The 288358-nt window shown below is 44.7% G+C and overlaps 1 long non-coding RNA gene and 1 pseudogene across 1 annotated transcript; one reads left to right on the top strand and one right to left on the bottom strand.

Moving 5' to 3' along the window:
- Positions 1-87399: 87399 nt before the first annotated feature.
- Positions 87400-88705, top strand: LOC132497829 (F-actin-capping protein subunit alpha-1-like; annotated as a pseudogene).
- Positions 88706-108268: 19563 nt separating this feature from the next.
- LOC132497526 (uncharacterized) lies at positions 108269-265663 on the bottom strand. Its single transcript, XR_009533608.1, has 4 exons — positions 265509-265663; positions 263875-264065; positions 163065-163166; positions 108269-109889 (listed from the first exon to the last, which is right to left on the bottom strand). It is a non-coding gene; the product is annotated as an uncharacterized LOC132497526 (long non-coding RNA).
- Positions 265664-288358: the final 22695 nt, after the last annotated feature.

Below are 288358 nucleotides of genomic sequence, written 5' to 3'. Positions count from 1 at the left end.
CGGAGTATAGAAACCAGAGCAAAAATCTTCAAATTCCTCTCTGAAATTACAAAGGTGGAGAGCAACAATCATAATTATTAGTATGCAAATATTATTACTTTTCCATTTCAGCCTGTTAAATCTTCCTTATATCAGATATAATACTTGATGCTTTTATACGTTTTTCATTGAACCCTCATAGCTTTGTGAGGCAAAGATTTCCCTCGTATTGCAGATGAGACTAGGGAGAGAAGGTACGGTTTTCACTCTAGGTGCTGTGATATCTTTTCATTAAAATTTTACAGCCCTGTAACATATGTCAAGTTTTATACCCACCTTACAGATGAGACAGCGAAGGCAGCAGTCCTGCAAAAAGCTTCGTGTTGGCAAGTTGGTGAATGCAAGGGGGAAGGGCTCCTAAATACTGTGTTTGCAGACCAAGGCTACAACCCCAGCCCCTTGGGAAGTCAGCTCTAGGCTGAGGTACCCTGGATCATCCACTCTCCCCCTGGGTATTCTTCTGGAAGTTTCTCTGAATCAATAGTCTCGATGTTTTTCAGTGTGAGCCCTCAGGCCTATGCGGGGTTATGTGGAAGGAAGGAGAGCAAGAGGAGAGGGAGGATTCAATTCACCGTAACCCAGACACACAATGCTTATTAGGTAGATACAGCTGGGAGGCAAATGATGCTAAATGAGGGATTTTATTTTTCGTTCTCACTTCTGTCGACTGGACTGCTCTGCTTTCCCTGTGGTGCTGCAATGATAATATAAAGAAATTGCATGATTTCTTCCCATCGTCACTGAATGCTATTTACTGAGTATCTCAGTGGATGTGCCAGTTGCCTTGGACAGTCATGATATTTGCTGGTGGACAAATTCACGACACGCGTTTGAGGCCGGGGCCTCTGGGTGCCTGGGTGCAAAGCCACACGCTCTAAAATAACAAGTATTTAGGGATTCCTTTCCTGATGCACCAAGCTGAGCCGTCTGTCCCTTGCCAACCCCAAAGGTGGACGGAACAGAGCATTTCCCCCTTCCCCCTCCCCAGGCAGCGCTCCCCTCCCCCGTTCAGGTCCAAAGCCAAACGCTGGACTACTTGTTTCTCCAAAACCACAGTGTGAGCTTTTTCAGCAATGGCAGGAAAAGGTTTCCCCTTCCCCACCTCCCCCAACCCATCCCCTGCTCCAGTTAATACCAAAGGTTGCAATTACCCTGGAAACCTGGGCTCTGGTATGTTAGGAGAATCCTGTTTCGGGAAAACACGTTCCCCAGCCCCAGTGTCCTGGCGGGGTTTTCCATTCTCCAGAAGCCGCTGGGGTAAGGCTGTGAGCTGAGCAACCCCTCTGGTGGTGGTTTGTTTCTCCCCTTCCATGGCCGGCTTGCCCAGGGAGGAGAAGGATCCCAGCGTGATGGGTCCGGGCTGCCAGCTGGTTAGGTAGTGCGAGGAACTTGATGTTTCCTCTCGGTGCTTGAAGCCCTGAACATGGACTTGAAGGGGCCCTGCTTCAGGGGCTGTCCCCTGATACGAGTCCCCTCCCATCATAAGTGTGCTGCCTGGGAGACGTGTCTTGACGAAAGAAGACATTTCCTTTTTTTTGCTTCTTATCCATAGTATAAATTCCTTAAGGGAAAGATCAAATACTTTATTCATTTTTAAGATGAATAATCAAGAACTAAGCATAAGAGATATGAATTGAAAGAGACAACGAACTAGAAAAAAACACTCATTTGTCAAACATGAGACTGAACTTGAGTAAACACCTACAGGAGATTACTTATATCAGTCACAACTCAGCACTGGGCAAACATAAAGTTTTTTGTTTTCTTTGATTTTCCAAATAACTGATAGCAGCTTTGCTTCTCAAGCCCCATCATTATGGGTAGACCAGGAAAAATGGAAAGTTTACTTTTTAAATGTATAGTAGTCTCTTCGTATGAACTTCAGACCCATCCAGGAACTTTGCAGTCTCTTCTGGATAAATCAGTCACTTTTCTGGTGGTTATTTACTCAGTTCAAAAATAAACTCCTTACTATGGAGTTTATGGCCCCCAAGGACACTCACTTCCTGGTGTTCACACCCTGGTGTAGCCCCCTTCCACACTGCACCAGGGTTCTTCTCTGTGGCCAGGGGAATATGGCAGAAGTCCTGGTGTGTGACTTCTGAGGCAAAGCCACTTAAAACATGGCCCCTTCCACCTTGCTGTTTTGGATCACTCTCTCTGGAGGGCAGCCAGATGCCACATCATAAAGATACCCAAGCAGCCCAAGAAACTGTGGCTTCCTGTCAACAACCAGCACCAACTTTCCAGACAAGTGAATGAGCCATCTTGCAAGTGGGTCCTCCAACCAGTCAAGCCCCCAGATAACAGTCACTCTGGCCAACATCTTGTCTGCAGTCACATGAGAGACCCTAAGCCCGAAACATCCAGCTAAAACCATGCTCCAATTCCTGACTCACAGAAACTGTGAGAGATAGTAAAATGTTATAGTTTTTAAAGCCTTGAAGTAATAAAAATTTATTGTTTTTTAAGCCTCTAAATTTTGGAGTTACTTGTTATAATAATAGGCAACTAATACATCATCTGGGCTTTTCCTAATTCTCTTCTTCTTTCCCTGGTGTCTGGTGTTTAAGACCAGGAGCTAGTGTGACCTTGCTGGTGAAGGAGAGGCTCTGGGGTCTGTGTGGTACCCTTGGCATCCTCCAGGTCTCTTTGATGATCCAGGTAGGGAGGTGGTACCAGTTGGATCTGGTCTCTGGGGACAAAGACTCTGTAAGTGATGTTTGTGGTCTGTCCTCCTGGCTCAGGCAGGGTCAGTGGTGCTCCGTGATTTGTTCAACCTGTTTAGTTCCTGCCAGCACTGCAGACCCCTCCCTCGGGTCAGCTTGTCCTTCCTTGTCAATCTGTGGCCCGGAAATCCTGCCCTGTAGCACTAGGGACTACTGGCCATCTTGCTGTGGTGACAACAACCTTCCCGGCAGATTGTCAGGCAGCTCCTTTGGCTACCTTTCTTGTTCTGGATCTTTCCATGACCCATGAGCACAGAGGGAGGCTCAGGAGTGCTACCTCAGGCTTCCCCCCAACAGCAGCCACCATCTTTGTCACTTTTGTTCAGCACACTCATGTTGCCACAGCCTCATTCCATGGGACAGTCCCTTGTGGAGTTCCAAAGACTCAGGCTCCCCCACAGGCTCTGGCTGGCTGGCGGGTCAAGACACGTATCCCTGATCATTTGCTCTGGGACCTCTGCCGTCCTCTTGCTGCACTCCACAAGGGGGTCGGACAGGGCTTCCACTTCTGTCTGGAACTCCTTTTCTGCCGCATCCGCCTCCTTCCCTGGGGCAATAAACCTCCCAGCCTGGCAGTCATAGGCAGGAATAGCTTCTCCGTCCTGTGGAAGAAAGCTGGTGCGTCTGCCAGACTGTGCTCTGGATTTGGGAGCTGCAGCACAGGGCGGAACTAGGCTACTGAAGATGAAAATGCGTGGATTTAACGTGCTCAAATTATTATCCTCGATATCCATTACTTTTGATTGGATTGTAAAATAGCTTTCCCCCACTCAATAAACTCCACACACACACAACACACATACGCACACGTGTGCACCTACATGCACACATGGAACCAGGTCAAACTGGAGCCATATCAACACATTTTCCTTAACGTGTTTGTCCACACTTATTTTAGTTTCTGTGCATTTGAGAGCATCTAGATTGTGCAAGAATTCTCCAGTCATTTCCATTAAGAGGCTTACAGATACAGTCAGTATTATATTGTGGGAACTGTAAGAAGTCTATGCTGAGTGATGGGAAGGAGGAAGTGGCCATTTTTATCTGGGTGGATCGAGAAAGACTTCATTAGGATATGATACTTGAATTGAATGTGGAAAGATAAGGCAGGATTTGCCTGGAAGCAACAGTCTAAAGGACAGTGAAGGAGAGAGCAGTGCTGTGGAAGGCAAATTTTGAAAAGAGTATAAAGAAAGGGGGAATTTCATTTCTTAAAAAATAGTTCTGTGGGGCTTCCCTGGTGGCTCAGTGGTTGAGAGTCTGCCTGCCGATGCGGGGGACACGGGTTCGTGCCCCGGTCCGGGAGGATCCCACATGCCGCGGAGCGGCTGGGCCCATGAGCCATGGCCGCTGAGCCTGCGCGTCCAGAGCCTGTGCTCCGCAACGGGAGAGGCCACAAACAGTGAGAGGCCCGCGTACCGCAAAAAAAAAAAAAAAAAAAAAAAAAAAAAGTTCTGTGGTGGGGGGAGGGCATGGATAGTTAACAGAGCCAAATATTTCAGGAAGAGAAAGTAAAATGTGCCCTGAAAAAAATTCCATGGCTTTATGATATACAGCTTATCACTGATACCTTTGTCTGAGCAAGGCGGAGTCCATGGAGTGTTGGGGATGGCTCAGGACAGCGCGATGCCGTGGCCAAAGCTGAGGACATGAAGTATAGACTGATTTTCTCACCACAGAAGTGACGGGTGGTTACGTTGGCCTCAGCGTTGTGTCTGCTGAGCAGGACTCATGGAAAGGCAGGGAATGAAGGACACTGAAGGACGTGAGAGGCAGCTGGAGCCGTAGATCTTAGTTAGATCCTAGATCAGGCAGCAACGGGAGTGAAGCTATGAAGAGAACATTATGGCCTCAGTGAAAACCTATATTTTGAGGCCCATATGTGGAAGCCTGTCCATGGTCAGATGCACTTAAATCAAACGTGGGGGACACTTAAAGTTCACTCACACCTGTTGAGGCTTATTAGAAGCAATCTGAGCAAAACGGAAAAGTCCATTTCCCAAATGGGGTGTGGTTCTCTGATTTTTCTCTGCCTTTTTCAGTAGTGAAAACACAATCTCCTTAATCCAAGGCATGAATAACTTCATATTTCTATTACTGAAGCCTTTGGAAGATGTCACTGGGAGGGTGACATAGGAACGTCCTAACTCATAAACTAGTGTCACCTGGATGCTCAGGATGAGCTGAAACTTAGGGCCTAGTTTCCTCTGGTTTCACCCATACCTGTGGGAGGATGTGGTCCCATCAGTAGCACCTGGGATTTTGCGGGTGCACTACAACTGCCTGTGTGATGCCCCCAAGGCCTCCAGCCTCCCCGGCTACCCCTGCGTGACCCTCACAGCCTCTCCTACAGACCTGTGAACAGTTCTTCCAGACTCCTTGCCCAGGGGAATGTCTCCTGGAATCCTCACAGCTGTAAACCCCTGTGATGCCAAGGGGACATAGTATCCCTTTCTGCCCTCCAACAGCCTGGGCTCTGAAGCAGAGTCCCTCAGGGAGACATCCCCCTGCCCCCAGCCCCTCTTTCTTCAGACGTTCACATGAGTCTGATGTCAGACCCCATCTGCTCCGGTACTTCCTGTCTCTTCCCACAGATACCCATGTACAAAACCTCCTCCTCATGGCTTTCCCTTCCTTCAAGATAATCTAACACTCAAATAGACTCCACAGTCTCCTGGCCCATGGGGACATCCCACAGGATGACTAGGATCACATTCCAGGCTTCTCTGGAAACCACTGCTAAATTCATAGAGAAAGTACTTTGGATATGCCTATGGGGCCTTTTAAGTTGGCCATTCCTTGCTCCAGCAGCAAATCCCCTTTATGGGAAATTCTAGCAGGGGCAGATTATTTTCCAGTACACCTTTTCATGTCTCAGGATTTTAATTTGATTATCCTCAAATGTCTGGTTTTCTTGGCAAAATCAATCAGAAGGAGGAGCTGGGGGCAGGGAAGGGCAAAGGCAGATGAATAAAGAGTAGGGGGGCGCTTCCCTGGTGGCGCAGTGGTTGAGAGTCCGCCTGCCAATTCAGGGGACACGGGTTCGTGCCCCGCTCCGGGAAAATCCCATATGCCGCGGAGCGGCTGGGCCCGTGAGCCATGGCCGCTGAGCCTGCGCATCCGGAGCCTGTGCTCTGCAACGGGAGAGGCCACAACAGTGAGAGGTCCGCGTACCGCAAAAAAACAAACAAACAAACAAAAGAGTAGTGGGGAGGGGAGAAGATTTTGTGACCTGGTTGTATTTGTCTGCTGAAGCTGCCATAACAAAATATCACAGACCTGGGGACTTAAGCAACAGAAATTTATTTCCTCTCTGGAGGCCAGAAGTCTGGGATCAAGGTTGTTTTCTCCTGAGGCCTGTCTCCTTGGCTTGTAGATGCCCATCTTCTCCCTGTATCCTCACATGGTCTTCCCTCTGTGCATGTCTGTATCCTAATCTTTTCCTATAAGGACACCAGTCATATAGGATTAAGGCCCACCCAAGTGACCTGATTTTACCTTTACTTCTTTAAAGGCTGTGTTTCCAAATATAGTTACATTCTGAGGTACTGGGCATAGGACTCGAACATATGAATTTGAAGGGGACACAGTTTAATCCATAACACTGGCATTGGGGGAGTCAACAGAAGGTGAGGGCAGTGAAGCAGGGCCTTTAGGTGAGACCCCGAGGTCTATTGGGCTGGGGGGGTCCTCGCCGGCAGAGCTTGGTGAAGTGTCTGCCATCCTCCACCGTTGCGAGCGCCAGGTCATCATGGGCAGAACGAAAGGTGTATAACTCCACGTTCCAAGGTGGGGTTTGGAAAACCCTCTATGGAATCCCGAGCTTTTATTAGTTAAAGGCTTCCCAAAGATCCCTCCACTTTGATCAAACAGATGACTCTCTCTATGACCACAGTGAGCCCTGAGGGTGGACATCCACAACCTCAAGACTCAAGATCAGAAAGACAAAGTGTTTGGACAGAAAAAAAGATACAGAACAAACACACCTTTCGTTGAAACTGTGTGACATGAAGATTTTGAAAGGTTTGGAGTGAGTGAGGAAGTGTAAATGAAAATTTGAAAATTGTACCCGGGCCATAGTCTCATTTAAGGACTGAAAATACCAACTATAACCTGTCAATTTGTTGTGCTTCTTTACTGTTTTATTTTACTAAAAAAATTGTATAAGGTTTTAATAGATTCACTTGAGATCTCGGTGCCCAAACTCTAAATTCTATTCTCCTCATGAAAACTTTAGTTCCAAAATGGCACATGCTCATGTGTAACTATGGCTAGGAAAGGACTCTGTGGCACATTTTGAGATCTAAGCCCAAGATACTGTTTTAGGAGAGAGGGAGTCACAGGACTGAGATATATGGTCTCTTTCCTGGTTTATGGCTCAGCCTTTAAGATACACATATTTCATTTTAATTTCAGGATCAATGTAGAAATGTCTTTCAAGCACATTTAGTACTTTGAAGGGATATACTACATTATTACTATTAGTAGTAGTGAAACATTCATAATAAATGCACTTATTATGGCCCTGGTGTACCAATCCAGTATTCATTCATCACTCATTCATTCAATAAATTTTTATTAAGTACCTTTTATATGCTGAGTCCTGCGTCCTCAGCTATGAACACAAGAGACAGGCCCCTCCCCTCGGGGGATTTATAGAGTGTTAAGTGTCAGGGTGACATAATAGGAGCTGAGGGGAGACGACGGGAGAGCAGTGTGGGAAGTGATGGAGAGGTGAGCAGAGCCTGAATCGTGCAGGGAAAGTCCCCAGAGAAACATGGGACTGAGAGGTCTCAATCCTCATTCTGAAAAGGTCATCTGGACTTCTGTGCGCACAGGTCAGTGCTGAGCAGAGGACCAAGCGAGGAGGCTGCCTCGGCCCGGGTGAGAGGTGATGACATCAGGAATAGAGTGGTGGAGGTGGTGGGTTTGAGGAGGGGAATAGCTGAGAGAGGAAACTGGGTGTGAGACGAGAACTTCACCCAAGGCAGGAAGGACTGCTTGACATCAGTTCAGGCTATGAGGGGACCTCCTCACAGCCAGGGCTGTTATGTTCTGAAAAGGGCTCTAGAGGGAAAATGGGTACAACTTCCCACGAGGGCACCAGGAAGAGGGCTAAAAGCCAGCCATATGCGGACTGAGGCCCGCCCTGCGTGGAGACAGGAGCCGGAACAGAAAACCTGAAGTTGTCCCCGGCATTGGTTCCAGTCTGTGGTGTTTCATGTGCACCTAGCTGAACTTCCTCCTCTTCCTATGAGTTGTCCCATATGGCAGCCACTAGCCACTGGGGGCCATTTATATTTAAATTTATGAAATTAAATTTTAAATTTGGTTCTTCAGTCACATGAGCTACGTTTCACATCCTTGATTGCCACATGTGGCTAATGGCTCCCTCACTGGTGAGCATAGCTATAGAACATTTCTGCATCATAGAAAATTCTATTGGACCCTCTTGCAATGGGACGATCTCACTCTCCTGGATCAAATTCCTCTGGGAATGTTTCTAGGCATTATCTGCTAATACCAGTTCCATCTTGCTAGATGTCTGTTGCTGACTTTTTCGTATTGGGTGCTATTATGGTCTGAATGTTTGCGTCCCTCCCAGATTCATATGTTGAAATCCTAACCCCTAAGGTGATGGTATTAAGAGGTAGGGGCTTTAGGAACTGATTATGTCATGAGGGTGGAACCCTCTTGAATGGGATTAGTGCCCTTATAAAAGAGATCCCAGAGAGCAGCCTTGCCCCTTCCACCTTGTAAGGAGACAGCAAAAAGTTGGCCATCTGTGAACCAGAGAGTAGGCTCTCCCCAAGCACCACATCTGCCAGCACCTTGATCTTGGACTTCCCACCTTCCAGAATTGTGAGGAATAAATTTCTGTTGTTTCTAAGCTATCCAACCTATGGTATTTTGTTATAGCAGCCTGAATGGACCCAGGGTGTCCTGCCTGCTCTCTCAGACCCACCTGCGACCTTCCCTGGTGCTTAGCTTGCCCTCACCTGGGGTCATCCTCATGGGATGTGGACCCTGGTCCTCTACCCCCTGTCTCACAGCCACACACCAACCCTCTTCACTCCCAGGCCTAGTCCCAGCCCTTGGACCACCTGAGGCTCATCCATGGGCCCCTTTTGCTAAGTTCAGCAGGCTATATATTCCAGAAGAGGCTGTGATCCAGGAAGCAGAGAGCCTGGACTGAGAGTAGGAATCACATGCTCCATGCTCGGTCTCCAGAGAGACTGGCTGGGTTTCTTAAGGGTGAGCCTTGATACGTTCTTTGGAGGCATCGGCTCATCAGAGGAAACGGACGAGGAACAAGTGTCATTCCCTGGGCAGTAAAGGAGTTAGAGGACCTCAGAAGAGCAACAATAAATCACAGAAAAGGTGCAAGAATTTCGTGCTTTCCCTGTACTTCAGAGAGCGGGTTTCATATATATTTCAACACCCAGTGTGCTCAAGAATGGAGCAGACATGCACGTGCCTGCAGAACCACAACACAGCTGGTAGGTCTAATTTTAGGTCCCTAAGCGTTGGCAGTGTCCCTCTATGCAGTGAGCGCTGTCTGATCTCCCAGCGTCTGTGCCAAGAGCTGGACTCCGTTGAGCTCTGTGACAGTCCTGTGTGCAAGTGGAAAGGTGGGCGGCACCCTTCTGGGCCTGGGCTCCCCAGGAAGGGATGAGAGGCTGTGCCTGCTCAGGTGTGACCCGTTAGGACCTGGGGATGGGGAGGCCCTTCTCACAGGTTCACTCCTGGGCCTCAACTTGTTTGGGGAACCTCTGAATAAAAGCAGTTTGAAAGGGAGTCTTGGAAAGAAAAAATATACAGGGTCATCTGGTGGGCTGAGTCGGGGGCATACAGGAATAAAATATTTGCCTGGAATAATAGTTCCATGGACTATTATTCTCCATCTTGCCAGGAATGATCACAGAAATGGGGGCTGGCTGACAGAAGCTTCTAGAACCATGCTGCTTGGGTTTGAATCTGGTTCTGTCATTTAGTAGTTACATGACTTAGGGTGAGGTACTTTAACCTCTTTGTGTTTCAGTTTCCTCACCTGTAAAATGATGCTAATAATAGCATCTGCCTCCTAATATGACCCTCAAAGAGTGCTGTGAAGGGTAAATGAGGGGATGCATGTCAAGTTAGAATGGTGCCTGGCATATAGCAAACATTTAGTCGTTGTTAGCTGTTATAATTAGCTGAATTTTTGGTTTGGGGCAGTTAGCATTGATAGTATAACAGGACAGCAAAAGGTAAAATGTGTCTCCCTGGTCTCAAAGCCCAGTTCTGCCACTAACCAGCTCTGTGAACTTGAGCAAGTTAGTTAAGCTCTTTGTGTCTCAGAATTTTCATGGGTAAAATGAAGTCAATAATATGGGTATATTAATAGCATCTTCTCCAGATGATCGTTGTGAGGATTAAAGGAGCTGTTATATGGGAAACACTCAGAAGAACACCTGGGGGCTTCCCTGGTGGCGCAGTGGTTGAGAGTCCGCCTGCCGATGCAGGGGACACGGGTTCGTGCCCTGGTCCGGGAAGATCCCACACGCCGCGGAGCGGCTGGGCCCGTGAGTCACGGCCGCTGAGCCTGCGCGTCCGGAGCCTGTGTTCTGCAACGGGAGAGGCCACAACAGTGAGAGGCCCGCGTACCGCAAAAAAAAAAAAAAAAAAAAAAAAAAGAATACCTGGCGTTACAGAGTAAGAACATGAGCAGAGCTAGCTGCTATTATTATCATGATTACTGTTATTGTTATTGCTATCACTATTATTATTATTGTAGGGCGTCTCAACTTTCAAAGGCAAGGAATGCAGTAAAGTTCACTGAAGGCTGAAATGGGACTAGGCCTCATTTACTCTTGCTTTGAAGGATCAGAGTGAGACCTTATAGGCACCATTTCAGTTAATCAGCAAATATGTGTAGAACATGTACAGTGTGTCCAGAACTGGTCATTGTTGTAAACATCGAATAGCATTTGTGCGGGGCGAGTTCCTGGGTGATGAGGGCTTAGACGTTGCTGCCAACACAGAGGTCACTCTGGTCCTGTCTCGTTTGTTCAGGCAAAACATTCCCAAGGCTGCCAGTATCATGGCGTCTCTAAAACATTGCCAGTCTCAAAACCAAGAGGAACCGAAGAAGGAAGACCTTGTCTCAGGCCCTTATACATCCTTCGTGTGATTCCAAGTGTAGTCAGGGCCCAGACCAAGGAGAAAGAATCAAGTCTAGACCTTGGGGTGTTTCCCAGGCCCCTTTCCACCCCCCCTGTGCCTTTTCCCGTCCCACGCTTCACCCTTGCTGGCCTGCTGCATTGCAGAAAGGACAGAGGAAGGCAGGAGACAGACGGGGCTAACGGTGCTGGTGGCCGTTACCTTCCTGGGTCGCCGGTAACTAAGGGTCACTGGATGCCCTCGTCTCCATCCACCCTCAGGAAGCATCAGTGGCCAGTAAAGCAGTGATGAGACCAGGGAGGTTATGAAGGGCTCTTCCTCCTTCAGAAGGTACCTCACTTTTCCACCCTCGAGGCTGGCTAAGGCTGAGAAGGCGGTTTGTAAGTCAGGACACCCACGCTGTGAAGAAGTGAAAGCTAAAGTCAAGGACGTGTGTGGACTCTCTGCAGGGTCCTCGTCTGCTTCTGGCTGCCCCGTCCCACAGACACACCTTCCTTCTTCTCCTTTCTCTGGGGACAGCGCTCCCCGTGGGGAGGACCTCCAACCTGGCTCCATCACCTGGACAGTTGCCCAAGGGAGAGGGGGACAGAAAGGGAGGCTCGCCAGGTACACAGTGGGAACGAATAGGGATGCTGGCGCTTCAAATGGAGATAGGACCCTGGAGAAGGCTATCCCGACCTGTTCTTTTGTTGCCCTGGTGCGAGAGTTCAGCCTCCCTCCCCAGCGAAGCCAGCCCCACTTTCTAGGACTGGCAACGTCTTCACGGTTCCCAGAGCTGCGAGTCAGACTGAACAGCCAGAAGGTGGTCGCCAGGCTTACAGACCGGTTAGATTCCCAAGGCCATCCTCTGCAGGAGTTAGGGAAAAACAGGGCATGGCTTTAGGATGTCCCTTTCTGACTCAGAGTGGGAAAGGAAGGCCATTTCTCAGGCTCAGAAATGGCCCAGAAATAGCATGCCTCTCACTCTTTTCCTCCTTTGGTTGCTTTCAATTTAAGTCAATTAGACAGAAAACGAGATCGCAAAACCTATAGCTGAACATGCCTGGGGTTCTTATTTATCTATTTATTTATTTATTTGTCTTTTTTTTTTTTTCCCTTCTCCCCCCAGCACCTTGTTCTTGAAACTTGTCTGGTTCAACATTTCACCGGCTTGGTTAAGTATCTTGTAAGGAAATCATTTATAATAAAGCTGGTATGCTTGGGTTTATCATTTCTAAGTGTGGGTCAGGGTTTAGTTCGCTATGTTAAACTCTCCATGCTGCATGTGATTTGTCAAGCTTTGTCAGGAACAAAAAGTTCCGGGATGTGCAAAGCAGGACTGCTTGGTTTCCATGGAGATACTGCTAGTTAGGCTATGGAAATCCTGAAAAGGCCAGAGGATGAGTGACAATACAAGGATTTAGCGGCTGATCTGAAGAGCCAGACTGAATTAATGAGATTTTTCACAGAGCGTTATTAACAAGGCTAGCACAGGATGGCTCTTAGGCCCTCGTTTTCTCAGCTGCAGTCTTGGAAAACAGACATGGAAAGATTTAATTGCTGTTTTTTAAACCCTTTAAGATTATTTTAACCTATAACATTTTAAGGTGGTAATAAAAAAGGGGGTTCTTCTTTTCTCCCCCCTCATCACTCGGTTACTATTATTACTATGTTTTTGGTGGCAGTTGCCCTTTATCTTCATGGAGATGGGAAATTCAATAGTACTTATTATATTGAGCAGTTAATTCCCACATACTGTGAACACATTACTGTTCAAAGTAGGTTATCTGGAGTTCCATTTAGAGCCGAGGGAGAGATACCATGTCACTAGCTTTATACCTCCTAGGGCTATATTAATTATTTATTATAGACTGCTGATGTAAACTGTTAACTCTGGCAGGTCATAGTTTGTACACGTATCTATCCAGTGCCCTAGCTTTTTGGAGTTTAGGTGTGGATGTCTGAAAATGAGCAATGTGTATGGTTTTCCAGTTAATTCCACATGCTGCTGATGGGGCAGTTAACACCAAAAGGAAAGCAGCTTAGAAAGGAAGCTTCTCAGCCACCATCAGGTAGCAATTTCCTCCAAAGTTTGGGAGCTGTGCTGTCAAAAGACCTCTTTTTTTCTCTGCAAAGATGATGCCAGAACTCCTAATTCCAGCTGCTTTTTTTTCCTTTTTTCCTCCCTCGGCCATCAGGAGCCAGGCTCCGATGGTAGAAATTTGGGGTGTGATTAGCCTGGCTGCCTTCTCATTTCCAACATGGTCCCTGCACAAACCATCCATAAAATGTCAGTATCTTCCCCTCCTGAAATCAGCCAGCGTGGGGCGGGGACGGCAGCAGGCCAGGCGTTGCTCTTCCTTGCTGGTTTGCAGAAGGGCACATGCCCAGATGTTTCTGGGAGATGTAAATCCACAATGTTACTGCTGAGTAATCCACAACAAAAGCACATGCGGCCGCATTCCCTGGATTCCTGTACAGTAGACTAATCCACTTAATCTCACTGTTAGCTTCCCTGGGCGGGAATTTCACAGTCTCTTTTGATTTAGTGGTTTGTAAAATCTCTGATTAAGCGCCTGTACCCTCCCGTTATTATCTGCCTATACCCTACATGATTTGGGGAGGAAGACACCAGGAAAGTTGAAATAGGGGTCAACATGCCCTCATCCTTCCCTGTCTGTTTTTCTTTATTATTGTTGTTTTCTAAATTTAAGGTGTTTTTTTTCCTTGACTCTACTACCACGTGACAGCATTTCATTTTTAAGTTTTCACATGTGCCCCTTTACCTTGCCAATCTATGCAGGGTCCACCCGGCTAAGCTGATGTTAAATTGATCCCTGTCGAGGATCTGTATGTTACCAGTTCCACCTGGTGTCTAAGAATCCACTGCTCTGTGCGTCTTTAGAAGGGCAGTGGTAGGAGCAAGGGTGACGGGGTCAGACGGACTTGGCCTTGACACCTGGTTCTGTCAGTTGCTAGCTGTGCAGTTGTACGCAAGTCACTTAACCCCCCTGGTCTTGATTTCCTCATCTGAAAGTGAAGATTAAATGCCATAACATGTATAAAGTACCTAGGTGCCGACACATAGAACTCAATAAATTACGCCAGTAGTAGCTGTCATTCATACTAGGGTACATAGTTTTGCACAGCAATGGTTTGTTTTGGGACATTGTGTTAAGCCCTTAGATGTGTGTTTCTCTGGTACCTCCGCTCAGGTTAAACTTCTCGAAGTTAAGAGCCCAAGTTTTCTATTCATTTCATAATTGCTAATTGCATTTAGTTTGAACTATTGTCCGCCTGCTTCTCTGCCTCTTAAAAATGCTGATCAAAATATTTGGGGAAATTTGCTTGGATAGTATAAATTATAGAAATAATAGATATTCAGTTGAAAATCTTCCAGTTATATTAAGGTTCTTGCTTAAATTTTAAATTGAGCAGCAAACTAGTTGAATTTGTGTCCATCCATAAGGAGAAATTCAAATTGAAAAAAAAAAATCAGGGGTTTTTGATGTTGTCTTTGTTGTTTTAGTTTTATTTTTTCCCCATGGAATTCTCTTCAAGACCCTTCAGACTAATGAAAATATTTCTTCTGCCCCTGGGGGAGAGCTGCCTCCTCCTTTCTCCATCCCTTTCAGGGAAAGGGAATTTGGAGATTTTTTTCCATAGACACTTCTGAGTATGAACAGCCCTATTGTCACGATAGCCACACTCAAACTCACTCCACTTCTACAGACAAAGCCCCAAACTCTCATCAGGGCTGGTTGGTACAGAAGCTAAAATCTTCCATCTAATATCTGGAAATGGGAAGCATAGCAGTTCTTTATTTTTTTAAATCAAATTACAGGGGACTTCAAGCTCCCCACCATCAATTAGAGGGAAGTCCAGGACTAGCTAATACCGGCCTGCTGGGCTCTGGTTCCATTGCTCAGTCACTGCCTGATCTTGGCAAGTTACTAACCATTCTGTGCCTCAGTCTCCTCATAAGTAAAATGGGGCTATTAGTACCTCTCTTGTTTATGGAAGGTTGTTGTGGAAGATTCAAAGAAACCATATGTATAAGTTCTTAGAGCAATACCTGTTTCATATCAAGTGTTCAGAAGGTGTCAGTTTGATCATAACTTTGATGATTATTGTTATGAATTGAGAGACTTATGTGATGCCAGCAAAACAGGACAGCGGTATGATCCTTAGTCTATAACAATGACCATCCCTTATCAGTTCCCTCCTTGTGCTCCTTGATGCGTTATCCAGTGCCGGTCCTCTACCACCTGTTGGGCACCTGCGTGTGCTCTGGGCAGACTACAGAGTAGTCACCTAAGCCAAACCCAGTACTGGTGGACCCTCGCCTGGAGCTGTGCTCCAAGAATCCAGTTCTCTGAGATCCACAGGCCGGCCCACCAGAGGACTAGCTGCCTTCCCATAGCAGAATAGGGACAGTGTCTTTTCTACCTGTCCAACTACTCAGTTTCAGAGTCTCTTTCTCTGTCTCTCTATCAATGGGCCCATGGCCTCCTGGTCAATCCAATTCTGTAGCTTTAGGACCACAGTCTTTAAACAAAAGTCTGTTAATTCTCCCCTGGAGCAAAAGATGTTCCACTGGTAGAATGGAAAACTTCCTCACCTCACTGCTCTCTTAAAGGTTTGTTGTGGTATATGAAGGTGGGATTGGGGCAAAGGATAAGTACCTTTTCCTCCTGTGTGATTGTATTGAGACTATAGCAGAAATCAAGACACAGCTCATTTCTCATTCAGACTTCACACTGGCTTGAAGGCAAGTTTTGGACAGTGTGGGTTTGGCACTTTCACTCCTTTAGAGTCTGAGCCAGCAGTGAGATGACCTGAAGGAGGGGTACCTTCTGTCTGAGTTGAGGCATTGAGGACTTTGGACAGATACCTTAGGTGGACACTTAAGGAGCTGGTGGGTTAGAACTGAATATCCAGACCAAAGCTGGTCTGTTAAATCCAGAGCAGCTGAAACAAGATAGGAAGTCAGTGGATTCATGGGTGTTGGGGAACCAGTGTATGAGGGGCTTCCAAGAGGAAGGAAGGATGGCATATTTGGAGGTATTTCCAGTTGTTGGCAGTGGCTTTTTTTTTTTTTTTTAATTTGCCATACATGTCACTTGTTTCCATCCTATTCTAGGATTATTGTCCTCTAGCGGCCAGTATGGTTCCTTCTTTTTAATCCATTTTCCCTGGCCTGCTTGTCCCAGTGTCTCAGGTCAATTAGAGTAGCTAGACTGCTCACTGTGGGCCCCTCCAAGAATATCACAAGACCCCACTTCTTCATTCAGTACCCCTGCCCCAGCATTAGATTTAGAAGAGAAGAAAAACTAGCATCTATTGATCATTTCCTATACTACAGGCCACATCTAAGTGTGTCTTCTAATTTAGAATTGGGCTATAATCCCAGCTCTTCCATTACAAGCTGTATGACCTTAGGCAAATCATTTAACCTCTGAAGGATTCCCCTCACTTGTAAAAAGAGGCTCTAAAAACTGATTCTTTTGAAGCTATCAAGCTCTGGCCCTTATCTTTATTCTCTCCTCACAACCTAATTTTCTGACTCTATAATTTCAGTTCTTCCATTTTTTGGTTCCCTGTTAGACAAGGAGATAATTGGAAAGCCAATCTTCAGGTGAACTAATCAGTGCTAATAAATGTTAATGATTTAAGGAGTTTTACCTCTCAGAGGGATTTAAATTTTAAAAGGTAAATTTCATTTCTTAGTTCAAAAAATAGAGTATCTAGTGTCTGTCAGATTCTGTTATTCCTGTGGATTGAATGTTTCAACCTAGAATTTCCCAAAGTATGCACCATAAAAAAAATTCCATAGTCAGATAAAATTTTAAAACACAACGTACCGATTTCTGCTTTTGCTCAAGGTGGAGTAAAGGGGCCTGGGTTTACCCTCTTCCTGAAGTAACAACAACAAAACATGCACAATATACAGAATAACAACTTTCAAGACTGCTCATCAAGCAATAAAGGACAGTGATCCCTAAGAGACAGAAAACTAATTTATGCCCTAGTTTACTGTCTCAAGAGACCTTCCAGGCTGTAGTGCAGGGAGGGCAACCAGGCAGAGTTGAGGAGATGGACCTGATGCTTTGAGAAATCATGATGGCCTGAGTTCATAGAACAGCATACTAGAGAGGAGAGAGCTGCACAGAGAGAAAACTCTGGAGATCTGTAAAGGTGCCCCATGAGTATACAGCAGAGTATAGATCAACACATGCATGTGAGGAAACTACCCAAGTGTGGGGGGAAGACATCCAAAAGAATAAGAGAACAATAGCTGGCACTCACACAAAGCTTGGAATAGTGACCCCATGAACCAGACTGGAAAAACTCATAATTCATGAGACATATGGGTAGAATACTCAGGAATATTGTGCATCTGCAGTAAGGAATAATTAATCTTAGATAGAACATGGTTATGGACCTGCCTAGTGAATTGTAAAAATCACATATGAAAGGATCAAATTATTTCTAAATAACTGCATCCCAGAGAAAAGCTAAAGATTATTTACATAAAGACAAAAATATTCAGTCCCCAACAAGGTAAAATTCACAATGTCTAGCATCCAAACAAAGATTACCAGGCATTCAAAGAACAGTAAACATGACCCATAGTGAAGAGAATAATCAATTGAAACCAATCCAGAATGGATGCAAATGTTAGAATTAGCAGACAAGAACATTAAAACAGTTGTTAGAACTGTATTCTATATGATCAAATGGTGAAGTAGAGACATGGAAGAGAATTCTAAAAGACCCAATTCAAACTTCTGGAGATGAAAATTACAATGTCTGAGATGAAATAATACATTAGATGGGATTAGCAGCAGATTAGACATGGCTGAAGAAAAGATTAGTGAACCTAAAGACATAGCAGCAAAAAATATCCAAAATGAAGCTCAAAAAAAAAAAATCCAAATAAATGATAAAAGCATCAGTGAGCAGTGAAACAATTTCACATAGCCTATAACATATGTGTAATTATAAAGCTATTTAAAGAATATTCTTTCTGAGAATTTTTCAAAATGATTTTTCAAAACAGGATAAAACAACTCCCTCCCCAGAACAAAACCTCGCTATACTAGAATATCTGAATATCACTATATTAGAATAATAGAAACTGCTGAAAATCAAAGACAAAGAGAAAATCTTAAAAGCAGCCAGAAGGAAAGACACATTACATTTATGAGAACAATAATAACACTGACAATGAGAATCGAGAAGCCAGAAAAATGACATCATTAAACCGTCAAACAAGTCAATAACTCCCCCCAGAATTTTATACCCAAGGACAATAGCCTTCAAAATGAAGGCATAATAAAAATGTTTCCAGATAAACAAAAACTCAGAAAATTCATAGTTGGCAGCACTATGCAAATAAAATGCTGAATAAAGATTTTCAGATAGAAGGAAGCTAATTCTAGAAGGAACTACAATAAAGCAGATAAGGGATGAAGGGCACTGGGAAGGATAAATGTGTGGGTAAATCTACATCAACGTTTCATTACAAAAATAATAATGTCTTGTGGTGTTTAAAATATATGTGCAATTAGAAAACATGAAAACAATAGCACAAAAGGCTAGAGGGGAGTAAGTGTAGTGAGTATTTTAAATCCAGGAAGTTGTAAAAATACTAAGTTGAGATTGACTCTAATATATTAAGCTTGCATATTGTAATCTGTAGGGCAACCACCAAAGTAATAATATAAAAAGTTGTAACTAAAATCTGATAAACAGAAAATGGACTAAATACTCAATAAACACTAAAAAAGAGCTAGAAAGCAGAGGAAAAGGGAACAAAGAACAGATGGGACAAACAGTAAACAGTTTCAGGTAGCTATAAACCTACATTTATCAATAATTCTGTTAACTGTAAATAGACAAAATATTCCACTTAAAACAAAACATTGTCAGACTGTATTTAAGAATAAAAACAACTATGTGCTTCTTACAAAGACAGACTTAGATGTAAGAAAACAGAAAATTTGAAAGTATATACCATTCAACCACCAACTGAGTGAAAGCTGATAAAGCTCTACTATTAGCAGAAAAAGGAGACTTGTTAAGGCAAGAAATACTACTAGAGATAAAGATGAAATTTTTGTTGATGAAGCAAACAGATTCAGTTGATGAAAACAGTCAATTCAACGTGAAGATGTAACAATTCTAAATTTGCATGCACTTATCACATAACTTTAAAATATATAAATCAAAAGTTGACAAAACCAAAAGGAGAATTAAGCAAATTTTAAAATATAGAGGAAGACTTTACTACTTCTCTTCCAGTAATTGATAAAACAATTAGATCTATAAAATATTTGAATAATACTTTTAACAAACTTGATCTAATTGACATGTATTGAAAATTGCACCTTCACACTGCAGAATATAGAGGCTTTTTAATTGCTCAAGAAATATTTTACCAAAACTAAATAAACACTGGGCCATGAAGCAAGTTTCAACAAATGTCAAAGGATGGAAATCAGACAAAGTATATTCTCATAGCACAGTAGAAGTAAGCTAGGAAACAGTAACAAAATCATATCTAGGGTATTTTTGAATATTTGAAAACCAAGCAGTGAACTTCTACGTAATGAGTCAAAAAAGAAATCATATTGGAAATTAGAAAGTATTTTTAATAAAACAAAGATGGAAAATACTATACATCAAATCTATAGTATATGGCTACAATAGTGCCAAGATGGAAATGCATAGCTTTAAATAAATATACGGGAAAAGAAGAGAATCTGAGATTAAGTATTTAAGCCTCCATTTCAAGAAGCTAGAAAAAATTAAAAGAAAATTGAAGAAATGTAACAATAAAGTTAAAAGCAGAAATCAATGAAATAGAAAACAGACAAAAAGTAGAGAAAACCAATAAAACCAAAGTTGTTTTTCTCCAAAGATTGATAAAGTTGACAAGCCCTAACAAACCTGATCAAGAAAAAAAAAAAAAACACAATACAAATTCTCAATATGAAGAAAAATGGGAAGTTGCTAAAGTTTAACAGATTTTTAAAATAAATTGTGAAGAAATTTATGCCAATAAATTTGAAAGTATAGAAGTAGAAAAATTCCTTGAAAAATAAAATTTACAGAATGGACACTGGAAAAAATAGAAAAACAATCCTATTTCTATTAGAGGAATAAAGTTCAAAATGAAATGACTTCCCTCAAAGATAATCCCAGGTCCAGGTGACTTCAACATAAATTCATACTTTTAAGAAAGAAATAACACTGATTCTTCCAGAATATAGATATAGAGGACATACTTTCTATCGTATTTCATGAGACTATCATAATCTTGATATTAAAACTTGACAAGGATACTAGAAAAAAAATTACGAGGCAATCCCTCTCATAAACATAGGCACAAGAATCTTAAACAAAATAGGAACAAATTGAGCACTTCAATGTATAGAAAGATAATACATCATGACTAAATTGGCTTTATTCAAAATTACAAGGTTAGCTTAATGTTCCAAAATTAATTAGTGAAATTCACCACATTAATAGAGTAAGACAAAAGATCATATTATCATTTCCATAGATGCATTAAAATCATTTGATAAAATTCAACACTCATTTATAATTAAAAAAAACTCTCAGTAAATTTGGAACTTAAAAAAATGTCTTTATACTGATACAGGATATACACAAAATACCCATGGTGAATATCATACTTAATGGTAGAGTAATTGAAATCTTACCCTCTGATTTTAGGAATAAGACAAGAATTTCTACTCAACATTTTACTGGAGGGCCTGCTACAATAAGGACTGAAAAAGCATTAGAGTCATCAGGATTGGAAAAGAATCTTCAAAATTTTATTAGTGTATACAGGAAACATACATATATAAAAGTAAAAAAGAATATACTGATAAACTATGATATTTAATGAGAGTTTACCAAGGCCATTGGATATTAGGTCAGGATACAAAAATCACTTATATTCTTGATTTAGTAAAATAATTAGAAAACAAAATTATGAAATGATATCCTTTACCTAGAAATAGTTTTCCAAGACCACTACCCAGAAAACTACAAAACTTTACCAATGGAAATTAAAGAAGATCTTTTTTTTTTTTTTTTTTTTTTTTCGGTATGCGGGCCTCTCACTGTTGTGGCCTCTCCCGTTGCGGAGCACAGGCTCCGGACGCGCAGGCTCCGGACGCGCAGGCTCAGCGGCCATGGCTCACGGGCCCAGCCGCTCCGCGGCATATGGGATCCTCCCAGACCGGGGCACGAACCCGTATCCCCTGCATCGGCAGGCGGACTCTCAACCACTGCACCACCAGGGAGGCCCAAGAAGATCTTTAAAAAATGGAGGGATATACCATGATCATTGATGAGAAGACTTAGTGCTGGCAAAGGTGCCATTTTCTATATATAGTCAATGTAATCCCAATCAAAATCCCAGTAGGTTTTTTCTTTTTCTAATGTATGTAGGTATTTACAATCTAGTTATAAGAGTTATATAGACATGCAAATGGCAAAAAATGACTAAGATGATCTTGAAGAAATATAGTTAAAATAAAGTACCAGGTATTAGGAAGTATTATAAAACCACAGTAATTAAAACAGTGTGATATCATTGGTGGCCATTGGAACAGAATAAAGAGTCCAGAGGTAGACTTATACATTTAAGTCATCTGATTTACAATAAAGCTGACACTGCAATGCAGAGCAGAAAGGTTATTCTTTTTTTGATAAATGACACTGGATCAATATGGGTAAAAAAGGAATGAATTTTAACCCATATATTTCACAATATACAAATCACTTTTATATGGACTGTAGACTTACATGTTAAAGGTAAAATAATAAATATTCTAAGAGATAAAATAATATTTTCATTATTTTGGGCTAGGCAAAGAGTTCATAAACAGGACAGGAAGTGCACAAAGGAAGGAGTTGTTAAATTAGTCTTCATAAAGTCTGAAATTTTCTGTTCATCAAGACACTTTTAAGATAATGAAAAAAGCAAGCTATGGTCTGGAAGAAGATATTTACAATACATAAATCAGACAAAGGACTTATATCCAGAATATACAAAGAACTCAAAATTTGACTTTTTTGAAAAAAGAAAGAGTAACCTAATAGTAAATGGGTGAAAGACTTGAGCAAGTACTTTACAAAAGTGATATCCAAATAGTTGATTCATATATATGAAAAATTGCTCAAAATCATTAGTTATCTGAGAAATAAAAATAAAAACCACAGTGGGATACCACTACATACCAACCAGAAAGGCTACAACTTTAAAAATGAAATAAAATGAACAGAAATAAGTATTTGGGAGAATATGGAGAAATGGGTACTTCATATATAACTAATGGGAGTTTAAATTGATCCAAACTCTTTGGAAAACTAGCATTATTGACTAAAGATGAACATACATCAACCCTGTAATTCAGCAATTTCATTTATAGGTACATACCCAACAGAAATCTGTGCACCAAATTGTATGTACAAAAATGCTCACGGCAGCACTATTTGTTATAATCCCAAACTTAAGACAAACTAAATGCCTATCAAAAGTAGAATGGACATATTTATATGGCAGACTACTACAACAAAATATTCATATTATACAGCAATGGCAAACTCTTCCATGCAATATCATGGATGAATCTTACAGACATAATATTGAGCAAAAGAAATGAGACACAAAAAAGTACTTATATATGATACCATATGTATAAAGTCCAAAATAAGAAAAACTGATCTATTATGATTCAAGTCAGAATGGTCACCTTAGGAGGGAGGTGATTAATGACCCGGAGTTATTACAAGGTTTTGAGATGCTACTAATGCTGTATATTTTTATCTAGGTAGTGAGTCCATGGATGTGTTTACTTTGTAAAAATTCATTCAATTAAAAAACAGTTCAAAAGCTAATTCAGGTATTTTGCTTATGGAACTAATTTTCATGCTTGGTGGAATGGCTAAAAAGGTTGATATGACCCAACTATTTATTACATGTTCTTCTGCATGTAAGATGAAGCTCATCTGAGACAGTGGCTGAGAACTTTAAACCCTATTGCTGTTTGCAGCTCTGTTTAAACTGTCCTGTTCCATCGCCCTTGGCTGCACACTGGGCAAATTTTTGCATTCATTTTGACCCCTAGCATCCTTTTGCCTAGCTTCTTTGCTTGAGGCTGTCAACCCACACTAATAAAGTACAGCATGAAGACCAGGTTAAAAGTGCTACTTCTTTCTTGTACAAATCTGCAGGGAGAAGGAGCTACCTCCTTCATCACAGATCTTCCTGGTTGAAGGTGAAACAGAAGTCACCAGGAGAATTTCCAGCTTTCATGGGAACCTGTTCCAAGTTACAATATTAAAACTAATCTTTGTTGTGTGTGCCTATGCTCTAGGTTCTATTCTAAGTGCTTGAAATATAGTAACTTATTTGATGACATAAAAACTGCATGAGGTAGAGTTATGAAATGAATATTTGTGTCTCTCCAAAATTCATATTTTGAAACCATAACCCCTAATGGAATAGTATGAGGAGGTGATGCTTTGGAAGTAATTAAGTCCTAAGGGTGGAGCCCTCATGATGGTATTAGTACCCTTGAGAGAGCTTGCTTCTTCTCTCTCTCTGCTCTCCGCCATGTGAAGACAAAGCTAGAAGTCTGAGGCCCTCCCCAGAACCTGACTATGTTGGCTCCCTGATCTCAGACTTCTAGCGTCCAGAACTGTGAGACATAACTGTCTGTTGTTTAAGCCACTTACTCTATGGTATTTTAACAGCCCAAACTGATAAGACAGGTAGGAAATATTATCTGTCCTATGTTACTGGTGAGGAAACAGAAGCAGAGAGCAGTTGGGTAATCTGTCAGGGAACACACAGCTCGCAAGCTGGGAAGCCAGGTACTAAGGTTCTTTCTAGAGCCCTGGCTCTTTACACACACACACACACAATACAAGACACAATCAACTACCTGCTACACAGTCTTTGTGTCTTCAGTTTCAGAAGGAGACCCGTAGCATGAAGATTTCTCAACAGAGCTTCAGCTCTCTGTGAGGGGCTGGCTGTTCAACAGAAGGCCGCCCCTGGGATTCAGGCCCAGGGACGATGAGGGACCATTAGGATTGTCCCTTCTTTATCTCGTGGTGACCGTGGCTGGTGAGCAGAGTGGAAGATTTTGTTTGTTTGTGTAAAAGATTAAAAGCATCACAGAGAAATGTAAACCTAGGTAAATCAAGATTCTGAGCAACAATGACAAACACTTTTTTAGTAAAATAAGCACAGTTGTTATTATCGCCTGGTATTCCTCCTTCTCCCACCCTGTGCCTTCCTCCAGAGCCGCCATTTTCTGAGCTCTCAGCAGGAAACTTAATAAAGATTGATACCAGCGACAAATTCTGTCAACTTCCATGCTGCAAAACTTAGCCACTGTGCAAAATGGACCAAGGAAAATAAATAACCCGAGGAATGATGGAGTGTGTAAATATTGATGTGGACGCCGGGCACAGGGAGGTTGGATGAAGCAAAAAAAGAGCTAGTGAAGGCAAGTTTCCATACCCTGACTGAATGCAGAAAGGTCTCCTCACGTTGATTTTAATTCTCTGGCATTATTTTCAGAGTGGGAGTGTGTGTTGTAGGCTAAATTATAAGTTCTTGGATTCCAAAAAAATCATTCTAGAAAAAGCATTTTTAAATAGTTTTTAAAAATTACTATTACGAAAATAGTATGGTATACAGAAAATTTTAAAAATACATACATAGGAAAAATAGAATAATAAAGACTAGCCATAATTTCATCACCCAAAATACTAGCTGTGAGCATCTTCCAGACTGTTTTCCATCTTGTGTATACATTTCCTAATTTCTAAGATGCAAGTTTTTCGAAGTTTGGTATTTCTAAAATCAGATTGAATCTATGGGTACATATACCATGGCAGCATTTCCTTTTGTCCTGAAAGGCTGTTACGAAGTTACAGTTGTTTCCTACAAATGATGACATCTTAAATCCAAAGATATATGTGGATATCATATATTTGTAGAAAATATTATATCATGCATACTATTTTTTCTTTTTTTTATTGAAATATATTTGACATAACATTATATTAGTTTCAGGTGTACAATGTAATGATTCAGCACTGGTATGCATTGCAAAATGATCCCCGCAATAAGTCCAGTTCACATCCATCACCACACATAATTACAAAATATTTTTTCTTTGTGATGAGAAATTTCAAGACCCACTCTCCTAGCTACTTCCAAATACGCAATATAGTATTATTAACTGTAGTCACCCTGCTGTATTACATATCCATGACATTCGTTTTATAACTGGAAATTTATATTTTTTGACCTTTTCACCGATGTCATGCACTCTACCCCCCTCTTTTTTCTTTCTTACTGTATTAAAGTGTACATAACATAAAACCGATCATTTTAATCATTTTAAAAATTACAATTAAATGGCATTAAGAATATTCACAATATGTAACTATCACCACTACCTTTCTTCTGAACTTTTTCATTATCCCCAACAGAAACTCTCTACTCATTAATCAATAACTCCCCATTCCCCCTCCTCCTAGCCCTGGATAACCACTATTCTACCTTCTGTCTCTATGAATTTGCTTACTCATCATGTGAGTGGAATCATACAGTATTTGTCCTTTTGTGTCTGACATTTCATCTAGCATAATATTTTCAAGGTTCATCCATGTTGTAGCATGTATCAGAATTCCATTTATTTTTACAGCTGAATAATATACCACATTGAGTTTGTCTGGTGATGGACACTTGGGTTGTTTCCACCTTTGGTCTATTGTGAATAACGCTGCTATGAACATTGGTATATAGTATCAATTTGAATCCTGTTTTCAGTTCTTTGAATTGAATACCTAGGTGTGGAATTGCTGGACCACATGATAATTCTGTTCAAGTTTTTAAGGAACTGCCAAACTATTTTCTGCAGTGGCTGCATCATTGTATATTCCCACTAGTGATGCATAAGGGTTTTAGTTTTTCCACATTCTCACCAATATTGTTATTTTCTGTCATATATATATATAATTTATAATAGCCATCCTAATGGGTATAAAGTAACTGTACATACTATTTTGAAATCTGCTTTTTCCTATTAATAATATATCCAGAACATGTTTCCATGTCAGTTAATATTCTTCTACAATCCATATCAGTTGCCATTTTAATGGCTGTAGTTTTTCAGTTCTATGTAATCACATTTACACTTTTTTAAACAATCCGCCATTGTTGAATATTTAGGTTGTTCTCAGTTTTTTCTTAATATAAATGATGACGAAATGAATACTTCATGGCTAATTTTTTGTACACATTCTTAATTATTTCATTGGTATAAATTCCTAGATATGCTATTGTTGAATCAAAGATATGAATGTGTAAGGCTTTTGAGCCACAATTCTAAATTGCCTCCACTTAGTTTTAAAAGGAAAAAACCAACAGCGTTTTCAGTGAAGAACCACCCACACCACCACTGCCAACCCCAAAGATTTAACTGGAAAATATTTACACTTATGAGGAAAAGAGGAAGTGGATATGAGGATCTGGTCAATGAAATAGAAGTTGTATCAGTCAGCTCTTTTGCCAGATGGCTTGACAATTCTGGAAGGATGAAATTCTTTACAATATTCATCTTGGGTCTGGGAATAAACTTTTTTCAAAGAAGTATGATTACTTTCTTTCTGATCCGATTTTCAGATTTCTCATCTACCATTCTTGCCTGGGGTGTAGTAGGAAAAAAAAATAGAGTAAAAGTAGACACTCCACCAAAGGGTTCCTCTAGCAGTTACTTAAACTTGAAATTCTGAGCATCTGTATGAAATTTCTATAGAAGAGGAATAAAAAGAAGTTTTTGATTGGTATGTCTAAATTAGTACACATAACATGCTAAATCTACACCATAGAAATTCTCTGGAGGATTTTCTTACCTCTGAAAAGTTGGATGATTTTACCAAAAGCATTACATTTCATCCCTCATTGCTTGTTAGGGTAGATGCTGCAACAATGACCAGAGGGCAGGTAGGTGAGCAGTCATCCTATAATTAGAATTACCTGCTCCAGCTAAGTCACCTCTCCTAGTCTGTATGAGCTGCTATAACAGTACCATCGACTTCTACAGTTCTAGAGGCTGGGATGTCTAAGATTAAGGCACTGGTAGATTTGGTGTCTGGTGAGAACCTGCTTCTGTGTTCATGGATGGCTGTCTTATCACTGTAACCTCACATGGTGGAAAGGACAGGGGAGGTCTCTGGGGTCTCTTTTACGAAGACACTAATCCCATTTATGAAGGTTCCACCCTCCTGACCTAATCACCTCCCAAAGGCCCCACCTCCAAAGACCATCATGCCGGGAATTAGGTTTCAGCATATGAATTCTGGGGAAACACATTCAGTATAGCATCACCACATTAAAAACCATAGCCTAGGGCTTCCCTGGTGGCGCAGTGGTTGAGAGTCCGCCTGCCGATGCAGGGGACACGGGTTCGTGCCCCGGTCTGGGAGGATCCTGCGTGCTGCGGAGCAGCTGGGCCCGTGAGCCATGGCCGCTGGGCCTGCGCGTCCGGAGCCTGTGCTCCGCAATGGGAGAGGCCACAACAGTGAGAGGCCCGCATACCGCAAAAAAAAAAAACCTTGGCCTAACATCGTGGTCCTTACAGCAGTGATTCTCAGACCTTAGTGTGCATCAGAATCACCAAGGGATGTTAAAACACAGATGGCTAGGCTCCACCTCCAGAATTTCCAATTCAGTAGGTCTGGATGGGGCCTGAGAATCTGCATTTCTAATCACTTCCAAGGTGCTGCTGGTTAAGAAACTAACTGTGAAAAACATTGCCTTCAGTGATGTTGCCTCTCACTCATCTCCCTCCTGATAGCTTTGGATGATCATTTAGGTGAGTGATTAAGAGCAAGGAAGCTAAATGCTAAACAAAACAACTATATAGATTGTGATAATCATGACAAAGAGCTACAGCTGTTTTATTCATGGGGCATTTTTTCTCTAAGAGAATTATTAGAGTCTTTGTACTTAGAATTGGCATCAACCGACAACAGACTTCTCGCACGGAAACAGAGGTGTCAATCTGGATCATATAGTAACTCTGATAATTAAATTTTTCACTGTGCTTACTTCAGTGGCTCTAGTGACGAATGTATTTACGATGTGCATAAATTACACAGATAGAAGGCTTAAAACCTTTCCCAAGATGTATCTTTTAGGTTCCCAAGTAAAATATTTAGTCCTTGAGGCCAGGATCTTATTTCCTGTCACTCCAGGGCACTTGGCTTCTAGTCAGTATTCAATACATGTTGTTGATCAACTCAAGGTCAACCAGTCTACAAGGACCACCAGAGTATGAGACAAGAACATATTTAGGAAGTATGGGAGTTGTGGTAGACTGTGCCATGCCCTCGTGTGGTCCCTTCCACATTGACTCTGGACTTGGCTATGTGAGTTGCTTTGGCCAATGGAACAGCAACTAATATTGATGAAGCAGAGACTTGATCAGCACTGGTACCCTGGGGCTCGTTCTCATGACATGCTTCTTCTTCCACTCCATCCGCCGGGCTGTAAAGAAGCTTGGGCAGAATCACTGAATGATAAGTGACCCTGTAGAGAAAGACCTCAGAGGACAGAGGACATTTAGGATATCCCAGCCCCCCTCCCAGGTGAACGCAGCCTCGTGAGCAACCTCAGCTACTGCACTTGGTGCTGAGGAACCATTCACCGATCCCGATCGACCGCAGACTTATAAGGCGTGATGGGAGGTGGTTGGTACCAAGTAATAGGTAGTTGAAGCAGGAGGACTGCAGAAGCAATGTATTTTAAAATCTAAAAAATAATTCAATAATCATGTATGTGATTTCCCTTGGATCAGTTCGGCTTTTTGATACTTGTACAGTTGTCCTTTGTTAAAATCTGAGAAAAAATCTGGACATCATGACAATTTCATTCATTTGTTGATCCACTCAACTGTCTTTTGCTGACCTTCTATTACAAACTAGACTCCCTGTGAACAGAGGAGACAGGGAGGGAGGGAGAGACAAGGAAGCCAGTAATCCCAGTGCAGGGTGGTAAGAGCCATGCAGGATGGTACAGGGGCGCGTCAGGGAAGATGGAGAGGAAGAATGAAGCTGAGGCAACTTCCCAAGACAGGTGCTCCCAGAAGGAGAGCTGGTGCTGTCTTGTAACTTCTATGGGACTCTGACTTGGGGTGATTGAATTCCAGGTATCTTTATGAAACTCCGGATAAAACATTAAAACAACAACAACTGGAGAGGCGGTTAAGATGGAGAGACGAGCTTTCGTTATTCACGTAAAGGTTTCAAATATAGCTCTTCTCGAGATACGAGCAATCCTTCCTGGCTTCGTTAAAGCACAACCTGGATGCGTGGCCAAGAAACAGTTTCCTTCCATCACTGAGACAGACTGTCGCACGTGATAGCACAATGCACCCCACCCCCATGTGCCGAAAGCCAGAGCTCAGACTCACACAGCCCGGCCCCTGCCCATGACACTAATAACTTGGGAATTACTAGGAGAAGAGCCTGGTGTGTGCAGCAGCCACCCAAAGGAACTGTCCCAGAAGAGAGGTGCTAACTAGGTGAAGACATACGACTCTGAGCACCACTTCCTAATTCGAATGGAAGGAGAGCCTGGCATGGAGCCAGGAAACAAAAAAGGCACGAAAGGAAGAATTAATCTGGAGCTGGCAAAGTGAGTGTTTTCTGGCTTATTTAAACACATAGATACAGAATTCAAACAGGGAGGAGGGATCTGACTACCAGATGCAGCTGCTGGCAGGACGTCAACAATGGAATCAGTGATGCCCAAGCGGGAAAAGAGACATTTTGACAGCAGGGAGGCCGTTGAAGTAGCGATGCTCGGTGGACTGGGTGGGTTCACCTTACGCTTAAGATTTTATTTCCATTTAAATCTCTGGGAGGCAGAGGTGGAGGTTACTGGCTTGACCCCATGTTAAAGAAAAACCACAGTCCAGCCCTTTACAGACGACTAGGGAAACAAGTCAAGTAGACAGCAAATAGGCAGATGTACAGACCGTCACTGAACACACATGTATCGAGCGCCTGTGACGAGGCAGAGGCACTATGCTGGGGCCCAGAGATACACCAAGGAGCATGACTGACAGATTCCCTGTTCTTGGGGGACATCCATTCTAATTGCCATTTAACATGCCAGGTGCACGGAGCGCAGGGGAGGTCACAAAGTAGCTGTGTTACAGCGGGAAGCTCACAGAAAACCTGGTCTCTCAGCAGCTTGCTTGCTCCAGGACCTTAGGCAAACCTCTGAAACTCTCCCTTTCCCATCCATTGGTGGTCCTTCTGGGATCATGCTGAAGAGTCACTGAGGCAGTGTTAGGTGGTAACAAGGCCCTGGAGAGGGGAGGAAGGGCTTGGAGCTTTTTATGCGGTCGGCCAACTGGGGCGTAGACCCCTGTGTGTGGTAGCTCTTGGGGGATATGGTTGCCCATGGATAAAAATGTGGGAACTAGAAAGACAGGCAAAGCCAGCGGGTAAACTTAGAGGCAGAGAGAACACGTGTGCGTCCGTCGCCAGCATCGTTTTGCTCCTCCGACAATGTGATTTCATGATTCATGCTTCTCTGGGTGTGATGTCATGTGGTCTGTGATGTTTATTGCACCGCATTCCAGGGATGGCGGAGGGAGCCGTGTCCAATGTTGAAAAGCTGGGGAAAGCCTCCTCGGTGGAATTTTAACTCTTTCCGTAAACAGTGACCTACTTTGAGGAAGGCTCTGTCTGGCCAGGCATCACAGCCCCTGTATCTCTTCTTTCTCTTCACCCGCTTCTCCTGCGCTCAGGCAAACTGTCTCGCCTTTATCTCACATATGGACTTTGAAAATAAGCGTGGGTGATTTGTGTGCTCAGCTAACTGGAGAGACCGTGTGTCCGCAAAGCCAAGCACCCCAGCCAAGTCATGAGCCCCTGCAGGACGGAGCCGCCTCCTCCTCTCTTGCCGTGAAACGTTATCTCAGCAGGACGGATGGAGTCCAGGCAAGGCCAACAGACCGGCCAGGGAGCCCCTTCTTTCTCTCCGAGCTCCAGCTCCAGCTGTATGTTTTCCCCCTTGAGCAGTAGGTCAAGTTCTCTCTCTTCTTTGTGTAAACCTAGCAAACTTTTTTTTTTTTAACTTTCTGCTATTTCTTTTTCTTTTTTGTTTTTTTTTTGTTGAAGATGTCGGGGGTAGGAGTTTAATTAATTAATTTATTTTTGCTGTGTTGGGTCTTCGTTTCTGTGAGAGGGCTTTCTCTAGTTGTGGCAAGAGGGGGCCACTCTTCATCGCGGTACGCGGGCCTCTCACTATCGTGGCCTCTCTCGTTGCGGAGCGCAGGCTCCAGACGCGCAGGCTCAGTAGTTGTGGCTCACGGGCCTAGTTGCTCCGCGGCGTGTGGGATCTTCCCAGACCAGGGCTCGAACCCGTGTCCCCTGCATTAGCAGGCAGATTCTCAACCACTGCGCCACCAGGGAAACCCAACCTAGCAAACGTCTGACTGAGGGAACTGCCCACTGGTTGTTCATGGCTTTTCCCTCCTTCCCTTCACCTACTATCAAGGAGGCTGAACTTATAGGTGGGCAGCACCTCGCAGAGGAATAGAAACCACCCTTCTCATTGCTCAGGTGCCAACAAAAGAGCTAACCTTCCCCCCGGGAGCCCACAAGTGAGGGGTGAATCCCAGCTAGCGAGCCCCTTGGTGGGTGGTACTTGGGGACGGGAAAGGAAGGGTGAGTCGAAGAGTCATAGGAGGGCGGATGGAGGGAGGGGGACAAGCAAGGCGTAAAATGTCCTGCCTGAGAAGCACTAACCTAGGTCAGGGGTCAGCACACTTTTTCTGTACAGGGCCAGATAGTAAATAACTTGTTCTCTTCGTGGGCCATCCGGTCTCTGTCACAACCATCCTGCGGTTGTAGGGCGAAACTGGCCACAGACAGTTGGTAAACTAATGGGCGTGTCTGTGGCCCCAAGAAAAGATGGTTCACAACAAGGGCGGCAGCTGAGATTGGCCCGTGGGCTACAGTCTCCTGACCCTTGGTCTGGAAGAAGACCCTTCCCATGTTTCTGTTTAGCCAGCTACATCCGGGAAGGGAGGCCAGTCTGCCTCTGTTATGTGGTTCTGCTTTCTCCACCCTGTTTCTTACCAACCCCAGGTGCTGAGCTTGGACAGGGAGACCTCCTAAATGAGAGCCAGAGGGCTGGTGACTTCAGGGCTCAGGATTCTGTTGATACATTCCCCACCCTGTGCAGGCACAGGACAGGTAGTGATTGTAGGCATGAAACTCAGCCAGGAGTGGTGTTAGGACCTTCCTTAAGCAGTTTGGTTTAGAAATGATAGAATTCTCCCATTTCCCACCTCTTTTCCTGTTTCCAGGTCTCTTATCATCTGAATGTTGACATTCTGACTTCATCTTCTGTATTTCTGGGCTTTCCTGTGGTATCTTCTATCCATTTATATATTCCTCTTTATATTTCAGGGAGAGTCTAATATTCTAACTCGTGGGTTCATTCCTTGTTCCACCATCTCCCCTTCCATTGTACTCCTTAACCCAGCCTGAGAGCGGGTTCAGTGTCAAGGGCTGGACTGCTTGGGTTCAAGTCCCAGCTCTGCAGGTAATTGTAGGCCAGTTACTTAACCAGTCTGTGCCTCCACTTCCTCATCTGTAAAGTGGGCTTGGTAACAGTACCCAGCTCACGTTGTTGTAAGAAGTAATTAAGTAACGTGTGTAGAACACTTAGCACAACAGGATAACAACCCGTAGAGTTTTTATATCTAGTGCTAAAACTTCCTTACTTTTCTTCACAATTTTTTCATAATACTTCATATTGATAGTCCCTTCCTTTATTTCTCCGCTTATACTTTTCATGATCGTTTAAATCCTAGCCCTCGTAATACTTCTGTGTCAGGTGGTATTTGTTGTGCAAATACCGGTTTTCAGCATCAGAACTCCTCAGGGGTCTAGCTGTGGACCAATGAGCTCACAGAGCCCCCAGGAATGGCAGCTACTGTGCCGTCTCCAGTGCTGTGCTCTGGGGAAGGGTCAGAGGCCTGCCCGGGTGAGTTTAAGGCAGGAGGTCATGAGCTCCTGGGGGGAGCCCCGGTCACCCCAGGACCACCGTCCATCATTCCACCGGAAACCTCTCTGGTTCGGTTGAACGTTAAACCCTTCCAGTGACTCTGCATTGGGAGGGGGCCGTCTCCAAGGTGGTTTCCCACCAGCCTAGGGGCCTGGGGGCGTTGGGGAGAGAGAGCCTGAGGGCAGCTGCGCAGACTTAATGCCACTGCCCTGCCCTCCAGGGTCTCTTCTGCCCAGATATTTGCGCTGTCCGCACACCCCCGAGATCTCAGACAACAGACACCAGCGCTGAGCCCTTGGCAGCCAATTTCTGTGGAGGAGGAACAGTCAAGGGTTGCCCTCAGGCTCCTGGGAGATGGGGGTTGGGGCAGGGAGACCAGAGCAGAATTTCCAGAGCTTTCCTCCAACCTCTTCTCCAGCCACCTACCTCCTCCCACGTTCACACTGAGGGAAGGCAAGCTTCCGCCACCCCAGGGATGACCCGAGGCTTTGTGCAGCCATTCTCATTCTCACTGCCTAGAATCCATCTCTTCCTCTTGCTTCTATGGTTTCTCAAGGGCGGATTTTGGTGGCAGGAGCCTGCGCACTATGCTAGTTCCGTATCTTAGGAAGAACCTGAAAATAGAATCATAAAGTCCAAGGAAACTGAGATGCTGTCTGGCTTTCTGTTCTGGGTGTGGATCTCCCATGATGGCCCCATTAAGGTGTCATCTGGGCTCTGCTTCAAGGGCTCCACAACCGCAAACAATGAAGGCATGGGCCTGTTCATTTTTAGTAACTTTTACCTGAAATATAACATACATACAGAAAAGTGCTCAAGTCCTAAGTGCATAGCTCGATAAACTTCCACAAAAAGAATACATCTGAATAATCCAAATTTAAAAACTTTACAAGCAGGCTTGTTAATTTTAATATCACTGTTAGGAAAGTCTCCTTTATTTTAGCCAAGAGCTCCCTTCCTGTAATTTCAACCAATAGTTTCAGCTCTGCAGAGTTATACAAAAGAAGTGCAATGTTTTCTTACCATTAAGCATTTAAAGTTAAATATTTGTCTTTCCATAAAACTTCTTCACCCGTCCCCACCCCCACCAAGTTATACAGTCTTACTTCTTTCAACTAATTTTGCTGTAACAAGATGGTACTGCAGTGATGATGTAAGGAGATATACAGTGTTGCGGGACTCACTCATTTAGGCAAAGAGATGTTTGGAGAACAGATGTTTGGGGACTGGAAGTGACTATCTAGTCTAGACAGTGTCAATATAAGGAGGAAAACAGAAGCAGGACTGTGTCTGCCAGCACAAGGAATAGAGTGGCTTTCTGCCTGGTCACACTGGGAAGTTTGGTGGCTCTGGGGCTCCCAAGTGGGTGGGCGTGGGGTGGAGAGCAAGCGAGATGAACCAGCTGCTGTGCAGGCCAGTATTTCTGGAGGCCTGACACAAGGCAGCTGCAGCCCAAGAAACCAGGGAGGTGTCATCGGCACCGACGGCGGGGAGACGACAGCTCAACTGAGGTGGAGCCGAGAGAGAGTTCTGGCTGCTTCCAAGACTCGGCAGCCACTCAACTGGGAGCTAAATATAGAAGCAAGCTCACTCCAAATTCTCACCGTACAGCCCAGCAGAGGGAATAAAGCATTCGGGGTTGAGGGGGGGTGACACAGGAGATTTGCAGACTGAAGTAAGCGAGGAATTAATTCTCAGTGTCAAGATACAGTCTAAACGCTTCTCTGGAAAACAGGAAGCCTGACTCTGAGCCCTCCTTCAACAACTGGGGCCCCTCAGCCTGACCCTGGAGCCACGAGAAGGGACTGGGCCTTGTGCGTGTGTAAAGGAAAACTGTGATGCTGGGAGCGCTGGACACGTGTGCTTTTCCAGTTTGTGCCATTGTCCACAGGCCCATCCTTGCAGCCTCTCTTTGTGTGGGCTTGGAAAGGAGAGCATGAAGTTCTCACAGCCACAAGGGCCTCAGGAAGGTCGGGGCCAAACCTTCTTTTTCTGTTGTTCCTCCTCCTCCTCCTTTATTTTTAAAAAAATACTGAGTCAATTTAGTAAAAAGAATGGGAAAGGTGGAAAATGAGCCCTCTAACTTGTGTGGTCCCAATTACCCATTGTATCTATACTTACATGTATGTATGCAGGGGACACGGGTTCGAGCCCTGGTCTGGGAAGATGCCAGATGCCGCAGAGCAGCTAAGCCCGTGTGCCACAATTACTGAGCCTGTGCTTTAGAGCCCGTGAGCCACAACTACTGAAGTCTGTGCGCCTAGAGCCCACAACAAGAGAAGGCACCGCAATGAGAAGCCCACGCACCATAAAGAAGAGTAGCCCCTGCTCGCTGTAGCTAGAGAAAGCCTGCGTGCAGCAAAAAAGACCCAGCACAGCCAAAAATAAATAAATTTATTTAAAAAAAAGAGAAAACTCTTAAATCTCCACCAAAAAAAAACTACTAGAACTAATCAATGAATTCAGTAAAGTTTCAGGATACAGGATTAATATGAGTTAGCTATTTTAGTAGCTCCACAGTCTAATTTTCCAGGAGCAAGTATTTATTGGTAGTTTAATTATTTTTGCCTGGTCCCAGCATTGTTTAGCTCAAAACCAGGAAATTATGCTTTATCCAGAATTGTTTAGCACAGTAATGGAAGAATATGTTAGTTTTGGTTCTGTTGGGTTTGCAGATTTTGCTTATATTACAATTTAAACATGCAGAGAAAATACAGTTTCAATATTTTGCCTATAACTGATCTGCTCTTCTGGGTGAGCCAACTAATTGGGGAAGTAACAACAAAGTCAGTGATGTAGTCATTTAATACTCAGTTGTTTAATACTCCTTAGCTAATACTCAGAGTCTTGGTAAAAATGCCCGTTTTCTCCCCAATTTTTCACACTTCCACTCTTCTCCCCAGCTTCTCTCTAAGATTGTGCCTGGGTATATAAAGGAAGGGATGTGACTTGTGTGTCTTCTCAGTGGAGGGAAAAGGGGCCCTTCGGGGTCTTCTGGCTCCTGGGGTCTCTAGAAAAATGGCCTTTAGCCACCTGCTTGCAATCTACCACGTTGGCTCTTATGACTGAGGCTGATGCACAGTATGACACTTACTCTGGTCCCCTCACTTGGTTCAGGCCTGGTGGGTCTCTCTGGGTGACTTGATCTCCTTTCAGCATTACCCATTTGCAACACTTACAACTCAGATTGCTCTTTCTGTTCCCCAGGGTAGGTGGTCTGTACCCTGTGTGTTAGTCCGTTCTGGCTGCTATTACAAAATACCACAGACTGGGTGGCCTATAAACAGCAGAAGTTTATTTCTCACAGTTCTGGAGGCCAGAAGTCTAAGATCAGCATGCCAGGATGGTTGGGTTCTGGTGAAGGTCCTCTTCTGGGTTGAAGACTGCCTACTTCTTGCTGGGTCTTCACAAGGTGGAAGAGGTGAGGGGTCTCTGCAGGGTCTCTTTTATAAGGAACTAATCCCACTTACGGTGGTTCCACCATCATGACCTAAGCACCTCCCAAAGACCCGTCACATTGGGCATTGGGATTTCAACATATGAATTTTAGGGAGACACAAACATTCAGACCAAAGTACCCTGCCATAGGGCCCCCCGATTAGGCCCACTGACTTCAGTCTAAGCTTCTCTACTGTGGAAATAAACGAAGACCAACCTAATGAGAAAAGCAAAGCCTATTTATTTTGAGCTTGCTGTAGCAAAGGGAGTCAGCCACCATCACTTGCATTTTGGCAGACCCAAAGGCAGGCAGAGGAGGGAGAAAACTTTGGAGTGGGAAAAAGGGAAGGCAGGGAAGGTGTGCCCTGGTTGGAGGCTGTTGGCCTGGGGAAGCTGTAGACAGGCTAACTAGAGGCAGGGTATCCTATGTGATCGATTGGGGTGTGGGTGCATTTGATTTTTTCTGATTGGTCCTAAGATGGAAGTGGGGACAAAGATTAGGAAAGATGTCAGTTATTAATCAAGTCCTGGCCATTTGGGGCTGATTATTACAGAAGTTACTGTTTAGCTTCCTGGATTCTCACTAGGGATAGCAATCTGGCTTCCTACAAAACTGACTTAGAGTGGGCTGCCTGCCTAGGCTGATTACTGTAGATAAGGAGTTGGCTTTCTGGGCAGATTGTTACAGATTGTAAGTCAGGGCTCTATTTTTAAACATGGCCTAGCTATTTCCTGTTTGTATATTCCATCTCTCACTACCATCCATATAGGGTCTGACCGAATCTCCTAGAAGTGCGGATTAGACCCTGTCTCCAGCTCCACCCTATCCTCCTAACCTTGCTGAGCTCCTCTGTGTTGTCTCAGTGCCTCCTGATGTTTGCATCAACTCCTTTTGGATATTCCTAAATCAATCCCTTCCCCAACTCCCTTCATCCTCTCATCATCTCCTGGGACAGGAGGGGCAGGGCTGATCTGCCTTTGCCTGTGGCATCTCCTCCTCTCCTGGAGCAGCAAGCAAGTTGTATCTCCGGGGGAGTAACTTTTCTACCTGCAGGAGAACACCAAGATTCTGGGTGCTTCTGGTTGGTGCTTAGCAGGTCAAAGAAGGAGATAAAGGAATTCCAATGGGTCTCAGAATAAAAGTCTTTTTGCAAGGCTATTGTCTTACTTCAAAAAAGTTTTTTTTTTTGAATATCAAAAGCTGAATATCAACTCTTTCTTTCTCTTTGCATACTCTATGTAACACCCACAGACCTCTGGACAGATGACCCTGAAACCAATTAGGAGGAAGGACCTATACTTGCAAACCCAAAGAGAAAATTACATGAATACTTTTTCAAAATATGGCTCTCATTATAGAAGATACTCTTCATTGTGTTTGAATAGAATTCTTTTGTCCTGCTTTTCTTCAACTGGCTTTCTTTAGGGGAACAGAGGTTAATAGGGAGAAATGAAGCCATTTCTTGTGCCCCGTTTAGCAATGATCTCTCCCTCTTCATTTTAAGTGCTGGAGTATAAAGTCTCTTTTATCCTCTCAGTACAGGGCTCCATCTTCTCAAAAGGGTCTCCCCTGGCTTTTCTATTTCTTCACCATAATTTGAGCTCCCACCCCCTCTTGCTTGAATATTAATGGAAAGTAGATCCGCAGCCCATCACTTGTAAGGATCTCGTTCATAGGGCTCCTCACCTACCTCCTCCTTTACTGCAAACTCTCCTTAAAGTTCGTGCACGCGTGTGTGCGTGTAATAATAGCCCCTCTATCTCTTCCTTGTCTTGATCGCTCTTACAGACTGTGTGTAATAATAATTTTATATCTGACTCTGGCTGTTACTTCATTCCCTCTAGTTCTAACCCATTATTTTACATTTTCAGAGGCTCATTATGACTCATTGGACAGCCGAAGAAACATAATGAGTCCAAGATGATTGCACATGGTGGTGCTCCGCAAATAGATATTAAACAGCTCATGAAATCTATAAATGTCCTTACTATCCTGGGTGCATTATAAAGCTATGAATCAATAATTCAGCCAAGTTTTTTTTATCCTCTCTTTAAAATCTGGCTTTCTGGATGTTTTTCCTCCTGGAAATGGAAGCTATGTACATATTGGGTCAAGAAAGCTAGAGGAAGGGAAGAAGAGAAAGAAAGATGATGAAGATGAATACAAAGAAAAAAAAGAAGAAAACATAAATTATTTTAATCGTTTAAGCCCTCAAAGCTTCTTGACCGCTGTCCACGTAAAGAATAAATACGACACAGGCACTCAAAGAGTATTTGTTGAATGAGCAAATAAGTTTTATGACTATTTTCCATTGAGTTTACACATTGGTTTTGATAATTACCTTTGCTGAATATTTATCCTGGGCCTGGAATAGTACATGCATCCATTCATTCATTGTTCGATATGAGGAAGGAACTGGTATTATCCCCATCAGCTGGGTAATAAAACCAGAAGCCACTGATGGAAGAGCGATATTCAAGCTGAATGTTTGATAAAAGCTAATAGTCAGAGGGAATTCATTAGAGCATTGGAAAAAAAATGAAGAGTGAATTGAATTTGGATCCCCCTTGAGGATTTCCTCTATTGACAGATGATTCCATCATCTACCAGCTCGCCAAACCCCAAACCCTGGGCATCATTCTAGACTCACCACCGTACACAGTTCCTCACCAAATTCTCTCTGTTCCTCAACAGTTCTCACATATGCCCCTTGCTGCCTCACCAAGGACAAATTCCAAATTGTCATTAATTCTTGGCTTAGTCATTGAATGAACCTGCCAACCAGTCTTCCTGCTTCCAGTCCTGCTTTCTTCCACACTGCTCACCAGAGGAATCTTCTGAGATACGAACCTGATCGTGTTATCTTCTGCTTAAAAATCTTTCAGCGATTTCCCGTTGTCTCCAGGATAGATTCCAAACTCACTAACTGAACATACAGAGTCCTTCATGATCTCGCCCATCCCTCCCCCTCCAGCCTCATCATTTACCATCTCCTCGCCTTACCAGTTCTTCCCCCTACGGTCATCTCGAACATTATACCTTCCACAGGACACTCTCATGTCTCTGAACACCCACACTTGCTCTCTGAGATGATCTCTCCCTTCTCATCACTGCCTTAGTTGGAAGTTCCTTACCTGCAAGGTATCTTTCAAGCCTCAGCTTTGTTTACCTCGGGGACACTTTACTGCTCTCCTGTCCTGCCTCTTCCTTCTTGTCATCTCTCTATTCCCCCGACTACCTCTGATGTACACACACCTCAAAAGTGGGCTTCATGTCTGTATCAGCCAGTGTCCCAGCAGGAGACAGATGGCACCCTCTGATCGGTCTAGACTAAAGGAGAGTTTATTTACAAGGGACTAATTATGAACTTGTGAGTGGAGTTCAGTGGAACCACAGGAACTGGTGTAGAAATCTGGGGCTAGCAGCAGCAGAGCTGTCACCAGGGAGAAGATGAGGTAGAGAGTAGGTCAGTGGAGGATGAGCAGTGACTTTCTATTCAGCTATCCTCCCAGGGAGGGAAATAAACACCCCTGAACTCCCTTCCTCTCCGTCTGATCTCCCGGAGTGCTCCCCCATTGATGGAAGCCAATGAGAGCCTTGTTGCTGTGGTCCATGTAGGCCAGCCTCTCAGGGAAGAGAAAAAAGGTGGTATAGAGGAAGAAAGACTTTTCTTCTACCCTCTTAAGTTCTGGGACTGGGTCTGAGAATTAAACCGACAAAAGACAGATGGAGAGGAGAAAAGCAACACATTTTATTTAATGTTAATATGGTTACATGACACAGAAGCTTTCATAGAAAAGAAGATCCAAAGAAGTAGACAGGCCTGAGAGCTTACATACCATTTCCACAAAGAACAATAAATTGTAGAGATGTGACAAGACAAAGGAGAAAGGGGTTTGGGCTTGGAGCAGTAAATTATGGGAAAGTGACCAGGAAACATATGGGGGAAACTAATGGAAGATAAAGGCTATTTTAGTAAGTTTCTTTTACAGATTCATCTCAGGGTCAACTCCCCATCTTGACTGTAGGAATATTCACCTCTTTCTGGTACAGGGAGGGTACCCTTCTCATGGAAAATTTGTGTCCTGCTTTCAAGCACAAACGGGGAGGTAGGAGAGCCCTTCCTGCATCTGCTGTTTCCCAAGTGCTTTCAGTTCAAAACAAAATGCCAAAGTGACATATTTTGCGGTGTCATGCCCTGGTCTTCCTCGGTGGATCAGAAGGTACACAGTGCCTTGCTTCTGTGCCCCACAGCTTCCCATGCACACCTCTGGGAGCCCACGCCTCTGGCTGAGTTCCAGTTAACTGCTTAACTCTCTAGGGAATCTGTCTGCTACTTGTTAGGGGGGTGGGACTTTCCTCTTTTTATCCCAATGCCTACTGTAACGACCAGCCTGTAATATGTACTCAGTAAGTATTCTCCGAAATGAAGTAACATTTTGAGTGTATACCGGGCCAGAATTGTTAGAAACCTTAGAGATAATTTTAATAAGAAGCAAATTCAGAGCCAGATCCCAGTCCTCCTGATTCCCAGCCTTCCTCTCCTACTTAATTTTAACCGCAGTCTCAGGTTATTCCTTGGAAGGAGAATTCACACGAGTTTCCCATAAACCCAAGAGTCTTCTATTTTGGCAACAAGAGAGAGACAGCGAGAAGGGTTGGATCCGCCTGCCTTGAGCCCTTTGCCAAAAGCAATCTCTGAGCTCTCCGGATAAGCAACACTTTCAAACCTAGCAAAGTGCCAGGGCTCGGGAATCACACAGTTACACAAACTACCTCTGGTGGTTGGTGGTGAGGTAGCTTCGCCTTAACATCCTATTAGCACATGATCTTTAGTTTCCAAAGCCTTTCTTGGTTCCAAACCTGCAGGTGGTGATGGGGGGTGGGAAGAGGTTGAGTAAGATGTTTCCGAGTTGGGAGGCAAAGCTGTCGGTTCCTCCTCGCTGGATGATTCAGCGACGGGCTGCTGCTGTGTTTTTCCCAGGAAAAGGCAGCATTCCCGTGGAAGTGATTGCATGCCAGGAGCAGGAGACCCGATTGGCATCATCTGTTTATTTATCTGCCCTCCGGGAACTGTGTGCTCTTTGGGGGCAGAGGTCACATCTTTGTCTAGTCAAGCATCTAATGCGTAGTTGGCGCCCCCGGCCCCCCCCAAAAGAATGAGGAAAGTTTATTGGATCTGAGGACGTGGATTTAGTGTTAAGGGGCTAGGATCCTAAGACCTGGCATTCTTCGTAGCACTCACCTGTCCCCGCACCTGTCTAACAGAAGTGGTCCTATCACTGTCACCTGGCTGATGTGATGATCCAGGAAGATCATGTGCTTGGAACTCCATGTGACATGAGCTGTAAAGGTCAGATATAGCTAAATTGTCCAAAAGCCTTCAGCTAGAGGTATGACTTTGGACAAGTTAAACCACCTATATGAACTTCGGTATTAAAATAAGAAGACTGGAAGCTATGACTTATAAGGTCCTTTTTGTCTTTGACATTCTTTTAAACTTCCCTGCTGTCAAACACCTCAACTGTCTTCTTTGGCAAGGCAGAAGCCATGCCACGAAGCTCCCACTGTAAAGGATAAAGGGAGCAATTGGCAGAGTTATGATCATAGCCAGTTTTGCTACTGCCAAAAGAAGAACAGCACTGAATTTTTTAGTTTCTCAGAGGACATGCAATGTTCGAGAGTCATCTTCCTTCTTGTGTTTTCCAAAAAGAAAAAGAAAAGTGGAAGAGCCATCACATTCTGTGCATAACTTTTCTACTTATAGATAGAATTTTTCATGCATTTTTTTTTCTTTTCTGGAGGTGTAAGGGAGAATTCCCATAGCTGGAGGCATGTGTAAGTCAGGGGACTGTGGGAGAATGCAAGTGTGATTGTGGGGCTACACTTAATTCATTAAAATGTGTGGTTTATGAAAATTGTTTTGCCAAAAATGAGCTTTGTGGGAAGAAGAAGGCAGCAGGGATATGGATGGAGGTCGGTGGGAGGGAGAAATAAGAAGTGCCAAGAGAGAAAGGAGTCTTATTTGTTGCTAAATGTTGAATCCTACATAAGAATGTGTCGTGAGCCAATTCCAGGAAATTATAATGCAGTTTGGGGGAGTGTAAATCTATTAGGCACAGATCTTATGTGTTGACATTATTATTGTCCTATTTTTATACTAATTGTGAACATCCTCCAATGACTTAAGAAAGTTTGAGGAACGTTCTTCTGAGTTAGCCTCCCTTCTTATGTTTTACCTTTTATCAAATCAAATGGCAGTAATATAAGGACATTGTGCTTTTTTTCCTTTCTATCTATACTGTGAATTATTTCAGAAGCCAACTATATTCGTCAGGGTAACACTAGCAGCTGTAACAAATAAGCCCAAACGTTAGTGACTTAACACAACAGGAGTCTATTTCTCATTTGCAGAACGGTCCAAATGCAGGTGTGTCTGGTGACACACAAGTTTCTCAATGAGATAACTCAAGAATTAAGGAGCCTGACATCTTGTGGCTTTGCTGTCTCATAGGAACTTAGTCTACAGCCATGGAAAGAAACAATGAGGGTGGAGAAGCTACACCGTCTTCTTTTTTTTTTTTTTTTTTTTTTGCGGTACGCGGGCCTCTCACTGTTGTGGCCTCTCCCGTTGCGGAGCACAGGCTCCGGACGCGCAGGCTGAGTGGCCACGGCTCTCGGGCCCAGCCGCTCCGTGGCATGTGGGATCCTCCCGGACCGGGGCACGAACCCGTGTCCCCTGCACCGGCAGGCAGACTCTCAACCACTGCGCCACCAGGGAAGCCCTGCACCTTCTTCTTAATTGCTGTGGCTCAGAGTGACAAATACTAATTCTACGTATATTCTCTTGGCCCAGCCCAGATGCAAGAGGGTGCTGGAAATAGTCTCTGATGGGACAGTTTTTGCCCAGCAGCAGCATTTCACTAGGGAAGGAGGAGCATGAATTTTGACAAACAGCCATTGCTGTTCTGCCCACTTATCTTCATCACTCTCAGACTCTAAGAAAAATGGCAGCACTTCCTTGTCCATTGAGTGTAACTTTTTCTCTAAAGTCCTTCAAAGCAGAGCCCTAATTCATCTCCTCTGTGAAATGCATGATTCTGAGGGAAGATCCCACACAAGCACTATCAGCCTCAGTACACATCTGCCTCCAGGCTTTCCCCTGATCCGCCTCCATCTCTGTTTGGAATCCACTTCCTTTCAGGGACCAGCGCCCAGCCCCACTGGTTTCTTCTTACAGTCTTTATGCCATTGCTTGTTTTTACCCCAGGGGTGTCCTCTCTGAGAGATATTTCTTTGAAAAGCTTTGTCTCTATCAAAGGCATTCCAAGAATTGACAAACCAATGGGGAGATAACTTTTCTTTAAGAAACTCTTGACAGTCAGAGACCTCAGACATACCAAGGGCATCCCTTAATGTGCCTGTACTTCCTGGTCACCAAAGGGTTTCCCTTCCTCACTCATAAGTCAGAGGAAAACTATTCATAATAGCCTCAAACTGTAAACAACCTAAATGTCCATCAAATGGACAGTAGAATGAATAAATATATTGCGATGTATTTGTAAAACGGAATACTATATAGCAATGAAAAGAAATGAACTCCTGTTATACACATATACATGAAAAACTTTCAAATATAATGTCAAGTAGCCAGACCTGAAAGAATATATAATGTATAATTCTATTCATATGTGGCCCAAATGCAAATAAAATGAACCTATAGTGTTATAAGTCAAGAGTGGTGGGCTTCCCTGGTGGCGCAGTGGTTGAGAGTCCACCTGCTGATGCAGGGGACATGGGTTCATGCCCCGGTCCGGGAAGATCCCACATGCCGCAGAGCAGCTGGGCTTGTGAGCCATGGCCACTGAGCCTGCGCATCTGGAGCCTGTGCTCTGCAACGGGAGAGGCCACAACAGTGAGAGGCCCGTGTACCGCAAAGAAAAAAAAATAATAATAATAACACTTAACTAGCACTTGTTATGTACCAGGCATTGTTATAAGTGCTGTGTGTATGTTGACTCATTTAATTGTCACAGCAATCCTATGAGGTAGGTCCTGTTAATAGTACGAATTTATAAAGGAGGAAGCACAGGGAAGTGTATAACTTGTCCCAAATGGCCGAGCAAGGACACCGACCGGGGCAGCCAGGCACAGGGCCCATGTTTGCTCTTTTCCGCAACACCAAACCGGTTTCTTGCCCCTAAAGTGGAGCAATAAAATATGGATTCCTTGCTTAAAGAAACTCTTCTCTTCTCCCCTTTCTCCCAAATCTGAATGGCATATCTAATTTTTACAGTTAGAAAGAGAGAAATTAAGGACATCCCTCTGTGTTTCCCCCCTGGATCTTGTTTTCACCTCTTCAGTGAAAAGTTTTAGAGAATAGGACTGCTTTGGTAAGCTCCGCTGTCATCCACAAGCACACACTGAGCGCCTGTGGCATGCCAAGCACTGTGCTGGGTGATGGGGAGACAGAGGGGTGAGCCAGACTCTTCCCCCCTTACCCCTCCCGTTCCTCCCCATGGAAGCTCAGAGGAGCAAAGACCAGAGAATAAGGCCTCAGAGTATGGACGGGCCACCGCCCATGCAGCCCTCCCTGCTCAGTCCACTTCCAGAGAGGTCTGTGTGAATCCCTGACTGAACCCAGCGCCGACGTATGCCAGGAGAGCCTTCCTTCTCCCGCCTGGATCGGCTTTGCTGGTTTGCTCTCGAAACAGCAGGCGCACTGTTTCTACCCGTAGACACACTTGCCAGCAGGAGCTCACGGCCTTCCAGAAATTGCTTTGCTTTTATATAGCAGCTTTGCATTTTAACTCCCTTCCCTTTTTTCCCCCCCATCAAAAATTAATTAAAACAAGCGCAGAATTCACTCACCCTGGCAAGAAAGGAAAGAGAAAGGAGAAGAAAAGAAAAAAACACATTTCATTGTTTGCCACACTTGGGGTGGCCGCATCCTCAAGAGTTTGGCTGAGGCTGGAATTCAAGACAACCCCTCCTCCAATCCAAACACTCCTGCTGAGGGTGGCCATGCCTCGCCGGGCCTCCCTCGGGTCTGCAGGTCGTGGGGAAAGGCCAGGCCCCGAAGGGCATCCTGAGCACAACTTGAATCACTGACTGCATACACAAGGCGCATCCTGCTGCTGCCCACGGCCCCCTTCTCCCTCATGCCACCTGTCTCCTTCCAAGGTAGCTTCTCCTTCTCTTGATAAACCTAAGAAGCATCCTCTCTAGGATTAGAACTTGAGTGAATACCCAGGTCCCAGTCCACCGGGAAGAGGCCATTAGGCCTTGGCAGGTGAAAGGAAGCACCAGGTCTGGAATTTGGAGAGTTTGCCCCACGCCTCTCTTCCTGTTTCTCCCTCCCCTCTCCCAACCCCGCCAAGCCCAGATATGAGTGGTGTGTGCCAAGATAGAATCAGCCACAGGACTTCGCAGCATTTGCCTGTAGTTCTTCTGGTCCAGTCTTGTGTTTTCACATGTTTCCAGGCTTGGGCCAAGACCGACAGTGGTCGCAACAAGCCCAAACTCTCCTTCGTGATGTGCGGGAACTTTCCAGGGGGATGTGTCATGTCGAAACCAATGTTGATGTTTCTCCTCAACCAGATGCTCTTGGAGATTACACAAAGGGGAGGAACGACAAGCTTGAGGAACTGGCGTTCTCCCAGTTTGTACCATTTTCTTCCCTGTTTGCGTGCCGTCCGTGGCTGCCTGATCTGCGGAGAAGCAGGAGTTACTCCCAAGGCTCAAAGGGCCAGGAGGGAGGAGAGAGTTGACAGCCCCAGCAGGGGAGCACATGGGGTTTTGGTACAGCTTTCCTGAGCTACAGGATTGATTTTCTGCTGGAGTCCCCAGGTATCAATGAACCTACAGTCCTCCTTCCAGGAATTATCAGACTCTGGGGAGACAATAAGAAAGGAACTGAAACTATTTTTGAAAAGTTTTCCGAAGTCTGTGAACGCCGTATAAGGCCCCCATTGGCTTTCATTTTTGCTGGGCTAAAGGGACGAGGGAAACACGAGGTGATTATATGGTTGGAAGCTTTGGCCAAGGCCTGTGTTACTCTGAATTAAGACTTAGGAAGCAGAATTTCCCCCAGAGCCCTGGGGCTGACTTTGAGTTGAGATTTCACAGAAGACTCTGTAGAGCGGGAAAACAGTTGCCTATTATGCTTGTGCAGCAGAACGATACACTCTTTCACTCTAAGGATCTTTATGGGATGATGTAGGAAGCCTGAACTTTAAAGAGATGTGAAACCATCTGAGCTGAGGGGAAACTGGGTTGATTCTGGGCCTTAGAACAAACATTGCCTCCCGTGCCTTGTCTTGTGTCTTACTTAGGTTAGATTCCCCAGAAGCGCACACTGAGTGATTCATTTCAGGAATGTCCCCAGGAAAATCTGGTAGTAGATTTGGGAAGTCAGCCCCAGAAAGGAAGGATGCTGAGTAAGTGTGCAACATGGCGCAAAGCCCCAGGGAGGGAAGTGGTGAGGTGTGACTGACACTCTCTCCAGCGTCTCCCTGTGGCCTCCACTGTGCTCCTGATTAGGGCCCAGGGAAGTATTCATATCCTCCTCCCATCCATCATCCACTGGTTAAGGGCTGTCATCCCTGGAAGGATGCAAATTCCCATTCTTTCTTTTTTTAAGCTGCTAAAGTAGTTCCAGAACCCTGAGGGTAGCCCTCTGACAAAGAGACATAGGTGCTGCTTGACACACCTGGAGCTGGTGTGCCGGAAAATGAGAAAAGTTTCCCAGGGAATATGGGCAAGCACTGGCCACATCAGCTATATCTCGTCTGGACCCAATAGCCTTAGGCTGGCAGGTCCTCACAGAGTAGGTGCAGTCATCTGTAAGAGAAGCTCTGCTGGAGCAATCCATGGGGGAGCGAGGACGGAAGGACCTCGGTGGTCACTGGTGATTCATGAGTGCCCCAGACCCGGCCACTGATCCCAGGGTTACTGTCAACCTGTGGTCCCCTGGGGGTGTGCCATTCGTCTCAGCTTGTTCTGGTTCCCATGCCCCTGCTTGACTGCATGGAGGTGGGGGTCATGGTGGTGATGGTGCATTAGCTGGAGGACAGCCGTGTACATCTCTGTTTTCTCCTCTGTTACCCACGTCAGCAAAGAATGCATCAGGCAGAGGCTAAAGAACCAGCATATCTTTCTAAAAACTTCCTGGCCGTCCCTCAGCCTGGAGCTCCTACAGCGAAGTAGGAACCACCCAGAGGTGTGACTTGAGCTCGCCATCACTAGCAACGGAGCCCAGCACTGCACAGAGACTTCCGAAGGCATGGCCCTCATCTCTTACCCGCAAGAAGGAGCTTCTCAAAGCCTGAAGCTCAGCCGCTGGCCTCTCAAGTGTGGCCTGCCTTGCGGTGGCCTGCTGGCCTGCAGAAGAACAGAAATCAGATACAAAGGCAGCTCTGGGATCAGTTGTACCTCGTCCTGAAGCCTTGGGAGACCGGAATGGAGTCAGGGAACTGGGACAATGACCCGAAGCGGAAAAACCCAGACTCCTGGTTTTGTGCAGGTGCAAATCCTGCTGGTTAAGCCACACCACCGCGGGCATCCGGATCCGTGTCGAGCCTCTGCCTCAGACTAAAAATAATCGCTCGTTTATAAACAAACGTAAATGTATTTTTAACCTGCCTCAGAAAACCACCTTCCTGTTGGGTTTCAGGGCACTCTCGCCACATCAACTGGCAGATCACAAAAGCAACTGCAACTGCTTGGAACTTTCCACCACAGACGGGCCATGGTGACCCCAGGTGACATCTGACTGCATTGCCAAAGTGACTTTGGGTTGAGAGATTAGGATCTCTAACTGCTTTGTGGTTTCAGAAGGCAAGGGGGGCCAGAACCTAGGAGAGTGGTGAGAGCCTAAAAATTCAGGGTGAATCGCCCAGGAAGATCCACTCGTCTTGAGGGTCATTCGTGTGACTTCCTGAGGAAAGCTTTCTCAGCCAGAGCACGGTACCGTTGAAATGTTGGGCTGTGGAAACACAAGAAGCCTGTCCCTCAGCCAGGCAGCCCACTGGTGGCTGCTTCCAGATGGGGTGGCATTTCACCCCCCAGGGCAGGTGGAGAGCAAAGAGAAACTGGCCAGCTGACACCGATCTGGAAGAATGTGACATTATAAGAACTGTATTTTCTTTAAAAGGTGTGTACACGGCAGATGAGCCCTAAGTCACAGCTTATATCTAATAAAATAACACTGTGGGGCTTCCCTGGTGGCACAGTGGTTGAGAGTCCGCCTGCCAATGCAGGGGACACGAGTTCGTGCCCCGGTCCAGGAAGATCCCACGTGCCGCGGAGCGGCTAGGCCCGTGAGCCATGGCCGCTGAGCCTGTGCGTCCGGAGCCTGTGCTCCGCAACGGGAGAGGCCACAACAGTGAGAGGCCCGCTTACCGCCAAAGAAAGAAAGAAAGAGAGAAAGAGAGAGAGAGAGAGAGAGAGAGAGAGAGAGAGAGAGAGGGAGGGGGGAAGGGAGGGGGGGAGGAAGGAAGGAAGGAAGAAAGAAAGAAGGAAAGAAAGAAAGAAAGAAAGAAAGAAAAATTTATATATATATATATATATATATATGTATATATATATATATATATAATAACACTGTGTCCCTGCCAGGGTAGTCTTTTTCTAGCTCACTCATCAGACATCAGATACCTCTTTCCGTTCCTTGGCACTCACCATCATTCCATGAAAGGAGGAGATGGAGTCAAATAGGAATTGCATTGAGGGGACATTGTATGCTTTTCTGTGTGGTCCACACCCCCGGGAAGCAAAGATAGGAATCATTAGGAAAATTTGTGGATAAAGAAGCAGCGATGTGTGCCCAAGGTCAGTGGCTGGGTAAGTGGCAGAGGCATTTGCTGGGCACCAAAGTTAAGGTCGTTTGACTCTTAGGTGCTGCTTTGGTGATGACCTAATGCTTCCTGTTCTTCTGATGAAACGGTGGAAGCTAGTCCAGTGGAACAAGCATGAAGCCCCCTCAGGAGAGCAGAGCCTGAACTCCCAACCCCAGGTCCATTCACAGCCTCCCAGCTCTGCCATTGGAACGGTTTGGGAGGCTCCTTCACTTTGGCCTTCAGCCCCGGACAGTGTAATTTCTCTGGGTGGAAAGAGGAATTGCTCTCACGGTGCCGACATCACCCCCTTTCTTCTCACTCCGAGGAGAGAGCAGAGAGGGGCGAAATGAGCCTGCCCAGGGACGGAGTTTTGAGACGTGAGGTAATGTTGGTTCCCCATCCATGGCAGGAACCAGAGAGAGCCTGGCAGGGGCCCTGAGGGGAGAAGAGGGCCAGCTTGGAGATTTTCTTTATGTTTGGCCTGGAGGAGTTCCAACCTTAAACTCAAATGAAAACTCTAGAAACGTTATATGACCAAAGTGTGCATGTGTGTGTGTTTGGGGGGTAAAGATGGGGGTAGAGGGGTTCGAGGGGAATGAAAGTAGCCACAGTGCAGCTGAACTCCACACCTAAACCTCACCTGCAGCATTCAGACCCTTATGACCCCCACCAAGGGGGACGGAGCCTTCCTACCCCAATTCTCGGATTTTGTGTTTCATACACCGGTCCAGGGATGTGACTGGTACACCTGGGTCCCAGTTGTCCACTTGACACTCACATGGTTGCTAACCTCCCTTAAATCTCCTCACCTCTCTGACCCTCAGCTTCTTCAGTCATCAACTAGAGGTCTGAAGCAGGCAGCAGGCATCTTTCCATTCAAAGAGTGCAGATCAGGCACAGTCAATGGCACGTGGTTTTTAAGCATCGGCCTCCTGTGCTTCCAAGATGGATTTGAAAAATGGGAAATGTTAAGTGGCTCAATGCATTTCATTTTCTGTCTTTTTCAAAAGACCTTTCCTATTTCAGACACTGCCTGTGTGGTGAGTATGTGTGTGTGAAAGCATATGTTTGCAAAACGGATGAAACATTTGCGTATAATAGCATTTTCACAGCAGTGAGTATAAACCGGGAGAAACTTATCTTCTGCATGTGATTAGGAGTGGCTTTTCGTGGGTGTCTGTGAAATGACAGATTGTGCAATTTTTAGAAAAAAAAGTTTATAGGAAAAAACCCTACACAGGCAATAATATTTTGACCTTGAGGGAAAAAAATATGCTCGTTTGTTTATAGAAAATAAACTCCCCTCCAAAGTTTACGTTCAAAAGAACCTTGGTTGGCTGCTCATAAATAAATTGAGAACAGAATTGTTGATTACTGAGGTTAATGTTCTTTTACTAAAGTGAAAATATTGTACGTAATTAGATTAAGAAGAGATTTCAGAAGAAAGGGTGACGATTTGAGTAATCACAGAGTCAGTGCAGGCACATTTTGATTTTATTAGCCAGCTATTAGCGCCGTCTTTGGCATTTATGTGTGACGCGCAGGGTAAGGATGTAGCTGTTGAGAGTCATTTGTGTCTGCTGTCTGGACTAATTGAGCGACAATAATAAAACGCTGTTTTTAGATAAACAATGGGTGGCGGAGCTCCATGGGTCCCTGCAGGGAGCGTGTTTATGCCGTTCAAAGGGCAGAGGGCTGAGCTTGTAGGCCACAGTCATTTCACAGAGCAAAGTCAAGTCGTTTAAATCAACTAAATTGAAGGCAGTTTTGAAATGGAAATCAGTGATCCCAGTTTGGAGCTGCTTCGTTGTCAGTGGGAAGATCCTCTTCTAAGTCTTGTGCAAAGGGAGGAGGCCCCTGAGTGACATTAGCTATAGGAGGGAATCAAATGTCACGTGTCACATGGGTTGTGTAGCGTGTGGACACCGAGTGGGCTGACATGGAAATATCATCATCAACCCAGCTGCCCGCTTCCACGCCCTCCCTCCTTTGCAGAAACTAGATGGACCCATGACAGACGGACAGTCTGATGGTCCCACGAAGGATTTAAATGGGTGACTGTCACTGTCCCACCTAGTGGGAAGGCATTTCTCCTCAGGACCGTGAGCTTCACCTACCTTGTCTCTGCCCCTCAAATGTGCTCCTTCCTTCCTTCTCCCTCCACGCCCTTTAGACTGAAGAATGGCTAGGTGTGAACCTTTACTCTCTGTAGAGATTAAGATCTCTGGTTACAGACTAAGAGCAGAAAGGCACTCACAGGCTGGTCTTCTTAAAAGGTCACCTCCCCTTAACAGGCTCACACAACCTCCAGGCTTTTGTAGACTCCGAGGGGTGGCTGGGAGAGTTTTAACACCTCACTCTTTTCAGCCGTCAGCCTTCCCCAAGCCAGCTCAAATAACCACATGTTCCAGGGAGAAGCAGTGTGTTTGCCCGGTCAACACAGCTTCAAGATAGGTTTGCTACAACCCACAAGCTAAACCATATCCATCCCTGTCCACCATTGCAAAATTTTCTTGCCACCACCGAGTTTTAAGAAGTTGGGTAGAGTCCGCTCACATTTTCATTCAACAACCCTTACTTGAGCACCTTCTGGACACCAGGTCCTGTGCTGGTTGCCGAGGAGACATCCTTTCATAAGACCAACCCGTGGAAGCTGAGGTCTCGTGTGCAGATAGACATGGAGACAAGCACAATACAATAGAATATTGCCCAGGTGAGGCATGTGCAGGAGGCCATGAGTGGCTTCCTCTGTGTCTTAGCTCATGCCGCTGTGACAAAACACCAAAGACTGAGTGGCTTAAACAACAAACATTTATTTCTCAGAGTTCTAAAGGATGCAAATCCAAGAGAGAGGGCCGGGAAGATTCAGTTCTCAGTGACATCCAGCTCCTAGATTCTTCCCACTCACGTGACAGAGAAAGGAAACTCTGGTGTCTCTTCCTCTTTCTATAAAGGCACTAATCCCATCATGGGAGCTCCATCTTCATGACTTCATCTAAACCTAACCACCTTGCAAAGGTCCACCTCCAAATACCATCACGTTGGGGGTTAGGGCTCCAGCATATGAACATGGGGGGACACAAACATTCAGCCCATCACTCCCTGCCAGTGTACCTAGCTCCAGACCAGTCAGTTCTCTTTTAGGGCTTCTCCTTGGGCCACAGCCCTGACTTTCTAGTCATCTGTGTTTCCCACCCTCCACACCACCATTTCTGCCCATTTCTCTGATCCAAACCACTGGGACAGATTAAAACGACTCTTCAGCTGACCCTTCTGAGTGCTGCCCCACGGGTACATCGCCCAGCTCAGACTGCCTGAAAGTCTTTGCCACCTTCTCTTCTAAGTGTCTCTTCCTGATTTTTCCCCCATCTTGGATACATTATAGTACTTTTTTCAAAAAATATCAGTGATGGCTAATTTTATGTGTCAGCTTGTCTAGGATATGTTGCCCAGTTGTTTGGTTAAACTCCAGTCTAGATGTTGCTGTGAAAGCTTTTTTTTTTTTTTTTTAGATGTGATTAACATTTAAATCAGTGGTCTTTGAGAAAAGCAGATCACCCTTCATGATGTGGGTGGACTCAAAGGACAAAACATTGAGCCAAAGAGGATGATTCTCAAGCCTTAAAATCTAATGGAACTTACTGTTAGGTTTGAAGCTTTCTTGGGACACATGACCCTTTTTCCTTCTGATTTCTCCCTTTTGGAATGGGAAGGGCTGTCCTTTGACCGTCCCACCATCATGTTTTGGAAGCAAGTAACTTGTGGTCTGGTTTCATAGATTCTCATACAGAGAGGAATTTTGCCCCAGAGTGAATCATGCTCTGACTTTCACCCATACCTTATTTAGATGAGATTTAGGACTTAGAGTTGATGCTGGAATAAGTTAAGAATTTCGGGGCTGTTGAGATAAGATGAATGTACTTTGCATGTGAGAAGGACGTAAATTTGGGGGGACCAGAGGGTGGGCCATTATGGGTTAAAATGTGTCCCCCAGAATCCATCTGTTAAAGCCCTAATCTCACAACGTGGCTGTATTTGGAAATAGGGTCATTGCAGATACAACTAGTTAAGATGAGGTCATACTGAAGTGGAGTGGCCCCCTAATCCAGTATGACTTCTGTCCTTATTAAAAGAGGTGACTTGGACACAGACACACACACACCAGAGAACATCATGTGAAGATTGGAGCTACGCTGTCACAATCCAAGGAATTACTTGAAGCTAACAGAGAGGCATGGGACCGATTCTTCCCCAGGGCCTTCAGAGGGAGCTTGGCCATCCCGGCACCTGTGTCAGAATTCTAACTTCCAGAACTGTGGGACAGTAAATCCCTGTTGTTAAGTCATTTGTTTGTAGTACTTCGATACAGCAACCCCACCAAACTAATCGTGTCCCTTCCTTGTCACCTCTGCACTGCACACCCCACTGTATCCTCACCTGGAAGCCCACCATGTCACAGAGGGGGGACAAGGAGGTCCTGCCTCTCAGCCCCCTGCTGCTTGGCCTCCCTGGCCTCTCCATCCTGCCACAAGCACACATATCCACACGCACAGGATGTAGCCATGCTGGGACTGCTCTGGCCTCACGCCTCACAGCCCTCTTAATAATTAAGCCAAACATCGTTAAGTGGAGTAAGCACATTAGAATCTGAAATGTAGGAATCCCATTCCTACTGAAACACCCATTAGTGTAAAAATGAAAGGAGAGAACACAGCCTCAAAAGTTATGTCTTGGGCCTCCCTGGTGGCGCAGTGGTTGAGAGTCCGCCTGCCGATGCAGGGGATACGGGTTCGTGCCCCGGTCTGGGAGGATCCCATATGCCGCGGAGCGGCTGGGCCCGTGAGCCATGGCCGCTGGGCCTGCGCGTCCGGAGCCTGTGCTCCGCAACGGGGGAGGCCACAACAGTGAGAGGCCCGCGTACCGAAAAAAAAAAAAAAAAAAAAAAGTTATGTCTTTACTGAAAATGCTGGGAACGTGAGGTCTCGGTTACTCAAAAAGACCCATGTGCTTAACTAGCTCTGATCAGAAAAACCTAATTTATCTCTTTCTTCAATTGAATGCCTCTGATGGATTAGAAATATGGAATAGAATAAGAAACAGCAGTTTAGGAGTTGAGGACCTGGGTTCAAATTCTGACTGGGTTTCTAACCAGCTCTGTGATCTTAGATAAATGACTCATTCAGTGCTTTGAGCATTCTCTTTCTCATCCATAAGTGAAAGCAAAAGTACCTAACTCAAGAGATAGACTTTCCTTTGAGTCACTTATTTTCTCTGGCCTCTGACTCCTGGAAGGGAGGGAGCATTTTAGCGTAAAAAACTCAAGGAAGTGAGAAACCATTGTTGTCAGCATGAGGAAGGTCTGCCATGTAGATGCTCCACCAGGAAGAACGTGAAAAACTTAAGACGGCAGGGAGCCCCCGCAGGTCCCCATGTTGGGGCCGGGGATGCCTATCAGCTCCCCAGGGAGCATCCATGTTTTGTAGGGCCCAGAGCTTAGTCAGTTTGGTGGGGGGAGGCTTTTTGAGGGAGTAGAAATCCTATATACACATACAAAGATAGAAACATGGCCTTGAAAGAGGCTTGATGAATCCAACCATGTCCATCTGGGACACCGGCAGTAGAGCCCGGACCTTGGGCAGTGCAGAGAGAGAAGGGAAAAAGGAGGGAGAGTAAAATAACATAAAGGATTCTAGAACACCCATCTAAAGCTGATTCAGTATGGCTGGAGCATCAATATTCATCCATTCAGGTGTTTGTAACTGACTACTAGCAAGATCCAATTCTTTTTTTTTCATTGTTGTTCTGTTTTCTTTCTCCTGTTAACTAGCTGGCCCCACGTGCCTGCTCAGATCTGAAAATATTTTGTCTATCTCTCTATTTATTTTCTTAAAGTGATGCTAAGGATGAGCTTCGTGTCGTAACACTCCCACAGGCAGTCAGGGCCCAGCTTTGGACCACGTGTGGATTGTCCCCGCTGGTCACACTGAGCCTGTTCGCATGAAGCCTGGAGACAGCTGCTACCGCAGAGGAAGGAGACGTCACCGAGAACTTGACCTGCAAGGAAACCCGGGTGTAGGAAGGACGGGGCGGGTCAGACGTTCAATCAGCACATATTTACTGGAACATGCGAAGTCCACAGTCACTTATCTGAAGCCCTGGAGGCCAGATAGGTTTCAGAATTCAGAATGTTTCAGATTTTAGCAAGGCACCATGGTGCATAAACCAAATGTTTGATAACACCCTGGGAATCAAACACATCAATATTTCCACAGTCCTGTACCAGCAAAATACATGAATATTCACACTAAGTGGGATAAATGGAGCCTTATATCACTTCACACCAAAGCAGTTATAAAAATCTTTCTGTTTTCCGAGACTCCTGGATTTTAGATTTATGGATACAGGACTGTGGACTTGGGCTGGGTGCCAGGCGGTGTTTGAAGTGCATTGAGGACCGCAGACCAGGTGCCTGCGGGAGCTGGGGCTTCCAAATGGGGACGGGTCCCTCTCTGGGCCACATCAGATACAGATATAAGCCCCATGGGGAGAAGGCAGGATTTTTTTTTAATTAATTAATTAATTAATTTTATTTTTGGCTGTGTTGGGTCTTCGTTTCTGCGTGAGGGCTTTCTCTAGTTGTGGCAAGTGGGGGCCACTCTTCATCGCGGTGCGTGGGCCTCTCACTATTGCGGCCTCTCTTGTTGCGGAGCACAGGCTCCAGACGCGCAGGCTCAGCAGCTGTGGCTCACGGGCCTAGTTGCTCTGCGGCATGTGGGATCTTCCCAGACCAGGGCTCGAACCCATGTCCCCTGCATTAGCAGGCAGATTCTCAACCACTGCGCCACCAGGGGAGCCCCGGAGAAGGCAGGATTTTAAAGGGAAGAAAACAAAACAAAACAATGGAAACAGTGTGCTTAAAAGTGAGATGTCTGATAGAAAATCACAGGGGGAATTGAGGACACCCCCTCCACCCCAGGCCGCAGTTCTTGTCAACAATAGAAGGCCCAGTGACGACTCTGGTGTCCTGAAGGCCAAGGGCCTCAGCTGTGGTTGGAGTTATGAGAGCCCAGCAGACCACAGCTGATGCGCCCAACAGAAGCAGAGCCCGATGGGAGGAGACCCACTTCTAGTGGCATGTGTGCAATGTGTGTGTCAGGGTGGGAGTGACAATGGGGCATTGTGGGACAGGGAGCCGGAATATTTTCAGATCTGAAAGGGCCTGCAGGTTCAGTCAGTTAGCAGAAAGTGTGTGTGTGTGTGTGTGTGTGTATTTGCACATATAAACTCTCAGGAGAAAGCTCTTCTTCCACCCACTTAGGCTGAATGGTCAGGGCCTGCAAATTAACTAACAGTAGACAGATTAATAGGAGAAAAGACAAGGTTTATTTACACGTGCCTGTGGGAATTCTCAGTAATGAGTACTTACTGAATACTCAGAGGTAAAGGTTTCTATATCAACTTAACAAAATGGGTGGGGGGCTTCAGTGGGAAAGTATACCAGGTTCTGTTGGGTTTTTCTTGATGCTGATGGGAATGGGTAGTCTGTCTCCTTCCTGGAATTTGCAGGGAATCCCCTTGGAGGGGGTTGGTGGCAGCTGCATTTTTCAGAAGGCTCTGCTTTAGTCAGATAAGAGAAGTTCAGGTAACATTGCAAATATTTTCACTCTAAAATAATTTTTATGCCAAAACCATGATGCTATATATATATTTGTATATATTATATATATATATATACACACACACATGCATAGACTCATACAAAATATATAAATATAAAAATATATATATATATATATATATATATATATATATAGAGAGAGAGAGAGAGAGAGAGAGAGAGAGAAAGAAAGAAGAGAAAAGAAAAGAGAAAAAGAAAGAAATGTTTCTAATAATCAGTCTTGAGCACATTGATTCTCAAGGATGGGTCATAGCATTTCTGCACCTTCCGGGTCCATATTGAATCAGCTTCAGTGGGTGTTCTATATCACTATTTATTGTTATGCTTTAAATCTCCTTCTGTTTTTTCTCTCATTCTCCACTGTTTGCTCTCCTGGAGCTGCAGGCTCAGGGCAGGGAGAGAGCTGGGGAGGCAGAAGCGCAGCTTGCGTGTTGGGGTGCTTTGCTGAGGGCCTTCTGTTTTCTGACGGGGCAGCTCCAGGCTCTTGGCCAGAGGAAACTGGGCTCCAGTATTTGCTGGGATCCTACAGGCTGGGAAACATGGGCATAGACTCCCTGGTGAAGATCCTCCACAAAATCTAAGAACTCTCTACCTCTTCCTACATTGCACAGCTCCCTCTCATGCCCCCATAGAGCTCCCAGAGGTCATTCTGGATTCTTCCAGGAAATAGCTTAGGGAAGTTTCTGTCTCCTTTCTCTCATCCTTGGGAATGTGGGGGAGTAAAACTCATCACCCCAAAATGTCTCTTTGTCATGCAGATTATTTCAAGCTGAAAATAATCAAGACCCAAAAGACTCAGAAAGAAACTTTGACCTTGCCCTTAACTACCTAAAAGAATTTAGACAGAGGGCACATACCCAGAATAGAGCTATCACCATAGATACCCTCAAAGAATACAGGCTAGGTCTGGTGGGAGGAACTCCAGGAAGGGGCTAAAGATCAGAGTCCGCTCCATGTCCCATTGTCTCTGCAGGGTCCAGCACACAGTTATTTACCAAACATTTGCTCATCCACCTCCATGTCAATTGCCTTCACTCCCCTTTGATGTCCCAAACCACTACATCCAACATCCCTTTTTGTCTTGAGCTGAAGATGGTGTTTAAGGTGAGGGCTTTGGCCACTTTGGTGAGTAACTCAGTTCTCCTGGGTCTCTCCCACGTGTACCTGTTATCAAATTCTTGTTTGATTTTCTCCTGTTAATCTGTCTCATGTCAATTTAATTCTTAAACCAGAAGGATAACCTAGAAGGATGGAGGAAAATTTCTTCTCCCCTGACAGGGACAACAGGTGTGGACCATCCCCCGTGCTCTGTGTCTCATCCCACACCCTTCATCTCGTTTCTCGTTGGCCCAGCATTTCGCCCACCACCCACATTGGCCTGCCCCACCCATTCGGGGCTCCCTGCATTTAGCAGGAATTTCACCAGCAAAGGGAAAGACTCTGTCTGCAGGCTGATTTGTTACTGAAGAAAAGGTGAAGCCATTTCTGAAGGAGGGTTCCATTTGAGAAGGGAAAAGCAGCCCTGGTCCAACTTGTAGCACGTCCCCTGTGAGTGTTCTGGTTCTCTGGGTAAGACTGCTTCTGCTCCTGTTTATCCAGCACAGGGGAAGTGCTTTGAATAGATGTCTTGGCTGACATGGATCCCTTTGCTCTGTGAATAGGGCGATTACTAAACAATGAAGCTATTACATAAGGAGAAAGGAGCTGGCTGGAGCCAACCAATCTTGTCCTCTAGGTTTACAGAGCTATAATTATCCAAAGTTTTAAAACACAATGGTATCTGCTGAAAGGGAACATCTGGGAAGGAACCAAGCTGTCCCGATTAAATGAACTATGCACATCCCATGGATGGCATGACTCCACATTAATGGGGTGGCGATTTTTTTCAGTGTCACTCAAGTTAACAAATGTGCTGAAAGGTTTAAGCAGAACAAATGCACAGGGGGGTGAAAATCAGATCAAGAAGAGAGATCTGTTTTATAAGATCAACGACAAATGGGCCTGAGAAAGCATTCTGGGCTGCCGTTGTGAACACTAATCAAGAGAAATAAATGCTTTATGAGGTTTGTCCCATATGAAAATAAAAGCTTTGTCCAGTGGCCGTTTCATTTCAAACTAAACTCTTTGAACCTCCAGGGGCCCCTGTGTGAAAGAGCGGGTGGGGTGCGCCGCATTAGAGGGGAGGTGTGCGTGGTCTGGCGTTCTGAGGCCGTGCCTAGCAGGGCACAGAGTACTGTTTAGTGGCAATCTGTTGTTACCAGAGATGGCAGCCTTCATCCTAAAAATAGATTTGGCCCAGATAGTAGCATTGGACTCCACTTTGAGAATGAAGGTTACAGTATGTTCTCTTCAGTAATGATTTGTCCCCAAACTCAGTACCATGCACACGCTTTAGGGATCTGGAGCAGTTTTTCAAGATCTACAACTTAAATAAAGGTCTCTACCCCACCCAGTCTTTATATTGGGGGCAGTTCTTTCAGGTAAAAAAAAACCTGAAAGAACAGTTATGAGAACAACAACAAAAACAGACCGGAAGGAATCTCATTTAGCATCTCCTACCTAAGGGAATGTTTCTTGACCCGAGTGAGAGTTCAGCTGGGGTTGGGGATGGCAGCTGACACACGGGAGCTTGGCTCAATTCTGAAGGCAGAGCCTGGAAGTGATTTGGGTCATCACGGGCTGATGATACAGCAGGACTGACAACAGGCGCATCGGAAGGCGGGAGATTTCCCGGGTTTTCCCTAGCTGCCCTTTCTGGTCTTTCGCAAAGCCCGCTGCTTACATGGGTCTCCTCTCCACCTCAGTGCCACATGGGTCCCCTCTTTGGATTGTCCCACCTATAAACACACTAAAACTTGCTGACAGGGCACTTGCTAGCTTTCACTTACCCCATGGGGCACAAAAGCTTAAATCTATTTATCAACTTTCCCATAGGTATTTGTATCTTAATTGCTGCAAAAGCAATATCACGGAAACATGAAAAAATTAATAATTAAAACAGTTACCAGTTAACCCACTACCCTAATACTATCTGAGCCAGCCCTGGGCCCATTTGTCCTCTGAGCTATCACCTGCCTTTTCTACGTTTTTTTTGATACTTGGTTATTTCTAAGTTCTACTATTAATGTAGATCAACATATACAGTACTTTTACCTTCTGTGAAAGATCTCTTTAGAAATCTTGGGCCCTGATGTACAGTGTTATGGACTGAATTACATCCCCCCAAATTCATATATTGAAGCCCTAACCCCCAATGACTGTATCGGAGATTGGGCCTTTAAGGAGGTAATTAAGGTTAAATGAAGTCATAAAGATGGGGTCTTAATCCGACAATACTGGGGTCCTTGTAAGAAGAGGAGGGGATGCCCGAGATCTTTCTCTCTCTTCATGCACAAAAGAAAGGCCATTTGAGGACACAGCAAGAAGCTGGCCATCTGCAAACCAAGGAGACAGGCCTCAGCGGAAACCAACCCTGTCAGCACCTTGATCTTGGACTTCTAACCTCCAAAACTGTGAGACAATTCTGTTCAGTTACCCATTCTGGGGCATTTTGTTAAGGCAGGCCCAGCTGACTTCTACACACTGTGTTTGAGTTGAAAGGTAAAGAGAAAAGCAGCCTTTGGCATCTAGGAGCTGGCCTGGAACTTATAGTTCTCCTGTTGGAGCACAAATAATTTCACAGAACATGAACGTTAGACCAGGTCACTCCATAATCATGTCTGAGCTCAGAAAAATCATGAACATTGTCCAAACCACAAAAATAACCCAACATCTTCCTATCCCGGATAATATGAGTGATTTCTGCTTCTTTACCAGTTTTAGCTTTAGCCTCACCCTATTCTTTCCTCTTTCTAGAGGAGATTTATTCATAGAATTACCTTTACTTCCTGACAGCAAACAATCCAGAGAAAACCTCCACTTCCTTAAATCCACCCCCAAAACATCTAACATTAGCCAAAATCCTAGCATAAGTCCTGTCTGAGACTCTCACCGAGCTTCCCCGTGGTTCCCCACAAGCATTAAACCCAACTTGGTCAAATGCAGGTGTGCTGTGTGTTCCTTGTGGTCACTGGCTGGAGGGCATTGACCAAAGTGTGAGCCTTTTTATGGTTTTTAATAAGGACTTAACATTGCTTATCATTATGACCTGAATATTTGTGTCCCCCCAAAATTCATATTTTGAACCCCTCATCCCCAATATGATGTTAATTGGAGGTGGGGCCTTTGAGAAGTAATTAGGTTTAGATGAGGTCATGAGGGTGGGACCCTTATGGTGGGATTCGTGCCCCTATAAGGAGAGGAAGATAGAGCTCACTCCCTCCATGTGCATGTATCCAGGAAAGGCCATGTGAGGACACAGCAAGAAGGCGGCCATCTATAAGCCAGGAAGAGAGCTTTCACCAGGAACCAAATCTGTCAGCACCTTTATTTTGGATTTTCCAGCCTCCAGAACTGTGAGAAATAAATGTCTGTTGTTCAAGCCATGCAGTCTATGGCATTTTTTTACAGCAACCCAAGCAGACTGATACTTACCAGAGAAGTTGATACATTTTTCTTGTTTTCAAAAACGTTAGCACAACCTGGCCAGCAATTTGAATGTGAGGATCTTTTAAAATCCATTTGATAGTGTAAAGTGTGTCTTGTTTAAATCTGCATGCTTTATTAGTTTTTAGACTGACCATTTTCCCAGGCATTTTTTTCTACTACCATTTTCCTTTGTCAGCTGGTTGATAGTCAGTTATGGAAAAATAATTTCTGTCACCTAGTAAAGGAATTTCAGGAGTCTGGAAGGGAAGAGAGGTATTCGTGGGGTTGTGATAGTATAAGGATGTCTTTCACTCCTACTTTGGAAGTCAGCCCATGGCCCGGACTTTGGGGCCCTCATAACAGAAACAGTATTGCTAACTCCCCCAGACTGTATCCATTGGGATAATTTTGGCTTAAAGTATAAGTAAACCTTGACCTAGGCAATAAGGTTATTTCTTTCACTTAATAAGAAGTCCGGAGGTAGGGCAGACAGCAGAGCCAGTTGATTCAGCCGCTCAAAACCGTCCTTTGGGATCCAGGTTTCAGTCTCTTGGGTCTGTTACCCCTAGTTTATGTAACTGGTCATGTGGTCGTAGCTGGTATTTAAAACTACCTTCTTCCACTACCCATTCTGTATTTCCTTGGCCTTCAGTAAGTACCTCAGCTTGTCGTGGTTCTTTACCTGGTAGAGTGACCCAAACCATCATTCCCGAATCTGGGCCATGAGTAATCCTTCTTGGGTTGGGTGGTTGTAGTTTTTCACTGACCCTAATCCAAGGGCCTGGTAATACTAAAAGACTCCTTTCTTTGCCTCTTGATTCAGAGGCGTGAAGAGTCCAGAGGGGCCAGGCAACAGTCTTCACTTTCAGTTCAACAGAATCCTTGTGTATCTCCTGGTAGAAGCATTCCTCCCTTTGGAACTAAGACCTCTAGGCCAACATGGTGTACAGTTGAGGAAACAAGATGCAAAAATTTTGCTAGTTGGGCACTAGGGGTAATGGTGAGTGGTGCCACTTCCAATTCCACTCCTTGATTCCTGTACCCATGAGCCCTGGCTGTGGGAGAAACAGTATCAAATATTAGACACTGATTCAGAGCATACACGGCCTTCTGGAGAACCTTGTCCCAGCCCTGCAAGGTATTGCCACATATATGGTGCTGTAACTGAGTTTTCAAAGGCCATGACACCACTCTATCAAGCCAGCTGCTTCAGGGTAGTGGAGAACATGGTCAGACCAATGAATTCCATGAGCATGAGCCCTCTGTGCACTTCATTTACTGTGCAGTGATTTTCCTGATTAGAACCACTGCCGTGTGGAATACCACAACAGTGGATAAGGCATTCTGTAAGTCCACATATGGTAGTTTTGGCAGAAATATTGCACGTAGGGAAGGCAAGTCTGTATCCTGAATTTCTACTGTGTTAAGAACAAAACGCTGCCCCTTTCATGATGAAAGTGATCCAATGAAATCAATGTACCTGCCACCAGGTAGCTGGCTGATCACAGGTAGTGGTGCCATATGGAAGATTCCGTGTTGATCTCTGCCTTAGGTAGATTGGATGCTCAGCAATGGCGGTAGCCAGGTAACCCTTAGTGAGTGCAGGTCTTTGCTGGTGAGCCCAGGCATGACCTCTATCCCTACCACCATGACCACTTTCTTCATGAGCCCACTGTGGTGATGACAGTGGTAACTGGAGAAAAAGGCCAACTGGAGTCTATAAAACAGGATATCCTATTGTTAAAATCCTCCTCTGCTGAGGTCACCCTTAGGTGAGCATTTACATGGGACACAAATACCTTTGCGTTTTTTTGCCTATTCAGAGACATGTATCCACACAGCTCTTCCTGGACTCTCATCACTAGTTTTCCCATCATATTCCTTCCAAGTCCCTGACCATCCAGTTAAACTATTGGCCACAGCCCATGAATCAGTATATAATCATATACTCACACATCTGGACTTTTCTCCTTCTAAGAAAAGTAAACAACCAGGAGCACTGCTCAAATTTCTGCCCACTAAGAGGATTTCCCTTCACGCTGTCCTTCAGGGATGTTCCAGAAAGAAGGGCTATAGTTCTGCAGCTGTCCACTTTGGGGTGGTGCCTGTATACCGTGCAGAACCATCTATAAACCAGACCCTAGCCTCTTCTTGTAGGATAGAGAAGGCAGTAGAGCAGAAGTGGCAACCACAGGTATTTTGAGCACTTCTTCATGTAACTTACTTGTGCCTTTATTATTGAAAATAGAATCATTAGCATTATTAAATCTAATCAGATTAGAGAGTCAATTCCCAGAACCAATTCAGAAAACTCATCCTTAAAGTTGTGTTCCACTCTCAGTAGTGGTGATGGTTGTATACAACATTGTTAAAACACTTAATGCCACTGAGATGTACACTTGAAGATAGGTAAAATGGTAAATTTTATGTTATGTGTATTTTACCACAATAAAAAAACATACTTACAAAAAAGAAAAGAAAAAACCCAGGATTGAATTAAGGCAGGAAAGTGGCAGGAAGGACTTGAATTCAGAGTTTAAATCAACGGATCAAGCACTGATCAACTTGATGACCAGATGAGCACAGGGTTTTAGGGTTTAAGAAATAAAGTGTAAGTCTGTTTTCTTTTTTTTTTTATATATAGCAGGTTCTTATTAGCTATTTATTTTATACATATTAGTGTGTGTATGTCAATCCCAATCTCCCAGTTCATCCCACCACCCCTGCTGCCCCTCCCCGCTTACCCACCTTGGTGTCCATACGTTTGTTCTCTACATCTGTGTCTCTGTTTCTGCCTTGCAAACCGCTTCTTCTGTACCATTTTTCTAGAGTCCACATACATGCATTAATATACGATATTTGTTTTTCTCTTTCTGGCTTACTTCACTCTGTAGGACAGTCTCTAGGTCCACCCACATCTCTGCAAATGACCCAATTTCGTTCCTTTTTATCACTGAGTAATATTCCATTGTATATATGTACCACATCTTCTTTATCCATTCATCTGTCGATGACCATTTAGGTTGCTTCCATGACCTGGCTATTCCATGACCTGGCAAAGTGCTACAGTGAACATTGGGGTGCATGTGGGGTCTTTTTGAATTATGGTTTTCTCTGGGTCTATGCCCTGTAGTGGGGTTGCTGGGTCATATGGTAGTTCTATTTTTAGTTTTTTAAGGAACCTCCATACTGTTCTCCATAGTGGCTGTATCAATTTACATTCCCACCAACAGTGCAGGAGGGTTCCCTTTTCTCCACACCCTCTCCAGCATTTGTTGTTTGTAGAATTTCTGATGATGCCCATTCTAACCAATGTGAGGTGATACCTTACTGTAGTTTTGATTTGCATTTCTCTAATAATTAGTTGAGCAGCTTTTCATGGGCTTCTTGGCCATCTGTATGTGTTCTTTGGAGAAATGTTTATTTAGGTCTTCTGCCCATTTTTTGATTGGGTTATTTGGGTTTTTAATATTGAGCTGCATGAGCTGTTTATATATTTTGGAGATTAATCCTTTGCCAGTTGATTCATTTGCAAATATTTTCTCCCATTCTAAGCGTTGTCTTTTTGTCTTGTTTATAGTTTCCTTTGCTGTGCAAAAGCTTTGAAGTTTCATTAGGTCCCATTTGTTTATTTTTGTTTTTATCTCCATTACTCTAAGAGGTGGGTCAAAAAAATCTTGCTGTGATATATGTCAAAGAGTGTTCTTCCTATGTTTTCCTCTAAGAGTTTTATAGTGTCCGGCCTTAAATTTAGGTCTTTAGTGCTTTCTGAGTTTATTTTTGTGTATGGTGTTAGGGAGTGTTTTAATTTCATTCTTTTATATGTGACTGTCCAGTTTTCCCAGCACCACTTATTGAAGAGACTGTCTTTTCTCCATTGTATATCCTTGCCTCCTTTGTCATAGATTAGTTGACCATAGGTGCGTGGGTTTATCTCTGGGCTATCTATCCTGTTCCATTAATCTATATTTCTGTTTTTGTGTCAGTACCATATTGTCTTGATTACTGTAGCTTTGTAGTATAGTCTGAAGTCAGGAAGTCTGATTCCTGCAACTCCGTTTTTTTCCCTCAAGACTGCTTTGGCTATTCAGGGTCTTTTGTGTCTCCATACAAATTTTCAGATTTTTTGTTCTAGTTCTGTAAAAAATGCTATTGGTAATTTGATGGTGATTGCATTGAATCTTTAGATTGCTTTGGGTAGTATAGTCATTTTCACAATATTGATTCTTCCAATCTAAGGACATGGTATGTCTCCCCATCTGTTTGGTTCATCTTTGATTTCTTTCATCGGTGTCTTATAGTTTTCTGAGTACAGGTCTTTTACCTCCTTAGGTAGGTTTATTCCTAGGTATTTTATTCTTTTTGTTGCAATGGTGAATGGGATTGTTTCCTTAATTTCTCTTTCTGATCTTTCGTGTGTATAGGAATGCAAGAGATTTCTGTGCATTAATTTTGTATCTTACAACTTTACCAAATTCACTGATTAACTCTAGTAATTTTCTGGTGGCATCTTTAGGATTCTCTATGTATAGTATCATGTCATTTGCAAACAGTGACAGTTTTACTCTTTTTTTCCAACTTGTATTCCTTTTATTTCTTTTTCTTCTCTGATTGCCGTGGCTAGGACTTCCAAAACTGTTGAATTATAGTGGTGAGAGTGGACATCCTTGTCTTGTTCTTGATCTTAGAGGAAATGCTTTCAGTTTTTCACCATTGAGAATGATGTTTGCTGTGGGTTGGTTGTATGTGGCCTTTATTATGTTGAGGTAGGTTCCGTCGATGCCCACTTTCTGGAGAGTTTATATCATAAATGGGTGTTGAATTTTGTCAAGAGCTTTTTCTGCATCTATTGAGATGATCATATGGTTTTTATTCTTCAATTTGTTAATATTGGTGTGTCACATTGATTGATTTGCATATATTGAAGGATCCTTGCATCCCTGAGATAAATCCCACATGATCCTGGTGTATGATCCTTTTAATGTGTTGTTGGATTCTGTTTGCTAGTATTTTGTTGAGGATTTTTGCATCTGTGTTCATCAGTGATATTGGTTTGTAATTTTCTTTTTTTGTAGTATCTTTTATGTGGTTTTGGTATCAGGGTGATGGTGGCCTCATAGAATGAGTTTGGGTGTATTCCTTTCTCTGCAAATTTTTGGAAGCGTTTGAGAAGGATGGGTGTTACCTCCTCTCTAAATGTTTGATAGAATTCACCTGTGAAGCCATCTGGTCCCAGACTTGTTTGTTGGAAGATTTTTAATCACACTTTCAATTTCATTACTTGTGATTGGTCTGTTCATGTTTTCTATTTCTTCCTGGTTCAGTCTTGTAAGGTTATACCTTTCTAAGAATTTGTCCATTTCTTCCAGGTTGTCCATTTTATTGGCATAGAGTTGCTTGTAGTAGACTCTTATGATGCTTTGTATTTCTGTGGTGTCCATTGTAACTTCTCCATTTTCATTTCTAATTTTATTGATTTGAGTCCTCTCCCTCTTTTTCTTGATGAGTCTGGCTAAAGGTTTATCAATTTTATTTATCTTCTCAAAGAAGATAAATAAAACTTTTAGTTTTATTGATATTTGCTATTGTTTTCTTTGTTTCTATTTCATTTATTTGTGCTCTGATCTTTATGATTTCTTTCCTCCTACCAACTTTGGTTTTTGTTTGTTCTTCTTTCTCTAGTCCTTTTAGGTGTAAGGTTACATTGTTTATTTGAGATTTTTCTTGCTTCTTGAGGTAGGATTGTATTGCTATAAAATTCCCTCTTAGAACTGCTTTTGCTGATCCAGTAGGCTTTGGATCATCATGTTTTCATTGTCATTTGTCTCTTGGTATTTTTTGATTTCCTCTTTGATTTCTTCAGTGATCTCTTGGTTATTTAGTAATGTATTGTTTAGGCTCCATGTATTTGTGTTTTTTATGTTTTTTTCCCTGTAATTGATTTCTAATCTCATAGCATTGGGGTCAGAAAAGATGCTTGATATGATTTCAATTTTCTTAAATTTGGTCTGTGACCCAAGATGTGATCTATCCTGGAGCATGTTCCATGTGCAGTTGAGAAGAAAGTGTAAACTGCTGTTTCTGGATGGAATGTCCTATAAATATCAATTAAATCTATCTGGTCTATTGTGTCATTTAAAGCTTTTGTTTCCGTATTAATTTTCTGTCTGGATGATCTGTCCATTGGTGTAAGTGAGGTGTTAAAGTCCCCCACTATTATTTTGTTACTGTCGATTTCCTCTTTTATAGCTGTTAGCAGGTGCCTTATGTATTGAGGTGCTCCTATGTTGGGTGCATTTATAATTGTTATATTTTCTTCTTGGATTGATCCCTTGATCATTATGTAGTGTCCTTCCTTGTCTCTTGTAACATCCTTTATTTTAAAGTCTGTTTTATCTGATATGAGTATTGCTACTCCAGCTTTCTTTTGATTTCCATTTGTGTGGAATATCTTTTTCCATCCCCTCACTTTCAGTCTGTATGTGTCCCTAGGTCTGAAGTGGGTCTCTTGTAGACAGCACATGTCTGGGTCTTGTTTTTGTATCCATTCAGTGAGCCTGTGTCTTTTGGTTGGAGCATTTAATCCATTCACATTTAAGGTAATTATCAACATGTATATTCCTATTACCATTTTCTTAATTGTTTTGGGTTTGTTTTTGTATGTCCTTTTCTTCTCTTGTGTTTCCCACTTAGAGAAATTTCTTTAGCATTTGCTGTAGAGCTAGTTTGGTGGTGTTGAATTCTCTTAGCCTTTGCTTGTCTGTAAAGCTTTTGATTTCTCTGTCGAATCGGAATGAGATCCTTGCTGCGTAGAGTAATCTTTGTTGTAGGCTCTTCCCTTTCATCACTTTAAATATATTGTGCCACTCCTTTCTGGCGTGTAGAGTTTCTGCTGAGAAATCAGCTATTTAACCTTATGGGAGTTCCCTTGTATGTTATTTGTCATTTTCCCCTTGTTGCTTTAAATAATTTTTCTTTTTCTTTAATGTTTGTCAATTTGATTACTATGTGTCTCGGTGTGTTCCTCCTTGGGTTCATCCTGTCTGGGACTCTCTGCACTTCCTGGACTTCGGTGGCTATTTCCTTTACCATGTTAGGGAAGTTTTCGACTGTAATCTTTTCAAATATTTTCTCTCATCCTTTCTCTCTCTCTTCTCCTTCTGGGACCCCTATAATGTGAATGTTGGTGCATTTAATGTCCCAGAGGCCTCTTAGGCTGTCTTCATTTCTTTTCACTCTTTTTTCTTTATTCTGTTCTGTGGCAGTGAATTCCACCATTTTGTCTTCCAGGTCACTTATCCGTTCTTCTGCCTTGGTTATTCTGCTATTGATTCCTTCTAGTGTATTTTTCATTTCAGTTATTGTATTGTTCATCTCTGTTTGTTCATTCTTTAATGCTTCTAGTTGTTTGTTCTTTAATTCTTCTAGGTCTTTGTTAAACATTTCTTGCATCTTCTCGATCTTTGCCTCCATTCTTTTTCTGAGGTCCTGGATCATCTTCACTATCATTATTCTGAATTCTTTTTCTGGAAGGTTGCCTATCTCCACTTCATTTAATTGCTTTTCTGGGGTTTTATCTTGTTCCTTCATCTGGTACATAGCCCTCTGCTTTTCATTTTGTCTATCTTTCTGTATATGTGGTTTTCCTTCCACGGGCTGCAGGGTTGTAGTTCTTCTTGCTTCTGCTGTCTGCCCTCTGGTGGATGAGGCTATCTAAGAGGCTTGTGCAAGTTTCCTGATGGGAGGGACTGGTGGTGGGTAGAGCTGGGTATTGCTCTGGTGGGCAGGGCTCAGTAAATCTTTAATCTGCTTGTCTGCTGATGGGTGGGGCTGAGTTCCCTCCCTGTTGGTCGTTTGGCCTGAGGCGACCCAGCACTGGAGGCTACAGGCTCTTTGGTGGGTCTAATGGTGGACTCTGGGAGGGCTCACGCCAAGGAGTACCTCCCAGAACTTCTGCTGCCAGTGTCCTTGTCCCTGTGGAGAGCCACAGCCACCCCCCGCCTCTGCAGGAGACCCTCCAACACTAGCCGGTAGGTCTGATTCAGTCTCCTATGGGGTCACTGCTCCTACCCCTGGGTCCCGATGCACACACTACTTTGTATGTGCCCTCCAATAGTGGGGTCTCTGTTTCCCCCAGTCTTGTCGAAGTCCTGCAGTCAAATCCCAGTAGCCTCCAAAGTCTGATTCTCTGGAAATTCCTTCTCCCGTTGCCAGACCCCCAGGTTGGGAAGTCTGACGTGGGTCTCAGAACCTTCACTCCAGTGGGTGGACTTCTGTGGTATAAGTGTTCTCCAGTCTGTGAGTCACCCACCCAGCAGTTATGGGATTTGATTTTATTGTGATTGCACCACTTCTACCGTCTCATTGCGGCTTCTCCTTTGTTTTTGGATGTGGGGTATCTTTTCTGGTGACTTCCAGTGTCTTCCTGTGGGTGACTGTTCAGCAGTTAGTTGTGATTCCAGTGCTCTCGCAAGAGGGAGTGAGTGCACGTTCTTCTCTTCTGCCATCTTGAACCAACCTCTCAGTCTAAGGTTTTCTGCTTTTAACTTTACTTTAATCCTCTTCCTCTTCTCCCTTCTTTTTCAATAGTTTGATTTCTTCTAGGACTTAGTCAAAATTCTTTTCAGCTTTTGGACCTATGGTTGTATGCTAATTTGCACTTTAACATTTGTAATATAAAATTTTCTCCTTCATAAAATTAAAATAAGGATTAAATATTAACCTACTTCTCCAGGTATAATTGTAGGGAATAACATACCGTTCTCAGAGATTTTGCTAATGTACCTTTAATATAAGTTCTAAACCGAGCCAAAGAATTAGCTTCACCACCTGCCTGTAGCGTTGTGGTTTAGGCTTCCATCACTTCTCTGCTACTATCTCATCTAACATCTTTTGCATACTTTTCCAGAGATCATAGAAGTCATCCTACGTGGTGATTACAAATCCCACAGCCATCGGTACTTGCTATTCTGCTTTTTGCTGTCTCTTTGGGGCTCCACCTAAGTGGCTGGAGGGAGTAAGGGGACCACTGGCAATTTAAATGCTCTGACCTTTTCTTCTGACACCAGGGAATCTGCAGAGTGAGTCTGTAGAGAGTGTCCCGTTTTCCCAGCTTCACGTTAGGTGTACTTTCTACCTTAAGTACAATTGTTCCCAAATGCTCAGGGATTGCAATATGATTTTCCCATCTTGAAAATCTATTAAAAAGAAAGAGATTCTTCACTCCTCTCCACCCCTCCTCCAGGCACTGCAGATGGCAGTTAGCACCCCACACAGCCCCTCCCTGTAACATCATCAATTTTTTGCCTGCATTGCATCTACTTCACAGCTCAAGACATGCCAAATGACACACATTCTAAATACTTGTTGCTAGCAACAAATCTATCTTCCTAAGTGACCAAGCAGGGCTGTATTTGGAATGTCAGAGCACTTCACTCTGCCCTGCCCACTTCTTTTAGCTGAGACATCTCCAAGCCTTAAAGTAAGCTCGTCTATGTTTCTGGGTTCTGCTTCTCAAGAGAGATACTCTGGATCAACTCGGCAAAACACAAAGTGACACGAAGACAGGGAAATGATCAGGTCTTTCCCATGAACTCCCTTCTCCCCTGTAAAAATGAATATTATTAGTAATCCTCACCTTACAGGACAACTGGGAATACTTGCTGAGATCATCAAAATATTAAAAATGGTCAGGGTGTGGCAACTGTAGATCTGGCATGTGGCCTGTGCTCCAAACTTAAATACCACCAGATAGTTCTACTCCTTTTTTCATACTCTCTCTTAATTTTTAAAAATGAAAAAAAAATTTTTTTATTGGGGTATAGTTGATTTACAGTGTTGTGTTAGTTTCAGGTGTACAGCAAAGTGAATCTGTTATACATATACATATATCCACTGTTTTTTAGATCCTTTTCCCATATACGTCATTACAGAGTATTGAGTAGAGTTCCCTGTGCTATACAGCAGGTCCTTATTAGTTATCTGTTTTATATATAGTAGTGTGTATGTGTCAGTCCCAATATTGCAATTTATCCCTGTCCCCCTTACCCCTCACTTAATTTTTTTATGGAAGTAAAATTCACATATCAACTTAACCATTTCAGAGTGATCAATTCAGTGTTCTTTTGTACTTTCACAGGTTGTACAATCACATTTCTATCAAGTTCCAAAATACTTTTATCACCGCAAAAGGAAACCTTCAACGCATTAAGCAGTCACTCCCCATTCCCTTCTCCCCCTGGGCCCTTGTAAGCAACAATTTACTTTCTGTCTCCATGGATTTACCTCTTCTGAATATTTCATATAAATGAAATCATACAGTATATGGTCTCTTGTGTCTGGCTTCTTTCCCTTAGCATAATGTTTTCAAGGTTCATCCATGTTGTAGAATATATCAGTACTTCATTCATTTTTATGGTTGAATAATATTCTGTTGTGTGGATATACCACAACTTGTCCATTCAACCATTGATGGAAATTTGGATTGTTTCTACCTTTTGGCTTTTGTGAATATTGCTGCTATGAACATGCATGTACATGTATTAGGTTTGAGTACCTGTTTCCAATTCTTTTGAATATATACATAGGTGTGGAATTGCTACTTGCTCTCTCTTTTATTTCTATTTCTTCTCTTAATGAGCTCATGTCTGTGGGAACTGTAATGATGTCCTGTTTTAAAATTCCTCACATTGTTTATTTTGGAAGTCGTAACAGTAATTTTAAAATTTTATTAGTATTTTAATGAATCAATCCATAGTTTTGTAGATTTATCTATTTATACATTTGAATTTGTTTTAATTATTGCATTCTCTTTGGATTCATTTACTCCTCTTTTTGTAACTTCTGGAGAGGGCTGCTAAGCAGACACTGTTGGGGCTCTGCCCATATGCCCCCTTGCCATTCTCATGCACACCAGCCTGAGTTCCAAGGGCCAACATCTAATTCTTTGTCAGAGGGCTGCCACTGAGCTGCCTGAACCCTCTTTGTGGAGTAGTGGACTAGAAGTGCCTGGGAACTAACATCCGTGGGAGAAACCTTTAACCAAAGGCTGAAGGCTGTCAGGGCGTAAATATACCAATCTTCTTGTCCTTTGGCCAGGATAATTCTAATGCATATTTTACATAGTTTTATAGAGTATTCCTTGGTTATCAAGCTCCAGTCACCTGTTGTGATGGCTGCCTTAATAATATACCCTTTATTGGCTGCCTTCCCTTCTCTGTCTTACTTTCTATTTGTGTTTGTACCTTCCCAGCCCTCCCTGTTACGGCTGAATTGTGTTCCCCTCAAAATTCATATGTTGGAATCTTAACCCCCAGTACCTCAGAATGTGACTGTATTTGGAGATAGGACCTTTAAATGAGTGATTCATTTAAAGTGAGGTCATTGGGATGGGCCTTAATTCAATCTGACTGCTGTCCTTATAAGAAGAGGAGGTCAGGGCACAGACAACCACAGAGGAATGGCCATGTGAGGACACAGGATGAAGGTGGCTATCTACAAGCCAAGGAGAGAGGCCTCAGAAGAAATCAGTGCCACCAGCAGCTTGATCTCAGACTTCCATTTTACAGGACTGTGAAGAAATCAATTTCTCTTGTTTAACGCATCTAGTCTGGGGTACTTTGTTATGGCAGCCCTGGCAGACTAATTTCTTCCCAGTAAACTGTGTGCCCTTGAATCGTAGGCTTGCCATCTGCTTCTGAGGAGTGGAGTCCAAACTAAGACTCAAAGTTCATTGATTTTTTTCAGATTTTTCTTCTTTCCTAATATGCTCTTGAAGCTATAAATTACATTTTAAGCATGGCTATAGGTTTGATATGTAGTATTTGGTAGTATAATGATAAGTTCTGATATGGAGTACTATTATTTAACTTGAAGTATTATCTATTTTCCACTCTAATTTCTTCTTTGATTCTATGGATTGTTATAACTTGGAAGCATCTCACATTGGCCTTATATACACTCCAGCCATGACATGTGTCACTTCTGCTCACAACCCAATGTCCAAAACTAGCCATAGGGCTCTACCCAGCCACAAGGGAGTGGAAAGCGCAGCCTACCATGTGCCTGGAAGGGATGGGGAAAACCATTAACCACATAAACCAGGCTACACAGAACATCCTTCTATGTGTTTCCTTTTGTGAATGTGCTAGAATTTCTTCAGAATAGAGGATAAACCTGGGAGTGGAATCATAGGTCGTCTTATGAATATACCTTCCATTTTACTAGGAATTGCCAAGCCGCTCTCTCCAACACGGTTGTGGCAGTTTTCATTTCCACCAGCAGTGCCCATACATATGGCGCTGTCCCTTTACAACACAGTATGTTATCAGACTTAAAATTTCTTTACAAAGTGGTAGGTGTGAAACAGTATCTTTTCATGGTTTTCATGTGTTTCCCTGACTAATGGTCAAGGTTGGTCAAGTCACTTGTCCCATGTCAGTTTCTATTTGATAAAACCTAGTGTCTCATTCCCCAATAGATGACATAGCGATCCTCTAAAAGGAATCCATGCGTTTGAGCAAGTCCTCACACATCTATTTAAGGAACGAGGTTGAATTTAAGAATGAACTTTATCAGGGGTCAGAAAACTTTTTTTTTTTCTTTGCTCGTCATATGGTTTCCTGCAACTACTCGGCTCTGTTTGTGTAGAGAAAAAGCAGCCTTCATCAATATGGTATAATCTTGCTCCAATAAAACTACTTATGGACACTAAAATGTGAATTTGATATCATTTTCATGGGTTACAAAATATGATTCTTTTGATTTTTTTCCCCAACAATTTAAAAATGTAAAAATCATTCTTGACTCAGGCATATAAAAACAGACAACGGGCCACATTTGGCTTGAGGGGCCCCTGGCTTGTTGACCCCTGAACTATACCTTAGCTTGACCTGAAAGACTAAGCATAGAACAAAAGGCATCTGCCCCCGTTAATGCAACTGTCTTTGCAATCGACACTGAGGGTTAAGGTCTTGGCTGGGTCTGTCAAGCTTCTTTCCTCCACTTTTGTACCTTATAAGGATTTTTTTAGATGAGTTTCATGAGCACATCTGGGTCCAATGGTCCCAAAAGATTCATTCTGCATTCTGGCTGCACAGCTGCTTCACACAGCAAAAGCCAAAGGCACAAGCCTTGCAGTCTCTGGATAACCAGACCTAACTCATCTCTCACCAGTGGTTCAAAAACCCCCATATTAGCCACCATCCGAATACACTTGTGAAGTGCTTTACAAAATGATTTTGACCAGAACAGCGAATACTGTGTACCATCTTGTGTGGAAGAAGAGAAGACTCAATAATGACAACGACTCTTTCATCAAGAAAAAAGGGAAAGACTTAAGAAGGCTATGAGATTCTTCTTGGGTGGGTTGTCATGTGTTGAACAGGACAAAGTGGTTCTAGGAGACAAAGCAGAGAATTGGGAACATTTGAGAAGATTGTGGACAAGTCCCCAGAGTTGCTTGTGAACACGTGTGTGTTATGTAAATATCACACAGGATCTGACTTATCCAAAGGATCTGACTTTGAAAAGCTGATATAATGGTGCCTCAACATCACTACTGAGAAGAAGCATTGAGCTTCTCTGAAATGCTCTGGAGTTTATGCAGTGTGTAATTGGACATTGGCTCTACTATCCCATTTTGGTCTAGTAGAAAACCACAGGTAGATCAAGTGACTCTAGTTTCTTCCAGGCCTGGAATACCCTCTGCTCTCTGGTACTTTCAGGTATGGGGACTCAGATGAATACTGTGTGGTGCCCTAGCCTTATCTCTTGATATCACTTCTATTCTACCCTGAAACAATTTTGTTTGAGCGCAATATATTTGCTGATATTGTCAACTCATGTTATTGCAGAATATAGATTAGGTACTGCAGTCTCCCAAAGGCTGAGCAGAACCTTCCTTCTGTGAACATTCTCAGTAGTTTGTTTTCAAGGTGAGGAAGTGGGAAGTACAAGGGGGACGAGCATCAAGGCAATTTTTTTCTTTGTTCCTTTACTTGTGTTAGTGGGAACATTTCTATCTAGGAAGACAGTTCCCTTTTGTTTTACGAGATCCAGAGAAGCTATGAAACTTCCGTTACCAATTCTTTATCCATAATTTATGTTAGTAACCCGGGACCTGGTGATAGAAGTTATGGATGAAAAGAAAAGCTGGTGGCATTCTGAAAGGTGGGAGCAGATGCTCTCGAGAAAGATGTGTCAGAGCTATGCTTCTCTGTCTAAAACTTCTAATTGCCTTTTTGAGAATTGTCCTTCCTTTTGCGCCTTAGTTACCTTCACATTTACTGGCCACTGATCATGAAAGAAAGAGTGAAAGAAGAGGAGGATGCCTATATGGTTTCTGTGATGTTGAGGTGAATCTAGAAATCAAAATCTTCCTTTCTTCCCATCTGTATTTGATCCCAAGTCACATTTTTTATGGTAAATAATTTCAGGTTTGAGTAACCCACTCTAGCATATAATGCCCCAGCTGTTAAAGAAGCAGGAGAAGTAATTCCTGTAGTAATTGCCATAGTGGTATTTCTAAACTTCCTGCACACTGATACCTGTTGAGAGATAGAGCTGAACAAGCACTGGAAGCCTAGAAGTGAATGAGAAAAATCCATTCGTCTGTGGAATATTTATTGAATAACTACTATTTTAAAGGCATTGGCTCATCACTCTGAGGGATGAATAAAAAATTAAAGGAAAGAGAAAAATACAAAAAATATGGTAACAGATTGGATGAGAACTGAAGAAGGGTAGTCAAGGACTCTGTGTCTCAGGTGATTCCAAAGGCAGATAGAACCTACCTAGCAATGTCAAAGATATTTGTTTTCTCTCCGATTTAGCGCCCCCTGTGGCTCTGCATTGCCCCTTAGACACTCAAATTTCACTCATATTTCAGAGAGGAGACCAAAACTGATTCTTCCCTAGGTCCAAAAATGGGAACGTGTATCCTATTCTTATCCCTTGCAGAGGGAAGTGACTTGCTTTTCCCTTTGTTAAGGTTGAATATTTTCTATGGGCTATAATGAACACTTCCTGAAGAGTAGAAATCTAATGAGAGAGAGAGAGAGAGAGAGAGAGAGAGTGTGTGTGTGTGTGTGTTGGGGGATTGTAAGAGGTTTGTTTCTAGGATTAAATGGCTAGATTTCTTTTTTAAATGTACTAATTTTCACATTTGCTAAATTCTGAGTGAATCTAAACTATTTTGCCTCAGAGTTGATTTTCCTCATTACTATCAATTTTCTGCTCTGCAAGATTTTAAAGATAAGGTAGGTTTTGAAACTAGCACACACTTAACTACCAACAAGGATAACCTTTTAGGGCTTCCCTGGTGGTGCAATGGTTGGGGATCCACCTGCTGATGCAGGGGACACGGGTTCGTGCCCTGGTCCGGGAGGATCCCACGTGCCATGCAGTGGCTGGGCCCGTGAGCCATGGCTGCTGGGCCTGTGCATCCGGAGCCTGTGCTCCACAATGGGAGAGCCCACAACAGTGAGAGGCCCTCATACCGCAAAAAAAAAAAAAAAAAAAGAATAACCTTTTATTTGGAAAATGGAACAATGAGGAAGCTATTTGCATCAGAAATGACTCTATCATTAAAATATTCCACATCTAATCCATTTGCAGTGGAAGATCTTTACACTGTTTTATTTTTGTGGGAGCATCTCCTACCATGTGTTTTGGCCATCTGCATATAGTTATGGAGTCACTATCTCTTAGGATATTCTTTCCTCTTTCCTGAGCTGGTGAAACCTAAGGGAATCACAAGAATCAGCTCGACTCTATTTATTTGGATGTGTTTCACAGGGAATCCTTTGTATCAACTGAGTCGCTCCCATCCAAATATCCATGGGAAGTTCACATAACCTCATTTCCCTCTGTTAATGTTACTGAGTTAAGCACAAGACAGAAATATTCTTAGAAGATATATGGCTTCCTCTTCATCAGAGCTGGCCTAGAGTGGAGAAACAGAGCCCCTGGGGACAAAGCAAGACACTCATGAACTCTGGCCACTGTAAGACAAACAATGGGGACCTTATTCTTAATTTAGTTTCTAAGCAAAGGTTTTCCTGGTGACCTCGTTCCTCTGGAGCAATCACAACGCTCCCCTGATGGATTAGCAAGTTGCCCTGGTACCGTGAGTTCCCACTTTGCCCTTGCCGCCTATTTTCTTTCAGGAGATCTGGATTTTTCTTCTAATTACACATTTTCTCCATAATTCTGCACAACAGTAAAAATAAATATAACTTCTATCCTCTTAAAACCTGGTAATCATTCAGCTAGAAGAAGGGCTACTGTTTGGCATAGATAAAAATAGTCTCCAATAGTGTCCTGCCTAGAAATAGTCCCAAGCTTGAATTTACAGTGAGGACAACCCAAGGTCTCTCATGTTTAGGAAACCATCAAGCTGTGATGATGCTTAGCCGGAAGTAGCTGTTGTATTACACTGGGACTTACGAGCCCTGAGGGGTCCACACAGTTTATCTGGGGTGAAAGCTCCCACCAAAAGTGCACAGTACCGGGCTTCCCTGGTGGCGCAGTGGATGAAAGTCCACCTGCCGATGCAGGGGACACGGATTCGTGCCCCAGTCTGGGAAGATCCCACATGCCGCGGAGCGGCTGGGCCCGTGAGCCATGGCCGCTGAGCCTGCGCGTCCGGAGCCTGTGCTCTGCAACGGGAGAGGCCACAACAGTGAGAGGCCCGTGTACCGAAAAAAAAAAAAAGTGCACAGTACCAACTTCCCCTGTCAATGAAGCCTTCACTGCATCACCTCCACTGCCCCATCTTGTGAAGTGAGGAAAGTTCTCTGATAGGAGAAATGGAAAAGAGGGAAGAGGGAGGAGTGTGTGGGATAGAAAGGGAGGGGAAGGTGGTTTCCATAGAGACCTAGCCTTCCTCATGCTCTCATCAGCCAGTGGTCTAGAAGAGCAGTCTCTGAAGCCACTGGCTTAATTCCACAGCTGCCTATGGAAGCCCCAGGGGCACTGAGACATCAGCTGTTTTTCAACAAAAGGTCCCCTAAATCACCCATGAAGAACAGTATGCATGCTTTGCATATATCATATACCATCTTTCAATGGAGCCAGTATAGCCAGGTGTTTTTTTTCCATTTTTAAAACACATCTTTGTTTCTTGAGCAGCAGATGAAGTAGTTGGCCTGCATCTGGGGCCATGTTGTGTGATAACTATGGTTGCTGTGACTGTTGTTTTCTGCAAACATGTGGTTGAGTGTGTGTAAGTTGAATGTGAGTGTGATATGTCTCCACTACAATGCGAAAGGGATGAGGATAGTCCAAATTTGATATGATCCTAAGGTTAGTGGATAGGCAGAATTACACTTCCTTCCTTCCCCAGGAAATGCTTGGTATTCATTCTATGTTAAATTGTTTGATTCCAAAGATCTACTGGTTGGCTCATGGCTCCTCTTTATTTTTCTTATCCAAATGCCCTCCTGCTCTACTTATTTGCCCAGGAGAGGTCAACATTTGAGGACTTAGTAAATCAGGTCAGACTTGGATTTCCGTCACAGCTCTGACTGCTTATGTGAGCACTTTATATCACAGAGAAGGAAGTCTGGAGGACAGGACAGAGAGAGCTCAGAGAGGTTTCCACCGATATTTACTGAAGCGTCATGTGAAAATATTCTCCCCAGATCCCACTTCTATCTTTAACCACACACATCCACAGAGATGAGCACTGTTGTCATTGATTGTGGCCACAATACCGGGTGGAGGCAGCAAGGCCAATTTACATGTACACCGCCCCCCCCATTGAAGAGGCATGACACAGGCTAGAGGGGAAAAGAAAACACAGGCAGGTACAGTAGAACGGCATTTTGCATATTGTGATTTGTCCATACATGTTGATTGAACTGAATTAGGTAAAAGTGAACGCAGCCAATATTTGCCTTGCGCTAACATGCTTCGAAGTGGAGTCTTGTTTCACTTTCCCTGTCATCTTGCAACATCTCCAAATATTAATCGAAATTTTGTGTAACTCCAATGTATATTTGTATTGATATAAGATGGTGTTGTATTGAAAAGATCGGCACAATTTTTGATCAATTACAAGGCTCGTTTAGTTATTAAACCTTACTTTTGAATGGAAGATTAAATACGGATTGGTGACACAATCAAAATCGGAGGTTGAGAGAGTTTTGCCCAGTCCAGATCCTGTTTGCAATCAAGATTTGGGATACTGTTTCAGGGAATTCCCAACCAAGAAAGAATGAAATAAAAGCCAGATGAGTGAAACAAATAAAGAGCTATGGGAAAGCAAAGGAAGAGATGGTCATGTTTGTGAGAAAGTTCTGAGGAAATTTTCACAGAGAAGATAATATGGGAGCAAAGGGCATGGATCTTACTGGTTTTGCCTTACACGGTACCTAGAGCCAGCTTAACAATTAGTAGATTCTCAATGAGTAGTTACTGAACTTATAATGGAAGGAAAGTCAAGGAGATAAGAAGCAAAGTTTTAATCTTGGAGCATATCCATATTTAGAGGGCAGGGAGAGGAAAAGGAAGGACACAAGAAGGTTGCAAAGAGGGAAAAGGGGGGATAGAAAATCATGCGAAGTATGAAGACATCTCAAAGAGAACTTGTTGGACAATATTTTCTAATGCTGTAGAACAGTACTATTTAAAGCATGATCCTCAGACTAGCGGCATAAATGTCACCTTGGAACTTGCTAGAAATGAAGATCTTTGTGCCAGCTCCAGATCTACTGAATCACAATCTTTTAGGGTGAGGGCCCAGAAGTCTGTTTACTAAGCTCTCAGAGTGATCTTTATGCACAGCTGGAGTTTGAGAAACAACATTGTAGCATATTTCTGGAAGATGAGTTGCTGCTGGCATAACTTAAGTTCTCTGATTCTGAGAAGATTTCAAGAATTTGATTCTGGTATCCTCCCAGAACTATGTTGCAGGGAAATTATTATACTGAATTGCTAATGTTTAAATTATATTTAAATGGTTCAAGATAAACAGTCTGTGCCATGGTTATTTCTTTTCTTCTTCTTTTATTGAAGTATAGTTGATTTACAATGTTGTGTTATTGTAGTTTCAGGTGTACAGCAAAGTGATTCAGTTATATATATATATATACATGTGTGTATATATATATATATATATATATATATATACATATATATATATATATACTCTTTTTCAGATTCTTTTGCATTATAGGTTATTACAGAATACTGAGTATAGTTCCCTGTGCTATAAAGTAGGTCCTTGTTGGTTACCTATTTTACATGATTTATTTCTTCAAATCTCTTTTATAATGCCTCACTTCCATCCCCACCCACACCCCAGCCCTGTGTAGCTGCAGACGCAGGGCGCAGTCCAGGGTGGGGAGAGCAGGTCTCAAGTGCGACTGCGTTTAAAGTGCTTTCTGAAGGGGCTTCCCTGGTGGCGCAGTGGTTAAGAATCCGCCTGCCAGCGCAGGGGACACGGGTTCGAGCCCTGGTCTGGGAAGATCCTACATGCTGTGGAGCAGCTGGGCATGTGCACCACAACTACTGAGCCTGTGCTCTAGAGCCCACGAGCCACAACTGCTGAGCCCATGCACCACATCTACTGAGGCCCGCGTGCTCTAGCCCGTGCTCTGCAACAAGAGAAGCCACCACAATGCGAAGCCCACGCACAGCAACGAAGAGTAGCCCCTGCTCACCGCAACTAGAGAAAGCCCGCGCACAGCAAGGAACACCCAACGCAGCCAAAAAATTAATTAATTAATTAATTAATTTTTAAAAAAAGAACATCAATTAATATAAAGATGCAGCCGTTATAGATTTTTCATGTGAACCTCATTGCTTTTGATAAGGATCAGGAAAAACTCTTCATAAAGGGAGACTAGTGTAAACACCTCCACTTTGGTCTGGGTCCTCAGACCATGGCCGACCTCACTGTGGTCATTTCCTGTATTGAACACCAGTTCGTGCTCTGTGGTGGTTCACGCCAGGGTGGTTGTTCCAGATCAAGGCTGTGCTCCCAGCAGCAAGGAGTTCTCACTCTCTTTGCTAATGTGTTTGTTCACAACTCAGACTAGGACCTGCATCAGCCGTCTTTGTGTCGCGCTAGCTAGCTGTCTCAGTGTGCTTCTGCGCAGATCTATATACCGTATAGAATGCAGTTTACAAAGGTTACTTTCCTTTACTGTTGGGTTTTGCAAAACCATCTGCTGCTGCAGAGATTAGAACCTGGGGTGGCTTCTCTGTGCTGCCGTGAAAGGAGGTTTTAGGAATCATCCTGGCTTTGGGAAGGTAGAGGAATCTCTCTAGGCTATGAGTTAACATAAGGCTTTCCCTTAACTCTATAGTTTCTTGTCTGGTGTTGCACCATCAATGGAATATTATTCAGTCCTAGAAAGGAAGGAAACTCTGACACATGCTACAACATGGATGAACCTTGAAGGCATTATGCTAAGTTAAATAATATGATTCCACTTATATGAGGAACTTAGAATAGTCAAATTCATAGAAGCAGAAAGTAGAACAGAATTTACAGGGACTAAGGGGAGGGCGTTACGAGGAGTTACTGTTTAATGAGTACATTTCCTTTTGGGGTGATGAAAAAGTTCTGGAGATGGATGGTAATAATGATTGCATAACACTGTGAATGTACTTAACGCCACTGAACTATACACTTAAAAATAGTTAATATGATAAAATTTTGTCTTATGTATATTTAGCTACAATGAATGATAATTTTTTTTTATTATTTTAAAGCTCATTGGAGGCTCTGAGCTCATGTGTGGGGCTTACATGCTATGGAGTCAGCCATTACTTTGGGGACCCCTCATTGTCAATTTCCTAAGTTTTTCCTCTTGGATGAGTTGGATTCTCCAGGGAAAGACTTTCCAAACTCTTACCTGAAGGATAGAGATAAGCAGAGTCAGGGAAGAGGGCACAGGTCTTGGCAGTCAGTATGGAAACATTTATTTAACCTTCCTCCAATCCGATTTAGTCCTCCTTTCATTAAGGTACCCCTGCCCCAAACTGTGTCTGGTGTAACCCCTGTCTAGAGACCTTCTCTGTTACTCCTCTGGAGAATAGACCCTTAGGTTTCTGCTGTGTAAAGGAGGGCTACAGAGACATTTCAAGTCTTAAACAGATTTGGGACCAATCCTCCTGTTTTCACTCTGCACCTTAAGCCCTCCTTCTAGAGCTAACTGGTGTCATCAATTTCTGAAACTTTTGGGATTCTTTAGTGTCACCTGATCCCCCTGCGGCTTAAGATTCATCTTTCTTAGGTCGGATAAGGCACTTACCATTTGTTCATCTGCTTTCCAGCTTCTAAAACGTTACTATTTCCTTCTCTGTCATTACCTTTGTTCTCAGGGGCTTATACAAGAAAGAAATCCTTTACCGTTGTTTAGTGGAGCTTAGGACAGAGCAATAGTTAACATGTATGTTCAATCCACTGTCTTTGCCGGTAAAACTTTTCTGTAGTGTTTACAATGCCACTTAAAAAACTGTTGTGGGGCTTCCCTGGTGGCGCAGTGTTGAGAGTCTGAGGCCTTCTGAGGGCGTGGAAGAGGTTGTCCATCATACCTCCATAACTCAGACACTTTAAAGTTCTTCTTTATATTAACTTGAAATTTATTTCCCAATGGATTTTATCCATTTGTTCTATTTCTACAGTGGGTCCATCCAGAGCAAGTCACTCTTTCCTCCACTAGAATGTAAGCTCCACAAGAATTAAGAATCGGTCATGTTCACTACTGTGTTCCCATGTTGGAAAAATACCTCCTGGCACACGGCAGGAACTCACAAAATATTTATCAAATGAATGAATGAATGAACAACAGCCTTTCAAATATTTGAGGTCAACTGCTGGAAATTTCCACTCTCTGTTGAAAACCTTCCTAGTCCCTTCAATTGTTCCATTAATATTCTAGTCACTGTCTTCTAAATAATTTAAGTTTTTCTAGTGTTAAGGGTTGTTCCCGGAACTAAAAACAGTACTCCAGAGTTCACTGACCACCACCACTTTCCTTGTTTCAGATGATTTCCTTCTTTTAATTGAGCCTAAGGAATCACAACAGTTTTGGGGTTTTTTTGTTTTTTTTTTTTTTGCGGTACGTGGGCCTCTCACTGTTGTGGCCTCTCCCGTTGCGGAGCACAGGCTCCGGATGCGCAGGCTCAGTGGCCATGGCTCACGGGCCCAGCCGCTCTGCGGCATGTGGGATCTTCCCGGACCGGGGCGCAAACCCGCGTCCCCTGCATTGGCAGGCAGACTCTCAACCACTGCGCCACCAGGGAAGCCCTATTTCTTTTTTTTTTTTAACCAACTTTTTATTTTGAATAAATTTCAAGCCTATAGAAAAGTTGCAAAAATATCTATATACTCTTTTATCTAAATCCCCCAGTTGTTAACATTTACCTCATTTGCTTTCACTCTCTGGTGTGGTTTGTTTGTTTGTTTGTTGCTGGAACATTTGAGTACTAGTTTAGCTGTCAGGACACTTCAACCCTACATACGTGTGTATATATATGAGAAGGAGGGCATTCTCCCACATAACCACAGTCTAATCATACAAAATATTATTGATACAATCCTACTTTCCAATATGTAGTCCGTGTTCAGTTTTCCTCAGTTGTCCCCATATGTCCCTCATAGCTTTTGAAAAAATCATAATCCAATCAAGGATCAGATGTCACACTTAATTGTTGTATCTCCTCAGCCTCTTTAATCTAGAGCCATTCACTGAACTTTTTTGTCTTTTATGGCATTGGCATTTCTGAGGAATCTAGGCCATTTTTTCGTCTGTGGTATCTCAATTTGGATTTGTCTGATTCTTTCCTCATGATTAGATTCAAGTTTAACATTTCTGACAGAAATGCTACACAGGTGATGTGGTTTTCTCACTACATCACATCAGGAGGCGCTTGACGTCAGTTTATCCCATTATTCCCATTTGGTTAAGGTGGTGCCTGCCACCTTCCCCTTGGTATTAATAAGTCACCTGTGGTGTCATATTTGAGACTGTGAACGTCCTATTCTCTGGACAGTTTCTCACCCAGTGATTTTAGCATCCACTGATGATTCTCTTATTATTCCACAATGGGCATGGCACAGTCAACAAGATGAACAGAGAAGATAACTGGTCCAGGGAAAAATTGCCATAGAGTGTAATGGGGGCTTTATAGCAGGTAGTTAGTCCCACTTAGTAGAAGAGACCATAACCTTTGATATAAATGCACATTTCTCTGACAGTTGTTAGCTGAATGACACTGGGTAAAATTCCTTAAACCTAATACTCTGTAAAATGGGAATTATAATTTCCATATCACGAGGTTCATTTGTGGATTGAATACAAAGGGACTGGATGATGATAATGATGATGAGGAGGACAAGGATGACAGATGCAGTATCACAGGATGAAGAGGATTAAATTATCAACTAACTTCGTGGCAGTTAGAGAAAGAAAGAATGAAATGGACACAAGGGACAGGATGTAGGGAAAAGGCCTTGCTTCACAACTAATCGGATATGAGAAACGAAAGACACAAGGGAAGCACAATGATTAAATACTGGTTGAATGCTTCCTATGTGCCAGCCTTTCTCCAACTGGTACATTTAATCAAAGAGTGATGATGACTCTCAGATTTATGGAAATTATGGCCTTACCTCCTGGGTTTGGACAAATTACGAAGGCCAGAAGTCAGGAGAAGGAGATGAAGAGTTTGATCTTCTTCGTATGCCACCTGAATTGGTGGTGATACATCTAGTCTGAAATGTAATGCAGAGCTGGTCATAATCAACATTGGACTGTTTGCATAACAATCTCCTGAGAAACTTATTAAAATTGTACATTTCTAAGCTAAGCTAACCCTTCAGAGATTCTGATTCTATATGTCTGGGGTGAGGTTTTGGCCCACTGTCAAGGTAGAGAAAGTGTTACATGAGCCAAAGAAGTCAGCTCGGGGGTTGAAAGTCGATTTGAGTGTTATCAGATTATAGACAGTAATCCTATACTTGGCTGTGATAGCATTGGCCTGAATCCTGGTTTATAACAAGAAGAATAAGGCAGCAAGGTCTTTTACAGATAAGTTGAGGCATTATGTGCACGTTCCTGAACTGACACAGGAATAGCCAGAAAGTTCTGACGCCAACTCCGAGAGCTGCTCTTCAGATCCATGCTGTCCCTAGGTGGCTGCTAGCCACACATGATTCAACCAGAATTAGAGAAGCAAGAGTTGATGGACTTTTAAGACACATTTCTGAGTACTCAGGGTCATTAAACAACAATGACAACTTTTATTATGGAAAATACAAATGGAATTGAATTTACATTTAATTTTAAAGGAATTATCTAGCCTATTTCAGGTGTTCAGTAACCACGTGTAACTAGTAGCTGTGAGGTAGGACAGCATAGATGTGGAACATTTCCACCCCTGCAGAAAGTTCTATGGGACAGCACTGCTGAGGAAGTGTTGATAACTTGCCAAAAGCCCATTCATAGTACAAAGCAGTTGTCATTGGCCTCACTCTAGGGGCTAGGAAAGACAATGTTTAGTGAATAAAGGACGGTTTTAGCTGGTCTTCATGCCCACTGAAGGAAAAAAGACCGTAACAAGCAAGGAGGTATTTGATGAAATGAAGAAATGGCATCCATGTATGTTCATTCCCCTTCTTTGGTGTGGGAAGGGCGAGATGGGAACTGAGCTTCTAAACTCCGTGGCCCCAGGAGCAAAAGCTCCCTATGACATCCTCAAGGGAGTGTTCTAGGTTCCACCGTCGGATTCTACTCTCCTCCTGGCCTTCCCCTTCTCCAGGCAGCCCAATTGCCACGATGGTTGGCAGTGCCCAGGTGTGATGCCAGGTAGCTGCACTTCCCCTCTGTGTGCGCTCTGCTGGTCTCCTCTCAGTGTAGTTTGCATTTATCTGCTCTTCTCGCCCTTGCGTGCAGTAGTTAGGTGCTGTTTTGTCCCCTGGAGGAAGCCCATATTGTTCTGTTCCTACCAGAGGAAAAACAAATTAAGAGCAACAAGGAAAAATATGGAGTGTAAGCGTGTGTTTCCAGGTCATCAACATGCAAGCAAACGTGCATGAAAATGAGTGTTAATTTCCTGCGTGATTCAGTGTTTGCAAGACTATCAAGTCATTTCCCATAGGCAGCCCAACAGCCATCACATGGCAATGAATTTCTATTACAGCCATGTATGATGGTTGAACCAGAAAACTAATGAGCAAAGAAATGAACAAAATAATAACAATGGTGATAACAGTAATGATGGTGTAATACTTAACTGGCAAGGCATTTACAACTGGGGTCAGTAGGGTAATATAGTTATTTGGGGGCAGTGAGAACAGGTCTGATTTTCTCATTTTAACATTTGTGGTTTCTGCTGCCTTTACATTTAAAAAAAAATAAAAATCCTCAATGAAAATAGACCCAGCCTAATGATCAAAATGGAAACAAGTTGTATGGATAGTAGTTTGTGCTTTTATTTATGTTCTTCTTACTAAGTTTTAGAGGTCTTCTAAAATTTCCATGGACTGTCCTGCAGAAATTAAAACAGAAGAAGACTTTAGTTTTGGAATTTTTGTGTTCAGTATTGAATTATATTCTTCATTACCAATTTTCTCATTCATACATATGTATCTTTGCTTTAGTTATCTATAAAACTCAGGGTGGACTTGTACTTTAACATGGACTAAACCATTTGAAAACAAGACTATTTTAAAGATAAATAGGTATTTCAAAAATTCAGTTTATCCTCCTTTAGAAATCACTATTATTTTCTTCTCACTTTTTCTCTTAGTTATCATCAGATATATTTTAGTATCAGATTGAAAGGAGAATTGGTCTGGTTTTTACAAGGTAAAAGTACATGATGAATTTAAAACATCTAGAGAGCAGCCCAAGATGGCCAACTTCGAGGATTGGGTGTTGGATGAGGAGAAGGTACGAATAGCTGCTAAATTCATCACTCATGCACCCCCAGGGGAAATGTTTTTTTTTTTTTTTTTTTTTTACGGTACGCAGGCTTCTCACTGCTGTGGCCTCTCCCATTCCAGAGCACAGGCTCCGGATGCACAGGCTCAGCGGCCATGGCTCACGGGCCCAGCCGCCCCGTGGCATGTGGGACCCTCCCGGACTGAGGCACGAACCCGTGTCCCCTGCATCGGCAGGCGGACTCCCAACCACCACCAGGGAAGCCCCCCCAGGGGAATTTAATGAAGTGTTCAACGATGTCCGGCTACTACTTAATAATGTCGGTCTCCTCAGGGAAGGGGCCGCACATGTATTTACCCAGTATAACATGGATCAATTCATGCCTGTGAAGATAGAAGGATATGAAGATCAGTTCTTAATTACAGAACATGGTGACCTGGGTAATAGCAGATTTTTAGATCCAAGAAACAAAATTTCCTTTAAGTTTGATCACTTACGGAAAGAAGCAAGTGACCCTCAGCCAGAGGAAGTAGATGGAGGTCTGAAGTCTTGGAGAGAATCCTGTGACAGTGCTTGAAGGGCCTATGTGAAAGATCATTATTCCAACGGCTTCTGTACTGTTTATGCTAAAACTATAGATGGGCAACAGACCGTCATTGAAGAAATGGCATCCATGTATACCATATGTATTGAAAGCCACCAGTTTCAGCCTAAAAACTTCTGGAGTGGTTGTTGGAGATCAGAATGGAAGTTCACCATCACACCCTCTACAGCCCAAGTGGTTGGAGTACTTAAGATACAGGTTCACTGTTATGAAGATGGCAATGGTCAGTTGGTTAGTCATAAAGATGTACAGGATTCAGTGACTGTTTTGAATGAAGTCCAAACTGCCAAGGAGTTTATTAAAATCATAGAGCATGCAGAAGATGAGTATCAGACAGCAATTAGAGAAAACTATCAAACAATGTCAGACACCACGTTCAAGGCCTTGTGCCAGCAACTTCCAGTTACCTGCACCAAAATCAACTGGAACAAGATACTCAGCTACAAGATTGGCAAAGAAATGCAGAATGCTTAAAGGCTGAATGTAGGATTCTTCAGTACATGGAAAGAAAGGAGTCAATGTGTGGTCATATGATAAATAAATGATTTATAAACAAGAGTGATATTTTTCTAGGGCTTTCAAAGTTAACAGGTTTTCTAGCCTCATGGAATACTGTTGAACTTATAGCATTGTCTTGATTCTTTTGTGTTTTCTGCCTTGTAATTTTCTGTTTTCACTATATCTCCTTGTAAATCTTTTTTTTTTTTTAATTCTGCCACATTTAATGATGGAGAGAGATATCTACCCTGGAGTCATTTTACTATTTAGAAAATTTTCCTAGCCATGAAGCCCTGTTACTGACATAGACAGGTAATATGTTCAGTACTTTTCCACCCCATCCTTCAAAGCACTTCTGGCACTTCACTGGTTTTTACTGAACAACCAACAGCTAAAGAGGCTACAAACTATAGCTGAATGGAAGACACATTCATCCTTCTCCCTCCGATCGCTTTGATCATCATTTATAACATCTCATAACTATAGTTTCAAACGTTTGGATTGGGGCTTTTCAGGTCTTTTTGGAGGCAAAGGAAGTTTTCTGGAAATTCCATTATAGCCAGCTTCTCTGAGGAAGTTATTTTTAAATCCAAAGACTTGGACCCCATTCCCTACAAATGAATGTGTTTGCTTTTTTCCCTTCCCTCATTGTCTCCTTCCCATTTAGTACCATTATAGTTACAGACATGTGCATTTTTAGAAGAGTTTTACCCATTTATTGTTATTTTTGTAATATTCAAAAACTGCTGACATACTAGGGATATAGTAGAGTATAAAACTTGAAAACATGCAGATGTTGAAGGAATCATAGTTACCCTGTGCTTTAATACTTTGTGGCAGGATGTACTGTAAGCGAATGAATCAAACAACTATGTTTGTTAACATAGTTAACAGTCATAGTCAGACAGTATCTTTCTATTACAACCTGTTATTTAAGGGAAGACTAGTGATTTGTTCTAAATAGGATGTAAAACTTTTTCCAAATTAGTCTCCCCAGTCCTGCCTGCCAACTCAAATGTGACTGTGATAGAGCAACCCTTCCCAGGTTTATTGACAGGTACAGGTGTGATCTCAGAATGCACAGGTAACATAGATATGATATGACAATTGGTAATGGCGGATTCATTTACATTGTTTACACTTCAATGACCAGGCCTTAAGAGAAGGTCAGTTTTTTAAAAACCAAGTAGTGTCTTCCTCCAAATACATGTCAAAAGAAGAGTGTGTGTTTCAGCTTTGTTTTTGCTTGGTAATACAGTCAAGCAAGAGTTTATTTCCAAGTGACCCATTGAGCTATGTAAGCATTTTTGTTTATTTCAAATAAAAGATATTTGTATTATTGGTCATTCATACTATCCATCCATACCACACGATCCTCTGTATCAGGTAGTCCAAAAGAAATATACCTGTTTTGTTCTTTAAAAAAATAATAATAAAAAACAAAACTAAAAGAGAATTCTAAATAACGTAAATTGAGCTTAATGTTTAGTTAGCAATTTTTCTTGAAAAGTTGTGTCAGTTCATGCTCATTTTCTTTAATGGAGTATTGTTAGTTATCTCATTTTAGGTAAATATTCTCTAGCAGGTTTTCAGCCAGAACAAATATTTACAGTTAAGCCCCCAACTCCAGAAAATGGCTTTGCATGTGTGCTGGGGAGGAGGGTTAAATGCAAAGGCTGACTTTGTCTTCTCTTTAGACAAGCCACCGCAATAAATCATTCAAAGACACTCAAACGGATGTGTATTGGAGGAATGCTCACCTCCGTGAAGCTAAGGTAGAGGGTTAAGAGGCTATGCAGGCTCTGACGCCACATCACTAATGGGCACACTTTTCACAGACAGAAGGGCCATGCTTTAGTCATCGTGGTAAATCTGTAGTGACAGACGTTGGTTCTATATTTGTGAATGACCTGATTTGGCAGGCATGCAGCTCGTTCTACTGACAATAATGGTAACATGGTGTGAGGGAGAGAGGAAAGAAAGGAGGAGGAACGGGGGACGAGGTGAGGTAGAGGGAGGAGAAAGACCTAGGCAGACGGCGAGGGAGAAGGGGAAAGGAGTCTTAAACAGCTGAGGATCGTGAGCACCTAAGGGTGGCTCTAAGGAAACCTGCCTCTCGTAGATGGTTATTTTAATTTGGGAGCAAGTCTTACATTCACTCCTAATCGATTTGGAGAGGATCACCTTCCCTTCCTCCGTGCTCCCTCCCTCTTCTTTCACTCCTCTCCCCTCCAGTCTCTGGGGGAGATAGACACTTGTCAGACGGATGCTTCTGTCTCAAGGAATCCCTTGTAATTTGCAGAACTTGCCTGGCCTTCCCCCCTTTGCTGCCGTCCTGCTTACCCTTTCAGCTAGGAAAGAAGCTGGCCCCAAGTGATGAGAAGAATGAAGGGCTGCCAGGAATGACTGACGTCTGCCCTGACCAGCCAATCCAAAGTGTGGCCCTCCCCCATCATTCTCCAACACAACACTTACTATCATCTGAAACTGTCTTATTGATTTCTTCGCAGTTGTTTAATTAACCAACTAGGATGCAAGCTCCATGCAAACAGGGACACAGTCTGTCTTATTCACCACTTCTTCTTTAGTGAAGAATACGTATGTTCTTTATCTTATTTGTATTCTCATTGTAAAATAAATGCTTGAGGAGTATTCAGTGAATCTATACAGATAGTTTTCTATGTTGAGTTCTTTCAGTTTGCAAACAGTAGAGACATACTGGGGTTACCTCAGTGAGTGGGTGTATATAAGGTACACACAAGCAAGCGAGGGCTCAGGAAGCTCCGCTGGGAAATGGAACATGGATCTCACTGTTGAGGACCCATTTGGAGCTTTATAACCTGACAGTCCCTCTGAGGACACAGCATCTATGTGCTCACTGCTGCTCAGACCAGGCAGGCCTCCCTCTCTGCTCCAGGGCTCTGCCATGTCAGTGAAACAGGTCCACTGGCTCACCAGTTCCACTGTTCTGGACTTCCCAGCATCATCAACGCTCTGTGAGTTCTGAAGTCAAACTCCTCCAGAAATGGTTTGAATGATTTGCCTAATTATTACACAGTAAAAGGAACCCCTCTGGGGAAAAACTGCCTTGAAACCAGCACTCAGAGGTTCCTTACCAGGGAAGCACATCAGAAGCAACTGTACAGCTTTTTCAAAATACACTTCCAGGGGACCCACTGATATGTAATAAATTAAAATCTCCATCTGATATTGAATTGGACATCTGATATTTTGAAAAGTCTCTCCAGGTAATCCTGTTGTGACCCTCTGGACCACAGCCAGTGCCATTGATGATTGCCTTTGGGCCAGGTGCTCATCTTTAGTCCAGTCAACTATGCCCAGGGAGGTGGAATTCCTGGTACAAAGGGCAGGGAGTGAGCATGGCACACACTCCGAACTCCGCAGTATCCTTTCAAATACCCCATCTACCTTTCCATTTATCTGCCCATCTTTCCTCCTGTCTACCTATATGTTTATCTTCCTAGGTATGATTTTTTAGATATTGGATCTTGATTCTAATATCCTTCTCCTTTTTCTTCAGAAACACTTATAAGGATTGATTAGGTAGACAAATGAGAGCAGTTCTAAAAACTGGAAACAGAACAGTTGTGGTTTTAGAGAACAGAGCACATAACTCTAGATTCCATTTCAGAATTAGAACTTAGCTTCTTAAAATAATAATCCTTTATTCCATAGTCTTTCTCATTCACAGTCCTTCCAAGGTAGGGATACCTAGAAAGGAATTTATTCTTCTGGGTCACATGAGGGCAGCCCACTGAATTACTTAGGAAATAGAACTGCTGCTTATTTCCTTTATGACAACAAACAGAGGTGAAGAAGGAGGAGGAGAGGGAAAACAACATCAAGCCTGGACCAGCTTCCATGGCTGACATCAGGGGGCCCTTGGGAAAGAATGGGCTAGCAAAAAGTGAGGAAGACTCGGCAATAATTTGGTCAATATAATGTGTACTGAGCTCCAATTTGTATGGTGTATAAAAGTAATAGAAGGGCTTCCCTGGTGGTGCAGTGGTTGAGAGTCCGCCTGCTGATGCAGGGGACACGGGTTCGTGCCCCGGTCTGGGAAGATCCCACATGCTGCAGAGTAGCTGGGCCCGTGAGCCATGGCCGTGAGCCTGCGCGTCCGGAGCCTGTGCTCCGCAACAGGAGAGGCCACAACAGTGAGAGGCCCGCGTACCGCAAAAAAAAAAAAAAAAAAAAAGAAATAGAAGATACAGCCCTGCCTTCACTGAGCTGACAACCCAATAAGAGAGACACATGGAAAGGAGCTACAATATTAAATAGGGTAATGTATATAAAGAACCTAAGACTACTGTATGATCTCAAAAGATGCTAGTTCCCTTTCATCTGAAACAAAGAAGCTGGTTAGACAATAGCTGTGTGTATCAGACTTACCTAACTTCCCTTCCAATTTCCTCCTCCCTTGCCTGCCTCTCCTTGATTTTCCAAGCTCCCTTGCATTTAAGGTGACCATATGACACAGGAGAAATCTGCTGGCATTGCCTCTACCCTTTTGTACTGGGTTGAATGGTATCCCGAAATAATTCATGTCTACCATAACTACAACCTGATTTGGAAAACGGGTCTTTGCAGATGTAATCAGGTGAAGAGGAGGTCTTACTGATTTAGGATAGGTTCTAAATCTAATATGACTGATGTCCTTATACGAAGATGGAAATTTGGAGAAATTTGGACCCACAGTTGCAGACACACAGGGAAGAAGGCCATTTGAAGATGGGGGCAGAGCTTGGAGTGATGTGTCTACAAGCCAAGGAAAACCAAGGATTGCTGGCAACCCCAGAAGCTGGAAGAAGCAAGGAAGGATTCTTCCCTAGAGCCTTCAGGGGGAGGACGGCCCTGCCCACACCTTAATTTTGGACTTCCAGCCTCCAGAACTGTGAGAGAATAAATGTCTATTGTTTTAAGCCACCCAGTTTGTGGTACTTTGTTACATTGGCTCTCGAAAACTTCTTCTTCCTAGAAAGAGGATATGATTCCTTGAGGAACAGCAGACATCTTACGAACATAAGGACAGAAGCCATATGCTAAATAAGGCTGGTAGACCAGAAAGACAGTAAACCTGCCTCCTTGGGGCAAGTTCCCCGACTTGAGATAAATCAATCCTAGATGATTCAGTTGTCACTCAGGATTTCCATTAAGGGAGGTACATTTCTGACTAAGGCACCATGGTCAAGAGGAACCGACATAAGAGTAACTTGAGTTGACGTCTCAGCCATGTTGTTCTGTAGATGGGTGGCCCTGGGCAAGTTGTAAAAACTTCTTGAACTTCATTCTATTCCTCTGTAAAATAGAAACAATAATAGGTACCTGGGTTTTAAATGAGATACTTTATGAGAAAGCCGGGGGTCATCAACAGGGCAGGGGAAGCTAATACAAATTACCTAGACTGTGAAATCTCCCAAGGTGCCTGGATCCTGTCTGTTGCCTATCAATACAAACGCTACATGGAGACCATTTCCGCCCCCCACCCATGCTTGCTGGTGGGGACTCCCCCCTATTTTTTTAGTAGGAAGCAGCTCTTGACAGCCCTGGTAAAATATAAAGAAAGTACCTTGTAAAATATAAAGAACCATATACCAACATTGAGGATTATTTAAGTACAAATTAAATAGCTCCATCACATAACTTATATAAGAAGTGTTACTGGGATGAAGGGCTCCAGATGCCCTCATCCAACAGTAGAGAGCAGAGGTGATTTTCTTCAAGTTCTATCTGGGGTAGCGCTACCCCGCAAACTTCCTCAACCATGCCTTTCTTGCCCAAAGTATGTCCTTCCCATCCAGAACCTTCCTTTTAGTTATGAGCAAATACAAGACAGGAGCTAACAGCCTGTGTTGTCGACACTTCCTAGTCAGAAAGCAGCAGATAGATAAGAATGAAAACTTGTTCCAAAGGCCCACGGGCCCTGATGTCATTGAACGGCAAATTCAAGGGAGACCACAGAAGCCCACCGCTGCTCCCTGGACATCCGAGGTGGTAGCTGGGCTTTCTCAGAAGGACACATGAAAGAGACTCTATCTCACCCCACTTCCCACTCGGCAGAAGGGCCTCTCCGTGAACAACCTCAATTTTCTAAAGGGCTGGAGCTTCCCAAGGTTCAGAGCATCGAGACGCAGGTCCAGGTGGGCCCTGTGTCCCAGCTCCATCAGTGCCTCGTTCCTCGCAGAATTCAATCAGATCACCTGTTTGCAGATTCGAGCCTCCACAGTGGCCGGCCCTGGTCTGTCTTTTCCACTTCCTGCCACCCTCTCACACCCTCTCACCACTCTGGAGCTAAGTGAATACGGTTTTCCAAATATAGTTTTGCAGCCAGTGTGTTAGGCCTTCTAATGAGCCACGGTAATTGCTTCTGCTATTTTCCAAAATGGAAATCAACCTCGGAAGAGCAGCTGGGTTGTTGTAATGTTCTCCTCCCTCCGATTACATCCTCCCTCCCTACAAGTCAGTCAGGCTCCAGCCTTGACTGCTTCATCTGTGAGCGGGGCCTGTGGGACACGCAGGAGGAATGTGCTGATGGCAGCAAGGCAGGGAGGCGGAATAAGCGAGCTATTGTGTCTTTATTACATTTGAGGGAGTATATGGAAGGAGGAGATGGGAGGGAAAGATCTGCTTTTACTTTTGATTTCTAAGATATTCTATTACGTGTTGTGCTTTTCGATGTATCTGAAAAGATAACCAGGTTTTTAGATGACAAAGATGTTTTCGCCCTTCTTTTTTTCTAGAATTGCTCCGAAACAGCCCAGAGAACAAGAAACAGAAACACAAGCCCCGTATTCGTTAAGAGCAGGAGACATCTGTAATCTGGAACCACAATATATGGAGATGAGAAACAGATGGAGGAACGGTAAGGTGCTTCGTAGATAGATGTACGGAAAGTTAAACCTGAACGTCCAAGGGGGTCACCATTGCAAATCAAGCTGATTCACTCTGCAGAACACGAGACTTCCCGGGCCCATGAACGGCAGTGGCCAGGAGTGAGCATGGCCCTCCAGACAGTCCCTGTGGGAGAAAGGTAGTAATACCAGCTACCATTTGTGATGTGCTTATTGGTGCCTGGCTCTTACAAACATTCTCTCCTGCAGTCCTCACAACAGCAAAACATATTATTATTGTCCCCATCTTGTAGATGCAAACACTAAAGCTCAGAAGGATAAAATCATTTGTCCCAGACCACAGAGAAAAAGATACTAAACCAATGGAGGCTTAATTCCAAAGCCTTACCATCAGAACCCCACCTCTCCATGTGAAACTGAGGCAGGGGTCCCAGCTGTAGCTATGTTGACTGTGTGGCCAGGCTGTCGTGTGGCTGGTGGGGTTGAGAGCAGACACTGGGCAGGGCCGCTGCTGTCTGACGTCCGGCCCTACTGCGTGGCTCGGCCATTTTGCTGAAGCTTCCCTGTTGTTTTGAAAATTCCTATAGAAACGGAAGTGTCCCCACCTCCCCTTCAATAGCATCTGGTCTGGAGGGACCCTCCTCCTGGAATGGGGGTTAGACCTAGAAAGTGAGTTCTTCGAGGCCCACAGTAGCCAAGGGTCCACCAAACACACTGTCCTGGGTCCTGAGGGGGAGGGCGGGCTAATCCCTCCCTGCGCCCTCCTGTTGGCTGCAGCCTCTCCTCCTGCGCCACCCAGAACAGGTGCCCGTCCCACTGCAGCTTCCCGCCCCTCCCCTCTACCATCGGGTCCACTGGTCGCCAATCGCACACACGTCTGGGTGAATCTCGGTCATGAGGAAACCAAGCATCCCATGTCGCAACCTTGAAAATAAAGTCTGCAGACACGTGATGAGAGTCTACTCTGTACGTGGTCACTGTGTAGGCACTTCAGAGGTGAGAAAGGCACAGGGCGTGGCGTCTGCCCTCAAGAATCCATAACCAGCTGGAGCGTCTAGCATCAGCCCCAGAAAAGGGCACTGAAGAGACCAGGCTGCGTTTGGTCCAGAGCAGGTGGAGAGGTTCTCCGTGTTCGGGAAGTTGTTCTCATCGTCTGCTGTCTCTGGCTCTCCCATGAGTTGTGAACTCTTCGGAGGGAGGTGGTTTTTCTTCCCCCCAGGCCATAGCAGTGTGTGGGTGAGCATTTGTTCAGTGAGCATGTTCTGAATGAATGGAGGAAGGAAGGAAGGGAGGGAGGGAGGGAGGGATCCATATGTTCAGAGGAAGGAGTACTGCACAGACCTGGAGTATCAGGGAGGGAGTCAGTGAGGACGTGCGTCTGCAGCCAGGCAGAAGGTTTGTCATCCGGTGGCTCCACGTTACCAGTGGAAACTTCCATAGGACAAGACAGTCCCAGAAAGAGACTGACTTGAGAGTGAGCCCAGAAAGCACGCTTGTGGCAGTGAACGCTGGGGAGACTGATGGAGACAAATGGATGTCATGGGGACACCAAAACAGAGCCTTTCCAGGAAGCAAGTAAAAAGTCAGCTATAAGTAAAAGAAGTATCTAGAAACAGATATATGTTCTGACCCAGATGTTGCCACTGACTCTAAATTCCTATCTTGCAAAGACAAGGCAACTTTTATAATGCATTTATTTTTACTCCTGCCAGACAGCCTGCTCATACCCTAGGCGGCTGCAACAGTCTGTACCTACAATCAAAGGCTATTCAGAAAAGTGTGAAAATCTTTTTTTTTAACATCTTTATTAGAGTATAATTGCTTTACAATGGTGTGTTAGTTTCTGCTTTATAACAAAGTGAATCAGTTATACATATATATATATATGTTCCCATATCTCTTGCATCTCCCTCCCTCCCACCCTCCCTATCCCACCCCTCTAGGTGGTCACAAAGCACCGAGCTGATCTCCCTGTGCTATGCGGCTGCTTCCCACTAGCTATCTGTTTTACGTTTGGTAGTGTATATAAGTCAGTGTTACTCTCTCACTTCATCCCAGCTTACCCTTCTCCCTCCCCATATCCTCAAGTCCATTCTCTAGTAGAAATTCTTGCTGGCGTTGAATGCCTCAGAGTCATGGGTTCCTATTTGCCACTTATGATGACATCCAGCAATCAGGACCAGTACAAACTAACTTCTGCCCGTGCTACTAACATATACATTGAATCGATGGTTATCCCTTCATTCAAAAAACATTTACGAGCATGTACCCTACGGTTCGTCAAAGTCTTAGGTGGCAAACTGAGCACTGGAGATTGAACGGGGGTGGGGTGGGGTAAATAGGGTTTCTGCTCCATGGACTCTGGGTCTGGTATCTATACACATGTTCACTTCCTTTCCTAGCTGATGCTGTTTCCAAGCCCTGGGTCAGGAAACTACAACCTGGAGGTCAAATTCAGCTCACCACTTGTTTTTGTACAGCCCTCTCAAGGTAAGAATTTCTTTTTCCTTTTTTAAGTGGTTGGAAAAAGCCAAAAGAAAAATAATATTTTGTGACACATGAAAATGACATGAAATTTAAATTTCAGTGTCCATAACCAAAGTTTTCTTGGAACACAGCCACGCTGGCTGGTTTATGCTGTCTACGGCTGCGTTTGTGCTATGGCAGAGTCATTGCCACAGAGCGTATGGCCACAAAAGCTGAAAGGTTTTACTATTTGATTTTTTTATAGAAAAAGTTTTCTGACCCCTGTTCTAAGCTAACTTTCTCAAAATGCACTCCATAAAACATTACTTCTGAGGATATTAATGTGTTAGATTTTTTTAAAAAGGATTTCCATTGTCAATATATTAAAAGTTTCCCTACTCGACATTTTCTCTAATCTGGAGTGTGCCAAAGTACACCCTCTAAGACACAGGATGTGGAGGTCTCCAAACCTGTTCATACATTTGTTTACTTCCAGAGAATCTCATAATACAGGCGGTTGTGCACGGCACTCTTTGGGAAATGCTTATCTAAACAGAGTTCTTACTCATAGGCTTTCTTTGTGTTATTTCTGAAACCAGTTGCCAAAAACCAGAGCAGTGTCACTGCTGGAGAAGTAAGACGTTCCTACCCAGATCTGAAGCCCCTTCCCCTTACGCATAGCCTGACTGTTCTGAAGCCTCCCAGTTTGATTCCAGCTAAAGAATCAAGTAGTTAATCTCTACCTATCACACTTAGAGTTTCCACATGCTTCCCGAAATGAAAACTTGTGGGGAAGATCCCAATCCCCTGGCTGTCGGTTATCTTGCCGACAAGCTGCTCTTGATTTATTCTGTAACCACACACTGATTCATCCACATACGTGTGCGTAAAGGGTCCCAGGAAGAGCCCAGGATGGGTCAGCTGGGCCTCCAGCACTCTGGGACACATCTAGAGAGCTGAAGGTTATCTGCACAGGGGCTGAGAAGCCTCCTGGGAGAGCATTAAGGGAGAAATAAGCCAGGCATAATGACTTTGACTCAGTAAAACAAAGTCTTCATCCTTCTAGGGGAGGGCAGTTCTGAGGATCGTGTGATCTCTGTCACATAGATGCATCCCCTGCTTCGATACCCGCCTGCTTGAGTCCTCTGAAGAGGTGGCAGTGGGGAAAGGGTGTAAATAAAAACTGAAAGAGGTATTTCTTGAAATTCTTAAAATCTTGAGGCCTGAGTGCTTCCCGCCATGCCGCGAGGCGTTGGTCTGTTAAGTGCTCACGGCACTGGGGATGCTGCTGCCCAGGAGAGAGGGCCAAGCAGTAGCACAGCCTCCTGGGGGCGCTGGGGGCACTGGAGAAGCCGCAGAGCCCCACCTGCTCCTCAGAACAGTGATAGATGGTGTGGAACCACCAGCAAGCAAGAGACAACCTTGCCTGGTGGAGCAGTGGATGTGATGGCCACCGGCAGGTGTTCCGGTGTCCAGGGCAGAGGAAGCCTCTGCTGTTCCAGTGGAGCAGCAGCAGAAGGGCAGCTGCATCTCCTAGAGCACAAGTGAGACTATCTACTCTCCCTCCCAGGAGGGTGGGTACCAGGAATCCTTGGGGCTAGTGGGCATGGGGCTGCCATTCTGTGTCAGGCTCATGACCAGTGAGCTTGCGACCTTTGATCTCACTTCTAGTCTCAGAAGGTGCATGGGGGAAATTTGGATTCCTTCTGTCCACTAACAGAAACACACATAATCTCACACACTTGCATGTATTCCTATCAAGACATGTGCTATGAATGTAAAGGCTCACAGGTACCCAAGCTGTGCTTGTATATGAAACCAGGCATTGTTAAAATGAGGTGGGAATGGGTGAGAGTTAGGTGGAGGGTTTAAGTGGATGAGTCTTGGGGTTGGGGGTCTCTCCATCCCTGCTTCATCCAGAGAGCTCTGCTTTTATCTGTTATACGCACTGTGCTTCTACGTAAAGATTTCTTTTAAGAAAGGTTTCGTGGCGAAACAAAGAGCTGTGAGAAACCCACTTGATATAATCCAACACTATTATTTTATAAATGAGGAAATGGGGGCACAGAGAGGTTAAATGACTCACCTGAGTTCATGAAGACAAAAGTATTGGATTAAGGGCTCGAGTCCATTGTTTTTGTTTTGTTTTGTTTTCCTATTACACCTTGCAGAGAAAGAAGGAATATACACTAAAACAATGAAGTCTGGATATTTTACAGAACTTCATGTGTTTCATAGTTTTAGTGGTCAGAGGTTTGAGAACCGGCTTATTAGATCTTTTAATTTTTCTAGCTATGATTTTATAGCAAGAAAAATATTAGCTATGGGGGCAAAAATGTAGATTAAATTAATACAGTTATGTATCAAATGACCACAGTTAATACAATTTTCAAATTCAACTCTAAAGTTGAATTAAAGTCTACTTAGACATGTTGTACTAATCAGAAGGATACAACAAAATGAGATCATTGTGTTTTAGAAAGGGCCTTGAAAAACAATGGCCCCGTTTTCTAAGCACAGGAGACAAAAAAGATGACAAGAAAGTTGGCGAAGAAGTTCATGAGTAAATGTAAAGAGAGTAGAATTACTCACTCTGGAGAAGAAAAGACAAAAGGAGCTAACCATTTCCTGGGGCATGAAGTATCTCTTAACTGAAGTGCACTCCTTTTCTCACCCACAAGGAGGACAGAGTAAGAGAGGACCTTTAGAAAGACCGTGGGAGCTTCAAGGTGGTACAGAGTCTGAAGAGTAGCTTTGAGATTCTCCAGGCCATGCAGAGCTATAAGGATCAGAGGTAGTGCATGTTTAGTGGTCATTCCAGGGAAGAAATGATAGCTGGATGGCTCCTGGTCTCTGTTATTATTTCAGAAAATACCAAGTGTCACCATATGGTGGAGGCTAAAGGTAATGCATCCAGGAGGCGTCGGGGTAGGAAGCAGGGGCTGAGCCACCACTTCCCATCTGTACGCTGAGACGGTCACTTGGAGCGCCCACCCACTCTGCACGCTGCCTCCGTAACCAGCTCTGAGTGCCCTTTGTACCCTGCCCTGCCCCTCCTGCTGTCAATTAGAGATTCCCAGCTGCCTGCTGGTGCCGTGGCCGAAGTCTACAGATGAGCGTTGGAAATAAGGCAAAACACTTTCTTAGCAACTTAGGTTGCATCTAATGTCCTCATTTCTTAATATGCTGTCATAAACGTCTGAAACACGATCGAGTGCTAGACACAGGTGACTATCACACATCCCTCCCTGTGTCACCATTTTCCTTTTCTTACCAGAGAAGGCATTTGAAGCTGGTAGAATGGGACATACACACAGCTGGGAACTGGATGCAGGCACATCTTCCCAGAGGGGGTTGTCATAAAACATACGCTCACATGAGAAGTGACAGAGATGGTACTTACAGGAGTTGCTAGCCTAACCCTTAGTACCTCGGCAGTGCCCACTTCCAGAGAACAGGACACCATGGACGGTCCGACTGTGCGTCTTTCAAGTTCCCTCGGTTTCAGACTCCAGATGTCATGTTGCTATATTGTATCTATATCTAACCTTGCAGCCCCAGGGCCCAGTGATGGTAGATATTTGTAATGGGAAAAAAAAAAAAGATTCAGAAATACAGTGATTGTTCACTTCAATTTTAATGGACCCAGAAGATGTATTGGAATCCTATGGAATGAAAGGATTATTTGTGACTGACGAAAGCTTTTTGTTCAATTAACCCCAAGTCATGAGCATAATTAGAAAGTGAAATTCAAGCTTTCAGAAAGGTGTATTTGCAAGTTATTAATTATGACAGCAACCAAACAAGCCAACTCAACAATAAACCTCCAACTGACTAGCTTGCCTGATGCCCTGAGATTCTTGGATGATTTGGTGTCAGGTGCCCCTTTCACTTTCAGGAAGAAGGAAGTGAGCAGCTGAGACTCTGTCTTCCAAGGACAGACCCTGACGAATTCTCTTGTTGTTCCTTTCTCAGTCTGGGCAAAGCTGTAAGCTGGAAAACTCAGCTTCAGATGGTGAGGCACTCTCTTGCAAATTCCAAGGATTTAGCGGGAGTGGGTATTAATAATTTGCAATGTCTGGTGGTGACTCAGGTCTCCGCAGACTGGCTGTTTAATTTGCAGCCAAGCCCCATTTCTCTGACTGTGGCCCTGGTCCCACATGGCCCTTCCAGGATTCCGTATTTCACAAGAGTCTTTGAGGTTGTAGACATGCCTCTGTCTTCACGCCTCTGGAAGTATGAGACACCCAGGAGGCAGTGCAGGCCCCTTTGAGTGTAAGTTGTTGAATCAGCCTACTTTGATTTTCTGTCACGAGTCTGCTGTTGAGAGTAGCTGTGCCCCAGTTATTACTCAGGCTAAGAAGATGACAGCTTTTACCGATTTACTTGGGGGAAGTCTTTGGAAAGCATCTAGATGTTCTCCAACTTTGGCCTATGGATAGGGCATGAGAGTCATTTTGTATACTGCTCAATTTGGAGGGTCTGGTTAATTACGGCCATTTCCTATGGATTTTTAAAAACTGATATTTCAAGGACTGACCTGAGCAATTATTTCACTGGTCACTAATGTGAAATGGAAGAGAGAGAAAAGACCAACAAGATGGCGTGGAAATCATGCCGCTTGAATGAAACAATTATAATAGTTGCAAGAATTTTTTTTTTAAGTAAGCTACTAAAATAAGGAAGAATGGTGGTGACTAAAACGTATGTAAAGGCTGATTGAAACTTTACTCCCTTCAAATGGGATTTCATCTCTAGTACCCTGCAAATGTCCTTAGAACCTTACTCTCCCATGCTGTCCCAGTAACTGTCGCCCACTCCCACTCCGTATCTCTTCTCTCTTCTTCCAAACTCCTCGAATATCCCAAGTCCACATTACTGCCCAGCCCAGGCCCCCCACTCCACCTGACTCCTCTTCTCACCTCCTTACTGAATTCTGTTCCACTAGTAACACTGTCATGTCCGACATGCATCACTCCAGCCAATCTTGGTTACTTTCAGTTCTGCCCTACAACCCGATTCTGCAAGCAAAGAACTAGAAAACAGCACAGAAGCCTTTTGTACAGGTGGAAAGGGGAAGAGGCTCTGAATAATCCTTGATTTTTTAAATTACACATACAAAGGCCTAATATAAGGCCATAGCAAGAGAAATGATCAATAAGTAATTCACTAATATTAACTATAATTAGCTGGAGGAAACAGAGTGAGGTTAAAAAGTGAAAGAAAGGGCTTCCCTGGTAGCGCAGTGGTTGAGAGTCCGCCTGCCGATGCAGGGGAAACGGGTTCGTGCGCCGGTCTGGGAGGATCCCACATGCCGTGGAGCGGCTGGGCCTGTGAGCCATGGCCGCTGGGCCTGTGCGTCTGGAGCCTGTGCTCCACAACGGGAGAGGCCACAACAGTGAGAGGCCCACATACTGCAAAAAAAAAAAAAAAAGTGAAAGAAAAAGAAAGAAAGAAAAGGAAAGAAAGAAAGGAAGGAAGGAAGAAGGAAAGAAAAGGAAAAAGGGAAAACAGCAGTTCCTTTGCAAAATTTTGTTTAAAGTCCCAAATTTAAAGTTCTAACTCTGATCACAGCAATGTAGACGTGGCCTTATTCTTAATAAAAGTTATATATATATATATATATATATATATATATATATATATATATATATATATATATATATATATATATATATATACATGGTGAGAAACTGTGACAAAACTATGCCCAGAATACAGCATGGAAAGAAATATATATTCAAATGGTAATGGTGGTTGCTTGGGGAGGTAGATATGTAAGAAATGTAATTTTGTAAAAAAGATTAACTGATAATACACATAGAATCAAGCTGTAACATCTCCCCAGCTACAGCAGTCTTCAACATCATCATTACTGAAACTCTTTCCACTGACATAGATACTCTTCATTGTCTCCCTTCTTCCTTCCTTTCCTCCCTCCTTTTTATCTTCTTGTCACTGTCTTAACCCATTCAGGCTGCTGTAAAAAACTACCATAGACTGAAGGGCTTATAAACAACAGACATTTATTTCTCACAGTTCTGGAGATTGGGAAGTCCAAGATCATGGTGCCAGCAGATTTGCTGTCTGATGAGAGCCCACTTCCCAGTTCATAGACAGCTGTCTTTTCTCTGTGTCCTCACATGATGCAAGAGGCGAGGTTGCTCTCTGGGGTCTCTTTTATAAGGGCACTAATCCCATTTATGTGGGCTCCACCCTCATGACCTAATCATCTCCCAAAAATTCTACCTCCTAATACCAACACATTGCGGGGTTAGGATTTCAACATATGAATTTTAGGGGGACACAAATATTCAGTCTATAGCAGTCACCTTCAAGGTCATTCAAGGATAAAGATATTGATGAGGGTAGGGTTTCCATGCAATGTGACTTGTCTGATTCTCTTTGAAAATAGTCATAAATGGGGCTTCTATAAATGTGAGGGAGGAAAGCAGTACTCAGTATTGACTGAACACATACCAAGTCTCATGCTGTACCCTTGACAAGCACTAACCCTCTCACTTTTTTGTCTTGTTTTCTTTCACAACAATCATGTGAGGTGTGTCTGTAATTACAGTGGAGTTCTATGATGCATGCATTTGATTTATTCAACCTAGAGAAATTAAACTGTGTGTACTTCCCAGAGAAGAAGGTGGTGGTGGAGTGGGAAGAGAGAGAGATTGCATTTAATATAATTGGTGCAAGTGATTTTGCTCCCACTTTCACTCCGTGAACTCAGGCACCAGAGTGCACAGAAGATGTGTGTTTCCTCAAACTCTCTGTTACCAGGGTGCCTCCAGTGGTCTTTAGCATCTCGGAGCACCAACACTGATTTCAGTGCCTAAATTTGCAATACAGTTTTTTTCTTCCAAAATGGCTTATAAACTGAGGCCAGGATTTTATCTGTTCCACTGTTGGAGGAAAATCTAGCTGTGTGAGACCCAGTGAGAGATGATTTGGGAGATGACTTTGGAAGAGAAACCATATAGATGCATTTTGGAGCATTGTCAAGAATACATTTTGATATATGTGATATTTTACTTCAGTTGTTCAGTCTTATCTCACATGTGAGACTCCACTTTATCTCCATTTTACAGATGGGAAAATTGAGGCTCAGGGAAGTTAAGTAACTTGCCTCCTGCCGTATATATGGGGCCGAGATGAGATCTAAGCCAAGGCAGTCTGGCTCCTAAGCACATGCTCTTCCAACTCTGCTTAAATCCAGCTGCACTCTCTCCTTGCATCCCAGTTTCAAACGGTCACCTGCTTCTTGGCCATCTCCTGGGTGTCCGTGTCATCTCTCTTTTCCCTTACTTTGGTTCAGGACTATTTTGACAAAAGTAATAGTCTAAGTCGTTTTAGAATATTTTTGCCACACAGGTCATGGGCAGTTACTGGCATCTTCATTTTCCCGATAAGGAACTAAGGTAAAGAGTGGGAGACAAGTTTGGGATCTGAATGTTCCCAACTCAGCATCTGTTCGTGCTGGTTTTCGTGCAGTGCCCAGGAGTGCCCACAGCCAGCTGTCTCAGTATTTGCTGAGAATTTAGGGTGATAACTGATGGAAGGACCTAGTGAGACCTCGGAGAACAAACAAGGACTTTACTGTCTTTATCTAGAAACGTGTGGCGTAGCCGTAGACTGTGTTGGGGTCCAGAGTTACTGATGGCATCAGGACCCTTTTGGGCTGTGTGTCTGCCTTGTTCTGATCCATCCTACTGCTCCCACTAATTATGCTGGCTGTGTGGGTGGCCCAAAGCTTCTCTCGCAGGAGGACTTTGCAAGAGAGGAGCAAGGCCTCCTGCCATCACGTCCGATGTCACCCTGTAGGATATTAAAACCGACTCAAGAGTGTGTTGAAAAATGTTTTCCTTTCCAGTATGCTAATAAGAACAAGATCATATCAGTGGATGTGCATCGTGGCAGGATTTTTCCGCGGCGGAGTCTTTTAATGAGCTGTTCCGTAATGAGGGCCCATTTGCAAACAGTATCTGGGTGCTAGTCAAAGTTTAAAGACCTCTATTTTCCCCCAACACGCACCCTCTTCCAAGCCATGGCTTTAATTCTTTTAAACAGTAACATTAATTGGCTGTTAAGTAAAACAGGAGAGAACACAACAGATTTATGATATCTTGAGAAGCTACAGCAGTTCTCAAGCATTCAGAGAAACAGGCTTGGCCTTTATGAGGTAATTATGATTTAGTGTTTTCTCTTGCCCTGTTGAGTCTGTGGGCTGCCTCTAAAATGGATCTGGGATGAATGTCAAAATCAGGATTTACAGTCAAACCTTTTCAACATAGGAAGTGCAGGAGAAGTTTACTGTTTTATTTTTTTTTCTCCTAAGCCATACTGCCTCGTGCATTTCTGTGCTGTTAGGTTTTGTAGGATCTCCACTCCCCAGCCCTACCCACCCCCCGCCTTTGAAATGGTGTCTATAAATTACTTCTCCCGATAATGCTGCTGTATCATCAAAAAGTGATTGTTTTTGCAAGCAATCATGAGAGAGCATGTCAATTTAAATTATCTCTTTTTTTCTTCTCACCCCTTTTCTCCCTCACCTTCTACAGGAGAACTGCTTTCATCTTAGTTTTTCCACCCTTTCAGACATGAGCAGAAACCGATGAAGCTTGATGAACAAGAGATCTTTCTTCTTCTTCCTATGTCTTTTTTTTTTCCTAGCCTCTCTTTGAAATGAGAACTGTGTTTAGCTGTTGCCTTCAGGGACAGCAGACCCTGGGGATCTTCGGGCTCCAAGGGTCTCATCCTTGTCTCCCCTTGAACATAAGGAAATCTGAGGCAGTTTCTTTCCCTCTGGGAGCCTCCCTTCTCTTAATTTATAAAACAAGGCAGGGGGTGATTTCTAAGGTGTCTTCCAACTCTTAAGTGTTAACATTACCCATATATGTCCCAATAGTAGTATATTAGGCCGCTTCGGTGTGTGTCGTTGAAGAGTACATGTCACCCCAAATATGCCACTTTGGCATAAGAATTACTTTGAGCTAAAGGCATTTGAAATCCCTTCTCTGCCAAAACACAGAGCCTCTGCAGATAACTGAATTGTTATATTCCCTCCCTGGGAGCCACTCTTACCTCCTCTTCTCAGAGACCTTCTGGTCAGCACCACACCCAGACAGGCATTGTCATAAAACTATCATATCTCCCATCATCTATTCTCCTAAAGGCCTGCTTATTTCTCCTAAAAGTCATTTGTTTTCTCATAAGTGCCCTTTTCCCTTCTCCTTCCCCTATAAAAATGGCACATAAGCCCCGAATTCTAACCACCTCCTTTGAATCACATGTTTTCTGTGAACTCTCATGTATGTATGTGAATCAAAATCTGTCTTTTGTCAAGTTAATTTGCAGGCCCCTAATCACAGAACCTAAAGGATAGAAAAAAGGATTTTTTTTTCTCCCTTACATTTGTGTGTGTGTGTGTAGAAGTTGCAGAGATGGGGATGGAGAGGATGATGCTAGGAGGAGTATTTTTCTTCAAACAAAAATTTGTATGAGGAAGCTTTGTGAGAGAAGGCGCATTCAGCATGCTTCTTATCTCTACCAGGAACCGCTCTACAGCACCCTTGTCAGTACAGCCCTCCCTCCCCTAGGTAAGGGTGTAAGCATGGCATGCACTAGTGGCTTTTTGGGATTTTGTTTTGTTCTGTTTTTTTCTGGGAGGGGGGAATGTAAGGAGGGGAGAGAAGGAACAGATGCCAATTCAAGGTCAGCAACTTTTCAATATGGGCTCAGACCACAGTTATTTAACTGTAAAGCTTTTTTTCCTCCATTTTATTTTGTTTTCTATCTTATTGGATAATCCTTGGAGGTTGCTCCTGGCAAGTTGGGAGTAGGAAGTTGCACCTCTGGTCTATTTATTGCCTGATGTCTTCATAGAAGAGACCATTCAGGGACTTAGACCAGAGTCTAGAAATAGCCTCTGAACATTTGATTAGATTACATACTATATGAAATATAGTATGCATTGTATATAGCACCATCGACTGTGTGATGCACCCAAGATGTCATCGTATAGTATATACAGCTTTATAATATGACATAGTTTATTGCAGCTACAATTTATTGAATATTAACTATGTGCCAGACATGCTATTAAGCCTTTTTCTTATGTTTTCTCATTTACTTTAGATGATGTAGTTTATATAAACGGTAATTCCAGATAACATTTGGTGTTGGTAATATCTTCCAAGCATTTCTCCTGTCTTCAAGATAAAGAAGTTAAGACACCCGGAAAAGGATCCAACAGTAAGGATGTCCTTGCAAATAGATGAGCATAATAAAATACGACTTATTAGAGGAATTATTAACCCTTCCTCCTCCCCACCACCAGCCCCCATCCACTCTAACCACACACACACACATCCACACATCCTTAAAGGTCTAGTACAGAATAATTCAAGGGTCCCACTGTATTCTACAATCTTCCCAGCTCGGGTAATTGGCTTTGGAACCTCCCTCTCCATGACTCTCTCTCATACGCCAACATCTCTAACACATAGATAATTTATGAAAACAGAGTAGACACTTTTTAATAATTAAGTGATAGATAATAGGAGCTTTTAAAGTAAGCTGTAAGAGCTTGGAAAAGGAGGGCAGACTAAGATGGTTAGCCATCCACGTATTTATCTGGAATGACTCAAAGAGGTTCTTTACCTTGTACACCATTGTCCGCGCCTGGAGGCCCCCCAGGTTTGCTCTGTTTGTTAGCCGAGGTCTTTTCCAGCAGGCGTTTGAAGCTGCAGTCATTCCAAGGGAGAACCAGACACCTGCCCCAATTTCCATCACCCGGCATCACCCACTCTATTCTCTCCAACTTACAGTGCAAACAATAACACAGGTCAAATTAGCCACGACACTAATTATATAGTGCAAATGTGTAAAGGATATAGAATGATAAATGGCAAATGCAGAACTTGTGTCATATCATGTAATCTCTCATGTAATCTCTCTGGCTGCCGAGCCCAGGAACAAAAAGAGAATTGTGCCCTGTTTGTTTAACATGCTCCATATCACAAATTGGAAATCCTTCCTAATTAAGATATTGTTAAATGTCCTTTGTTAGCAGATTTTAACAATGCTAATTAGGAGGTTAGACTGATCACTGTTCATCTAGCAAACGATTAGGGTGATTTGCATTGTAGCTTTTGAGAAACTTCTGAGCAAAACAGAGGAGTTTCCTTTCTGCAGGGAGGAGAACTGTGGAGAGAGAGAAGGAGGGGACGGGATGGGGAGAAAGGGCAATGCTACTCCTAACATTTTTAGGCTACGGGCCAAGGCGAAGCGTGAGGAAATGTAGCTGTGGGCCTAACAGCTGTTAGAAAGCGGTGTTGGCCTTGACCTTGTGGAATAACAGTATTTGCAGATGTAAAGTCGATCCCCGTGATGGTTCTCGCCTTGATAATTCAGGAGACTGTGGTCAGAGAAAGCAGAGTCTTGAGGTCTCTTAATCGTCGGTTGAGTAAGGGTGTGGATGGAGTTCAGGACACGCTGTCTCAAAATACAACACCTGGCATGTTAAATATTTTAAGCTAAAGGAGTTTGAGAAAACGGCAGTTGCAGGAAGGTCACACTGACCTTTCCTGTGATTTTCTTTCCTGAAACAGGTCATAAAGCCCTCCTGTGAGAGGTGCCCTCCTGTGAGAGGTGCCCTCCCTAGACCAGGAGGAGATGAACATCCTTATCTCCAAAGAAAAAGGGACGCCCAGAAGAATCGGGGTGCACAGGCCTGGCTAAGCGTCCCCCAGTTTCCTACTCTGACCTCATACCTGTTGTCCTAGGTATTCTTCCACGTCTGTGCTCTTCATCCAACCTGGCATCGAAACGCCCAGATCTCACTTTCTTCAGGTCTTCATTTCCTTATGAAGCTCCTGTGTCGTATAAACCTTATACTCAATAGGTGTGTATACATATCTCCGGTTCATCTGTCTTTGTTGATTGAAGGTTCACACCCAATCAGGCACCCTAAGAGGCTCCAGAAAAACTTTCTCCTCCTCTTCGGTGTCTTCCTAAGGAAACAAAAACAATGCTGTGCCAGCCATATTTCAGACTTTTCTCAAATTACAATTGATTATTTTAGCACCAGATGAGTCTGTGCTCCTTCTTCTATACCCCCACCTCCTGCCACGTTTGTGCCCCCAACATACACCCATGAGATAAAGAAGTCAGCACATTTTTTTTCTTTTCTTTGGAAGGGTAGCAGAATATGCCACCCCAAAATATGACTGCGGGAGTTCAGGACACGCCACCCCTAAATATGTCACTTTGGCACACTGACTATTTCGAGCTGTCGGCACTTGAAAAACCGCAAATTCTGGGAGAGGCTTTCTCTCAACTCCCCTTATTTGCCTAAAGACAGACCCTCCAAAAGGAACTCCATCACTTAAGTCCCCTCCCCTCCCTTCCCTGGGAGTTTGATCAGCCAGGAAAAATTGACTCTTATCCCAGGAGGGAAGAGTAGAAGTTGACACCACACCCAGACAAACTTGGTCACAAATGGTCATTCCTCCCACTTACTCTTCTAAGAGCCCATTCATCTCTCCTAAACACCATTTACTCTCCCCTAGGAGCCCTGCCTCTGCCCTCCCCTTTCCCTATTAAGATGATATTTAAGCCTGAATTCTAAGCCACCCCTTTGAGTTACTCATTTTCCCCTGGTAGCTCCCATGTATATATGAGGTACCCGAGTTAATAAACTTCTGTTTGTTTTTCTCTTGTTAATCTGTCTTTTATTACAGAGGCCCCAGCTAAGAGCTCAGAAGGGCGGAGGGAAAATTATTTTTTCTTTCCTTCCCCCCTTGCCCAATCCCCAGCCTGATACTGGAGGCAACTGGATTAAAAAGAAAAAAGGAAGGAAGGAAGGAGGGAGGGAAGGAAGGAAGGAAAGAAGGGAGGGAGGGAGGGAAGGAGGGAGGAAGGAAAGAAGGGAGGGAGGCCTCTGTGTTTAGCTACTTTGAAATTGCAAGTATGAGAGCAAAGTATATTTGGAGAGGAAGCAAGAACTGGCTGTTTAAAAACTACCAGAGCACTTGGGTTTCTCTGAGAATCTTGTTCTCTCTTGGCAAAGGTGCTTGTGGAGGGCTGGCATCCCAGCAAGAGGAAGTATTGACTAGAAATTGAACACAGATTCTGAGTTCTGTTTTTGGCTTCATCAACGATTTCTCCGTACAAACTCAGGGTGAGTCACTGAACTAAAAGTCACACCTCCTTGGAGACGGTACCAGGTATCTCAGTGTAGTGAGATACCCAACTCCAGGGAAAAAACGTCTCACAGATATCCAGCAGCTACTCAGTGCCAGGCACTGTGCTAGGTACTTTACATAAATTTAATCACAGCTAGCACTTAGCTTCAATCACAAACAGCCCTGAGGCCCATTTAAGTCGCTCTCGAGCCTCTTTCATCCTTGGGGGACCCCATCTGCTGGGGGGATAAAAAGCCCTTTTATGTTCTACAGCCTCACAGACCACCCACCCCAGCAGTTTGTGCTTTGTCACAAAAACCCTCCATCTAATTAGCAGCACACAATTTTGATGAAATACTGGTGAAATAAATTATTCATACATGTCAGAATCAAGTATAGATCGGATCATCTTGTAAACTGTTCCGATGTCTGTAATTTGCTATGAAGTGCTTTAGCATAGATAATGGGATATCATGTATCTGTTAGCTTAATTCACAACCTAAGTGTAGGAGGTGCTCTAACAGAAATTTACTTATTAGGGGTGAGCAGTCAGAGTTCTCATTGGGAAGTCCAGCTACTACAAATGCACTTCTGTTATCTTATCTTGATCAATATTGGACAGTTTTTGAAAGAGCGTGGCCAAGGTCAGAAATGGGTCTCCACTGGTGAATTTGTGGCTTGCTAATTAGCATACAGGCTGTTATAAATGGGCTCTCACTGGTGAAGTTGGATCTGAGAGTCACATAACAGTGACATGTAGAGATGAACTCAGTCGTTTCTTTGCGCTGTGTGCAGGCATAAATACGAATTCGTGTGTGCCTTTGTTCTTCTGGCCTGCCACGTCTTTCCCCCCCCCCCCCCAGCACATCTATGCCAGAGCAGGGACTCAACACACGTCCCCTGAATGGTGAAAACTGCTCTGTCACGGTTGGGGAAACTTCATCTAGGGTGGAAGATCCATCCACCTTTTTCGAGACCCAACGGAAAAACTTGGCAGGTGCGTATTTTACTCTTCAGATTTCCAGATAAGGCTTCAGTTGAGTTGATACAGGTCGTGGTGTGAACCCTTCAAAAATGTCAGTGAACTGTTACCTTCCACCTAGAACCCTGGGTTATCTTAAAGCCGGTCAACTTTTCCAGCCATCTTTTTATCCAGGGGCAGCAAGCAAGGAGACCATAAACTCATCCAAATTTAGGCCCTCAATGCACAGGAGGAGTGGAGAGAATATTCAGGCTATGAAATTCTGATGGCTCATTATCATGACAAAGGTGATAACAACTTGGACAGGAAGCTGAACAAAAAGCATCCACTGTTCTATTTGCAATTCTAGGATTGTATTTGTAATCTCTCTTTGCAGGAGAAAGAGACTGCCAGTAAAAGGCTGAAACACAATAGGAAGAGAGGCCGCACAATGCAGAGAGAGACCAAAGGGCTCTGTGCCTGTGCTCCAACGCACGCTCTGTGTGTGCACCTTCCCTATGTCTGTACACACTGGACAAGAGGAAATTATTGTCATGGGTAAGAGTTTAACATTATTGACCTGTAAGATGGCTTTTAAAAAATATATGCAACATGGCTGGAATGCCAATTGCAAGTGGAGAAGCATTTAGGGAAGAGGAATAGGCTGGATGAATAGACACGGAGCAGAGAGAGCCTCTTTAATTTGTTCGCTTCGGAGTGTCTGGGAGTCAGCTAATGCTGTAACCTGCTAAGGAAGTCACCGTGAACGTGATTAATGACATGGTGGGGGGAGGCTCAAGAGTTATTGTGCTGTGTAGGGTTTTGGTGTCAGGGAGGAGGTAACTGTTCCAAGAGTCACTGACAATTTTGGTTGACAAGTGATACAGATGGAACAGGTCACTGCTGTTCTTTGGAGCCCTCCCTCGCCCCGTAGCCGCTCAACTCTGCAAATTCTGATTCATTACCATTTGCTCCCCTTTTGTTACCTACCTAGCCAGTGACTGTAGCTGGGAAGTGTGTGGTGGCCGGGACCATTCAAAAAAGGCTCATTGTCGCTGGAGCTCAAGGAGCAAAGCCATTGCTTTTGTTCGGCTGGAAAAGAGTGAAACCCACATTGCCTTCTATCGTCCCACTGCAAACTAGGCTTTTAATTGGCACGTTGGCGTTAGGATTTTAAAAGGTGTGCGATGACAGCTTAGAAGTGGGGCATCACGGGGGCAGAAGTGACTTCACCTCCAGGTTAATCCTGCCTTGAAATTTGTGTGTGTGTGTGCGCGCCGTGACTGTTCTCGACTCCCAGGAAATGCGTGTGGTTGCTATCAGTGGAAGGCAGACGGGGCTGCTCTTAGATCTCAGGACCGCCGTTCAGAGGCTACACTAACCTTATGCTAAGATGCATCGATCTCTTTTATTCCCTCCACCCCTCTGACCTCCTGATAGACATTAACAAAGTTGGCACCTAACCACACTTCTCATTCTGCTCCCTTTGGTTTCCATCTTGTTAGGGACCTGTGAATAAAAATGTCAGTCTGTCAATCCCATTTATGCTTACAAAGTGAACACCTAAGTATGAGACAATTAACACTGAGCAATTCAGTGCAACAAACATGTATCGAGCCTTTAAACTATAATTGATCAAAAGTGCTGAGTCATTAACAAAATCACTTTTGTGGCTTTTGAGACAAAGTCAAGGTGATTCTTGCAGTTAGCCATGTGGGTGTGTGTTTGGTGTGTGTTTACGGCAGCCAGAGGAGGCTGGGAAGTTTGGTGTTGACAACGTCTAGCTGTGAGAACTGCATGTCAACTCAGGTGAGTGCTAGCCTGCTGTCCTGGACTTGCTTTAAGTCTGGCTGTAGAGTTTCTACAATCTGAATTGACGCAGTGCTGTAATACTGATGACTGTGGAGAATCTCTCTCTACTAAAAAAGTATTGCATGTGTGGAGTCCAGAACTGGGGTGTCTGGTTATTCTATCTCTGTACTTTACTTCACCCAGCCTTCCAGTCCTCAAACATTAAGCAACATCATCAACTCTGTTCATGTACATGTAAGGGAGGAAAAAAATATTTTTCTCCTTCCGTCCTAGATTCTCCAGCTGGGGATTTGTAAATTAGACTACCAAAGAAGGATTAGTAAGAGAAAAACATACAGGTGTACTCCATATAAGTTTTAGATGACACAGGAGCCTTCAGAAAGAGATGAAGAACTGAAAAAAATGATTAAACCAGAGGGTTTTATACCAGGTTTGATGAAGAGTGGATAGTTGTGGGAAAACATACTAGGAGAAAAGAGTATGAGATACACGTAATAAACTGGGGAAACTTAGCAGGGCCTTTTCATTTGGATTCCCCTGGGGGTCCCTCCATCTTTGGAGATAGGGATGCTCTTTTCCTCCAGGTATAGACAGGCCACCTGCCATGGGAGGGTCTTATGACCTGCATCAGGGAAGAAGGGGGAGGTCAGAGAATCCTTCCAGCATCTGCCATCTCTATGCCCTTCAGCTTAAAATGCTCAATAGGGCAAGTTGCCATACTCTGGGGTAGTGTGCTCTGAACGCCATCAACATACATATATTCTTTAAGAAATTATCTGCTTCTTAAATCTCTATACACGTAGGTAACGCAGTCTCCATTTTATAGTAGGCTGGTGCATCAATGAAAAGAAATATACTTAATTTTTTTTTAAAGTCCATAAAGAGAATCTTCTTCAAAGCCAAAGCAGTAGGATTAAGCTCTTTTTTAAAAATTATTCTTATTATCCCAGGATTAAAAACATTTTTCTTCCAAATTTAATTTTGGAAATAATAGAGGATTCAGAGGTATTCAGTAACATATGGAACCAATATAAGCTGATAAACGTATGCTATTAAAATAATAGCCCTTGTATTAATTGGTGTATTTTCCTGAAAAGCAGTTTATCAATAGGCACCAAAGGCCTTTTAAACAGTGCACACCTATTGACCTAGTAATTCCCTTCCTAGGAATTTATCAGAGGGAAATGTTTGGACAAATGGACAAAGATGTATGACTGAAAACAATCAGTGTATACTTGTTTATAACTAGGGGCACATTAGGAAACTCTTTTAATGTCCATCAATAGAGGATTGGTTGGATAAACAATGGTATATTCATGCAATACAATATGTTATAATAATTAAGAATGCTGTTATAGAGAAATATATACATATTATCTTGGAATAATTCACACAGTATGTGATCAAGTGCAAATATCAAGTTAACAAAATATTATCTACACTATGGCTCTATTGTTGTAGGAAAACATTGGAAATTTGCACATAAAAGGTTAGCAGCAATACTCCTGAACAACCAGTGAGTCAAAGAAGAAATTTTTAAAATCTTGAAACAGGGCCTCCCTGGTGGCGCAAGTGGTTGAGAGTCCGCCTGCCGATGCAGGGGATACGGGTTCGTGCCCCGGTCTGGGAGGATCCCATATGCCGCGGAGCGGCTGGGCCCGTGAGCCATGGCCGCTGAGCCTGCGCGTCCGGAGCCTTTGCTCCGCAACGGGGGAGGCCACAACAGTGAGAGGCCCGCATACCGCAAAAAAAAAAAAAAAAAAAAAAAATCTTGAAACAAATAAAAGTGAAAACATAACATGCCAAAATGTATGGAATACAGCAAAAGCAGTTCTAAGAAGGAAGTTTATAGTGATTAACACTTACATTAAGAAAAAAGAGAGATCTCAAACAAACAACCAAACTTCAGACCTCAAGAGACTAGAAAAAGAAGAACAAACTAAGCCCAAACTTATCAGAAGGAAGGGCATAATAAAGATCAGAGAAGAAATAAATGAAATAAGGAATAGAAAACAATAGAAAAGATCAAGAAATCTAAGAGTTTATTTTTTGAAAAGATAAAATTGACAAATCTTTAGCTAGACTTAAGAAAAAAGAGTGAGGACTCAAGTAAATAAAATTATAAATCGAAGAGGAAACATTACAGCTGACACCACAGAAATAGAAAGAATTATAAGAAACTACTAAGAACAGTTTTGTGCCAACAAATTGAACAATCTTAAGGAAACAGATAAATTCCTAGAAACATACACCCTACCAAGATTGAATCATGAAGAAATAGAAAATCTACTGATTCAATCTTCTATTGAAGAATCAAAAAAATTTCCAGTAAAGAAAAGAAAAGCCCAGGACCAGATACCTTCACCAGTGAATTCTACCAAATATTTCAAGAACAATTAATACCAATACTTTTCACTCTTCCAAAAAATTAGAGAGAAAGGGACACTCCCAAACTCATTTACAAGGTCAGCATTACTCTGATACCAAAGCCAGATAAGAATACTACAAAAAAAGAAAATTACAGGTCAATATCTCTGATGAATATACATGCAAAAATTCTCAACAAAGTACTAGCAAACCAACTTCAACAGCATATTAAAAGGATCATACACTATGAGCAAATGGAATTTATCCCTGGGATGCAAGGATGATTCAACATATACAAATCAATATATGTGACTCACCACATTAATAGAATGAAAGCTAAAATAAAACTCATATGATCATCTCAATAGATGCAGAAAAAGAATTTGACAAAATTCAACATATTTTCATGATAAAAGCTCTCCATAAATTAAGGATTGAAGGAACATACCTCAACATAATAAAGGCCATATATGACAGGCCCCAGCTAACATCATACTCAATGGTCAAATGTTGAAAGCTTTCCTAAGGTCAGAGACAAGAAAAAGGTACCCACTCTCACCACTACTATTCAACATGGCACTGCAAGTCCAAGCCAAGCAATGAGGCAAGAAAAGAAATAAAAGATATTCAGGTCAGGGCTTCCCTGGTGGCGCAGTGGTTGAGAGTCCACCTGCTGATGCAAGGGACGCGGGTTCGTGCCCCGGTCCGAGAGGATCCCACATGCCGCGGAGCGGCTGGGCCCATGAGCCATGGCCGCTGAGTCTGCGCGTCTGGAGCCTGTGCTCCGCAATGGGAGAGGCCACAACAGTGAGAGGCCCGCGTACCAAAAAAAAAAAAAGAAAGATATTCAGGTCAGAAAGGAAGAAGTACAGTTATCTCTGTTTGCAGATGACATAATCTTATACATAGAAACTTCTAAAGACTCCACCAAAAAAACCTGTTAGAACTAATATTTTCCTTCAGTAAAGTTGCCAGATACAAAATCAGCATACAAAATCAGTTGCTTTTTATATACTAACAATAAACGATTTGAAAAAGAAATAAAACAATCTCATTTACAATAGCATTGAAAACAATAAAATACTTAGGAATAAATTTAACCAAGGAAGTAAAAGACCTATACACTGAAAACTAAGACATTGACAGAAGAAATTGAAAAAGACACAAATAGATGGAAAGATATCTCATGTTCATAGATCAGAAGAGTTAATATTGTTAAAGAGTCCATACTTCCCAAAGCCATTTATAGATTCAGTGCAATCCCTGTCAAAATTCCAATGGTACTTTTCACAAAAATAGAACAAACAATCCTAAAATTTATATGGAACCACAAAAGACCCTGAATAGCCAAAGCAATCTTGAGAAAGAACAAAGCTGGAGGCATCACCCTTGCTGATTTCAAACTATATTACAAAGCTATAGAAATCAAACAGTGTCGTAGGGCTTCCCTGGTGGCACAGTGGTTGAGAGTCCGCCTGCCGATGCAGGGGACACGGGTTCGTGCCCCGGTCCGGGAGGGTCCCACATGCCATGGAGTGGCTGGGCCCATGAGCCATGGCCGCTGAGCCTGCGTGTCCGGAGGCTGTGCTCCGCAACGGGAGAGGCCACAACAGTGAGAGGCCCGCGTACCGCAAACAAACAGAACAAAAAACAGTGTAGTACAGGCATAAAAACAGGTATGTAGACCAATGCAACAGAATCGAGAGTGCACATATGGCCAAGTAATATTTGACAAGGGAGCCAAGAATACTAAGGGGAAAGAATAGTCTCTTCAATAAATGGTGCTGGGAAAACTGAATATTCACAAAAAGAATGAATTTGAATCTCTAAATTACACCATTCACAAAATTAACTCAAAATGGATTAAGGACTTACATGTGAGACCTGAAACCATAAAAGTCCTAGAAGAAAACATAAAGAGAGAGCGCTCCTTGACATGGGTCCTGGTAATGATTCTTGGGCTATGACACCAAACGCACAAGCAACAAAAGCAAAAATCACCAAGTGGGACTTCATCAAATTAAAAAGCAAAAGAAACAATCAACAGAATAAAAACTGAAACCTACCCCCACTCTATCCGAGAAGGGGGCTGGTACATATTACAACTGGAGTTCACTGGAGTGATGGCTAATTTTATGTGTCAACATGGCTAGACTGTGGAGCCCAGTTGTTTGGTGAAATGCCAGTCTATGTGCAGCTGTAAAGGTGTTTTAAAGATATGATTAACATTTAAATCAGTAGACTTTGAATAAAGCAAAGTATCCTTTTCCTAAATGGGACTCATCCAATCAGTTGAAGGCCTTAAGAGAAAAAAACTCAGGTCCCCCGAAAAGGACAGGCTTCTGCCTCCAGACCGCCTTGGGGATCAAGACTGCACCTTCTACTCTTGCCGAAATGTCCAGTCTGCCAGCCTCTGCCCTATAGATTGTGCACTTGCCAGCCTCACACCCTGCTGGTTCTGTTTCTCTAATATACCAGGGCAATGCAAAGGTCATTTGCATAAGAAATTCGGATGCCCTCGGGACAGCATCTTGGTGACTGAGATCTGGCAGGAGTTGCACTGGCTGGTAGAAGAGCAGTACACCCTGCTCCACCCACACGTGCTCCATCCATTTGAGGAGAGACCAGCGGCTAATGGCAGCTGGCTTTCAACAAAAAAGACGGTGGTGCCAGTAAGGCCTGTGGTTTCTTCCCTGAGCACGTGGACCAAGGGACATCCTCGATATGCCTTCTCTGCATGGGTGCCACACCACAACCCTTGGGGGGAAGGACACGGAAGGTTTTAACGTTGGCTTTAGCGACACCTTTGTGAAAGAAGCAACCCAGAAACACAGTCGGCCTCGTAAGCATTCACCAACCAATAGAACCGGAAGCCTTGTGAGCAGGAAATGATGCTGTTTTTCTTCCCCAGCATCCAGCACTGTGCCCAGCACCTGCTGGGCCCTGAGTTAACTACTGTCGAATAAATGGATGAAAGAATGAATGAATGGGAGCTCTTCAGATTTAAGGGAAGTCAGCACAAGTTCAGAAATGAAAATCCAGCTTCAGAGGCTGTCAGGTAATGCTGTGCCAGGATACAGGTCCAGTGGCTTTAATTAGCACTTGCCGTTTTCTTCCCAGCCGTGTACAGCGGACTGCTCCGGTCATATTGTCTTCACCTCATCACTGTATCACAGATGGCCCCTGGAATCAACCCATCCAGGTTACTCTCTATATAAACCACAAGTAAAGCAACTAAGGGAAAAAAGGATCTGTGCAATAGCAGACGGTTCTAGGATTCAGTCTCATTTTGTTAAGAAGCCACGCAGAGGAATCCATAAAAGTTGAGGAGAAAATTGAAGCAGATGCAATGAATACTGTTTTTGTGTGTGTTCTTAAGTAAGGGAATTTAAGAGATGGCAATTGGCAAAGGGGAAATACACATTTTCAGTGGATTCTCCAATAAGCAAAAGCAAATAAGAGACAAACACCAGTGTGTGTTTGTTCCTCTCCTTTCCTGCCTGGTGTCTTCCCAGTCCACTGTTTGCAAAAAGCCCCTGGGCTTTAAAAACAACATCCAAATCTGACATTGCCACATTTTGGGGGGGAAAGGCAATTTCCTTTATGCATCTCCTAGCTGCGACCCCATGTTTCTCTTAGCCTTTGACCTTCCTTTCATTTCTCTTTTTACACACTATTTCTTCTATTTCTTTTCCTCCCAGTCAAGTGTTATAAGATCCTGTGGCTAATTATGCCCAGATTTTCTAAAATAAAAATGAGGACATAGTCTGGAGAGTCCAGACTGCATTTGGCTTCTTTAGCATTTGGCTTCTTCGGCAAGTAGAGGGCCCGATGGAGTTAGAGTGCAAGAGATTTACTGGGGTAACAACATGGAAGGTAAAGTGGGGGGGGCAGGAGCAAGTAGGGAGAGCCTTCAGACTACAGGTCTGATGCTTGTAAAAGAAGAGAGGGTTCTCCAGAGAAACAGAACAAATAGGAGAGCTATATATTATATATATCTCCTTTATATATATATATATTTATATATATATATATATATATATATATATATATATATATATATATATATATATATATCCGGCAAGCTGGAAACTCTAGGAGGAGTGGATGCTGCAGCCTTGAGGCAGAATTCCTTCTTTGCCAGGAAACCTCCGTTTTTTCTCTGAAGGCACTCAACTGATTGGATGAGACCCAAACCACGTTGTGGAAGTTCATCTCCTTTACTTAAAATCATCTCATTAGAGATCGTTAGCCACACGTACCAAGTACCTTCACATGACCACCCAGATTCGTGTAATTATATAACTGTGGACTATTTATATGTCAACCAGCCAGCCTGACCTACAAAACAAACCACCATCGGGGAGAAGGAAGGGAGGTTGGGTAGGAAGAGTCTCCACGTAAAGGCAGCTCTGAGGAAGCCTCAGCTAGCCCGGTGGGGAGCTCTGGGGCAGGGTTCACATTAGGCAAAAGCCTTAGATCCTCACCCCTGGCTGGAAGGTGCCCAGGAAGAGGCTCAGCGCTGACATGGGCAGGTGCAAAGTTTCTGCAGCTGGAGGTGTCACCTGACTGTATCCTTGACCGGGGAAGAGAGAGGGATCTGGACCATAGCGTCCTCGTACATCCCCATCTTCCCTCCTCTTCTCAGACCTTATTCTGACACCTGATTCTCCCTTTCTCGTTGTCCATGAAACAGCATCGACCATCACGGTCTTGTCTCCTGCTCCCCCTCAATTCTTTTTTTTTTTTTTTTTTTTTTTTTTTTTTTTTGCTGTACGCGGGCCTCTCACTGCTGTGGCCTCTCCCGTTGCGGAGCACAGGCTCCGGACACACAGGGTCCGCGGCATGGCTCGCGGGCCCAGCCGCTCCGCGGCATGTGGGATCTTCCGGGATCGGGGCACGAACCCGTGTCCCCTGCATCGGCAGGCGGACTCTCAACCACTGCGCCACCAGGGAAGCCCTCCCCCTCAATTCTATTCCCCCGTTTCTTCTAGTTCTTTCCTTCCTTTTCCACACTCTTCATTTTTCACCAATTCTCCCCCAGCTTCCCTTTGTCATTTATAAAGTCTGCTGTGCCACCTCCCTTTCCTGACCTTTCAAAGAGTAGCGGGTTTGTGGGAGTCCCGAGCCCGCTGGTGTGTGATGGGGGAAGCTTCTCAGCACCCCTCCCTCGCCGTGGGGAAGAGGGGCAGGCTGGCACCAACCCAAATGCATGCTTAAATAATGGGCACACCAGTGCCAGGAAATTAAAACCCAGCATGGAATTGCTGAATTCGCAATTTTATTGTCACTGATTGCCTGGTGGCTCTGCATATTGAGAAGATCTTCACAGTTTCTTCCATTTTCCATGCCTTGGTTAATATGCAGTAATTCTAGTGGTAAACTTTGTATTCTCCTTTCAACGTATTTGGCCTTTCCTCCCCACCGAACCAGGCAAAACAGAGAAAAAGTAATATACAGTTGTCATGAACGTGCTCTGTATTTCATCTCATCTCATCGTTCATCTTTAATAGAATAAAGATATTTCATAACTGAAAGGTCAAACAAATTGTCTGCCCATTTTGCAGATGAGGAAAGTAACTTGTTAGAGGTCACCCAGGGACGTTGTGGGAAAGGCAGAGCCAAAGAGAGTTCCTGGCCTCAGCTCAGTGTGTGTTCACAACTCCCTCTGAGTTAAACGGAGAGGTAGGCAGGAGAGATGCCATTCTTCCCCATTCACAGATAAGGAAACTGAGTCTCAGCCCTTCCCAGGGAGGAAAGGGCATAACTAGGTCTCCAGACCCATTTATTTCTATTTTTGACACACGATGCTGGCTTCTACTAAGTAGCAGGGTAATTTGTTTCCCTTGTTAGAATTAGAGGTGGAGCCTGACAATGCACACGCGGAAATACAGTACCTGTGGAATCTTTCTATGATGGAATAATGATAGATACGGAATAACATCTATTGTGTGTCCAGTGCTTCACTGATTTCAGAATCACCTCTTATTTGTTTTTCCAGTGAGTCAATACAATCGCTCCAGGAAGTAGTGAGGCCGTGTTTCAATAGCCCGATTTTTATGGTTGGGGAAACAAAGGCTGAGAAAGTAAATGATTTGCCCAAATCACATATTAAGTGAGGAAACCAGGACTTGACACCCGGATCTTCTGACATCCTGTGCTCTTTATACCCCTCACCTGTCAGCTCGCTTGTGGGTGCTGAGGTTTCTGATGGAACAGTCACACGTGCAAGCCTGAAGTGACATTAGAGCCGGCTTCATACTTAGCCACTTCCTTGCATCCTCAATGTCATTGTCATTCCTACTTCAATCAGCACGACAGCTCCCTGACTAGTCTCCTTGCCTCCACCCTTGCTGCCCTCCAACCCACGTTCCACACTGTCATCTGCTGCCGCAGGGGAGACCTTTCTAAAGCAATTGTCCCTGCATCCTCAAATGTGCATGTATTTATAAATGACAGGCACGTACTATTGCTACCGTATTAAGCGCATGTGTAAACAGCATACAGAACAAGAAAAATTTAAAGGGCGCAATTTTAAACAATGTGATTAACGGATCTAATATTTTCTTCTTCTTATTCTGCTTTGGAGAAATTACTCAAAAGTGCAAGTCTGATCTTTCCCTTGCTAAAAATGGACATGGACCCAAGATGAAAATCCCAGCTGAGTGTGGTTTATGAGGCTCTTCCTGATGTGATGCTGCCTGTCTCGCAGTCCTCATTTCTTGCTATTCCTCACCTTGAATTCCACACTCCAAGCAAATAAACAACTCCCAGTTTTCTTGCCCCTGCTCATCTACCTGTGAGCTTCACCCTCTGCTGTTGTTTCTGCCCAGAATGCGATTATCCTCCCTGTACCTTCTTGCTTTTCTTCTTCTTTGTTGCCAGTTAACACCTACGGGTACCTCGAGTCTCAAATTCAGCTTAACTTCCAGTGGAAGGCTGTTTGTCATCCTCCGAGAGAGGTCAGGTGCTTCTGGGTACCCTGTAGCAGCACTTAGCACACGGAAAAGTCATCTTCATTTTCAATTGTCCTCATTCCCCAGTAGATCATCAGCTCCTTGAGGGTAAAGAGTAGGGTTTGTTGATCTTTACTCTCCGGTGCTATCCAAGGGCCGTGTGCCAACAACTACTTGTTAAAGGATTCCATGAATATCTGCTCTCAGCCCAAGGGTTTCTGTTTAGTGGAAACAGAGCACGCAACCACTTTACCAATCACCCGGTTCTCGAGGGGTGTAATATTTTTGACACCTTTATTCTTTTAAACCACCCAGCAGGGAAACTTTGCCTTGCCTGGGAATAAAAGTGAGGACACTCCACGCCCCATGGCTTTGCCGTTTACTCTCAGGCAATGGAAAAAATCACGTGTTCCTTTGAAATCTCAGCCATGTCTCCGTTAATTTAGTAACAAATGGTGTGCAGCCCAGTACACCGAGCAACTTCAGTGTTCACGGTAAGATTGCAGGAGAGGAGAAGATTGCAGGGTCCTCTTAGCGTCCCTGTCTGAGTCTGAACATGAAACTGACAGGTTAACAGCAGAAATGCGAGCAAATTTATTTACTATACTTTTTTTTTTTTTTTTTTTTTCTTTTTTTTTTGCGGTATGTGGGCCTCTCACTGTTGTGGCCTCTCCCGTTGCGGTCACAGGCTCCGGATGCGCAGGCCCAGCGGCCATGGCTCACGGGCCCAGCCGCTCCGCGGCATATGGGATCCTCCCGGACCGGGGCACGAACCCGTATCCCCTGCATCGGCAGGCGGACTCTTAACCACTGCGCCACCAGGGAGGCCCTTTACTATACGTTTTACATGACACAGAGCCTTCAGGAGGAAATGAAGCCCTGAAGAAACAGCCCTGAGTATTGTTCTAGTTTTGATGAAGAGTAGACAGTCGTGGAGGAGTAAGATAGGTTAAAGAGGATGAGGTAAGGGTAGTGAACTGGGGGAGACCTGGCCAGGCCTGGGTGTTCGGACTTTTCTCGGAGTCCCTTTGTCTTCAGAGATGAGGATGCTCCTCTCTGCCAGGTACGGGCAGGGCTCCCTCACCTGAGAGCTTTATGACCTGTTTCGTGGGAGAAGGGTGGGGAAAGGTCAGAGTGACCTTCCCACTACTGGTTTCTCACACTGCTTCAGCTGGAAATATTCACTATGCCAAGGTGCCATATTTGGGGTTAGTGCATCCTTAACCCCATTGAGATACTACACCTCCTTCTCCAGCAACTGTACTGCCTTTCTTTGGGGAGAGGGTATGGCTCTCACCTTCTCTGGTCAACCTTCCCACCATCCACTGGCTACAGTTTCTACCCTTTGGGGTAGAAAGGAAAGGAAACAGAGATAGTAAAGTTCTTAATTGAATGACACTGTCGTACGATGGCATTGTGATTTCTGGACCGTACAGACGTTTCAAGTTGACTTTTTCTTGTGGGCACTCTTATGTGATCTCTCTTCTCGACTCTTAAATGCTTGCAGGATGCCGTCTACAACAGCCCCAGACCAACAGTACCAAACTGGGCTGCATCTCGGGTCCGTAGGATTCAGGGAGCTTTGCCTGCCGTTGTGGGGAGTGCCATGACTCAGCCCTCCTTCTGGTGACCACAAGTCACTGAAGCTCTTCCCAGGGATGAATCTGGTATAAATCGTCCATGAGTTCCTAGTTGCAGAGGATATGTGTCCAGCTCTCTAGTGGTTTATTGAAGCTCCTCTCTCAAGTATGAAGGAAGAATCAGACGTCTAGTTAGAAGCTCCAGTTAGAGAGAGGTGGTCCTAAGAGGGAGGCACTAATGTAAGGTTGCAGCTTTGACTCTCTAGCTGCTCCATAGATAAGAGATACGTTGAGTCCTGGACTTGCCCATGTGCTGGGGACAAAGAGGCGAAACCCAAGAATTGGGGTCCCCAGGGGCTCCCCATACCGGGCTTGGCACAGGTATCTTTAGCACCTCTTCCTACCCTGTGATTGTGTGCAATCCCATGAAAAGGAAAAGATTATAACAGGACAGCCTAAGTCCTAAGTCTGATCGCCCTTTCTTTCTTTTTTTTTTTTTTTTTTTTTTTTTTTTGCGGTACGCGGGCCTCTCACTGTTGTGGCCTCTCCCGTTGCGGAGCACAGGCTCCGGACGTGCAGGCTCAGCGGCCATGACTCACGGGCCCAGCCGCTCTGCGGCATGTGGGATCTTCCCGGACCGGGGCACGAACCCGTGTCCCCTGCATCGGCAGGCAGACTCTCAACCACTGCGCCACCAGGGAAGCCCTGATCGCCCTTTCTTGATTGCTGAAAACATTGGGTTAGAAACTTAAGAAAGGTAAATGGAGGCCTTGTCTACCAGGTCTTCTCTGGAATGGGTCTTTCCAAATTGCAGAGAATTCTTCTAAATTTCCAACTCAAGGACTGACGTGAACAAGCTGTGAGCCTGGGTGATCCACATCCCATTCATCAACGCTACATCTCTTGCTTATTTAAAAGGTGAAATTGTCCATAGTGATCAGATTGACTTTTAAAAATTCAGTTAATGAATTTTCAAAATACACCGTCATCTTAAATTGACTGATTTGTCCCTCTAATGCTGGCATTTATTACCCCATTCTTAAGAATGTGTTGCAAGATAGCAATTTTTTGTGGAACCCTTTTAAGGCAATGATAGCAACATGAGACTTCCTGCAGCCTTTTAGAGTAGAGGAAAAATTTTTAGGGGCATTGCTTAATCGGAAGTTTTAAAAAACCCATATGAAGTCATAAAATGCATGCACGTCTCTGAAAGTATGTTCATGAGACTATTATTAAAAGACCTGACTAAAAAATACTTACAGTCTAGAAGTGGGAAAATGAAGGCATTTTCTCCTTGAAAGCAGGAGAGGGTTCTTTGTTTCTTAATTTAATGGAATTCTAATATGAAAAACATCCAGTGATCCATTTAAATAACAATGCCAGGTCTGACTCAAAAATTCACAATCAGCACTTATAGCTGAAAACTTAGCACAGCTAGGCTGCCTTCAGCCCACACTATTGAGTCAACAAGTCACAAAGAGAAGGCCCAAGGTACAAGGCACAGCAAAAACGCATCACTGTGCTTTCTAGACACAAGTGTAAAAGTCATGGCTTCGATAGTAATTTGAATTTTTATTCCTTAAGGAAATGTCATGGAGCTCGAAATGCAATTCTTTTGTTTTCTTTGAGGGGAAGAGGTGTGTGGATGTGTGTGTGTGTGTTTAAAACTAAACGGCATTTGAGGGCTTAAGTGTTTGAGTCCACGAAAGTGAACAGACCATATGGTCTATTGTAGAATTAGTAATTACAGACTTATTAAAAATACATGTTAATTTTATTCACTGACACTCCATGATAATGGCTTCCTCAGGATCTAATCCATTCTCCCCATTATACTCAGCTATTTCTTGTGCAGAAACCTCTTGTCCTGAACAAATGGCATAAGTAAGATTCAAGCTGACCCAGTCCCACCCCAAAAGATGAAATCACTACTTTTCAGTGATGTAGACAATTTAACGTTATTTTCTCTGTTGCCCTTTACATTCTCGCTTCAAGCCAGAGGCAGATAAAGCAGAAAAGAGGTTTCTACTCCCCTCAAGCTGTCAATCTGAAGGGAAAAAATATGGAAAAATGATAATTTTATAGGAGGTAAGACAGAAATTTCCTTGAGTTACCTCCTTAAAGAGTATAGTACTCACTTAGGTTAGCAACCCCAGAGTAAATCACTGATGCCTGAAAATGGGTTGTAAATTTTATCACCATCTAGTTTGGGGAAACTAGCCCTGACATTTCTCCCAGCTGTTAATGACTAAGTTATTTATCAATACTTCTCAAACTTTGATATGCTTATGAATCACCAGGGAATCTTGTAAAATACAGATTCTGATGCAGTAGGTGTGGATGGGGCCTGAGAGTCTGCATTTCTAATAAACTCCCTGGCGATGCTGATGCTACTGTCCTGGGGACCATCCTTTGAGGAGCAAGGCCTTGGCTGACTGACAAGATGCTCTGGTGCTGGTCCACACATACTCAAGCTTGGTAACGGACCAAGTGTCTGTATTAGTAGATTATTCGTTGAATATAGATTATCACCCAGGCCTTAATTCAGAATATTAAACTTTATTTTCTTAGACTTTCTTTCTTTAACCACTGAAGTTTCTTTAGAGTTGGTCAATCCTACCAGAAGATCCTGATCATCCATGGGGTGCCATTCTAGAATATAATTATAGACTACATTTCTCTCTCTTATAACCTAGGCCTGCTAGTCATTCATTTGAGGTCAGTAAATTACCAAAGCTTCGTTGCTTATGAGTCTATATAATTCAGATCAAAGTCATGTGTTTTTTAATGGAAATATATTTATTATTTTTGAGGATTACAGATGTTATATGTTTCCTGTAAAAAAAATCAAACAGGGCTTCCCTGGTGGTGCAGTGGTTGAGAATCTGCCTGCCAATGCAGGGGACACGGGTTCGAGCCCTGGTCTGGGAAGATCCCACATGCAGCGGAGCAACTAAGCCCGTGCGCCGCAACTACTGAGCCTGCGCGTCTGAAGCCTGTGCTCCGCAACAAGAGAGGCCGAGACAGTGAGAGGCCCGCGTACCACGATGAAGAGTGGCCCCCACTCGCCGCAACCAGAGAAAGCCCTCGCACAGAAACGAAGACCCAACCAGCCAAAAATAAATAAATAAATCTTTTTTTTTTAAAAATCAAACAATTAAGAAATAATCTAATGTGTATTCCAAAGGCAATTTAAATTGGTATCCCAGCAAAATATAACACACCATGGACATCTCAATAGTTGAAGCATCAAATAGGAATTCCTGGAATGCCAAGGGTAGTCATATGCCATTAGGCTAATAATAGCAGTAGGTACCAGGTATTGAGTGTCTGCTTTGATGAACACCCCATTGTGTGCTCTGGCTGTATCACATACTTCACATTTGCAATGGTCAGCGTTCCTAGATTCACACAAAAGATACCAGCTTATTAACCGTGAGAAGAAAAGGAAAGTAAGGAAACAGTGTCAGAAGTTCACGGAATAGAAGGCTAGAGAACTGAGCTCGGAAAACCCTGAGAATGGGCAGAAATCAAGGAAGGCTGAGCAGTGGGGACACAGTGTGGATCTTGCCACAGGATCCCTCTGGCTAGGACCTTGCCGTTGTCAAACTCTGGACCCATGATGCAGCCACCGGGAGCGACTTTGCCACTGTCCCCAGAATATTGAAAGGTTCAGTTTGCCCATGGGGCCAGAATCTTGCCTCCCCATCAGGACTCACACAATGAAGGATTACCCCAGGGTCGTCACAAAACAAAACAGTCCACTGCTTTTCATTATCTTGTTTAGTCCTCGCAACAAATTGGTGACGGGGTTCAGGACACGCTACCCCCAGATATGGCACCTTGGCATACTGCATACTTGAAGCTGAAGGATTTGGGAAATAAGAGAAGCTGGAGGAGAGGATCAAAGGTACAACAGAACCTGTCCACCATCTCTTCCTTTGCTTCTTCCCCCGACACCTCTTAGCACAATATGGCATTGCTAATTTCATGCTGAGAATTTAGGTAACGGGGCTCTCTCTCTCGGACTCATCTCCAGTGGAGATCTTCTTCCTTCCTTCCCCACCTGTGGATGTTCACCATCAGTTTCCCCAGTAAAGTATATACTCACAGGCGAAAGTTCCCAAAACCTAAAAACTGTCCCTCTGCCATGCTAGGCTGCAGAACGGTAATGCAAACCTTTGGGCAGGGGCCATGGCTCTAGAGAACGAGGCTTATTGTTCTAATGGAACTTCTGGCCCAGGCTTTACCTGGAGCTAAAGCTTTGTCTTAAGAAGGTCACAAAACCAAGATAGAGGATGCTGGTGATAATCTGAAATCCATGGCTCTGGGCCAGCCAGGGCACTCCATCAAGATGCCTTAGTGAGGTTAGAAAAAAGAGAAATACTTAGTGTATTTCCTGAAGTCTGGAAATTAAATTTTCCCCCCATTTTTTTCAGAGTGGTCTAGATTTCACTTCCTCCCCCAGTCCTATTCCCATTTTGGTAGGAAAAACAATGCTTAGATCAGCAGAAAAGATTAATACATCAGCAATTCTGTTATTGTATGTATTGACTCTCAAGGGGCCAGAAGAGAACTCAAAGGTGAGTGTAAGTAGAAAATACACGTAGGCAATATTCCATCAGCTGTATTTATGAGCCATTTAGAGCATCCCAGGAGGGTTGCAGTTTAAAATCTATCAAAGCTTTGGGTTTTTTCTGTTCTTCCCAAGGAGATGCCAACAACTGTTCATTCTGCAAGTTTCTCTGAGATCTCAATGCTTCCCATGAAAGGTACCTAGAAGGAAAATAGTGATTGTCCTGCCAATAAATGAGAAATGCTGGGGGCTGAGGGAGAGAAAAAGCCTTCTGTGTTTCAGTTTTTCATTTTGCACCCATCATTTGAATGCACAAAATGTGCATGATCTGGCCTGTGATATAGCCAGTTACCTCTTGTTTTCATAGAGTGAGTCTTATCGTGATTCCTGGGTATGCTACATTTTAAGAACCAAAATATTGAATCCAATTTCTTTGTTCTTTTTCTTTTTTCTCATTTCCTCATTGTTTAGAATAGTCTCTAATCTCAAATATGTCTCAAGAAATAAATTTGCTGCATGATGCACGAACCAAGTCAGCCTGCTTAAAGATGAATCCAGGCATTCTCATGGACTCACTGATGTACTCTTCCAAAAGAAACATTCACATAATGTCCCCTCTGTGCCAGATTCTGTTCCAAGGTCCAGCGCTAGAGACATATCCTCTAAAAAACCTCACAGTCCTGAGGAGATGCCACACAGGTAAACATGATCACAGAACAGTGTGGGAAGTGCTATCATGATAAAAAGAGCTACCATTTTTTGAGTATTTACTATTCTGGTACTACTTATGTTGAAGCATATTATCTTTAATCCTCCCATTACCCTCCAATAAGTTTTATTTTCCCTTTTGTTTAAGGAAATAGACTGAAAAAGGCTCCGAGACTTGCGTAAGGTTACATTGCTATAAATATTAGCACTGGGATCCAAACTTGGGGTATGAGACTCTAAAACTCCCATTCTTTGCATGTTGCCCCTAAGTGCACTAAGAGAGCAAAGACAACTCACTCACCCAGACCTAGTGAGGGTTCCAGGAAGGCTTCCCAGAAGAGGTGAGCAGGAGGGGAGATTCTCCCTCCCCAGAGGAGGGAGAGGTTTTCCGTTATGACACCTCCTTCTACTCACCTCCTTAGACAAAGCCTCATCAAAATGTGCCCAGACTTCTGAGCTGTGGGGAACGGAAGGTGACAATCCCACATTTTTTTGGTTGCTGTAGGAAAAGTAATAACCGGACCAGGAAGGGAACACAAGCAATAATCAAGGGGCAGCTGTAGTCAGTAGAAAAGGTGAAGTGTTTCCTGGCCACAGTAGGTCTGAAAGAAGAGTGGCATCTACCAAGCAGCATCTAGAAACACATAACTTCAGCTTTGTTACTTTGAACCACTACGTCTCCTTCCCAAGGCTTCCGCTAACTTACTTCTCCCCTGGATAAAGAAGGCTGCTAAGGAATTGGAGTTAAATAGAGTAAAATCTTACTGTTTTGAGAAAAGGGAGATTGTGAGGCTCATTTGAATTAATCTTTAAAAAAACATTCTTACTCTAGGATTTGTTTAAAGAAATACTGATAATTATGTTACAGTATTTCTTTCTTTTTTTTTCTTTTTTGCTATAACTTCAGAAATGAATGGGGTACTAATAAGGAAAATTAGCTAAATGAATCTAGGATTACATTTATACAAACACTGTTTAATAAGTGTAGATCTCATAAACTTACAGATTTCGAAATTACAACCCTTCATTCAAACTTCTTACCCAATAAGATTGTGTCTTAACTAATATAAATTCCAAAATGCTGGGCCCAATTAAGGAAATTTTACTGTATAGCAAATCATGAGGCGGGTTGTTGTAATTCTGTACTTATATTAAGAAAGAGGTCTGAGGAGTAGTATTAAAAAAATGTTCGAAGCCACTCAAAACAGAGGGAGAGATTTAGCAGGTATATCTTGTATTGTGTCAGAAGCCCTGTCATTGCCCTGCAACTATTTAGCTTTTTATATACTGGCCACTGAGTGCCTACCATGTGACCAGGTCCCCATAAATATGAGCACGACCCAGTCACTAAGGTGCACATGTGCCTGAGGGTATGACATGGCTCTCACACAAATAAATAATGTGTGCATGTGATAAATCCAACATGCACTCACAATTCCCATCCACCCCTGGAGAGCACGTTGAGTAGGTGGATCAACTTTCTACTGGACGAAAGGTAACAGAGTGGCTTGGAAGTGCCACAGCATCTCTCCAGCATCCAATTTAGAGGAGAAACACCAAGGATGGGAAAATCAGGCTTTTGTAACCAGATGACCTTGCCCTTGGTTTGCTGGGTCTGTGGATCCAAAGCCAATTTTTTGAATTTTCAACTTTGCAAAAATGAAATGTGCCTAATTTAACTGAATTTGCTGGCCCACCTAGTTTGCTTGTTTTTTCTAAAGGTGACGGGAGGGACCATGGGTATAATGAGGGGGGCGGGCAGGACCTAGTTCTCTGTTCCCTCTTCCCCGAGCTATTGAAGGGTGTCCCGGAGAGTAATCTGGAAGTCAGCTGCAATTCACACGGTGATGCTGACTTTACTCCCATGTAAGCTGTCCCTCTCAGCCCTCCTGCAGATGGCTCACCCTCTCCCTGCCAACAACATGGCCGGGCGTGGTGCCCCATACACCCAGGTGCAGGCCTCTTTTCCCCTCTGATCTGGAACCGGGCTCGCACCTGAGGGCCTGCTGGCTTCCTTCCTGAACGGAGAGGCCCTGCCTTTGCTGCTTCTCCCAGCCCCTCCTTCCATCTGAAGTCTCCTTTTGTGAGGTCCATCTTCCAATTAAGCCTAAATCATGACAGATGGTGCTGTGGGATGATTAACCCACACACTGGGCGTGCCCTACAGCACCTGAGGGGTACCTTCACGAGGAAGGCTCCAGCTTCGGCGGAAACGGCGCATTGGGAACACAGATAAATTGGAATAAAAGGAATACATGAGGGGGGGTATAGGGAGGGGAGAGAAGGGGAGAAAGGAAGTGGGGAGAGAAAGAGAGAGAGAGAGAGAGAGCCAATACTCCAGATGCTGGAATTTGGTTTTTTTGTGGTACGCGGGCCTCTCACTGCTGTGGCCTCTCCCATTGCGGAGCACAGGCTCCGGACGTGCAGGCTCAGCGGCCATGGCTCACAGGCCCAGCCGCTCCATGGCATGTGGGATCTTCCCAGACCGGGGCACGAACCCGTGTCCCCTGCATCGGCAGACGGACTCTCAACCACTGCGCCACCAGGGAAGCCCTGGAATTTGTTTTTTAAAGTATCTTATTTTAATTGTTATGTGAATTTTTTTAAACCAGTCTCAACCCACAACTTAATGGTAAGGAAAGCTGGAAGATGGAGAAAGGACTTTCACATCCCTGCTCCACTGACCACTGCCCGCCCTACCCCCAATTTATTTGCTGGCGATCTGGACCCACAGAAGGAGGCAAGAGCCTTCATAGAGGGGAAGGGAAGAGAAAGAGTACATTGACGTGCTCCCTCCAAATTTGGGGGGGGGGATTTTTCTTACAGTGGACAGGGCTATGCCACCATCTCAGCCTGAATGGCTTTGAGAAGTTTTCCACACGTCCCATTTGGATGCCAAAAGTCACCAATGATTTTCTCTCTCTGATCTATAAGAGGTGCCCCAAGCAGCAGACAGATGGGCCCATTTCCCCAGATTCCACAACTCTCACCTCCTACTCCCTTCCCCACTACCTTGTCACAGTGTGAGCGTGCGCGCGCACACACACACACACACACACACACACACACGCACTCTTTTCCCTTGTGTTTGCAACAAGATTCATTTATTTTTCCAATGTATAACTTAATTCACCTATTCCTAAAGCAAACGCTTATGAAACACCTATCAGTGTCAAATCCTAGGCTGGGTCCTGCCCCCAAGTTGCTAAAACTCTACGAGTGGTACGACGGAGTTGTCCCTAGCCAAGTCCAGGTTACTCAACCTCTCTAACCTCAGTCTGCTCACCTGTAAAATGGGCATCTGTTATCACAGATCTGACAGATCTGACCAGTATGTGTTGCTCTTACTAGTCAATGCGATGGTATGTGAGAAATGCAACATCTTTACGAATGTTAGGTACAATTATTTAATCATCAAGATAATTTCCAGAGGAAACACTTCACGGTTTGAGTTTTCTGGTCAGTCCCCCTTGATGTTCGAAGTGGCCTCCTATTTGTGAAAATAACTGTTTCTCCTCTTTAGTCCCATCCCCTTCCTCGCTCCTCCCCATTTGCAACAGACCTAGGTTTAGTCCATGTGATTGAGTTCCCTCCCTCCTCTCCCTCCTCCTTCATCTCCTTCATCTCTATCTTTGGATTATTAGTACAGTATGATTACTATGATTAATCAAAGCCCGAACATCACAGATTGATTGTGCAGAGACCTAGAAGAGCTAAAGAAAGCGGGGGAGATGGAGAAATGGAGAGACAGCAGACAGTCCGAGGAACACGTTATCAGACTGGCAGCGTAGTTATTAGAAGCGAATGCCTCTGAGATAAGACTCCCTGAACTTGCTTTGGGACAATCCAGTAACGATAAGAACCCTGAATTACTTCTTCCCTGGCTTTCAGCCAGACCAGCTCTGGGAAGTGTGGTCACACTCTAACTGACTTGGCATCTGGAAATCAAGCTAAACCTCTTCAACCAAGAGTTTCCCTCTGCCCACTAAACTATTTGCAAAAGAAAGAGTGAGAAGAATAAATATTTGAAGATCATAAAATAAATACTGCCATCCTTTCCTGGTTTCCAGCCATTCCAACATTCCAAGACCCTCCTGGTTCCCCCTGCCCCGTCTTACTGATACCTCCCCTTCTCCATCCATAAGGTAGTGATGTGCAAAGTGTTCCTTAGACCAGGGTTCCCTATACGAGGGGTCGGAGGTCAGCCCTCTTGCACACAACAAGCCACTGGCATGTGAGGGTGCACCCTCCAGGAAGGGGTACCTTTTACTAACTCACATAAAGGCATACTGCGCTGAGATTAGCCCAGTCTTCCTCCTGATTTTGTGGAGAAAGCCTTACAGAAGCCACTTTCTCCTTGCTTATTTCTGGGCATGTTTTTTTTTTTTTTTTTCTTTTTGCGGTATGTGGGCCTCTCACTGTTGTGGCCTCTCCCGTTGCGGAGCACAGGCTCCGGATGCGCAGGCCCAGCGGCCATGGCTCACGGGCCCAGCCGCTCCGCTGCATATGGGATCCTCCCAGACCGGGGCACGAACCCGTATCCCCTGCATCGGCAGGCGGACTCTTAACCACTGCGCCACCAGGGAGGCCCTCTGGGCATGTTTTAAACCATCTGGATATTCGTCCATTTTTCTCCCTTCCAGGCAGTGTATGTGTATGGATACTCCCCTTCCACGCAGAGAAAGCGTAACCATTTGGGTTTACACTGAACTGAACTTGAACCCGACATCTGCCACTTTCCATCCAAATGAACCTGCATAGATGACATACCTTCCCTGAACTCCACTGTCCCCATCCACAAAATGGACACAGCAATAGCTGTTCTTGAAGGATTGTTTAAGGATTAGATACTGTATAATACGTACAGCTGGCACAGAATGAGTATAGTCATTGACAATCAACAAATCACCAGGAAGAGAAAAATGACTTTCTTGAAGTTTCTAGGAAAAAAAGTTTTTTTGTGCCTGGCCCCTATCTTAAATAAACCGTACCAACTTGAGTAGATTTTCAAATACTGTTCTTTCATCTCACGTGAAAATAATCTGGTTATACAAAAATGCATATTTAGCAAACAAAAATATGTTGCATCTACTTTTTATTCTCTCTTAATAATGCAAGCAGTTCTGCTACATTGAAAGAAGGATTCAATTTGCAGTTTCTTGATTTGTTGGTTGCTTTTCAAAGGAAATATATAGCTCATAATTAAGTATACCTCTAGATTTGGGGTGTGTGCCTATCTCTTACAGAAGTGAATATTACTAACCATGACAAAGGTAAAGCATCTGCAAATGACAAATGACTCAGGTGCAGAAACAAAAACAACTGATTAAGCCGTATGTCACTAGGAGAACCTAAGGCTTAGGGATGAGAAAAACATGCCAACAGCTCACATTTTCAAAATGGGCCTCAGGATTCAGTCCCCTAGACAGTGGATTGAAGTGGAAAACTCAGTTAAATTGGTGAAATGTTAGAGCTGAGAAGGACATAGTGATCATGTGGCCTGACCCCCTGGTTGGACAGATGGGGAAACTGAGGCCCAGGGAATCACACAGCTTACTTACATTGCGATGCTAGCGCCACGACCCAGGTTTCTGGCCACTACAGAAATCTCTATTTTATCTACAGGTATTTTCCTAAGAAATCCACATGATTCTGATGGTTCAAGAGAGGAATTTCAGCTCTAAGTCTTCCTGGCCTGCACTTGTTCAGATTATACCCTATAACCCTAACAGGAGTGGTGCTGATGCAATATATCAGGAGAAGACATTACTGGGAGATGCGCTTTCCCTCTGGGTTCCTGGCTCACGTGTCTCCATGCCAGTATGGTGCCTGGCTCACAGTAGGAATTCAATAAGCCCTTACTGAATGAACAAAGTTTGAGTGTGCACTTTCAAATCTTATTAGTTTAAGAAAGACAACGATGGGGAATTCCCTGGTGGTCCACTGGTTAGGACATGGCGCTTTCACTGCTGGGGCCCGGGTTCAATCCCTGGTCAGGGAACTAAGATCCCACAAGCCACGTGGCACAGCCAAAAAAAAAAAAGATAATGATGATCATCGTGACCTTTTGCCAATTAGCAACGAAAGAGAACAAAGAAGGAGGGACAATATACATACGTAGAAAGATCAGGGACTCAGGAAAAGGCCAGTTCCAATCCTGGCCTTGTTCCACCTACCTGCCCAAGACAATGACCTTTTCTGAACTTAGTTTTCCTCAGCTGTAAAATGGGATTAAAATGTCTATTTCACAAGGTTTTATGAAGGTTGTACATGATAATATTTATTAACTGCTTGGTACTGTATCTGGCACAGACTAGGAGCTCCATAAATAATCAATGAGACAAGGAGAGAAGAAGATATTGTGGCAATAGGTGTCCTGTTGGGTTTAAAAGAATGGTGTTCATAGAGGTGCCTTGTCTCACAGGATCACATTCTGACAAAGAGGGGATGCAACTCCACATCAAAGCGAACCCTGCACATCTGTCCGCAGGCTTAATATGAAGCGCCCCACTCCTCCCAGCTTCTGATCTTGGCCACCCCTCACTTCCTTTTCCTTTCTCTTCTCACTTTCATCATGATTTCGTTTGTGGTTTTAAGGGCTCCATCTGCTTGGGTCTCCTAACATACATACACCTTACTCACCACCGATCTCAAGGGAACTGAGATAAGGCCCTGGGGTCCAGGGCTGTTCCAGTCCTGGGGGGACAGTCACAGCTCTGTCCAGTCTTGATAGAGGACAGACTCTTCCCCAAGGCTCTCACAGCCACTTGTCTCCACTAGGGACCCAAGCCAGAAGAGGCTCAGGGCAAAGGCTGCAGTGCAGGGCCCTGCTCAGAGGGCAGGCCCCCTGGGGCAAACCCCAAGGGGCTTGGTACCCTTTCCCAGTGAGACCAGAGTAATGCCCGAGCCACCAACCCCACCACAACCCGTCCCTCCCACCTCCCCAAGCTGCCACCTTCTGCAACTGCTTAAATCATGTCCCTGTTTGGGAACTTGGGTTTGAAAAAGCAATTTAAAACCAAAGCAGAGGGAGCACTTTGTAGCAGTGAGTGAGCCCACACTGAGAGCAGGTCAGAAGAGTTCATACGTGTTCAGACGCAAACAGGGCTGGGAAATCCACACACCTTATTCGAGAAACCATAATGCCTCTGTGTTCCCTCCTCTGCTGGGCCTTTTACGGTTTACCAAGCACTTCCACAGACCTAGGCTCATTCACACCTTAAGAAAGTATGAAGTGGAATTCCCCTCTGTTGCTTGGTGGGGGGCTGCCAGAAGCAAAGTGAAGACTTGCCTTCTGCCGGAGCAGGAACTGGGGGCTGCCTGACTTGCTGATGGCATCCTGGAAGGATCCGCAGCTCCCGACAGCGGAGCACTGGAAACCCCTGTGGGAAGGAGGCCCCTTAAAGCCAGGGCTTCATCATTTCTCAAAACCCACCAGGGAGCCCTGTTTCCAGACAGGGGGCTCAAGTGCTGGCTCCAGCCGAGCGTGGCCCAGATCCCCAGTGACCCCGGCTTGGTCCCTGAGTCTCTCTGTGACGTGTGCACTTTATGCGACTATTAACCCAAGCTTTTCTGTGTGGTGATAAGCAGAAGCTCCTCTTCCTGTACTTGGACTCATCCTTCCTTCTGAGATCTCTCCCCTCAGCCTCGCAACAGCCCTGGCAATAACAAGGTGCCAGCGGGGGAGAGCTATGGTTTAATAAAGCCCAGGCCCAGCGGCCTCCCTCCACCCACACTTAGGGCTCTAATAAAGCCCTTTCAGCGTTCCAGGGTTGCAGTTCCCACCCCGGCATTGGAAACGGAAAGGGTGCTTTGTTTGTACTTAGGACGAGGTTGCGAGCAGTCACGGGTTTCAGCCACCCTGCGTGGGATGGGAAAGGGAGCTGGGTGCCAGTAGCTAACCAGGTGACAGGACTTCCCAGGAATCATGAAGCTTCTAGAAGTTTCTAGAGTGCCTCCACTCTAGATGCAGGTGGGCTGCCTCACTACCTTTAAACACACAGCTAACTTGTTTCTCAGGCTTTCTGTTTGTGTACAGAAACAATCTTTTCGCTCTCCCCTCTGCACGTAGAAGACTGCAAAAGAGCCCCCTCAGAGGTGTCCCTTTCTCCAAATCCCAGCCTTTCACAACACTTTATAGGATGTGAGCCAAGAGCTTTCATCGCCCTTGTATATTTACTCAGTGAGTCGCTTGCGCTTTTACTGTGTGTTTTTATAAAGTGTTTTTGTGCTGTTTTTATAAAGTGTTACTTTTTTAATTACAAAGTCATTCACGACATTGGTTAAAAATGCAAGCATTCACGAATCGTGTGAATTAGAGACTGAAAGACCCCTATAATCGTCCCCTCTGGAGATCTGTATCATGGGAGGGGTTTATTTTAATTTTCCATCGTAGTTAGTAGTTACAGGGAAAACGAAAGGATGGCTGGTCAGATGGGAAATCCGTAGGAAACTCACAACAGAATCAGGTAACTCTCCTTAGCACACCAGGCTGAGCCTCTTTCCCTGCAAATGGGGATGGTTCTGACTTCCGAAACTACTTTCTCCACCTAGATCACACCTGTTTTCGATGGCAGGGCTCCTCGAGTCTTGGCTAGTGGGAAGGAAGGACAGATGGTCAGTGTAGTGTCAGGGTATGTGCTGAAATGGGGGTGCTATGGACAGAGCTGCTCCACCCCCAGATTCATATGTTGAAGCCCTAACACTGATGTGACTGTGTTTGGAGATATGGCCTTTATAGAAGGAATTAAGGCTGCAGGAGGTCATAAGGGTGGGGCTTGGATCTGATAGGACTGGTGCCCTTATAAGAAGAGACACCAGAGCGAGCTCACTCTCTCTCCGCCATGTGGGCCTCTGGGGAGAAGGCAGCCATCTGCAAGCCAGGAAGCGAGCTCTCACCAGAACCTGACCACACTGGCTCCCTGATCTCGGACCCCCAGCCTCCAGAACTGTGAGAAAATAAATGTCTGTTGTTTAAGCCACAGTCCACGGTGTTTCATTATGGCAGCCCAAGCAGACGAAGACAGAGGGAGGGAAAGTACTGCGCTCGGGCCTCCCTGGTGGCGCAGTGGTTGAGAGTCCGCCTGCCGATGCAGGGGACACGGGTTCGTGCCCCGATCCCGGAGGATCCCACATGCCGCGGAGCGGCTGGGCCCGCGAGCCATGGCCGCGGGGCCTGTGTGTCCGGAGCCTGTGCTCCGCAACGGGAGAGGCCACAGCAGTGAGAGGCCCGCGTACAGCAAAAAAAAAAAAAAAAAAAAAAAAAGAAAGTACTGCGCTCAGCTAGCTGTTTTCCCATCCCAGCCTCTGTCCATTATTGATATATTCACATTTCTTTCCCTCCTGCCACCATGGGGACTCTGAAAATGGGATTGGCGGGTAGGAGTGTCCTCTTACAGACCCTCCTCCCAGTGGGACCTTCTGCTTCTTTCTCTGTTGCAGCCCAGGGGCCAGATGGTCCCCATGTACCACTAAACATGCCTACAGTGGGGGAGAGAGCCTTGGGGCACACTCTACACACCTTTGAATCAAACTCACAGTGTGTTTCATGCTCTCAGCTGGCTTAACTCAGATATAAATTCACTCAACAAAGCCTGTGCCCCTGATGGCCTTGGCTGAGAGGTTTAAAAGTTCTCCTTCCACTCTTGAAAGCTCCAAGCTTGCTCCAAGCCTCAGTTATTGAATTATTAATTATTTAGCCTCTCTTGCTCCTCCTTGACCCTACAGGACCTGCTGGTGGACTCCAGGTTTGCCTCATCAGCGTCAGATCACAGAGACCCTACCACCAGCTCCTGCAACGTGAGGCCCACGTGTAATTCAAAAGATGAAATAAACAAAAACCCAGGAGGCGAGTGGAGCTGAAAGGAAGACTTCTAGTTTTTGCTGTCCATCTTTAGCAAACTACATCACCGATACCACCGAGGTGTGTTCCAAGATGCAGGGGTCTTTTTGAAGTGGCCGTGAGTGGGGAGAAGGGAAGCTCAAAGCAGCTGAGGGGCAGAGGGGACCCTGAATCTGTGCTTCTCAGGCTCTTCTTTAACGACCCACAATAAATAGTCTTTATGTCACCACCCAGTAGTACGCACGTGCACACACACACACATTTGAAACAACTGTTTCACAAAACAGTAACTACCTTTATTGCCTGAGATGCACTCTGATATTATCTAGTCTAGTCTAGTCTATTTCACCAAAAATCTTGGCTAGGAATTAAACTGATGTGATGGTTAATATTCTGTGTCAATTTGACTGGGTTAAAGGATGCCCAGAGAGCTGGTAAAAACATTATTTCTGCGTGTGTCTATGAGGGTATCTCGCATTTGAATGGGCAGACTGGGTACAGCAGATTGCCTCACCAGTTTGCGTGGGCATCATCCCACCTGCTGAGGACTCAGAACAAAAGGTGGAGGATGGGCAACTTCCCTCTCTCTGCTTGAGCTGAGACATCAACCTTCTCCTGCCTTTGGACATCAATGCTCTTGGTTTGGGGGTTTCTTGGACTCAGCCTGGAACTTGTACTACTGGCTCTCCTGTTTCTCATGCCTCTGGACTCAGACAGAATTACAGGACCGCGTTCTTGGTTCTCCAGCTCGTAGATGGCAGACTGTGGGACTTCTTGGCCTCCATAACCACATGAGCCAATTCCTGGATAAATCAACTCTTATAACCAAGCAGGACCCTGCAGGACCTCCCTAGGGACAGACCCCCGTGTCCCCTGCCTCTTGTTTGTAGAAAAGCTTTAGCCTTCTAGGCCTTCCCCAAGTTCCAAAGTGCACATTTAATCAGAGGAGTAAGACAATGCAGAAACAAAGTAAAACAGTTAAGCAAGACAAAATAATAATAATAATAATAATAATAATAACAAAGTCAAGGACATTTAGTTCCTCCTCGAGGGCTGTAGATAATATTCTGAGCCACGTCCTTGAGCTGTTTTCTAGATACTGAACCCCCTACCAGGTGGAAGAAGTTAACTGCATGCTGACCAACCAGCAAGTAGACCCCAGAATGACTGGAGCCAGAAAGCTGAGAATTGAGATTCCCAGAACATCACCCTGTTACGTCACCATCAACCGAACAGAGAGCTGTGCCGAGCAGATCAGGCTCCCTGCCACACACACCCCTGACCTTGCCTTTAAAACCCCGTCCCTGAAAGCCACTGGGGAGTTTGGGTGTTTTGAGCACGAGCTGCCTGTTCTTCTAGCTGGGCCCCATGCTGAGCACCTTGCAGGAAAGGCTGTGCTTTCCTTCACAACAATCTGGTATCAGGAGGTTGGCTTTACTGCACGAGGGGGCAGGCGGACCCGGGTCTGGTTTGACAACACTCTTCTATGTGTCTCTGTATATCCCGTTGGTTGTTTCTCCAGAGAACCCTGACTAATCCAGTTGATTTCATTCACAGCAGGATTTGTTAGCAGTTGCAAGGATGTGGAGAAGAATCAGTGTTTAAATTTTGGACATACTTTGGTCAGAGGGAGCACAGCAGAGTGGTTTAGACTCCTGTCTTTAGAGTCCAGCGGGGCCTTTGAGTGCAAGTCTCAGCTTTGCCCTTTCACCAGCTGCACGGACTTGGATGGGTCCTCTGACATCTGTGTGCAATGGGGGCAATGATACTTTACTCACAAGGTTGTCATGAGAGTTTTGAAAGATGAAATGCTCAGCGCAGTTCCCCGCAAACTCCTGAAGAAATGATTATTGTTATTAACGGGCAAACACCCCATCAGTCATTCAGGCACTTGTCGTGTGCTTACCCTGGAGGTTCTGAGCCCCGCCCTGCCTGCTTCTGCTGGAAGCCGATCAGTCCTGTGCAGGGCTAGGCAGTGAAGTATGTCTCCGTGATGTGGGCACGGGGATGTTTATTAATAATAATAAATGGAGCATCATTCATTTCAGCTGCTAAGCATGGTCATCCAAAACAGACTCGTGAGCAACGTGGGTCTTAAACCCTGGTTGCTACGCTGCCACTTGGTGTCACTTTCCAGCAATACCATCTTGTCTAGAATGGCCATCGGGAGGCTGCATTCTAATCTCTCTCAGATGCTGATGTGTTATATGAGCTCATGCCAGGCATTCCGTTTTTCTGCGTCAGTTCTTGTAATAATGGGAATAATAATACCTGTCCACCCTATGTCACAGGCAGGTTGAGAGGCGTGAGTATATTTAAAAATACAGAAAGAGGCTTTGAACCCCTCACAGAGAAGCATATTATCAATACAAAGGTTTTCCTATTTATTGCTACTGTCTATCTTTCCTGGGTATTCCATTGTGAAGATTTGTGGTTGGCACTTCATCTTTTTTTCCTTCCTTTTAAAGGATAAAATTCATTTCTAACTACCTTTTGAAAGCCAATTTATGCTTTGGCCATTCGATTAATAGGAGTGCTGAAAACCAGCTTCCCAATCAAAGCTCTTTTGAGTAATTCAATGCCCGATATTAAAAGAGGACGGCTGCCGCCTGACACAGTTTACTTTCTACATTGTGGGGAAAACACGAGCTGCTCTTCCACCCAGACGGATGCCTGGGCCCCGCTCGCTCCCTCGTTCAGAGCCCTACCAGCCCCAAAGACGGCTGCACAGTTTGTGCATAAACATCAGAGTCCAGCCCTGGGTACCCCGAACCCTGTGTCCTGCCTGGGGCTGAAGTCACAGACCCCAGGGAAGGGACATCTTTTTCTAACTGGTCCACCCAGTGGGGTGACTTTTTCAAATGTGCACAAGGTTCACTGTGTAGACTAGCTGAGGCCCTTCTCCTAAGTGAAAGCCTTTGGGAAGATACAAGGCCAGGCAGTGTCCCTGCACAGACTCCACGGGGCACGACCACAAGTCCCTGGCAGATACCTGGCTGGAGCTGACCCTTTGGACTGCAGAGTTCTCCTGCCCGCAGGGGCCCCAGCCCCCATGGAAAGAGGGCTGAGCTGCTGTCCTCTTTGCCTTTTGGTAGGGCAGGGCCTGCAGTGGTTAAGGCCATGGCCTCGGGTAGGGAGGCCACCTGAGTGTGCATCCCAGGGCCCTTTGGTGTTCACTTCTCAAAGCCTGTTGTATAGATTAAACGGGAGGTGTGTGTACATTACCTGCCACGTGACCGCAGTGCTCAAGAAGTGCCAGCCGTCACTCCCTTCCCTCTGCTACTCCTTGTCCATCTTTAACCCTTTCCACTCCAGCCCTGTTGCCCCTTTTCTGCCTTCCTCCTTCTGTTCCTCCTCCTCTTCTCTCCTTCCCGCACCCAGGCTTCTGAAAAGTTCACGTAGACTCCAGCTGTGCCCTGCGTCTGTAATGATCCTCACGTCAATATTCTAATATGCTTCCTCCTCCCTTCGTCTTCTGGCTTTCTGTTTGGTTACCAACTTCCTCCAGTTTTAAGGGCATGATGAGGGAAAGTCCAGATGATGTTTTTATTCTAAGTGCTTTAAAGGCAAAGGTTCTTGTGTATTCAGTGTATTCTCCCAAAACGAGGCTGGAGGTCTCCAAAGCCATAAGTATGATGCTGCTGGTAACGGTGCCCCCAGGCACTCCCTAGCCATGAGGGCCGCAAATCTGGCTGTGCCATTCTGGAGGCTGGTGGTGAGGTTTTGATAGCACTAACCTGACTTGGAAACAGGAGGGTTAATGCTGGCGTTAGGAACAGTCGAAATCTTTGTCTTCAAGATGGTATGTTTTGAGGAATATCTAAAAGCCTACTCTTGTAATGGAGTCCGTCCGTGTTAAACATTGTCATAGAAGGGTCTTATTTTCCAACTGAAATAATTTATCAGCTTTACTCTGACTTCATTCATCAGATTGTAGAGACCGGGAGGGACAATTCAGTCTAACTAACAATAACCAGTTTTATTAAGGACAAATCTGTCATCTTTTTCACAGCTGGCTAACCAGCGCCTAGCAGGATACTGAGCACACGATAGCCTCTCCACAAACGCTGGGAGGATAAGTGAATGAATGAATGAGTGAATGACATGCTCAACATGGGGCCAAACACCAAGATGAGGAGGCTCAGCAACCTCTCAAGCCAGGGGCGGAGGCCACGTTAACGCACACCTACCATCTGCTACAATAACCGTTACGATCGTGTTTGTGTACTAGCTTAAGGGAACAAGAACTCGGAACGATAAATTGAGTGCCTGAGTGGGGAGGTGGGAGGGTAGCTAAATATGCCATGTTTTCAGGTCACTCATAAAAATTTTAGCTGGAAGAAAAACATTTTAATTGGGAGGATCAATTATTGATAACACTATTCTCAAAATACAGTTAAAAGCCGGAGAACTAACCATATGCCAAAGCCTGGGGATGGGAAGGCAGAGGCTGCTCCTTGCGTCGCTGGCTGGCTGCCCACCTGCTGTCAGGTCCTCGGGGGCCCTCGGGGGCCAACCTCACGACAGGGAGTCCTGCTCTCCTGGACCAGCCACCCCAGAGCAGAAACACGCTCCGCATCACTTGAAGAAAAGACTTCAAGCACCAGCTTTGTTAACCCAATGGGTATGGTTGGATTTTCTTGGATTTTTTTTGCTAGCCCATAGTAACTCAAAGTACCAGAATCCCCTTGGGGTGCTTAATAAAAACAAAAATTACTGGGCTTCCCCCTAGACCTACTGAATTAGAGTCTCTGGAGGCGGGGCCTGGGAATCTGCATTCTTCTAACTCAAGGGCCCTAGATGAATTTTTTTAGAATTGATCTTATATTTTAGATTTTACAGAAAAACTGGATAGTACTAAGTTTCCATACAACCCTCTGCACACGGCTTCCAGTAGTATTAATATCTTACATTACTGTGGTGCATTTATTACAGTTAATGAACCAGTATAGAGACATTATTATTAACTAAAGCTCAGAGTTTATTCGGATTTCCTTAGTTTCTACCTATTGTCCTTTTTCTGTTCTAGGATGCCACATTACATTCCCTTTGATGATTTTTTGCTTGTTTTTATTATTTAATCACAAAGGAAATTCGTGAATATATTCTCTTATTAAAAGTTAAATATTACTGATGAAAAACCCCTTTAGCAACCCCCCGGTTCTTTACGCTTCCCCCAGAGGCAAGCAATGTCAAAAGTTTAGGCCATATCCTTCTGGTCATTGTTCTGTGTATTCATATCCATAGACAGATGTACCAAAGGATAGAGTATTCTTTTGCATTTCTTAAACGTAAATTAAATGGTTTTGTTCTGCACATGTCATTCAACTTCTCCCTTTCTTTACTCAGTAACGTGATTGCTGAAGGTTTTATGTCAATATAATGAAACCTACCACATGCTTTTAAACTGAGGTTAAATATCCATAGCATGAATATGCTATATTTTATTTGTGATCAGTTAACTGATAAACATTTACATTGTTTATACTATTTTTTTTCTGCTTCACTATTATGAATTTGCAAAGAATATATCCCTGTGCATATTTGTGACTGTTTCTCTCCGGCACTGTATTCATTCACAGGGGCTGCCGTAACAAAAAACAAAAACAACAACAAAAAAAAAACCGAGTGGGTTAAAAAAACTGAACCTATTGTCTTCTGGAGGCTAGAAGTCCAAAATCTAGGTCTCAGCAGGACTGTGCTCTTGCTGATGGTGCCAGGGAAGGACCTTTTCCAGGCCCTCTCCTAGACTCTGGTAGCTCCTCAGCATGTGACTGCACAAGTTCAACCTCCACATGGCCTTCTGCCTGTGTGTGTATCTCAGTGGCTACATTTCTCTTTTATAAGGGCACCAGTCATATTGGATTAGGGGTCCACCCTACTCCAGTATGGCCTCATCTTAACTAATCATATCCACAATTACCCTTTTTTTTTTTTTTTTTTTTTTTGCCGTACGCGGGCCTCTCACTGTTGTGGCCTCTCCCATTGCGGAGCACAGGCTCCGGACGGGCAGGCCCAGCGGCCATGGCTCACGGGCCCAGCCACTCCGCGGCATGTGGGATCTTCCCGGACCGGGGCACGAACCGGTGTCCCCCGCATCGGCAGGCGGACTCTCAACCACTGCACCACCAGGGAAGCCCCACAATTACCCTATTTTTAAAGAAGACTGTACTCTGAGGGACCGGGCAGGGGGGTTAGGACTTCAACATACGAATATTAGGTAGACAGGGCAACCCTATCAGTAAAGCACATCTTTGAGTATTCACCAAAATATATGTGCATTTAAATATTTGTAAATTATCTGAGTGTGCTTTTGTATTCATTTGTGCATTATACAACCTCTTAGGTCAGCTCCCCAGGAAACAGACACCAAGGCTCTGAGCTGTGCATGCTGGGACGTTACCGGGGAGAGAACGTGAGCTCAATGCAGTTGCCAGCGAGCACTTAGCTGGTCCCTGGAGTTCAGGGCTGGATGGCCCCTTAGTGCTATGTAGAATTGAGGTAAGGGGCTAGTCTTTCTACCCCCGACTTGACCAGTCATCGGACACAGGCTGACCAGGATGGGCAAAGCAGCTCCCCTGGGCCGAGGGCAATTCCCTAGGAGTCGCTCAGCCATGAGCCTTTGGCAGTCACCCTTCCTGCCAGCTGGGGAACCAGCTAGAAAGGGCATCGAGGCGGTGCTCCACAGCACCCTCCGCAAAAATAGATTCTCAACACGAAATTTAAAAGGATGGTGTACAGTTGAACACAAATAGAAGTTACCGTATTTTCCCTGATACTGAATGAGTCTGGCATGTCCCCTGAGATACACAGAATCCACCTTCTAGACCACGCTGGGTCATAAAGAATATGCATTTTAAATTTTCATAGAAGTGGCCAATGGTCTTCCTAAGTGGCTACACAATGTTATACTCCCATGAGGCGTGTACAATGGTACCCATTTCATTTCCTCGTAGTCTCACCAACACTTGAAATGATCAAACTTGTTAAATTTTACCAATATTGGGTGTAAGAACATCTCATCCGTCTAATTTTCATTTCCCTGATTCCTAGAAAGGTTGAGAATCTTTCTCTATTACTACATCTTATATCTTCTCCCCTCATTCTTTTGAATTCTGTGTCTCTTTCTTAGTGACTCGTAGGCATTACTTGTATCTTTGAATATTGAACCTCCATTCATTCTTAAGCACAGTGAAATCTGAAAACCATACTCCTGTTCTTCCCCCTCTCGCTCTCTTCTTATCTTCCTGTGATGAGTTTCTCCATGAGACTTACCGGACAGCTCTGGTATGGTCTACTTGGAACCAGAAGGTTTGGGGTCTCAGTCCCAGTGCTGTCACTGACTTGTTGCTTGCATTTAAGTGGTGAATATGTTCTCTCTGGTCCTCAGTTTTCTCATAGGAAAAAATGAGAATAACCTCCCTTCCCAGGATTGTTTTGAGGATTTAACAACATTATATATGTGAAATCTTTATTGTTATGGCTTATTTTTTTGGACTTTATAATAAAAATATAAAAGTTTATATAGGTACATTCTCTCCCCGCTGCCTGGGATTTGTTCATCACTCATTTATTCATTTGTTTATTACTCACTAAAGGGAAATTTATTATTGCTAACCACCTGCTATGTTAAGCATTGATGGATAATGTGGTTCCCGTCCTGAAGGAGACCAAGGGGGAAAGTAGATTTTAAAAAAATGAAGACTCCACTTACTAAAGATAATGGAGAAACTCTGGATTCTTTCTTCTCATGTTTCAAAGGAAGTACTTTCATCCTTCCCAGACTTGGACTGGAGGAAGAGAACTATACATACAAATGCCTTCTGCATCGCGATGAATCAGAACTTGACATTCCCTGAGCCGTGCCTGAGCCCTGGGCAGGGTGACTGCGCTAGAAGAGCCATGTAGGAAAGCCCTGACTCCTGCATGTCCAGTCTCCTTGTTGCAGATATCAACAGTTTAGGCAGCCTGGCCGTCTCGCTAGCTCTCTCTTCCCCTTTCTGCCAGTGAGTAGGTAAAGAAGGCCACTAGCTGTGCCCAGGCAGCTGGCCACTTAAGGGGATCTGTCATCTGCTCTGCAGGTCCGGCCACATCCTCCTCTCTCTCAAGTGCCCCTGAGTATTTAAGCCATAAGTCAGCTATTTGTGATGAAAGGGAGGACAGATTCAGCCCTGAAAGGAAACCATGTTTTCCAATCATGCTGTTATCAGACAGCCCTGCCTTTTCCGTAAGCAGGGGTTTGTCCATCTCTTAATAACGGATTACTTTTCCCATTTCTCTGTTGGTCTTGAGTTAGCGCTCCACTGGTTACAAAAGCATGGTCTGTTCAAGAAGTGGTGAGAAATTCCATGACACTGAACATTCAATAAGGTTCACTGGGTGAAAGTACTGGAAAGGTAGGGTCCAACTCAATCGTGGACACATTTATTTGCCAAACATTGTAGCGGTGGATATCTGAGTGTTTAAAATAGGAGAGTAGCATGCTTAGATTTAATTTTTCAGTAGATGAAGACAGCATTAGTGTAGTGGAGTGACAGGTAGCAGGAAGCTTCCATCGTCAGCAGATTCTTCTCCCCTCCGCTGGGGTCCTCTTCTCTAGCCCACCACCACCCTCTCTTTATCCTAGCAATCTCAGGGATATCCGAAATACAGTGCAAATATGTCTGTCCGCTCTCTTGCCAGCATTCTGACTGCAAGGTTAGGGATAGAAATGTGTTTAACATGAAATCGCATATAACAAAGGCAGGAAAAGAAGTATACAAGCTGAATTTGCCTCTGCAGCCTAAGATGCATTTTTCAAGTGTCTTTCCCTCCGCTCACCGTGGCTGACCCAGGGGGCCGTGTTGTTCAGGCATCTCCCACCTGGCCTCTGTCCCACACTTTCTCCAGCTGCACTTTTAAACTCTTTCTTCTCTGCTGAGATTTTAGTTTTTTGTGTTTTCTTTTCCTGGTGGCCTTTTACAATCTTCCACTGACATAAAACTCACTGCTTTAAAAAGTAGGTTTTCTTATTATTGAGGTATGCTGAGGGCAACAGATCAGGAGATAACTGCCATTGAAAAGACAGCTTGTTATTCACAGCTCCCAAGAAACAGGGTGGGGCAGGAGGGGGCACACGGGGAAGCACCAGGGTCCGTCAGGAGGCAGAGAGAGCAAGGGGAAATGTGGGCAAAGCCTTTATGGTGGTTTTTGTGGGAAGGAATGCATGAGGAAGAGTCAACAAGCTTTGGATTGTCTACTTTGGGTGATTTCAGCGGGCTCTGAGGCATAGGGGCTGTCCCTAGTTGTCTAGTACCTGGCTGTCTTAGTTCAGGATGCTATAAAAGAATTCCACAGACTGGGTGGCTTAAACAACAAACATTTCTTTCTCACAGCTCTGGACGCTGGAGGTCTGAGATGAGGGATGCCAGCACAGCCAGGTGAAAGCAGACTGCAACTTCTCACTGTGTCCTCACCTGACAGGAAGAGAAGAAGCTAGCTCTGTGGCCTCTTTTTATGAGGGCACTCATGCCATTCATGCGAGCTCTAACACATGACCTAATTACCTCGCAAAAGCCTCTCCATATACCATCACATTGGGGTTAGAATTTCAACATATAAATTTGGGGGGGACACAAACATTTCATCCATTGCACTGGCCATGGGGTGATTAAGGCAGAGGATAGCGGCCCAGAGTGTGAGAGCCCCATAAAGGAGATGGCTGGGGGTGTGGGGTGTGGCTGGTTTGCATATGAAAGGTGAGCTGGCAGGAAAGTCCTTTACTGTCTCTAGGAATTAGCTAGTCCTGGGAGGGGCAGGCTCTCCAGGATCAGCATGGCCCCAAGATGTCAATGCATCAGAATAAAAAGACAAAATTGCTGTACTGTTCTTATGATTACTCCACTCAAATTCTTAACAGACTGGAAAGAGTTAAAGAGCAATACTTTTGTTTATTTGATATCATTTCCCTTTATGTGCCATTATCTTTTCTTTTCTCCACTGTTTTTTCCTTTCTTCAGTGTTTCCCTTTACTGGTCACAAAGTTCATTCTCTTATAGAGAATCTCTTTTCAACCAACTCATGATCTCCGTCTCTATGCTGTCTCTTGTATTGACTATCTCATGTATATCTGTTTACGATTGTTTTTAGGGACCATTTTTTGTTTTGGACCATTTTTAAAGTCTTTATTGAATGTGTTACAATATCGTTTCTGTTTTATGTTTTGGGTTTTTGGCCGCAAGGCATGTGGGACCTTAGCTCCCCGACTGGGGATCGAACCCGCACCCCCTGCACTGGAAGGCAAAGTCTTAACCACTGGGCTATCAGGGAAGTCCCAGGGACCATTTTTAAACAGATCTGCCTCTCCCCAGATTGAGGGCTGAAGCCATGACTTGTTCACAACACCTTACGTGCAGTCAGGGCTCAATCTATGTCTCCAATAATAAATGTTAAGTGCTATGTCATATGGTATCAGGCCAAGGTTCTTTTTTAACCAACCATTGAGCTTTAACTTTGAAAATAAAATCTTTTGGAAAAACACCTCACTCAAGATTGCACAGCAGCCTTTACAACCTAGACCTCCGGGTAAGATGGCGGAAGAGTAAGACGCGGAGATCACCTTCCTCCCCACGGATACACCAGAAATACAGCTACACGTGGAACAACTCCTACAGAACACCTACTGAACGCTGGCAGAAGACCCCAGACCTCCCAAAAGGCAAGAAACTCCCCACATACCTGGGTAGGGCAAAGCGGAGAGATCCCCGCACAGAGGATCGGTGCCGAGCGGCACTCACCAGCCCGAGAGGCTTGTCTGCTCGCCCGCCGGGGCGCGCAGCGCTGGAAGCTGAGGCTCGGGCTTCGGTCAGAGCGCAGAGAGAGGACTGGGGCTGGCGGCGAGAACTCAGCCTGAAGGGGGCTAATGTGCCACAGCTAGCCGGGAGGGAGTCCAGGAAAACTCTGGAGCTGCCGAAGAGGCAAGAGACTTTTTCTTCCCTCTTGGTTTCCTGGTGCGCGAGGAGAGGGGATTAAGAGCGCTGCTTAAAGGGGCTCCAAAGACGGGCGCGAGTCGCGACTGAAAGCACGGAGCCCAGTGACGGGCGTGGGACGCTGGGGCTGCTGCTGCCGCCGCCAAGAAGCCTGTGTGCGAGCGCAGGTCACTGCCCACACCGCCCTTCCGGGAGCCTGTGCAGCCCGCCACTGCCGGGGTCCCGGGATCCAGGGGCGGCTTCCCTGGGAGAACGCACGGCGCGCCTCGGACTGGTGCAACGTCATGCCGACCTCTGCCGCTGCAGGCTCGCCCCGCACTCCGTGCCCCTCCCTCCCGCCCGGCCTGAGTGAGCCAGAGTCCCCGAAGAGGCTGCTCCTTTAACCCTGTCCTGTCTGAGCGAAGAACAGACGCCCTCCGGCGACCTACGCGCAGAGGCGGGGCCAAATCCAAAGCTGAGACCCAGGAGCTGTGAGAACAAAGAAGAGAAAGGGAAACCTCTCCCAGCAGCCTCAGAAGCAGCGGATTAAAGCTCCACAATCAACTTGATGTACCCTGCATCTGTGGAACACATGAATACACAACACATCATCCCAAATTGAGGAGCCCGGAGTCAGTGCTGTGCCTCTGAGGTGGGAGAGCCAACTTCAGGACACTGGTCCACAAGAGACCTCCCAGCTCCACATAATATCAAACGGCAAAAATCTTCCAGAGATCTCCATCTCAACACCAGCACCCAGCTTCACTCAACGACCAGCAAGCTACAGTGCTGGACACCCTAAGCCAAACAACTAGCAAGACAGGAACACAACCCCACCCATTAGCAGAGAGGTGGCCTAAAATCATAAAAAGTCTGCAGACACCCCAAAACACACCACCAGACGTGGACCTGCCCACCAGAAAGACAAGATCCAGCCTCATCCACCAGAACACAGGCACTAGTCCCCTCCACCAGGAAGCCTACACAACCCACTAAACCAACCTTAGCCACTGGGGACAGACACCAAAAACAACAGGAACTACGAACCTGCAGCCTGCAAAAAGGAGACCCCAAACACAGTAACATAAGCAAAATGAGAAGACAGAAAAACACACAGCAGGAGAAGGAGCAAGATAAAAACCCACCAGATCTAACAAATGAAGAGGTAATAGGCAGTCTACCTGAAAAAGAATTCAGAATAATGATGGTAAAGATGATCCAAGATTCTATTTCCCAGATCCAAAATCTTGGAAATAGAATAGACAAAATGCAAGAAACAGTTAACAAGGACCTAGAAGAACTAAAGATGAATCAAGCATCAATTAAAAACACAATACATGAAATAAAAAATACTCTAGATGGGATCAATAGCAGAATAACTGAGGCAGAAGAACGGATAAGTGAGGTGGAAGATAAAATAGTGGAAATAACTGCTGCAGAGCAAAATAAAGAAAAAAGAATGAAAAGAACAGAGGACAGTCTCAGAGACCTCTGGGACAACATTAAACGCACCAACATTCGAATTATAGGGGTTCCAGAAGAAGAAGAGAAAAAGAAAGGGACTGAGAAAATATTTGAAGAGATTATAGTTGAAAACTTCCCTAATATGGGAAAGGAAATAGTTAATCAAGTCCAGGAGGCACAGAGAGTCCCATACAGAATAAATCCAAGGAGAAATACGCTAAGACACATATTAATCAAACTGTCAAAAATTAAACACAAAGAAATCATATTAAAAGCAGCAAGGCAAAAACAACAAATAACACACAAGGGAATCCCCATCAGGATAACAGCTGATCTCTCAGCAGAAACTCTACAAGCCAGAAGGGAGTGGCAGGACATAATTAAAGTGATGAAGGAGAAAAACCTGCAACCAAGATTACTCTACCCAGCAAGGATCTCATTCAGATTTGATGGAGAAATTAAAACGTTTACAGACAAGCAAAAGCTGAGAGAGTTCAGCACCACCAAACCAGCTTTACAACAAATGCTAAAGGAACTTCTCTAGGCAAGAAACACAACAGAAGGAAAAGACCTACAATAACGAACCCAAAACAATTAAGAAAATGGGAATAGGAACATACATATCAATAATTACCTTAAATGTAAATGGACTAAATGCTCCCACCAAAAGACACAGATTGGCTGAATGGATACAAAAACAAGACCCATATATATCCTGTCTACAAGAGACCCACTTCAGACCTAGAGACACATACAGACTGAAAGTAAGGGGATGGAAAAAGATATTCCATGCAAATGGAAACCAAAAGAAAGCTGGAGTAGCAATTCTCATATCAGACAAAATAGACTTTAAAATAAAGACTACTAGAAGAGACAAAGAAGGACACTACATAATGATCAAGGGATCGATCCAAGAAGAAGATATAACAATTGTAAATATTTATGCACCAAAAATAGGAGCACCTCAATACATAAGGCAAATACTAACAGCCATAAAAGGAGAAATCGACAGTAACACAATCATAGTAGGGGACTTTAACACCCCACTTTCACCAATGGACAGATCATCCAAAATGAAAATAAATAAGGAAACACAAGCTTTAAATGATACATTAAACAAGATGGACTTAATTGATATTTATAGGACATTCCATCCAAAAACAACAGAATACACATTTTTCTCAAGTGCTCATGGAACATTCTCCAGGATAGATCATATCTTGGGTCACAAATCAAGCCTTGGTAAATTTAAGAAAATTGAAATTGTATCAAGTATCTTTTCCGACCACAATGCTATGAGACTAGATATCAATTACAGGAAAAGAGCTGTAAAAAATACAAACACATGGAGGCTAAACAATACACTACTTAATAACGAAGTGATCACTGAAGAAATCAAAGAGGAAATTAAAAAATACCTAGAAACAAATGACAATGGAGACACGACGACCCAAAACCTATGGGATGCAGCAAAAGCAGTTCTAAGAGGGAAGTTTATAGCAATACAATCCCACCTTAAGAAACAGGAAACATCTCGAATAAACAACCTAACCTTGCACCTAAAGCAATTAGAGAAAGAAGAACAAAAACATCCCAAAGTTAGCAGAAGGAAAGAAATCATAAAAATCAGATCAGAAATAAATGAAAAAGAAATGAAGGAAACGATAGCAAAGATCAACAAAACTAAAAGCTGGTTCTTTGAGAAGATAAACAAAATTGATAAACCATTAGCCAGACTCATCAAGAAAAAAAGGGAGAAAACTCAAATCAATAGAATTAGAAATGAAAAAGGAGAAGTAACAACTGACACTGCAGAAATACAAAAGATCATGAGAGATTACTATAAGCAACTCTATGCCAATAAAATGGACAACCTGGAAGAAATGGACAAATTCTTAGAAATGCACAACCTGCCAAGACTGAATCAGGAAGAAATAGAAAATATGAACAGACCAATCACAAGCACTGAAATTGAAACTGTGATTAAAAATCTTCCAACAAACAAAAGCCCAGGACCAGATGGCTTCACAGGGGAATTCTATCAAGCATTTAGAGAAGAGCTAACACCTATCCTTCTCAAACTCTTCCAAAATATAGCAGAGGGAGGAACACTCCCAAACTCATTCTACGAGGCCACCATCACCTTGATACCAAAACCAGACAAGGATGTCACAAAGAAAGAAAACTACAGGCCAATATCACTGATGAACATAGATGCAAAAAGCCTCAACAAAATACTAGCGAACAGAATCCAACAGCACATTAAAAGGATCATACACCATGATCAAGTGGGGTTTATTCCAGGAATGCAAGGATTCTTCAATATACGCAAATCAATCAATGTGATACACCATATTAACAAACTGAAGGAGTAAAACCATATGATCATCTCAATAGATGCAGAGAAAGCTTTTGACAAAATTCAACACCCATTTATGATAAAAACCCTGCAGAAAGTAGGCATAGAGGGAACTTTCCTCAACATAATAAAGGCCATATATGACAAACCCACAGCCAGCATCGTCCTCAATGGTGAAAAACTGAAACCATTTCCACTAAGATCAGGAACAAGACAAGGTTGCCCACTCTCACCACTCTTATTCAACATAGTTTTGGAAGTTTTAGCCACAGCAATCAGAGAAGAAAAGGAAATAAAAGGAATCCAAATGGGAAAAGAAGAAGTAAAGCTGTCACTGTTTGCAGATGACATGATACTATACATAGAGAATCCTAAAGATGCTACCAGAAAACTACTAGAGCTAATCAATGAATTTGGTAAAGTTGCAGGATACAAAATTAATGCACAGAAATCTCTGGCATTCCTATATACTAATGATGAAAAATCTGAAAGTGAAATCAAGGAAACACTCCCATTTACCATTGCAACAAAAAGAATAAAATATCTAGGAATAAACCTACCTAAGTAGACAAAAGACCTGTATGCAGAAAATTATAAGACACTGATGAAAGAAATTAAAGATGATACAAATAGATGGAGAGATGTACCATGTTCTTGGATTGGAAGAATCAACATTGTGAAAATGACTCTACTACCCAAAGCAATCTACAGATTCAATGCAATACCTATCAAACTACCAATGGCATTTTTCACAGAACTAGAACAAAAAATTTCACAATTTGTATGGAAACACAAAAGACCCCGAATAGCCAAAGCAATCTTGAGAACGAAAAATGGAGCTGGAGGAATCAGGCTCCCTGACTTCAGACTATACTACAAAGCTACAGTAATCAAGAGAGTATGGTACTGGCACAAAAACAGAAAGATAGATCAATGGAACAGGATAGAAAGCCCAGAGATAAACCCACGGACATATGGTCACCTTATCTTTGATAAAGGAGGCAGGAATGTACAGTGGAGAAAGGACAGTCTCTTCAATAAGTGGTGCTGGGAAAACTGGATAGGGACATGTAAAAGTATGAGATTAGATCACTCCCTAACACCATACACAAAAATAAGCTCAAAATGGATTAAAGACCTAAATGTAAGGCCAGACACTATCAAACTCTTAGAGGAAAACATAGGCAGAACACTCTATGACATAAATCACAGCAAGATCCTTTTTGACCCACCTCCTAAAGAAATGGAAATAAAGACAAAAATAAACACATGGGACCTAATGAAACTTAAAAGCTTTTGCACAGCAAAGGAAACCATAAACAAGACCAAAAGACAACCCTCAGAATGGGAGAAAATATTTGCAAATGAAGCAACTGACAAAGGATTAATCTCCAAAATTTATAAGCAGCTCATGCAGCTCAATAACAAAAAAACAAACAACCCAATCCAAAAATGGGCAGAAGACCTAAATAGACATTTCTCCACAGAAGATATACAGACTGCCAACAAACACATGAAAGGATGCTCAACATCTTTACTCATTAGAGAAATGCAAGTCAAAACTACAATGAGATATCATCTCACACCAGTCAGAATGGCCATCATCAAAAAATCTAGAAACAATAAATGCTGGAGAGGGTATGGAAAAAAGGGAACACTCTTGCACTGCTGGTGGGAATGTGAATTGGTACAGCCACTATGGAGAACGGTATGGAGGTTCCTTAAAAAACTACAAATAGAACTACCATATGACCCAGCAATCCCACTACTGGGCATATACCCTGAGAAAACCATAATTCAAAAAGAGACATGTACCAAAATGTTCATAGCAGCCCTATTTACAATAGCCCAGAGATGGAAACAACCTAAGTGTCCATCATCGGATGAATGGATAAAGAAGATGTGGCACATATATACAATGGAATATTACTCAGCCATAAAAAGAAACGAAATTGAGCTATTTGTACTGAGGTGGATGGACCTAGAGTCTGTCATACAGAGTGAAGTAAGTCAGAAAGAGAAAGACAAATACTGTATGCTAACACATATATATGGAATTTAAGAAAAAAAAATGTCATGAAGAACATAGGGGTAAGACAGGAATAAAGACACAGACCTACTAGAGAATGGACTTGAGGATATGGGGAGGGGGAAGGGTAAACTGTGACAAAGTGAAAGAGCGGCATGGACATATATACACTACCAAAGGTAAGGTAGATAGCTAGTGGGAAGCAGCCACATAGCACAGGGAGATCAGCTCGGTGCTTTGTGACCGCCTGGAGGGGTGGGATAGGGAGGGTGGGAGGGAGACGCAAAAGGGAGGGGATATGGAAACATATGTATATGTATAACTGATTAAATTTGTTATAAAGCAAAAAATTAAATTAAAAAAAAGATTGCACAGCAGGGTGTAGGAGACACTTGTAGAACCCATGCCTGTTAGAGATTATAGGTTGGAGTGACATTAAAGGATGATCATCATGATAGTTTACCGGGGTATGTTGATAGCGTGTGCATTTTAGAATATGCAAATTCTGTCCTCAAGTAGACTTACCTCTCCACAAGGCCCCTAAAATAAATACGTGCATAGAGAAATGATATGCAAAGTTAAACAACGCTTTGTTTTTAGCTGGGCTTTCAGCCTCTAAACTACAATGCACCTCTAAGGACTGGACCAGATCCTGTCTCAGTGAGCTCTACCTAGGATCATAGCAGACAGAGGCCTGCTGTCCTTTGTTCTTTCCCCCAAACATAAGCCTTCAGACTGTATCACTATGAAGAGAAGAAAGGCCAGTTAGTTCAAATGTCCAGAGAGAGCCAGAGAGTAAGCAGGAACCCCCGCCAACACTTGAACAATGCTGGCCTAGGTTTTCGGGCCCCAGGCTTTCTTAAGCCAGCCAGGAGTCTACTCCGTGGGGGAAGAAAGAGCAACTAAACTCGATAGTAAGAGAGGGATGACGTCAGAGGAGCTGAACAGGGGGACAGACCCATCTTTTAACACGTGACGGCTCCAGCCACTACACCCACAACCATGTCAGCCAATCAAGTGTCACAAAATGTGACCAAAGACAGCAACACCTCCTTTGGGGGGTGAAGTTCTCTCCACCCCACCCCCAACCCGAGGGAAGCAAGGAAAGAGTCCTGAGCTCTTTTTTCGAGAAGCCAAGGATCCAGTGCTCCTTCCAGCTCACCTCACCAAGCCCCACCACATGGCCTCAGGGTACGAGTTTTCATTTTACCTCTGCCCTGACTTGACCCTGCACTCGGATTACCTCTCTTTGTAACCAATTCCTTCTATTGATCAAAACAGGTGACAGCGTTAAGGTTTCCATCTCCACAAAGAATGGAAAGTGTGTGTAGAAAAGCTGGCTGTAGAATTCACCATCATGCGTACAACGTGGTATTGAAATTCTTAAGCAACTACTCATTCCGTTAGGCAGAAAATGGTTTTAGATCTTGAAAAGTCAAGTCTACTCTAGTCTACGTGTTTGGATCCACACTTTATGTAAAAACACATATGTCCTTAATTCCTAAAGGCATTGGGAAGATAGATTTGTTTTAGTGTGGAGCACCTACCGTGTTTTTTTTCTACAAAGCTAACTTTCGGTCATTTACTTTCATTTCAGAGCCTCTTACTCTTCTTCCAGTGCTTATTCCACTAGATTTCCCCAGAAAAACTTCTTTTGACTAATTCCGTCAGTTCCAATTCATAGAGCTATGAGGACCTCCTCCCCTCAACTCTTTTCTTTTCTCCTTTTCTGAGTCTTGAGTCTTAACTCTAATGTATATGAATACTTTGATCCCAGTGCAGAAAGCTGAGAAGCTGATTTGAGCTTTCAGTCTTCGTATTTATGCTCCCACACAATTTGGGTCTTTTCTTCCATTTTTTTTTTTTTTAAGAGTAGATGCTTCTTGAGTCAGGGATAATTTCTGGGGCTTTGGTTGGAATCATCTGGTCAAGAGCAGTTCTCTGCACAGAATGAGCATTCAATAAATATTGGGCCTCCCTGGTGGCGCAGTGGTTAAGAGTCCGCCTGCCGATGCAGGGGATACGGGTTCGTGCCCCGGTCTGGGAAGATCCCATATGCCGCGGAGCGGCTGGGCCCGTGAGCCATGGCCGCTGGGCCTGCGCATCCGGAGCCTGTGCTCCGCAACGGGAGAGGCCACAACAGTGAGAGGCCCGCATACCGCAAAAATAAATAAATAAATAAATAAATAAATAAATAAATAAATAAATATTAACTGCCTCATGGTGACAAAGTAAACAAAGATGCACTTACGGTTGGTAGAAAAACCAACACTTTGCCCTCTTCTCTACTTTTTCTACATATTGAAACCCTCATTCCTTAGGTTATATTTTTTTCCAAGTTATAATAGTTATTTTCTAGGAATCTTCCCTTAGGCAATATGTTTCACAGCTTAGATACTTTCTTCAGATGTTGGAAATTATTGGACATGTAAAAACATATATGACCCTGATCTGGTTAAAAAGCCTAACATAATAAGCAACGCTTCATTCTGCCCAATACAAATGCATATTAATTTTGTATTATGTGCAAATATTTAGTCATGGGTCCATGTACACAAACATCCATTAAGCAGTCAAATACTAAATTAAAAATGGCAAGCTGAAAAAAATTCTGAGTGCAAAGGTGTGATTGCTTTGAAAATAGCCAATTTAGAAAAGAGTTCAGCCTTTAATTGGCCAAGTTAAATAAGGCACAATTACCACTAACTTAGTCCCCAAAGATTGGCTCTAATCGTGTCATGTTTAACTTGGCTGGTTAAATTGCAAATAGTGTTCTCCTTTTCTGGTTTGGTTCATTTCCCTAATAGAATGCCTTCCTATGGCTGACTTTTTCTTTCCTGACAGCTTTTTCTGTGAATGGAAACTCCATGGATTAGGAGTACCTATTTTTTTTCCCAGAAAAACAGCAAAATGTATGTAGGGTGGTGGTTGTTTTTTAAAGAGTTTCTGATACAACTTTATGAGTGTGTAGTTGTACAAATGTCAAAACTTCATCATCAAATTCATATGCGTATGTCAAAGATCCTCGTAAACCTATCTCAAAATACGCTTGCAGATTTTTGTTTTGCTTTATGTTCACAGGTGAGGAAGAAGAATGTTCTTTTTGTACTAACTTTCTCCTCCTCTGTTACTGAGAGATGAGTACTTTTTAACTTATACATTTAATGTTCAATTAGCCAGCTCAGGGATTCCACACAGATCCACAAGGGCACAGGGAGGGATGGTTAAATATTTATCTCAATTTCTAAGAGCATCAGAATTCAGAGAAGGCCAATGTCTTTGTTCAGAATGGTCAGTTTCATGCAGAGCAGATTAAAAGGGCATCTCATTTCATATATAATACCATGGAATGCATCAACCTAAAAAAAGAAATCTTTTTCTCTGGTAGAGAAACATACATATGCGTGCATTAAGCATTTAAGGAGTGATAACAATGTGCTTGGTTCTATATTAAACACTAGACATGCAGAAATTGGTAAGACACAATCTTTGCCTTTAAGAAGCCTATACGTTTTTATTGGGTTATTTGCAAGTGAGCAAGTCAAGAACGAAATGGTTTCAGATTCCAAATTTTAGCTCTTTATGCCTCTTTTTTTTTTCTTATTAGTTATCTATTTTATACATAGTAGTGTATATATGTCAATCCCAATCTCCCAATTCATCTCACTCTCTGCCCCCACTTTCCCTCCTTGGTGTCCAAACATTTGTTCCCTACATCTGTGTTTCTATGTCTGCCTTGCAAACCGGTTTATCTGTACTGTTTTTCTAGATTCCACATATATGCGTTAATATACGATATTTGTTTTTCTCCTTCTGACTTAATTCACTCTGTATGACAGTCTCTAGGTCCATCCAGTCTCTACAAATGACCCAGTTTTGTTCCTTTTTATGGCTAATATTCCATTGTATATATGTATCACATCTTCTTTATCCATTCGTCTGTCGATGGGCATTTAGGTTGCTTCCATGACCTGGCAATTGTAAATAGTGCCGCAATGAACATTGGGGTGCATGTGTCTTTTTGAATTATGGTTTTCTCAGGGTATATGCCCAGTAGTGGGATTGCTGGGTCATATGGTAATTCTACTTTTAGTTTTTTAAGGAACCTCCATACTGTTCTCCATGGTGGCTGTATCAATTTACCTTCCCACCAACAGTGCAAGAGGGTTCCCTTTTCTCCACACCCTCTCCAGCATTTATCGTTTGTCCATCTTCTGACAATGCCCATTCTAACTGCTATGAGGTGATACCTCACTGTAGTTCTGACTTGCATTTCTCTAATGATTCGTGACGTTGAGCAGCTCTTCATGCGCCTCTTGGCCACCTGTCTTTATGCCTCCTTTTTTTTTTTTTTTTTTTATGGTATGCAGGCCTCTCACTGTTGTGGCCTCTCCCATTGCAGAGCACAGGCTCCGGACGCACAGGCTCAGCCGCCATGGCTCACGGGCCCAGCCACTCCGCGGCATGTGGGATCTTCCCGGACCGGGGCACGAACCCGTGTCCCCTGCATTGGCAGGCGGACTCTCAACCACTGCGCCACCAGGGAAGCCCTATGCCTCTTTTTAACACAGAACGTTGCTTAGTTTGTCTTCAGCATCTCTCCCTTTGTGTCACCACCCAGTTCTGTTCGGCCCCCCTCCTCAGTACCACCCCTCTCTCCCCTCGGCTCCCACGGCTTTCACAGGCTCTCCAACATCAAATCGAACACTCTTAGGAAAGGGCTAATTAGTCTACCTTGTTACGGCAAATCATCTAATAAGCACTCTGTACTATCTGTCGCATGGTTGTTTGCCTTCAGGTATATTATTTACCTAAGAATAAGCTACACACACCACGGCATTTTTATCTGAATTTGCAGCTTCAGTCCTAACACTTTCCACATTTTCTATTCCACCAAGTGAGGATGTGCTTTCAGGCCAAAAAGTGTGTTGAGGGTGTGGAAGGATGGAGGGGGGATGCCCACAATATCCCACCCAGCTTTACAGATGGGCATAGGGATGGTCCAGTCTGTACATTTATTATCAAAAGTAATATCCTGATGTGGCTTTATCTGATGTGTTCTTTCGGAAGGATCCAGGCTTGTGGCCTCAACTAATAAATTCTCTGCTTTAACATATCGCTCTGTTGTAAAGTTTGGATTTTCAGTAACACATAAACGATAAAATGAATCTGTATATAAAATGTCTGTTAGCCTTGTTGATCATTTAACGCACAAGCAAGTAAGTGAACAAATAAAAACCCACCACTACATAATGTAATGGAGCCTGTGGACTAAAAAGCCCAAAGTTACCGAAGTCTCAGTAATATAGACCCTATACCATAAAGAATAATTTACAATTAAAATATAATGTTTTCTTCTGGGATTCAGGACAAGTAATCTTGTCAAAGTTAGAGGATGCCTATCCGTACAACCACACATGCACACATGAGCAACATACGTGCACACACTCACATGAGCACACATCTGCATTGCGACCCTTGAAGAGGCTTCACAGAGCATAGTCAGAACATCTCTGCTTATATTTACCCTAACAGAGCCTGAAGCCATAATAGTTGGGCTTGGCTTGGTGCCTAAACTGTAAATTTGTAATTAGTTCCAGAAAAACAAATGATACTCAAATCAAGAATGAGCTTGGGAGAGAGGGAGGAATCTGATTTGGAATGTCTGCATGTTCTTATGAAATCATCTGTGAACTACGGGGAATCTTGAGTCCTGGGTTTTAGCTTTGGCTACTAATGAATCTGATTACCTTGAGTAAGTTAGTGAGGCTCTCTGTCCTCCAGTTTTCTCCTATTTGTAATGAAGAATTGCAGTAGAAAATTTCTGTCTACCATCCATCATGCAGATGTTGCATGCTACCATATGTAGAAAAATACATTCCAAAAACAAATACTAGGATGCCTAAAAATTCTTTCCCATGAACATTCAGTTCTTTGGGCAATAAATAAAAGAAAACAAGATTATTCTGCTAAATACAGCCTGTCATTTCAGATGACTCTGACCCATCTTTCATCAAGCATACCCTTCTGATGGTGGAACAAATTCTTGGATTTAGAAGGAACAGACAACATGATGCTTCAACATCATCAAATGTCTTAAGTCACCATCCATGTAGTAAAGGGATCCAGGAGTGGAACTAACCACAGTCTGATGCTACAAGGGCTGGCCAATCACTGTATGCATGGGACTTGATCCCATCCTTTGTCTGGATTTCCAAGTGACTCAACCGTACACCATGAGCTAAGGCATCACTGGACAAGAGGAATGTGCCACTGGGTGGACCGAAGCCAGGTGGTGATAATTTAGGGCTCCATGTACATGCTCAAACATTCATGACACAATGACTCAAAACAACTTTGAAGCACAGACTCCTTGGAAAGGCCACAAAACATACTCAATTACCTTCTTCCTGAAGTGATCTTGTCCGACTCCTGTTGGAACTCTTCTCCTGCCACACTCCTATTTGTTTGGTTGCTACCTTTTCACTCAGACCTTTATTTTCCCCTGGAAGAAACAAAATGTTCAAAATTGTAATTTTGTCATCACAGAAAATACTGACTCTATATTCTGAATGAAAACAAAATCCATATTAAAAACACATAGTCAACAGGCACGTTGAAGCATGCTTCGAGATGATTCCAAGTATGTTTATATACAGTTGGACTCATTCTCAACTAGACCATCCCTTTGGGGAAAGATCTTTTGGGATATCCTATTATAACAGTTCTGTTACTATTAACTTCTGGAATTATTTGGAAATCATTCCTCCTTAATTAGCTTGGCTAATTGAAATTTTATGTGTAGGGTTAAGACAATTTCACCTTGACATTGGTTTTTATAGGTTGTGTACGTTCAAGTGAATAATCAGGGCAGTTCATGAAATTCAAGATCATGTTCTGTCTGAAGAAAGAAGGAGAACATAGGGCTTTCTTTTCTTAAAACAACAGAGAGACCAATCATTCATTTATTCAGCATTTATCTGGTGACTATGTGTCAGGCATCGTTCTAGGCACTGAGTAGCCAGAAAGGAGTAAAACCATCTACTTTTGTGAATCTTCTCTGTAAGGATTCTCTGGGGACTGGCAACATGTTGTAGGAAAGGATAGATTTGCAAAGTTTTATTTAGCCGTGCCTTCTGCAGGTTTTAGTGCCACTGCAATTGTATGTAATGGAAACGAGAACCCTTGATATTTTATCAGAAATTACTGATACAACAAAAACAGGCCAGAAATAGAATAAGTGGAGAAAACTGTCTAGATTTAATAAATTCCTATAATATGTTATTTTTACACTGCACATTTTCTCCTGAACTTACTTTTGTGTGACAAAGAAATGTTATCTAATAAAATAGTCAAATGGAAGCTATATGCCCTAAGAAACAAAATGACAGAATAGAAGAGGCAATAGCTTTTTCTTTTAGTTCTGGACATGAAGAATTATCCCTGGACCTCAGTAAGCCTCAGTTTTTCCCTCAGTAAAATTGAAGAAAGAGATTGCTATTCCACCTTGGGATTAAGTAGCATTTATAATGGTTGTATTCTTCTTTAGGACAGGCTAAATTTGTGAGAGCAGAGACCATGTCTGTCTGTTCCCCCATGTTATCCCCGGTTACAAAGCCTATGAGGCATTCAGAAATATTTGTTGAAAGACAGTACACATTTGTTAAAGACTGTTGTGAGGGTGACATGAGAAAACATATGACAGATTATGTGAACATTGTGAAATATTTTCAAGTTAAACTCACTTTGTTTCCTGCTTTCTTGATATTTTTGCAGTTTGGATAAATGCTTGACCTCTCTTTGGGGATAAGCAGGTTGCTTACCAGGAAAACCTTGGTCCCAAACTTTGAGAACGAAATCTAGCTTACTAGCTAGCTACACTAGCAGTTTTTCCATTTTGCCCTGAGATGATCTATCATTCCCCAGGGATTTCAAAACAAGGTTTCAAAGTGAAACTTCATCGCAGTCTCTGAAAGCATCTTCTCCTATTGGCACCAAGATAGGATTTTATGATGTCCAGTGACTCAGATGCATACCCCAGCAGCGTTCTGAGTCAGGCTTTGAAACAACCCATCTTTCTGTAATGAATGGTCAGGATAGAGATCCACACAAACCCAAATCAAGAAAAGATTTGGACAACGTCCTGAGAACGCCTCACAAGAAGTCATGTAGTATTAATCATCCACCAGTCCTACCCTGTTGCTCCTTAGGAGGAACCAAATTCTTTCCCAGCATTTCTTCACCCAAGTCCACTGCAGCTGGCTACCTCCAAGTGGGGTGTCCGTCACCATCTCCCCCCATCCTCCGGGGCAGAGAACCCTGCTAGTCCTCACTCACAGCTCTAAGTGAGCTCAGCATTTCAAGGAAAAGGAATTTCTTGAAAGGTCCCTTCAAAACAACGGTCCTCATAAATTCCCTGTGACATCTCTGGCCCCTTGGTGTCTTCCTTCTACTTTCCAAAGTAGATGGCATGTCACATGCGTGGTGTGTGAGCCCCTCGTCTCTGCTATAGACCAAGCAGCCCCCAGTCATAGGCTTCACCTCATGACTTAGCGGGTTCTCAGACTCGACCATCCCTCCAACTCCCTTCGGTGCCACCCAATGCCATCTCAAGCCAAATCTCATCCAGACGGTGACCCGCTGAAGCTCTCGTCATGGGTGTCCGAGGGCTGGCTCCTGGCAGTTCTGCATCGCTGCCCAAATAAATCCATGGAGAACGGTGGCATGATGACCACACCGTCTGGCATCACGTCTGAAGTGTTCCATTCATTTCCCTTCAGGGACATCAATGTTTATGTTTTCCTACCTTCAATGAATGCCCTATTGAAAACCCTAAGGAGAGACAACTAACTGTGAAGGACATTTACCATCAGCACGTAAGTTCCGAGGTTCTACGATGTGTCTGACAGAATCGGATACAGACACTTGACCCTGGGCGCTTAGAATTTCCCGGAAAACCCGCATTGCTCTGCCCACACCTGGCACCCTGCTAAGTGCTGCTGAGCGGTGACTGTACCCAGATGTACACTGAACCGTTGCTGTTTAGTTTCCTTCTCTCTTTCTGGAGGTGAAGGATTTACTGGGATCAAATCCCCAGGGGAGCAACAATAAAGCTAAAGAATTTGAGTGCTGAGTAATAAGGCTGAGATGGGCTCCCAGGGAAGTCTTGTGTAGGGAGCCAGTGTGTGTGTGTGTGTGTGTGTGTGTGTGTGTGTGTGTGTGTGTGTGTGTGTGTGTGTGTGTGTGTGTGTGTGTGTGTGTGTGTGTGTGTGTGTGTGTGTGTGTGTGTGTGTGTGTGTGTGTGTGTGTGTGTGTGTGTGTGTGTGTGTGTGTGTGTGTGTGTAGGGGACAGGGGATATTGTGAAGTCTAGTAGGGAAAGATTAATTCTCTTGAAGTACCAAGAAACCCAGGAGAACATACATCTGATAGTAATGATGAGGAAGAAAAGCTCTTTAAAACATTTCTACAGGTTGTTCCTGGAAAGGAAGGAAAAGCTAAGATGTTGCCGCCACTTCCCTCTCATCTCCTTCCCACAGTGTTATATTTAGATCCTTACTGGAGCAGGGTTCCTCCTCCCATCCAGCAGCCCAGGGCAGCCCCCTGTCGCCATGGTGCCACAAGATGCCAGGACAACACCTGGCTTCCTGAGCTAGACTGCAGATGCCCCAGCCCCACACAGACCAGCAGAGGCTGCGTCCCAGGGGGCTGTCCACATGGGCACCATGGGAAGGCCTGGTCGGGGGGACTTCACAGCCTAGGACAAGGCCAGGGCTGACAAATGCCAAGGAGCTGGAAGAGGAGCAAGTGGGACTTGGGAAAGGAATGGAGTCAGCTTCAGGAGAAAGTCGAAGCTGACACTTTGCTGGCACAGAATGACATTTTATCAGCTATTGGGAAAATGGGCCACAAGTGCTTGGTCCGAAGGGATTTGAGTGGTATTTATTTTTATTTTTAAATAATTCCAGACTTAGAGAAAAGTTGAAATAGAACAAAAAATTCCCATGATAGCTTCACCCAGATTCCCCAAATGTTAACATTTGCCTTTACCACATTTGCATTGTCATTCTCTCTGGATGGATGGATATGCAGACGTATAGATATAGATATAGATATGGATATATTGATATAATTTTCTTTCTGAACTAAGCTGCAGTTATTATGTCCTTTTGCCCCCAAATCATTCAGATAATATTATCTAGTTAATAGACGTTATCCTAATAATGTCCTTCATAGCAAAATAATTTTTTTTCTGGTTCAGGGTTCAGTCCAGGATCATGTGCTGCATTTAACTGTCTCATCTCTTTAGTCTCCTTTAAACTAGAATCACTCTAGAGTCTCTGTCTTTTACGAACTTGAAATTTTTGCAGAATGTTCCTCCATTTGGATTTGTCTCACGTTTCCCAGGTTTAGATTCAGATTATGTACTTTTGGCAGGAATGTCACAGAAGACATGTGTCCCCCTCACCCATTGTATCAGGAGGCAAGTGAACTTGATTGGTTCCATTAGCAGTGAGGCTGACTTTGATCACTCGGCTAAAGTTCAGTCTTCTCGGCTTCTCCACTAAAAAGTTACTGTTTTCCTCTTTGTAATTAAAAATAATCTTGTGGGGAGATACTTAACAATTAAGTCAATATCCTGTTTGTCATCAAGCTTTCACTGGCCAGGTTTAGTAGCATCCATTGATGTTCCTTACCTGAATCAATTGTCATTGTGATGTTTGCCAAATGATAATTTTCTAATTTCGCCATTCCTTCTACATTTATTAGCTGGCATTCCACCTCCCTTTCCCTCTTATTTTTTTAAAAAAATTTATTTATATCAGTTTGGCCTCGTGGATTCTTATTTTATTTAATGGATAATCATCTATTAATGTGAAATTTATTTCTAAATATTGACAGTGATACACTGGGATCTGATGGGCCATACAGAAGTGTTGCTTGACTTTTTCAGTGGTCCCTGGGATACATTTTCTTCAAGAGTCCTGGGAAATGGAACTTGCTGTTCATGAGTTGTTGGTTTGGATTGTGGTCAATAAAGAAAACTGACCTGGGGCCAACACAACTGCCCAGTCTGCAGTTATTCATTGTGGATGGTGTTAAGAAATAACCTCCCTCCCAGAGGGCCAATATTTGGGGCCTTTGGATGGTTGCTGTGACCAGTGGAAGGAACTTGGACACACAGGAGTTGGATGGTATGCTGGCCAACTTGAAGGCAAGGAAGATCAACTCAACTATGGAATTCATCCACCCTTCATAAAAGGCAAGCAGATTGCACATGGGATTGTGAATTGAAGATCAATGAAGGTCAGTGATGGGGGTGACTTCTGCATCCTAGACTCTAGAACTCTCATCATATGGCTTCCTTTTCACCCTCCCCTGCCTTTCTCTTTGATCTGCCCCCTGCTCAGTCCCTTGTTTCTCATCAACTTCTTGTTTTCATTACTTTTTTCTGATGCACCTGCTTGTGCCTTAGGCACAAGGGTCTAACTTTATCCAAAAGATCAGGTCTCAGATCTGAAGCTTTTACTTACTGAACTCTTCTTTAGAACTGAGTGTACCAGGCCATGGTCACTTGTGGGTTATGTTTTGGAGGAACTGGGAAGGATCTTGTACTGATCAAAACTCTTTGCGAGGGCTTCCCTGGTGGCGCAGTGGTTGAGAGTCCGCCTGCTGATGCAGGGGACACAGGTTCGTGCCCCGGTCCAGGAAGATCCCACATGCCGCAGAGCGGCTGGGCCTGTGAGCCATGGCCGCTGAGCCTGCGCATCCGGAGCCTGTGCTCCGCAACGGGAGAGGCCACAGCAGTGAGAGGCCCGCGTACCGCAAACAAAACAAAACAAAACCTCTTTGCGAGCAACAGAAATCAACTCAAGCTAGTTTAAATACAAAAAGACACTTGCTATAAATATAAAGAAGCATCCGAAAAAAACCCAAGAGCAGAAATGTCACCAGGTCTTGGGGAGGGTTTAGATCGGACTGAAGTGTGCCCAGGTGCTCTCTCATCTGTGCCCCTATTCTGACATCAGCCCCATTCTCTTCTCTCCTCCCTGCAGACTGACTTGTTCTGCGTCTCTGGTCTAGGCGAGAGAATATGTCTGCCCCTTTGGAGACAAAGTTTATAGTTGATGGTGCCAGTGAAAGTCCAAAAAAAGAGGAATCTTTGTGTATTAGGCAAATATCCCAATAGACATCCCTTAGGTTTACTACCCTAAATTTTCTCTTATTTATGTCTTAAATTCCACTATTATTAAGTCTTTATTTTTTTCTTAGAAGTCCTTCTTCAGGCATATTTAATAAAATGTTAAACAATTTAACAGTAAATTTTTGGAAAAAAAAAAAAAAAAAAGGAAATCGCCCCCCACCCGGTGTATCATCTATTGTCTAGTGACGGTGTTGTAAATATTTGATGTCCATTCTTCTGTCCTCAGTTCTTTGTGTGTCTGTGTGTGTGTGTGTGTGTGTGTTTATTAACCACATGGGTACAATATTATACATACACTGTTTCAGCACTTGCTTTTCTCACTTAATTAGCAGCATGTTACCTTGCCATTAACATTTATTCTAAAACATAATTTTTAATAGTCACACAGTCTTCCTTCCTATGGCTGTGCCGTAATTTAACCAATTCTCTATGTATCAGACAGTCGGTGTCCCTTCAGTCCATAAGCCAACCCCGGCAGTTAGCTGCCTTCGCTCCAAGGCTGTAATACAGCTTTGACTCTCTTCCTCTGGTCAACATTTATCAGCATGGAGTAGACCAGGCTTCCAACCTCAGCCAGGAAGATTCTCTCTCCCAGGAATTTGGAATTGGGGCCTATAGATTCCCAGTTTTTTGTGTCATTATGCACATTTTTTGGTAGCTGGGAGGCAGCCATAACTTCCCATGGGGAAGGAGAAGCAGAAATAAACAGCTGACTAAGATACAGATGAAAAAATCAGGGACAAGAGATGGAAGGAAAGTAACTCCATGGGTTGTCTGTGATTTTTCATGTTCAGGTTTCAGTCCTGTAGTAGGTTGAATAGTGTTGTCTCTTTAAAATTCCTATCCACTTGGAACCTCGGAATATAGCCTTACAAGAAAGTCTTTGCAAATGTAATTAATTAAGGATCTCAAGGTGAAATTATTTTCGATTTAAGGTGGGCCCTCAATCCAGTGAGTGGTGTCCTTATAAGAAGAGGTGGGGCACAGGGACAGAGGAAGAAGCCATGTGAGGACAGAGGCAAAGATTAGACTTATGCTGTCACCAGCCAAGGGACACCTACACCTTGGGGCCACTAGAAGGTGGAAGGGCAAGAATGATTCTCCACTGGAGCCTCTGAAGGGAGCATAGCCCTACTGACACCTTGGTTTCAGACTTCTGGCTTCCAGAACTGTGAGAGAATCCATCTCTGTTGTTGTAAGCCATCTGGTTTGTGGTACTTTGTTAAGGGAGCCAGAGGAAGGAGATACCAGTCACTTCCCAAGGACCAGCTGCATGACGGTCTTTGACTCAGGCAACAGGGGGCCCCTGTCTTGAGCCCCTTGCCTTGGAGCCCCCATCTTAGGATCGCTGCTGCACCCTCCCTCTAGCCAAGCCCTCCCCATGGGGGCTAAGGGAGGTGCCCAACTGAAACCTGTACTTTCTTCTTTGAACCATACTCCAAAAAACCAGGATCCCTGAACTCCTAGCCCAAATGGCCCAAGCCCATTTGGGGACCCTTTCCCTGGGTTTCGGCATTTCACCTTGCTAGTACATGTACCCCTAGATCCAAAGACTAGGTTAGCGTGGTAATTTGCAGGGGGTGAGAATGGACTTGAATGGGTGGGCTGGTGAGTCCACACATGTGATGGTCAGCAAGGTCCCTCAAGATGTAGAGCTGACCAGGAGGTGAACAGAGAAAAAGGGCCAGTCAGCGCCAGGGGACCAGAGGGCCTGGGATGAGATTCTGGCTTTCCACGTGCTGCATTTTCTGACACAAAACCCTGAGAAGTCTAGTTCTCCAGATTGTTGTGAAGGTATATTTGTCAAGGTAGGGAATCAGCTCATTATATTTAACTGTTCAAATGTTATATTTATAGCTTGGTTATAACCCTTAAATATGAGACAACTGGAATGGGGACCTTCCTTTGTCCTCTTGCCGAAAGTTACAGATGTCAAAGTCAGGGCTGCCCAGTTGTGTTCCTAACCTCAGTCCCATGAGACATGTTTGTCGTTGCATCACCAACCCCCCTCCTTTGCTTAGGCTGGCTGGTCTTGGCTTCTGCCTCTTGCCTCTACAGAATCTTAGTGCACTCTATTTTTTTTTCAAATGTAGGTTACTTTCAGTTGGTGGCCATTCTGTTGTAAATTTCACTACCGTGAATCCAGATGCATCCGTTTTTGTGCATATCCTCAATTAGTTCATTAAGATAAAGTCCTGGAAAAAGGAATGACTCAATCACGGGGTGTAGAGATTAAGACTTTGATACACAAAATGCTTCCCCCCAGGTGGTGTAAGAGGAGGCCTCTTCTCCCCTCCCCTCCCCGCCAAGGATTAGAAGGTGTCTTCCAAGGATTCTTCTTTTCTTTTAACTTCACATGCGTTGAATTCTTAGTGAAAATACGTTAATTTGGTCACTCTTCTGCTCCATAGAATGTTCTAGAAAATATGAGACCCTGGTTTGGAGCTACGCACGTCTTGCTAAAAGGGTTTAAAAGGTGTGTAGACAGGTCTTCACAGGTGGTAATACCGAGGGCAGTGAAGACAAACATCCTCCCTCTCCCAGCTTTGCTCAGGAGGTCAGAGTTCAAACTCTCCTTTTATATGTTACTGAAGCTACTTTTCAAACAGCAGTTTGGAGAAGGAATCCCAGGGTCCCCTATATGTGACCTTGTACATCTTATTTTTGTTTTCCGGAGATGTGAAAGGGTGGTACTATGATGTAAGGGTACCAATATCTTTCTGCTTCTGAATGTCGGGTGTGGCCTGTCTTGCCACTCTCTTGTGAGGAAAAGAGTGAAAGCATGACAGCGAAACAGCAGACGTGTTCGGCTGGTGGGTGATGTTGCCATCACCAGCATGGGGAGAGAGGAGGGACTTTTTTAAAGGAGTTGACAAAGGCTTTACCAGCATACAGGTCAGAAGGCGGAAGAGTCATCATTTCAAGACCAAGAAGAGTTGAAAACCAAAGATATTAATCATTAAGTCCTTCCTGGGCAGTTAAGTTAAATTAAAACACCCTTATATACTTCCTAAATTGTCTGACACACACACACACGCTCACACACACACACAAATGGACTGCACGCAATTCTTCAGCCTCTGCCTGTGGAAACAAAATCAATATTGTGTTGCACATAAAGCACCTATTTAATTTAAAATTGCATTTTATAGTCCATTTACCCCACCGGAGTAGCCCAAAGTCAGTCACTTCTTTCTGTTCATTTCCAAGCTCCAGCTCACTTTCCATTGTTCTCCTTGTCAGTGTTAAGCTTGTGAAGGGGGCTTTGAAACAGACAAGAAAAGCTCCAAGCAGGAAACCAGCTCTGAGACCTCGGGTGAAAAAAGCAGCGCACATACACACACGCGTGCGCGCGCGCACACACACACACACACACACCCTCGCGGCTCTAAGCTGGCATGTATTTAGCTTTTTTGTTCTTCCAATTCACTGTAGCATGAAGAAGGAAGAAAGAAAAAGAAATAACAGCCTCAGAAGAGGTGTATGCACGTGTGTGTGTGCCCACGCGGTGCTGTGTTGGACACATGGGTTATGATGTCAAAACTGCAGACAAATAATCAAAGTGATATACATAAAGTATGTTCTCTGCCTTAGGGGCCCGGGTTTTACTTGTGTAATCTGTCCCTCAATCAGCTGGTTCAGTCCTTGCATCACAGCATAACTCCTTCTTCACGTAAGGAAAGGAAACCGTCAACGAAACAGTAATTACGCTGAGCGAAAACAAGCATTACAAACACCTGTCGTCCGAAGCATCCATGTACTATATCGTTCAGAGGTTTCTAAGAGACCTTGTTCCTAGTTATACATGTGGCAGCAACAAATAGCTCATAAACGCATATAGATAAGAAATTTAATTTCCTTTCATTTTCTTCAGATCTATATCTATTCTGAGTCTCCATCTGTCCAGGTACTTGGGGCATATATGTTTGGTCAGTTCATGGTCCCCCCCTTTCTCCATGTAAACTCTACGGTGACAATGCTCTACCAAGATGCCAGGCAGGGTATAGGTTCCTGTTGCTCTGTATTCACCCTAGCGTCCACTGAGATGCCCATTGCTGGCCTGGTCCCCAGATACCCAGCCACACAGTTGGCTGCAGCCTCCATGTTACTCCATTATTCTGTCTTCTCTCATTCACAGGCTGTTCTACTCCTACTCATGCAGAGACGCTGAAAACTCTAGAAAACTCCAGCTGCCTCCCTGCCTCTCCCAGGTCCATGGAGTCCTTTACGCCGTCCCAATCCCCCTACACAGCCCTCTCTACTCCAGAGTCTGCCTTCCCTGCAAGGCTCCCCCTGAGAGTGAAACATAGATTCCATCTCCCGGCCCACAGACACCCCTGAGGCCCAGGGCTCTCCTAGCAGATGCAGGGCGTTTTCCTAGTGACCCCATCTCTCTCCTCTGGCTCATCACTTTCCTCCAAACTGGGAAATCCTTTCAGATCTACAGGAGCTGTAGCAGACACCGTGGGTGCCTCAGCCAGATCACGCAGATCCTTCTGTCCTTTGATGCCCATCTCCTGCCTCTGTGTGCATTTGCTTTTAATGTCCTGCACCTGTGACTCTCTTCTGAGTTCCCCCATGGGGCTGCTGGAACTGCTTTCCGTGAGCTAAAGCTCATACACATGCAGAGAGCCTGAAGGGTCCAGGAGTTTATATCCAAACCTCCCCCTCCCAGGGTGGTCTTTAGCCAAAGCCTGATGGGTGAGGAAATATAAAAGCTCAGCTCTCTTATCTCGAGTTGACACAAACTCTGAGGCATAATTTATGCTGCAGGATCAGGCCGAGGCTGGCAATCACACTCTTTCTGGCCGTCCTCCTTTCTGTAGTGGATGCTGTGGTGTGCCGCCCAGACCCCCTCCAGGACGGAAGGTCTTATCCCCCAGTGACCGGGAGCGCTGCCACCGACAGCCCTGGCTGGGAGCCCTCGTGGGAGCTCAACCCAAAGCCTTCTCGGGGCAGCCCTCATCCATTGGCTGGCTGATGCCGGCGTATAAACACAAATGCCTTACCACAACGTGGGACAATGCTGAAGGGCCCCTCCACCTCCAGAGCCCTTCCTGGGGTCAGCTGAGGCCTTCACAATCTGCCTCCCAGCCCAACTTCCTCTTTTACCCAGTCCTGCTGACGCCCCTTCCTTTTCCCAGGTGGTGATGCTGGACACGTTCTCCAGTGACCCTCCTGCACAGGGAGGAGCGGGTGGGTGCAGGGCTCCGGAATGTGTGCTCTGGAGGCGCTCTACCGTATTAGGGAGTCGGTTCTGCTACTTGCCAGATGCCTCCGTTTGTTCGGGCTGCTATTAACAAAATAGACTGGGTGGCTCACAAACAACAAACGCTTCCCTCTCATAGTTCTGGAGGCTGGGAAGCCCAATTCACGGTGCACGCACATTTCAGCGTCTGGTGAGGGCCTGTTTCCCAGACGGTCATCTTTTGGCTGTAACCTCACATGGCAGAAGGAGTGAGAGCTCTCTCTTGGATGTTTCTTATAAGGGCACTAATCGCATTCATGAAGGTCCCACCCTCATGACCTCCCAAAGGCCCACCTCCTAATACCATCACCTTGGGGGTTAGGATTTCAACATATGAATTTGAGGGGGACACAAACATTCAGCCTATAGCATCAGAGGTGCCATTCTGGGCAAAGTACTCCATTTCTTGTTACCTCAGTTTTCTCATCTGTAAAATAGAGATGATAATAATACCTATCTTACTGGGTTGTAATGAAAATTAACATACATAAAAACATGCTTTAAATCATGCCCAGCACATAGAAAGTTTCCAGTAAATGCTATTTTATAATGTATACAAGGTCTTCAGATTTTTTTCTGAGGACAAGACTTTTGAAATTCAGAAGCCTGAAAAACACTCCAAGCTTCACCTATGTCATTGCTTCTTGAGATAATGAGTGTAGAACAGTCTAGCTTGAAAGAAGGAAATGGGGAAAAGGAAGGAGGTGGGGAGAAATGAAAATTGGTTAATATTTCAAAGTATTACCCTGCCGTGTATACTTAGAACCTTTCATCTTGGAATAAGCAATGCTTTGACCATGGAAAAAGTCATCTAGTTATCCTGAGACAAACCTTTTTTTTTTTTTTTTTTAAATCAGAAGTCACAATGTTTGATGACCATTTTTCAGATCCTTAACGTGCTTTCTCTTGTGCTGTTTAGTCAAACTGAGAGCTCAAGGTTTCCAGTTAAACCAGACCAAGTCTGAACAGGATCACAGGAAAAAGGTACCATCAAATTAGTCAAAAGGGTGTAGAAATAGCTTTATTTGGTGGGAGGGGAGGAGAATGCAGAGGTTAGTTCTCTGTTCATTTCTATGTGACAAGGAATCTTCCCCAAAACAAGGTGGTTTCTGGTTGGAGGGCTATCTTGGACTCTATAGATATCAATAAGGAAGCCTTTTCCTCCCATGGCAGGTGTGCATCCAATGCTCAGCCCAGGACTCACAAGAAACCTTTCCTCTCTGGTATAAAACAACAGTTACGGGAATTCTCTGCTGACTGAAAAACAGGTCTAAGACACTCACCCCTTGTAACCTTCTTAGCTATGAGCATCATCCAATCGTAAAGCTAGCAACTTTGGTGGGGACACCTTATTGACAATAGCGCTAGGAGAAGAGTGGCTTGGATTTGGAATTAAATATTTATAATCCCTCTCTGGGGGCAGTGAGCTTAGCACAAGGCATCCACGGGCGTTGGCTCTCCTGAGGTATTTTTCTCATTCTCCCTGGCACGGATAAAATCTAAACTGTACTTAAGAAACAGTGTTAAATGTGTTAGTTGACTGAATCTGGCATTTATAATGCAATTTAGCCAAGTTTTATATTGACAGCATGACATTTTTAAAGGGCCCTTTCTGATTAACAAGGTTCAGAATCACTCCCCTGATTATGCTCGAGGAGTGAGTATAAAACGCTACAGGCTCTGGAAGCAATGAATTGAGGCTCTGTTAGCGTTCGAGGCATTTTGCTTTCTTAGTGACCATTTGGAGGGAGGACCAGGCTGGGGCTACATTTTTTTGGACAGAAGAAAATGTTTTCTTGTTTTTAGGGGACTTTCTGTAAGAAAAAGGCCTCAATGAGCAGATTCCAAACCATGAATGAACAGGTGATCCAAGCTTTACCTTTTGCTTTTGGTGTCTGGATAAAACAAAGATCTCCAGCTGGGGGCGGGCCGGAGGGGACACAAAGCTCTCTTTCCAAAGAGCACGTTGAGAAAGTGCTTAATGTATCTTAGCTCCATTCCCATTCCCGTTCCTCTTACACTAAATATTTCCTGAATATCCCCTAAATATCCATCAATTGCCTTTGGGTCTCACATAGGAAAGAAGGGAGACATGTGAGTCATCTTTTACAAATGGAGCAAATGCCACACAAAGAGGGACATAAATTGTCTCAGCTGCTTCCCAGTGGAGCCAGACGTGAGTCCACTCCCCTGAAGATGATGAACTTAGCAACCATCTGCTGAGCATCTGCCCGTGTGCCAAGCACCATGCTAAGAGTGCTACCTATTTTTTTTGTGTGTGGTCAAATATACATCCCAAAACATTTTCATTTTTGTATACATTTTTCAGTGTACAAGTCAGTGGCATTTACTATATTCACACTGTGCATCCTTCACCATCCATCTCCAGAATTCTTTTCATCTTGCAAAACTGAAACCTCATCCTCATTAAATAACTCCCCGTCTTCCTCCCCCAGCCCCTGGCAACCATCATTCTACTTTCTGTCTCTATCAACTTGACAACTCTAAGAACCTCAAGTAAGTGGAATCATGCATCATGTGTCTTTTGGCAACTGGCTTATCTCACTCGGCATAATGTCCTCAAGGTTCATCCATGCTGTATTGTGTGTCAGAATGACATTCTTTTCTAAGGCTGAATAATATTCCGTTGTATGGATATATACCACATTTTGTTATCCATTCATCCAGTGATGGACATCTGGGTTCCTCCACCTTTTGACTGTTGCAAATAACGCTGCCGTGAACATGGATGTACAAGTGTGCACTATCTATCTCACTTCTGATGCCTATGATGATGCTGGAGCAGAGGTATCATCCCCATTTTACAGGTGGTAAAACTGATGCTCAGAGAAGTGACCTGCCTACGACCCTTCTCCTAGTGAATGGTGATGCAGAGATGTGAAGCCATATCTGCCATCCTCCCCACCTCCATCCCCTGGTTCAGTTCAACTCATGTGTTGTGTCCACCCAGCATCAGAACTTCTGTTAGACAGCAGGTGTCCTTTAGGACAATCTCTCTTCTTTATCATCACTTGTGACATGTTTTCCTATTTATGGGTTGATCTGAACCTGGTGAGAATCCAGTAATAGATACTCAGGGAGTTCAGAGATGTCAGATGCCCACTCCTCTGCATGCAGGGAGGAATGGAGTAGTCGGAGAATTTAGGAGATGGCTCCTGTGCGTGCTGGTACACCAAGAGGCATCTGGGCAGGGGATTGAGAAATTCCGTTCTGAAAGCCACGTGTCAGTCAACCTGAGATCCAGAGGGGAGAGAGCAGACCCAGGAGGCGGCATAGGTACCTAATTCTCATCCTCTGCACCGCACGCCCTTAGGGAAAAGGATACAGAGACCCAACCAAAAAACCTGCCTTTCCTGATATCTAAGATTACAGTTCAGTGTCTCTGGACCTTGGACTCCATACTGATAAAGTATTTCAAGGAAGACGCTTTTTTTTTTTTTTCTTTTTGCGGTACGCAGGCCTCTCACTGTTGCGGCCTCTCCCGCTGCGGAGCACAGGCTCCGACGCGCAGGCCCAGCGGCCATGGCTCACGGGCCCAGCCGCTCCGCGGCATGTGGGATCTTCCCGGACCGGGGCACGAAGCCGTGTCCCCTGCATCGGCAGGCGGACTCTCAACCACTGCGCCACCAGGGAAGCCCCCGGGAGACGCTTTTTAACCTAAACGGAAAGTGTAACATGTCTAACTACTTGTGGGCGTGGCCAAAATGATCTGGTTTGCAGAATCTGACTTGCATAGGTTTTGTTTTGAAATAAGGAGGAGGAAGGAGGTTAGGAGATGCCCAAGGGTTAGAGAAGCAGAGTGAGAGTGGGAGTGGCTCCTGCCCTGGCCGGCCCCGCCCACTGTGTCCGTGTGGTCGTGAGCTAAACAGAGGGGGCCATCCTCCAGAAGAGGCACAAAGCACAGGCCCTGCACACACGTTCCCAGATGACAGGAGAGGGGGAGGGGAAAGAGGCTCTACTTCCCCAACGCAGGGCCCGGCTCCCTGAGAGCATCAGGCGATGGGGGTGATTTCCTGGGGGCAACGGCAGTGGGGAGGGACCATCAGGCGACTTTGGGGGCTGTCACCAATGGGGGTCACCAGCGAGGAAGAAAACGGCAGGTGCTAGTTGAGGAGCAGCTGACAGATGGGGGCCTCCGGACGGACGGGGGTGGGACTGTTAGTGCCCCTTGGTGAGTGTGAGTGCGTGGGACAAGAGCCAGAGCAATCGGGGCTCTTGCACGGTTCCCTCGGACCCTGGGTCCCCGCTGTGGTCAGGCTCTTAGAAATGAGATGACCTTTAACATCTAACCCACATCTAACCCTCTATGACTCTGAGTGATATTAACTGTGCTCCGCAGAGTAAAACAGAGTAAGACCCCAACTGGGAGGCAGGAAATCACGCCACAAGCGCCATGACAATGGTTCACGCTTCCACATGTTGTTTCTCATGAGCTGGGGACACATGGCTTCGTGCCGCTGACTCCGGCACTGATGTGAGACCCGTGGGCCCAGGCACCGCATCTGAGCTCAGCAGCCTCTTCCCCCTCCGTCATCCTGACTCGGGGCACCCACTCCCCCAGGCACCCCATCTCTCCGTGTCAAAGTGGCACCAGGCAGCATGTCACTGTGAAAGGACCCGTCAGCATTTCCATTCCAATCACCGCCTTTAGAGGGATTTATTATTTGTCCATTAAACTAAATTAAAGCCTTACTGGAATCCAGGACCTTAGCATGTAAGCAATTTGTTGGAGGGCTTTTATTTTGGAGGGGGTGGTGTGTATAATGTAAAACGAGGTTGAAATTTATCCTGATTTATTTGTAAGCTAACAGAAAACACCGTCAAAGGAAGATCTCACAGTCAGTATACATTTTTCCCCCTAGAAACAATAGCAAATGACAGTCAAGCAGGGCAAATCGAACCTGGAAAGACATTGCTGGGCACCCTTCCTCTTCCCAGATATCAAAGCCAAGCTCTCCCTGTGGCTCAGCTCTAATGAATTGACCAACTGATTATCTAAATGACAAAGCTGCAGGCAGATGGTGCATGTCCCAGGCACTTTCTCTGGGAGGTTTCCTGGGGTGGCCTAATGTCCCCCAGCTCTGCGGACAGGGCAGCACCCTAATAGCAAGACCACTGCTGGCAGAAACTTCTTCTTCAGAAACTCCTGCCAGCCATAACCCCTTTCCTTCTGTATTATTACTGAGGAAGAGGGCCCAGACCCAGCACCAGAGAACATGCTTTTTTTTTTTTTTTTCCCCGCAGTACACGGGCCTCTCACTGCTGTGGCCTCTCCCGTTCCAGAGCACAGGCTCCGGACGTGCAGGCTCAGCAGCCATGGCTCACGGGCCCAGCCGCTCAGCGGCATGTGGGATCTTCCTGGACCAGGGGCACAAACCCGCGTCCCCTGCATCGGCAGGCGGACTCTCAACCACTGCGCCACCAGGGAAGCCCTGAGAACATGCTTTTTAATGACTGTGTTTCCAAGTGATTTCAGTGGCAGGAGGTTTGGACTGGCTGGGTTTTGTTTGTTGTTGAAACTGAAAAATATGACTTTACTAAGGCAGAACTGGAAAGAGACTTTCGCTGGGAACTTCCAAAGATGGTTGTCAGTACATTTCTTAGCCTAGGTTGGCAGGACCGAGGGCTGAGATGAGAAGGGAAGAAATCCCAACAGAAATGAAGCCAGAGGTTTACCTGGCTTGGTGAGGTGCTAACAGCTAACAGTAGCTCTTTCTACCGGCAGGTGCCAAGCCCTGTTCTAGCGGCTTCATACGTATTGATGCAGTCATTCCCAACCAAAGCTTTGTGAGTCAGGAGGCACCTGCGCCCCACTTTCCCTGAAAAGGAGCCTGAGGCCCTGAGACGTGGAGTGGCTGGGCCCCAAAGACGCAGAGAGCATGGGGTGGGCCCCAGCACCACACTCCAAGCCAGCAAGCCCGGCCTGCCCCCCTTCACTGCCGCAGAGGTGCCCCAAACAAAGGGCAGCCTGAGCAGATTTTAAGGAAGGGATCGTCTGACCCTTTGCTTTTTCCCTTGAAAATAAAACGGTCACTACTTGGGCACTAGAAGGAAGTGTATACGTGTTGGTGTGTGTGAGTGTGTGGGGGCCCAGGTGCCTGCCTCTACCTCATGCTTAACATAGAACTACAGAGAAAGGACTTTGGACAGAACGCATCCGGTCCAGAAGCGCGAGGCGGCCTGTCCACAGCCTGCCTCACCGCACCTACTGGCGGCACAGCAGGACCTGGTACGCACCTCGCCCCCTCCGCCCAAGCTCTTCTGACCACAGAGGAGCAGCACAGGTGTGCTCTGACAGAAGAACGATGAAGACAGAGTTTGCTGACATGTTCAGAAGGGCGAGATGAGACCAGCCCAGGAGGGAATTAGCGTTAGCTGCCAGTCTCGGGAGTTGGGAGTGTCCACAGTCTTCCAGCAAATTCTAACCCTCGTGTAGGAAACACACTTGTTACTTTTGGCAGTTGCAGGAACATAAAAGGGGTGTCATGCCTCACTTGACTTCAGCCCCCCATCATTCCCTAGGATGGACCACCCACCTTTCCGGAGAGGTCCTTGTTTTTCACTTACAAACATTCTTGTCTTTTAAAAAGGTCTAATTAGGAGAAAATGATGTCAACAAACATTGCCTGGGCAGTGCTCCAGTGGTGCCTGAAAGACGCCCTCCTTCCCAGCTCCTTGGAGCCCAAGAAGGAACAGACCTGCCCTCTGCCACCCCACCCAGGGATTGCCCGGCACCCAAATCTCCAACATCCAAGCCCTCCCTCAAATATTGCTGGTTTGGATAAAACCTCAAGACATAAAGAGTAAACGTCTTCCCCCAGTTAATTTTCTTAGTTATTCTTGAACAGCCGTGACTCCTCTTTTTAACCCCCTCTGCCTTGGTGGGGGGACCTTTTCCATATCCTTTTAGAGACCACTAGTCCTCACACAGCTTTTTAAAAGCAGGAAAGGGAAACACCCTTCCTGCAGGTCTTGCCTCTCCATCCTCTGTTTCCTATGGAAAGCCTGTCACCAGTGTCCCTTTGAGAGGAACTGCTTCCCTGGCAGGAGTTTCCGCTTTGTGTTTTCTCGTTTTTTTTTTTTTTTAACACCTTTATTGGAATGTAATTGCTTTACAATGGTGTGTTAGTTTCTGCTGTATAACAAAGTGAATCAGCTATATGTATACATATATCCCCATATCCCCTCCCTCTTGTGTCTCCCTCCCACCCTCCCTATGATTGCAGCTCTATTTACAATAGCCAGGACATGGAAGCAACCTAAGTGTCCATCGACAGATGAGTGGATAAAGAAGATGCGGCACAGGGACTTCCCTGGTGGCGCAGTGGTTAAGACTCTGCCTGCCAATGCAGGGGACACGGGTTCCATCCCTGGTCCGGGAGGATCCCATATGCCGTGGAGCAACTAAGCCCATGCGCCACAGCTACTGAGCCTGCACTCTAGAGCCCGTGAGCCACAACTACTGAGCCCACGTGCCACAAGTACTGAAGCCCGCATGCCTAGAGCCCGTGCTCTGCAACAAGAGAAGCCACCACAATGAAGAAGCCCGCGCACCACAACGAAGAGTAGCCTGCCACAACTAGAGAAAGCCCGCGGGCCGCAACGGAGACCCAACACAGCCAAAAGTAAATAAATAAAATAAATTTACAAAAAAAAAGAGAAGAAGATGTGGCACATATATACAATGGAATATTACTCAGCCATAAAAAGAAATGAAATTGAGCTATTTGTAGTGAGGTGGATGGACTTAGAGTCTGTCATACAGAGTGAAGTAAGTGAGAAAGAGAAAAATAAATACTGTATGCTAACACATATATATGAAATCTTAAAAAAGATTAAAAGTTTCTGAAGAACGTAGGGGCAGGACAGGAATAAAGATGCAGACATGGAGAATGGACTCGAGGACACGGGGAGGGGGAAGGGTAAGCTGGGATGAAGTGAGAGAGTGGCATGGACTTATATACACCACCAAATGTAAAAGAGATAGCTAGTGGGAAGCAGCCTCATGGCACACGAGTTCCCTCTTGCATCCTGGGGGAGCATGGTGGCTGGGGGGCGGGGAGGAGATCGGTGGGGAGGGAGCACAGAGAAGAAGGAGGCCAGGCAGTGGCTCACCCTTCTTCCTCTGGGTGCCCTCTGCCGGGGTGAGGAGGGTCGGAAGGCAACCCCGGCTGGGTGTGAGACAGGCCAGGGTCTGGATCCCAGCCCAGCAACTAGAATCCATGTGGATGGGTTAGCTAGCTGCTCCCCAGCTTCCTCGTTGATAAAATTAGAAGCCTAATGTCCACTGCACAGGGGCTGCTGTGAGGACTAAATAAGATGACCTATAAACCTCGCCTGGTACCTAATAGGTTGTCAGGAGATGTTGGTTCTAGTGGTCACCTAGAGCAGGCGGAGGGGACGTGACCAGATTCAGGGTTGAGGACTCCACTCATCTCTCTCTCTCTCTCTCTTTCCACCAGAGGCACAACAAACAATTTTTCTCGTCTCAAGAAGAGATGGAAAGCTGGTCGCCACCGCCATTTCTTGCTTCCGTCAACTTGCAAGAGCCACCAACTGCCTCCCTTTTAGTATTCAAAGTGCTAAGTAATCAGCACTTCCATCCAATGTTTTCAGGCAAAGAGAGATGCAAGACCACCAGGAACACCTTGAGAGAGTAGGTTGCCCCCAGCAGACGGACGGGCGAGGGCTCTGAGCAAGCATATGTTGGCCTTTCCAGGATTACTCCTCACTACATCACATACTTCCCAGGAGAGACCTGAAATACAGGCTTCCACGGGACAGGTCACTGATGTACATACAGCTCCCGGAAAAGTGCCTGGCAGATGGAAGTCCTCAAAAATATGTGTTGAATGAACATATAGTTTCTGAGCGAATGAATACTTCAGGGGCAGAATGGCTTCAAAGGCAGCCGGCCTCAGACCTGCTTTCCATCTCACCACTTACTAGCACTGAGCATCCTGAAAGTCACTTACCCTTCTCCATTCTGTTGCCTTATTTCTAAAGTAAAGAAAATCCCATCGACTTTGGGGAGAGTCTTATGGATTAGGGACAGTGCATGTAAAAACGTCACATGCAGAGAAGAAACCAGAGTGGCCTGGCACCCTTAGGTAGTGGGCCTGAGGGCCTGGTGGGAGCATCTGGCCCCCACTCTGGAGGGGAGGAATGTCATCTTGACGCTGCTGACCTTGAGATACTGCACACCTTGGATCTCCTAAGGCAGAGCAGGAAACCTACACATCCATGACGCTCGGCCCCAAGCAGACTGTCTCAAGGAAGATCATGTTCTTGTAATGAAACAGCTCATCCTCCTCTCTGGTGCCCCTTGGGACAAAGGATCCACACTGGCAAGACCCTGTCCTCATCACTGCTGACCTTGTACCTGGACGTCACCTTCCATCTCAGCACTTCCTCTCTCTCTTTCCTCTCTCTCGGGTGGTTCAAGGCCAAAGCTACCAAAGGAAACCCCTCAGCGGGGATCGCTTGACTGAGTCATGGACCCTAAGTCTGCAAAGCAGTTTGGTCAACTATATACCAGCAGGACATCTCAGTTTCAAAACTACCCCGCCTTCCAAGATCAACTTGTTCCCACTGTATCAACATTCGCCGTCTGTTTGCACTAGTATGGCTTTGATAGAACTTGTATCAGTATAAATATTACTTTAGCTTTTAACTGCTAATTAGATCAACATAAACTTAATTTATAGCGATAATCAGTCATAATGTGCTGCTGGCGAACATCACCACGGATGCTTTGAGGCATCGTGTAAACTCTGCCATTAGCAATCATGTAAATGCTCCCATTACTCATGTGATACTGGCTGAAGGACTTCTCTAATTGACTCCTTCCCAAAGTCCACAGTAGGTAAGAACAAGATAAGACTAGAAAACGTGGATCAGTTGATCACCGCAAACTTGTTTCTTACAGTAGCCCATGCTGGTAAATATGAGATGGCAAAGGAAGACCTCTATCTGCCAGGACCATAGTCTCAGTTTTGAACTTAGTTTAGGTCACATTATATCAATTGAATCATGATACTCTCACTCAGACAAATGCCAAATAACACTTACTTCATACACGGTGCTACTTCTATCTCCCTATGTCAGGATAAAAAAAGGAAAATTTGGGGCCTCCCTGGTGGCGCAAGTGGTTGAGAGTCCGCCTGCCGATGCAGGGGATACGGGTTCGTGCCCCGGTCTGGGAGGATCCCATATGCCGCGGAGCGGCTGGGCCCGTGAGCTATGGCCGCTGAGCCTGCGCGTCCGGAGCCTGCGCGTCCGGAGCCTGTGCTCCGCAACGGGGGAGGCCACAACAGTGAGAGGCCCGCATACCGAAAAAAAAAAAAAAAAAAAAAAAAAGGAAAATTTGTTGCATCTTGTGAATTCATACTGCTTTTTGAATTCAAGTGATTCAAAGTGCTTTACTAATTTCAACTAGTGGTCCTTTTTCGGTGACAGTGCAGTGGATGTTTGTTTATGCCACCCCGTGTTTACCTTCCCACCTTGAGGTAACAGTACCCTGAGTTTGCTTGGGGAATCCCTGACCCCCAAGCCTCTTTTTTGTGTGTGTGTGGTACACGGGCCTCTCACCGTTGTGGCCTCTCAGGCTCTGGATGCGCAGGCTCAGTGGCCATGGCTCACAGGCCCAGCCGCTCCGCGGCATGTGGGATCTTCCCGGACCGGGGCACGAACCTGCGTTCCCTGCCTCAGCAGGCGGACTCTCCACCACTGCACCACCAGGGAAGCCCCTCCCCAAGACGCTTAGTTCACACTGTTCTCATAATGTGAACTCCAGGAGTGAAGCACATGATGATCTAGGATCATCCAATCAGCATATTCTGGCCACACCCTGTCCATAGTGATTGGTTCAGGGGGGAGCACATGACCCGCTTCTGGCCAGTGAAGGTCAATGAGACTCAAGTGTAGGAAGCACAATTTCTCTTCTCTCCATTGGGTATGAGGGACAGAGAAACGCGCTGTGGGGTTACAGTCTCAATCTGCTGACCCCAAGGAACATGCTAAGAATGAAACAGCCTACAGAGGAGAACACAGCTGAAAACTGAGAGTAGGAGAGAAACAAGTGCCCATGACATTTAAACTCTTGAATCGTCGTATGTCTGAAACCAGCCCTTTCCCTGGACTTTTCAATTACACAAGTCAAGAATTTGTTTTCAGCTTAACCCAGTTGGCTGTTTACTATCACTTGCAGCCAAAGTCATCCTAATTGATGCAGGCAGCAGGTGCACATCAGGTAGGATTATATACATTTCTAAGATGAAGAAATGCGCACATAAAAAAGTAACGCCCAGGGGCTTCCCTGGTGGCGCAGTGGTTGGAAGTCCGCCTGCCGATGCAGGGGACACGGGTTCGTGCCCCGGTCCGGGAGGATCCCACATGCCGCGGAGCGGCTGGGCCCATGAGCCATGGCTGCTTAGCCTGTGCGTCTGGAGCCTGTGCTCCGCAATGGGAGAGGCCACAACAGTGAGAGGCCCACATACCGCCAAAAAAAAAAACAAAAACAAAACAAAACAAAACAAAAAAGTAACGCCCAGTCAGTAATGAAGCTGTATAAATTAACTACAGAAGGATGAGCAGATCCTAAATATTCCAGAACCAAAGCACCTTGCAAATACAAAAGAGTTTTAACAAAATTCAAAAATCAGAAGCTAGAGTCGCAGGTACAAAAACCTATGTCTTTTCCTTTTCACATAGTTCTGATTCTCCAGTGGTTTAGGTGCTAAAGAAAGTAAAATCTCTGGAGAGACAAACAGAGGCTTCAGGACAGATGTTTGGAATTCAAGAGGGAAGGGATGTTATTCAGAGTCAGTGAAATGATCAATTCCAAAATCAGAGAAGTTGATGAGAGACTAAAGTAAAATTCAAGAAGCTAGATATGGGAGATCCTCTTGTACTTGGGAAATCTGGCTCCATGTGCAAGGCCGAGCCAGTGTGAGGAAAAGCAAATCCTCCGGGCTTTTGAAGATGTAGTTTTTCATCTCAGAAGCCGTGTTGCCAGTACCCCACCTACTGCTCTCTGCTGTGCCGGTTGCCGGGCGTGTTATCTGTCAGGGTCCCCCCCAATTAGCACTTTGAACGCAATCACAACATTGCAGAGCGTGCCCTCAGCTGCTGGGGCGGGCTGGCTTCTGCAATTAAGCTAAAGTTCAGGTTTTGGCTAATAACAGGAGAGGAATGTGACAGTGAAGGGAAGGCTTACTCATTAACTCATGCTAATGGGTGCTGTAACCACCCAGCCACCGGCCTGCCAGCCTGAGAGCCAGGCATGCAGTGTCACTCTGATCGCAGTGTGTTTGCAGGTTTATTTCACAACATTGCTGAGCTCTGGCAATTATCTAAGTGGGAGCGGTTTTAAGGGAAGAGAAAAGGATGGTCTTGTTTTAAGTGCCAGTCTTAGGTCTCAATATTTTATGAAATAGTCATTAATTTTCAATACAAGGCTGACGGTGATATTACGAGGCTCGCATGTTTATGCAGAAAACGCTCCCTGGATTTCCCTAAGAGTTTGGTGAATGTAGGGGGAACAATTCTCTCATTTATAGAAGGCAAATGATAATTACCTCACCAGCCCAAATCACTGCAAAGATAGGTCACTGCAAAGAAGCGGACGGGCAGTTAGACGCTGGGTGATAAAGAAAATGCAGAGAATGAAGCTATTTTGCTCATTGTGGAAACCCTTGAATCCATTCGTTCGATCATTCCTTGAACACAAACGTATCGAGTGTGTACCTACTAAGTGCCAGCCACTCTGATCGGCGCTGCGTGTTCAGTAGCCCAGAAAGCAGAAACTTCCCTGCCCACTGGGAGTTTACATTATTTTGGCCACAGGGAATTAGGTCTCAGGAGACCCCATGAAGTCTTCCGTGCAGCACCTGCTGTCATGGAGCCCTTGCAGGCACCCACCAAGTCTTTTTACTACTTCTGGCTCTTGGGTCACCCAATTTTAGGCACTGGTGACCTAGAAAAGTGTCAACTTTCATGTAAACATGATATTCGAGCGTTGGGGGTTGTAGGGATTAATCTGCAGGCATTGAGGAAGACTTGGTTCTATTTAGGTCAGTTGGATAAAGCAGGCACGTGGACCCGATCCTCTTTGTGTCAGTTAAAGCCTCCTATCACGTCCTCACAGACAGTGCTGGGCCCCCGCCCCACTGGCTGCCTTGCACACCCGCAATAGTAAACACGTGAAGAAGGCGTGTGGATAAGACCATTGTGGTTGGGCTTCCCTGGTGGTGCAGTGGTTAAGAACCCACCTGCCAATGCAGGGGACACGGGTTCGAGCCCTGGTCTGGGAGGGTCCCGCATGCCGCGGAGCAACTAAGCCCGTGCGCCACAACTACTGAGCCTGTGCTCTAGAGCCCGCGAGCCACAACTACTGAGCCTGTGCGCTGCAACTACTGAAGCCTGCACGCCTGGAGCCCATGCTCCTCAACAAGAGAAGCCACCGCAATGAGAAGCCCGCGCACCGCAACGAAGGGTGGCCCCCGCTCGTTGCCAACTAGAGAGAGCTCACATGCAGCAACGAAGACCCAATGCAGCCAAAAATAAATAAATAAATTTATAAAAAAAAAAAAAAAAAGACCATTGTGGTCGTCACGACTATAGTACAGCTCCAAACATGTACTCTAAACACAACGGGTCATCTGTCCAAAAGGACAACTTCTGTGAAAATCCACCGGGTTTGAGGGGCTACACGGATCTGCAGTGTGATCGGGTCGTCTGTCAGGGGGGTCATTTTGATGGAACTCTATCTCTACAGCTGCAGATGTGCTCCTAAGTGGATGCTTCCACTTTCACTATTAATAACATGCAGGAAAGTCCCAGCTTCCCTCTAGAGCGCCATCTATTCAAAATTAATTTATTAAAAATGCATCTTCGTCATTAGTGCTAAGCAGATTTATGAAAAGCAGATCAACCAGGATACGTAAATGTGCGGGCCCTGACGTTTATATCTGTGCCATGTTTGCTATTGTTTATGTAGCATCCTGGCCATGTATGTCAATATTTGTAGACTACCACTTTGGAGGTTATTTATTTCTCCTGGTCCATTTCTCATGGTGACATGGCTTTCCAGCATCTTCTGACAGGTAGTAGTTGACACCAATCTACATTAACTTCAGTTTATGCTGAAAATATACCACTAAGTGAAGGCAATGTTCAGATGATGGTCTGGGTGTATGTTGCATGCTAGGGATAGTCTTAAAATGTCTCCTCATTTTAAAATGAGGAGCATTTTGGCTTTTAATTTTTTGACTTAATGTTTTTACTATTTTCTTTGTCTGTTTTTAGATTGTCAGCTGATTTAGTGACAGCTGGTAACACCGGTGACAACATATACTTTTTAAAGAAAGACTGGGACTTCCTTGGTGGTCCAGTGGTTAAGACTCCGTGCTTCCACTGCAGGGGACACGAGGTTCGATCCCTGGTCAGGGAACTAAGATCCCACGTGCTGCACGACACTGCCAAAAATTTTTAAATAATAATAATTTTTTAAAAAGAAAGAAAGAAAGAACTTTAATAAGAACTCAGGTAAAGTCTTATGTAGGATTCCTCCATTAACCATTTCATCAGTGGGGGACTGGATTGTGCTAGTGGGAAGAGAGGGAAAAAAACCCCGAACCTTTTTGTTTTAAAACAGTAATCATAAAGAGAAATTAGGCGCCAGCCCTTCAGGCTGGAATCTTGCTTTCCTTGACACTGTATAATTTCCGTATTAAGAAGTATTTTAATACATAAGATACTTAAGAAGTGTCTTTAATACTTAAAAGTATTAAGAAACATGTAAGCCAGTTTCTAATTTTCAAAAGAAAATTATGTTCATCTATTTATCATCGAATTTTAGAGCTGAAAAAGGATCACAGAAATCACTTGGCCTTGACAGAACGCTTGACAGCTGAGCCTTCTGAGGACTCAGGAATCAACTGTGTGGTTCATGGTCCCGTAGCTGCAGTGGTACAGCCTGTACACACACCCGGATATTTCCATTACACCAGGACCTCTAGCTCCCCGCTTATCATTCTTTGTGAGTCTAAACTTTCTATTACCTCATCTTACTGCTTATCAATGGGGAAGAGAGAAATGCAGAATTTTAGAGTTGGAAAGGACTTATTTACTGATAGGCATCACATAAATATTTATTTAGCTATCTCCTATTATGTGCCAGGCATTACATTAGATGTTCTGGAAGCTAATGTAAGTCTTTTCCCTGCCTAAAGTTTTCATAATTTGTGGGGAAGGGAACGGTATACGTGTGTGTGTGTGTGTGTGTGTGTGTGTGTGTGTGTGTGTGTGTGTGTGTGTGTGTGTGTGTGTGTGTGTGTGTGTGTGTGTGTGTGTGTGTGTGTGTGTGTGTGTGTGTGTGTGTGTGTGTGTGTGTGTGTGTGTGTGTCTTTGCTGGGGCTGATGCCGGGGTGGGCATGGGGGTTGGGAGGGACCGTTACCAGGGGAGAAAAGCCATCTCGTACTTGCACTGTGTTATAAGGGATATGATACCAAGTCTCTCCTGGGGTAGAAGGGAGCACAGGCAGGAGTTAGCACTCCACTCCACCTGTGGTCTGCAACCAGGGCTTCAGAATCATGCAGGGAGTCTTATTTTTTAAAAGTACAGGGCTTCCCTGGTGGCGTAGTGATTGAGAGTCCGCCTGCCGATGCAGGGGACGCAGGTTTGTGCCCCGGTCCAGGAAGATCCCATGTGCCGCGGAGTGGCTGGGCCCGTGAGCCATGGCTGCTGAGCCTGCGCGTCCGGAGCCTGTGCTCCGCAACGGGAGAGGCCACAGCAGTGAGAGGCCCGAGTACCGCAAAAAATAAAAAAATAAAAATAAAAAGTACAGCTTCCAGAGCACACCCCAGAGCCACTGAATTGGAATTTCCAGAGGCCCAAAGTTGCATTTTTAAAATGCTTTCTACATTGTTCTGCTGATCAGCCGAGTTTGCCAACCATTGTTCTAGTCTACCCAGGGGTAAGAGAGCTGGTCAGGATGGATTTAGAAGAGGCCTTGTCTCTTACACTGAAACTGGCAAGCTGAAGAAGGACTTGCCAGGCAGTCAGGGAGGACTTCGCTTAGTCCAGAGTTCCTCAGCCCACCATAAAATCTCCACCAGGCCATCTCTGACCTCCTTGGTGAAACGAAAGCTGGTGGGTCAGTGTACCCAACACCTAAGCCTTCAAGCTGCACACTCCTTTGATTAGGAAACGGAGCAGTCAGCAGACTACAGCCTTTTGGGGCAGAGCTCAGGAGACCAAGGTGCAGGGGTAGGCAACAGCTCCCTAAAACATTGGAGATCTCACTGGGATTAGACACAGGTCTCCCTGGAACCTGCAGCCATTCCAAAATAATTGTTTGCATTTCATTGCTAATTCATGGTAAAATGAGAAAAGAAAGGTGCATTTGCCCTAAAGCTAAACTTAACTCAAGTTTTAAAACTCTGAGTAGGAGGATCTCTACTATCTAGAGTATGCAAAATAATAATAACATTTTAAATTTCCTTACTTGGAAAAAGAAAAAGTTGTCAATCACATGTCAGTCCCTGAAATTTACAAAAGGTTTTATTGGTCTCTGAAACCCAGGAATCTGGGAACAGTCACACTTCGTCTTCTCGTCTTCTAAACAGAGGTCTTTTTTCCCCCCTCCACCCTTTCTCCTTACATACACTCAAATTACACCGCAGATAAACCTGAACCTTTTAAATTTGCTCCTTTTGCGGGGGGGTAATATCTTAACAAATTTTTGTTCCTATTCAACTTATTTAATTCACTATATTGTCCTTCCTGAAATCAACCTGTACGCAGGCTTATTTAAAACAACTTATTTAAACTTGCATTAGAAACATGAGTATTTATCTGAACTCCTAAAATCACTAAACAGAATTTTAGAGATATTACAATTTTCCTCACCAATGGAGGTAGGAGGTTATTCCTTCTCCCCAACCCAGTTTGCTCTGGAGAACTCCTTTTTTTCAGTCATAATATTTGATGTCATCCACTGCTCTAGAATTTCAGATCAGCCAGTAGAAGTGCTTGTCTCCCTTGTGGCTGGAGGACTCAATTTATGTGGATATGAATAAGATTTATGGTGTGTAATAAACATTACTAAAACGTGACAAAAGAGTGAAGATTTAAAGACACTTACTAATTGAAGATGACATTTTAAACATTCACAGTCTTTAGAGCAATACTATTTCAGGTCTTTGTACAGGTTTCCAGGCAGAATGCCTATTAGGAAATGAAAATCATCTGTGTACTCTTCTCTCCCTTTGCACGGTCCCCCAGCCCCATTTACCACTCCCTTTATGCTCAGCACCTAGATGTTAAACAAATTAGAATCTTAACATATGAGGTGTGACTATGAGGTCTGTCACGGATTTGGAAAGTTGGTGCTTGGCCAATTTTCACACAGCTGGTTCGCCGGGCAGTCTCCCTCCGCTCATAAGCTAATAAGGACATCCGTGAACCCAGCTTAGTCCGGAGCCAGCCCCTTGATCCGCATTTGATCTCACCTGGACGCCGGCCCTCAGCTCTGGCCTGGCCTTCTCCATTCAGGGCCTCTTTTATTTCCAACAAAAAAATGGTCTCGTGTTGTTAAATGGTCTCTAATTTTTCTAATAGTAGACAGTAGAGTTTCTTGCTGGTTTTCAGTAACACGCTTTATTTTGCCTCCCTAATTTGCTCCCAGTCGAATCTGATTGCATTTACTTGGGCCAACGGGAGGGGCTGTGGCTACCCAGAAAGCCAAAGACTTGAAGTACTCCTAATGATCTCATGGGGTGCTGTGTGTAATGCAAACCCCAGGTCCCTTCCCCTGTGCAGATGCCAGTCTCGGTGACTGACACGTACTTAAGCTCTCAGGCCTGGTTTCCAGTGTGTGATTTACTCTCTCCCTTAATTACCCAGGAGATAGCAAGCCAAGAATATTTGAGGCTTGTTTTTTAGGGTAAACAGTATTCCCTGGAACAGGTCACAAACAGCACCTTGGCCCTTTGGGACCTGAGCTAATTCAGGGAGGAACTCCATGACAGACGCCAGGATGGCCCATCTCTGCATTTCTAGTCATTTCAAAAATAGAGACCTCGGAGAGGAGTTGCAGTGGTGAATTATGGTCAGTCACAGAAGAGAATTTAACTCATTCCGAGGTAGCCCATAATGTTTAACAACCCATATTACAGGGAGCTATTTATCTCTCTTTTCCAATAGTGGCATCCAGGACGCCATGCATGGAGGGGCAGAGGGTGGTTCCCTTTCTTGCATTTGCTTCAGGCGCCATCCAGGTCCTCCCACACCTTTACGGATAAATAAAAGTTAAGTCTTGACGACACTAGTTCCCGTCATGAATGCAGGCACTGTTTCAACATGGAAGCACAAGAAATGAGTCAGGGCTGCATAGCTTGCAGAGATGATTTCTTACAGCTGAGGGCTTTCACACACCCATATCTGTGAGGTTGTTTATACTGAGTTAATTTTTTTCCCCACCTTTACACGTGCTACAATTTACCTGCCATCAGGTAGATACATGCCTGGAATTATTTCTCCACCAGTGGGAGGGGAGTTGCCAGTTTGCCCGCCTTCTTTTCGGGGCAGAGAGAGACTTTCAGTACCACCTGGGCCTCACTCTCACATCTGAGCTAACCATGCCACGGAGAGGGCCTTTTCCCTGAAACTAGTAATTTCCTTATATTACAGGGAGTTCTGTGCTATGATCTAGTACCGATCTGGTATGCGTGGGTTACAAACAAAGCAACTGTTTTCCGTGAAGAAAACTTCAGCAGTTAAAGGTGCCAGGGTCCCGCTCTCCCCTTGCCAAGTTCTTTAAACGGTCTTCATCTCTTGCCATTGTCATTGGTCTTTGGAGGCAGTGTGGGACAGTGGTTAGGTGCTCAGGTTTTTAGCATCTGAAAGCAAGCTGTGTGGCCTTAAGGAAATTACTTCATGTCTCTGGATGCAGAAAATGGTGAGAGTGTTAGTTCAGTCTCTCTAGTTATTTTTGGTACTAAAAACTGGTGATTCAACACTAACAATGGTTGGCAGGCACCTCTGTACACGCTGTTCGGTGAACAGGATCTGTTTATCTCAATGTTTGGGAACGTTCCCTCTGTTTTTCAAATTGTGCCCATCTTTACTCAATGACTTTTAGTTACGCGTTTCTGACTGCTTTTTCCTTCCATTCATTCATGACGTTGACTGGCTTCTTTTGCTTTTCTCTCAAAGCAAATGAAGCTATTCAGGCTTGTCCTTAAGCGGAGGTGCAAAAACTAGATCCTCAAAGCAAACATAATAAGGACTATTGAGAAGGAATTGTGAAAGTCAACACTCAGATTAATAGACGTCATTTAACTAAACGAGCAGGGCCATTATGAGAATTCCCTAGAAACCAGGGCCCCTAAAGCTCAGGCAGAAGGAGACTGAGGACTCAGGGAACCTAGTGCAGGGAGGGTCGGGCCTCTATCCCCGAGTCTAACCGCTGCCTGAAATGTTAACCTCCTCCAAGTATTTAGGAGAAAAATGATATCATGTTAAACAAATAAACAAACAAAAACACCGAAGTGGAGGGGGGGGAGAAGTGAAATCGGAGTGGTAACAAATTGAAACTGGGCAATGAATGATGAGTACACGGGGTCATTATTCTCTTTGTTTACTTATGTGTATATTAAAAACTTTTCCAATATAAAAACGTTAAAAACATATTTCAGCCCTGAGGCAGGTCTTACTCTAGAACTAAGATAGAGGTTGCAGAAAGAAGGGTGGAAGGCTCTGGAAATCCATCTGGCTGAAGTCCCTGAAGACACCCATGAGAGAGGATGCTGAAGGTCCATCCTCTGGCCATTAACTGCTTTGGGAATTCCAAATATTGGAATTCCCGTAATGATTTTACCAACGTCACAGCTCCTCCTTAGAGATCTGTAATCATTGTTGCATCATATCTGAAGGTGGACTCTAAACCTTGATGGAATTAACTAGACAAGGCCCAGGAATTTCTTTGCTTCTGCTTCATATAAGTTTGCTTGACCTCACCTTCTCCCACTGGGCAACAGTGTGTGTGTGTGTGTGTGTGTGTGTGTGTGCGTGCGTGTGCGTGTGCGCGTGTGTGTGTGCGTGTGCGTGTGTGTTGTGGGTTTTCCCATGGATGTTTCTAATATGGGCTCTGAAGGTTCTCAGCAAAACTAAATTGGGTGAAGAATGAAGACGACTCATTGCTAACTACTACTCTGAGTGTCTGTTCCCTTGAGTAGACGTGAGCTATCCATCTCCATATCCCCTGACCTAACAAAGAGCTGCTCCCTGGTAGTGGCAGAAGGAATGCTGGTTGATTTGGGTTAATGAATGAGATTTTACTAGATGTTCCAAAAGGGAACTAAATTCTCAATGCATCAGTGTGAATTAAAGAGCACACACTCTGGAGTCATACAGGCTGATGTTCAAATCCTGCTCCACCACTAGGGAGGCTGGTGGCACTAGGTCTATGATCTGGTCTCTGCATCTCAGTGATGGGGTTGGTACCTCTGCTGAGCTACATCCCAGGGGCTCTGGTGTGACCATGAACCAGAATCTGAATGTGCTTTGGGAATAAAGGTACATTTAAATGCATTATGGAATTGTAAACATTGGAGAGGATAAACATAAGAATGGTGCAGATGCTTTACATAATGTAAGCAATTTGTTTAAAGGCAGCAAATATCCTAAGGTATTTTTTTAAACCAAAAGTCCTATAGCTGTTTAAGTCCAAAAGCCTCAAAACTGCTTAAAAGTAAAGATTAATTGGTAATTTCTTCCCACCTCAGTTTAAAACAGAAAGGTTAGAGTCTATATTGGAAAGTTGCATTGGAGAAATCAGACTCCGAAAGTTGCATTGGAGAATTAGACTCTCCGATTGCACAGAGAGTCTAATGACAGAGATATGGGCAGTTTCGAGGTCTGTGACCAGCAAGAATTACAAAAGTAATGCTATCTTTCTTCTCTCCTTTTTCTGACTACATATATGTTTTCCAACTTTCTCTCTGATTCTAAGGGAAAGCCCTTGCTGAAGAAAGAAAAATACGTCAGGGTTGATCCCCTATCCCATTCCGTAACCAGGATTCCCTTGGGTCAACATAACCCCTCTCCATGACAGGAAGAGGCCCTCCAACCCTTCAGATCGGCCTGAGCTTTGAAGCCATTACCCTGGTCTGTGTCCACCCCGAGGCTCTAAGACGTCCTGGGCATTAATCAGCCATGGGTGAGCCTGGAGGTGGCCTATAGCGTTCTGCTGAAGTCATCACCGTGCAAGACAAGCCCCGGAGAGACTGAGCCTCTAGCTTCCTGTCACCATCTTCGAAATGAACGAGGCAGATCTGGGGTGATGCTGGCCAAGAAGTAAGGTTGCTAATGTGACCTCTTCACTGGAGAAATGAGGGTGTGAAAAGACGTGGAGGGCTGAGCTCAGAGCTGTAACTTGTGGCTTGACCCTGGACATATCTTGATGACTATAGCCCAAAGCTGCCACATGCCCTAGACTGTATCCCTCTGTTTTGGAAGTGGCCTATCCCCCTTTCAGTCCCATATCCTTGATTCTGGAATCCTCACCCAGGCTGGCAACTCCAAGTCATTTGGAGAGAGAAGCAGAGGGTTGTGAATGACCTTTTCCCACCTTTACAGCCTCCCAGCCAGACCTGCAAGTCCCCACCTCTGAGCCCCAGGAAGCCCTGCAGACACAGAAGGAAGCCCTAGCCCAGTCCCAGCCCTTCCTCGGCAGCCAGGAATACCTGCTCCGGAGCAGGCAGTTGACCCCTGTCTCAACTTCTTCCTCTTCAATATTTTATGGCTCATATCTGTCCACAGGCATGTATTTATAAATAGAAGATTTGTCCATTTATTCACTCATTTATATATCGAATATCTATTAAGCATGTTCTACATGACAGGTATCTGGCCACACTCTGGGAGAACAACAGTGCACAAGATGCCTCTTTACCCTCAAGATCTTTCCAGGCCAGGAATTTTATTTGTTTCAGTGTCCAGGATGGTACCTGACCCTGAGTGGCTGTGCAGTGTGTCCCTCTTATTACGAATGAAAGTGGCCAGGGCCACCCACATAGAGCAATGGACCCAGGACAAATTACACCTTATGAGAGTGCTTTTCTGCCCCCTTCACTTCTTCCAAAAGGTAACATCTGATTTAAATGAACAACAAGAAAACTTTGGGAGAGAAACAGAAGGAAATGTCCCAGAAGGGCAACTTGCAGCCTGAGGTGCAGGTAGAGGGAACATGGGGTGGGGGTGAGGTGAGGGGATGTTATTGGTGGGCTGGCAGGGAAGGTGCTCAGTATGGGAACTTTTTCAAACCTTTGAACAGCTTTTCAAGCAGAACCTCCCCCTCCTCTTTCCCCATTCCCCTTACCCCAAAGCAGTTCTAGCTGCCTGATTAAAAACATCACAGGGCACTTGACCATCATGACACCAGGACTGAGCACCCCTGTCCTCACATTTTGTACTCTAAGTACAACCCTGAGGAAGGACCCAGGAGCCAAAGGAGGCCAGGAGGCCCTTCCTCTCTCTGTCACCAGAAGCCCTGTTCTCAAAGTGAGGGCATCTGGCAGAAAGCCAGAGCTGAGGAATAAAATAATATCACCGAATCCTACACCTCCCATTGGAGAAAGCCAGAGATAAATGACAGAACGGAGAGAAGAGAGAAAATCCACTGGGCAAGGAGGCGTGAGTGCCCTTGAGAAGCTGAGTGCCCTTGAGTTCTCTCCTAACTTCACTCTCTCGTATCACGGTTCCCCACTCCCACCCCACAGGGGACTCATAGGGACCAAGGAAACAACAGATTTGAAAAGCATTTCAACAGCTCCTCCCTTAACCTTTCATCTGTAAAATGGGTATAGTAATAGCACCACCTTATAGGGTTATTGCAAAGATTAGAGTCAATGTACATAAAGCATTTAGAATAGCAGCAAAGACAAGAGTAAGCATTTATATAAATGTTTGCTATTTTAAAAGTCAGGTCTGGGCAGGACACAGATGGTACAGCAAGTTTAACTAAGAGTTATTGAATATCGGTACTATTTACAGAGGTGGTGGCAGGCTACAGGAGTCCATGAGGGATGGGGACGTGGCTAAGGATAGCGACAGTCTAAGGCCAGAGCTGTCAAAGAGGCAGGGATTGGAGGACTGAACACACCAACCTCTCGCTCCTCCCACCTCTGATCTCCTGCCTATGTCTCCATCGCCCAAACCAACCGGAAGCAGAGGGCAGGTCCAGGTGATGCTGTCCACGGGGTCAGCCTCTGGGGGCGCATCTGATGGAGGAGACGAACCAAGAATAACTAGCACAGCTGTTCTTAGTAATGATCCTGGTATTAGTATTAACCAGTGCAAATTAATATTATTGTCATTAACACTGGATATCTCTAATATCAGGACCTGTTTCTTTTGTTATAGATTTGAGCTTTATTCTTAAATGGCTTTCTGTTTGAAGGATGTTTCAACGTCACTGTATTTATTTGGGCAGCTTTCATTGCCCATGAATTAAAGAGCAACCAGAGCCCAAAGCAATTGGAGCCTCATCCCGATTTGGAATCTCAAGCACATCCCTACTTGCTGCCCACCTCCCACCCTGGTGAACCTCAACTTCCCTTAACATAAAAGGGAAAGAAGAGTTCTAACTCTCACAGCAGAGTTGTGAAAAAGAATACCCTGCCAGAACTGTACAAACACGAGGAATTGGCAGATATAAAATTCTAAAATATTTCTTAATAATATGCACGAGTTCTGACTTAAAAAGCATGGCATATTGTGGCTACCCTGTTAAAAAAAATCCACTGATCATTTTTCACAACTTATTTATTCTTGGTGCCTATTTCCTTTCCAAGGAAGGAAAGGGCATAAAAGAACTTTAACATCTATTTTTCTTTACGGAGTGCTTTTTACATTATTCCCAAAATTCATTTCCACACATAGAATATATTTCGAGGTCTGCCTTCTGATTTGAAAAAAAAAAAAATCTAAATTATTTTCTATAGACTTTTAAAGCATTTTGTTCACTTAAATGTGTATATTTCTGCTCTAATTGAAATTCCTAAATAGTCACTTTCTGAACTGTCAAAATTGTAAAGCTGTTGATGGGCGCAGCACTGGGGTTTCCATGGCAACTACTTTCATTGCCTAGGCGACGCTGGTCTGGTGATATCACCACTGAACTGGCTCAACTCTTGAAAACTTGGCGGCTCCCAAAAATGTGCAAGTATGTCCTGAAAGTTTAACGGGCTTTTATTTTTAATGGCTGGCACCGAGCTTGGATCCGCCAGGACTCGGGAAGCAGCAGCTCTGTTCTGAGGTTCATTGTGTAGGGGATGGGAGGTTTGACAAGCATGCTCATACTACCAGATCCTATTTGGATGGTGTCGTTTTATGTGAATAGCTCCCAAATAACATTTCCATCAGTCATCGCGGCTGGGACGCAAGTGGAGTTAAGTGACAGAATCTTAGTTCACTCAGGAGATAATAAGATGCTCCTGAATATAAGCCACAGTTGGAGTTTAGACTGTCTCATAGCGCTACTATTTTTTACTTTTCCTTTTTTTTTGTTTGTTTGTTGTCTGTTTCTTTCTCTCTTTCCCTCTTTATCTCCTTCTATCTCTTTTCTCCTTTTCTCTCTTGTCTGAAGAGATAAGGGATATTGAAGGCTGGAAACATCATGATTTGTTCATTTTGGATGTCTCTTCGAATGTGGTGTGTCATTCCTAAACTACCTCCTGTTAAACTGTTTGTGGGAAAGTTACATTAAAAATAAACCATTTCTTGATAAGCAGTTTTATTGGTGCGTGGTCAAAAATTACTCAGGGGGAAGGAGATCATTTAGCTTGCCTTTTTTTTCCTGCCTATGGAACTCGAGTTTGCTCTAATTACATCCGGAGGAGCATTTAAACAGGGTGGTCCATTTTAAAGCAGTCACATTTAAATCTACTTTGCATTAAATGAGCTCGCTTTTAGATGAGTTTGGCTGGCTCAAGAATACATCACAAAATGCAAATCTGATGATAAATAAAGCTTTGGCTACATCACGGAAATGGAGAGCATTTCAAAAAATGATGTTAGCACTGACTGCTAAGTGAAATGGCATCCCTTGAACGCTCCTCATATTTTAAACATTTAAATGTATGCTACTGAATCAAATATGTCCATTTGATGTGTGGCAGTTCGTAAGTAACACAAAATGAGAAGATGAGGTGCAAGCTTTCCCTCACAAGTTAACACTGGTGAAAATACAACGTTGAGAAAGGGCTGTTAGAAGTCAAGAGAATGAGGAAATGGCTCTGCATACTTATTTGAGGAGTCATTTGAGGTACCAAGCGGGCAGAATGTGAGCTGCTGTCTGCCAATTATTCCACAGCTCCTTGGGACCTGATGCTGTTGAGCTGTTGCCACTGTTGGTTTGGCTCTCAGGAAAAGACAGAGGTACTGAAAAGGGGAGAATATCAGGTGGGACTGAAAATAATTTAATGGGCTTTGTAAACAAATAGTTCAGACCCTGTACATACAAAAAAAAAAAGATGGTTGCCTTTGAAGTATTGATCAGTGACTGAACTCAATCTCCAGTCCCTTTCCCATCCCAGAGGTCAGAGGATGGGGCTGAAATTCCAACCCTCTAATCACGTGGTTGGTTCTTGTGGCACCAGTCTGGATGCTGAAGTTATCTCCGGGCCCTGTCATGAGTCACCTCATTAGCATAAACTCAGGTATGGTAGAGAGGGGCTCATTATGAATTTTAAAAGACACTCCTAACATTCCGGGTATTCCAAGGGCTTCTGAAGCTCTGTGCCAGAACCAGGAACAAAGACCACCTACATTCTTTATTATATCACAGTGGTCTATAGTAGGTAGGTTCCAACTAGGGCCACCAACAATACCTATCTCCCACCCCCATAGTTGCAAGTCGCCCCCAACCTTAAGAGGTGTATCTGTTTCCCCTCCCTTGAATGTGGGCTGACCATGTGACTTGCTTTGACTAACAGAATGCAAAGAAAATGACATTCCAAAACTTCTGAGCCCAGGTCTTAAAAGAACTGGTAGCTTCCACTTTTTCTCTGTGGAACACTCCCTTTGGAAGTCAGTTGCCATACTTTTAGATTTGTAGCCAATCTAATCATTAAAATGATGTTGCTACTGTTTAATGTTTTTTTCGAAATGCTGATTTTTTCATTTTCTTTTTTTTTTTTTTGAGATTGCTTTTAAAGACTATAAGACATCTATGGTACCTATTTCTAATTATTTACCAAAACTCATTCTTTCTTCTCCTGTAGAAGCAGAAGCTGAGTATGTGGCTGTCATAATAATAAAATGGCCCCTGGGCACATGGGTACCCCGCCAGTGAGTACCAGGTGTGGCCACATGACAACGTTCTCAGTGGAAAATGGAAGTGCTGCGGGTCATTCCCAGACCTCAGTTTAAAGTATTGTGCATTGTTCCTCCATCACGTTAACCACCCTCCAGAAACCATAGGAATCCAGCCCTGACCGTGCCCTAGGAGATGGCAGGGCAGCATAGTGGAAGGAACCTGGCTCCCTGAATGACCGCATGGTGTAGCTCTGCCCTGCCAACCAGTTCTCTCCTCTTGAATTTGTTAAGATAAATATAAATTTCTTCTTTTCTTCTTAAAATACCAATTTTGGGATCTTTGGTTATAGCTTCTACAAAATGTAGGCAATGAAAATGGTAACTATAATGAGTAACCAAACTTACTTGGATAAGTCTTTGCATGGATATTTAGGAAGAAGTTTCATGAGTTTCGAGTTAGTCCTTGCATTAGGCTCACCAAGGGAGTAAACCAGGAGGACACAGAAAAGTGCACGGAAGCGATGACAGGAAGACAAATAAAAGAAACACTGGAGAAAGGACAATCAAAATTAACCAGGCTCAATATTGTACTTTTTAATACAAGACATGGTCCTCTAAATTTTTCTTATATGGAGGCTCCCTTTAACACTCTTCTCTATGTAGCAGAGTTCTGAATAACTGAAATGCTTCTGGGAAAGACATTTTGTGAAGTTCTGTTGTCAAAATACTAAACTATCAGAAGGATCTCAATAGGCCCATGTTTCAGTTATCTGCTGCTGTGTAACAAACTACCCTAAACTTAATGGCTTAAAACTACAAAAATGTATGATTTCTCCCAATGACGTAAGTTGGCTTGGATCAGCTGGGAGGCTCTCTGCTCCATGTGGAATAGCTGGGGTCACTGACATGGCTGCATTTGGTGGGGCTGTTACCCACAATCTGGGTTCTCCTCTAGATGGATGTTGAGCCAAAAGACACAAGCAACCCAAAGATCAGGAGAAGGAAGGATTTATTATTACTTGCAGCAAGGAAGGAGGACACTGGGGATCTTTCCCAAAGCAGTGTCTCCCCAAACAGCAAAATTGGGGAAGTTTTAAGCTAAGGGTAAATGCATATTATTGAAGGGGTTTGGGTAGTTGAGAGTCCAGGCTTTAGTTGACTGAAGTCATGAGGGTCAGAAAAGGTCAATATCATCCTCCCTTAGGTTCCAGTTGATCTGGTGGTTGAGTGCTTCAGGCTAATCTTTACCATGGAAACAGAACTAGGAGTCTTTACAACTGATGTATTACCTTTGGTATTGTTACTTCTCTTGCCTGACGACAGTTGTTTGTTTCTGCATTCTTTTGTTCCCTTAAGGTCATTAATTACTGAGATATGTTCAAAGGCAGGCATTGTGGCCAGGCTTAGATCACCAAATGGCTTAGGCCAAAAATGGCTTCTCTTCCGTCAAGGAAGCCATGACTGGTTCTCTTTCTCTAGGAATCCCCAACCTTCTCTGCTTTCAGGGACTCTCATCCTCCCAGGTACCTTTCAGTGTAGTCTCTGGTCTTCCAAACAACTGAACTTTCTAAAAGCATGGCAGCTGACCTCTAAAGGGAATTTCCACAAGAGAAAAAATAGCCCCCTTTTAAGGCTGGGGGCCACTTGCAGCTATGGGGGTGGGAGGTAGGTATTGGTGGCCCTAGTTGGAACCTACCTACTATAGATCACTGTGATATAGTAAAGAATGTAGGTGGTCTTTGTTCCCGGTTCTGGCACAGAGCTTCAGAAGCCCTTGGAATATCTGGAATGTTAGGAGTGTCTTTTAAAATTCATAATGAGCCCCTCTCTACCATACCTGAGTTTATGCTAATGAGGTGACTCATGATAGGGCCCGGAGATAACTTCAGCATCCAGACTGGTGCCAGAAGAACCAACCTCGTGATTAGAGGGTTGGCATTTCAGCTACCTCCTCTGACCTCTGGGAATGGGAGAGGGACTGGAGATCGAGTTCAGTCACTGGTCAATGATTTAATCAACCATGCCCACATGAGGAAAACTTGACTAAAAAATAATAAGAAGAAGAAACAAAGCAAGGAGGCTCAGAGAGCTTCCTGGTTGGTGAACACACTGATGTGCTGGGAGGGCAACACACGTGGATTCCAGGAGGAGAAGGCATGGAAGCTGAGTCACACCCTCTCACTCCCCACAATTCTGCCCTATGTATCTCTTCATCTGGATGTTCATTTGTCTGCTTTGTAAGCAAATGGTAATTGTAAGTATAGCACTTTCCTGAGTTTGGTGGGTCATTCTAGTGAATTCTTGAATCAGAAGGAATCATGGAAACCACTGAATTTATACCCAAGATGGCAGAAGTGTGGGTCGCCTGGGGACCCCACTTGTGGCTGGTGTGTGAAGTAAGGGCAGTCTTGTTAGACACCTCGCCCTTTCACTTGTGGGATCTGATGCAAACTCTGGTTAGTTAAACGTAAGAACTGAATTCAGTTGTGGACTCCCGGTTGATGTTGCAGAATTGGCATTGGACTGCAGTAAGTCACCTTGTGACTGAAACAAAAGGTCCCAGGATGCAGAGGGCTTGGGTTAAAACGCTTGTACTCTTACTGTCCATGTAGCCTCTCATAAAGATTCCATTTTCTCATCAGGTAATGTTGGTAAAAGAACAATACCCAGATTCGGGGCTAATATGAAGGTTAAATATATAGGAAAAGCACTTTATGAACTGAGGAACACAAAACAAATATTGCCTACTATTGTGGCCCAGACACTTATGTATAATCAAAAATCTTATTTATAACCCAACAAGAGCTTTCTGGCCCAATTTTCACCCTCTTTCAAGTCAAGTGAGAGAAATAATGAATGTAGATTCCCAAAGCTAAAGATATAAATTTGGTTCTATGTGTCTTTTGTGTGCATGTCTGGGATTTTTTTCAACCAAGTTTTTTCCACCCCGTTCCAGGCAGAAACTCGACAATTTCTTCTCATGAATCATCTTTCTGTGGCACTCTTCCACACCCGGCAGAAAAATTATGTGAGGCCACGCTCTTTGCTGGCCAGCACTCAAAGAAAACATGCAAAACCAAACTCCATGTGGTCTTTGAGTCATTCCTCAGATCCTGAATTCTCTCAGCCCTTGAATCTGAGTCGGGTTAGTGGGAATCCCAGGTGGATGCTGTGGGGACAGTTGCCCTCAAGAATCAGCAGAAAGGGATGGTGATGGAGTGATGTGAGTAAATACAATTGCTGCACCACTCATGAAAATGAGACTCTACCCCCGAAACAAAGGTGAAGTAAGCCTGCGTGATTTTTAACGATTCAAGGCTCTGGTAAGTAAGATGCTACTTTCCCGGGTCCTCTATGCTCCAATCCAAAGACGGTCAAGGACAGGTAAGATTTTACAAGACAGCAAGAGTGTATTGTGGACAGACTGTGTACCCAGGACTGTAGGGATTAGGAAAGATGAGAAAAACACCCAACAACTGAATTCAAACATACACCGAGTACTTCCTTTTCACCAGGACTGGGGATGCATGAAATACAGACTTGGGCTTCAAATTCTCTATGCAGGTACACACACACGTCTTGGAAGAGACAATATATAATGGGTATATTGGTACATCATCAGGGTCTTACAAAGGAAACCCAAGAACAGATCCTCAGGGCTCCATACACTGGCTTCTCTTCACAGATCCTGAGACCCAGGGCACTGGACTTAACTTGCCAAAAACTCACCAAATCTGACTTGGTATGCAGAGAAAAGCATTTCCTTCTTGTTAAATGACCTCGCCTCATCATCGTACCGTAAAAAGAAAGCTTTCAGATCATTTGTCTCCATCACAAAAACTTATAAAAATGAGATTTTTAAAAAAAGTTTAATTATTTTGGCCCATAAATTTCAGATGGGGTTGTATATTTCCCTAAAGGGTCAAAAATAGAACATGTATTAAATGGCAAGTTATTCAAAAACCAGCACAGGCCCCAGTTGTCTTTCAAAAGCTCCGATTTACTGCATATTTCTCCCTTGAGAAAGGCCTTTGTAAAATGTTCATTTCCATTTTAAGAGACTGAGGGCTTTGATCTGTTGGGAGCATTCTTTTTCTCTCCCTGACTGGGGCCTGTCGACTACTCCAGACAGAGCTGGAGGCTTGCTCTCAGGGCCTGTACTTTTCCATGGCCATCCCTGGCACCCAAACAGCATCTCTTGCATCTGCATTCACCCTAGTTAATCTGGAGGTCAGAGCTGGTGAGTCCCTACACCAGGGGACACGTGGCCACATGTTCTTCACACCTCAATAAGAACCCAGCTTCCAGGACATAAGACAAAGGTACAATAGCCTTTGGCATCCCTAGACCCAGTGGAAGCTGCTAGGCCGTCCTTTAAATTATTCAGTATTCCATAATCAATTTAATCGTTTTACTCCGATAAAGTCAAATCACAGCCATTGTTATATTAGAGGGTATTTTGCTTTTGAAAGATTTTTGTCTTTATTTGTTTGGTTGGTTGGTTTAGCTTTGTGTAGGTGATGCCAATATGGGCACAGAGTCTGTGGGCCACGCATTTTTCTATTCTAGAGGGGTGGAAAGATAAAAGGTAACATGGTCACTTTTAGTATCAAAACTCTTGCCCCGCTTTGTTTTCAAATGACACCACACTTCTCCCCGCAGGACTGCCTCTGGCCCCCACTGCATCTTTGTGTAAATTAAAGAGAGGCTGCCCTTAAAAGGGCAGATTCAAGTCCCTGCAGGGTGCCCATCTGGGTGAGCCACCAATGCTAGGTCTCAGCTCCCACTCACCTTATGACTAACTGTAGGCACAGTGTGCCTGCCTTCCCGGTTTGAGTCCCCTGCCCACATCTGCCCCAGACACACACACACAGACTCTCACTGAAATCAATGGGGTAGCACCAGGTGTTCCGCCCAGGGCTAAACAATTCATTATTCTTCTACTCTTCCCTTCCTCCTCTCTCCTCTTTCTCCTCCTCTTTCTTTACAATCCTCTCTCTTCTGCAACAAACGTCAAAGTGCACGTTTATATCAATATAAGTTTTACATGCAGTCAACCTGATGATTCACCTCCACTAGTTCAGGGCTGGGCCACTCTTGGAGGTAACGGTCACTCAGCATTTTATCACTGGGCCGTTCCAGTGAGTCCGTTCCATATGTAAAGCGATTGTTAGTAGAAATAGGATCACGGGGGATGCAGAGACAGAACGAGCAACTGACAGAGGTGGGCCTGCCCGCCCTGGGCTCCGGCTGCCGTCTCTCCCAGGTAAATGACACGTACAGGCTGGGAAAAAACAACCCTCCCATTTTCCTGTAGCACATTTTGTTTGTTTGTTTGTTTGTTTGTCAGATTACACGTTCAATTAATTGTAACAAGCCGCTGCGCTATGCAAGGCATTCTGCAATCCAGTGTAAACCCTGGGCTCTGCAGACAGAAAGGAAACCAATCCAAACTGTTCTCTCTGGCTGTTACCCACCGTGGAGGGAAAAAAGTGGTAACGAGGGGGTTTTTTCCAACTGACTTTCTATGGCAGGGAGGGAAAGAAATTGTGTTCCCCAGGAGAAAGTGGTTAATTTTATTATTTTATTTTATTTTATTTTTGTAGCTGCAGGCAGTCTGTGGATAAGTGGGTATTACGATCCTGGTACATCTCTAATTAATAAGATCAATTGCCACTGTATTTTCTTTTACAAACTCATTTAGATATGTCAGGGCTGCAATTATTTTGAGAACGATCTGGCTTTACGCTTATTCATCTTTCCTCTTCCTCAAGGAGAAAATAAAACTGTCAGCTTAAATGCCCTTTGAAGTCTGTTTTAGATCCTTGATTGGAAATTAAAAACAAAGTCGCTAGCTTAGTGCCACTTACAGGGTCAAAGTTCCTGTCCTCACATTGCGGTGTGTGTGTGTGTGTGTGTGTGTGCGTGTGTGTGTGTGTGCGTGTGTGTGTGTGTGTGTGCGTGTGTGTGCGTGTGTGTGTGTGTGTGTATTGTGCTAATTTCTGTTTTTAAAAGGGTCACATGTTGGTCTTCTAATAACATGTTGCATCCCTTTGCTTTAATCTCTTTAGATCTACAAGAACCCTGAAGTTTATGTTATTTTAAAACTGAGAAGCACAGGGCATTTTGCTTAGCTGTTGTTTTTTGATTCAGAGAAAGATCTTTCTCCAAATGGACGTGATAACTCTTGGTGTGAACCTGGGGAGTGGTTTAGGAAGCTTTGCTCACCACCCTCCTGCCTCCTGCCTAATTACCACTGACTGAATGTGCAGAAATCTGCCCCCACTCCTGGGGACCCAGATGTCACCCCACCAGGTGGGAAGTGCCCGCCATCCCTTCTCCGAGTCTGTGCCCCGAGCCCAGACAGCTTCACCACTGAAAAACCCAAGAACCTGCCTGGTCGTTCCATCCGTCTCTGTGCAGCCCCTGCACAGACACAGACAAATAAACCCCGTCACCCCTGTGGTGCCAGAGGAATGCCTATAGACGCCCCATCTGGGAAGGGTGAACCCGAACTGTTTCGAAGGAGACCTAAACCTTTTCTTCAAGAAGCCAGAGAGGCTGGCGCAAGGCTAACAAATAAAAGAAACTGCCCTGAACTGAAGCAGCCATCTTTCCCAGGCCCTACCCTGCCTGCTTCTCCCCCGCCCTGCCTTCCATCTGATTTGTCTTTAAGGTTTTAACTTTATCCCTCTGTTGACAAATGAATACTTTTCTGGAAAATGAGGGATTTCCAGAAGCTGGCAGACACGGGAGTGCAGTGGTGTGGTTCCCTCGATTCATTATCTGAACAGGAGAGGCCTGGAGGTCTGCGCTAGCGTCACACTCAAGGTGATGATAAACGTGGTCTGACCAGGGTGGTAATAAGGGAGTTTCCAGCCAGGTCCTGTCTAGACCACGGTGTGTTAGGGAGTGAAAACCACAAAGCGGGGGCACCAGTACCCTGCTCCTCAGAGAAGTGGTCCCCGGGGAGCTCTAGCCACATTTCAAGTCTGAGCTCTCATCTGGCCCCTAACTGGGGCCGCTGTAAATAACATTAGCCAGTCTTTCAGCAAAGCTCTGGGAAGCTTATACACTGAACGCGCTTTTTGTTGTCTGTGGTTGTGCATTAAGCTCAGTACTGTCAAGTCTAATTATTCTCATTAAGGCCTGAAAGTTTTAGGGATTAATTAAGCAGAGAGCAAAAGCTTATGCAGAATAGCAATATTTTCCCCCTCAAGGATTAGCCCGTCATTCTGGTGGGGTTTTCCTTGAGCACTGCCCATTACTTTATGAGATAGCAAAGTGTGGAGCTCATATAATATGGATTAGAAATAGTCTACATTTCACATGTGCTATTCAGCCATGAAAATAAGTCCTGGCCCTTGTGCCCATAACCCAGAAGGCTCGCTAATGAGAACCAGGCAGTGGGACTAATGAGAAATCCAATACGTGCCGTCTCTCCTTCCCATTTCCTTTCAATTTACTTTCCACGGGATCCGATGTGTGTAGGAGGAGTCTGAGTCAATGCTAGTATTCTTCTCTTTACTTGCCGGGACTCCTAGAAATTATCTAATTCTACCCCCTTGTCCTATAGAGTGGATATGGGGAATCAGTGATTTGCTCAAAGGGCCATAGTTATTGACAAAGCTTCTTTAAGTGAAGGTGGCAGGAAACTTCTGGAAGCATTAACGGCCATCAGGTCAATTAGAATGGTGAGGGTCCTTAGCGCTTAGGGTTTGGTGTGACCCAAAACTCAGCAGAAACGAGATGGTGTCAGGGTAAAGAAAGGATGGTGGTGAGGACCTAATTTTCATGTGAGCCCAAGGGAACTCTGGGACACCAGGAAGTGCCAGCAGGTGTCCTGTTAGATGAAGGATTTCAAGGCTCTCTGAAGAAATGGGGACAAGGAGATGGATAGTCAGGCCCTGGAATTGCCAGGTGTAAAAAGGAGAGACAGTCATGGGTAATCACACTTGCTTTATCCCATTAACTTGAGTTTTCAGCAAGATAGATTTTCAGAGGGGTATTTCTGCTCTTCCCTTTTCACATTTTACATAAAGGCACCGTTCCCATTTGATGACTTGAAATGGAGCATTCCAGCTCCACCATGCTCCCAAATCCATTCACTTACTTATCTCTTTAAATTGGCCCCTGATGCATGCCTAGAATTTGGGCTGCAGCAGTGCCAGACTCCCTAGGGCTTGTCTGTACTGAACTGTGGCTTCCACCCAGTAGAGGTGGGAGTACCACTTCCACCCAATACCCCGACATACCCCACTGCTCCCCCTTCACCCCAGCATGTCTCTACCAGGCACACCCAAAGGACTGCCAAGCATCCTGAAGGTGGTCAGAGAGAGCACCCACCATAGACACCAGTTGGAATACAGCCAGGAAGAACAAAGTTGGCTGCCATACTGGGCCGGGTACCTCAATGTAGCCTCCTTTCTTGTCTCTGGGAAACTTGTTTTGGCTCCTCCAAGAAGGCAACAGGACAAGTGTAGCTTATAGAGGCTGAATTCACTGGACGGCACCACACCCCAAGAGGAGTGGCCAGTGAGGCCAAGTGTGACAGCAAAAAATGGGAGCAGCAACTGTCCAGCAGCCTTAGAGAAGGTAGCCAAAGGAGCAGTGGCCACCACTGTTATCATCAGCTGGTGCCATTCCCTGAATGTGACACGTCCTTCTAGCTCCTTTGCTCATAAAGAGTCATCATTCCTTCCCCAGTTCTCCACAGCGCTTTGCTTATAGTTCTTTTTGTTTCCTAAATGCTGCATTTGCTTGTATGTTTCTCTCTCTATGAACTGTGAGTCCCAGAGGGTCTCACTGCCTCATTTATCTTTGCTTCCCCATGGCCTGTGTTAACCCTGAAAAACTCATATATTGAAGCCCTAACCCCCCAGTGTGATAGCATTTGGAGGTGAGGTCTTTGGGAGATAATTAGGGTTAGTCATCTAGGGTTATGTGGGTGGGTGCCCCATGATAAGGATTAGTGCCTTTATAAAAAGAGGATGAGACAGGAGGTCTCACCCTCTCTTTGTGCCTACACTCACCAAGGAAAGGCCATGTGAGACCACAGCCAGGAAGAAGGTTCTCACCAGGAACCAGATCAGCTGGCACCCTGACCTTAGACTTCCCAGCCTCTATAACTGTGAGAAATAAATGTTTGTTGTTTAAGTCATCGAGTCTATGATAATTTATTATAGCAGCCTGAACTGACTCAGAGAGCCTGGAGCCATGATTCTTACATAAGAGGTGATGGTAAACTTGCTGACTGACTGGCTGAAATCTCTCTCACCTACACATGAACAGTGGTCCAACAATTAGTCGGTAAATCCATTTTCAGCTTCTACTGTGGGAAACGTGATATGCTGAGCAGTGGGAAATAATAACTTCTTTTCAAAACTGAACCTAAGGTCCAAGTAGCTTAACACAGTATTAGATTTTTTCAAATGGGTATGTGTCATTATACATGTAAGTCTAATTAATCGTATTTCCAGTGTAGGCACTGAATAACCTGAGAGAAGAAATCAATTACAGAAACTCATGTTATTCATAATTTGAAGTCTTTGTGTCTCAAGGTTTAAGTTTGAAATCAAAACTGTTTGGCATGCAGGGTGGGGAGATGGGAGGGATGTGTGCTTTTTTTAAATTCTGAAGAAAAGGGTAAGGGATATAGTAACTTGTGTGTGTTACTATGTTATTTCTGGATCTTTTTAATGTTGTAAGCGTAAAAGGTGAACAGGAAATAGTTTATAAATAATACCACTAATTGACAGGTCTTTTGTTATTTCTAAATCTACTGAGAGAAGCTGTGACTGAGCACTTCTGCGCCAGCTCCTCCAAAGGCAAAACTGTGCACTGAATCAGGAGTAAAAGAAGGAACATGATATAAGAGGCTAAATGAACACAGGGTGAGGAATAAGTAATATCATTTTCTCTATGGCTTGTTAATTACAGTAACTCCTTAGATGCTGAAAGCTTGTGTCCTGAGGTCTTATTTTTCTTTCTTTCTCTCTTTCCTTAATTAGTTCTGTTCAGTGAGCACCCGGTTGACACGTGTAAGATGTGCTCAGGCGCACTTTGCCAATGACACAGTAGAATTGCTCTATTCAGCAAAAATGGTGCTTTATGGCCACTTTAACCTTCCAACATGTGCGTGGAGAACCACATACACGTGACCAACAGGTACCTTTTCTTTTCTCTCTTAAGCTGCATCTTCATCCATCTATTCTTGACCACGTGCCTCTGAGGATGTGTAGGGAGCCAGGATGTAACAAAGGCTCTGCGGCTCGGAGATCACAGGGACCAGAAAGCTGGGAGCAGCCACCCATGGGAATCTGGGCAGCTAAACGCCAAGGGCATTTCCCTCCTTGATAAAGCAAGGTCTTACCTGAAGTGAGCTGCTGCTTCTGCCCACCTTGCCCACCCCACACCCTCCCTCTTCTCCAGCCATCGGCCTGGCCTGGAGAAGCAAGCACAGCAGGAGAGGATGCTCAACCGTGTGCTTGGTGCATGGCCACCACTCAGCCTCACTCATCACTGCCATGGGGAGGGGGATGCAGTTGATCTTCCCATACTTTTCAAATGATGCCAGGTATCTGGATTTTATATGAGTGACCCATTTCTTATGAATTGATAACTAATAAAGTTTTTGAAATATATTGTGCAAACCAAAGAAAATGTCTCTGTGAGCATCTAGGCTGCACCTCTGGTTTAAGGGAAGCCCAGCGGGTGTTCCCATCCTGCCTACCACCCTGACGTCTTCCACAGATTCATCTGACCCCTATTTTTGTACATCGACTATGTGTCAGGCATCATTCTGTGCTGGGCACACGGCAGATAGAACTCAGACAAAGACCTGCCCTTTATGGGCCACATTCATGGAGGAGAGGCAGACAGTAAACAAAATGAGTAAGAAAAATGCATAGTCTATTAGAAATGCTGTAGAGGAGAAGAAAATAAGATAAGGACAACAGGGGGGATGACTTGGGGTCCTCTTTTGAAGAGCAGAGCTGGGGAAAGCTTCAGTAAGAAGGCAACATGTTAGGAAGGACCTGAGGAGATAGGAGAGTGAGCCCTGTAGGTAACTAGGGAAGAGCATTCTAGAGAGAGGAAACAGTGTGTGCATAGGCCCTGGGATACATAGCACAGGGACCAGGCCAGCAGGAGGGGTGTGAGGGAGTGAGTGAAAGTAGTAGGAGGCCAGAGAGATGCTGTAAGGGCATACCACAAGCAGCCCCTGTGAGACACAAAGTCATGGAGGATTTTGAGCAGAGGAGGAACTTGATCTTGCACAGTCTCCCCACTTGCCCCCACTGCTAGGCTGATAGTAAACCAAAGGAAGGAAAGTGAACAGGGGGGCTGTGACAATGGACTGGGTGAAAGATGAAGGTGGCTTTCACTAGGACAGCTCAGAGGTGGAGAGTAATGGTCCATCATTTGAAGGAGAACGCTTGAGAAGCTGTGCCCATGAAATGCCAGGTGTGGAATGCCCACCTCCTGGATGTTTTCAATCACCTAATACAAATAAAACACTAACATCAGGTTTTAAAGATTTGAAGCTGGGAAAAACAAAAAACAAAAACAGTGTCCACTTAGCTGCCCTAAAGCTCTTAACTTCCTTCATAGTCTGGCTCCCTCCCTATTCACGAAGAGATCTGTTTAGGAGAGTGAGTTAAGTGTATGTATCACAAGACACATAAAGGGGAATAGACAGATGTGGAAATAAGCACTGGCTCATGCATCCAGAACCTAAGACAAGCCAAAATAAGCTGCATTCCCCAACTAGTTTACTTTTAAATGTATTTATGGGTTTTTGTTGTTGTTGGGTTTGTTTAAGAAAATCACAATTTTATAATTTACAAAATTACAATTTAGAGATGGCAACCGGCCTGAAGAAAGAGGAAGAGGAGGAGGAAGAAGAGGGGATCCCAGAGCCTCGGGACCACTCCTGGCTCTCGCCTCTGACTCCATGAGTGGCTGCAAGGATGGGGGAAGGGAATTGCAGATGTGGACCATTCAGAACCTCAAAATGTCTCTAATCAATTACAGATTTAACATTTGATATACATCCTATGCATCACAGCATTTCTTGTTGATTAAAATCGATCCCATAACTCTATGGATAAGAGGACATCTTCAATATTCCAGATATTCCCGGGGGTGCTTAGGAGGAGTGAAGGGGTGTGTTAGTCTGCTCGGGCTGCCATAACAAAACACTACAGATGGGAGAACCTAAACAGCAGACATTTATTTTCCCACAGTTCTGGAGGCTGGAAGTCCATGATCAAGGTGCCAGCAAATTCAGTTTCTGGTGAGAGCTCTCTCCTTGGCTTGCAGATGGCAGCCTTCTCACTGTGTCCTCACCTGGACTTTTCTCTGTGCTTGTGCAGAGGGAGAGCAAGCTCTGGTGCCTTGTCCTCTTCCTAGAAGGACACCAGCCCTATCAGATTAGGGGCCCACCCTTATGAGCTCATTTAACCATAATTACCCCCTCATAGGCCCTGTCTCCAAACACAGTGACATTGGAGGTTAGGGCTTCAATCTATGAATCTCGGGGACACAATTCAGTCCATAGCAGGGAGGAAGGGCGATAGTCCAGCATCTCCCCTTCAGACCAGAGTGACTGGGCACGGCCTCCAGGCACCTGCCCCACCCACAGCTCAGGTGCCCCGTTACAAAGGTGAGTAACTGTCTTCTTCTCTCACTTCAAGGGATTCCCCTTGCTCCGCCTTCCATTCACGCCCTCTTCGGCACCCTTAGCCAGCGGCACCCTGTTTGGGTTCTCTTACTTTGCCGAGATGTCCTTGGCACTCCACCCACTTCCCCTCCACATCCCCCTCTACGCCCGGAGCCTGCTTCCTGAAAAGCCTGTGACTCTGCTTTTTCCTGACCACAGGAGCCCTCTGTGCCACGTGCAGGGAAACCCAGAGGGCCAGAAGGTCAAGGCCCCGGAAAACATCTGTCCATCAGTGACGAGCAATGCCCATCTCCCTCGCCCTCGGCTGGAGTCTGTCTGAGGCATGTTCTTTCCTGGTGAGATCAAGCCCCAGCTGCCCGTGGTGGCAAATGGCTTAATAAAGCCCCCTCCTTGTCCTCCTTCCCTTCTGTCCCCTCCCACTCCCCTAGCCGTGCTTCCCGGCATCACCTCCTAACTAAGCTCCTGAAGTCTCGCCTCTGCATCCACTTCCAGAGGGACCAACACCAAGACACAGCTCAGACTGAGGATGAGGTGCTATGACCCGTCCAACCTCTGACTTGTGCTTCCCCAGGAGAAACTTCTCCCTGCCTGGTCCCTGACTCTACCCCTACAGTGGGGGCCCTTCCAATCCAGGCTGGGCTCCTAAGACAGCTCCCCAACCCAGTCACACAGCCGCATCCCTGCTTATGGGGGGGAGCAGACATCTTTCCCTCATTCCCCGCCCCCCAGGCTCACACTCATCTCTGTCTGTTATTGCAATGCGGCCCATGCGGTTTCACACCAGCTGCCCACGGGCGCTGACGGAGACGCTGCTGGGTCTCACTGCAGACTTCCAGCCTCACAGGCTCGCTGCTGCTGGGATAAGGCAAGAGCCCAAGTCTGGAGATTTCCAGAGCTCCCAGAGACCCAAGAGCATCTTTGGGCTGAGAACTCCATGTGCACCTGAAAGAACAGGGAGCAGAAGCCCAAAGGGGACAAAAGGGGACCCTCAGAAATAAGGAGGTGCCCCTTAGCGGTCGGGTCCTGAAGTCAGTCGCATTTGGATATCTAATGGCTACGCAGCCTTCTCATGAGGGGACCAGCAGTAATACCTTCCAAGCTGTTCGGTTGGTCCTTGAGCGGTTGCCCTAGCAGCAACTTTGATCCAACCGTGACACAGGTGGGGTTCAGAGCTCAGAGGTGGAATCTGGGCCACGGCATCTGTCAAGCTAAGCAGAGTGGGAGCCAAGGCACCCAGAGATTTCTGGGAACATCCTTGGGTACTTTTAGCACCCCATTCCTCGCTCTTGTTCTCTGACAGCCCCTAAAACCAACCTCGACAAACAAGGAGGCACCTGTGTTTCACAGCAGCGGGAACCCTTCTTTACCCCATCGCTGACACCCACGTGGGCCTCCCCCGTCGGGGCTTCCTGCTCGGTTCTTTGGTGGGGTCAGCCTTTCCCAGGAGGACCCTGGCCCCAGATGTCTCTGCTCATGTGCTTGATTCTCGTGGAAGCTGGTCCACGGCAAACTAAGTTCAGGAAGGCCAGGGTGGGTTTTGTGTTCAGCACGGTATCTCCAGGGCTTATAATGTTGCCTGCACATAACAGGGGCTTAACCAAAGTTGTTGTTTAAATAAAGGAATAAAGTGACTCCGCAAGTCTCAAAGCAATAGCCCAGCCAGCTCCTGGGGCACTTCTCCAGTGTGAGCGTCCCCAGGACGGGCTCCACCCCCCACACTCCCCCTGGTCTTGGCAGTTTTCTCCCGTGTCAAACAGAACCCAGGGGACGTGGGGAAATGGGAGCGATGGGATTGGATTTGGAGAAAGGAAGCAAAATCTGGGAGAATCCAGGAAGTTGAACAAAAACAAGGAAAGATTCGAAGACAGAAGAGGCTACTTCCTTCGTCAAGGTGAGGGGAGCAGTGAGGAAGATGGAGAGGTGTGACTTGAATCAGAGGAAAGAAGACAGGCTGGCGTGGCCACACTGGGGACGGGGGTGAGAGAGAGGACAGAGGTATGGACTGTTCCAGGTTTCTCTGGCTCGAGACTGGAGGACAGCCCTGTTAACCCAAATCAGGAACGTGTTAAGAACAGAAGAAAGTGCACCTAGTGTTTCGTTCAAGTCTCAGCAGTGGTAGAGCCTGACTCCCTCAATGTAAAGTCGGAATGTCTCGGTCATCTAGCTGAGTGATCTGATGGAGACCTACAGATACATTTTTGCTAAATCAGGCCATCGGAGGTAAGACCCTATTGATATATAATTCATTAACTACACACCTCGTGTTCATCTTCCTTGTAGACACATGCTCGGCCTTTTTAAGCACAGAGAAGACACACAGAAGGAACAGACGGGCCAAGCTAGAGGTCACGGCCGTGGAGGGTTTGCTGTCTGCTGCCGGCTGTCATGGGGCCATGTGGGCCAGAAAAGGCTCCTCCAGTCGGAAAGCAAAACCTGGCATATTCGCAGTGGAGTGCATGGCTTTCACAGGCGCTGTAAACTCCAGCGCCTATTGTTCTATCCCATTTTCCATTCAGAGGCACAGCAAGAGGTATTTGGCAGGTCAGTGATCGGGCTGCACACGTGGGCTAATCCCTTTGAGGGTGGGTCTCTGTCCTGCTCCTGCACTCCCTCCCTCTCCCCTCCCACCCTTTTCATCTTTTCATTTTCTTCCCCTTTTCATTTGGGTTTCTGACTTTTTTACCACATGGGTGTGGCTTTGTGTGAAAGTCAATTGTTCTTTGGAAACGGCTATTTCCACCACAGGGGGAGATGTGGAAGAGATTAGAAGGATCCAAGCAAATCCCAGTCCCGATCCAGGAGATAAGGGGCACTGCCTGTGGTGTGAAGGAGGAATGGAAGGAGAGGAAGGATGGTAGTCTAGAAGGATCCACTGGACAGGCTCCTGTGGTGCTGGGTGAGGATGCAGGAGAGCAAGGGAGCCCCCATCCGCAAGGAGGTTAGGGTCCAGAGGGTGGCGCTGTGCCGGACACCACCTCCCTGAGAAGGAAGTGTCACCGTGGAGCAGTCATGACATTTCAGCACCCAAATCTTACTAGTGGTAAAATTCTCAATTCTTCCGCCTCACCCCCTTTATCGCAACTGTGCTCTGGCTAAACGGGACAATTCTATCAAAGATTTTGAATGACCCTTACAACCTACTAAGCAGGGGGCTGGGAAAAACAATGTCTAAGAACTAGACATCCAGTTTATTGCCAGTTTCTAGCTTTCCTTTAGTTTCATGATTGAGGTTGCATGGAATAATTTGAAAATCTGACCTATTATCCAACACCCCTTGTGATGAAGTGGCTGAGACAGTGGCCCTTGAACTCTGAACACCCTATTATGCCAACGGGAAGGCGTGAAGCTCTTAAACCAGTTCAATAAAGGTCAAATCCAAGAGTTTAGCAGGTCCACAGATCCCGTGTAGAACTTGGTTACTAGCCCCACCTCTGGTCCAGTATCTGCCTTACTCTAATCACTGTGTCTGTTTTGTCACACTGTGACCTAATGCCATACTCCAATCGCAGGAATGGGTGGTTGGCAGGATTATCAATAACCTGTCCCAAAAGAACTTGTTCCAAATTTGCTAGGCAAGGAGAGTGGCGGGGAGCCCAGGCTGCAGAGGGGATCTCCTTCTCCCCAAGACCCTGAGGACGGGATGAGCCGGATCTGCAGGCAGCTGCTGTGAGCTGAGTCGAGTGTGGGCAGAATGCACTGCACACCTGAGCTCCAAAGAGGCCAGCGCTCAGCTCGGCCTGCGTGGGAGCATCAGCACACACCACCCTGCCCAGGGCTATCCCCTCAGGAGCTTTGATCAAAGGAGGCATGCTGCCCGCGGGAGGGGCAGGAAGCAAAGCCACAAGAGGTGACAGGCTTGAAAGACAGTGGCGTCACCATAAGCCAGAGTGGAATCTTCCCAAGTGTGCAGTCTGGGAAAAACCCAGGTGCCTGTCAACGTGGCCACACCCAGCCAGGGGGAGAGTGGAAAGGAAAAGAACACCCAGGAAGGCAGGGCAGCTTCCTCCTCTGTGAGGGAGACAACCGGTTCAGGCTGAGAGTCAACCTGCAGAAAATGCTGAATGAACGAGCCTCGAGCAAAGCAGAGCCAGGTTTGAATCTAGGCCCATGACTTTGACTGTGTGGCCTTGGGCAAATCCCTAAACCTCTCTGAGCCTCAGTTTCCTCATGAGCGACAACAACTGCTTCAGACACTCACCGTGAGGATGACACGAGACGATATACGTACACACACACACACACATATCCCCAGCACAGTCCCTGGCTCATATTAGGTGCTCAATAAATATTGGTTTTCTTATCACATCCTTCATCCAACTCCCACACTTTGGGAAAGCCAATCGGGGCAGGGACCTTCATTTATGGGTTAAATGTACTAAGTGCAGATCTGAATCCCACCCATCCATTTAGAAGCAGAATAAAAACAGTTCATTCCATAGACTTCCCTGATGTATGTGCCCTTCGTTGCAAAGACCTTATTCTGCTCTCATGGTTTCTACCAGCCTTCACCCAAGCGGTGGAGATCAGAACCTCTGGAACCTTCGATGCTCCCTCCTAAAACGCCCTGCCCTTTCTCTCTGCTCTCACTTTCCTATGAACCACCAGCAAAGACTCCCACTTAGCCCTGTGATTCTTTTTGCACTTGGTTTACCTGCACTTGGTTTATACCTTTGAGATTTGAGCTCAGCTTTGGGTGACTGTTCCATGCAGGAGACAGTGCTTGGCTGCAGGCAGAACCCCATGGTTTTGGAGTTCTGATTCCCTGGCCACCTGATTCATCAGTCAGGCTGCCCACCTCTCGGACCCTGACCTTAAAAGTCAAATTTTCTTTCTTCGCTGTGCCCTAAAACCCCATGGGAAGACTCTTTGCCTTTCCTCTCTTACATCCTGCATTTTCTAAACCATCTCTTCTATCCTTGGTTTTCCCTTAAACCTTTAGCTTTTCACTACATCACACCTTTAACATGCGGAGAGCTGCAAGCAGGGTCATGGACTGTTTTGACAGAAGGAATCATTAAAATAGCAACAATTTACAAAACACGCTGTATATTTGTACACATGAAATACAGGTAGACACAAAAACAGAAACAGCCTGTCAAGTTATCTCCTCCAACTACATTGGGAAGGATAATCTAGAATTCCTGACACGCTGCATTTGCTGTAAAGGCTCGTGAAAGAGGACTGGAAATACCCAGCAGTGACAGAAGAGCTAGGTCGTAAAAACACCTCATATATAAATAAGTATCTATTGTTCACAGGGAGGTGCCATGTCCAGATCAGGGCATATATTGTGATTAGATTTAATACTAGTGTACACATTTTGCAACCTGTCATTTTCTCAGCTGAATCGCTTCACCCACATTAGACAGTCAGCAAAGAGTGGCAGAGAAGCACAGAAGACTGGGGGAGAGCAATTAGGGCGAAGAAAAGAAGGGGAAAACATAGCATCCTACCACACATAGCAGGTAGTGTTGGGAGAAGATGTTGAGAGATTTAGAGAAAGAGAACAGAGACTGGAAGGACGGTTGTAAGCATGTTTTTATCTTATTCGAATTTTTAGAAAGTCAGCAATTTGCATACTGCACCTGTAGTAATCAGATACTTGATTGAACAGAGGCTTCCCATTCCTTTCCTCCATCAAACTGTCCGGGATGACACTGGGGGAATTGACTCTGATGTTCAAACAAGTAGCAGGGAGGGGTGTCTGGAGTCACCACTCAATGAAATAATTTATCACTTTTATTAGGAAATCATTATATTTACCAAAGGAAAAACCTCATTTTCACCGCAAACAGAAAAATCAAGCAAGTAATTTCAAAGGTTGCTTGGAGAAGATTAGTCAAGTACACCTCTGTCCCCAAAGAAAGACAAACAGGTAAATCCAACTCTTGATTATTCAGAGTTGTAGGTGGATTATACAACATCTCTGCTTCTGTTTGTCATTCTGAATGACTTTTCTGCCACTGTTGGTTGGCTATGCAAAAGCTATTCTGAACCAAATACTGCTCACTTTCCAGGGTCCTTTGTATCTAGGGGTGCCAGTGTGACTTGGTCTTGGCCAAGGAGACACAAGGAAGTTTGCTGAGGATGAGGGTTGGGTTATGGGAAGCCTTTTCTCTGATAAGAGACAGGTAAGGGAAAAGAGTAAGCTCTCCTATCTCTTCCCCTTGTTTCTGCCCTGTACATGGTTTTGAAGCTATGAGCTGCAAAAGCCATTTTACAGCCTCAAGATGGCAAGAAGAGGGGACAAAAGTCAACAACTCAGGATGTCAGAGTGAACAGAGAGAAACCACATTGCTCCCTGAGCAGCTGAACCAACATCAGCCTCCACCTCCCACCAGATTTCTTAAGTGAAAAAGCAAATGCCTATGGGTTTAAGGTGCCATTTGGGATTTCTGTTACTTGCAGCCTAAAGCATCTCTAACTCACACACCATGTAGCAGGGGTCCCCAGAGGCCTAAAGCAGGAGCTAGAACCTGGGTGTCTGATGAACTAGTGTCACAAATTGCCTGCAGGCATCTGTCTGCACTTTTAGAAGCTGAATTATTTTAGCTTCCACATTTAGATTTGTAATTTTCCTGATGTCTTTTATACAGTATAAGAAAGGAATCAAGATTTTGAAATACAGATATCGAATTGACTCAGACCATTATGAAAAAAAAACATCTTTTAATTAATGCACTGCTGTGTTAACTTTGTCATAAATCAAGTTTGAATTTATATGAATGAGTCTGTTTTTAATACTTTCTTCTGACACACTGCTTGATATTTCTATTTTATATGAATAGTAAGCTCTCTTAATTGGCTGCAGCTTTATAATACCTCTTAATATAATAAACCCTGCAATTTTATTCTTCTTATTCAAGGAGTACTTGGCTATTATCCTTTCATTTTCATATAAATTTTATAATCAGCCTGTCGCTTTCCCCAAAAAGCAAAACAAACATCCTAAATATCCTAAATCCTGAATATTTAGATCAGTTGGCTTCTTTACAATATTGAATCTTCTAATCCATGAATATAGTCTATTCCTCCTTTATTTAGACATTAAAAAAAAAGAATGCATATTGAATTTTATCAAATGCTTCTTCTACATCTATTGAGATGGCCACATCGCCTTTATTCTATTTTTATTATTCTATATTGTGTATATTATTCTACATTCAATTTATATTCCTCCTTTATTCTATTAATGTGTTAAATTATAATTGCTGTCTTTTGATTATTAAACCATTCCTATATTTCTGAAATTAACCCAAATCGGTTTTGATTTTTACTTTTTATATACCACTGGATTTGACTTGCAAATATTTTAATTAAGAATCTTAAATCCACATTCGTGAAAGGGATTCACAGCCTCTATCCTTCTCCTTAAACATATTTGGAGCTGCCTCCTTGTGTCAAAGACAGTGCCCATTCTGATCTCTCTTTCCTTGGCCCTTCAACCTGCTTTGAAAGCTGTGTCCAGGAGGGTTTCCTCAACAGTCAGGGAGGATCCTGGGTCAAGTCTTCGCCTTTGTCAGCTTTGGGTTGTCTAAGCAGTATGCAGGAAAAAGTAATATAATTAATGGAGAGGATGAGATAATGTAACTCTGGAATTTAATACCTGAACCTTAAGGTTTCATCTTAGTCTTTAAATGATGCCAATAATAATTTTATGGGTTTTTTTGTTTGTTTGCTTGTTTGCGGTATGCAGGCCTCTCACTGCTGTGGCCTCTCCCATTGTGGCTCACGGGCCCAGCCACTCCGCGGCATGTGGGATCCTCCTGGACCAGGGCACGAACCCGCGTCCCCTGCATTGGCAGGCAGACTCTCAACCACTGCGCCACCAGGGAAGCCCTAATTTTATGTTTTTAAATGTTGCCTTAACTACCCACTTCCCCAAACAAAAGAAAAAAGAAAGAGAAAAGTAAACCCCATGTACTTTGTTTATAACCCCTTGTGTTTGGCTCATGACAACCCGATGAAGATTTATTATCTTCACTTTAGAGCGGGAAACACAGGCTCAGATAACAGAGGCAGTTCAAGCAGGGATTGAACTTGGGATTGTCCATCTCTTTTCAAGTCTGGGCACGAGAAGTGGGACAAAAATCCCTCCTCCCTATCTTTTCCCTTAACCTCCTACTCTCTGTTTCCCCCCAAAACACATTCAGTAGATCTAATGAAAAACCAGGTGATGCAGGACCAGTGTCCCATCGGCCCCAAGATTGCCCACGCAGCTCTGCCTTGCGTCGAGCAGCACATAAAGAGCTCTCGCTCTGCTCACCCTGTAATCAAGTTTTGAAGGTTTTGCTTGGCTCCATGACAGCTGTGATGCAGGGCTTCTCCCCCAGTCCTCTCACCCTTTCACTTCTCAGGGATTCAATAAGATTTCTGATCTTTGAGGGCTTTTCTTTTTTCTCAGGCAACGCTGAAACTTCAGTGAGGGCAAGGGCGAAGACACTTGTTTGATGCAAATGGAGACACTTAAAAAAACCCCACACATGTACAAGGAGGGTGGAGAAAGGGTCACAGATGTTGTTAAGAAAGCGAGCTTTGCACCCTGAGTTGGTATTGTACATGTGCTCAGAAGCCACTGCGTGTGTGTGGACAAGTGTTTATGTGCATTTCATTGGCTCTGAGCACGGACAGGACCAAGGAAGGGGCTGAGTGGGTTTGACGTGGTGGGTGCGGAAGGAAAAGTGGTCCTCGGGTGGGGGAGCAGAGGTGGGGGGCATCTGGGTGGCAGCGCTGGGAGCAGTTCCCGAGCCGGCTGACCGGCATATGATTCTGGGCAGGCCATCACCCGCGTGCTCATCACCCTGCCACTCAGTCTTAAGAGATGCTCTGTGTTTACTGGTCTGGAAGGCCCAGCTCAGGCTGCCTCCGCCTCATTGGGCAGGCCATAGCAGCCACCAGCCGTCATCATCCCAGAGGCCTGTCACACGGCCCGACACCCACCACAATGCCCAGGCACTTGAGGGGCACCAAGTTCCTTCCCGGCACGCTCAGGATTCACGGAGGAGCCTCTTCATCCCTCCATGGTGTCCTCCCAGTTCCCGCCAGCTGCCTGCCCCCAAACCCATGAGCCCCCCGACAGAACAGACACCCAGCGGCCAAGGGATCCTGTTTTCCACTGTCATTGCCTCCAAGTCAGGTGTGAGGGTCGGGGGGTTGTAGGGTGAGGCTGTTAATCAGTTAGGAAACCCTGATTGCATCTTAATAACAAATGCAAAGCACTGAGAGCAGCAATTTTCAGTAATGGGAAAAATCAGCACGTCCCTGGGGGTTGACAGGAAGTAAACACTCTTCAGGCTCAAATTGGGGGAAGGAAAAATCATTTGTGAGAGTGCCCTGGAAGGGCTTAGAGCTGCAGTGCTTTCAGTCCAAAGACAGGAGGCACTGGAGTAAGAAGAGACCTACACTGGATAAGAGGAGGTGAGGCTGTCAGGAGTGGCCTCAACCTCCGGTCAAGGAGCCTCCACCCTCCCAGCCTCCCTGCCTCCCAGAGGATTCCAATATGAAAATATCACACTCTCTCCCAGGCCCCTCTGCCAAGTGCCCACCAGAAACAAACAGAAAAGACTATCACTAACAAAATCTGGTCAAACAAGTGTATTTAACTCAAAGCATTCCAGGTTTAGGGGCAACCAGGCAAAGGCTCGTTTTCCCCCTCCAGCCTCAATGACTGTACACACCTTTAGTCAGTGGGGGCTGGGACCTCACCATAAAATATCTCTATCCTGCTGGGAGATTCCTTTCTTTTACAGCTTCCTCTGAAAGCTATCCCCACTAGAAGGTGAAATGTTTTTCATAGCAACAATTTTTCTTCCTCTTTGAAAATGTTCCCAGCACTGAACACACATATTTTTTTACATGTAATTTGATTTAGATGGTTTCTTGACCTGCATCCAAATAGAGTCGAGGGTAATTATTACTGTCACTATTGTTATTAATACTGATATTTATCATAATCTCACAAATGCAGGGGACAGCCCTTAATCTTGCTGTTTTATCTGGCTGAAAAGGAAATTCGAAGCACTGGCCCCCCTCCCAGTTTATCCTCTTGTACTCACTTTCCCAGGCTCCTACTATGTGAATAATTAGCCCAGTTACCAGTGGTCTCCAGTCAGCTCTAACTCTGCATTGCATTTAGCAGATAGAGACAAGGCCAGCAGGTGGAAGGGACAAAAAGTCAGAATTATTTCATTACAAGGAGAAAATATCTAATTGTTAGGGCTTCTCACCAAATGCTTTGTGAACCAGCGAGCTCCCTGTAGCCAGAAATATTCAGGTAGAGGCCACAGAGCTCATCCTTCAGGTATGCCGTTTAGGGAAGTAATGAATTAGGACCTTGGATCTCAAATTTCAGGTCCGTCAGAATCACTTGGAAGGCTTGTTCACAGATCACTGGGGTCCCAGCCCCAGAGTTGCTAATTCATTAAGTCTGAGGGGGAGCCCAAGAAATTGAATTTCTAATGAGTTCCCAGGTGATGCTCTGAAGCTGCATGTCCAAGGACATGCTTTGAGAACCATCAAACTAAGGGGAAGGCCAGATTAGATCACTTAAAGCTTTCTTTGGAGGCTAAGATTTTACGATGTTACAAAATAAGAATTATTAAGAAGTGACCAAGAGTGACTGGCTCTGGGTAAAGGGATGAGATGCGACGGTTCTCTTACAAACTTAATATGGATGTTTAACAAGAGGATGACTTCAGCCTTCACCTTTCAGCACTGTCGTAGATAAGCTGATTTATCCCACAAATGCTTAGGTGTCGGGCTCAGCCTATCGCTGGAAATTTTCCATTGCCTCATTTAGTACAGGTGGATAACCGCACACACACAAATAACCCCTGGTCTTTACTCTCCCTGGAATAACGGTATGCCTCTGGCTGCAGCGCCTTAACAAAAATAAAAAAAACAACCAAAAAAGTCCTTTTCCCTGAGATGTGATGAGCACAACATGGCACCACAACCTTAGCTTGTGATTTCTGTCACTCTGCTTCTTCCAGGAGCTGTGAAATCCCCTGGAACAGCTTCCTGTAAGCCATGTATGAGTGCTAGGGGCGGCTATAAGGGGAGTAAGGAGGGGAAAGCAGTCCCAGTAAATACCTCACAAAACATGACCTTGCATGAGGGCTTCCTGGCTGCAGAGCATCTTCCACAGCCATGATCATATTCGATTCCCACACAACCACGCAGGACAGACAGGACGGGTGTCATTAGCTCCATTTTACTGATTAGGAAATTGACAGAGTTTCTGAATTGCCCAAGGGTCAGCCAGGGCACAACAAACACTGTAGAAGAAAAATTCAGGTTTTCTGACTTCTGGAGCAAACTTTTCAACTACCTCACCAAACCGCTCTTGAAACAAAGCAGGGGCAGGCAAGATGACCAGGAAAATGGTAAATCTGCAGCAGCTAGATAGGGCTAGAGTGTCTGGACAGCCGACAGCCACCAGCTCTCCTTCCTCCATCTCTTCAGTCCGTCTGGCAGGCATCCTCACCTACTCATCCATCCACCCATACATCCATCCATCCTTGGACCCACCCACCCACCCATTCATCCATCCATGCATCCATGCACTCATCCATCTATACATCCACCCACCCATCCACCCACCTACCCAGCCATCCACTCATCCATCTACCCATTCACCTCATTTCGAAGATGAAGAAATAGGTCCAGAGAAGCGAAGTGCCTTGCCCAGCTAGTTAGTAGCAGAGTCAGGACTAGAACTAAAAATAGAACTCATCTCCTGAATCTCAATACAGACTACCTACTATGCTACTTTTCATGAGAATGGCAGCATAATATTTAAGTAGATTTGCTGAGGTGCTTCTTCCCTATGTTTTCTATTACCCTGTGTCTATTCCCTTTATTCCAGAATTAACTTGATATTTTATACTTACTGCCTGAGTGAAGGAAAGAGATATAAAAACAAAGTCACCCCTAGGGTATTCGGGGTGCCAGGCAGATATTTTTGCAGGGGGTGGGGAACTGTCCATAGAAACAGTTGAAGTCACTCCAAATGATCCTGTCCGTAGCACTGGAATGGTGGCCCAATCTCTTACAATCCTGACAAGGAATCACTGCTCCATCCAGTGGAAGTGATCTTATGGCCAAGCTACTCTTCTAGAAAAGAGGCCAGCACTAGTGCCCTTGGATGATCCTACAGGTTCAAGATCTAGGGTCCCTCAGCATCTGGTAGACCCTCACATGCAGAAAAGGGTCAGACAGTGCTTCACAGGAGAGAAATGGGAATGGGGCCCATATACCTTTTGGGGGCCAGAGGAGGATTTAGAAAGGTTCAAAGAAGACACTTCAAAGAGCAGGTTTCCCTGAGGCACAGGGCCTGGGGCAGGGGTCCCATTTATCCAAGTCAAGGACAGTACTGCACCAGACCACAGAGGGGAAGAACTCAATACAAGATTGAAAACTTGGGGCATTAAAAATACATGATAGAGGGGGCTTCCCTGGTGGCGCAGTGGTTGAGAATCTGCCTGCTAATGCAGGGGACACAGGTTCGAGCCCCAATCCGGGAAGATCCCACATGCCACGGAGCAACTAGGCCCGTGAACCACAACTACTGAGCCTGCGCGTCTGGAGCCTGTGCTCCGCAACAAGAGAGGCCGCGATAGTGAGAGGCCCGCACACCGTGATGAAGAGTGGCCCCTGCTTGCCACAACTAGAGAAAGCCCTCGCACAGAAACGAAGACCCAACACAGCAAAAATAAATAAAATAAATTAATAAACTCCTACCCCCAACATCTTCTTTAAAAAAAAAAAACAAAAAAACACATGATAGAAAAGCAAGGATTCCCCACCCTGGGACTAGATAAAGATTCTCTGGGCTGGAGGCATGAGGAAGAGAAAAGTTGAAAGGGAGGGAAAGAAAGCTGAGATGCTATTGGGTCCTGAGTTCCCCTCAGTCAAGTAAGAAAGTAAGGGGAAAGAGTGACAGAACCCCTGAGTGCCAGAGAGGATTGTGCCCCCAGCCACGACCTGTAGCAATTCCCACCTCTTCCTCCACCTGATTCCACCATGCCTGGCAAGGTGAGGAGTGGAAGAAATGTCTGTGAAATGTGCCTACGTGGGTGGACAGCTCTCAGAAGCCCTCCTTCAGTATGGACTGCACCAGTGACGTGTTTTCTGTGCTTTCAAGAGTGGTTGCAGACGAGGCAGAGACAGAGAAGGAGAGGGGGAGGGGAGGGGAGGGGGAGGGAGGGGGGAGAGAGGGGAGAGGGGAGGAGGAGAGGGGGAGGAGGAGAGGGGGAGGGGAGGGGAGGGGGAGGAGGAGAGGGGGAGGGGGAGGGGGAGGGGAGGGGAGGGAGAGAGAACCCTAAGAGGTTTTGTAATCAGATACGAAGGAGTCCCAGCAGAGACACGGATGAGGAAGAATGGCATCTCAGCAGAAGCCAGAAACGAGAAGTCCCAGGCTAAGATGACCCTTCTGCTCCCAGACCCCTAATTTCAGCATTGTACGCCTCTTAGAGAATGGATGTAGCCTTGAGGAGGAGGATCCTGATTTGGCTAAGAGTAGGGTTTTACCACTTGGCTGAATGGGGGCTCAAAATAGAAATTAAATTGTTACCAAAGACAAAAAAAAAGAAATTAAAAAACTATATATTATTTTGCATAGCTCACTTTTTGATTTAGCTTCATACCTAAAACAAGAGGCTCAAGGGAAAAGTAACAACTGAAATCATGGAGGTTGCAGACAGACAAAGGTCCTCGGGAACCATTCTGTCTTCGAGACACGGTCAAGGGTCGGACAGAAGAAAACAGATTCTAGGAATTCCTTGACGTCCCATTTGTATCTTGGGAATCTCTGTCCTGGTCTCTTGCATGTCCTCAGGGCCCGAGATGTGGAAGAGACCGCAGAGAAGTGTCTATACTCTCCCTCCTCTCACCCTCATGCCAGCCTCTTACAAAAGGATCTGAAAAGCACGCAAAAATGGTTCCAAGCATCTCTCCTCTGGGTTACAAGCAGCGCTGGCTGGGCTTGAAGCCTGTCGAGTCATTGGCATTGTTCTAGCCTTGACAGGGGTGAAGCAGGAAGCCAATGCCCAGGCACAGTGGCCCACCTCGACCTCTGCTCACAGGAGCCCTTCTCCTTGTGCCCGAGCAGGTTCACAGGAGGTCCTGCACAGGACGAGCATCACTATCGACCAGCAGGCCCAGGGGACTCTCCCTTGAGGCACCCGCTGAAGTCATTTCATAACCTGACATGAATCATGTCACCTTCTGCTGTTTTCAAGAGTGAGGACACTCTTGTTTTCTCATGAAAAAGCCCGGGTCACCTGAGGACGCTTCTTGCACTGATCCAGCTGGCCTGCACCTTTGTGTCACCCAATTCTCTGTGTTCCCTCCAGGGGCGATGGCCATCGTTTTCACTGTAACGAATACACTGTAAGTGAACTAGTTAGGAGGATTTTTTAAAAAAATCTTTGTAATCTGCTAAGTAATGCCTCGATCCATTGTCCTCTTTCAGAAAGGAGAAAAGCAACTAATACCCCACCGGGTTTCACCTGGGCTTACTGAAAAGCCACATTTTAAAGAAAATAAAAGTGTAGTATGAACCAGCCATACATATCAATATTTCATCTGCAGGAAGAGAACGTGTCTCCAAAGTAAGGTTTTTGGGGAAGAGCATTGCAATATAAGAGCAATTAGGTCAGATCACCTGTTCATTGTGGACATATAAACTGTATGTGGAAAAGCACAGTAAGTCATATCATATCAGGAAGCCAACCAAGTCACCTATAGTCACTCATTCAGCTGTTACTGATGCTGCTTCTAACCCCTACCACCTGAGGTACAGTGGGGTATATAAAAATAAAAAGAATATGCAAACTGCCTTCACCCTCACATAAATGGGGACCCAAGTTTTTACCTATAGGGAGCAATTGGAGAACGATACAAAGAATTCTTATAATTAGTAAATACAATAAGTATAGTGGCTGACATGCATTAAGTCCCAGGCCCTTTGATAAACATTTTACATATGTTATCTCACTGAATCTTTAGGAAGACAGACACGTGCTGTTATTAGACTGATTCGATTGAAACAGAGATTGAGAGGTTTGCACTGGCCCGAGGTCATGTGGTCAGAAAGGTAGGACTTGAACTCAGCTCTGCTTGACCTCAGAGTTCTCATGCTTGCACCAGTTCTGCACATGCATCAATGAGAGGACCAGAGAGGATGTGCTGTGGTCATTCAGAGAAGACAGTTAAAGAAGGCCACAGGGTAATAGGTGCACCGCACTGTGCCAGCAATGCACTGAACCTGGTCTGAATTGGGACCAAGGTAAAGAGAAAAGTCTGGCAGCTGGGCTCTGGTCTGGGTGATGTGGGAGAGCTGTAAGTTCCAGGCAGCTCCATTCCCAGATCTGTCCGACTGAGATCGGCAACGGTTAGCAACATTTGCAATGTCACACAGATCCTTTAGCTGTGAAAGGTGGTAATTAAACAATGCTGTCCAACTCTTGTCTCTGGGAGAGGGGCAGAGGGGGACACAGTATAGTTCAGGATACAACCCAAGTTCTGGAAGTGTATCTCCTTTGTAGGAACTTCTTTGGCTGTATTTGTGCACCTTGAGTATCATCAGATTGGCACAGACTCTGACACCTAAAACCACTTGAGATGGGCACATTTCACCTGCTCGGTGAGTGGGTGCTCAAGTTCCAAGCTTTCCCATTTAAGGCCTGAAGCTATCGTGAAGTAACCCAGATCTCAATGATATGTAAAATAAATAAAGTGTTGCATCTCGACTGTGTGAAATTGGAATCTGAGAACCTCTCCTCTATTAGGGAGGTAAGAATAAAGGTGAGAATGGGAGATAAACATGGGAGTGGGAGGTGAGAATAATCTTTTGGAAGGGTGAGAGATGTGAGTCCAGGGGACCCATTTCTTTTTCTTTATCATAAACTAACTTATTTATTTAGTGGGAAAAGCATCGAAGGAAATGTTTCTGGGAACTTTCAGACAAATTTCTAAGTAAAATTCCAAAATTCTCTGGTGTATTATCTAATATAGAAGCAACCCTCATTTTATTCTTAATATTGTTAGCAGTGTACAGTACATGTGCTATCAATCTGCATGTATTTTCCTATCCGGGCTCCTAATAACTCTATGAGGTAAGCATTATGCCACTTATGTACAGGTGAGGAAATAAGGGGACAAGAAGCCCAGTAATTTACCCAGAGTCAAATGGCCAGGGAACACTGGAGCCAGGGTTCAAACCCAAATCTGCCTGAACCCAAAGCCTTAGTTCTCGACTAGCTCTGATGGCAGTGTAATTATCAGGTCACTGTGCTCCCCCTGTGCATTATGAGATGTGTCCACAATAAACCCAGATTGGTTTGCACAAGTGATTCCTCTGCATGATGGTATGTTCAGTTTTACATACAACTTGGTGTTTGTTCTTCAGAGTTTCCTTTTCAAGCCACAAGACCACCACCAGCACCAACAGCAAAAATCCAATATGAAGTATTTAAGCAAGAGGTAGAAAGTATGTGTTTAGAGTCAACAGCTCTTCTTTTTTTAAGGTACATTTTATACATAGTAAAAGGTACAGATCATAAGTGTGCATCAGTGAGTTTTGGCAAAACTATACACCTGTATAACCACCACCCAATCAAGATACGGAATATTTTTATCACCTAAGAAATTTCCATTTTCCTACTCTTCAGGCAACCACTATTCTGATTTCTAACACCATAGATTAGTTTGCTGTATATGTGTGGGTCTATTTTCTGTACTCCATTGATCTATTTGTCTGTAATAATGCCAATATTCTAATTACTGTAGCTTGACACTGTATCTTGAAATCAGATGGTATTAGTCTTCCAACTTTGTTCTTTTTTAAAGTTTTTGGGTTTTTTGGCTATTCTAGGTCATTTGCATTTACATATAAATTTTAGAACCAGTTTGTCAATTTCTATCAAACAAAAAGTCTTCTGGGATTTTGACTGGGAATGCACTGAATCTATGTGTAGACAACTGACATCTTAATATTTAATCCTTTTCTTTTTAACATCCTTATTGGAGTATAATTGCTTTACAATGGTCTGTTAGTTTCTGCTTTATAACAAAGTGAATCAGCTATATGAATACATATATCCCCATATCTCCTCCTTCTTGCATCTCCCTCCCACCCTCCCTATCCCACTCCAATATTTAATTCCTGATTCAGGAAATAAAGTCCTTGAATATGATATATCTCTTCATAACTTAAGTCTTCTTAAATATCTCTTAACGTTATTTTATAATTTTGTTTAATCTATTCCCAAGTATTTTGTGTTGGTGCTATTGCAAATTATTTTAAATTTCATTTTAATTTGTTTGCTATGAGTATTGAAAATAAAATTGATTTTTATATAATTGACCTATACCTTGCATATTTGATAAATTTAGTTGTTATTTCTAGCATTATTTTGTAGATTTTTTAGGATTTTCTATGTGTACAATCATGTCATTTGTATCTAAGAACCAGTCATTTCTTCTTTTCTAATCTTTATGCCTTTTGTTTCTTTTTCTTGCCTTATTACAGTGGCTAGGACCTTCAGGACACTGTTGAATACAAGCAATGAAAGCAGGTGCTTTTGTCCTATTTCTTTTTTTTTTTTTTTTTTCTTTTTGCGGTATGTGGGCCTCTCACTGTCGTGGCCTCTCCCGTTGCGGAGCACAGGCTCCGGACGCGCAGGCCCAGCGGCCATGGCTCACGGGCCCAGCCGCTCCGCGGCATATGGGATCCTCCCAGACCGGGGCACGAACCCGCATCCCCTGCATCGGCAGGCGGACTCTCAACCACTGCGCCACCAGGGAGGCCCTGTCCTATTTCTTATCTTAAATAGAATGCGTTCAATTGTTCTTCATTAAGTATTAAGTTAGCAGTAGAATTTTTGTCTTTGCCCTTTTCCAGGTTTAAGAAGTGTTTTGTTTTTGTTTTGTTTTTGATAAGAGATTTTTATCTACAAATGGCTGTTGAATTTTGTCAAATGCTTTTTTTCATCTCATTACCTATTTTTATTTAAACTTAGGTTTCAAATACTTCTGCCAGCTATTTGCTCTTTATCTCCTTGTGTTCTGATCTGTGTGGTCTTCTAGGCAATTTTGCTAACTCCAACACAGCATGAAGCTGCCTTCATACAACGTGACTGAAACCTGGTATTTCCTAACTGTTGTACATTTGTGTGGTAGCTTCTGTTTTCACTCAAATGCTGTTCATTGTAGAGTGTTTTTAATTTTGAGCCAAATCATTCTAGAATTACATATTTAACTATTAGAAATAGTAACTACAGAGTTTTTCTTCACCTACCACATTTCTTGAGACAAATGTAGCCAAAAGCCACATAACTTGGCTTGTTGATCAGAATCAATTCACAATCCCAAAAAGGAATGCAGAAATATTACAGGCCCTCCCACTGTATCAAAAGCAATGCAGCCAAGAAAGACTGAAAAGGAAATGAAGCACTGAGATGTGCCGTCCAGCAGCCAACAACCATGTTATCTATGGATCAAACTGACCAAACCACATGCATTAGGGAGCAGTTTGGAAAAAAAAGTTATAACTTTGCCAGCCTAGATCTGGCTAGGAAAAATAAGTACCTCATCCCCGAGGATTGCTAAACACTTCTTATACTATTCCCTTAACAACTGTCACTCAATCTCTAAAGGAGATATCCATCATATCATTAGACATGACAATTTAAATGCTTGAAGCCAAGCCTGGTCCAGATTAAGAGTTAGTTTTTTCTCTCTGTGGCTTTATACTTTATACCTTTCCCTTTTCCTTGTTTTCTTTACTTCCAAACTTTTCTGTCAACCAAACATACCAAGTATCTAGAAAGCAACTTTTGTTGCTGACTACAAAAGAACAGATGCTCAGACTAGACTTTCTCTTCATGATCAACCTGGGAACATTCTTATTACAATGATACTCTCAAATCCCGAAATATTCTGGAACAAGCTTTCCTTTGAAACCACCTTCAGGGCTAAGTCACTCATGAAAACCAACCTTCTTACTTTAGGCCTGAGTGTTGCATCTAGTGACAAAACCGTGCCAAACTAAAGGGAGCTAGCTGGTGTGAAATAAATTTAGGAATGTGACATATTATTACATCCCCCTGGAAATTCACAAGACACATTTGTATATCAACAGCTCTTGATATGTATTCTTTAACCTAGTATGGCTTTCAATTTGTTTGAACATGGAAACTATTGGTTTGGTTTGATCTGGTTGACTAACACCTTTTAACTCTCATTCCACACTTTGACACTCTACCTTCTATGTTCACTGGTACCCTATATACACTCAACTCTGCGTCCTATGAAAGGGAAACAAGCATCTCTCAGGGCAACATTCAACACTAGATTATCACATTCATCCTTCAGGACCCTTCAATCTGGCCTTGCCTTCACAGCTATTTGGCTGGTAGGGCACCCTTTGGAAAAGGATCACATTTAGATCTCTGACTTGGCTTAAAAGTTGAAGGAAGTTGAGGGTGGAAGGAGGGTAAATGTTTTGCAGCAGAAAGTACAGTCAGGGTGAAAGCGTTGATGGGGAAAGGAAAAAAGGGAAGAGGGTGAATACACGTAAGAGCTGTAGAGACGGTACACTGCCTATGTGGGAGACTGTGCAGCCTACATGTGTGGTTCACTCCTGAAGAATGAGATGGGACTTTATCTACGATGAAGACACCAGTTTTTATGAAGGTAATTAATGTGGTTTAACCTTCACTTTGTTATGTTCAAAGCATTCCTATCATGGGCAGTGAGATCCTATTTCTTCTTTTGCCTCTCCTGCCATCTATTCTTTTGGGGTCCTAGGTTGGTTTAGTTGAGTTTTTATTTTCCATTTATTTATTTATCTATTTTTTTTTGCTGCAAAAAGTTTTATTGTTTCCATTTGATCCAAGGCTTGGGAGAGGGCTCCAGGGTAGTTAAAAAGCTGCCTAGTAGCTGCAGAGAGGGGCTTCAGGCAGAAGCCCTGACACCAGAGGGGCTCCTCAAAGGCCGCTGGGCTCTGGAGGCTCCTAGTCATGCTTGAGGGTGAGTCTTTCAAAGAGCTACTAGACCAACCCAGCCTGAGGACCAGCCAGCCTGCAGAGGATGGTCAGGTGGTGACCCATCTTCTTGATGAGTTTCACCTCCTCATCTAGGAAGTGGCTCTCCAGGAAGTCTCAGAGGTGGGGGTCTGTGCAGGCAGAGCCCAGGGCATGCAGATCCAAAAGGGCCTGGTTCAGGCCCTTCTCCATGAGAATGGCGGTTTCCATAGCGTCCTGGGTTTTACCCGACTCATCTTCGGAGTCTGGAGCAAAGGGCGTCCCTGGGTCTGTTCTGTCCAAACACTGTTGAAGCAAGAGACAGATCCGGGGGACCACCGAGAGCACTGCTGAGTTTTCATTATTAAGACAGCTTATTTGCTTTAGTGTGAAAACTTCTTGATTCATTCCATGTTCTAATTTTTTTTTTTCCGTATCTCAGAATATGCTTCCCCTGTATAGAGACTCCTGAGTTTGAGGTCTAGACCACTACTGTCCCACAGGATGTGCTGCGGTGATGGAAATATTCTACATCTGAACTGTCCTACAACGGCCACGGGCCACATGTGACTCTTGAGCACTTGAAATGGGGCTAATGTGACTAAGGGACTGAAATTTAAATTTTAATGAATTTAAAGTCAAATAAGTACACGTGGCTAGTGGCTACTGTATTGGAGAGTAGATCTGGATGCTTAGACCCCTGAGGAGAAAAGAAATAATTTTTATCATATTGCACTGGGATGGCTACACCACATTCGGAGTACTGTAGAATCTGTTAAACCTATTACTATTTCCTTTAGTTTTAGACTAACGTATGCATGCCATAGTAAGTCTGAAGATACAGAGTTTTCAGCAGTATGCATGGTTTTATATATACAGGGACTAGCTCTCCCAATTATTTGACCTTTAATATATCCAGGAAGCTGTGTGTGTAGTAAATGCAAAAGAACTTCAGAGGGAGACAGACTTGGGTGAGAATCCTCATTCCGTCACTGAACAATCTCTAGTGACCCTTTACCTATGTTCCATCTACAAGGTTGCAGTAGGAACTGCCACATTCTTATCGTATGGCCTTCCTCCCCTCTGTCCCAGGCACAGGTGTCTAGAGAAGACAGGTAACCCAACCTGGGCCAACTCGTCCTCTCCCTGGGAAATTTGGGAGGTTAGAGAGAGAGAGAGATCAGATGCTTCAAGTGGCTGAATCCACACCACTAACACTGAGTGCTGTTGGTCTCCTCATTTTCAACATATGGACCACAAAATTCAAGGAAGCCAGTGTGCAAGTGAGAGAAGAATTATACAGGCAGGCAGAAGGGGGCACAAATACTAGATGGAACAAGGACAGGGGGAGTTCCTTGATCTCGCTCTGGTGGACATGACAGCGCTCATCAATGTCTCTCCTATGCTCCTGTTCCAACAAGAAGATGGCATTTTCTAGCCCCAGCACTTAAGCAGCTTCATCTGACTAGAAGTAACACGTGTAGCTTCCCAGCCTGAGGCAGTGAAAGTCCCCTCCGAGACACCCCAGGCTCTCACCGCCCCTGCTGGGGCACATTTAGGAGCCTCATTTTGAGATGACAGATCCAACAGTATCCAAGCAGCTGGGTCTCTGAGTCACCACGTGGAGGACAACTGCCCAGGAGAACCACTCAGACCTGCAGGCTGGTGTCTTGAGCCACTGAGATTTTGAGGTTGTTATGACGGCATAACTTGGCTTCTGGTTGATGTTCTCTCTGAGCTGCCGTTCCTTCATCTGGGAACTGGATATAAAACCACTCTGTTAGAAGAAGCATTTGTTTATTCTTCAGCAGCCAGAGTTCCAGGTCTGATTGATTCTAGGACAGTCTAAAAGCCTACCAGGTCCATAGTGAGTGTGATACAATCAGTGCAAATCCAACGTCATCTGAAATACATTTGCATCAGCCTGAGGAGTTCAAGCCAGTCTCAAGAGGGACCCATCACAGAGGATGAATTGTCTTTTTTTTTTGTGTGTGGTACGCAGGCCTCTCAACTGTTGTGGCCTCTCCCGTTGCGGAGCACAGGCTCCGGATGCGCAGCAGGCTCAGCGGCCATGGCTCACGGGCTCAGCGGCCATGGCTCACGGGCCCAGCTGCTCCATGGCATGTGGGATCTTCCCGGACCGGGGCACGAACCCGTGTCCCCTGCATCGGCAGGCGGATTCTCAACCACTGCGCCACGAGGGAAGCCCCGGATGAATTGTCTTTTGTCAGGGGCAGCAGGAGGGGACGAGTGTGAGGCAGGCCTGGGACTGCTTGTCCTACCGGGGCCACCGCAAACCTCATGCCGTCTTCACAGCAAATCGGGGCAGGCAGCCAGGGCTCTGTGAGACGCTCTCCTCCTTCTTCTCACTGCTGGCAGATGGGCAGTGACTCACAGAGCCAGCCCTTGAGAGAGAGGAATTGGCTCTGCCAGCTGGTGCTTAAGAGAAAAGCAACAAAATATAAGGCTCCTGGAGATCTGCTAGCAACGTCAAGGCCAGCACTGGACACCCTTCCCTCATCACCACACACCCCCTCGGGCTGACCTGTGCCTCCAGTTCTTTTCTTAAATTTTTAAATTAAATTAAATTTATTTTTTTATACAGCAGGTTCTTATTAGTTATCCATTTTATACATATTCGTGTATATATGTCAATCCCATCTTATATTAACGCATATATGTGGAACCTAGAAAAATGGGACCGATGAACCGGGGTGGTGGTGGTGTGTGCCTCCATTTCTGCTTGACTTCCCGCCTGAGGAAATATGGAGTGTCCCGTCAGTGTGTATGTGGAAGGAAATCCGCATTTGTGACGCAGCAAAGGGAATCCCTTCACCTTCTCTAGAGCTCCACGAGGTCCTTACTGCATTTGGTGTTTACTGTCGGAAAGATCTACTGTCCTGGCGACAGCCTCGCTCTGCAAGCCTAGCCTGTTGGACCAGTCAGAAGGACACGTTTATGAGGTGTGAGCTTGAAAACGGAAATAATGTCAGTTTGGGTTCATAACATGTGCAATAGATCTAGTTACTCTATGTCATCAGTCGGGGACGCAACAGAGAACAGTGGCCGCAGTTAGGAGGCTTGCGTTTCTTTCTGAAGTGGCTGTAGGTCAGGGGTTTGCACAGGTCCTGAGTGGCTTTCAGCCTTCACTGGGGGGCAGGCCAAGGGCCTCAGGAGAATCGGACAGCCCCTCAGAAGAAGAGAAGCGCTGCTGGCTGGAGGGCAGGTGCTCTGACCTGGGCTGGGGTGTCCAGTCTCTGCCCAAGCCCAGGTGTGCCTGCTTCTGGTGGGCGCTCCTCACGTCTGCCAGCCACTGCGCTGGGATAGGCAAGAAATGGATGAAGAGGATAAGAACTGAGTAATCCTCCTCTCAGTCATTCCTAGGCATCCCCAAGATCTAATCTACTGAATGGCCATTTCCATTCTTACTTTCTCACCATTGATTCTTTCTCTGGGTGGAGAAGGGGTTGGATTTTCCAGAAAATTTTTTGTCAATTCATGATCCCCAAAGCTCAGAGTCCAGGACCAGAAATGTGTGTGTGTTATCCATAATGCCTTCTTAAAAGAAAGCCTGGCCCTCGAAGGCTGTGTCTGGGAAGACTGAGCTAAAACCAAAGTGAAAAGAAACTGTGTATTGTTTGTAGTTTAGAAGGTCAGGGACTCCATCTTCTTCCTCTGGAGCTTGAAAAGGGCTTCCTGCTCCACTCTCAAGGAGCCTTTCATTTGCGGGCAGCAGGCGCTGGCTTATGTTGACGGCAGCATAGAAAATTCAGTGGCTGGTTATTTCGTCTCTAGCACATCAGAGTTCTTCTTAGACAGAGCACTTACTCCCAGAGTTTATCCGGTTATTCAGGTTATCAAGTTTGTTCACTGGCTGCTGAATGAGGCCTGGAGTAGTCTCTGGAAGTCGGCGGATGCAGGGGGCGCTGTTACAGGGAGAGGGCTTGTCTGGACTCCGGATTCAGGAAAGGAAGGGGAAGGATGAAGGGCCAAGAGACCGGGTACCAGGTCTTGTTGACAGACTTGCTATGGAACCACAGAGCAAGAAATAAAGAATAACTCCGGGATTGCAAAGCCTAGCGTAGTTTCATACAATTGAAATGTAATGCAATCTACGTATATAATTATAAATTTTCTAGGAGCTATATTAAAAAAGCAAAAAAGAAATAAATAATATTACTATTTTGAGAATTTTTACATTTAACCCCATATGTCCCAATATCATCGTTTAAAGTTAATATTTTACCTACTGGGTGGTTTTTTTTTTTTTCATACTAAATCTTCCATATCTGGTGTGTGTTTTCCACTTACAGCATACCACAACACATTCCAAGTGTTCTGTGACCACACGTGGCGGGTGGCCCCCAGCAAAGCCCAAGAGGATTAGAAGGATGTCAGGAGAGATGAGTGGGAAAGGATCCCTTGTTTGGAGAGGAATTTGATAAGTTTTTGCCATGTCATGTCTTGCAGGATGCCCAAGAGATGGCCGGAAGGAAATTAAAGACACAGGATTGATGGTTGCGGTGGGGGAGGTAGAGAAGATTGATTGGTCAAGGCAGATTTGAGGTAATAAAAATCCCCTTTTACTATGTTCTAAAACACTTGTTGCGTGAATGCCCAGACACTGTTCTGTATTGAGATTTAGCCCCTTGATACATGTGCCCATAAGAATAAAAGGCTAGGCCCATCTGTAGTGGGCCTAAGCTTCACCTAAAGCTTTTGAAACTTAAAGTACTTGGGGATATTACTGCCTATCTGCCAATCTCCAAATCATTTCCAGTATACATCAAGGATTCACGTACGAGCGCTTTTTGTTAAATACACATATGTTAAAATATCCAAAAGGTACAGAAATGTATAAAACAGAAAATAAATGTATTTTCAGCTAATCTTTTCTATGCTTCTTATAAAATAAGGATGCATCATACTATATCATACCATACCACACATATCATATTTACTTAAATGCATATCAGGGACCCATACCTCCCCCTCATCCTTTGTAATGGGTGCACACTACTCTATTGTGTAGGTGTTCCACCATTCATTTATCTAGTCTCTCTTTTTTTTTTTTTTTTGCAGTACGCGGGCCTCTCACTATTATGGCCTCTCCCGTTGCGGAGCACAGGTTCCGGACGCGCAGGCTCAGCGGCCATGGCTCACGGGCCCAGCCACTCCGCAGCATGTGGAATCTTCCCGGACCGGGGCACGAACCCGTGTTGCCTGCATTGGCAGGCGGACTCTCAACCACTGCGCCACCAGGGAAGCCCAGTATGAGTATTTTAAAGTTCTCAATGAACACTGCTAAATTGCTCCATAAGGCTTCCCTTTAATACTTCTTGAGAGTTCTGTTACTACAACACCAGGCTAATACTGGTTATTTTCATCCTTTTCAATCTTGTCAATCTGATAGGTGAAAAATATATTACATCTTACGTTTTAACCTCTTTGATTACTAGTGAAGTAAAGCAGTCTTTTTTTTTTTTTTTTTTTTTTTTGCGGTATGCGGGCCTCTCACTGCTGTGGCCCCCCCCGTTGCGGAGCACAGGCTCCGGACGCGCAGGCTCCGGACGCGCAGGCTCAGCGGCCATGGCTCACGGGCCCAGCCGCTCCGCGGCATATGGGATCCTCCCAGACCGGGGCACGAACCCGTATCCCCTGCATCGGCAGGCGGACTCTCAACCACTTGCGCCACCAGGGAGGCCCTAAAGCAGTCTTTAAATATGTATTCAACATGCGTATTTCTTCTTCTGTGAATTGCCTGTTCATATTTTTTGCCCATTTCTATACTGGGGGTTGGTCTTTGTCTTACTAACTTAATGACACTAACATTTTGTCTATATAATACACCCTGCAGATATTTTTCCCAATTGTTTGCTTTTGATTTTGTTTGTGGTGCCTTTGCTTAATATTTCCATTGCAGGTAAAATCAGGCTAAAATAACCATGTGGAGAAGCTGGAGTTGGGAATTGGCAGAAGGTATGACAATGGGAAGAAATAATTCAGTGCTTTTCCTTAGTGATAAAACTGGCCTACAGGCAATACATAGAAGCAATGGACATCTCTCAAGTATCTGTACGTCTGGTTTAAGTCTCACTTTATTAAAAACAAAGTACAAGTTTGTAGTTTATTTTAATAAATAATTGAATCTCTAAATTGTAACAAGATAGAAAAAATAAAGAAGGATGTTTCCTCTTCCAGACTTAATTCTGATTTTTCCTCAGCGAAAGGCCAATTGGGATATAGAAAAAAAAGGTCTTGGAAAAGTAATTTTGCTGCTTGAGAAGTAATGGTAATAAGCATTTGGAAATTCTGTGCAGTTTAAACAAGTTTCTCCACGTTGTCCTTTTTCTCACAGGTGGGGTTGCCGGACCAGGTTAAGCATATCATGACTCCAGAAACATTTTTAAGCACCTACCCTCTGCTAAGTGCTTCTAAAAAGGGAAGACTTTCTTGCCAACTGGCAGTAGGACAAGGGCATGAAGAAGTTGAGCTTTACTCTAACTGTGCCTGAACCCAGTAAATATAGAAAAACCGATTAGCACAGCCCTGTCTTGAAGGCCTTACAGTCTCACAGGGAGTAGAGGCTACTGTACACACGTGAGCAGTGCCCTGCCTCTGGAACACTGCATGTATAGTGTGGTGCGGGGTTGACCCCACCTAGAAGAATCCGAGCAGTTTTCAGAATAGGCAATCCTCAAGCCATGTCTGGAGAGAAATTATGTAGTTAAACTATCCAGAAACTAAGAAAGCAGATTTCAGGTAGTTCAGAGGAAAGGTAGATGTGGTTGCAAAGACCAGGAATTCTTGAAGCACTTGCCATCTTCAAGATGATCTGCTAAGGGAGCAGTATGAGATACAGAAATGTTAAGTAGCGAGAACTGTGGATACGCAGACCATCAGATGGGGAGGGCTATGGGACCCAGCATGTTGGTACCCATGGCTCCTACATGGGCCAGCCTCTGATGTGACTCCTTTTAAAGATAAGATGTCTTTTCAAGCTGTGATAATAATAATAGCTCTCATTTATAGGGCCCTTTTTACTTTCCAGGCTCTGTTGCAAGCACCTTACATGTAATAAACACCTTACATGTAATCTCCTTTCGCAGGAGATATAAGGAAATAAGGATTTAAGGAAATTGAGGCATAGAGAGTTTTAGCCACTTTCCCAAGGCTGTTCAGTTCAGAAGTGATGGGGTCAAAATGTGAACCTGAGCTGGCGTGTGAACCTGACCTTCAGACTTCATCATCTGTGTTCACCGTCACTGCTGTCCAAGCAGATGCATTTATTGAGTATTTACTATGCTGCAGGTCTAGGTATTTATGATGTATGCATGATCTCAACTGCCATAAACCTGTGAGGCTGTGAGGTTGATACTATAATTTGTCCCCTTTAATAGCGTTAAAGAGGTTGTCTGCAGGTTCCCACAAGCCACCTGTTTTATACCTGGTAGTGTATATATGTCAATCCCAATCTCCCAATTCATCCCACCCCCTCTTCCCCCAGAACCCCACGTCCACCTGTCCTTTCTCTATGCCCGCGTCTCTATTCCTGCCCTGCAAGTAGATTCATCTGTACCATTTTTCTAGATTCCACATATATGTGTTAATATACAATATTTGTTTTTCTCTTTCTGACTTCACTCTGCAGGACAGACTCTAGGTCCATCTACGTCTCTACAAATGACCCAATTTTGTTCCTTTATATGGCTAAGTAATATGGTGCTCCGTGGTGACCTAGATGGGTGGGATGAGGGGTGGGAGGGAGGTCCACAAGGGAGGGGATATAGGTACACATATAGCTGATTCACGTTGCTGTACAGCAGAAGCTAACACAACATTGTAAAGCAACTATATCCCAGTTAAAAAAAAAAAAAAAAGAGGCTATCTGCTTGCCCAGGGCCACAAAGTAGTAAGTGGCAGGGCCAGGATTTGAACCCAGGGAGAATGACCATGGAGACAGGCAGAGCTCCTGGGCACGATCATGGAAGTATAAACCCCAGAAGGAGGGAGGGAACAGTCCCACGGCATTTGGCGCTGGACTCACCACATCTGCTCCCATAGTTCTGTCTGGAGCCCCCCAGACAAGTGAATAGTCAAAGGATGATCTGCAAACATTACGGAAGTTTGCAAGAAATGGAGGTGACAGGCTTAGCTAAAAGGAAACTGGGCAAGGGGTGCACGAATGTCCTAATCATCTGGAGTTGTAAAACAGAGAGATGGGACTTAGCCTCCATGGCTTCAGAGGCGAGAATCAAAGGGATTTTTTAATAGTAAACTCATAAATGGAATGCAGTTGTGAGCTCCTTGGTATCAGGGTTTTTGGTGTTTTTTTTTAGAAAATGGGAAAAAATAACTGTCAGAAAGTTTAAAGAAGGGCATTCTGTGCTAGATGCAGAGCTGGTTTAAGTTGCCTCTAAGGTCATTCTCTTCTATTAGCTTATTGAATCTTAATCACCTTCAAACATACTCAGTTCCTTTTAAGAAAATTAACATATGACAGAATCAAGACTTGGGAATTTCATTCGAAGATGTTTATCCAGCATTCTCTTGCCTGTTTTACCAATTCTTTGGTGCATGGGGTTCATAATTATGTTCCTGAGGAAATACAAGTAGCGTCAGTGTTTTAAAAGGTAGATTGGATTATGTTCCTTGTAATTTACTGTTCAGAGTATTTTGTAGCATTCTAATGCTTTTAAAAAGTCATGCTCCATGAATGAGAACTAATAGCTCACCTTTAACTAGAATATATGATTAACTGGGATAACCCACCTCCTAACCATGACAAACAGCAAATGTTCTGGAACAGTCTCTGAATGGGAAATTAAGCAGCATGGTATATGAAGCAGTTTCCTAGTGGGAACCTAGAGGCAGCAACCCCCTGCACATTTCCTCCACTGGCCTAAGCCCAGGTCCCAGAGATTATGATTTCAGTGTTGGCCACAGGGTTTATTCAGCTGCTTCAGGGATAGAAGAGCTACTGCTCATAAGCTTGAAGGCCAGGAGCATCCAAAAAAGCGGCTAGTGCTCACGACGTGTGTGTTCTCCAAGCACAAAAGGTCTGTTCTTACACAATTACACAGGACTGTCTGATGGTCTGGACATGAACGCTAAGGGAGAGACGATTATTCTCCCCACCAACCCCAGCATGACGCCCCAAGGAGAACTCCCCCAGAGGACAGCAGTGCACTCATCTTATTTAGGGAGCTTTTTTTTTCTCCAGTTCAAAGAGAACCATGTTTTTTGTTTGTTTGTTTTTTGGGGGTTTTTTTAAATTAATTTTTATTAGAGTATAGTTGCTTTACAATGTTGTGTTAGTTTCTGCTGTACAGCAGAATCAGTTATATGTATATACATCAGTTATATATATACACATATCCCCTCTTTTTTGGATTTCCTTCCCATTTAGGTCGTCACGGAGCACTGAGTAGAGTTCCCTTGCTCTACAGTAGGTTCTCATTAGTTATCTGCCTTGTACATAGTAGTGTATGTACGTGAGTCGCAATCTCCCAGTTCATCCCACCACCCCTTCCCCCTCCCCCGGTCGGTATCCATACATCTGTTCTCTACGTCTGTGTCTCTACTTCTGCCTTGCAAATAAGTTCGTCTGTATCATTTTTCTAGATTCCGCATATAAGTGATATTATACGATATTTGTTTTTCTCTTTCTGACTTACTTCACTCTGTATGACAGTCTCTAGGTCCATCCACGTCTCTGCAAATTGCACAGTTTTGTTCCTTTCTGTGGCTGAGTAATACTCCATTGTGTATATGTACCACATCTTCTTTATCCATTCTTCTGCTGATGGACATCGGGGTTGCTGCTCTGCCCCGGCTATTGAAATCAAAGGGAGTTCTAACTGCACTGACAGCACCACGCGGCGGCACGCCCACAGCCGGTGTTGCACATTTCACACCCCTACTTCATCACCCTCTCTCCTGCCTGGCTGCTCTAATCACTGATGCTAAGTTTGAAGAGTCACCTTGTTAGGGCTGGCCGGTCACCCCACTCCGGGGGCTGGCCTGGAAAATCCCCTTTCCTGGGTCCCAGAGGGAAAGTGAGCCTCCGCCCACACAGAGAGGAGGCCTGCTACCAGGTCCTCCGCCACTCCAGGCCTTGCCTCCACTTCTGACTTGTCACTGGACCTGTTCTCTCACACAGGGTGTCTCCTGCCCCCTTGCCTTCTCCAGAGTCTGCTCTGCCCAGCGCACGCCCAGTGCGCTGTGCACATGCAGCTGTGCTCCAGGGAAAGGACCATGGACCAGACACCAAAAGCCTGTGTGCTGGTCCCAAGCCTGGGCTTTCTGTGTGGTCCCGATGCCGCAAAGCTTGTTTCCTCAGCTGCAACCCGGGAGTAATAACCACTCCCCAGCTGCAATGTGGGGGAAATGAGGGTGAAAGGGAGAATGCGTATGAAAGGCCTTCGTGAACTGAGAAACACTCTATGATGTACAATAGGAGACGGACGTGCAACCTTAAAAAGGAAGGAAATTCTGGGCTTCCCTGGTGGTGCAGTGGTTGAGAGTCCGCCTGCCGATGCAGGGGACATGGGTTCGTGCCCCGGTCCGGGAAGATCCCACATGCCGCGGAGCGGCTGGGCCCGTGAGCCATGGCCGCTGAGCCTGCGTGTCCGGAGCCTGTGTTCCGCAACGGGAGAGGCCACAACAGTGAGAGGCCCGCGTACCGCAAAAAAAAAAAAAAAAAAAAAAAAAAAAAAAAGGAAGGAAATCCTGACACATCACAGTGCACGTGAACCCTGACACTACGCTAACGAAACACGACCGTCACACAAGTAGTAGCTCCCTGTGGCCAACGATGCAGGCAATGAATAAGGAAGTACACGGCTGGGTGAGGAGACAATTATTCCAGGGGAATACCCCAGTATTCCAGAATTCTCTCATGGAAGGCTCTTGTAGGTTTCAGAGATGCCAAGTAACACAGGATGGAAGAGAAGTGATGCATGGTGCGTAAGTTAAAAACACAATAAACCTCCCCCCCCATTCCTTATTATTCTTCAATCACTGAGATTTAAACTTTCATTATGATAACCTAGTATTTTGTTACATGCAAAAAATCCTCTGATGCTTCATTTCTGGGGATAAACCCCAAAGAATTAAAAACGGGAACTCTAACAGATATTTACACCCATTTTCATAGCAGCGTTATTCACAACAACCAAAACGTGGAAGCAAACCAAGGGTCCATCGACAGATGAATAAAAAACCAACATGTGGTCTATCCAAAGGAACATCGTTTAGCTTTAAAAAGGAAGGAAATTTTGACACATGCTACGACAGGAATGAACTTTGGGGACATTATGCTATGTGACATAAGCCAGTCACAAAGTACAAATATTGTATCATTCCACTTATAGGAGGTATCTAGGAATAGAGGTACACCTTGCTTTATTGCTCTTTATTGTATGTCTTTGCAAGTTGAAGGTCTGTGGCAACCCTGCACCCAGCAAGCCTATTGGTGCCATTTTTCCTACAGCATTTGCTCTCTGTGTCACATTTTGGTAATTCTCACAAAACTTCAAACTTTTTCATTATCATTATTATATTTGTTCTGGTGATCAGTGATCTTTGATGCTACTACTATACATCGCTGAAGGTTCAGTGATGGTCAGCATTTTTTAGCAATAAAGTATTTTTAAAGTAAGGTGTATATGTTGGCTTTTTAGACATAATGCTATTGCATACATAATAGACTACAGTATAGTGTAAACATAACTCTTATATGCACCGGGAAAGCAAAAAGTTCACGTGACTTGCTTTATTGCGAGAGTCTAGAACCAAACCCACAATATCTCTGAGGTCTGCCTGTAGTCAAATTCATAGAGACAGAAGGTAGGATGGTACTTTCCAGGGGCTGCGGAGAGAGGGAGTTATAGTTTAGTGGGTACAGAGTTTCTGCTTTGCAAGATGAAAGGGGCTCTGGAGGTTGGTTATACAACAATGTGAACATACCACCACTAAACTGTACCCTTAAAAATGATGATGGTGGTAAATTTTATGTTATGTTCATTTTACCACAACTTTAATAGGAAACATGGGCCCTGCACATCATGTGCTCCCAGAGGCCACTTGGTTTTAGAGGAGTTTTTGAGACTCACGTATACTAAATAGTCAACCGATATATATGGAGTCGAAAGACTATCTTGTGCTTCCCCTTCTCTCCAAGAAAGGGGCTTCAATAAAGGAAAAGGTCTCTGGCCAGAGACGAGACCTTTGGCTGGACAATGAGGCTGCTGACCACATCATCTTTCATACACTTGGAAGAATCTCTGATGAAGGGTTTCTGGGTCTCTGTAGCTTTCTACCTCCGCTTCTGTTGCCCCAGACAGTAGATTCGCAGCCTGCAGTGCATCAGCCCAGCCCTTCCAAGTGTCTCTTCCTCAGGGCGGCTGCCTTGTTTTCCTCCTCTTCTCACTCTATGCTTTCTGCCTGGGTCATTAGACTTTCTTTTACAGCATTTACCATCTCTATACTAATGAATCTCCAGCCCAGATTCCTCTTCTGAACCATAGATTTTTATATCCAAATGCCTATTGAGAATTTCTATTTCAAAGACTCATAGTATCTCCTTCTACCGTAAACCTATCTACTCCAACCCTGTTGGTAGTTCAGTGAATACCACCACCATCCTCCCAGTTAGAAGCCAGGACCTAGAGGTCAACCGCAGCTTTCCCTCTCTCATCCCTATATCTGAGCCCTGTTTTTTCTTGTTTTTTTTTTTTTTTTTTGCAGTACGCAGGCCTCTCACTGTTGTGGCCTCTCCCGTTGCGGAGCACAGGCTCCGGACGCGCAGGCTCAGGGGCCATGGCTCACGGGCCCAGCCGCTCTGCGGCACACGGGATCCTCCCGGACTGGGGCACGAACCCGCGTCCCCCGCATCGGCAGGCGGACCCCCAACCACTGTACCACCAGGGAAGCCCAGAACTGTTGTTTCTATCTTGCAGGTATCTTTGGGATCCACTGACTCCCCTCACTGCCATTCCCCACTCTCACAGTGGCCTGGATGGATGCAAGGGCCTCTCACACTGCCCTGCTCCAGCCATAATCCCCTGTATTGGGGCCGGGGCCCAGCAGAGGGCACACTGCCAGTGCGGTCCTTGAAGAATCCCTATTTACAAAGGGTCTTGGCAGGGTTGACAGAAACCAACAAAGGATGGAGAGGCCCCCCGGGGCTAGCAGCAAGGGGAACCTTAGGTGCCTGGACCTGATGGCAGCTGTTACTACATATAACCTACAGAGAGAGTCGCAGGGGGAAAGGTCCGCCAGGCAGGGTCCGGGGCTGCAGGAGGGGAACACACCCCCCCGCCAATCTGAGGCCACAGCAGGGAGGGAGCTGGGGAACAGACACCCCCGTTTCTAACTCCTTCCACCCTCCCATCTCCTACTCCTGCCTCCTATGGGCTGAACCTGTCTGGAGATCAGAGGGCGGAGAAACCTGCTCTTGTAGTCCAAACAATGTCAGCCTACTGGGACACAGAGCAGGATGGAGAAAGGCAGCAAGCGGGTCTGGCGGGGCAAATGGAAAATATCGAGCACACCATCTCTGATTCAGTTCCACACCGCAGCTCAAGTGACTTTCCTGTAGCACAAATCCGATTTTGTCATCCCTTCACTTAAAGGTATTCAACAGCTCCTCATGACCCCAGGATGATGTTTAAACCTCTTAACACCATCTCTGCATTGTTCCTGCCTACATCTCCAGGCATGCGCCCATCAACCCCACCGCTGCCTGCACCCCTTACCCTGATTGCTCTTCCTCTCTCTCTCCCCTGCAGCCGTTCTGAATTGATGGGTGACGCCCTCTTGGGTCTCTGTACCCCTTTCCCTGCCAACTTATTCCACTGGTCAGTTCTCTCTTTGGTTGTGGCCTCCTCCAGGCAGCCTTCCCTAAATACCCAAGATGGGGTTGGGTGTCCCTCCTGTGACTCGTCTTTCTTCTCACCCCTACGGTAGTACACCGTACTCACCCATCAAACACTATTGCTTTTGCCTATTTCAGGTCCATTTCTCCCACAGACCAGAAACATACTGAGAGCAAAGACTGACAGCCGTAGCATGTGCACAGTGCCCGGCACACAGGCACTCAACACATACTTGTTAAACCAATGATTTACAAAAACCATGTGGCTTTGATATTTGGGCCTGAAGATGTTTAGTGACTTGTCCAAAGTCACGAGGCTGCTCAAGATGAAGTCCAGATTAAAGAAACTGTGAGTTCTGATTCTTGAGTGGGTGCCCATTCCACCTCCGTGGCCTGCCTGCCAAGGATGCCCCAGAGCTGCCAGAAGAAGGTGCTGTTGCTTTGTTTTGCCCCGATATCTAAGCAAAGATATTTGCCCAGAAGTCTAGGCTCCACTGCATATGAACAGTGGTCCCTTCTCCCTATAGAGCATGTAAGATGTGTTCACGGTCTGCGAGTTTCCTTCTTTTGCTGGTTTCTCTGGCAACAAGGCAAGAAGAACTGATGTGGGGAAACCTCGGCAAACAGCTAGAGAAGGAAAGCCCCAAGGGCAAATGCTTTTGCTGGAAAGATGAGAGAAAGAGAGAGAGACTGAGTCACTGCAACCCAGCGTCTCCATCCTAGCCAACGAGTTAGTCCAGCATCATGCCCACCCAGCACTAGAATACTTCTCACACCAACCCATCCTGTGGAAAAGCCCAATCCCCCTTGCAGCAGATATACATGCTCCAGATTTATTTTCTCAAAGCATACGAGGGCTGAAGTCTAGGGTGGTGAGATAGCAGGGGGGACGCTGGGAAGCACCTGTTTTTTGTGAGCAGTTATTGGATTTCTGCTCCCCTCCCCTGCCCCCCACCCCTCCTCCTTCTTCCTGTTGAATGGAGAGTGTTTAATAGAGCGATCGCAGGCCTTCATCCAAAGGAACAAAGGCTAAACAGCTAGCAAGCGTGGCTCTCAAAACACTAGTAGGATGTCAACACGGGAGCCTCGGAGAAATTCTTCTTGAAGAGTACTTTAGTCAATAACACCAGGGAAGACGGCGAGAGCAGCAGGGCGAGCTGAAGTGAAGGCACGTCTCTGTGAATGAGAACCACAGCGTGCCCTGCACTCCCCGCTCGCCAAATAGGGGGCTCCAAGCCCTTTCAAAATGCACAAAAGCCTCCCTCGGCACTCCCATTGAAAGGAAAAGGGGTCATTATGTCCACTTTGTAAATAGAGGTGCAGAGAAGGCACCAGTGCTTTGCCCCAGTCCACAGCATGAGGAGGCAGGGAAGCCCAGACGGGGGTCTGATGCCCCCCAGCTCCCACGTGGGGAGGGTCTTCCTGGCCCAAACAGGGGGCACTGGTCACAGGGTTTAGTCCCAGGCACCCCAGTTTCCCAAGAAAATTCACAGGTGAGGAGCCCTCAGAAGAGACGGCAGAAAGCCATAGGTCCTTTTTGGTCTGAGGCATAGTGGGAAACAGGTTTAAACATAAATGAGCAAACACGGCAGCAAAAGCTTGGGGCTTGGTCCGCTGAATGGGGGCAGCTTCGGATGCGCAGGGCCCTAGGAGAAAGGCTGTAAACTTAGGTTGCCCTCCTGCCTGGGGGATCTCCAAGGACTTCACAGATGGAGCCTTTTTTAAAAATAAAATTCCAAAGTACATTGTGCTTAGGGCTTGAAAACACAGAGTGTCCTTAATGGAACCAATTCCCTAATAGCCTGACGCTGCAGTATGTACCTCGGGGAGGGATTTGGGTCTTATTTAGTGATGTCCTAATGCCTGGTGGGTCTGTGGCAGAGGAAGGGAGGGAGGGAGGGAGGAAGGATGGAAGGAAGGAAGAGTGGAGGGAAAAGAGAGGGAGAGAGAGAGAGAGAAGGGGAGAGAAGGAGAGAGACAAAGGAAGAAGAAAGAGGAGGAGGAGGAAGAGAAGGGGAAGGAAGGGTTGGGGGGAGGGATGGAGAAAGGAGGACCAGAGAGAAGGAGGGAGGGAGGAGGATGAAGGCCAGTGACAGGAGGACAGGAATTCAGAGAAGCAGAAGTATTCATTCCCCTCGCTGTCTCCCTGCTTCGGCAGTGAGCACGTGGGCAGAGGGGCCGCGTGGCATACCTGGACAGGGCCGGCTCCCATCCACTGCCCCCAAACTCACAGCCTCTGGCAGCACCAACCCCCTCTGGCCCTTCAGGCCGAGGACCAGCCATGGCTTCCCACGGCCATTCATCCCCAGAGCTGGCGTTCCTAGCCCCTGGCTGCAGCCCTGCTCGCCCCTCAGTAAATAGCACCCTTCCTCAAATTCTCTTCTGTTAAAGCCTTTTGAGTGGGTCTGAGTTTCCCGTGCAGGTCCTGACTGATGGGACAGTTGTCTTGAGTGGTGACTCCTTCACCTCTAAAATGAGGATGATGATACTAAGTGGGTAGGGTTCTTCCAAGGCAACAATAAAATATGATGTCTATGGGGCACCTACTGCTTGCCTGGAGCTAGTTACAAATTTTACATGTGTGAATTCCTTTGCTCTGCCTTTGACAGCAAACGCCTTGCCCCTGGGCTTTCTGAAAGGGATGAGGGCCATGATGAACTTGCAGCCCATCGCCAGGGTCCAGGTTCCCTGAGGTACCGAGCTTCCTAACCTGGCAGCCTGGGTGGCCTTTGAAGAAGATGGGGTTTTTTGGTTTTTCTGCTTTGTTTTTTTTGCGGTACACGGGCCTCTCACTGTTGTGGCCTCTCCCGTTGCGGAGCACAGGCTCCGGACACGCAGGCTCAGTGGCCATGGCTCACGGGCCCAGCCACTCCACGGCATGTGGGATCTTCCCGGACCGGGGCACGAACCCGTGTCCCCTGCATCGGCAGGCGGACTCTCAACCACTGCGCAACCAGGGAAGCCCGAAGAAGATGTTTTTATCAGTTCACAGCTAGAGGAGAAGCAGGTACTTCATGGGTGTGATACAGACTTGGGCAACCATCTCCAGCCAGGGATAAAGCTGGCACGCGTGTGTTCTAACTTAGCAAGGAAGGCCACAAAGGCCTGCGGGACCTGGGATCTCTTCCGTGAGGCCGAATTTTGAGAATCCACACTCATCCTGCCGGGCAAGGCCTCCCTTTTGGGGTGGTACTTCACTAAGCTTCGGGCTCTGGGGTCATAATCAGCCACCTCCGCTCTCAACCGTTAAAGCATCTTAATCACTCCTCATCACTGCAGAGGGTTCATTCAGCCTCCAGAGAAAATCCAACTCCCTCTTCCCATCATGCATTCTTTCAAAGAGTACATAAGGACTTACTACGTGTCATCATGGCGGCCCCAGCTGTCTTCATGGAAACAGAAGAACAGGGGAACTTGGGACATGGTTTTCCAAGATTACAGAAGTCCTGATCACTAGCGTGTGGGCTGACTAGAAACCAGGCTGTTCTGAGCCTGGTGGTTTGTTTACTATTGGGTTAGCCAAAAAGTTCGTTCCGTTCCGAGTTTTCCATCACATCGTACGGAAAAGCCCGAACGAACTTTTTGGCCAACCCAATACTTCTGTTTAGTCATCCTGATACTTGTCTTATCAGCCCATATAGGCTCCGTGTTTGCTTTTGTCTTCCCATCACCCCGATATTTGCTATCATTTTACTCCCACCGTTGCCGCTGTAACTATAATCCACCATGTTCAGTTTACAAAGGACAGTTCATCATTCATGTGGAAATGTATGACTTTTTCATCTAGCCCATTATGCAGGATTCTGTGATCCCCTGCTGTGCTTCCCAGTATTATAAACTCTGAGACTTTGCAGAAGAAAATTAACAAAAAGCAGAGAAAATTATGGGACTGTGGTCTTCTGCTTTAAAACATTTAATGTGTAGGGTTTTTCATCAGAGTTTTATAGAATGAATCTTCTATGCATGGAAACACATTTCTATTAGTTTCTGTATTCATGGCACATTAGTATTTACACTAATCTGATGAAATCAGGAATAATAGCAATAGTTTCTTTCATTTATCCAACAAATTTTATTAAGCACCTACTAAGTGCCAGTCACTGTTCTTAGTATCAGGGATAAAACAGTGAGTGAAATGAAGACCCCACTCTCTTGGTGATTATCATCTAGTAAAAGGAGGTGGAGAAGGAGCATGGATATGATGTCAGGGAAATGACACATGTGAAGAAGGAAACATAAAGCAGGAGAAGTAGGCAGAGAAGGTCTGGGTGCTATTTTAGGTAAAGTGGTCAGGGAAGGCCTCCTAATAAAGCAAACATATTTGGAATGTGGATTTTTGAAGTCAAGAGTATCCCAGGTAGAGGAACAGTCAGTGCAAAGGCTCTAAGACAGCAGAGGCTTGGCAGGTTAGAGGAAGAGGAAGGGCGAGGAGGTCAGTGTGGTTGCAGTGGAGTGAGGGGGGAGGTGAGTGGTGGGAAATGAGGTCATAGAGGCCATCGCAGGCTGCATCATGCAGGATCCCACAGACCATGGATAGAACTTTGGATAGGCTCAGAGTGAGTTGGGAGTCTCTTTAGAGGGTTATGTGCAGGTTCTGAGCGGAACATGATATCCTCTAAGTTCTAGAAGACCCACTCTGACTGCTGCGTGGAGAACAGATGTCAGTGTGGGCCAGGGCAGAAACAAGAGGTCAGTTGGGGCCATTGCAATAGTCCAGGCAAGGATGGGTGGATCCTCTACCAGAAGTAACATATTTGATGTTTGGCTTATATTCTCCTTGGCTTATATAACCTGGGATTTTTGTCCTCCTTGGTGAAAATAAAGTTTCCTACTCCATAGCTAACCACATGATACAGACTTCCTTAAATGGAACCTAACATTAACTAAAATTTTGTTACCAATATATTCTTTTCATACCTTTCACCCTAACTTGACGGAAGAAATACAAGATTCTTTTTTTCTTTTCTCTGCATAAAAGTCCTCCTAGCAGTTGGTCTCAAATGTTTGGGGAATGGTACAAGATGAGATGAGGAATTGAAAACTCTTGTTTTATTAAATGTTCTTTTCTTCTAGGTGAATTGGGCTTAATCACTTCCAAACTGCACATTTCAGACTTTCACAAGTTAGCCTTCAAAAGAATGCTTGTGATGCTAATTTTCAGGGACTGGATCATATCCTGAATTACAGTATCTGAAAGTTTTCATCTCTATTAACAAAAGACTGCTACTGGATTTTCACCTTGAAATCGGTTTTAAAAAAATGGAGAGAGCAAAATATGGCATTGTTACACATTGTATTATTCGTTTATAATATTCAGTGCCCCTCTCCGCAGACCAGTTCCTGCAGAACCATAGTTCTTCTCCTCCTGCTAATGCCGGGCTTGACCATTTGATTTCCTTTAGCCAATGAAATGTGAACGAATGTGGCCAGTGTGATCTCTGCCAGGAGCTTTCAAAGCTAATACAGGGTCTCACCACTGCTCTTTCCCTCTGCCGTGAGGTTGACGTGTCCCAGAGGGGGCTGCTCCTTTAGCCTACGTTCTGGAATAAAAACAGCACAGAGCAGAGCCCAGGTGGCCTGCAAACTGTGACTTAGGGAGAAAAAGACCTTGTTTTTGTGAAGACGCTGAGTTGGAGTTCTTTGTTCCTGCAGCATAACTAAACCATAGCCGACTGCTAAAAGTATATACCTGTATTTTACCCACTTCAAATAGGTGGAGGCTTAGAGTAGGGTCTGTTTCTTTCTTACAAATCACTATAGCCTGACTTGGACTTGCATAAAGGACCTGAAGAAAACTTTACCGGCATTTTGAAGATTTCTTAAAATCTCAGGTGATCACTATGTCCTCGCCAGTTTAGTGACACTTTGGGGATTTTTCTAATCCAGAAAAAATCTCAGAGGTGAAATTTCATTTGTGACCTTCCTCTTCAAAATCTTAACCTGGGGCAGGAATACAGACTATTTCCTCATCCTCTTGAAAACAGTAAGCTCAGTTTTGAATAACAACCTGTTGACACAAGAAGGTGGTGAAGAGAGACGTCTGGAATGCTGTGCCTGCCAGCAGACTGAGTGACCCTAGGAGAGATGGGCTGATCTCAAGTATCCCAGCTTGCCTCCCAGATCCTGGGCTGAATATTGATGAGGACTTTCAATAGCTTATCATTTCAGAGAGTGTCCTGAAGTTACTTAGAGATCTTCCTAAAGGCGAATACACATCACATACTTTGTAATTCCCCAGCTTAAAGGTCCTCAGTGGTTTACTAATGCACTGACAATAAAAATCTAAATTCCCTCCCACAACCTGCAAGGTTTGCCATAAACTGGCCCCTGCCTGGCTCTCTCCCCCCATGGCCAGCCTTTCTCCTCCTCTGTTCTCTCTTCTCCATCCCTACTGGTCTCCTTTCAGTTTCCCAAACACATGAAAATCTTTCCTATGTTACAGACTATGCAATTGCTGTTTCTTCCTCTTAGAACTTTCCTGATCCTTCTCTTGTTTGATTTTCCAAAGCATAAAAGACCATGCCTGAAGAGTTGGGGCTCTCCTGAGGAAGGGTATTCTGCACATCATGCTCTCAGCAGCTCACATGCTTATCAGCTCTCAGGATAGACAGTAAAGCAGAGAAGAGGGTCGGGGAAGCCCTCTCCACCCTTGCTCAGGTTTTCTCAAAACCTTGCCCGCAGGTTACCACCACGCCTGCTCTGAAAAGGCCTCACCAATGCCGATGCAAACCACCTCATGAATCAGAGTTGCTAGCTCCAATTAATATCACTAATACCTCTCTTTGTTTTCCACCTTTTCTGGCCCTTCCCAATTCAATTTCCCCCCATACTGCTGTCTAGTACTGTCTATATCACCAAAATGAGAGATCTGTAACCAAAAAGCAAATCTTTTTGTGGTGGTGAGTATCTCGCTTTGTAAGATGATCGTATCTTCCTTTAAGTGGCTGGAATTACCACCAGCATAGTTCCTCTTGCATAATAGGTCTATCCTGAAGTGTAGCTATTTTAAGCCATCCGTGTGATTGTTGTCACTCTTTGTTCCCTAACACCTACATGGATCCTATTATAAGTATCTTGGTTTCCTTTATTTCTGCAGGTCCTCACTCCAAGGGGGAAAAAAAAAGATGAATTATTTTATTTCTTTCATTTAATTTTCCAGACGCCTGGGGAACCGTGCTTAGAGAAATCCAAACAGAAGAAGAAAAAAGAGTGCTGCTGAAAGACGATCGGCCCCAATGCCTTTACTTGGCTTTAGAGAAAAGAAAAAGGTGCTTCAGTGGGCAGTGGTCCATTTGAAAGGACAGAAGAGAAATCTCTTTTTTTGTGTGATGCTCTCCTTTACAGCCCACAGTGCTTCTCTCTACATTTTGCAAGGGGGTATCCCATGAAGCAATATGCATATGTACTCACACATACACACATATACACACATACACACACACTCCCACGTGTATGCAAGCCAAAGAATGGAAGGGCTTCTTCTGTGAGCTGGTAATAAATCTCTATACAGCAAAATACAGTCATAATGTCTGTAAGAGACTAAGCAAATAATTCATTCCTGATTTTTATCCAAAACTTGAGATGTCTTGTAGTCTTTTCTAAACTTTTGCCATCATCGGCATTATCTCAATTTTGTGTACTCTGAACCTTCCAATTCATTGCAAACGATAGAAAACTATTACTATCACTAACAACAAAAGACAGCATTCTGACTGCTTGTCATGCTATGTGCCAGATACTAAACGACTCATGTGAATTTTGTGATTTAATTTTTAAAATAGCCCTTTGAGTTAGATATGATTGTTGTCATTGTTGCTGTTATTACTATTATTATCAGTTTCCAGATTATGAAACCAAGGCTTTGCAATGGAAATAACCTGTGCTTGAGTTTCAAACCCCAGTCACCTGACTCCAGGACCCAAGCTCTTAGACAGACACGGGTGTTGTCTTGCTATGGAAACCACGTGGCAGAACAGAAAGCAAAAGAGCAGAAAATTCACCCTTTAAGCAGTCAACCATTTTACCTAATAAACCCGATCCTACCTCGCAGGCTCCCCCCTCTCACCGCAGTATAAACTAGGACAAGCTCCCAAAGTTCTTTTCTCATTTCTCAGTTACACTGCGGCCACATCACGTCACGCGAGCCCCTATCCATGGGAGCAATCTGTAAGTGGCGCAGTCTCATAATGAAATCCTTTGGGTAATCCCCTAAAACTCACTGGCTGGAATCCAAGAAGGAAACTTCGAATACCAAATTCTACCCTAAATGAAAAAACAGTTTAGTAAGGACCTAGAATATTTATAGTAGGTGTGAATATCCCTCTTCCCACTTACAAAAGTGATAGAAATTCTGGATGAGATATTGCCACCAAGACAGAGAATCTTCTCCCTATCGGTATCGGGAACCAAAGAAATGCCGTGATATATTGGAGGGGAACAGCGTGGAAACAGCACGTCAGGAAAGACCTCATGAAATACTCGCCTAGAAAAAGGCAGTCTCCACACACCCAAAGCCCAGGCTTGAAATCATTTATATTTGATATCCACATAGCGGAGAGCACAGAACTCAGCTCTAAATACTAGAGAAACAGAAACATGTTGCTTGGGGGGAGTGCAATGCGACAGCCAGGCCCCGGATCAACGCTAACGTGGTCAGACACCTGCGCGATCAGCCGCGAGAATCACAGCCCGCACGGGGCTGCTGGCAGCCTCCCGGAAAATGCGACAAAGAGCAGGGCTGCCCACCCTGGGACATACCTGTGTACACGGAGATGCGACTCTGACTAGTACGTGTATTAATTATTTCCAAGGCCCGGCAATAACTCTTAGGGTTTCCACAGCAGACTATCCCGGACAGCGCTCTGCAGGAAGAGGCATAGGGAGCTGTGGGAATTTTCCCACGTGTGGCCCCAGGGTTCCCCCCAGCAGCCACCCCTCATTTCTTTAGCCACAGGTAAATAATGTCCAAAACAGGGCTGAAAATGGAATGATTCACTCACTCCCTTGAAGGGCTCCCCAAACATACACCCATCTCTACAGTTTTCCCAGCACACCACAATCTCGTCACTCTCGCCCCATGCAGTTTTCTTCCATCTACCCTAGAGGAACACTCTGCCCCAAGAACATATATCTACACCTTCTTCTATAGCACACGTCTGCCCGTGTTTTCCTCCCTCCTGACCTCTGCAAATGCTTTCTCCAGGTCTGGAACACTCTTAACCCCTCCCCCCATACTCACACCCCAGCCGTTCTTCAGAGTCCATCGGACCCTGCAATCTGCTTGCCTGTCTGTCCTCATCCCACTCACCCCCTCTCACTCCTGGGTTGTGGGAGGTGACTGTGATTAAAGACAGAGAGCTTTGTTATCTTGTGGATGCTCATCTCTGAAGACTGGTGAGCCTACGTCAAATGCAAAGATGCTCAGTGGGGGACCAGTGAGTGTAAGAATCCCTGCTGTCCATCTAGATAGAGCCTGGAGCATCTCCACCTCTGGACCATTCTAGGTACTGGCAGGATGGCACAGACCCTGAGGAGAGACTGGGGGCATAAAAAAGAAACGTTGGGAGAGCAGAGAAAGTGGGGATTCATCTGAGGCTGCTCTAAGTCAATTGAAGCGTGACCAATGGGACCAAAAGTTCTAGAACCTTCTAGAACGTTGTGTGTCTGAGAGTGCCTATCAGTAAGATTATTTTCTTGTCCCTACACGGTCTTTTAGACATGGTAAGATAACTATAGAGTTCCAGAACATGCTCAGCTGCACCAGCGTCCTTGACCCGACCTGGTTCCGTACTTTTCCAGGGCTCCCTATTGGTCCTGAACACATTCTCCCTTAAATAAAGATTTGCTGCTTGCTTGATGTGTGTACGCCTTTTCTTCTGAATGAATTTCTAAGTTCCCACAATGAATTTCTTGTATCCCACAGCCTGGAACTTAAGCATGTGCTCAGTTTATATAATTATATAATCTCTAATAAGATGTAGTTTCGTAATTTCTTCCTCCGTTATTGTATTATGTAAAAACAGCAGGGTGGATTTTCAGCAACTCCATGGAATTTTTTTTCTGGGCAGTGGAGAGTGTAAAACAACACGAATTTATTGCCGTAGAGTTCTGGAAGTCAGAGGTCTGAAATGGTTCTTACTGGGCTAAAATCAAGGTGTTGGCACTCCTGGAATCTCTAGGGGAGAATCTGTTTCCTGGCCCTTTTCAGCTGCTGGACGCTGCCCACTTTCCTTGGCTCATGGCCCCTTTTTCCATCTTCAAAGCTAGCAGCATAGCTTCCTCAAATCCACATCCAATTCTGACACTCACGCATACGGATCCTGGTATATGGGTCACATCTGGATAATCTGGGATCATCTCCCCATCTCAAGATCCTCAACTTAATTACAACCACAAAGTCCCTTCTGCCACATGCACAGGTCCCAGGCATTAGGACAGACGTCTTGGGGTGGGGTGAGGGACTCATTTTTCTGTCTGCTGCAATGTAGGAGCTATTATTACTCCCAGACCTGAAGGGGAAGAAAAGGGAATGGTTTCCCAAACTCAGAATGAGTTATGGTGGTGGGGAGTTCTAAATGGGGACCCGGTGGTGGTAATAAATACCAGACCCAATCCCTTCCCACTTTGCAGAGTGTTTTTGAGATGGGCTCATTTAAAGTAGAAGCTACACAACATACAAACAAACTTAACTTTAGGGGTCTTGGGTGGAGAGAGAGAGAGAGGCCAGCTGAAGGAGGTGACACTCTAACACTGGGTTGAGAAAGTAAGAGCCCAGACTCTGGAGCCAGACTGCCTGGGTTCAAATCCCAATGTTACCATTTACTGGCTAGGTGACTTCAGACAAATCACGCCAGCCCTCTGTGGCCACATCGGTAAAACAGGGATGATGATAAGAACATCTAGCTCACAGAGAATCTAATGAAATAGTATTTGTGGAACTCTTAGCGTGGCTAAAAGTGAGGGCTATTGTTATTCTTGTTTAAGAGGTTGCAAATGGATTTCAGTGAAAAGCCTCTCCACGCTGCAGACAGGGAAAACAAAAATGGTTTCAAAGGGAAGTTACAAGGTCAAGCACTCAGAACCACAGGTCCTGATTTTCAGACAACCTGTTTCTCACAGTGGGCAACTCGATGAGGACTTCCTCCAGACCAAGCAGGATTTACATATTTAACATGCACATATGGAAAGGCCAGCTAGTGCTCAAAATATACCTGTCGAATTAAAGCAACAGCTCTGTGATGGATTTTAAATATGTTCAGAAAGTCTTTGATGCACCTCCCTTCAAGAAGTGAAGGCTAATTCTCTTCCCCTGGGGTACTGGCTGGATTTAGGGATGTTCTAATGAATAGAATAAAGCAGAAGTGATGGTGTGTAACTTTGGAGACGACATCATAAAAGGCACTGCAAGGTCCTCCCTGTTCCTTCTCTTGGGTCACTCACTCTGGGGGAAATAAATGGCCACATCGTGAGGACACTCAAGCAGCCTATGGAGAGACCCACAGAGGGAGGAACTGAGGCCTCCTGCCCACAGCCGTGTGAGAGCACCATCTTGAACGCAGATCTTCCAGCCCCAGCAAACCTTCAGATGAATACAGCCCCTGTAGCATCTTGAGGGCAGCCTCAAGAGAGACTCTGAGCCAGACCACCCAGCTAAGCCATGCCCAGAATCCTGACCCTCAGAAACTAAGAGTAATGTTTGTTGTCTTAAATCCCTAAGTTTAGAGGTAATTTGTTATGCAGCAGTAAAAAAACAGTGAAGCTCTTTTGTTGATAAGACATCAAACAAACAGTCTGATTCTTTCACCAGTAGCATCTTGAAACGTGTTTCAACATCATGCATATATGACTGATTATACATAGCAGGCAGTGAACCTGAGTCCTTTGGGGTTTATAAAGGTATTTTCGACATGTGCATGTGTTCTGCCCAGAGACCTGGGGGTACATCTAGGATGTTCTCTTTGTACAGTTCTCCTTCTGACACACAGACATGCCTTGGGATGCTGCTGGTGTAATCGCGCTGTAACTACATTTGGCCAGCAGACACTCTCTCATCTTTGAAGGTCCTATCAAGGGCTTCAGAAAATCTCCCTCATTCACTTTTAAATAAATCCCTAATTTAACAAGACCTAACTGTCATTCTCTGGCAATGTCTCACATACATGGGCCCACAAACTTACCAAGGGCTGCAGTTCATTCATTCAGCATTAATTAATTACTGATAACTAGTTAATTACTAATGGACGCACCAGGCACCAATCTTTACAAAGATGAAAAGGCATGGCCTGTGCCCTCAAGAACCTTCAGGAAAATCACTATTACATAGTCATGTACAACCACTGTGGAGTAGCATTCCAAGACCCCTGGAGGATGGTGGGGAGACCGCGTGGGCTTTCAAGAAGAGAGAATGTTTGCACAGACTCAATTCTAACTTTTGAAAAGGATTTTTGTAGCAGCTTCAGGACCACCCCCTACCCTGGCCCTGAGTGGAAAACCAGAAGAACACAGAGCATGGTATTTCTGATCTGCAGTATTACACAACGTCTGGTGGAGTATTCAAGTTCAACAAAAGCACCAGACAATAAAAACTGTAATCCAGGATGTCAGCATTAGCCCTGAACACCCCCTTGGTTCCCGTGAAAGGCTGAAGTCAAGTGCTCAGTGCTGGGCAGGGAGGAGGCACAGACATCTTCTCCTCGACAAGCTTTGTTCCAGGTCAGTCTGAAAGGTACACGAGGCTGCCTCAGCTCAGAGGCTGGCGGAACCCACATAACACGTGGAATTATGTATCAGTAAGAGACTTCCAGAGTGTTTATTCACTTCCCAGATTCATTTATCAGGTATGGGATTGAGAGGATTTCCCCACAGGATATGTAGAGATTAGTGTGCAGCGAAAATGCTTTTTCAACAAATGCGTCTACTAATCGGGTCCTGGTTTTCGCATTCTAGCAGAACGGTGCTTGCTGCCCTTTGCTGGCATTTCTGGCAAAAACAAACATCCACGCGGACAAACAAAGCAAGCCGAAGTGTGGACATCTCTCTATCACACTGAAGAGCGGCTGTCACTTTTTCAAAGCCCACGGGCATGTTTTAATATTATGTTAGATCCGTACATTTAAGATGAAACGACTTTAGGTCTCCCCGAGCCTACGACACCTGAATGAGAAGGGAAAATACCTTCCCCCCACTGCTTTGTCTACCTGGAGTCATCATTAGATGATTTCCAGAAGCTTCTCAAGCCCTTGCTGGGTCAAAGGAATGTGTTCATTAAGAATCCGCCCCATTGGAGCTTAAAAATGCAGCTGAAGGTTCACGGGTCTATTGAAGGGCAAGTGGACAGCATGGCCGAGGCCGCTCCAGCGGGCTTCTTATATAAGCCTCTCTCACTGCCTCTACAGTGAGGCCAAAGCAACCAGATGAACAGCGAAAAAATCACCCCCTCATCTGCTCTGTTCTTTGCCAAACATCTGGTGTTACATAATAAGCCACTGGGGTCGTTTTTCTTGCTTTCCTTTGCTCGCTTTTTAAAAATAGGCCTAACAATTAAATCTGGTTTCTAAACTCTAAATTTCATATATTTTCCATAAGCTCTTTGAGTGGACTGGTCTTGATTATTCTTTTCCATTAAAAACCCGTACAGTAATGCTCTAAGCGGAAACCTCTAAAATAAAGCTGAGAACCAAGAAGGGAACCTCTGATCCTTCCTCTGTGTCTTAAGAGGTCCGTTCCTCAAGGGCAAGCAGCTCAGGACAGTAAGGAAGATAACAACGTGCCAATGGCCGTAGCCGCCAATGACCTCTGCTCTGAGGAACACTTGCTTCTGCACAGTGGCTCAGTTTTCCACAAAGGGGAATGAAACCTACACCTCAAGGAATTTCTTTTTTGTTTAGTTCCTTACAATTTTTCAAAGCACCTTGAGACAGGACAATGGGCTAAAACGAGCTCTCAGGTCACAGCTGACCATAAGGTCGCCAAGTCCTTGGTCAAACACAAGGTGTGGCCATGAGGTAGGAGTATCCTGGTTTTCTTTCTCTCCCTCCCCTCCCTGCCTCCTCATAGAACCGGGTCCAGGCCTGAGGCCAGCCTCCTTTAATTTTCCAGGAACTGGTGTGTCTTTTCCCTTCCCTGGCTATTCTCTTTTCTACCTCTTGGTTACTCTCCCAGCTCACCGACTGCCATCCACTTACCCCTAAAGAAAGGAGCATGCGAGAAAATACAGTGAAACACCGTGTATTGGGCACTGTGGCAGGAACATTCTCTTTAAGGAACATATTATCCCCTTATTGTGGAGAAACTGAGGCTCAAGAAGATTAAGTAACTTGCCTGCCAAGTAGCTGAGCTGGAATTTGAATTCAGGTCTGTGGATAGAAGTGGCCATGTAAAGTCATGGTTAAGAGCTTGGCTTTTGAAGTCAGCAGAGCTGGGTGCAAATTTGAACTTTGCCACTTAACTGTGTCACTTTTGGCAAATCATTAAATTTCTCTAAGCCTCACTTTCCTTATCTGTAAAATGGAGATAATGATAAAAGTGTCTCCACAGGGTTTTGTGATAATGAGAAAATGAAGGTAAAGTACTTGGTAGAGTGACTGGCATGCTGGAAGTTTTCAATAATTATAAGCTATCATTATTAGTATCCACTAGATTTGCTATATACCACTCCAGTGCACAACTTCCACAAGGACACTCGGCCTTTTGCTATTAGGCTTTAAACAAAATACCTTAGTTTGTCTACATGTAGTTGCAAGTAACAAAAACCCAATGAAGAGTTACATAAACCATAGGGATTTTTACTCTTTGCTCAACAAGAAGTGTGAAAGTAGATGGTCCTAAGGTAGGTTTGGTGACTGAATGATACCATCGGGGAATCAGGCTCATCATGGCTGCCACAGCTCCAGACATCACATCTTCACGTGATAGAATGGAAAGGAAAAGGACAAAAACAACGTTCTCCTCATATTCCTCTCTTATCAGGAAGGAAAACCATTTTCAGTTGCTTCCAGCAGACTTTACATTATATATCCTTGGTCAAAGGTGATCATATGTCTGCATATGTCTGGCAAAGGAAAATGGGATTGCCATGGCTACGTACAAACTTTTTCTGTAAAGGGTCAGATAGTAAATAATTTAGTCTTTGCAAACTATATGGTCTCTGCCACAAGTAGTCAATTCTGCTGTTGAAGCATGAAAGCATCTGTAGACAGGAGGTAGACAAATGAGTGTCTGTGTTCCAATAAAATTTTATCAAAAGAGTCAGCAGCTGGATTTGGCTAAGTCCTCCCTTGGACCAATCATGATTCATTGGTGGGTGTCACTTGAGTACGTGGCCGCCCAGATTAAAGTTGGCTTCCATTAGCAAGGAAAAAAGGAGAATGGGTGTTAGGCAAGTTATGCCTCGGGGATAGTGGTCCTGTAAGGCTCTGGGGAACAGGACAAATCTGAAGATGTGAGGGGCAGGGCTGGAACTGTCAGGAAGCTGGAGGTTACACTGACGCAGAGATGGGCAGGTGCACACTTTCAGGCCCCCCCCCACCCCGCCGCCGTTGTCTACACCAGTGGTTCACACTGTTTTGGAAGAGCCCTAGGATTCCTCAGAGGTGCCTGGGGCGTGTGCACAAGGGACCACAGTGAGGCAGCCAACTGCAGGCCCCTGCCTCCACAACTCTGGCCAGAGACCTCTTACTTTTATCTGTTCTACATACAGGCACACCTCAGAGATATTGCGGGTTCAGCTCCAAACCACTGCAATAAAGCGAATCTTGCAATAAAACAAGTCACAGGAATTTTTTGGTTTTCCAGCGCATATAAAAGTTATGTTTATACTACTGTAGTCTATTAAGTGTGCAAAAGCATTATTCCTAAAAACGCAGCATATGTACCTTAATTTTAAATTACCTTATTGCTAAAAAATACTAACCATCATCTGAGCCTTCAGCGAGTTGTAATCTTTGCAAGAGCAGTGGCAAAGATCACGGATCACAGATCACCATGACAAATATAATCATTACAAAAACGTTTGAAATACTGCAAAAATTACCAAGATATGACACAGAAACATGGAGTGAACAAACGCTGTTGGAAAAATGGCACTGATAGCCTTGCTTGTAGGATTGCCACATACCTTCAATTTGTAAAAAACACAACACCTGAGAAGGGTAATTAAGTGTAGAGTGGGGAAAAAAGAGTTATGCCTGTATTGCATTTCTGTTTGTGGGGCATTTATAGGAAGCAGCAGGAGAAAATCTCTAATAAAAAAGTTAAAAACCACTGGCCTAAAAGATAAAGACCTATCTACCCGTACGACATCGCTTTCTAATTATATCTCCCACGATTTTATTCAATAAACTCTGCCCCCAGGAGATGGAGGCAAGTATTTCTCAAGTTATTCCACCCTTGTCCCCTTCCTTCAGCTTTGCACCCCAGCTCATGTGCAGACCAGGACTCCCCTCTTAATTCTACTCAAATAGAAAGTTTCCCCAACATACAAGGCTCCTTGTCAGCCTAACATACTCATTTTGCATGTAACACACTTGGTGTGAAAGGGAATATAAAGAAGTAAAAGATACAGAAAGAATATAAATGAAAGTTGAGGATAAGGTGATGAGCATGATCAGAATATATATATTTAGAAAAACAATGTGTACTTCCAAATGAGTTTTACCCTGCCTGCAACCTTGGGAGTACATGCTCTCCAATAAGGCGGCCAGGACTCACCTCCTGGGGGAATTTTCTCTTTTGGAATTACATTTAGATCCAGTTTTCAAGCCACAGAAGAAAACCAGACTCTTTCAGTTAGAGTGTATCCTATTTCCTTTTACCAAAAGTAGTTTCTCTTACCTTGATCGCTGGCTTTTTCACTGGACTCCAAATGACTTCTGGATGGTTCCAAACATCATATTCGCCTTCAAAAACAGCTGGTCAGGATTGAAGGTATGAACAGACGTGCCTCGGGTTCTGAAGGCGATTCCTCAGAAGATGCCTCCCTCTTTCCTTAGGGTGATGGCATCTCCGCAGCCATGGCCTGACTCCTGAAAACATGACAGAGCAGGAAGGCCTCTTCAGCTGGCCCAACCAAGGAGGGTTCTCAGACTGTAACAGGTACAGGTGGGCCTTGAATTCGGGTGAGGTTTGATTAAGAACAGGAATAAAGATTCAGAGATGGAGAAGCACTTTAATTCTACACCTAAACTCTGCAATCTCCATTCAAACCCTGGCTTTGCCATTTCCTAGCTGTGGACCTTGCACTATTTACTTAACCTCTCCGGATCTCAACCTCCTCATCTATGAAATGGGAATAATAAGACTACCTCTCAAGGCTGTTGTTGAGCATTAAATGAGTTAATACAGGTAAAACACTAAATATGATGTAAATGTGTGCTGTTGTCAGTATTATGAGTCCCCGATATTAAAAAGTTTAGTCCAATCAACATAAAAAACCTCACCCTTTCATTTAAATCAGCAGACTAGAGGCACTGTGGGAAATTCCCTGGAGGGCAGCTTAGGGGGCCCAAGGGAAGGGCTTGACTACCAGGGACTGGAATGTGGGCTTGGTGGTGTAGACAATGGGAAGCCTAAGAGTGTTTCTCTCTCCTTCTCCGTTGTAGGAAAGTGCCCCAAGCCACCATCTTGCCCTCACATCCTCTGATCTTTCTCTTTCCCGGAGTCGGGTGGCCCCAGAGAGCCCTCCGAACATTTTGTTTAAAATCGAAAAGGAGGGCTTCCCTGGTGGTGCAGTGGTTGAGAGTCCGCCGGCCGATGCAGGGGACACGGGTTCGTGCCCCGGTCCGGGAGGATCCCACATGCCGCGGAGCAGCTGGGCCCGTGAGCCATGGCCGCTGAGCCTGCGCGTCCGGAGCCTGTACTCCGCAACGGGAGAGGCCACGACAGTGAGAGGCCCGCGTACCGCAAAAAAAAAAAAAAAAAAAAAAAATCGAAAAGGAGTCGCAAGCACGTGCTTGTGTGTTTGTGTGTCTGCGTGTAGTGGGGTTGGGCTGCGGTGGGGGACGTGACACCAGCCGCGAGCCAAGGAGAAAAGTGAAGGCAGAGAAAAAATATCAGTGAGCAGAGAGAAAAGTCGGCCCTCCAACCCTCACACACTAAATGAGGACGCCGGGCGTGCAGCTGGGTCAAACAAGGTCGGAATTAAGGCTCTGTGCGCCTGGAATTAAGGGCATCCCAGGACAGCTGCGGGACGGGAGGTTCCCCGGGTCCTCCTCCACAGAACGGGGTAGAATCCCAGGACTCGGGGGCAGGGAAGGATCCTCTGAAACGGTGGTGGTATAGGTCTTTTACCCCCCAAAAGGAGGCTGCAGATTGCTTCTCTGGAGGGGGAGGCTCTCAAGAAGAGAGACAGAATAATTGTCAATAGGTTTGTGGTAATATGTCTCTTTCAGAATCAATTCCCGGTAGAAGGGCTCTAACACAAAACAGAAAACAACAACAAAAAAACAGTGCTGAAAACATCAATATACCTGCTTCAATTACAGGCCCCGAATCCTGATTCTCTGAGTCGAGGACAAAGAGAGACGCCATCGAGGAATGTAACTCTCCCAGAGGAACCCCGAAGTCGAAGGGGCGCGGCCAGCAGGCCTGGGAGCGCCCCAGGCCCGGGTGGGTCTATGTTCATTAAAACTTTTGCAGGAGAGGTGCGCGGGCTCCGGCCTCCCCGCGCCGCGCGGAACCCGGCCAGGGCACCAGCAGCGCAGCACTGCCACCTTGTGGGCGCCGGCCGCCCGGGCGCCGGGCGCCGGGCGCCGAGCGCCGAACGCAGGCTGCAGTCGGCGGGGCGGGCGGGCGACGGCTGGGAGCCCCGCGCGTCCGGCGCCCGCAAGAACGCGCCGCGGAGGCGGAGCCGGGGGCGGGGCGCGCCGGCGCCGGTCACGTGGGTTAGCAACAGGCAGCAGCCAATGGGAGCACGAGTCAGGTGGTGCGTACGTTCGCCGCCGCCGGAGAAGCCAGGCTGGTGTGGAGGCTTTCGTGCGCCCGGGGCTGAGTTGGGCCGGGAAAAGGCTTCCTAAAAGGGTGCGCCTCTCGGGCGGGGAGCCTCTGGTGGTGGAGGGGCGGGCGAGAGACTGAAAATAGCAGAGAGCTTTAAAATAGGACTTTACCACTCGTAGGACCCAAAGCAGTGACCCTGGAGGGCGGTGGGCGGAGGTGGGGTGGGAAGCAGAGGAAGAGCAGCAGAAACCCCGCCCCGAGCCTGGGTCCGGGTGCACCCCATGCATCAGCCACTTGTTGTCGTGCCAAAGCCTTGGGGCTGAAATTGCCACTTGGATCCACATAAGGGGATTAAAACAAAGAGAATAATGAGGTTCCTGGCAGTGCCCTGTCCCTATTGGCAACTTCGCCCTGCCTGTAACAGGTAGGGAAGACACGCACGGTCTTGAAGCCCTCACGGAACCCAAGACTTAGCCCCAAGAGACCGAAGCAGAAGAAAGTCGGGAATGAGGTCAAAAGAAAATGTCAGCTTAGTAGTTGTTTTTAATTATTGTAAATGGAAAAGCCACATCCAAAAGTACATCTAATGACTTTTACCGTAATCCCACCATGTCGACAAACCAGCCCACCCCTAAACGCAGAGAAGACCATAACACAAAATGTCAGAGGTGTATTCCAGAGCATGGGCGAACCCAGGACCAACAGAGACAAGCATGGTTTCCATCAGATTCTCGCTCTTCTGGTTTCATGGTCAAGCACACACTTGATCTCAATAACAGGGCGTTTCTCTTTCTCTGTGTGTGTGTCTCTCTCTCTCTCTCATTGCCTCATAATGTTCTCCTGGAAGCTCTTTTACTTCATTTTTGTTGTTTGGGAGTTCACCTCGTGTTTTCTTCCCCCGAAATGAATACAGGGCGTAGATGGCCTCAGAAGGGCATCTAATCCATTGCCTTGCCGCAAGGCACTTTGAAAGACTATAAACTGTGATACTGTTGTAAAGTGTTATTGTAGAGACAAAAATATCTCAAAACCTGCAGGATCTAGCCATTCCTATTCTCAAAGTAACTTAAGGAAAGATGTTGTACAGTACCCTTTAATAACCTACTACCAATGCTAACCACTTTGGGTAAGATATAATAAGAACTTTCTGATCCCAGGTTTTGTTTCTATTTAAGCTCATTCAGGGTCAGGCTACCCCAGAGGGCAGTCGAACATCTGCCCAGCAGCTTATGGGCAGGATGTGCACTTCCCTCTGTCAGGAACAGAGATCAGTGGTGCCAGCTGCCACCGGGAACCTGGCCTGGTGGCCAGGCCCTGTGGGGATTTGCCAGGGCAGCTCTGAGAAGGAGGTCCACTCTGAGTCATATGTTCTTTTAGTCCAACGCTGCCAGCTGAGTTCATTGATTCACTCAATGAACAGGCCTTGTGCATTACTGTGTGTGGAAATAAATCGACTGTACTTGATGGTTATATTTATGCAAATTTGATACAGTATTTGGTTTTTTAATGTATCATACTCTCAAGTCCTTGGCCAGGAAAGGGTTTTGAAGATGTCAAGAAGATTCAACGAATATTTATTGAGCTCTAAGTGCCAGGCCTTCATTTAGGTACTGGGGATACAGTATTGCAGCAAGGAACTTGCGTAAAGGAATAGACTCATGAGGAAAGAAAGTAAGGATGGATGCACCCGTTTCCATGGTCCAGGAGTCAGTCCCCTCCCCGACACTAGCTGACTGTTGTTCCCTCTTTTTTTTTTTTTTTGCGGTACGCGGGCCTCCCACTGTTGTGGCCTCTCCCGTTGCGGAGCACAGGCTCCGGATGCGCAGGCCCAGCAGCCACGGCTCACTGGCCCAGCTGCTCCGCGGCACGCGGGATCCTCCCGGACCGGGGCACGAACTCGCGTCCCCTGCATCAGCAGGCGGACTCTCAACCACTGCGCCACCAGGGAAGCCCCTGTTGTTCCCTCTTATTCTGCTCCCTCAAACTCTGTTTCAGCCCCACATTCTTGGGGGGGGGACTTCTTTCTTTTCTTTTCTTTTCTTTTTTTTTTTTTTTTGCGGTACACGGGCCTCTCACTGCTGTGGTCTCTCCCGTTGCGGAGAACAGGCCCCGGACGCGCAGGCTCAGTGGCCATGGCTCACGGGCCCAGCCTCTCCGCGGCATGTGGGATCTTCCTGGACCAGGGCACGAACCCGCGTCCCCTGCATCGGCAGGCGGACTCAACCACTGCGCCACCAGGGAAGCCCTGGGGGGACTTCTTGAATCATGGAGTAATTAGGTCACCCACGTGTTCAGTATTATTAAACAATGTGACACGATAGGAAACGTCATGGGCTGGGAGTAAAAAAAATCTCTACCTGGCTCCAGCCCTGGTTCTGTCACTTGATGACATCCCTATGTCTCTACAAATCTCTTAAGCTTTGAATCTTGGTTCCCACATCCCTAGAATGGGATGATTCTTGCTTTGCAACTCCACAGGGTCAAGATTCGAGGCCTCGGTTTTCTCATCTGTAAATTGAGGGGTTTGAAGTAGATTTAAAGTTTGCATAATTTCTTTAGAAGTGGATTCCCCTTTTGAGATAAAATCTAACCTAAAATCCCAACATATAAAACTGATGAAGACAGGCTTGCTCTAGTGGCCCTAAGGGAGAAGGCTCAGAGTCTTGCATACACTCTTCCCCTATCCTTAGAAGGCCCTTGAGGGACCTGTGTGGGACCCTAGGGTTCCACTGAGCACAGTGTGAAACCTGCTGTGTTAGATGATTATGTTTAAAGTACCTCCCGGTCCTAAAATTCTACAAATCAGAACGTTCCAATATCGTGTGTTTCTATGATAAGGTTTAACCCCCGTCTTCTTCCTTCAGTAATTAATATGTTGTGGGAGATAGGCACCAACTTTACTAAAACCAAAATACATTTCATTACTCTCTCCCTATCTGTGAAGCCAATCTTTCCGTCACAAAACGAAATTAGATTTTGATGAAACATAGTATCCTGTAATGAGAAGAACCCCAGACTGGGAGTAAGAACATGTGTGTGCTAATCCTGGCCTTGCCTTTAACTAGCTCCCCACCCTTGGTCAAGTCAAGGAAACTTACTAACCCAGCCAAATCAATAAAATTAAGAAGCTGGGTGACTTAGTAATCATAGGATTGCTCCTGATCATTTCCGGACTCCATGCCCTAATGAGTTTCTCTAAATTCAATAACGTTCACATTGCACCCTGCCTACAGGCCAAGTCTCTCCATCACACTCTCCTCGGTATATAGACTCACCCAATTTGGAGAGGAAGGGGAGGCGGGCGGGAAAGAAGACAAATTAGGTTGTAAATGACACCATCAGGACTTCGAGCTAGAAATATCCACTGAACCACTGCTGTGTTCGCCCAGGTGGCTGGAGCTCACAACGTACCTCGACCTCAACTCACCAAGCGGGATCCACGTCTCCATTCATAAGGGTCCTGCTAGGCACTGGATGCAGTATGGGCTTTCATGAGGGCAAACCAGAAAATCCCAGGGTTTGGGGAATGTTTCAAGAAAACAGTCTGGGTTTAGTATCCAGGACCTGGGGTTGGACCAAGAGGAAGGACCCCACAAGAGGCAAGCAGTCTGATTCATTGCCTCCAAGCATGCACGTCCTGGGAAAAGGCAACAGGCCCTGCCTGGGAAGCCAGGGAACCTCAGGGGTAGACACAAGAACAACAGCTCTGGTCATGGCTGTGACTTGGTTATAAGTTAACTTTTTGGGTCACCGAGTGTCTGGAAACAGACTATAAAAAGAAGAAAGCATGGCCCAAGCAGCTTTGTGTTGGAAATGGCTGTGACCAGTTGCTTCTAGAAGGGAGGTGTATTGACTGCAATAAAACTTGATGGGCTCAGCACTGGTCTGTTAAGGCTGGAATCAGAAGTAAACTTTGGACCTGAGTAATTGGTATGAAGCTGTGCCTAAAAGAGGAAGCAGAGGGGATTTTTGTCCCAAGCGGTAAACAATATGATACCCAACTGATGCACCTGATCTGCCTTCTTTGTGACCTCTAATCCTATGATCCTGTCTACAGGCAGCTCTTTTAGGTTAATCTCACAGTCCACACAAATTGGTACAGTTTGACTTTCACTGTAATGGCTTTTAAAAAAAACAAAAGAAACAAACAAACAAAAAAACTCCTTGTTGGTCTTGGAACAGCAAAACATTTAAGGTAAAAATAAATAAAAACATCAGCCTCGGAGACGTGCTATACTTAACTGTCTGTTCTGGAGGAAACAGTACGTTGCATTTCATTTTAACTTATCTCCAAGCACCCAACTTTAGCCTCCTCCAGCTGGTCAACAATTATTTATTAAGCACAGAATTTCAAGTCATCTGGTGTCAGAGAGCAGACCATCCACAGTTGTAAGCAATGAATAAAACAAGATTCTGCCGGAAATATTTCAAAAAACACACATCATTTTTTTCACTTGATCTTTTTTTCAAAGTTTGGGGGAGGCGTATTACAAATTTGACTCAAAGTACAATGTAGGAAAGCGCTGAACTGAGTTTCACAGGCCAAAGAGCTCATGTTAACTCTCACTATCTCTAGCTGTGCGGCAATCAGAACATATCTCTGAGCCCCGGTTTGTTTATCCAAAAGATGAGGGAGGTTGAACTGGGTCATATTCCATATCACAGAGCTCAGCTATCATCATCGTTAATGTTTCCTGAGACAAGCACTTTGCCTTCTTTATCAGATATTCCTTGTAACAACCCTATGATGTATGTGTTATTATTTTCCCCATTTTTCAGATAAGGAAACTGGGCTGAGAGAGGTTTTGAAACTTGTCCAAGGTCACACTATGAGTAAGTGACAAATCCGGCATTTGAACCTACTTTTCTCCCAGATGCCAAGTTGCATCAGCTGTTTCACATTACTGAACTGCCTTAGAGTTCACCCAGGAAAGAGGGCACCTAATGTTTAATTTATGTCAGAATTTCACCTTGACTTCCTCAGGGCTGCCAAGAGAGATCACCTCTACATGGGTTACCGCTCTCTCATCTTTAGAGAAGCACCCATAAGTGGTTGCTGGGGCAGAAGAGGGTGGAAACATCACCTGGGGAGCCGGAGGTGCTGGGGGGACAGCACGCCCAGCCCTCTGAGGATTGAAGAGGGGGGTAAACTTTTGTCTAGTGAGCGTGCCCCAGCATTCAGAATCCATGAGGCCACAACTGCCCAGAAATGACCAAGGCAGGAGCGACAAGGGGAGCCCAGTGATGCCTGACCAAGACCTTCCTGTCACTTCCCCTCACACACCCCCTTAGGCAAAGCCTGGCATCTAAATCTCCTGGTGGCTGTGCAACCAACATGATGCCATGTGTGTAGCCAAGTACAGCTAAAAAATAGCAGCAGAACCCTCCTTCTCAGGAAGCTGGGGTGTCCAGAATGGGGGACGGGGCTGCCCAATTTGGTTTCTGGTTCCCGCACCCCTGGGGTTACTGCTCCCGCATGGACACCCTGCAAAACATCTACGTGCTCCATCAGACGACAAATAGGGCCCCACCTGCCTTGTGACCAAAGACTTAGATTCCCTGGAATAAAACAATCCCATTGCGTCTCCACAGACCTTGGGGAATGTCTGGGTTTCCATGATGTTGAAAATGAAAAATAGCAATGTATACAAGGAGGGGCAGTCATGATCCAGAGGTGGATGAGGCATAGTCCCTGCTCTTAAAAACTCACTGTCTAGTGGGGTCCACCAGGGCTCCCTTCCCCTTAGGACCTCTTGGGTTAATCCAGTTATCCTAAGACCAGAAAAATATCATGCATAAAAGATAAGCATAACTTTTTAAGTACACAAATTATTAACATGTATTTAATGGATTAAGTAGAAAATAATCAGTTGAGAAATGTCAACCTCAAGAAACTGCACATTTTGTCTTGAAATACTGGGGCTGTCAGAAACAATAAAAAATAATCTCATTCATTATCAAGAAAGAGGAAGCAGCTATGCATATTCTCAAGAATAACAGTGGAAGAGCTAATTCTCCCTTACTTGTTTATATTAGATTAATCTTGATCTGTATTGAGGATGTAAATTACACTTCCTCCAATAAATTCAATTTTGCAGACAAAGATGTACTTCTTTTCCAATCTATTTTTAGTTGCTTGAAAACTGCCCCACATTTTGCTGACCACATATGAATTAGATGAGCCCCCTACCAGCTCCCTGAGGTGATCATTTCCATTTGGGGAATCCCCCTTGAGGAATGAGGGAATATTCCAGCGGAAAGAACTCTGATTTCGATGTTAGGAGACCGAGAACTGATTCTAGCTCTGCCCCTAACTAGATGTGAACTTACAGACAAATTACTTCACCTCTCTAGTTCCATGTACAGTGAGGAAGTAAAATTAGATGATATCTTTCTAAGATTCCTTCCAGCTCTAAAATTATGTCTTTGCTCCATTCTCACGAACAAAAGCAGGGAGTTTCTTCTGCGTGAGAACATTGGATAGACCGGGAAGAAAGGTAACGGGGGCTCTGGGGACTGGAGGCTGAGCCAGGGACCCTGGAAGCAAGCACATAAAAAAAGAGCCCATGGCAAAGGCTGCTGCCTAATTCCCTGGAAATTCCCTGGGTGGATTCCTGGAGCACACATTGAAGATCGGTGCAGTGGGATTCTATGAGATGTGACATTGAGTAGACCTATTTATTGTCCTCTGAATCAGGAATATTTTCATGAAGAGAACGGACAGTTTAAAAAAAATGCAGGGGCCTCCCTGGTGGCGCAGTGGTTGAGAGTCCGCCTGCCGATGCAGGGGATACGGGTTCGTGCCCCGATCTGGGAGGATCCCATATGCCGCGGAGCGGCTGGGCCTGTGAGCCATGGCCGCTGGGCCTGCGCATCCGGAGCCTGTGCTCCGCAACGGGAGAGGCCACAACAGTGAGAGGCCCGCATACCGCAAAAAGAAAAAAAAATAAAAAAATAAAAATAAATAAAAAATAAAAAAAATGCAGCAAAAGTGAGGAGTTTAATAAGGAATGATACCTCCGTGAGAAGAGACCCATCTTCCATTCCAGTGGCAACAGAGGCTACTTACAGGGCTCTTATGCCTCCCTTTGTTGTGACAGGAGCTCTGGGTCAAGAGGTGCACCCACAAGAAAGCCAAACCCCTAGGAAATGCCCACGCTGAGGTATAAGAGAGCAGTAGCAGCGAAGCAACCACAACCAAAAGGGCTGACCTGAGAAAATATTCATTATTTCAAAGGAAACATCAGAGGCCTCAGATTCCAGGCACAGGGAAAGGGGAAGCGGTGTTCCAGTGAGTCTGCAGTGGATGATTCACAGGCAACGCTTGTTCTCATCTTCCCTACAGCTAATGTCCATGACTCCCCTTTCTTGGGTTCCTAGCCTGGAAGAGAAGGGATTTTTACATTACACCCAGAGTGCCCTCCAGCCACTGTCCAGCAGGGCTCTGTCATCCCCCCAGTGTTGCTATTCCAGCCTGGCCGTGACTCTCTTTCACCTTCTAGGACTTGCCTCTGATTCGAACATGAAGAGGGGGAAGAGAGAGAGAACTGTTTCTCCCCACTTGAATACTAGAGTCAGGATGATTAGAGTCAATTTTGTTTCTGCTCCATAAAAAGTACCAGGATTTGTGGTCTTCCTACATTTGTGGTCTATGCCACAAATCCATGTCCTCAGTGGAAAAGAGGAATTGCCCAAAGTTCACTAGCAATTTTGTGTTCATGTGGAATTTCAGGATTGTTCCTAGCCGCCTCTCTCTGCCTGTGACTGCTGGTTACTTTAATATTACCCTGTATGTTTGTAATACTGACACTGCAAAGGGGTCAAGAATTTACCCTCTTTGTACTTTTATACATATCACCCTCTTTCATCTTCAAAAACCTGGCGAGATACCATTATCTTATTTTATGAATGTGGAAATCGGGGCTTTTGGAGATAAAGTGACTTACTTAGGCTGGGGAACTGAAAACTACAGCATGTTTTTCTGATTCCAGAGCCTGTGGTCTCCTCTTATACTACAGTCCATGACAGACCACGTCTCATGAAACTGGGGCCAGAGACACAGGAAGCAAGCCCAGGTGTGGTTTATACCAGCTTCGAAATGTTACACATTGGTGTGTAAGGCTTTTCTATACAAACAAATAGGCTCCAATGAGACTGTTCTTTCTGTCTGAGCAGACTTTATATTAAAATATAAATGAGGGGGTTAGGACTGGGTCCTGAGACATCCCCTTCGGGCCCAGGTGCAGACATTCTCTCTGTCGCCTCTCGTGACTGCGTCTCTACTCACGGTGTCTCTCCATCAGCCAGAGCTGCTCCACTTACTCCTGGAGCTGGTGGGAGCCTGGAAAGATCCCGAGAGTGACACCCTATAAAAAGGAAGACAGAGAAGGCTACACCAGCCCCATTCCCGGGGGATTCTAGCCCCTTGCCTACAAAGCGTTCCTTCTGAGAGCCCGGTCACTTCAGAGGCCAGCTTTCCCCTGCGGGGAAGAAATGGGGATGCTGACTAAGCCAGGAGGGCCTTTGAAGTGCTGGCTTTCTCCATGACATCTCTATGAAACGGGAACTTTTCAGAACGTGTCTCATGATTACTAACAGCCAAGTGCGTGGAAAATGTTCGGAAAGACAAGTGTTTGTTTCTGGGACCGGAGAGCAGGGGACAAGCTGCAGAAGGTGTCCTCTCCAAGCGGCAGAGGAGAAAACGGGAGAAACCGGAGGTGGGAGTGAGCCAGGAATCAGGAGGCTAGTGCCTGAGCTTGCAAGGAACAGCCACGTGTGTGTGTGTGTGTTTGTATGTTTGTATGTGTGTATCTGTGTGTGTGACTGGGTCTGTGTGTGTGTCTGTGTCTTTGTGTCTCTGTGCGTGTCTGTGTCAATATGTCTGTGTCTTTGTGTCTCTGTGCGTGTCTGTGTCTATGTGTCTGTGTCTGTATGTGTGTGCGTCTATGTCTGTGTGTGTGTCTATGTGACTGTGTGTGTCTGTCTCTCTGTGTGTGTCTGTGTCTATGTGTCTCGGTCTGGGTCTGGGTCTGGGTCTGTGTGTGTCTCTGTGTGTGCGTGTCTGTGTCTGTTGTGTGTGTCTGGGTCTGTGTGTGCATGTCTGTGTGTGTGTGTGGGTCTGTGTGTCTGAGTCTGTGTGTCTGCTGTGTGTGTGTCTCTGCGTGTCTAGGGCAATGTGTGTGTCTGTGTGTGCACGTAGGGGAGCGGGATGGTAAGGGCAAAGGAACAAGACTGAGACATGCTCTGGGCTGAGGGGTAGCTTTGAAATATTTCCAAATGCTTGAAAATTCCAACCTGAATGGTGCTCCTACCGCTTCACCCACCCCCGAAACCCCACACCCCATGGTCAGTGCTCCCCCAGGAAGGGGCTGCAGGGGGGTCACAGAGAGAGCTCCACTCAACGGCCTGCAGACAGAGCTCCTCCAGTCTCTGCCAGTTTCCCTTGAAAACATCACACATTCTGAGGTCCAGTTTCTTCATCTGAGAAGTCGGAACAATACTTCAAAGGACTATTGTGAAAAGTGAATGACTTACCACGTGAAAGCATAGTGTCAGGCCCATGGGAGGCGATCAGTACATTGCCATGAATCTCCTTATGAAGACAATTGGACCTTCAGATTTATTCAGTTGAATTTTGTGTTTTAACAGTGCTAACATAAACGGAGGTGGCTGGACAGGGTCAAGTCATTTTTCTCAGACACTTTCTCACGAAGATGTTCTGAGGATTAAACGAAACGACACATAAAGCACTTAGAATGGCAACTGTCACCAACTTGGTGCTCAATAGCTGTTAACTCAATTAGCTCAATTAGACAAATGAACCAGGTATACAGAAGCTTTGGTTGTGAACAATTATTAAATCAGTGCCGTCCACAAACTTAGATAGCTGTACAATTCCATTTTCCTCTCACTACCTACCATTACCAATATCTTGGTGTAGACTTTCTGAGGAATACCTTTGTTTATTTAAACCACAAAAATGCCTGTGTTAAGAGGAAAAAAAATATATAGCAGATCATTGATCCAGAATGCCCAAGACCTAATTTTCATGTGTGTACATATTTAGCCAATATTATTGAGTATTTACTAGGTACCAGGCAGTATTCCAGGAACCAGGGACCAGGGTCCAGGGATACAGGGAACAAAGACATCCAAAGCTGCCCTCATGAAGATTATATGTGTATATATATATATATATATATATATACACACACACACATACACACAGTAAGTCCCCAACATATGAACCTTCAAGTTGTGAACTATCAAAGATGTGAACATGCTTGTGGTTCCAGCAAGGAACCAGAACCTGTGCCATCGACATCAGGTATGAGAGACATTGCAGCTCGCCCTCCATCTCCTATTACTGATGATCCTTCAGCTCTACAATCTCCCACCTCCTCTCCCTCCTCCAGTCAGTAACTCTTCTTGCCTGTTCGCTCAATGCCAGCCCCTGTATGCCAGCTGTTGTACTATACTACTGTACTTTTCAAGTTACTGTACTGTAAGATTAAAAACGTTTTCTTAATTTTTTGTGTTCGTTTGTTTTTTATGTATTATTTATGTGGAAAGTATTATAAACCTATTACAGGACAGTACTATATAGCCGATTGTGTTAGTTGGGCACCTAGGCTAACTTTGTTGGACTTACGAACAAGTTGGACTTACGAACGCACTCTTGGAACAGAACTCGTTCGTGTGTAGGAGACTTACTGCATAGACCAGCAGTAAACATATAAATATATACTAGGCTAAGAAGACAAATAAAGCAATGAAGCAGAGTGAGGATGGTGTACCATATTAGATCAAGTAGTCACAGAAGGTCCTTCTGATGACCCATTTCTCTACTAACTTTATTTCCAGAATTTAGACCCATTAGCTCCAAAGAGTACAATAATTGAAAAAAGATGTTTTACTAGGTAAAGAATGGCACACAATATGAGACATAAACCATGGCAAGAAAAAAGGAGCTAAAAAGAATATGCCCTAGAAAACACTTAATATAATATACACATATCAATTGAATCTACCAAAGACTATATTAAAAATGTGACATCATTCTGCTTCCATTGAATATATCTGGGTTTACCTTGAAACAAAAATACTATGTTTAGGGCTTCCCTGGTGGCGCAGTGGTTGAGAGTCCGCCTGCCAATGCAGGGGACATGGGTTCGTGCACTGGTCTGGGAGGATCCCACGTGCCGTGGAGCAGCTAGGCCCATGAGCCATGGCCGCTGAGTTTGCGCGTCCGGAGCCTGTGCTCTGCAACGGGAGAGGCCACAACAGTGAGAGGCCCACGTACTGCCAAAAAAAAAAAAAACTATGTTTAAAAAAACCCAAAATATTTAGGGATGGAAACAAAATGAATATATGTCATTTTCTAATCCTTTCCTGGAAAATTAGGATATTCAATGAATACTCACTACCTTAAAAATGTCCTAAACAGACAAAAAAGAATCATGTTACAATGAAAAATATATGAAATTTTTCTGCAGTGAGAAATCCTTGTTGGTTGCACATGGTGGAATGGCAAATTCCTTCAGACAGTATTATGGGATCATAGAATGAAGGGAAAGAAGAGGAAACAGCTCTCTTGCAAAGAATTATCTGTATCCTTGGTTGCCTCTTGCTATGCTTTTCTTTCCAAATTTCTCTCTCAACCTCTTTATCTTATGAGTCTGCTGCACAGCAGTCAATGACCATTGTTCTCTGAGATTTCTGAGCTTCTCACAAGATTAAATGGCCTCTAGTAGAATCATTTTTGATCTGCCCATTACTACCCACGCTACCTGCCCGCACTGAATCGCCGTGAAGTTGCTCACCTTGTGGGACCATGTGCCTAGACAAACTGTTCTTGGTATTCAGAAGAAAAATGGATGAGAGCTCTAGATTTTCATGCTTTGGAATTTTCCTGTGTTCAGACATCTGTAGTACAGACATCAGCTCTAGTACGATTTCTATGGTGTTTTATGGTTGACGAAGCCCTGTCCTATACTTTAACTCATTCAGTCTTACAGCAGCCTTGTAAAAAGCTGGGGGCTGGAATTGCTAGCTGATTACCAGAACCATTTCCATTGGTCCCTGGACACACTGCTAGACTACATTTCCCAGGGTCCCTTTGCACATGGGTGTGGTCATGGACTCGTCCATAAAAATTTCCTGTAGGAGTTTCCCACACTTTTTTTTTTCCACAGCAAACTTATGGAGATGGAGGAGCCGCAAGATGGAGCTTGGGTCTCTAAATTTCCACACAGAGTGGAGTTACCTAAGGATTAGGATTTTTTTTTTCATTGCATTACACCACAGATATGTGGGGCTTTTCTGTAGCTGGTGTTACTTTTATAGTGCATATTTCTCCAGTGTTTTATTATTAACGCAACAGCTTCATATATTGTATCTCAACTGAGAAAGCGTGGAGCAAGTATTATTTTTGTTACCTCCCCCGCCTTTTCAAATTGGACAAACTAAGGCTCAGGGAGGCCATATAATGTAGCCAAGGTCATGAAGCTGTTAGGAGATGGAGTTAGGTGTCTGATTAAGGTGTAGTCAGTACCAGACCTTGTGATCTTTCCACTAAAACTTGATAATTTCACAAGATTTTAGTGATTACGTTGATCTTAACCTTCTAGGTCATTCTCCTGGTAGTGTTGAGGGAGATTCTTTATCAGCATGCATTTGCTGCTGCTATTTTTCTGGGTCTGAATTGAAGAATTAAACCTAGCGTGCAGTCACTTGCTCACTGCCCATAGGGCTGCATAAATATTGTTATCCTGTTGGTCTTTGGTAAGATGCCATCTGTCATCTGGCTAGGCAGTTTCCTGGACTTTATTTTTCTAAAAGCCAATAAAAACAAGTCAACCCTTTCATTCCCCCCCCCCCACTTTAAAAGCAAATATCTTATTTAAATACTTAAATATAAATACTATATGTTATTTATATAAATATTTATACCTTATTTCTATAAATATATTTATTTAAATATTCAGTGCCTACTAGGTGCAAAGCACTGTGTATGATGCTGTGAGGGATTTAAAAATAAGTAAACAGGGCTTCCCTGGTGGCGCAGTGGTTGAGAGTCCGCCTGCCAGTGCAGGGGACGCGGGTTCCTGCCCCAGTCCGGGGAGATCCCACATGCCGCGGAGCGGCTAGGCTCGTGAGCCATGGCCGCTGAGCCTGCGTGTCCGGAGCCTGTGCTCCGCAACGGGAGAGGCCACAGCAGTGAGAGGCCCGCATACTGCAAAAAAATAAAGATAAAAAAATTAAAAAATGAGTAAACAAAACCCACAGCACAGTTGCCAACAGGGTAGACTCTGTAATACGTGCCTGAATTCAAATTCTGGGTCTACTACTTGCTAACTGTGTGACCTTGGACAAGTTACTTAACTTCTCTGTTCCTGTGTTTTCTGACCTGTGCCATGGGGGTAATATTAGTACATATTCATGAAGATGTTGTGAGAATTAAATGAAACAATGCCTGTAAAACACTTAGAATGACACCTGACACCAAGTAAGTGCTCAATAGCTGTTAATTCTTATACTCAGATAAATGGGCGTGTGCCTAAGCCTTGGCAATGAACAATTATTATATCAGTGCCATCCACAAACTTAGACAGTTGTGAGATTCCATTTCCTCCTTACTATCTAAAACTACCCATATTTTGGTGCAGTTTCTTTGAAACCATAAAAATCTCTTCCCATCATATACGAGTGATTTTCCATTCTTATATCTCTTCTGTAAGCAGGCACTAAGGGAAGGAAAACACGCATAATACACTTTTTTCTTCTATGCCAGGCACTACACTAAGCACTTTACCTCTGGGTTTCTGGTTTTTTGTGTTTAAATCTCGCAACAACTCAATTTCCCATTTGCAGATGAAGCTTCCTAGGCTTCAAAGAAGATAGTGTGTAAGCATCACACCTGGGATTCAAAATCTGGTCTGTCCTGCTCCAAACAAAGCCTGAGCTGTAACCCTCACTAAACAGCTTGGTGATTCTAGGCTTGTCTGATTAAAGCCACAGAATTTCACAACCTTCCCAGAATACAGTTAAGAAAGAAAAGATATCATTGCTTTAACCTGCCTCGGTCTAGGAAATGATGGGCCTTGATATTAACAAGGCAGCTTCTCTCCTAAGTGCAGAAGACCCTTGAAAGGGGTATTTTCATCATAGGTGTCATATTTCATGATTGTGTCTGTTTGTATTTAGAACACTTGTTATCCTTGATGTTTTCGCCCTGAGGACATCCAACTGAACAAAATTGCATACATCTTTGTGGATTGCCCTTTCTGCATCCATAAGTTATCTGCCCTTTTAAAATAATTTGCACTAAAACACCAAGTGTTTCTTCTAATGGGAAGAGACAGCTAGTGTTTTTTGATGCAAATGACTTCTCCCTGCTTTCTCCCCAGCCCAAAGCTAAATCTGCAGCAGCAACGGAGACTCTCGGTGCTTCCAGAAGCAATTGAAGCACAGCGGTTGGGATCTGCAAAGTGACTTCAAGTCCCCTACTTGATGTTAGGGAAGGCTAAATTAAACATCGGAAAAGACGCGGTGTCATGAGCAGGGATGTGTTAAGGGCACTTATTATAACACTCACGTCTTTTGTTTTTAAGAAACCAGCTTCCATTCAGGTAGTTTTGGGTTTGTGTGTAAAGATTAAACTGTTAAATAAAATCATAAGCACAACCTACTGTATCACAGGGTTTCATTTTTTCCCAGAGGTAATATGTTGGGCTTTTTTTTTTCACTTTGATAGTATTCCTGAACTTTATCCATGGGAAAAATCAAGAATTCCATTTTAACTTATATTCTGGCACTTAAACATATGATGTTATGAGTTTCCAAGTGTGTTTTTATTTCGCTACTTTTACCTGAAAAAAAAAAGAAAGAAGCCAAATCTCAGTTCAATACAATGAAAGCTTGAAATATTTAAGTAGAAAAAGGGAAATAAACACTGGATCCAGAAAGAAAACTTGAGCATTGCCACCTCTTGGTTAAAAGGAAATATATTTCTTACTATATAGTTTTCTTTTTTTTTTTAACAGAAAAGTGACTTTGGAAGAAAAATATACAGCAAAAAAGACTATTATAAGACTAATGAGATGTTTGAGAAATGAGCTCCGGAGGCAAAAGGCAGTCCACAGAAAGAATTATGCACGGCCTTAATTGTTGTTAGGATTATAATTAATAATTACAGTTAGTTCTTAAGCTGTAATTGCTTCGGTGTCACTTCCAGCAAAGCTCTGGCCAGAGTATCCAAGTACAGTGGGCGCCCCGCCTGAAAGCAATTGGACAGCACAGCTCCTCTGTGGTGGGAATGGAGACAGGTTACCCTGGGAACCCTGACTGGTGGGATGTTAAATTATTTGCAAACCATTAAATGATCCAGCACATCACAGGGCGCGCGTCCGGAGCTACCTTCCCATGCGTTCCACTCCCGGCTCTCCCATGCGTCCCACACTGTCCTCACGTCCACCCTGGGCTCTGCAGACCCTCGTGAGCGCTGCAACCTGGCCTCGCGAGACACAGGGTTGCTTTCTCAGCAGCTGCTGCTCTTTCAACCCCACCCCACCCCACCCCAGGCATTCTGAGCGCCTACTAGCAATTTTCCAGAGATTCTTGATTCTCCGCCCTTTCCTCCTAAACTACCCTCACTCTAATCTAGTGTTTCTCAAGGTGTGAGCTGCGGAGAACTCACATCATGAGCACAAGGGTGAATGTTTAAAATGAAGATTCCCAAAGCCTGTCCTGGACCGATTGCATTGCAGTCTTAATAGGTCCTGGGAAAACGCACTGAATAGTCACCTTCCTGCCTCCACCTGATTCTAATGCTGGTGGAGTTTGAGAACCACTCGACTAATCAAAGGACTCATTTACCTGTCTATGTGTCCCACTCTTGCTTTTTCTTCTTGAGCATCTCTTTTTCGATAGCTCACAAGCATTCCCAAAACAATCAAGATGAAGCCTCTAATAGTCTTTGGTCCTCCCCTAAAGCCTCCTTTCTGTTCAGTGTCACTCCCTCCCTAAATGCTTTCCCATGAGCAGAAATGAGGGCATTTTAAATTCCTCCCTTTCTCTCTCACTTTAAGAGAAAATGCTTGCATCCTTTAAATAATCATTCCTCTGTCTCACGGGCCTCTCTTTCAGACCCTTCATCAGGATGCCAGAGTACAAACCCAGGCTCTCCCTCTGCTTTCAGGAGGCTGGGTCCCTGGGTTCAGCCAGCAGAGCCGTCTACCAGGAGGCAATGCCCGCCACGCCTCCCCAGTTCACCCTGCCGCCCCCATCCCACGCTTCAGGCAGCTGGCCTCAGCTCTCTGTCCCGCTCCAGTGTGTATCCCCAAAAGGAGGAATGGGATTTGTGTTAGGACCAGCGTATAAGAACACCAAAACGTGTGGCTGGGCCAATCTGATATCAGCCCCTGCGTGTGGTCCTTCTGCATTTACACACAGACTGCAGACAGCCTAAGAGAGTTCTGGTGCTGGCAGAGGGAGTCAGGTTCTTCTGGACACCAACGTGGGTGGACAGATGCTTTCTCTGCGCTGAGACCTCGGGAGGGTTTCTATCTATAGGCATGAGGAGGGAAGACCAAGCTGGCTGGCTCAATCTTCTCAACCCCTCCAAAGCCCCTTGGGTGAAAGGGCCATCGACTTATTTTTTTCAGAAAACCCTTTCAGCCTGCACATGAGTTATGAATATTAAGATCAGGCTAGGTCCCCCTTTCCTCTTTGTTCCCAGGGCTAAAACTCACTAGCTCTATGAAATGAAGTTGGAAGAAAGAGCCGTCTGCATTTTGGCACATAAGGAAGCCCTCCGTGCATTCCATTGTGTTTCTGGAATTTCGATATCCACCACCCCAGAGAGATTTTTTTTTCCTTTATGGAATAGAATCCTTACTATTTTTCCAGACTAGTCCCACGAGATAAAAAGAACAGAAGAAGACTGACAAAAAGGGTTGAGGGCCTGAAATTTGACCTTCTATTTGGGACAAGATGAATTATGGAGGAGAGATTTTACGGTACTGTTTCTTACCCAAATAGCAAACGAAGATCCTTCTTTGTTCCTCCCACTGCTTAAGCAAAAAACAGCTGTGCACAGCATCTGGAAGAGTGCTTCCGACCTTGTTTTATCCTATTTGATTCCCACTGGCTTTTATGTTTTCCATAAATGATTGAAGAGAAGTTCTCAGTTGGAAATAGCAATAAAATCTTCCATAAATCCTTGGTTAGCACCAGCTTCAGGCAGCTCATTAGATCCTCTGCCCAGTCCCGAGGTGAAGGCTGGCTGGCCGGCCGAGGGGAAACGAGGACCTGGGTCTCATCAAGAAGAAAGCCCCTGGGCTTCCCTGGTGGCGCAGTGGTTGAGAGTCCGCCTGCCGATGCAGGGGACACGGGTTCGTGCCCCGGTCCGGGAAGATCCCACGTGCCGCGCAGCGGCTGGGTCCGTGAGCCATGGCCGCTGAGCCTGCGCGTCCGGAGCCTGTGCTCCGCAACGGGAGAGGCCGCAGCAGTGAGAGGCCCGCGTACCGCAAAAAAAAAAAAAAAAGAAAAGAAAGCCCCTGGCCAGTGTCTTCTCCTTGATCTCCTCCGGCAACTGCAGAATAAGTAGTTTCTCTTCAACCACAGTCCCTGTTATGGCCCCTCTAAATTCCTCTATATCTCTGAGCCTCCATTTCTCTATTTGTTAAATGAGGAGTCATCATATCTACCTCACTTAGGACAATGCCTAGGACATAGTACAGATTCATTTTTATTACTGTGAATCATTCATTTAATACGTAATGAAAATAATGAACGTTTATTGAGAGACCGTGATAGGCATTTTCCTTACTTGGGGTCGTTTTGTCCCCAGAACAGTCCTAGGAGGGAGGTATTCTCATTCCATTTTATGGAAGGAAAAAATTGAAGCTTTGCAAATGTAAGTAATGGACCCAGGGACTGTCCGCTTATAAATGGTGAAACAGGGACTGTGCTCACCAAAGTCTGTATTCTTTCTGGCAAACAACAAAACCCAGTATGGAGAACCTACTGTGCTTTCTGGATACTGAGGATTCAGGCGAGACCAGATAAGGCCTTGATACCTGCAGACTGTACGTGCCACTTGCCATAGCTCCAGAACCCTTCCATGGCTGGTGACTATGTCGTTGGAGGGATGCAGTGAGAGAATCACGCTCACATGCCCGTCACCCACCTTGAAGACGGTCTCCTGGTCCTCGGCTTGGGCGAATTCAGCCAGCCTCTAAGTCTCTTGGTCACGGCTTGAATCCTCTCCCTGCTCTGGGCACCATGAGCCTCTCAGCTTCATCTCTATCCATTGGTAATACATGAGCTCTGCCCAGACCAATCATCTATTAAATTGGCTCAGAAAATTCATGCTTTCCTTAGATGTGAACCTTCTCCAAAAGCCTGACCTGAGGATGACTGGTCCCAGGAGCCCCATGTGTGAAAACTGGAGAGAAAGGAAGCCAACTCTCAACAAGCATTGACGAAAACCGTGAGGAAACCACAGCAAAGTTGACTCAGACACAATCCAGCCACCAGCTCGTGCTGTTCACAGGCAACAAAATCAACCCTTCGAGGAGCGAGCAGGACCTTGGCTCTTCTAACACACGCTTCCCGATCACACATCTCCAGGGCCAGAGTGGGCGATAATCTGACTCCAACTAATAACTACGTCAGGGGATTTTGCAAATTTATAATTTCCAAAGGGCACATCAGCCGATATTCTATTATAATTTCTTAACTCCATTTCTTTCATTAAGGAGCTATTTTTGTTCCCAAGTGTGTCATTAGCTTCTTCCCCATTTTGATTAATTTAACTCATATTATCAACTGCTACCAAAGGTTGAACTGATGGGAAACTACAAGTTCCTGTTTTTACCCAGTCTTTTACCAGAAGAAATCCTATCAACTCCTTTAAACTTTAGTGCTTGAAGGACTTTAATTTTGTTTCCCATGATATTTTCCAAAACTGTAATAAATGAAGAGTGTTTTGCATTTCCCATAGGGTAATCTTAACCTCACCACAAAATTTAGGGCCAAATGTTATCCAGTCTGGGCTCTTTTAATAGCCCAATGTCATGGTTCTAACTGAATCAAACCATAGTTCATCTATCCCAAATATTTTCTTCCCCTCTACTATTGCCTGCCATGTTTACTTTTTGGCCAAGAGAAGAAGTTTACCTTCTGTTCTTTAGCAAAAAGAGGCCACAGACTCAGGGATAGACAATTGCACTGTCAAAATTGTAAACTCAATATAAGCTTCTGAAAATGATGGCATGAATTTATTTTAGGACCTCTTCCACTGAGCCCAGGGTTTCTGAGCTGTGTGTCAAGGAAAGGATAAAGTGAAAGTAAGATAGTTTTCCACGTGATTGGTTAGGCCCTGAACACTTGTAAGTTAATACTATTTTTCAGAAAAGGGAAATACAATTAAAAGGAGATCTCCTGTGAAATGGTCTTTTTTTTTTTTTTTTTTTTTAATTTTTTGCCCACACCACATGGCAGACGGGATCTTAGTTCCCCAACCAGGGATCGAACCCGCGCCCCTGCAGTGGAAGGATGGAGTCTTAACCACTGGACTGCCGGAGAAGTCCCTGAAATGGTCTTTATACCAGGATTTCAACGTCCTTTCCAAATGTTTCATGACAAGTAAATAGTGCATCTCCTATTCTGCCATGAAGCTGAGCAACAGTGATGGACCCTGGAAGACAAAAATAAGACATGCAAATTCTGCCTTCCTTCCTTGTGCTACTTTTTCTACTGATTTTCCTGGAAATGTTAACAGAACATGGAATTTGCCAGCGTCTACTTTAGTATGGGTCGCGCCTCATTCTTCTCAGTCTAATGAGATGGGGCCCTGTGATGGGGGGGACAGGTAAGAAACTAACCTGGGGGTAGAGAAAGAAAAGACCAATGTCCACAAACATGGCTATAATCAACTCAGGTTGTGGAAGCCAACAAAAACGTTGTGAGGCCCAGATATAAATATTTTGTACCTTTCTGCCAGGCACTGTCGTTTATTACAGGAACCACGTTTTAGAAATTCACATGCAAGTGTTATAAATTTGAGAACATAAGTTGGACCCATTCCCATCCCAATAAGCAGTCGCAGGTGTGGTTTTCATGAACTTGTATATTTAGGGAGGGAGTGGGAGGGAGTGAGGGGAGAGAATTACATGTTCTAAGCAAACTGTATTTGCATACACATTATGCATGTACCCAACACACACTTGTGCAAAGATGATTAAATATGTTCTGTGTTGGCAGCCTCTTACTGTGTTTCCTTGAAGCAGGAATAGCAAATGGGTTCGTCTTGCATGCCAAATCCAATCGATGTGCGGTGGCTGTTTGAAGTGCTATGTTGAGAAGGATTCAGAGGTTATATCTACGTTGCTACGTCTACATTCAGTCAACAATTTTTTGCCTAATATGGCCCATGCACAATGCGGGACTGCTACATTTTAAAACTTGGGTGGGGCAAGGAGGGGGCAGGGAGACTTCCCATAGAGCACAGTACCAGGTGCACCCTGGAGCGGTACAAGCCAGCTGCCCTGAGTGCGAGACCAGGATTTGGGGTAGGTTTAGAAAGAGCGTAGTGACCAGTTAGCAATGTCCACAAAGGGAATGAGCCAGCATGGGAGGGTGGCAGTGGGGAGAGGGGCTGGGGTATGTTGCAATATTTGTGTCATATATTTGTCATTCATGATGAAGAACCGTCAGAAATATACTCACCTTTCCATACTACCAACTGACATGCTTTATTCATCTGAACAACCCAGTGTTGTGTCATGGAAGTGTTTACAGTTGGGGCAAAGCAACGCAAAAGGTAATATCCAAACAAAAGAACTGTCCCCCTTTAATACAGTGGAAAGAGAAGAGAGTCATTTTGGTGCCCCTGAATGTTTTGCCATCATTTTTATCAAAGACCAGGCCATATTGAAATTCCCTGTCTTCTGAATTTCATTTTTTTCCTTCCTCTTCCAAGGACCTATTCACTTGGATATCCTTTGGCTATTCTTACAGGAGCACCCATTGACGCCCATTGAATACTAGAGTGGAAGGAACCTCCAGGGGTTTTTGTGGATGATTCTGCTGCCTTTGGCAGGGTCACATCCCAGAGAGAACAAGGGTCTGTTTATCCCTGAAAGAATTTCAGTTGAAGAGCCTTCGGGCTCCAGGTCTCTCTCTTCTCTACAGTATTTCAGGGAAGTTCCTTCAGAGGTTGAAGCTGGGCTGAGAGAGAGTTAAGACCATGCCCATTAGAATGTTCCATCCTTCACCCAAATCTTCTAGAGGTTAGTGTAAGTAAAGCAGGCCAATGCTTGCTTTAAGGAAGGGAAAATAGGAACTAAACTTGATGGTCTCATAGCCTGAGCCCGTTAATTGCTACAGCTACTATAATTTCTTCTGCTTTTTTCTAGGCCAATGTTAAAGTTCTATAGATATGAAGAGGCCTAACATATTATTAGAAATTCTCTTATTTTGCTTTGTTTTGTTTTGTGTAACTGGGTCATTCAAGTTGGTGCTAGTTAGGCATGCAACAACCATTCAGCTATAAAGTCTACTAGGAATTATTTTTTATTCTTTCATTTAGCATGCATTTTTTTTTTTTTTTTTTTTTTTGCGGTATGCGGGCCTCTCACTGTTGTGGCCTCCCCCGCTGCGGAGCACAGGCTCCGGACGCGCAGGCTCCGGACGCGCAGGCTCAGCGGCCATGGCTCACGGGCCCAGCCGCTCCGCGGCATATGGGATCCTCCCAGACCGGGGCACGAACCCGTATCCCCTGCATCGGCAGGCGGACTCTCAACCACTTGCGCCACCAGGGAGGCCCTAGCATGCATTTTTGAGGACTGAACAGACTCAGGCATTGGCCTCAGGAAACTCAGTGCTCCTGGATAGTCCAGGGTAATCCCAGGACCTTGGGGTAATTGCCAGGATGGGAGAGGACCAGGGGGCTGAGCAGGCAAAAGGGAGGCACTTCACCCTGACTTGGGTGTCAGGAAAGTCTTCTTAGAGAATGCAACGTGACATCAGGACTTGAAAAACAATTTCTGTTCTTCAGGGCTGGGTTAGGATGAAAGGAAACATACTAAATACCTTAAAAATGTCTATGTCAAACGTGCTTTTCCTTTGAACTAGCAGCTCCATTTCTAGAATATTTCCTAAAGAACTAATCAGATAAGTTCACAGATATGTAGGTGCAAGAATGTTCATCATAGACCATTTATGATAGGAGAGAGAGAGAGAGAGAGGGAGAAAGAGGGAGAAGAAAGCAAAAAAGCAACATAGGTAATCAACAATAAGAGACTAGGTGATTAAACTGACATACATTCAGGTGTCTAGGGATAAATAGAACCATTAAAAATCATCTTGTAGAACAGTG

Source organism: Mesoplodon densirostris, chromosome 10 (genome assembly GCF_025265405.1).
Source record: "Mesoplodon densirostris isolate mMesDen1 chromosome 10, mMesDen1 primary haplotype, whole genome shotgun sequence".
In the NCBI taxonomy this organism is placed as follows: Eukaryota; Metazoa; Chordata; class Mammalia; order Artiodactyla; family Ziphiidae; genus Mesoplodon; species Mesoplodon densirostris.
This window is presented reverse-complemented; position numbering and strand designations above follow the sequence as displayed.